The following is a 288,358-nucleotide window of genomic DNA, read 5'->3' as shown; positions in this document are numbered from 1 at the left end:
TTTTTGTGGGCCCCTAATACATGGGTGCTAGGTTACTGTGCCTGATGGATAAGCTGGCCCTGCCTGTGGCTCAACTTAACCCACCAGAAAATGGAAACTATAAGGCAGCCAGGCATGTTTTTCTAAAAGGAAGCTGCAGGATGTGGGGAGGAAGAGGTTAGGGCAGGTTTTCAGAGGGAGATGGCACTCAGGCAACACCTTGGTGGGAAGCAGGACTGAACTGATGCAGCAGAAAAGGCATTCTGGATAGGGAGAGACCACAACCTTGGCGTATTGGGACAACGCGCTAACCAACAGAGCTACCTGGCCAGGGCAAAGCCTCAACTCTCAGATAATCACACAACAACCCCGTTTACTGAGTGCTGAGTAGCAGCAGGCACACAGAGCACTTTATCATTATCCCATTTCATAGAGAGGAAAACCAAGGTGTGGGAGATTAAGTAACTTGCCTGCGGTCAGCTAGGAAGTGGCAAAGCTCTGACCTCCTACCTCTATGCCACACTGTCTCTCCGAGAGGCTGAAGGACACCCACCCAGTCATCACACAAATGGGAAAACTGAGGCCCAGAGAGGAGATACGATTATTGCAACATTACAGGAGTTTCTGACAGAGGTGGGGTTGGAATCCAGGTTTCCTGCCAGGAGGATCAGTGCTTTCTGAATGATCATGTTGGCATCATCAGGCCTTCCTCACCCTCCCAGACTCAGAAGGCACAGAGCTTGTTTGCACTATGGCTTTGCTCCCTCTTGGCTGGTCCTTCCTATCCCACCTGTCCATGCAGGTTCTTGAAGGTCTTTAGCTTCAGACCGAAATCTTTCTTTCTCAAAAGGTTTTTGTCATGAAGGGGGGCCTTTCTCCTTGACGTTCCTCCACTCCTTGCCCCAGGGGAAGGCTTAGCAAGGTCACAAAGGCTCCTCTATGTCCCACTCCCATCCCTCCAGTGCAAGAAGCACCTGCCTCCCACGCTGGCTATGTAGATGTTATCACGGCCATGAGTGACTCACCTATGTGACATGTCGGCCCGCTGGGCAGGAACGCAATTCTGGGCGCCAGTCTTCCAGGGGTATAGATACACCAGAACAGTCCCAGGGTGGGGCAGCAGAAAGGTCAGAGGCCTCCACTGCATGTACCCTAGGAGGGGGCGCTGTTGCAGGACCCAGGCTGTAAACGCTGTCATCAGATCCTGGGAGAACATCCTGTGGAAGAAGGGTGATACAAAATTTGGGGGTCCTCAAGGGACCATCTGACTCTTGGGTAGGAGTGACAGGGGTGCAGGTCCTTTCAATTCTGGACCTGCTCAGAGTTATTGCTGAGGCTGGGCAGGAATGCTGGGGCACCAGGAGGGTGCTGCGGGAGTTCACAGCTGTATGGGTTGGAATGCTTCATAAGTCTATTCTTCTTTCCTTCTTCTCATTTTCCAGGGAGGCAACACGGTCGATGGGAAAGAAATATTACAACCTTTGAAGTCAGACAGTCCCTATTTAAATATCTGGTTTCTACTACTTACTACCTAAGTGCCCCTTCATCTCTCTGGGACTCAGTTTCCTCTTCTGTAAAATGGGGACAGTAACAATTACAAAGGGCTACTGTGAAAATTACGTAAGATAATGTAGACAGGTCCTGGCAATAAATGAGCATCTCTTTCCACTTTACAGTTTGGAGCTGTTAAGAGACATACCTGGTTAAGGTTGAATGGCTGGCAGGAGCAGTCGACTTAGAGCAGCAACCCAGGTCTCTTCCATCCTGGTGAGCTCTGTCCTACCTGTTTAGGGCCCACTTACTGAGCACCCACAACAGCCTGCGCCAAGTGGTGTCGCCCTGAGTATGATCAGGTACCATTCTTATTCTCATTATACACGTGAGGCTCAGATAATTTGGCCAATAGTTCAAGGTCTCATAGATGACAAAGCAGCAGAGTTGGGATTCCAACTGAAGTCTGACTCCCAAGCCTAGGCTACTGACCAGGGGCTGGCAAACTACAGCCTGAGGGTCAAATCCTCCCCACTGTCTGTTTTATAAATAAACTTCTATTGGAACACAGTTATGCTGGTTTGTTTGTGTTGCTTGTGGCTCTTTCGAGGTACAATGGCAGAGTAAGTCATTGCAAATCAACTATCTGACTTGCAAAAGGCTGCAACATTTACTAACTGGCTATTTACCAAAAAAAAAAAATTTTTTTTTTGCCTAGCCTTACTCTTAACCACCATTTTATAGTCTTTTCTTGAGAATTTTGAAAGAGAATCCGCTTAACATGAGGACACATTTTTAGGTAGGTAGGCAAGTACTTGACCTGAATTCTGTGATAGACAGAGACTGAATTATTGCCTGGTGCTCTTCCATTCCTCCTCCATCTCTCCCCAAGCAGACCTTTTTGGTCCAGAGGGATGTACTGAGACAAAGGCATTGTGCCAGGCACATGAACAAGGCCCTGCGGTTCGCATTTGTACCCTGCCATAGAACCAGGAGACTTTTATGTAAGTTTTTAAAAATTATTTAACATGATTTAATTTTATGACTTACTGACGTATATTTATTATTTAGTATTAAATCTTTTTTTTTAATCACTGTATCAGAATTGTATCTTTTTTCCTTTTAAATATATGATCTACATTGTGAATGTGTAATATCTTAGGACCACTTCCTTTCCCAAGTGAACAAGTAGGATTTTTAGCCACAACCAGGGAGATGATAAATTTCAATATACAGGGATTAAAGGACAGATAGAGTCCACAAAAAAGGACATCGCCACGATGAAACTGAGAAGAAAGAGCACTGGACTGGGAGTCAGGAGGTGTTGGTTCTAGACATAGCTCCATCTAATCAGGTGGTTTGGGTTTCTCATAAGCCCTCCTGTGCCTCAGTTTCCCCTAATATAAAATGGGGTTAAAGACTTGATGACTGCTAACGGCACTTCCTAGTGTGGCCCTGTATTCCCATAAAACCCACCAAAATAAAACTTTTGGGACATTTCTGCCTCAAGGCAGAGGCTTCACAGAGATGACCTTTGATCCCACAATGGGGGTTCTCTGTTCTGAGCCCAGCCAGTTCCTCTGGGAGTAAGTGACCATACACCAGGCACCTTCCCAATCTTTTCTGGTTTTGTCCCAGGATCCAGGGCTCTTTTATCAGAAGAAGGGGGATTTAGGTCTGATGAGGGTAGAGTGTCCTTGGCAGGGGACAGTGGGCTAGAGGACGCCACAGTTGTTTTCCATGATGGGGAGAAGGGGAAAGCTGAGGGAAGGGGGCGACTCTGTCCTGTCATCTCCCCTTGTCCTCAGGATGGCTCTATCAGAGTGCTGGGGAGCAGGACAGAGCGAACTTGTCATCACTGTAAGGGGCGCAGGTGTCCCTACCTTCCTGCTAATCCTCATCATGATTACTCTCTCTCTAGGGCAAGAACGAAGACCTTTTCCTCTATTTAATATCACGTTTTACAATTTGATACGCAAAAAAGGAATCTCACTGTTTCATTTGTGGCCCTTTGATCACTCCAAGATTTTCTCTTGTTTAGCTATTTGTATTTTTACTTTTGTAAATAGATTGTTCATGGCCTTTACTTTAATTTTTTATTAAACTTATTGGGGTGACATTGGTTAATACGAATATAGGTCTCAAGGGTACATTTCTATGATACACGATCTGTATATTGCATTGCGTGCCCACCACCCAAAGTTTTAATTTTCCCCTAAAACATTTGTCTTTTCACTTTTCATATTTTTGAGGTTACAATAATATGCAAACATATCTTTTCTTTTGTTAAGCTTTTACAAAATCAAACAAAACTGGGTGTAGCAAGAAAATGTTAATAGCTTCCCATTCCTTCCTCTGCCTTTCTGAACACCCAGGAAACCACTGGTAATTAACATTTGCTGGGTAACTGCTGTCACTTTTTCTGTATTTATACAAAGTTATTCAATATATATATAATTTTTTTTTCCTTTTTATGAAAGTGGGAATATTCTGTATCTTTTATTTATTTATTTATTTTTAAAGATTTTTAGATTGATTTTTAGAGAGAGGACCGGAGAGAGAGAGAGAAAGAAAAACACACACACTTGGATCCGCTGCCTCCAGCACACCCCCTATTGGGGATGGAGCCGGTAACCCAGGCATGAGCCCTGATTGAGAATCGAACCCGCAACCTTTCAGTGCACAGGACGCCTAACCAACTGAGCGACACTGGCCAGGGCCATTCCATATCTTCTAACATGAAGTTTGCTTCCAAAATTTCTACATTTTAAAGTGAACTAGCCCTCTCTTAGATTCCTATGTCTCTTTTCTATTTTACAAACTCATCCTTTCAAGAGCTTGGCAAGAATGGTTAAACCAGTTTTACAGATTAGAGAAACTGAGACTCAGGGAGACAAAAACAATTTACCCAGAACCTTCAACAATTCAATACTGGGATGAGAATCCAGACGCCTGATTCTGAGGGTCTTCCCTCTCTATGCTGAGTGAATCAGACCTTTGGCCCCTAAAGTCACCCTCCGGACACAGGCTGGAGCTGGGGGTCGGAGGGAAGTGAAAGTACTAAGAGAGGCAAAGGAGGAAGAGAAATTTGAACTGTCTTCAAGATTTGAATCCATCCCTGAGGTGCGAGGTGACCTTGGGGAGCTGTTTGCCCTCTCCGACTCCCTGTGTTCATCTCTGAAATGAAAGCCTAACCAGAGGATTCAAACTCTGCTCTTTGGGGGGAGCCCCACAAGCTCCTCAAAAGTGAATCCAGGGAGCATCGTTAGGGATGCTCATTGCATCACAGTGTTGGAAGGAACTTGGAAGGAACTGACATGTCCACCAGTAGGGGGGTGGCTAACATGCACAGAAACATTCATTTATCCATCTTTTCATTCATTCATGGAATAGTTTACTACCACCAGGTCGTGGTTTCAACACTGGGAATCACCGGTGAACAAAACAGACCCAGTGTCTACCTTCTTGGATCTCACCTAGAAGTCAGGGCCACCCACTTGTGAGCTGCAGCCCAGGGAGGGGAAATAGGATGGAGCTGTATGTCCCAGCTCGGAGGCGAGCCCGGGACACAGCCGTGGAAGCAAGGTGCCAAGATCGGTGCGGGCTGATTCCTTTCACACAAACCCCCACCTCCGACAGGGCAAGTACGTCTCTTTGTGGGCAGACCTATGTGAGAAGGTGCTGAAGGTCTCCGGGTACATCTCTGAACGAAGGCGTTGCTTCTGAAAAGAAAGGGGAGTGGTCCAGGACCGAGGGAACCTTGCCTGGGGTACTTCAACCTTATCTGTAGTTTTTTTTTAAACAAGGAAGACATACTCAAGTATTATTTGCAGTTAAAAACATTTAAAAAGCTTAAGATAAACTTTAGAGAGAAGGGGCAGACTAAAAGAAGCAAGTCTCAATCTCCTGGAGTCCCTTTGAATCTAACATGCTCAGGCTCTGTGACCTACCCAAAGCTAGGAAGAGTCTTCGTCTGGGGGTCACAGATTTTAAATTAAACAAACCAACACATATTTTTGCCTGGATTCAAGGACAAGCAGACCTCACCACGTAGGCAGCATCCACTGTGTCCAGCCCTGGCGGTTCCCCCCTTGGCTCCTTGGAATTCCACCTCAGTGTTGCTAGAAGCGAACACCTTCCCTAAGACTGACTTTACAATGGGGAAACCTAGGTCCAGAACTTGTAATTTCTTAATTTACCAAGGACTCAATGAATGGCAGAGCCTGACTGCAAAGCAGGAAGCAAGCCTGCCCCGCTTCCAGATCCTGGGGGCCCAATGGGGGAGGGGAGGGGGTAGGATGGGGGGGACGCCACCCTCCAGCCTCCCAGGGGAAGCTCCAATGATGAGTCCTGGTGTCCAGCACATGCTGAAAGGAAGCCTTGTCAACATGGAGGGAGATCAAGGCGGCTGGGGGGTGCTGAAACCTCCTGTCGGGTCCAGCATCTCTGAGGAGATAGGGACACTTTGGACGCTGCCCCCACCCCCTCCTCGAGCTCTCTCCACTCAAATTCCGAGGGGCTTTGGAATCACTAGACTGTCTCCCGCTCCCAGGAAACCCCAGGCTTCAGTGGAGCCAGGCGGCTGGCCATCCATCATCCTTATCTCATGGCTCTGGCGGCCCCAGGTCCCTGGCCTGGATGGGCCCAGGGGGCCGGGAGGGGGTGGGGGTGGGGGGGGGTGCCTCGATAACAAGTACAGCAGCTGTCCCCTGGGGGAACTTCAAAGTGCCTGGAGCTGAAATTTATGGGTAGAGTTGCTCACATTAGGGGCCAGAGGACTATTCATCCCACAAATATTTATTGAGCACCTACTGTGTGCCAGTCACTGGGCTGGGGGAATCTTGGGGCTTGCAATTTTGTTGTTTGTTAGGTTAACATGTCTACCTCAGTGGGCTAGTTTGATAAATGGCTCAGTTGATTAATTGGATCACTGTGCTGGGGGTTTCTGGGGACCCAGGGCTGTTGGAATGGTTAAGTGAATCCCCTTCTGCGGGCAGGATTTGAGATCTGCTAACATAGTGATCAACAGCTCTGGAGTCAGGCAGACCTGGGCAAGTTACTCAGCCTCTCTGGGTCTCAGCTTTTTCAGCTGTAAAGCCAGGGTAGTAATGGCAGCTATCCCGTGGAGTTGGGGAGGGAATAAAGTGCAACGAGAAACTAAGGGTCAAGAGCTTAGCTTGAGCCAGCACATAATCATCTTGCAATACAGTGGTTACCTTTGGACTGCAGTGGATCGGTATAGTCATTCATTCATTACGTACGTACTCAGTACCTGCTACGTGCTGGGCAGTTGCTGGAGGGTCAACTGGGCATGTTGGCCAGGGAGGGTTTGTAAGAGTCCCTGCCTCTCCCCCTTGGGTCTCGTCTAGGTGCAGGCTTGGAGGCATTAAAGAGGGGTTCCTGCACGGGGCTTGGCAACTTCTCAAACCGCTTTCACCCCAAGACTCTAAGGGCTCATGATCCTCCTCTCAGGGCGGGTCCTGGAGGGACTTCACTACCTTCCCGACCAACCATGAGGAACGTCTTCCTTCTGTGGAGCTGAGATCTGCCTTCCTGAGAGAGCCCCCATTAGCGCCCTGGCTCTGCCCTCTGAGCCCCACCTAAACGCTATGAGCCTCAGCTTATTCATCTGTAAAATGGGGACAGTTTCCATCCTGTAGGGGTACTGGGAGGCTAAAATGAGATAAAGATTGTAAAGCTTTTGGCACAATGTCTGTACCATGAAGTCTTCAATAAGTGGTAGCCAATAACTATAAGCAACAGTAAAATAATGATAGCCTCTGGGAATTGATAAAGGGGAAGGAGGAAGAACAAAGGATGACAGAGCCCTGGCCCGTGTGGTCCAGCTGGTTGGGCAGTCGTCCCATGCGCCAGAAGGTTGCTGGTTTGATTCCCGGTCACGGCAAATGTCCAGGTTGCAGGGGGTGTGCAGGAGGCAGTGGGCTGATGTTTCTCTCTCCCTCTCTTTCCTCTCTCTTTCTCTCAAATCAATAATTAAACAAAAATAAATAAATTCATGGAAACCTAGAAGGAAAGGGCACTTGGAGGTCCTGTACTTCTTTCTCACCGGGTGGGCACATCATTACCACTTCCATTTTAGGAGCAAGCCTAGGTTCCTGAAGGCGAATTGATTTCCCAGGGTCTTGGAGCTAGGGAGAGCTGGGCAGCAGGAGCCCGGTCTCCTCTCACTCCCTGCCAAGGCAGCAGGGGGCGCTCGCAGGGGCAGTGCTGTCAGTTGAAATGAATCTCCCTGAAACTCACATGTTGAAGTCCCAACCCCCAGTACCTCAGAATGTGACCTTATTGGGAGACAGGGTCTCTACAGAGGTAATCAAGTTAAATGAGGTCTTCAGGGTGGACCCTAGTCCAATAGGGCTGGTGTCCTTGTTAGAAGGGGAAACACGGACCCACAGACAGGCAGAAGGAGGAGACAGCCATCTGCAGGAGAAGCCCGATCCTTCCCTCCCAGCCCTCTGAAGGAACCCACCCTGCTGACACTTTGATCTTGGATTTCCCAGCCTCTAGAACTGCGAGAGAATAAATTTCTGTGGTTGAAGCCACCCCACCTGGGGTGCTTTGCTACGGCAGCTCCCCACAGGCTGCCTGCACAGTAAGCACTGAGCAGTTCCCTGGAGGCGTGCTCCCGGAGGGGCAGGGGCAATGGCGTGTGCCGTCGCCTGGCGGGGCAGGCAAGGCACCGTCTGACCACAAGGCCGAGGCTTCTGGGTAGATCTTGCTCCTTGTAGCTCCCTGAGACGTGAAAAATCACTTTCCTGGTGCCATCTTATGAAGGCTGGATTAACCTCACCTGCTGCTGGGGGACGGCTGCTGTCCTCTGCAAGGACCTGCCTGGCTTGATGTGGCCTCCCGGGGACTGGGGATTTGTCAGAGATCCTGGGAATTCGAGTTGGCTGTGTCCACTGCCTCCTCTCTGTGACCCCTTTTCTCTCCCTTCCCTTCCTTCTTCATTGGCTTCCCTCCTCCTGGGCTGTGCTCTGCAAATCTCATTCTTCCCTATCCTACCCCAAGACTGCTTCCTCCCAAGTCCCCACCCTCCCAGGCCACCCTCACCTGGTGGCCCTCAGCAGAGCAAGGGACAGTCCAGAGCCTGAGGTTGCCTGGGAGATGGAGGCAGGGAAAGTCTAAACTCACTACTTTGGAGCTGAGGAGAAATAATCCAGAGCTGGTTTCTCCTCCCACCTTCCAGGGAGACTTGCTCTTGTCCCCGGCCTGGATACATTATTATATTTTGCTTTAATTGCATTAAAGCAAATGACTGTGTCCCCCTGTGGTTTCGATCAGTTCGGGGATCTGATAATCGATGCTGGCACAGTCTAGACGAGAGTCACTTTGAAGCTGTTTTTAGCAGGATGGAACAAACAGTTTTTTCAAAGTGGTCACATTAGACAAACAGGCCTGGGGTCATCTTTTTGGAGGGAAGCATGCCCTGGCTCCAGGCAGCCTGCTGACTGACTCCCAGGTCCTTGGGAGGACTGTGGACTGAACCTCCTGGAGCACAAGGAACTTTCAGTAGAGACATCACATGCTTAGGGCTCCTATGATAGGAAACCTGGTCCAGGTGCCTCTTCCAGGAAGCCAACCCTGACTGACACCAGCCATCTCAGGCCTGAAAGGCAGCATAGTGCAGTGTGAGATGGTTGGTCCAGCAGATGGAAGAGAGATGGAGTTCATACAGGGCACTGCAAAAGTGGATTCGTGTCCTGGAAAGTTATTCTCTCTTCAGTTTCCTCTCAGCCCTTTGGATCTCACCTCTAACGTTTGCTAATCTCCCCTTCTACCAAAGAGAGTGGGCCTCGGGCTCTGCAGGGTGCTAAGATCTAGCTAGGTTTCAATAACACTGTTTATTAAAATAACACAATTTCCTAGAGTCTCTATAGAACAGTACTGGCTTTCCCTTGATGGAAAGTGAACCATTGTTCAAGCACATTGTTCAAACCATTGTTCAAGCAGAGATCCTGAAGGCAGTTGCTGAAAGAGGGCTTTGGGGGATAGTGCTGGGGGTATGGCAGGGGAGGGTTGTGGGTGGCTGTGCCTTGCAGCTGATCCACTGAGCAGGGACTTCAGCCAAGTCAGCAAAACCAGGATGGAAATAAACTAGATTCCTAAGGGCTTCAGGGTAAGCCTGAGGCACTTGGGAAACCAGTCCTCAGATAAACTGAAGCAGCATGTTCTGTGGATTAGTCAGGCATCCTGGCTTTCCATTTGGGCCCATCTCCTTGAGGGCTTCCTGCCTCTCCCTCATGCCCAGACTCCAACTGGGCTGGGGTCTTCTGTTTCACCTCATCTCCCAAACAGAAGCCCCAAACACTGGGCCATTCACTCCAAAGAATTTATCCCAAAGAAGCCACCGTGAAATAGGCAATGATATTCCTACAGGAATGTTCCACACATGCTGCTGATAAGAGTGAGAAGCCAGGGGGAAAAAAATCCAGTGTCCAAGAATAGGGGCCTGATGTCATCACGCTGTATTGCAATACTCCAGGCATCGCCTGGGAGCATCAGCACTCCTGCTCCGGAGCTAGCACGTCTGGACTTGGGTGATATTTTTTTCAAAAAATTTAGATCATTTTTTATTTTTCAATTACAGTTAACGTACAATATTATATTAGTTTCAGGTGTATACCCTAGTGATTATACATTGTGTAACTAAGTAATCATTATATTTTAAGCAACTTAGTTAGCCTCTCCAACCCTCAATTTTCTCAGCTGTAAAATGGGAATGGTGATGTGAACGTGAATAAAGGAAACCTCATTTAAAATTAAGTGGGGAGCTGAGAAGGTGGACCTCTCACACGCTACCACTCCATGTCAACTACACATCCCAACAGGAAGAGATGGACTTTTTAAAACGTTCCCAGAAACAAGCCCAGCCAATGGAAACTGTCCCAACTCCACCAATGAGAAGCCATTACCACCCTGAACTCTCCAGTGGACTGTAGTTCAAAGCACCCCGTCCCGACTTCCTCCTTTTCTCTGTAAAGAACATTCCTCTCCTTTGTTTGCTGGACTTGCCTATAGTTTTCACTATAGCATTCTTGCCCTGAATTTCAATTCTTTGCTATTCCAGAATAAACCGTTTTTTTTTTTTCCTGGTAAAAATAATCGGCTGTTTTATTTTTAAGGTCAACAATAATAATACCAAATTCATTTTTTTATTTAAAGGATTAAATGAGGACACGCATGGAAAACATTTAGCACTTGCTAGATGCTGGCTTGCTGTGCTCCTGTTCGGATACAGAAAAATATTATAGATGAATATTAATGATATGGAAATATATATATATATATATGGTATAGTGAAAGTGAAAAAGCCAATTGTAACTCAGCATATACACAGGTATTCATATTATAAAGGAACAGATTTGATAGACATGAAATGGAGATGTGGTTACTGAAAGAGTGGGAAATGGCTGGCTACTGTGTAACCCTTTCTCATTTCTCAGACTTAGTTCCATCATCTCTGCCTGGGAGTGCCAGGAAAAATCAGAGTTGGACCGATTTTTTATAACAGCCGCAAAGATAAAACAAAAGTGGTACCAACTGAGTGCTTACTAGGAGCCAGGCACCTTCTAGGTGTACTACTGGCTAATGTATTCTTCACAATCACCTATGAGGTAGATACTATTAGTATTCCCATTTTACAGATGAGGAAATTGAGGCACAAAAGGGCTGAGTAGTAATTTGACCAAGGTCTCACAGTCAGAAAGAGGTTAAAGGATGGTTTCAAACCCAGCTCTTAATAACTATCCTAATACTTGCCAGAAAACATGGGAATCTGGCCCAAGGCTATACAGCAAAGCAGAGGCAGAGAGGAACTAGAACTCAGGCATCCCAAGGCTCAGGCATTGAGGATCCACGGTGCCCCCTTCAGGCAGCCTGAGGCTGCACTGGCCACTTAATTCCTTTAAGCTGTGAGAAGGGCACCAGGGCAGCCAACTTTTGCACTCCTCCCAAACCACAACCGCAACTGGATGGCAGGGATGTGCAGGTCCTTGGTGAGCAAAGGAGGTAACCCGTGAAACACCTGCACCTATGCCCTGGAGCACTGCGCCCTGCCCTAAATCCTGTTTAATTTAAGGCAAATGTAATCCATATGGCCCTGATTCATTTACACTTAAATCTTCAAAATATTGTGTTTTAAGAGCTGTTACTTACAAAGCCTTCAGAACCTGTTAAAGATTCAGCTCCCCACTCCTCCTCCCCACTCCCCCACTCAGTCCAGCCTCCCTCCCCTCCCCTCAGCTCCACTGGAGCTCACACCAGCATCTAGCCAGGCTGAAAAGAAACTCACAAACCCACACTTGGAAACTTGTAAGTGGGCAAAGGAGACAGTTATTAGGATGTTCAGAGCAGCATTGTTTGTAATCCCACAAAGTTGGAAACAATGTAAATGTCCATTAAGGGGAGAATGGATGAATAAATTGTGGCAAATTAATACATTACAGCAATGAAAACTAATAAACGAGATCTACACGTGTCAAAGTGATGAATCTCACCAACACATTGTTGATGGGAAAAACTAAACAAGTTGAAGATGAATTCATAATATGATACCAACTACACAAAAATTTAAAACACTGAAAATCATATATACAGGGGATCCCCAAAAATGTATATACACTTTAACACCTGATAGCTCAATTTTGAAAATGAAATGTATTTTAATAAACACTGCCTTTATAATTATTCCAAGTGTGTGCATACATTTGGGAGGGGACTCCCTATATATTGCAACTATCCTGATAATGTTTATTTACTTAAAAATTAAAAAAAAAATTCTCACCCAAGGATATATTTTTTATTGATTTTAGACAGAGGGATAGAGGGAGAGAGAGAAAGAGAGAGAGAAACATCGAAGGGCTGCCTGTCGTATGTGCCCCGACCGGAGATTGAACCCGCAACCGAGGCATGTGTCCTGACTGGGAATCAAACATTCAACCTTTTGGTGCACAGGACGATGCTCTGACCAACTAAGCCATCTGGCCAGGGCTAACGTTTATTTTTTTAAAGCTGGTTGGCTCCGAGGATGTTTGTTATATCATGTATACATTTTTGTATAATTTGGGAAAACTACATAATAAAATTTTCATAAAAGCCCTAAACTTAGCATCAGCAAAGAAAGTTATTAACAAGTTCAATCTCTTCATTTCACAAAAGGGGAGAAGGAAATACTTTAATATTTGTTAACTACATAATGCTTAATGAATACTTCCTAGCCAGGCACACCATCTTTTCATTTAGGTTCCACACCACTGCACTGTAGTATATGCTATTCCTATTTTCATTTTACAGATGAGGCAACAAAGTCATTAATTTCCTCAAGCTCAGGCAGCGTCTAAACCAAAAGGTCAGAATACAAATTGTGGCCTCTGCCTCTCAAGCTCACACACCAGATTGCACGTTGTTGAATTAGGTTTCATTATTACCAATTGCACAGATGAGGAAACTGAGGCTCTGAGCTGTCCAGTGGCTTTCTAACGGTTGCCCGGGGAGTTAGCCCATAGAAACCAGACCAGGGAGCCTCCCATTTACTTACCTTCCACTGTCTCGAAGCTGCTGGTTACTTCCAAGGGGGAATGAATACCCCCAAAGTTGCCTTGGCCAGGTTTGGGGAAGACCTGAACAGAAGGGGAGAACCTGGCAAATCTGGGGTCTTGTCGCCAAGGGAGCCCCCTCCGCTCCACTTTCATCAGGACCTGCATTCAGTCTCTATCAGTCAGGGTGTCTGCAAGAAAGAGACGGTACATTCAAATTGGGTGACTCGAGGAGAGTTTAATAAACAGCCTATCCACGAATTTATGGGCAGGGTTTAGGAAAAGCAACCGGTTACAGAGCAGTACTCTGGGGCTGGTAGGAGCAGGGAGAGGTTACCACCTAGGTCTGAGCAGAAAAGAGGGACCATTATTCAGCCCAGATGAGCAGCTTTTCTGGAGTGGGCCTCCTGATTATGGATGGCTGGGAGGCGTAGAGGGCTCAACTAAACCCACAGGGGGGCAGTTGAGGAAATATACCCTAATCTCACACTCCTTTCTCTCAGATCCCTTGCTGGAACTCCTTTTAGGCAAATCCAAGAGGGCAAAAGGGATTCTTCATGAGATTCATACGGGTCACGCCCCCAGGGCACAGAGCAAGGTGTAGAGAGAAAGAGAGTGAATCCAGCAGGGCAGACAGAAGATGCCCACATTCCACAGTAAGCACCCGCTTTCCTTCAGACATACCCAGACTCTGACCATTTCTTACCATCTCCAGAGCTAGCCCTAATCTGAGCCACCATCACCCTCAGCTGGATTACTACAATAGACTCCTAGCTGATCTTCCAGCTTCTACAGTCTGTTTTTTTTAAACATATTTTTTAATTCTCACCCCAGGACATGTTTTTATTGATTCGAGAGAAAGAGGAAGGGAGAGAGAGAAAGAGAAACATCAGTGTCAGAGAGAAACATCAATCGGTTGCCTCTGGTATATGCTCTGACCAGGGATTGAGCCCACAACCTACCGGGACTCGAACCCACAGCCCTTTGGTGCACACGATGATGCTCCAACCAACTGAGCCACACCAGCCAGGGCGACAGCCTCCTCTTGACAGTCAAAGTGATTCTTGTAAATTGTAAATCAGGCCATGCTACTCGTCTGCTCAACATCTTCAAACTAAGAATGAAAGCTCGAGTCCTTCTACAACTAAAGGAGCCCCACCCGTGTGCCAGGACCCCATGGCCCTGGCCCTTGTCTCCCCGCTTTTCTCAGGTCCTCACCTGGCGCCAGCTGCACTGACTTCCCTGTCCTCTGATAGGCCAGGGAAGTTCCTGCTTTAGGGCCTCTGCTGCTTCCTCTGCCTGGAACGTTCTTCCCCCTCCCTCCTTCAACCGCATCAAGTCTTTACTCCATCAAGGCTGGGGGCAAAAGGGTAAAAATGGGGGACACCTGTAATACTCTCAAAAATAAAAATAAATTAAAAAAATTGCAGTCTCCCCCACCCGTCGCCCACTACTTCTGACCCCCATCCTCTACTCCAGTTTTCTTTCCCTTTGATCATGTTACATCGTTTAACATGCCGTGCAATTTGCTTGTTTGTTGTATTTGTCTGTCTCTCCCCACTAGAATGCAAGCTCTGTGAGAACAGGGCTCTGCTTCATTCATCAATACAGCTCCAGAACTTGCAAAATAGTGGGTATTTAATACATAATTCTGAAATGCTGCTGAATGAATGAAATGGGGTTGAGGAAAGATTAGGTTTGGGAGTTTCCAGTTAGGAAAGGGTAGAGGACAGGTAGGGCCGGTGAGATTGGTGGGTCCAATACGAGGGGAAGGGAAGGAAAGTCAACATGGAATTATTATCTACTCCATACCTGTTAAAAGTCATGTATTACCAGTAAGTTTCAAAGACATGAACATTGTGTGTGCCCTTTGACCTAGCAATTCCAATTTCAAGAACTTGTACTAAGGAGACTGTTTTTTGGTAAAAATTTAGCTGCAATGAAATGGCGGTGTTTTTTATAATAGTGAAAAATTGGAACCAAAGTAGGTGTCTAACAAGCGTGGAATGCTTAGCTCAATGCATGGTACAGCCATTAGATGGGCTTATATATAAACATTAAGTGTATTAATTGACTTGGAAATATATTTGTGATAATTGTTTAGTGAGAGAAGCAAAATATTAAACAGCATTATAGCCCGGCTGGGTGTGGCTCAGCGGTTGAGCGTCGACCTGGGATCCAGGCGATAGGGGTTTGATTCCCGGTCAGGGCACATGCCCGGGTTGCGGGCTCGATCAATGACTCTCTCATCATTGACGTTTCTCTCTCTCTCTCTCTCTCTCCTTTCCTCTCTCTGAAATCAATAAAGATATATTTAAAAACAAACAAACAAAAAAACAGCATTACAGTATAATCTTGTTTTTTATTTTTTAAAAAAATTAAAATATGTGTGTACTTTTAAATATTTGGAAATCTATAACCCCAAATATTAATAGTGCTTATCTCCATATGGGGACTATAAAGGTATTTTATTGATTTTTATCTCTATTTTCTAAATTTGCTTCAAGGAACTTGTATTATTTATTTAAAAAAAACTAAATTTATATTTTTAAACAACAATTATTTATGAACTCTTGCACTTTTCTGGGTCACAGTTTCCTCATTCTTGAAATGGAGATAAAAGCAGGTTCAAGTCCTTTTTATTTCACAAGAGTTGCTTTTAGGTATGTACTGGAGGAATTAGTCAAGCCATAAGATGAGAAAAAAGAATTACGAGATGTAAAGATTGAAAAAGAAGAGATAAAACTATCACTACTTATAATGACTATGTTTATTGACTTGGAAAAATCAAGCTTGACTACAGAAATTAAAAACATTTCCCTATACCAGCAAGAGTCAACTAGAAAATATAATTTAAAAATACCATTCATTCATAAGTGGTAACAAAAATTATAGTCTATGGGAAGTAATTAAGCACAAAGCCAAGATGTCCCCTTTCACCATGCCTATTCAATATTAAAGTGGTTATTTAAGCCACTGTAATAAGAAAAGAAAAATTAATTAAAGGCATACAGCTTGGAAAAGAACAAAAATTGTCTTTTTTTCACAGATAAATGATTGTGGGTGGAAAAATTTAAGAAATCTACAATAGAAACTAGTAAACTCAGGACACAAGTCAATATTTTAAAAATCAATTTTATCTCTATAGTAGCACAAACAAAAAATTAAATAAGAAATACCATTTACAATAGCTCCAAAAAGGGCATAAAAATTCTTAGAAATAAATTTATTAAAAGATGTATAAGACCCTCTACACTAAAACCAACAACATATTGAAAAAGGAAATGGCCCGGCCGGGCGTGGCTCAGCGGTTGAGCGTCGACCTAGGATCCAGGGGATCGGGGTTCGATTCCCGGTCAGGGCACATGCCCGGGTTGCCGCTAGGCAGCCGAGTCATTGACTCTCTCATTGATGTTTCTCTTTCTCTCTCTCTCTCTCTCTCCCCCTCTCCTTTCTTCTCTCTGAAATCAATGAAGATATATTTAAAAAAAAAAGAAAAGAAAAAGGAAATGAAAAAAGACCTAAACAAATGGAGAGCTAAAACATGTTCTCAGATTGGAAAACTTACTATTGCTAAGGTATTATTTCTTTCCAAACTTATATATCGATTCAACATAATCTCAATGAAAATTACAGTGGGATTTTTCTGAAGCACAAATTAATTCTAAAATTTACATGGAAATTTAAACGACCTCAAATATTCAAATCAATTTTGAAAAAGGAGAGCAAAGTTGAAATAGCTATCCTACCTGATTTCAAGGCTCACTGTAATGCCACAATACTCAAGACAATGTGGTAGTAGCCTAAGTGGACTAAGAACAGATATACAGATCAATGAAACACAACAGTATCCAAAAACAGACCCACGTATACTAACAGCCAATTGATTTTCAATAAAAGTTCCAAAGTAATTCGATGGGGAAAGAAAGGACTTTTCAACAAATTGTCCTGGAACAACTAGAGATCTGTGTGGAGGGAAAAATGAACCTCAATCCCTACCTCATACTATACCCCCAAATCCTGGATGAACCAGAGATCTAACTGCAAAAGCTCAAAGTAAAACGATAAAGCCTCTAGAAGCAAACAGGAGAAGGGTTTCAACCTTACTATTGCTAAGGTATTATTTCTTTCCAAATTTGGGGTAAACAAATATTTCTTGGAGGGATCTCAATAGGCACAATCTGTAAAAGATAAAAATGGATAGATTTTCAAAGGAATGAGAAAAACCAAAGACTGGGAGAAAATACTTGCAGAAGATATCTGATAAGAACTGTTATGTAAAATATTCCAAGAACTCTGAAAACTCAACAACAATAAAAGCAATCTGATTTAAAAATGGGCCAAAGAACCTGAACAGACACTTCACCCAAGAAGATATACAGATGGCAGATGAGCATATGAAAAAATGCTCAACATCGTATGTCATTAGGGAATTGCAAATTAAAACAACAATGAGCTGCTACTACACACCTATTAGAATGGCCAAATTCAAAACGCTGACACCACCAAATGCTGAGGAGGATGTGGAGCAACAGGAGCTCTCATTCATTGCTGGTGAGAATGCAAAATGGTACAACCACTTTGGAAGACAGTTTGGCAGCTTCTTATAAAACTGAACATGCTTTTACCATATGACACAGCAACTGTGCTCCTTGGTATTTACTCAAGTGAGTTAAAAACTTATGTCCACACACAAAAAAACTGCACATGGATGTTTATAGCAGCTTTTACATAATTGCCAAAACTTGGAAGCAACCATGTCTTTCAGTAAAAATAAACAGTGGTACATCCAGACAATGAAATTACTCAGTGCTGAAAATAAATGAGCTATCAAACCATGAAAACACATGGAAAAAACTTAAATGCATATTACTAAGTGAAAGGAACAAATCTGAAAAGGCTACATGCTGTGTGATTCCAACTGTATGACATTCTGAAAAAGGCAAGCCTGTGGGGACAGTGAAAAGATCAGAGGTTGTCAGGGGTTGGGGGAGGGAGGGATGGCTAGGCGGAGCACAGAGGATTTTTTAGGGCCGTGAAACTGTTCTGTGTTACTATAATGGTAGATACGTGTCATTCTACATTTGTCTGAACCCATAGAATGTAAAACACCAGGAGTGAATGCTAATATGAACTACAGACTTTGGGTGACAATGATATGTCAATGTAGGTTTGTCGATTATAACAAATGTACCATTCTGATAGTCATGTTGATAGAGGGCAGGCTATGCATGTGTATGGGCCGGGAGTACTTGGCAACTCTGTACTTTCCACTCAACTTTGCTGAGAACCAAAACTGCTCTTAAAAATTGATAAATTAGACTTCATCAAAATATAAACTGCTCATCAAAAAACATCATTAATAAACGAAAAGATGAGCCACAGATAGGAAAAAATGTTTGATAAATATATCTGAAAAAGGACCTGCATTCAGAACAGATAAAGAAAGAACTCCTATGACTCAACAATAAAAAAGATAACCCAGTTTAAAATAAAAAGGGCGAAAGATTGGAATGGACACGCAACAAAAAGAGATACAGAAATGGAAAACAAGCACATGGAAAGGTGTTCAACATCATTAGACACAGGGAAAGGCAAATTAACTATGAGATACCATATACCAGAATGGCTAAAATTTAAAAAATGGACAATATCAAGTGTTGGGGGAGATGTGGAGCAACTGGAACTCTCTTACATTTCTAACTGAAGTGTAAAATGGTAAACCCACCTTGGGAAACTCTTTGGCAGTTTCTTTTGAAGATAAAATACACTTACCCTATGACACTGCAATTCCATTTCTAGGAGTGAAATAACAAATCTGATTAAAAAATAGGCCAAATACCTGAACACACCAAAAAAGACATACAGATGGCAGGTAAGCATATGATGTGTACACACACACACACAGATTGTACTGAATGTTTATAGCAGCTTTATTCATTATAGCCAAAACTCCAAAACAGCTCTAATGTCCATAATTAGGGAAATGGATAAACAATTTTTACAACGGTATACTATTCAGCAATAAAAAGAACAAGTTACTGATACGCACAACGACGTAAATGGAACCGAAAAACACGCTGAGTAAAAGAAGTCAGCCATGGGCATATGTGTGATTCCATTTACATGAAGTTCTAGAACAAGAGAAACTAACCGATGGTGGTGAAAATGAGAACAGTTTTGTGGGGGACTGACTGGAAAGTGGCCAGAGGGAACTTTCTGGAGTGACGGAAGGTTTATACCTTTATTGTGGTGGTGCTACATGAGTTTGTACACACTTGTCCAAACTCATCCAACTTAACTCAGCGCTTTTTGTCTGTGTTACATTATAACTCAATAAAAATGATGTAAAACTAAAAAGCACTCAGCAGGAGGAAAAAGGATATGAATATACTCAAATTTAGGGGTTTCATATGGAGAATAGCATAGTAAAGAGACAACAAATTGAAGAAAGATAATTTGCATTGTCAAAAGCTAACAAGAATGAAAAGGAACTCCTGACAATTGACAAGAAAATGAGCCTTAATAGAAAACTGGCTAGGGACATGAGTTAGCAGTTCAGTTTCTAGTCAAGTTAGGTATGTGCATATGTATTATTTGACCATTCCATGCTTAGCTATAGATCCTATGACATTTCACACAGGTCCATAAAGGACATGATCCACTGTGTTGAAGGTAGTATTGTTCATGGAGCAGAGCAGAAGGCACTCTGGAGTCCATCAATTGGATGGTGAGGAGTTGTATTAACGCATCCCTCTGCAGCTGAGGTCACCCACATGCACACATACAGTCTTAGAATAAAGACACACTACATTCCAGTTACTGTTGTGTGTTACATAAATTAAGTCACTTAGCCTTCATAATAAGGAGGAACGACTGCTGTCACTCCCCATTTTACAGATGGGGAAGCCAAGGCACACAGAGGTCATGGAAGGTTCTGAAGGTCACACAGCTTGTACCTATAGAACCAAGATTCCAGCGGGGCAAGCCTGAAGCCCATAGTGTTGAGTGCTGGCCAAGGCCCAGGGCTGTCGACCAAGTCACATGAAAGTCCCTGTAAAAAAGGTTAACCTAGAGCAAGCAGGGTCTGTGCCTTTGGCCCAAATAAACATCCCGCCAGCATTTCCTCGAATTTAGCGGGTCGTGGGGAGGGAGCCAGGTGGGAGCCCATGTGGTTTTGATAGAACGTCCATTCAAGCGGAGCTTTAAATATTATAGTGGCACTGTTTGCGCAGTTAAATTTAAGGATCTGTCAGTTTATGATGAATTTTTATTTTTAAGGGTTTCAAGTAAGCTGTAAACATTCACTCCAGACTGAAATTCCCCCCATTTAACACCTGGGAGGGGCAGGGCGAGAAGGGGGGGAGCACGGCGGGGTGAGAAGAGGCTGGGTACCAGCCTTGGGGGGGAGACATTCCCACCAATATCTCCAGGGAGAGGTGTGAGGGGCCAGGTGCCCCATAATGAGGGAAGCTGACTGCTTCCTCAAAGAAAGCAGGGCCATTCTCTTTGCAACCCTATTTACTTTCCCCTTCCCCTTCCCAGCCATGCAGGGATGTAATGGGCATTTAAGAACAACAATCCTTTGCGACCTATTTGCTGGAGGAAGGAAGTCAGGGGATGGAATGCACGGTATGGACATAATTTCTTTAACGCAGACGTATATGTAGAAAAGGGACTGACATTTTATAGAATTTTTTTTTTTTTTTGCATTTTGGGGACATTTTTTAGATTAGTTGAATAGTAAACACTCATGGCTTTTGTAATCCTAAAAAAGTTATTGCTAAACAAGCAAAAACCAAACTACAATGAACAACATGCTACCAGCAACTGCCAGCCTTTCTGGGCCTTCGCCCTGAGTCAAGCCCCGGGGACCCTCTCCTCTTGAGCTGTCCTGTTTGACCTTCACCACACCCTCTTTGGTGGTTACTCATTTTATAAATGAGGATTGAAGTTTAGGGAAGTGAAGTAACCTACCCAGCGGTGCACAGCTAGAAAGCGGAGCTGCCATGTCACAGGGAAACCTTATTGCGGTTTCTTTAGATGGCAGTTGAGCTTAGCCAGGGAGCAGCATCTTATTCGTGTTTGTGGGGACACTTGGAAGTTCCCCGTCCAGGGAGATGAGGAATCGAACCTGGGGCCCTTGGTCTCCTCCTGTGTGGCTGGGCTGTCCCCTCGGCTTACAGCCCACAGGGGAGCCCCCTTTCTCCCAGTTACCGGATGTGCTCTGCTGGCTTCTCACACTGTTCCATTTGCCCAGACACTGTCTGGCCTCCTCCCTCTCTCAGAGATAAAGTGGAAAGAGTGGAAGAAGAAAGAGCCCCTTTATGTGAATCCTCCAACAGTGGGACCAAAATGTCACCCTGAAGTGTGCGCTTCGGCGGGGTAAAGCTGTGACTGGGGCTTTCACTTGGAAAATGAAACAAAGCATTGCAGAAATATATTTAAGCAAAATTTTAATAACTGTGACTGTGTGCTCATTCTTAGGGTGAACGGAGAAATCAAGTGTTGCTTGTTTTAGGTTTGTGGGACATCTTTTCCAATCAAACCACAGGGACGCCCTACCTACTTATTAAATATATCGCATACTTTGAAGCGTGAAGTACATACAGAAGAAGAGACAACCATGCATGTCGAACATGCATCCACAGTGGCAGTGGTGGTGAGGAATGGCTCCTCTTTCTAGGTGACAGAGCCCTGCTCTGAGGGCTGAGTTCCATTTCTTCCCAGTGGAGATGGATCACCTTGATGTGTCCCAGGAGACGGAGCCTGAAGTTGGTCCAAACGCTTCAGTGATGGGGAAAGGATCAAGCTCATAGCCAAGGAACTGGGGTGCCACATGGCATGGTTGCCTGTGGCACCCTCTGTCTGCTTCCCGGATTGCTCTCCGTACTGGCAGAGAGAACTTGCTGTCTGGTTGGGGTATGTGGACAGGGGCACCTCTGGGAGGACGGTAGGGACTAATGTCAACAGCTGTCACATAGAGCCCCTCTAGTGTGCCAGGTACTCTGCCAGTATCATTTGTGATCTTCTCAGCAGCCTTGTGAGGCAGCTATGACAGTTGTATTATTGAGATTTTCTGATAGAAAAATAACAGAAAAACCAGTGGGGCTAGTTTAAGCAAAACAAAGGACTCTATCAGCTTTCGCTGCATAATAACCTGCCCCCAAATGGAATGCTGAAAACAATAAGCACTTTTATTGCTCCTGGGTCTACAGGTCAGCTGGGTGAGTCTCCTGGTCTCACTGGGCTGATCTTGGCTGGGCTCCATCTGCATTTCCAGCCAGCAGGCTACAGGCTGGTCAGCCATGGCTTTGGCTAGGACAACTGGACTCTCCTCCACATGTCTCTTGTCCTCCAACAGACTAGTCCAGGCTTGTTCATGGGTCCAAGAGAATGAGTGTATGTGCACAAGGCCCACTGAGACCTGTCACTTCTGCCATGTTCTACTGTCCAAAGCAAATCACAAGACCTGATCCAAGGAGTGAGGAAATAGATTCTACCTCTTGATGGAAGCTGCTGCAAAGCCATACTGCAAGAACATGGATACAGGGAGGGGCAGAGAAGTGTGGCCATTTTTGTAAATAACCTTCCACAAGGAATTTATTTGTGTAACTGCAACGTCAAAAGAGGCTGGTGGCAGGCTTAATGCAGGCACTCAAATATTATTGCCATCTCCCAGCTTGGCTCCATTCTGAGGGTTGCTCCATTCTCAGATATGCTTTTCTGTCATAATACAAAACAACAAAAAGGACTTCATATGCTCATCTCACAGCTTTACACCTACTAAAAAGAGTCAGCATCTTTCCCTCACAGCTGTACTCTCATTGGCTGGAATTGAGTCACATGGGCATTCCTGAAGAAGAGCCCTGGAAGGAGGGGTAAGGGGGGGAGGGTTGAGCAGCTGAGTCCCTGAGCCAAGGGTGGGATTACCTCCAAATCATGTGGGCTGAAGGGGGAAGAGGAATGGTGTCCTACGGGAAACTGGGGATGCCAGGTAGAAGGCTGCTGGGCAGCAAGAGCACAGCTGTCCACTAGAATTGTTACTTCTGTTTTTTTCTTCAGTGCTTTTTTATTTATTTTTATTTTTATTGTTGGCATTCTCCAGATGTCCCCCATTCTCCCTCCTTTGCCCCCCTCCACCCAGACCCCACCTTTCCCTCCCTCAGACCCTAACCACACTGTTGTCTGTGTCCATGTGCTATTCAAATATGTTCTCTGGCTAATCCCTTCACCTTCTCTCATCCTGTCCATCCCACCCACCTCCCCTCTGACATTTGTCAGTCTGTACCATGTATCCATGCCTCTGATTCTATTTTGTTCGTCGGTTTATTTTGTTCATTAGATTCCACATATAAGTGAGCTCATATGATATTTGTCTTTCTCTGAGTGGCTTATTTTGCTTAGCATTATAACCTCCAGGTCCAACCATGCTGTCGCAATGTTACTTCTGTTTTACAGAGGAGAAAACAGAGACTCTGAGAGGTTAAGTGCCACGAATGAGGTGATCCAATGTTGGAACATTGGACTGTAACCCATGTCTGCCTCACCCCAGAACCTGCACACTTTCCAGAAGACCTAGCTGTCTCTCAATCCAGAGGGAAACGAAGATTCCTTAACCCTGGCTGCTTGCTAACTCCTTTTGCCAACTTTGGGTCATCTCCCTGCCCTGACCTGAGAAGGTAGCAGCCAGGATGAGGGGGCTAGAGATCATATCATTTGGGGAACTGCTGAAGATGCTGGAGTGGCTTGGAGAAGATTTGGGGCTGAGGGCTGCCCCCAATTTCAGAGTTCCTTCCTAGGAGAAGTCCATGCAGCTGCAGAGGGCAGAGCTGGGGCCAATGGGTGCAAAGCACAAGGAGACAGATGCGAGAAACACGAATGGGCAGTGAGGGCCTTCTCAGGGTGGAGGGGATAGGAGGGGAAAGGGGCTGGGGCAAAGAAGAGGAAGGAAGGAGGAAGAGGGGTGGGACGGGAGGGGCATTTGGGGGGCTTCCAGATGATTCCCAGGGCATCTCGTGTCTTGGATCCACAAGGTCATCTCTGGCATGGGATTCTCAGACGGTGACTTAGCCAAGTTAGGGGCAAAACCCAGACAGGAATCATCATCTCCTAATCCCCACTCCGCAAGCTAGGAGACACCTCCTAAATCCCAGCCCAGATGGCTTCTCTGGAGCCCCCGTGACAAGAAAGCACAGTGGTGAGACCTCAGCCTCTGCCTTTGGCAGAGTGGGTATGGATCCTTCTCTGACACTCCCCAGCTGTATAAGGAACAAGCCGCTTCACTTCTCCAAGCCTCTGGTTCCTCATCTGAGAATGAGAATTAATTCCAACCTCTCAGGGCTGTTACAGGAACCCCATGAGCTAATGTGTACCAAGCGCCCACATGGCGTGAGAGCTCAGCACACCTGGAGTAATTGTGCATATGCAACCCCTCGGGGTCCTCCCCACGTCAGGCTCTGCACAGCGCCCCCCACTGACTCAGAAATAGGTTCCAGGTGCCACAGACAGGAAACGAGGGGCCCTGAGGGGGCCCGTCCCCAGCCCTCCTCGAGCTGCCTCTCTGTTCTTTCCCTGGCCTCCTGGTGCCCACTGACACACAGATCTCTTTCACCTCCAACTGCAAGAACCCAGCAGCTGATTTAGGAGTGCGCTCAGGGCCCAGAATGTAAACCATTTCTCACCAGGAATGTGTAAACAAGCCATAAAGCAAAGGATTTGGGGCCTGGTCACGTGGCTCAGCTGCCCATAAAACCAAAGCATTGATCTCTGCTCAGAGCAAGCCCCTAAGCCATGGGAATGATGGAGGGGCTGCGTGTTGGGAACCCGTAATCTCCCACCATACATCTGAGGTGGCATGTTTGAAGGCCTAGGATGAGTTATTTATATCATTTTTGCAATGTGTACTGAAAGGGTATTAGCCCAAACTCCCAGCAATGGGGCTTACAGAACCTGGCCACTTAAAAATATAGGTGGGAACAGGGGGTCTCTCTGGCAAGGCACTCAGGAGCCAGAGTTTCTCTGGGCCACCATATAATCAAAGCCAGATCATGCAGCCTAGAATTCCCTGACCTGGCTGCTGAAGGGCCACCTTCTCAATGTCTGCTGTGTCCACGTACCACCTGACCTATTATTTACTAAATAATTTTTGTTTTAAGTCACTACTCTTTTATTTAGCTTCAGTCCTAACAATTTCCATGAAATCATGTGTTTTCTATCTTATATGTTATCTCTCTTAATACATTAAGTTTTTATCTCTTATCCATTAAACTCTATTCATAACTTAAAATAACAAATGTTCACTTGTACCACGCAAGATCGTCTAGCTTACCACAATGTACCACACTCTGGGAAACACTGACCCAGTCAAACATGTTCACTGTACAAATGGGGAAGCTGAGGCCCATAGGGGAAGGATCTTGCTTACTTAAGGTCACTCAGATATTTAGGGAACAGAAGAGATCAATAATAACGCTACCTGCACTGAGCATTTACTATGCATCAGCACAGCACTAAGCCCCTCATGCATGTTTCCCAACTCATACAACAATGAAATGGTGTCTGTCACTATCCCAATTTTGCAGATGAGTTTGCTGAAGCCCAGAGAGGTTAAGTGGCTTGTCCAAGGCCACATAGCTAGTTAATTCTTTTTTTTTTTTTTTTTTTTTTACATATATATCTTTATTGATTTCAGAGAGAGGAATGGAGAGGGAGAGAGACAGGTAGGAACATCAATGATGAGAGAGTTGTCACTGATCGGCTGCTTCCTGCACGCCCCCCGACTGGGGATTGAGCCCCCGACCTGAGCATATGCCCCAACTGTGAATCAAACCGTGATCTCCTGGATCCTAGGTCTACGATGAACCACTGAGCCACGCCCGGCTGGGCGAGACTTAGTTATTTAACCAGCATTTAAGCTTGACTTAGAAGTTTGGCTCTTGATCATCCAAGGGAAAGAAGGAGGGGAGAGAGGAAGAAAAGAATGGAATATTTTTTAAGTGCTGGCAACTTTTATGCCTATTGCTTATGTTTATATCCCTCTCTGTTGATCCATTCAGTGTCCCTGTCCCATAAAATCCTCACCAGAGCCTAGAGTTGCCACAAAGAACAGTGTCTCATCCCCAACGCTCTGGGCACAGGAATAGATGTTTAAATTCCAAGGCCCCTGTGTGATTTATGGAAGGATGGTCTGCTCCACTCACACCCTCAGCAGAGGCCCTCACTGAGCTGTGCCTGTGGGTGCTGCACTTACATTGGGGAAGTGGGCTTTGGATCAGGCAGCCCTAAGGTCAAATGCCAGCTCCTCTGTCCCCTAATGAAGTAAACTGGGCCAGCCACTTAATCTCGCTGCACCTCTGCGTCCTGTGTATTTAGTGGGAATGATGTTCATGCCTATCTCATGGGACTTTAGTGAAGCTAAAAGCACTGCTGTGTGTAAAGTGCTTAGCATAGTGCCTGGGACATGACACTTCATATTTTTTAAAAAGAAAAAAGTGTCTGGCTGGTGTGGCTCAGTGGTTGAGCACTGACCAATGAACCAAGAGGTCCTGATTCGATTCCCAGTCAGGGCACTTGCCTGGGTTGCCGGCTCAATACCCAGTAGGAGGTGTGCAGGAGTCAGCTGATCGATATTTCTCTCTCATTGATGTTTCTATCTCTCTGTCCGTCTCCCTTCCTCTCTCTAAAATCAAGAAAAATATATTTAAAAAAGAAAAATAAGGGATCATGGGGGGAAGGCAATGAGGAATGACTCCCTCCTCCTCTGGGACTCAAGAGCAGATCTGCAGTAGGCCATGCAGCCTGCAGCCACCACACCGACCACAGGGAGGGCGGAACAGAGACAAAGAGCACAGGCCGAGTAGCAGAGAAGGCGAGCCCTGCACTCAGCTCCACCACCAAGAAACTATGTTCTTGTGCCTGTCACAGGGCCTTGCTGAGCCTATTTTCTCAACTGCCAAATGGGGAATCACCTGGGCCTCAAATTTAAATGACTGTCTTTATATTCATGGAGTTGAGTCCTTGGTTTGTCAGGTGCTGTACAATGTCACTGAGACCAATCCCTAATTTTACAAGTTTGGGAATTCTTCACGCACGTGCATGCACACAGAGTCCTGTGTGTACGTGAGGGATGGCACTTGAGGGTTTGGGGTTCTGATCTTACCTCTACCATTACCCTAGAAACTGCTGGCCTTGCTAAACCTCGGTTTTCCCAGTTCTGAAATGGGCAGTCAAAAGCCTCTTCTTAAAGAACTGTTTTGAGCATTATATGGATGAAGCCTATAGGGTGCTTTGTAAAGGGCCTGACATATGGTAAAGTCTTAATATACAAGCTGTTATTCCTTGTTTCTGAGAAATGTATTTTCATGGCCTGATTTAGGTAATGAGGCTACTGGGAAATGCTTGCTGGGTTCCTGAACAGAGGAAAATAAAAATGTGGATTTCACCAAAAACTTGGATGGTCAAATAAACAGTATTTGCCGCAAGATTGGTTACACTTTCCTCATTCAACACACACATTTTTGAATACACGTTTTTGAATAAGGGAAGGTGCACTGCCTGGCTCCAGAACAAGAAGACTGAAGACATGGCCCCTGCCCTCAAGCTGCTCAAACTCCACAGCTACACAGGAGGACGTAGGCAAACAGCACAGTCTGCACTGTCCATAAAACGCTGTTCATGGGGTGCTAGGAAAACAAGAATAATTCTAACCAGCAGGGTCCAGTAAACAGGAAGGCAGCTTTGGAGTTGATCCTTGAAGAATGGGAAGAATTTCCTTTTAAAAAATTTAAAAAAAAATCTGCCTGCATCTACATGTCCAAATTCCACCCATCTTTCAAAAGCCACTTCTTCCAAAAAGCCTTCCAGGAGCACCCTTTGATGGAAAGTTCCCTCCCTCTTCTTTTGAAATCCCATGACCTTTATCTGCCCAGTTCACTGGCTCTTATCACCATAATCTGGTATTTATGTGTTTCTGGGAATCTTTTCCTTATCTAGGTTTTTTTATTTTTTTTTTAAAGAAAACTCTCTGTAGGTCTTTCTTGCACATAGTGAGTGCTCACCACTGAAGTGAACCAAATAGACAGGTGCAAAATCAGGGCACTGAGACAAAATGTGGTACCGTGGTCCCTGGGATCAGGTTTCCTGCCTGCACAAGCTCCAGTCTCAGGCTCCTCTGGGGAGCAACTCGGGTTCCACACTAATAAAGATGCATGAGAATCATATCCCATCCAACCCTGGACTTTCTCCACAACCCCACCTTGCCTTGATGGTCAGTCAGACCATCCCAGGGCCTCAGTATCTCCTGGGTGAACCCACAGAATACATGGTCTTTGAGGTTACAAGGAGACCCTGCCAGGCAGGCCCTGGCTCTGAGGTGACTGCTTTCTGGTTGAGTTACTTGGGAGTGAAAGGGGGTGATGGGCCACTCTTTGCTGAGCATTTCATGTGCTCCTTCATTTCATCCTCAGAACACTGTGAAATAGCTGGTATAATTTTGCCTAGTTTAGGAATTCGGGATCACCCAATTAGTACCTGGGAACCTTGATGCTTCCCTTTCTGTCACCACCCCACAAATCTACCCATTCCCTATCCAGGCCATTTTATCTGCTGGGCGTTTCCCAAACCCGTCCTTTCTCTCCATGCTCACTGCCACCACCCCGGCCCAAGCCACCATCTCCTCTTGGCTGTATAGACTCTGGAGCCTCCTACTGGCCCCCATGCCACCAGCCTCCTCAATACCGCAGCTAGAGACTTTTTGTTTAAAAATCTTTTACATTTAATTTCTTCATAAATATACCCACAATACATACATACACACATACATGTGATTTTACATAAATACCTAAAAATGATCAGAAATACACCTTACTTATCAGTACAGTCTCCTTTCTTTCTTTGTTTCTTTCTTTGTTTCTTTCTTTGTTTCTTTCTCTCTCTCTCTCTCTCTCTCTCTCTCTCTCTTTCTGGTTGTTTCCTTTTTTTCCATCTCTTCCCCTCACCACAGCACCCCACACTCCATGCCAACAACCTAGTGAGTCTGTGTTTTTCCCTGTACTCATTCAATCCTATGTACATTTTGTATTTGCAATTATCTATTCGTCATGGTTTCTTTTTTAAAAAAAATGGGACATTTTAGTTTCCTACTCCTTGCATTTTTCACCCAACATCATTCATAGACATCTTTCCAAGTCAGCTAGCATAGCTCTAATTCACTCTTTTTAATGGCCGCCTAATATTCCACTGTGTGGACACGCCAGTCTATTCAGTCGTCACCTCATTGATGGCCATTTTCTGCTTCCAGTTTTTCACCACTGGGAACAATGCTGTAGTATGAGTTTGGCAGGGTTCTTAGAAGAAATAGAAGCTGATCTTGTTTAATGGAGCTGGAGGCTCAGTTTCTAGGTTCAAAGCCCCAAACCACACCATGGGATAGCCTGATGTATTCACCAAGTTGTGATACCACCAAGTCCTTCCGCCACTCTGCCCCCTGCTACCTGAAATCCCACCTTGTGGCCCCTGGGGAGCTGCTCCTGGTGCTGCAGCCACCAGACCCCCACCCCACACCAACACAAATGGGAGAAGTTTCACACATCTCGTCTGATTGGTGGAGCCCAGCAGGATGGCCAGATCCTAGCAGCAAATTTGAGTTTGAGATTCCTAAATTGGGGAGGTGGGCTCCAACACAGGGATTTCCCCAAATATAGAGAAAGACTATTCAAAAGATGACAGGTAACTATGAACAGATGTATCTACTTCATTTTCTTATACATAAGTCCTTCCTTATTAAGGCCTTTACCCTATGGGGTAGATGCCCAGGAAATGAATTGCTGCTTTCCAAACGTCCATCACACCTCACATTTCCACCAGCATGATGTAGGAGTCCTACTGTCTTAACTTCCCCACTACCAATAGGTGTTACAGCTCTGACAGACGGAACTCTTATCATTTGGCTAGACTTATTTGTGTTTTCCTGACTATAGCATAAATTGAGTATCTTTTTTATAAGCTTGTTGGCCATTCGGTTTGCTACTTGTGGCTGTCTAATCATTGCCTTTGCCCATTCTCCTATTGGGATGTCCTCTCCTTGGAAGCACCATACTGGATATCTGCGGTCTGTCCCTCCAGATCCACGCTCTGCCTTTCTCCATCAGCTCTGTATGTCTTACAGACTTACACCACAGTGACTGGAGCAGGTTCCCAGTCCTCAGGCTGGGTTTGGCTACGAGGAGGTACATCTGGAAGTCTCTGGGCAGGAGGAAAGAGAGGTGGGGGTATTATTCCCAAGCCCTTCCCCATCCTCCTGCTGGCACCAAGGGTCCTAGGTACCTGCCGGTGTGCACCTCCCTGACAGCATTTCTTCAACCCTAATCCACACCTTTGAAAACAGTCCTCTGCCTACTCCCTTCATTACACCTCCTTAAACTACCCATTTGGGGTGCCACCCATCTCCTGCCAGGACCTTGCTGATACAAGGTAGGAATTCTTTCCCTGTCATCAGTGTTTCAGTTACTTTTTACATTCCCCCCCCCCCCAATGACTTTGTTTTTAGTATTTTTTGCCATACTAAAGATTTACTGATTGTGGTCCCACCAAGCCCTAATCCACACCTTTGAAAACAGGTGTGGAGAGTGTCTGGGGTACGAAATGTCTGGATCACGGGACATATATGGCCCACAGAATCATTTGGCCTGGCCCTGCCAAGCCCTCACCAAAGAGAAGCAGTTCAGCTATCACATTAGGGGCAGGTTAATTAAATGTCTGACCAAATATAGCAGGCTAATTTTTTGTTTGTTTGTTTAAAATATTACAGATGTCCCTTTTTCTCCCCAATGACCCGTTCCACCCCGTCCCATCCCCATCCCCAGTCTCTCTCCCCTGTCCTTGGGTTGTGCATATATGCATATAAATTATTTGGTTACTCTCTCCCCCTCCACCCACCCGCCCTCCTCCATCCCTCTGACATTCATCAGTCTCATCTATGCTTCCATGTCATTGAATCTATTCTGTTCATCAGTTTATTAAGCTCTTTAGATTCCACGTATAAGCGAGATCATGTGATATTTGTCTTTCGCTGCCTGGCTTATTTCTCTTAGCATAATTTTCACCAGGTCCATCCATACTGTTCCAAAGGGTACGAGATTCTTCTTCTTTATAGCTGCGAAGTATTCCATGGTGTAAATGTCCCACAGCTTTTTATCCACTCATCTACTGACAGACACTTGGGCTGCTTCCAGATCTTAGCTATTGTAAATTGTGCTGCTGTGACCATAGGGGTGCATATATTCTTTCTGATTAGTGTTTCAGGATTCTTAGGATATATTCTTAGAAGCAGGATCACTGGGTCAAGGCAGCTCCATTTTTAATCTTTTGAGGAACCTACATACTGCTTTCCATAGTGGCCGCATTCCCACCAGCAGTGTACCAGGGTTCCCCTTTCTCCACATCCTCGACAGCAAAAGTCATTTGTTGATTTGTTGATGGAGCCATTCTGACAGGTGTGAAGTGACACCTCATTGTGGTTTTAATTTGCATCTCTGATGATTAGTGACTGAGCATTTTTTCATATGTCTCTTGGCCATCTTTATGTCCTCTTTGGAGAAGTGTCTATTCAGGTCCTTTGCCCATTTTTTAATTGGGTTGTTTGTCTTCCTCTTGCTGAGTAGTATGAGTTCTTTGTACACTTTGGAAATTATAGCAGGCTAATTTTTAAGTTGATAATTTTGTATGGCCCGTGAATGATGTTATTATAAGTATCCAAATGGCCCTTGGCAGAAAAAAGGTTCCTCACCCCTGTAAAATTAATTTTAAAATAATCTCTCTTCTTTTATAGCTTCTTAGTTTTTAACCCTGAAATTGCAACGTCTTCCCTGCCTCTAGATCAGGAGTTGGCGAACTTTTTCTGTACAGGCCAAATAGTATATATCCTAGACTTGATGGGGCGTTTGGCCTCTGTTGCAATGACTGGACTCTTGGACACTGTTGTTGTAACAAGGAAGCAGCCAAAGATGCTATATCAACAAATGTCTTCCAATGAAACTGTTTACCCAGGAGAAATGAAAGCATAGGTCCACATGGTCCCCCCTTATCTGCTGGAGATACGGTCCAAGAACCCCAGACTTGAGACCATGGATAAGACTGAACCCCACAGATACTATGTTTTCTCCTATACACACATACCTATGATAAAGTTTAAGCACAGTAACTAATAAAACAGAACAATTATAACAATATACTGTAATCAAAGTTACGTGAATGTGTTCTCTCACAAAATATCTCATTGCACTGTACTGCCCTTTTCACTTAAAAGAAGTACTTTATGGCTTCTCTGTGGCATATCCTAATTGCCAGCATCACTATTCTTACACTTTTGGGGCCTTTATGAAGTAAAATAAGGCTTATGTGAGCACAAGCACGGCGATACCAAGATAGTCCGCGTGATAACCAAGGTGGCTACTAAGTGACTAGAGCAGGGAATGTCTATGTGGAGACAAGGGGTAAAGGGATGATTTGCTCGAGATGGCTCGAGACTGCATCATGCTACTCAGAATGGCTCAAAATTTAAAAGTTATGAGGCCCGGCAGGGCGTGGCTCAGCGGTTGAGCATCGACCTAGGATCCTAAGCGGTCAGGGTTCGATTCCCGGTCAGAGCACATGCATGGGGTGCGGGCTCGATCAATGACTCTCTCATCATTGATGTTTCTCTCTCTCTCTCCCTCTCCTGTCCTCTCTCTGAAACCAATAAAGATATATTAAAAATAAATAAATAAATAAATAAATAAATAAATAAATAAATAAATAAAAGTTATGAGTTATTTATGGAACTTTTCATTTAATCTTTTTGGACCCCGGTTGAGCAGGGGTAACCAAAACCACGGAAAGCAAAACTGTGAATGAGGAGCAGCGGACTGCTGCGTTATTCATCTATAAAGGGAATAAAGTACTGATCCATGCTGTACCCTGGATGAACCTGGAAAACGCTCTACTAAGTTAAAGCAGCCAGACACAAAAGGCCACATATCGCATGATTCCAGTTCTATGAAATGTCCAGAATGGGCAAATCCATAGAGACAGAACGTAGATCAGTGGTTGCTTAGGGCTAGGGGAGGACAGGAAATAAGGGGTCGGTGGCTAAAGGGTACGGAGGTTTGTGGGGGTTTTTCTGAGGTTATGAAAATGTTCTAAAATGGACTTTGGTGCTGGTTGCACATATGTATAAATATATTAAAAACTGTATTTATTATTATTATTATTAGTTTTTAATCCTCACCTGAGGACAGGCTTAGAGAAGGGGGGGGGAGATGTGAGAGAAAAACATTGATCAGTTGCCTCCTGTACGCTCCCCGACTGGGGATCAAATCCACAGCCCAGGTTTGTGCCATGACCGGGAATTGAACAGTGCACGGGATGACGCTCAACCAGCTGAGCCATTCTGACCGGGCAAAAGCTGTACATTTTAAATGGGTGAATTATATGGTATGTGAATTATAGCTCAATAAAGTTTGGCCTGCTTTATACATGCAGTCTCCTAGAATCTCTTAAAATATTTTGTAATTTTGTTATTTTAATTCTTATGTTTAAATTTTTGATCCATCTGCAATTTGGTATTGGATAGTATAAATTAGGGATACATTTTCATTTATTCCAGAGGGCTACATTCTTGGGCCTGCACTATTTGTGAAATAAACTATCTGTTTTTCCACTGAGATGAGGTATCTTTTTTGTCAAATATTCACATTTATAACCTGGGGTCTAATTCTGGATTATTTATCATGTTCCATGAATCTATTTGTCTATGCTTTTCCCAATACCACATGATCTGATTTTAGTGACTTTATTGTATGTTCTGGTTTCTGTAAAGGAAGTCTCCCCTCATGTTCTTTTCTTTCACACTTGACTTGCAGCCAGTGAGCTTATCAAAATGGATATCACTCCCTGCTTAAAAGCCTTTTAATGGATTCTCACTGCTCTTACAATGATGGCCTACATCCTGATGGCCTTGAACGCTTCATGCTTGGCCCTGCCAGCTCTCAGCTTCACTTGGCAGGGGACACTTCACCTGGGACTCAGTACTTCAGCCATGCTGAAGTTACTCAAATGCTCCTGCCCCCTCCTGCCCCAGGACCTTTGCACTAGCTGTTTCCTCTGCCTGGATTGCTTTTCCTTTCCTTTTACTCCTCTTCTTCAGCCTCAGTTGGATCGTCATTCCTGGGGGAAGCCTATGCTGACCCTCCCTGACCAGAACAAATCCCCTTCCCCACATCGTGAACCTACACTGTGCTTCATTCACTGCGCTTGTAAATCACATTTATTTGTTCAAATTTTTTTTTTACTAATGTCTGCCTCCTCCAGCTCCCCATTGCCTTCCCTGTATTTAGCACTGTGTGCCACTAAAAAAATGAAGGAGTGCATAAACTGATACCAAAAGCAGGCACCCATCTGCCTGGCTCCCAAATCTACCCTCTCTCTTTCATCATTCCATATCGTGTGCTGCTGTGGGACAAGCCCTAGTGGGGACATTAGGAGACCTGGGTTCCAACTTGCAATGCTTTAAATCTGTCTGCTTGCAAAGTGCTGTCCCACTTTGCCTCTTGTGATCTTGTGACCCTCACAGCTACTGGGGAAGGTAAGCAGTGTGGGGATACATTTACTCTTCATTTCACAGCTGAGAAATCTGAGGCCAGGGATCCAGTGACCTGTCCAGGGTTACAGGGTCAATCAGAGGCAAAACCAGGAGCCCTGCTCTCCTGGTCTCCAAGTAAGTGTTCATCTGAGCCTTTCCTGAGCTGGCCCTCAGTTTCCCCATTTTTAAAATGGGGAAAGGGAGTTCAATTGAATGGTGTCAACAGCGTCACAAACCTTAGGCACCCAAGATGTTGCCATATCTGGGTTCTACCTGTATTATCACTGAGTTAAATTTTTTGTTTAAAGAACTTAAAAACAAATTTAATTACTTTTATTTTAAAATTTATTTTTCTGAAAGTAACAAAAATTATTACTTCCGTCATTTCATTGTTACCACTGGTCGCGTTTTATCTAAGACACATTTTAGTACTTTTGTACCTATTAGAGTTAGAATGGCTCATCTAGGAGCTATCTAAAATCCTCTTATCCCTCCAGCAATGAGATTCTGTGCTCTGGTAGACCCTGGTCTGGGGGCTGGCTGAAGACAGGCACCCCTCCATGAAGCTTTCACTTGTTTAGTCAATCAATAAATACCTGCTAGGGTCACCATGTGAAAGCACCAGGCCAGGTGTTTCCACATCAAGGTGGGGTGGGGGGCCTAGGCTGTGACTGTCTCAGGGAGGTGTTGAGGGGTGCAGCTGTGTGCTGATTGCGTGCCTGTGCCTGAGTATGCAGTGCCTGTGTCAGAGCATGAGTGCCTGCGCATGTGTTTAGGTCAGTGTGTATATGTGTGTACGTGTCTGTGTATCTGTTTATGTGGGAGTTTATGGGATTTTGTGCACACACCAGGGCTCCACCACAGCCCTTCCTTCCAGCCCCAGTCTGAGGTCAGCCCATGTGATGGCCCCGGGCGGGGTCTGCTTTCTCTCAGGGCCAGAGCTGTGGAGTGAGGGAGACAGGGAGGCCACCAAGGTGGGCACGTCAGCCCTGCCAGATCTCCTGGAGGCCAGTAAGCAAAGTGGGCCCCTCAGGAGTCCTCGCTGGGGACTAAGCCACTCTGGACCTAGAATTCTGGCTGGAATGTTCCTACTCTTACCCTCTCAGCCTATCAATGGGGAAACAGGCCCCAAATGGTGAGAGGACTTGCCAGAGACACTGAGCATGTGAGTGGCAGGGCCTCAGGAGTTTCTCTGACCCTCTGCAGCTTCTCCATGCACGTCTAGGGCATCAGCCTGGGACTGTCTGCTACAAAGACGACTTGGAATGGGGAGAAAACAAGCTCTTCAACATAATTCAAAAATGCTAATGTGTATTGAGCACTCACTGGATGTCAGGAGCTGTTTTAAACAATTTAAATATGTTAACACACTTAGTTCCTCAGACAATTTTATGAGGTAGATACGACTATTATCATCCCATTTTCCAGATGAGGAAAGTGAGACACAGAGAGGTTCACTAACTCGACCAGGGTCACACAGCTGCTAAGTTGGCTTTTTGGTCAATACTCTTTGCCTCTACACTAAGCAGAGAAAGGGAGGAAGGGGGGAGGCCTGTGGACAGAAAGACCCCTTTCTTCATCTGACTCTGAGTTGAGAAGAGCTGGTGCCTCTGTCATTCTACAGCATGTTCTTGAAGCCTCAGGTGCTACTCTCAGCTTTGCCTTTGCTGTGTTGGCACCACTTCTCAGATGAGAGACCAAACTGAAGGAGTTAGAGCTATGTATGAGCACAGGATTACATAGTTGTCCTCCTGTCCCCTCACCATTTGCTGAGTACCATGCTCAACACTTTACCTTCTTTGTTTAATTTAATCCTCACAACTTTTTAAATAGGAACTACTATTCAAAGGTTCAGAGAGGTTAAGTAACTTGCCCATGGCCACACAGCTAGAAGTGACTGAGGCAGCAGCACTTGAATCCAGGTCTGTCTGATCTGAACTCTGTGATCCTAACCATCAGACTCTCCTGCCTCACTTGTCCCTGTACTTCCTAACCACATGCAGGCAGGGCAAGGCACAGACACTGTCACATCTTACCGAGGAGGAAACAGGCAGCTTGCCTGGGAAAACATAACTAGTGAACGTGGAGCCAGGACTCAGAACCCAGGTCCATCTGACTCCCTGGCCAGTGCCCCCCACATTTTAAAAAATTGTTATTACTGATTTTAGGGAGAGAGGAAGGGAGAAGGAGAGAGAAAAAAACCCATCGATCAGAGTCACTGATTGGCTGCCTCCTGTAGGCCCCTGCTGGGGATCGAGCCCGCAATCTGGGCACATGCCCTGACCGGGAATCGAGTCTGTGACCTCTTGGTTCATGGACTGATGCTCAACCACTGAGCCACACCAGCCGGGCGCCAGTGCCCTTTTCTTTATTCCTTCAGGAACACTCCAGAAAAGGCCCAGCTCTGTGGTTGTCTGTGGCCAGCAGTCCAAAGCAATTTCTCACTTACTTTCTACTGCCACTTTCCCACAGTCCATGAAGGTCAGAGCATGCTCTACTTTACAGGCCCAGAGAGGAAAACAGACTTGCCAAGGCCTTGAACTAGGGTCCTTGACTCTAAGTCCAGTGATGGAGGCCCCCCAGAAGAGGTCCTACAGGGGCAGGCTCCAGCTAACTGGTCTCTCTGCTCTGGTCAGAGGCAGGCAGGGTGAGCTCATCCCCTTATCAGGTAATTACTACTCTGCAGTATAATCTTGGTGCTCAGCTGGAACCTGTGGGAATGGTCTCAGGGGTTGCAGCTGTTATTGTCCAGATGAGGGGCTGAGGGGTGGGCAGGGAAGTGGGGGCAAGCTTACCCTCAGCCCCTTCAAGCAGTATACTTTCTAAAAGATCTCTGGACACAGACACATTTCTCAGACCTTCTAGGGAAGTTTTTTGCTGCTTTTGTGTGTAGCTGGCAGAGATGCTGGCCATCGTGACAGAAATGGCATCAAAACCTCTCCACCTCCTATAAGTAGACAAAACAGGGCTGAAGTGAACGCCAGTGGGGGCTTGTTCCCTCTGACGCACAGGGATTGGTTGTTGACTTATTGACGGTGGAGATAACAGTTGAGCAACAGAGCTTGAGAAATGTTTTCCCAGAGTCCCCCAACTAGCTGGGGAAAGCTCCAAGGGGTCTGCATTGATGGGACATGGGTAGAGGTGATCTAAAGCTGCATGTTGAGAGGAGGGACTGAGAATCAGAAGGTGATGACAGTCATGTAATAGCCACCATGGATTTAGTGTGGCCAGCATTCCTGGAACCGTGAAAAAGTTGCCGAGCCCACTGTGTGGTTAAGAGTGCCAGAGCCACAAGGCCAGGGAAGTGTCACCACTTTTTAGCTGTGTGATGCTGGACAGCAGGGCTGAACTAGGGTGAGGTGACTGAGGCACTCAGGATACAAAATTTAAGGAAGCACATCTCTGAGACTGAGTACCACCTAAATTTTTGCACCTGGGTTTCCTCTCGTCTCACTGTAGACTCAGCCTTGTTGGTAGGTTACTTTCCCTTTCTGAACCTCAGTTCCATCAGTCAAAAGGTGGGGTGAGGTTAACAGCTTCTGCCTCAGATGGTTGTAAGGAGTAAATGAGGAGAGGGAGATAAAGCGCTTAGCACAGTGAACACTTAGGATGCCAGTCATGGTTCTTACTCAGAGTAAGGCTCTATCCTATATGCAGGGCTTACAGCAGAATGTTACAGACTGAATGTTTGTGTCCTTCAAAATCCTAACCCCTCAATGTGATGGTGTTAGGAGGTGGGGCCTTTGGGAAGTGATTAGGTATGAAGGTGAGGCCCTCATGAATAGGATTAGTGCCCTTAACAGTGAGCCCTGACATAGGATACCAAGTCCACAGTCTGCAACTGGGAAGAGGGCTATCACCAGAACCGGACCTTGCTGGCACCCTGATCTTGGACTTTTGGTCTCCCAAATTGTGAGGAATAAATTTCTGTTATTTATAGGCCACCCACTCTACAGTTATTGTTATAGAAGCCTGCACAGACTAAGAGGCACACCCAATGCCTGACCTTGCAGTGCTTACAGTTGAGCCAGGAAGATACCTGGCATAGACTGTGATATGAGATAATGGAGGAGGGGGAGCCAGAGAAAACACCAGTAAGATGAGAAAAAGAAAAACCCACTCTCCAAAGATAGTTGCTTAGAACCAAGAAAGGTGTGTTCTTGCTCTAAAAATGACCCAAACCAGGATGGGACTCTGTATCTCACTCTGTTTAGTTAATTTAACCATCAAAACCATTATCACCATTAGATAAGTGAAGAAATTGAGGCTTAGAGAGGTGAGATGACTTGCCTAAGGTCACACAGCTTGGATGTGGCAGAGACAGGACTCAAACCCAGGACTGCCTGATTCTCCCCTCTACAGCCTGACTCTGCTGCTAGCTGGATGTGTGATCTCGGGGAAGTCACACTTCCCTTTCCCGCACCCAGTTTCCTTACCTTCATGTGACCCTCAGGTAGAAGATGATGGAGATACGGGAGTGCTTGGACCATTGCAAGCTGCTGCCTGTGATGGAAACACTATGGGCCCTTTCCCCTGCCCCCCGCAGAATCTTCCTCTGAGTCTGAGTGCTGAGTCTCCTAGGCCTTCTTTACATCTGTCCTGCCCTTAGGAGCAAAAGCATATGGAAGCATTTTAACAGCAGTGTGGCTACCATCTCCATATGAGAAAAGTATTGTTGGCCCCATGTAACAAATAAAGAAACTGAGGCAGAGTAAAGTAAGTCATTTGCCCTAGGGGATGCAGTTTGTGGTGGAGGGAGAACCTGAAAGCAGAGAGTCCCTGGATATCCACCCCCCACCCCCACACTGTAGTTTCCAAGTGGACAAGACAGCACAGACCAGTACCTGAAGATGGGATCAAGGTACTGTTTTCCTCTGGGGGGTGGGGTGGGGGAAGATAAGTCCCACCAGCCTTCCAACTCCCTCCCCCAAGCCTCCTTTAAGGGCCCACAGATTTCTGTGTTGTCAGCTCCTTCCCAACCATGCAAATGCCCCAGGCTCTTTCAAGCTTCACTCTCACCTGCCTGTGAATGACAACCCCACACCTTAGTTGCTTTCTGATGGGGAAAAGGGAGGAGTCTGGAGCAGAAAATGATGAAACAGGACCCTAATCTAGCCAAGCTGACACCCTCATTTTTTAAATTGTTGGAACCCATTAAGGTGCTCAAAGTCTCACAGTAAGTCAGGGGCAAAACCTGGGCCCAAACTTAGGTCTCCTGAGCTCCAAATCCAACAACCTGGCCCTCACCTGCTTTGTGCTGTGACCTTCAGATGGCAAGAGCCTTAGCTATCAGCAGACAAGAGACACTAAGAAATACTTGTCTTGATATGAATGAATAAATGAATGAATGAGTGAATACTTGTCCCTCTTCTAGAGGGCACATGGGGGTGTCATGTTGACTCCTCAAAGGGACCCTACCTAGAGAGGCAAGACTCAGCCCCTCTAAAACCATCCTTCCTTCCCTTGGGTTCCCTCCTTTCACCAGAGGGTTGTGCGCCACCTAGAGGAAGCTGGGAGCCCAGAACCCTCATCCTCTGGGGAGAGGGACAAGGGGAGAGGTGCCAACCCCACCTACCCATCCCTCCTACCCCCTTCCAGTTTCTTACCTGATGCCAGGAGGGTTCTGGCCAAGCTCAGCTTCAAAAAACATCTAGTGAATGAGAACATACTTGCAGGAGAAAGGACTTGAAGTAGAATATGTCACATATACTCACACCTTGGTATTTCCTACTTGGTTTCCTTACTTTTAAGAGACGCAGACAGAAGAGACAGTATCCCTTCTGTGGTATTACTGCCAAAGATGCAGACAAAACTGAGTGAAGGAACATGCTACATAATAACTGTCATCTTCAAAAGTGTCAAGGTCATGCAAGTCAGAGAAAGTCTAAGGGGTTATTCTAGGCTGAAGAAGGAGACGTGACAACTAAAGGCCACAGGTGATTCTGACCCAGTGCAGAATCTCCGAGGGGTCTGAGGCGTTGGTGTTAGGAATGTGTCAACGTTAATTTCCCAACAGTGATGGCTGCATCATGGTTTGTAGGAGACTGTCCATGTGTTTTGGAAATAAACACAAAAGCATTCAGGTGAGACGGGGCATCACATCAGCAACTTACTCTTGAATGGTTCAAGGGGAAAAACTTCTATGTCCCATACTGGTGACTTTTCTGTAAATTTGAGGTTGTTTCAACATTTAAAATATATGAGCATTAATAATAAATTGAATGAACTTATAGCAAAAAATGCAGACAGGAATCCCTCTTTCAGATTGGAATGGTGGTGAAATGAAAATATGAGCTCTAAGGGCTTTCCACGTGTCACCACATTTACTTCTCACGTGCTCTGCGAAGTAGGTATCGTTACCCCCATTTTTCAGAAGGAGAAATAGATTCACAGGGTTGAAATGACTTGGCCAAGGAGGCTGAGCTGCAGCCCTCGGGTTCACTATCTCCCTGTGCCACCTTCCCTCAAACCTCCCTCAGCCCATGGCCACTGTCCGTCTTCTGAGATCAATCCTCCACTAAAGGACAATTTGTTTAGAACCTTCCACGTGGCAAACATCATGCCAAGGGCTGAGTATGTGCTGATGTATAAAACAGATGCTGTCTTACCCCTGTGGAGCTCACAATTGAATGGTGAAAACAGACAAATGCACATATAATCCCAGATTTGATAGAGGCCATTGAGGAAGGCGCAGCAGGGTGGTCAGGGAGGCCTCTGGGGCCCACAGGAGCTGAGCGGGCAGAGCTGACACAGGCATGTGGTCAGCTTCCTCGTGGAGTGAAGGAAAACCAGTATGAGAGGGGATGGAGGGGCTGTCAGCAGCGGTCCCAGTGAGCCACAGGCAGGGGCCAGATCCCACGGGGCCTGGGAGGCCATTTTTAAGGAACCTCATCTTTACTCAACTGCAGAGGGAGCCATTGGAGGGTTGTGAGCACGCGATCTGGTGAGATTTACATGTTTAAAGGCTCACTCCGGTGCTGCTGTGGAAGATCAGAGGGTACAAGAGTGGAAGCAGATGGGTCCTTATCTTTCCCTCCTGGTTTTCTGTGGAGTCCAGTTCTTATCTTGCTTTCTAGAGAGCTCCTTGAGGCCAGGGATGGCTTCTATCTTGAAGGTCACCGAGCCTAGGCTGTCTGTCCCAGGCCTGGCCAAGGGGCTTGGTCTTCTGGCCTCTGTTCTGTCCCCGGGGACAATCTGGGACACACTCTGCTCTTGGCTCCCTGGGGCCCTGCGGCCCCAGCTCGGGTGGAATGTTTGACAGAGGAGTGCACGTGTTCTCCAAACAGACCTTGATTCATGTTTCCAGGAGAAACTTGCAAACAGACTTCTGCCGGCTGCATCCATCAGAGGAGAGATGGGCTCTGTAAACAGCGGCCCACAGGCTGTCTCCGTCTTCCAGGCAGACACCTCTCCCAGCAGGTCTCTGGAAGCCTCCTGCCCCACCCTGGAAGTTGGGCCATGCTGTGTGCCAAGCCCTTCTCCAGAGCCTCAAAAACACACTGCCCTTCACTGCCCCCATTTTATAGGTGAGAAAATAGAGGCTTAGAGATGTTAAGTCAGTTGCCCAAGGTAACACAGTCAATCCAGCACTATTGCTGTATTTTCCTACTATACTATTAATAAAAATAACAGTTACATTTAGTTATGAATACTCATTACGTACCAAGCACTATTCAAAGTGCTTTATGTAGGTTAACTCATTTAATCTCCACAACAATCCTATGAGATAGAGGCTCTTATTTTCCCATTTTTCATATAGGGAAGCCAAGGAAGAGAGAGAGGTCAAGTGACTGTCTAAAGTCCTGCTATGAGTAAGTGGGGATGGTGGGACTTGAACCCAGGCAGGGCGAGCCCAGAGTCCCTATGGCTCAGCATCTACCACACTCTACCACTGCTTTCCTGGCCTCCTGGGAGCTAAGAGCAGGCCCATTCCTCCTCCTCCCTTTTATCTCTGTTTGAGAAGTGAGGAAACCGAGGCCCAAAGAAGAGAAGTGACTGTGTCCCAGATACCCAGTGTCCAGGTAGAATGGGCCTGGAAAGGGTCTGTGGGCTCTCCTTTTTAGAGACCAGGATAGGAGTGGGAGACCTGGTTCTCCCCCCTGCAATGCCACAGCCTTGCTGCTGTGTGACCCATGACAAGTCACATCCCCTCTCTGAACCTTAGTGTCCCCATCTGCTCAACAATGCCAGCCCTTGCCCACAGTATAAGGCTTCCTGTAAAGCGATGTGAGTGAAGGGGTGGTGGGACACGACGGGTTGCCTGGCCTAGAGTCCTGTTCAGTGAATGGAATGTCCAAGCAGCGTCATTTGGGGATTGAAAGCCTCATAGGGTGGGACTGGGCTGGGCTTCCTCCACTGTGAGACCCCCCACCTTGGGCTCCAGCCCAAATTGCCAGACACAGGCTTGAGAGGAGGCCCCCCTCTCCAGGCGGGGGTGACCAGGAGCCAGCCAGCTGGCCATTTGTCCACAGATGGGTGTGCAGATAACAGGCGTCTGGAGATAAGGCAGGGCCTGCTCACAGCCCAGTGGAGGGCCAGGCCAGCCTCGAGTGGGGAGGTGGGATGGGGAGATAGGGGACTAAGGGTGACTCAGGCAGCTAGGGCTAGAGGGCTGGATCCCACCATGAGGCGTGGCAGCAAACTCTTTCCGCCACCCCATAGCACAGGGCTAATGCCCTCCCTTCTTCTGGACCTGCCCCACCTCCACCAAAACAAAACAGACTAAAGCAAACAAATAAACAAAAATAAACTTTTATCAGAAGCGCTGCCAGTCTGGATTGAGCCCTGGGCTAGTACTGGGTCTCAGTCTATCTCTGCTGCTAGCTTACTGGGCAGCCGGAGTCAGTCACTGCCTGACCCTGAATCACAGTTTCCTCATCTGGGCAGTGGGCATAGGGATGCCTTTCCCTCCATCCTTACAAGTATAAAGGACACAAATACTGATAAACAGCTAACACTGAAAATACTGTGAAGTAGGTACTGTTATTATCTCTATAGGTAAAGACACTGGGCTATGAAGGGGCTGGGTAATACAGCTAGTAGTAAGTGGTTCAAATCTAGACAATCTGATGCTAGTGGTGGCCTCTTAACTGCTTGAAATGCCACTGCCATAGGATTAAAGTACAATTAGTGCCTGTTACAGTTTTCTTTTTTTAATTTTTAAATTGATTTTTAAGTTCTTTTTTAGAGAGAGAGGAAGGGAGAGGGAGAAAGAGGGAGATACATCAATCAGCTGTCTCCTGCATGCACCCCAACTGGGGATCGAACCGGTGACTTTTCGTTGCACAAGACAATGCCCAACCAACTGAGCCACACTGGCCAGGGCCCATTTCAATTTTAAAAGCACACACATTTATGTTTATATATTCAAAACATTTTTTGAAAAATGTACATGCAAATATTAACTGTTAATATCTGGAGCAGGGTTTCTCAACCTTCCCACTATTGACATAGGATGGCTCCTTCTTTATGTTGGGGGCTGTCCTGTGCATTGTAGGATGTTCAGCAGCACCCCTGGCCTCTATTCATTAGATGCCAGTATTAGCACTGCCCCCAACTCTCCCAAGCTGTGACAACCAAAACGTCCCCAGACATTCCTAAATGTCTCCCCTCCCCCTGTTGAAAACCACTGATCTAGAGGGTCCTACAAGAGGGACATTTGCTTGCTAAGCTCTACACTGAAGATTTTGCCATTACCAAGCACAACACATTGAAATGAGAAGAAACACTAATAAACATGAAAAAATAAAGTCACTGGATGATGGACAGGTAGGAGGATGAATGAATATTGACTGAAGGAGCCAGATGAAAACCTGAGCCTGGGTGTTCTGGGGGTGCATTTTGGGACCATCCTGCATTTTATGGAGGGAAGGGGCTTGTCTGAACCCACAGGATGGGCTGGCGCAGGTGAGATGAAAGACTGAGTGTGTTGACTTCCAGTCCATTGCTCTGAACCAAAGGATGTGAAAAAGCAGACGAGAGAATAGCCATGCCTAACAAACTCTGCTTTTGTTGCTGGAGGGTCCTGAGGCTCGCGGACAGAGCTGCCCCCAGCCCAATGCTTTTGGATGATCACTTATGGAGGCAAGTGACTCCACAGGTGACCTGGCCCTGATGTGCCCTCAGTATGGAGGGCAGACAAGTGCTCACACATGGCAGCGTGTGCTGAGGGCCAAGAGACTGTTCCACGGCCTAGTACAGGGCAGTGTGAATGTGAAGGCTGACAGAGACTGAGACAGGTTGGGGTAGCCCAGAGCACCGGGCCCAGGAGACAGTGGGGAGCCCTAGGGCTGCTGAGAGTGGGATGACCCGACAGGTGGGCTTTGGCTACGGTTTTAAGAGGAGAATCTCTCCCAGGGATGGCCATAATGAGGGTGTCAGTTCTTCATTGAACACTTACTCTGTGCCCAGATTCCCACAGGGTATCTCCAGGGTAGAGGCAGAATTCAACCCAGGTCCCCCGGCTCCAAAGCCTGTGCTCCTAACCTGGCCACTCGACCCCAGGGAAACACTGTGCAGCCACCTAGGAAGGGTGCAGCAGGGGCACTACTCACAACAGCCAAGAGTGATAGCAGCCGGAGTACCCACCAATGGATGAATGGATAGTAAAATGTGGTATACATACAATGGAATATTACTCAGCCTTGAAAAGGAATGGCATTCTGACACATGCTACAACATGGATGAACCTTGAGGACATTATGCGAAAATAAGCCAGTCACAACACGAGAGATACTGTATGATTCCACTCATATGAGGTACCTGGAGTGGTCTGATTCATAGACACAGAAAGTACAAGGGTGGGTGCCAGGGGATGTAGGGAGGTAGGAATGGGAGTGTTTAATGGATATGGAGGTTTTTTTTGTTTGTTTTTTGTTTGTTTGTTTTTTTCATTTTAAACATATCTTTATTCATTTCAGAGAAAGGAAAGGAGGGCGAGAGCGAGAGAGAGAGAAACATCAATGATGAGAGAGTCATTGATTGGCTGCCTAGCCCGCAACCCAGGCATGTGCCCTGACTGGGAATCGAACCCCGATCTCCTGCATTCTAGGTCGGTGCTCAACCGCTGAGCCATGCCCGGCCGGGCGAGTTTTGGTTTTGTGAGATGAAAAGAGTTCTGGAGATTGGCTGCACAACAGTGTGAATATACTTAATATTAATGAACTGTATACTTAAAAATGGTTAATATGGTAAATGTTATATTATGTGTATCTTACCACAATTAACCACGGCTGGTGTGGCTCAGTGGATAGAGTGTCAGCCCACACACTGAAGGGTCTCAGGTTTGATTCCCAGTCAAGAGCACGTACCTGGATTGCATGTTCCATCCCTGGCCAGGTCGGGGTGTGTGTGGAGGGCAACGAATTCATGTGTCTCTCGCACACTGATGTCTCTCTCTCTCTCCACCCCCTCCCTCCCACTCACTCTTAAAATCAATGGGGAAAAATATCCTCAGGTGAGGATTAACAACAACAACAAAAAATTGAGGCAGAGCCTGGGTGAAAGAGTCAGGGTTCCCTGGTTCCCTCAGGGAAACTAAAGCACTGTGATTTCTGGAATAAGGGCTTTGTTATAGGAACCACATCCTTATACAATTAGGGGAAAGGGGTTCAGGAGGGGAACTGGTGGAGGAGAGGATCCCAGTCACTTGGAGGAACCAGTGAAGGGGCCGCCCTGGGAGGGCAGTAGGAAGCTGTGCTTCAAGTCTGGGGTGCTAGGTGTGGGCCCCTGTGGGTTATCAGGGTCATCGGGGCCACTGGCTGCCAAGAGGAGCCTGAGGTGAAGACCGGAGTCTGAGGACAGGCTGGAACCTGCGGCCACCCCTGCATCTGTCCATCAGGGCATCTGACCACCACGACCTTGAGTTTAACCTTGAGAGAGGGGCAGCTGCTGCTTCACTCCCACCTTCCGAATCTCCACAAATTCCTCCTCTGGCCACCTCTAACCGGAAACCCTACAGTGAAGGGCGTTTGGGGAAACACAGTTCCCAATTTGGCCATGATGACCAAGAACAAATCGCTTCATGGGGTGATGGCGAAATGATCTCCTAGAAACACAGTTAATTGAAAAAGATGGAAAAATAAAAAATACATATATATTAAATTGTGGTAAAGTACACAGGACATAAAACTGACCATTTTAACTCTACAATCCAGTGGCAAGAAGGACATTCACATTGTGCAACCATCCCCAGGATCCTTTTCCAGAACTTTCCCATCATCCCAAACTGAAACTCTCAGCACAGGATGTTTAAGGACACACACACACCCCTCTACTCCGTATGCACAGAACACCTCTGGGAAGATACCCAAGAAACTAGTAGTGGTCATCTCTGGAGGGGAGACTCAACAGGCAGGGGTGGGAGGGAGATTTACTGCTGACGACTTTTCACTTTTTATTCCTTGTACTGTTTGAACATGTATTTTTATTCATTTTTTCCTTATTTATTTATTTTGGTGAGAGCTGCCCTCATTGCTTAATGCTGGTTGAGTGTAGAAGGAAGGTGTTCTCCCCTTTTTCAAACAGATCAGATCACTGATTGCCACCTCCCCAGGACACACAACATCTAGCAGTTTGGGGTGGAATAAAGGTGGTTGCCAGATCCTTTCCCTCTTGGGGCCTCAGTGTCCCCTTTGTACAAAGGAAGGCTTGCAATCCATGGCACCTAAGAGTCTACGATGCTCAGGGATATCTTGCTTTTAATCAGAATTCCCCTGCAGGCTAGGTCTTGGCAGTGGAGAAGGCTGATGTGGGGAGATAGAGAGACTTGCCCCTACTGACCTGGGGACAGCTGTGGGGATGGGATTAGAAACCAGTTCAGAAACACCCGGAGGCTGGCCTCAAATAAATTCAGTTTCAGTCATGGGAGTCAGAACTCCCATGAAACAAACAAGGGACCCTACAGGCTTCCTTGCTTTCCTTGTTTCATTTCTTCCCTTATATATTAAAATATATTCATAACTATTAAAATAACAGATGCTCACTTTGTACGCGTCAAACACAATCATTGTACAATGGATGTGTCTGGGGCCCCCGAGATGGCAGGACGGGGCATGGTTTAATGCCTTTAGATTTAGGCAGATTTCCATTTGCACTTCAGCTCTTCCAGCACATGGTAAATGCTATATAAGAGTTAGCCATTGCTATTATTAAATGCTGTAAAATGAAATGGTTACACACTATAAAATGTAAAGTAAAAAATGAACTGCCCTGGCTGGTGTGGCTCAGTTGGTTGGAACGTTGTCCCGTGCACCAAAAGGTTGCGGTTCAATCCCTAGTCAGGCGTGTGTTGGAGGCAACCGATCAATGTTTCTCTCACATCAATGTTTCTCTCTCTTTCTCCCTTCCTCTCTCTCTCAAATCAACAAAAGCATATCCTTGGTTGAGGATTTAAAAAAAAAAGAACTTATTTCTTGTGTTTAAAAACTTCCCCACTCAGACTCTACTTTTCCATTTAAAAAGTAAATATTATATTGTTTAAATAACATATTTTTATTATTTTAAAATTGGGAAGCATACACAAATTACAAGAAGAAAAATGCTCATCTCAATCCCACCAGGTAAATACAAGCACTATTAACTTCTTGGTGGTTTCCTATCAACATTATTTCTATCTGTGGTTATCTGTACTCCTTCCTGTTGTACTTGTGACCCACGGAAGATACCATTTCAAATATTTATTTTTTCTGGATACAAAAGTAGATATATTTATTGTAGAAAAGGTGAGAAACATTCCCAATTCAAAGGCTAGAATAAAAATAGTCCACAACTTACCAACCACATATAACTACTAGTCAAGTTTTTAAATGAATTCTACCAATCTGTTTATAAGTATAAATACACCATTCTGTTGATCGGGTTGTTATATTATAGGAACCAAAAAAATACTGTCCTTAATTGTTTGTTGACAGATTTATTTAAAAAATTATTTTAAAAGCTTAAAAAAAAAAAAAGATGGATAGCACATATACTTAAACATAGGAAACCTCGGGAAAGGTTCATGGGACATTGACAACTGTAGCTGCTGCAGGGAAGGGAATGAAGAGTCTAGGGGGCTGAAGGCAGGGAGTTTGCTGTTAGTTCTGTACTTTAAAAAATGGCTTGACTTATAAATCTTACAAATGTATAGCTTTTAAAAAAACAATTAACAGGCTGATCAGCTCATGACCCAGCCCAATCATTTATAAGGCTGCCCACCATTTATATCCCACCACGGACCCTGAGAAATTATGTATTTTAAGCATCTCAGAGCCAAAATTTTAGGGTAACTCTCACTTTGTAATCCATCTGCCTCCCTCCCGCTCATTCCTCCCACCAACCCCCATCCTACCCAGGCCCATGAAGGATGGCCTTCTGTGAGACTTGGCTCCTTCCTGTCCTCCTAACCTGACTCCCTCCTCCCTCCACACAGCAGAGTAATCTTCTTGCAAATGCAACTCTGAGTTGCACAGTCCCTCCGTTAAACTCTTCAGTGGCTCCCACCACTCTCAGGATGAAAGTTCAAAGCCCTTCATGACCTGGCTCCTGCCACCCTCTCCACATACACACATATACACACTCCCTTTCGGTTACTGAGCTTTAGCCTCATGTACACCTTTTAGGTGTTTGAGCTCAAAGCCCTCTCTCTTGCTGCTGTTCTCTGCACACTCTGTTCTCTCTGCCTAGAACATTTGTTCTGTTCCCCTTTGCCTCCTGGGCTCAGCTTAACTTTCCGACCTCGAGTAGACTCAGTTACACCAGGAGTCCCTGTGCATCCACTTTCTCTTATTGTACTGTATCTGTCTGCTTGTTTGTCTGTCTCACTACTAGGCGGAACACTCCTTGTGACTGAGGGTCTTGTCCAGCACAGGGCCCTGCCAGGGCCTGCTGTATATCAGGTGCTCTTTAAACATCCCAATCAACAAACAGATGAATGAATAGATGCATCGCTTCTTCCAGGCCTCCCTCATGCCATTCTTCCTGCTTGCTATCTCTCCTTGCTCCTTTCCTCCTTTCCCCCTTTCCTGATCATGTCCACTCTGTCAGGTCCATTTCGAGTCCCACCTCCTCTAGGAAGTCCTCCCTGATGACTCTAGCAGAAATGCAACTCTCTCCCTTCTGCCTCCCACTGGCACTTGGGTGTCCCCCACCCCGCTGAGAATTGGGCTCAAGTGTGTTCTGTCTCCCTTTTCACTGCCAGCAATGTGGCTACCCATAGCCCCTTCCTGTTTAGGAAGGACACGAAGAAGGCACTGAGTGCAGATGCTGCTTGGGAGACAGGGCTCAAGCAAGTCCATGTGCCACCCAACACTTCATGTGTCAAAGAGTCAGAGGGTCAGAATAGAACTTCAAGCTGCTATTGCACCTGGCCTCCCCCACTGAAGGAATTTTATTAATGAGTATGGCATACTCACTATCTGCCAGCTCTGGCTGAATTCTTTACCCCAAAATCTCAATCATCACAGCTGCATTATGCATTAGGTACAACAAATGCTCATTTTACATATGGTGAAAATGAGGCTCAGAGAGGTATAGTAACCTCCCCTGGGTCACACAGCAAGCAAGTACCAAAGCAGAGATCCTTAATTTCTCTTAATGACTGAGCCACGCCACCTGAACGACATCACCCACAGATAAACATCCACCCTCCACTTGCATCCCACTGTTCTCAGAGAGCTCACTACACACAAGGTCATCTTTTCCTTCATTCAAGTCATAAATATCTATTGAGAACTACTATTTTCATCAGTGGATAGAGATGAGGGATGTACAAGATATGTGTTCTCATGGGGCTTACATTCTAGAAAGCAGGGGCAGACAGAGGCCAATGGAAAGTAAAAATGACAGTGGTAAACTCCAAGCAGAATTAAAACAAGCCCATGTGACAGAATGACAGGACAGCGCCTTTAGACAGAGTGGGCTGGGAAGGCCTCTCTGAGGAAGTGATATTTAGTCGAATGTGAATCAGAAAAGGCCAAGTCGGAGCTGGGAAAAGCATTCTAAGCCCTGGGGACAGCAAGTGCAAGTCTGTGAGGCAGGAACAAGCAAGGTGCTTTTGGGAACCCAGAGAGCAGAGCTGGGATGGGGGCGGGGTATATGAAATGAGGTGTGAGGGGAGGCAGGAGGCCAGATCCTGTCACGCCTCCTTAGCCAGAGGGATCACCTCGACTCCTGCATGTGGAGCCTGAATCTCACACCGCTGGCCCTGGCTTTGTCGCCTGGGTCCTCAAGGACAGCTGGCCCTCCACGTACCTGAGGGCAGCTCTCCAAAATGAGTCTTTCAGATGATCCACCTGCTGGGGGCCTGTCAGTCCCTTGAGTGGGCCCTTCAGCCCTTCCTTCTGCTGGCCTCAGAGCAGGGTAGCAGGTGCCATGGATGCCCAGCTTGGAGATTGGGACCCAGGCGAGGCTCTGCCCCAGGACTGGCAGGACAGACTGGGGAAATGGCTCCCCAGACTGGAGTGAGCTCCAGGGAATAGGATTTCCTTGTGGAAAGAGCATTTGTTGAGTCTGTGTGAACTTGGATGGGTACCTCATCCTCTCTGGGCCTTAGTTTCCCTATCCGCAAAATGAAGGAGTAGGAACTTGCTCCCTAAGGCTTCCCCAGGCTTGAGATGCCAGTCCATGCCTACCCTCTCTGGGAGGTGACATCAGGATGGATGGGGAAGCCACCGCTGTCCCCACCCCCAGTGCCTCTGTGCCTGGGACAAGGAGCGGGGATGCAGGAAGCCCCTCAGCCCTGATGTTAGCCATGGTCCCATTCCTGCAGGTCCTACTCCTGGAGAAACTTCACCCAGGGTTGCCAGTACTCTTCCCTTCCCTCAACAGCCTGAAGCTGAAACAAAGCTGGCAGAGATTCTGCCCAGACCTGATGGGCAACTTCAGGTGGCCCTTCACCTCCCTGGGCCTGTTTTCCCAGCTCTGACCTTCCTGGTGTCCAGAAAAGGCTATCTCAGTGCACCTAAAGGCTGCAGCAGGGTTGCCATAGTGACAGGCTGAGCAGCTCCTGCTCCCAGAGGTCTCTGCGGAGGTTGTGGTGCCCACCACGCAGGTGACAGAGCCTTGGTGGAGTCCTTTATCAGGGTGGCCTGCAGAGGGAATGTGCTTTCCCCACAGGAGCAGGCTTGGGTCAGGTTGCGAGTCTGGTTAATGCCTGTGTGCATTAGGCCTGTCGCCCGCTGACAGGATTTTTTGTTTAATTGGAGGCATAAGAAAATAATAACATCTGTCGGCATGAAGAAGGCTGCAGGAGCCCAGTGGGGAGAGTCCTCAGGGAGCTGGCGGGGAGTCTGCAGTCTGGGCTCTGCCACGTGGACTGGGTGGCCCTTTACCCCCTACTCCCTTCCCTCTGGCAACCACCACACTGCTGTTTGTGTCCGCGAGTTTCAGTTTTTATCCCATATATGAGTGAGATCATATGGTTCTTGGCTTTTTCTGACAGACTTATTTCAGTCAGCATAATATTCTCCAGGCGCCCCCATGCTGTTGTGAATGGCACTGTTTCACCCCTTTTCACAGCTGAGTAGTACTCCATTGCATACTTATACCACCTCCTCTTTATCCAGTCCATCGCAGGGCACTGTATAGCTGTATAACTAACAAAAATAACTTTGGGGAAAAAGGAAATGACTACAGTTTGGGTTATCACCAGTCTTCTTGGTGGGTGTTCATGCAATTGTATTTAAATGTTTTTCTTAATTATCACCTTCAGATTAGCACAGGAGTGCAGGCTTATCCAAATAAGTAGAACAACAGCATGCTAACTGAGGTAAGCAGTGTTCACTGGCCGAGGCAGGCCACCTACACTGTCCCCCTTGCTCACTGCGGAGATGGAGACCACAGCCTGGAGGATGGCCTGTCTGGGACTGGTTGCTGCTGCTGCTTTTACAGAAATCAGGTCGTCTTGTAAGCAACCTTGTCACTTGTTTTCTCCGGCTGATATCATGGACATCCTTAGGACAGACAACTAGCTCTATATCATTTCTATTTAGATTTATCAACACTTAATTTTTTTTCTTGCCTCTCCAAATGGAAATAAAAGAAAATAAAAGTGACTCTGAAATGTCCAGGTTCCAGTTTTGAGCTTTGAGCTGAACCGTTTTATACTCATCCCCTTCCAGTACATGCACACACGAGCAAACATATGTATACACAGGCATGTGCACACATGTACGTGCATGCACATAGAAGCTCACCTTCTTTCTTCTCCCGGTATTGTCAGTGAACATAAAATCTTACCCCATGAACCTTCAAGAACAGTGAGTAGATCTTAGTCACCTGGGCTCAACTCAACAGTATGGAGTCAGACCCTCCTTCTAAATGAGCGTCTAAAACCAGTAACAGCCAAGGCTAGAGGCAGCCCCTGGAACCAGCCCCACCTTCAGGCTCTACAGGTGCAGCCTGCCAATTTTGGGGGAGGGTGGCTTTGCTTTCACACAACCATCCATTGAAGCCTTTACCCAAGAGCTGCAAACTGAGGCCACCTCCAGCCACAGATGGGTTCAGTTTGGCTCAATCATCATTAAAAATGTGTTTCAACTTAAAACATTTTAACATTGGGTAATTTCACATAACAACCTAGATTTCCCTGCTTTTCTTGAAAACTTCAGGATTTGGCCACTCTGAGCCCAAATTCTTGAATGGCCACAACCAACTGGCACTGAGCATCTCTGTCCCCTCAAGACAGGCACTGCACTCCAGGCTGACACAGCTCTCACCTGGCCCACTCCAGGTTACCTACCCGGCCTGTGCTGGCCTGTAACACTCAGTAACCCTTGGGAGGATCCCTCACCAGTCCACCTGGGCTAAGGACAGAGGCCTGAGAGAACACTGGGAGCCCCGGGCCTCCTTTGGCCCTTCATTCGCTGAAATACGTTCCAAGTCACCCCTGTGTGACAAATTCTTCTGCACAAGGCAGAAGATAAAGAGAGGAACCAAATATGTTCAATTCCCAGCTATGGCTTCATACAGACCAACAACAAACCCAGGCTGGGGTTCGAGGTGCAGGGAGAAGGCTCAGCTTTCAGTCCAGTTTAAAGGTGTGACAATTAGGGGGGACTGAACTGAGATTACACTTAGTGACTAGAAGTGGAGGTAGGACTTTTCACTACCTGACGTGAAAAGAAAACTCATGGCTTTGCCCAAGTTTTCATCTAAGGGCAGGATAACTAGTTTTACAGAATAAATCGGGACAGAAGGGGCCAAATTTAAGCTCCTTCCACATTAAAATCTGTATGTTCTGGGTGTCCCTATAATGGCTGCGTGAGGACAGGCATTGGGAATTACTTTTGGAATATGTGGCCTTGGCAAATGGGGGCCTGAATGTTAGGCTGAAGGTCTCTCAGGAAATCCAGACCCCATCACTTTGGGGTTCAGTGAGCCTGAACCCAAGTTTGCCCTGTGTTATGAGACTTGGGTTCCAACTTGGGCTAAACAGCCCCAAATCTGCATAATGCCATCTCCAAAGGGTTCAGGACTTATGACGTCTGTCATATGCCCAGGCTAGGGAACAGAAGGTGTCTGTCTCCAGGCTGGCTGGAAGGGGTTCCTGACTCTGTAGGCCCCTCGAATAAGATTCTCAAATCTAGCCACAACATGATGGCTCCCAGTGGCACTGCTCTGACATAAGAGGCTATAAGTGAGGTCTGTGGGTTTGGTATGTGGGGAGGGGTGCTGGGTGTGACCCACAGGACTTCATAAAGACAGATGCAAAGTGTGCATAAGTGAGGTGAGAGGCCAAGGAAATGACTTTCCAGGTATCACTCTGAAACTAGTGAACTGTCAAGATCTAGAAGGCCCTTGGACACCGCCCAGTGCACCCAGCACATGTCACAGACTGGGAAACAGCCCCATGTGTGGCCAGGGACTTTAAGGGGCTGGGTGTGGACTTGGGCATGAGTGGACTTGAGCCCTGGACATTCCTCCAGAGGACACTAGGAGGAGATGAATTTGGGGGGAGGGAAAAACTACTCTTTTGGGAAAATATTGAAAAACCCTTTTATTTAAAAAGTACAGCATAGGAAATATAGTCAATAATGTTGTAATAACCATGTATGGTGCCAGTTGGGTACTAGAAATATCAGGGGCAACACTTTGAAAAGTAGATGATTGTCTAACCACTATGCTGTATACCTGAAACTAATACAACATAATACTGCATGTAAACTGTGATTGAAAAAAAATTTTTTATGTAAAAAAAAAGAAAACTCTTTTATTTAAAAATGTAGATAGGAGAGTATCAACAATTACCAACTTACAGCCAACCTTGTCCACTCCCGCCCAAGCCCCGCTCCCATATTATTTTGAAGGGAACCCCAGACATGATTTGATTCAGAAACTGCTTAGAATATATCTCTAAAAAGACTCTTTTTAAAAAAGAATAGGCACAATGTCATTGTCACACCTAAACTTTTAAAAACTAGCAATTCCTCATCAAATAAAAAAATGCCATGACCCATTGCTAAGTGAGAAAAGTGCAACAGGAGAGACTCTCTGACCTCGTTTTGGAAAACATTCATGCCATAATGGCGACATAGCTATAGGTGGTAGGGTGTAAGTGTTCTCTTCTCTTTCCCAAGTTCTCTATAGCATTAGTTTTTGCATTAAAGAAATAACATAAAAGGAAGAAGGGCAGCCTTCTTTTTAAGTCTATATCCTCTGATTTGGCATCTAAGTTTGAAGAGAGTTTAGCCTGTTCGATCTTGAGACGGAGAAGACCCAGCCCCCTATACAAGTTTGAGGGTCTCAGCCGTGAAACCCAGGAAGGGGAGACTGTGAAGGGAGTTAGGAGGGTCTGACTGGCTTTCCTAGCCCCTGGAGAGGAAACATAGAAGCAGAAGTTCTGGGACATCTCTCCAGCTCTGGTCCCTGATGTCCTGCCACCTCCACCCTCTTACCTTCCCACCTTTATCAAGCCTCACACCTTTCGGGCACTTTGCTGCTGAAGTTGACAGACCAAACGAAACAGAGGCGGACGGCAGATAACCAGAGTCCTTTCGGGCCACACGTAGGCCTGTTGGCTTGTCGGGCCTGGAAGAGAAGGCATCTTGTTTCCCCAACACATTCCAGAGTCATGTCCCCCTGGCTGCTTGGCCTCCTGGCCAGATTTCCCCCAGCCTCCCAAGTCTTTTATGGTGGGGACAAAAAGGGAATGAAAGTCCTGACATTGTTAGGCTCCTCTTTCTGAAGGATTAAGTCTCAGTGTTGCTGTGTGACCTTGGGCAAATCCTTCCCCTCTCTGGGCTTATGTTTCTGGCAATTGGACAGCAAGATAGATAATTTCTGAGACATCCAGCCCCCCTCGCACCCACCCACTCTGATTTTGTTCAGAGTTCCTACATTTATCAGAAATAGGAAGTGGATCCACCACACCTCTGAATGTCAGCCTGGAATCTCATGGCAGCTCAGGCCACACAGTGTGAAGGCCAGTTGCTAAAACTTTTTTTGGCAGAGAGTACATAAGACAGACATTGTACCTCAAGACCCAGAACACAGACACCTACACACACACAACACACACACACAAAATAAAACTCTCATGCAGTAACACCCTTCCTTTATTAGATGCACTCTGATATTTTCTATTCTGTTTATTTAAAAAAAAGTTTCTGGCTCAGGCCAGGTAGCTCAGTTGGTTAGGCCATCGTCCTGATACACCAAGGTTGTGGATTTGATCTCCAGTGAGGGCACATACAAGGATCAACCGATGAATTCATAAACAAGTGGAACAACAAGCCAAAGTTTCTTTCTCTTTCTCTCACCCCTTCCTCTCTCTCTCTCAAAAATCAATACAAAAAGTTTCTGATTGCAATCCATTACAGTATTTTCCCAGTCCATGAAACAGGCATCACTTGCACTTTGAAAAACACTAATTGATACAGCTGTGCCGCTATTTCTGATAAGGTAGTACCAGCCCAGATAAACGCAATGGATTCTCTCTGTTTTTTCCGAGTGGAGGCTATGCGAACTATTTTCCATTACTTGGTTTCTCAAACTTGCATGTACTTACAAATTCCCTGGAATGTTTTTAAAATGCAGATTCTGATCCAGTAGTTCTGAGATGGAGCCAAGATTCTGCATTTCTAACTAGCCCCCAGGTGATTCTGATACAAAGTTAGACAACAGGTAGCTGAGACATTCCACTTCTTGGGTCCAATTATTCTTACCAATGGGGCAATTTTTTCCCGCCTGTATTCCCTTTTCCCTCTCTCCTTTTTCCATCCTTTCATAAATGTGTTTGGAGAATCAAAAGTGTTCCAATCACAGCTCTACCTCTCACCAGCTGGGGAGCCTTGGACAAGTTATTTACATTCTCTGTGTCTCAGTTGGAAAAAAAACTACTTTTATGATGAAGTACTTTTGAGATGAGTAAAATAATTCCTGCAAAGTACTTAATATATTGCCCACTATGTTATTAGTACCAAATCAATGTTGATACTATTTTTATTGCCAAAGTTGGCAAAAAAATATCATGCATAATCCCACTAATGATTCCACTGGCAATGACTGTTTGGGATATCTTCTGTCAGATGCTTATTTGAAGGTTTCGGTTTTTAGTAGACATTTGCTTTTAGAAAACCCAGGAAATCTCTCACTTGCATTTGGATGTGGGTTCATGTTATTGCTTTGTTTTAAAAATAAAGGCTTTCTTATTTTGGAAAAAAAAAAAAAAAGCCCAATATGTTTAATTTTGTGTCTTGCTTTTTTTACTCAGTATTAGATCACTTTTACTTTTCCCCTAGAAATTCATTCTAACAGTATCGGTGGAAGTGGGTGCTAAGTATGACTCCTGGAATCAAGGACAGAATGCATACCTTAAATCATTCCATTGAATTTGGCTGAGGTCTAACTCCATGCCAGGTACAGTCTAGCCCTGGCACTGGACACACAATTTAGGGTCATACAAATACATAGACCTTCACGACTGGATGGTCCCTGGGGGAGGATCTGGGAACATATAATGAGGGGCCACAGAGCTGAGAGCAGAAACCACAGTTTTCCTCATGAAGGAGGCAGCAAGGGATTTAACTAAGGTGGAGAATCTATTTTTGTCTCATTTTACTAATTTGGGTGAGACTTTCTTTTTATTTTATTTATTTAATTTATCTTTATTGTTGAAAGTATTACAGATGTCCTCCTTTCCCATTGATCCCCTCCACCCCACATCTGCCCCACTCTCAGGCCTTCCCCATAGTATTGTCTGTGCCCACGGGTTATGCATTTATGCATATAGGTTCTTTGATTAATCTCTCCCCATCCACTCCCCCACCCCTGCCTTCCCTCTGAGATCCCTCAGTCTGTTCCTTGCTTCTATGTCTCTGGATTTATTTTGTTCATCAGTTTATTTTGTTTATTATATTCCACATGTGAGTGAGATCATGTGGTATTCGTCTTTCTCTGACTGGCTTATTTCGCTGAGTATAATACTCTCTAGTTCCATCCATGCTGTCTCAAAGGGTAAGAGATCCTTCTTTTTTACGAGACTTTATTTTTTAAATTCTATGGTTCCTTTAACCATGTCTTCCTAAGCACCCACCATGTGATGGACTGTATTGTATGATCAAGTTCTGGGTAATCCTATTACCAAAGGCATTATCTCTGAATTGTCTATATTAAGCAAATTAAGATTCATTCATTCATTCATTCAATAAATATTCAATAAATATTTATAGAGTAATATCTACGTATAGGTACTGTGCTAAGTGCTGGGGATACATCAGTGAATAGAAAAGATTCAGCTCCTCCCCTCCTGGGGTGTATAACTTCATTATGATGAGTCATTGATTTAAATGCAAGCTGATGAGCACCTGATGCTATGATTAAAACGATGACCGTGACCTCCACACACCAGGAAGAAGTCTTAGAATATAGTGTCTGGGGTAAAGAAGTAAAATGGAGTTTCATTGTTCATACTCTTCTATTAAAGACAGTACATTATTGTTAAACTAGTGTTGGAGAAATAAAAATATTTTTAGCATTTTAACTATCCTTCCTCCCCAACACACACATCATTATAGTGGTTAAAAGGAGTCATTATAGTGACTTCAAGGACTTTGGAGTCATGGAGACCTGGGTTTGAATTCTACTTCTCCAGTGTCCTAGCTGAGTGACCTTGGGCATGAACCCCATATATATAAAATGGAATTGATAGTGTTGCTGCGAGGATTAAATAAATAGGAGATGTGTGGACAGTGTGTGGCATTCAGTAAGAGCTCAACACAGCTGCCGTTGCTGTTAGTGTGCTGTGACAGAAGGGGTGGGGTCTGCTTCATAGTTTCAGGAAAGAATTGCACATTTGTGAACTGCAGTGCCCCACCATCCTGTTTCTGGGGCTGTCCATGCAATTTTTCTGGAGTCTTCAAAAATCTACTCTGATGATTTGGTTTGGTACAAGGTGGGGACTGCCCCACTCAATTCCCGTTCAAGTGATGGCTGGGCTGCCTCAGGCAAGGACAACCCTAAACTAATATCAGATAGAGCAAGCAGAAAGCTGTCAGATCAAGTGACAAGGCACAGAGAAGAAACATGCCCATGTTTAAATGTCAAGGGTCCCAGTAACAAATATATCTGATTTTATGCAATTATATGTTTTTCCCCCTAGGGCAGATAATGAAAACTGGAATGTTAAGGTTGGAAGTGACTTTATAGGTCATCTAAACCCACAGCTTCATTTACCCGATTATTTTCTTTCAGTGAATATTTTCTGGAGGTCCTAGTACGTCCCAGATGTGTGCTGGGTGCTAAGGGTAGTAGTGGTGAGGATAAGAGCCGTGTCCATTTTTGGAGTCTATAGGATTCATTTGAGAAAGCTATAGCCCAGACAGCCTAAGTAGCTTAGGGTGAAAGAAATGTTCATTTTCTTCCTATGTTTTTCTGTATTTTCTGCAGTAGACATGTATCACATTTAACTGTGTATATATATTGACTAGAGTCACATAGATAACAAGAGAAAGGCTTTATGTCAGTAAATAGGTTATTCCTGAGTCTGCTATATCCATATAAGTCATATTCTCAAAGCATGGTTCCTGCATCAGAATGTGCTATGAGCTTTACTGCATATACGGCTCCCATGCCCACCCCTCTCCTACAGGGTTCCATGCACTGGAAATGTGTTCAACAAGAGGATTGTGATACCCACTGAACTTTGAGAATGAATGCCTATTACAATGATTCCCATGTAGCAAAGAAAACAGCAACAATTAAAAAAAAAAACAACCCAGAAATTTAAATTAATGCACTAAGTTCATGAAAACAAACACATTAATCTTTTATTGGAATAAAGTCAACTCCTCCCTTTTTTCCTCCAGTGCCACAGCTAATTGCATCCATTATGTGTTTTTAACAGGTGCTATAAATCAGTGTGCCTGCGAGAGCAGGAGTGCAAGACAGAGAGAGTGGGGAGCGCAGTGGAGGGAGGAAGTGTTCTCCAGCTCCAAAATGGGATACAACAAACCAAGTGGCACATTTCCTTAGGGCAGCGATTTTCAACCCATGTGCCTGCAGCATCTGGTGTGCTGCAAGAATTTTTAAAACATGCAATACCTGACTATTTAGTCAGGGGCACTGACCTCTTTTCCCTTAGGTGGTGAAATTAAAAAATGACAACAGCCAACACAACAATAGCCATCCAGCGTGGATGAATCAAAATAACACCTATATATTTTTTTGTCAGATTGGCAAAAAATATATTTTTTTGGTGTGCTGCACAAGTTTGGTAATTAGTTTATGTGTGCCATGAGATGAAAAAGGTTGAAAATCACTGCCTTAGAGCAAGAAGCCCAAATCTTGGTTCTGAGGGCTTCTCCCTTCCCAAAGGCTAGTCCCCTTCATCCCCTTTCCCAACCGCCCTGCTCCCTCCTTGCCCCAGGTTGCATAACAGCCTTTTCCGGGCCCTACAAATCACAGCCCTGTCCCAGTTCTTGATTAGGCCCCCTTTACACTGCCCAGCCTCACAGCCCTCAGCATTTGTAACCTCTCTCTTTTCCAGGTTATCATCATCTGTCAGATCTGAAGTTAAACAACAAGAAACATGTCAGGTGAGCGGCTGGGAGAGACACTTGGCTGTTTATGAGAAATATTCCATTACAATCTGATACAAAATGTTAGGATGCATCTGCCAGCACCCAGCTCAGAAAGGTTCCTCTTCTCTGCAAGCAAGCTGATTAGTGTGTGGTTCCAACCGATGTTTACCCTCTCTGGCTCCGTGGCAAATGCCCTTGGAAAAACTTGGCTGGGTTGATGCCTGGTTGCCTGGTACATTCAGATTCATTCAATCAGGATACCCAGTTTGAGACATAATGGGCTTTGGCGAGCTCAATAGACTGATTGGTTTTTATACACATGCACAGAAAGATTTGATTTCCTCTGTGGAATTTATGGCCGGGGAGAAGAGGTAATTACATTAATTTCTGCTCTGGTTTCTAGGCTTTCCTTTTCTGTTCTCTCTTCTGCCACCTCTGTTTTTTGTGGGAGTTTTTTTATAGACTTTTTGGGAACCTTGCTTGCATGGATGAAAATGAATTTAATAATTGCCAGCAGTTGGTCTGCATCTGGGGCTGGGTTCCACTGTGACTTTCTTTCTTTGTTTTTTTGCTCCATGCTGTGGATGGTTTGGGGAAGCTAACTTCAACAGTCTTCCTTGTCTCCTGTGGGGAATGTGGGTGAGGTGACGCTGGTGTCCAGTGGCTAGGGAGTGATGTTCCCACCAGGAAGAGGTGGTCACGCCTAGGCCTTCTAGAGGGGAACCCACTCTGATATTTGATAATAAAGTAAACCAAAGCATATTTTCCCTTTCTCCAGTCACCATTCATGCCCCTCACCTTTCTTTTTTGATTTCGGTGTGTGTGTTTTTCCCCCCATCATTAACTTATCCTCTCATCTCTCCCCTCCAGAGCAAAATTCTGCTTCAGAAAGGGACCGGGAAGGCAGTAAGAGGCTGACACTGAGGAAGGTGCCCGAAAGAAGGTTGAGTTGACAATGGAAAGACCAAGATTCTGTGGGCCAAGTTTGCAGCGTCTCTGCTTCTCCTTTCCCAAGCCAACACCCTTTTAACCATCCCTGACTTTTTAAGGAAGCCCTTTCCTTGTTAAAGAGACAAAGAAGACCCCTGAGAGATTTAGAAATTTAATGGGGAAAAAAGCCAAAAACATGGAGCACTTAACTTTTCTCCCAAAGGACAGGGGAGCCTGCCAATTCCCCAGCAACCAGAGCTAAGCATTTTCACAGTGTCAACATTAAATCCCCTCTTTGTTTTTCTCTTTTAAAGTGTGTTTACAATTTACCATTATGGGAAAGATGACGGATGTAGCCTGGCCCCGTTTAAAATATTAAGCCTGATCATGATACAGTCTCTTACCCGCAGTCTCGGTTTCTGAATGCCTGTACACGGAGGGGAAGGGGTGAGGAGCCCAGAATAGTCACCTGTCAGTGTACCAGCACCGATCCATGCCCACACCTAGCGCCCAAACGCTTAGGCTCCTGTGGGCCGCCTGTCAGATAAGCCCAGATGTCCCAAGATTAATGCCTCCGCCTCCATATCTTGCTCCGCTCCTGTTACCAGTGCCAAGAAACTGCGGGTCCCATGGCCCAGGAGCAAGACCACTCCAGATGGGGAGGACTGAGGCCCAAGGCAAGAGGCACTCCCTTTCCTCCACCCCAGCCGTAAGTTTTAAGGGGGGTGGGCAGCGGGAAAGGGGCCCTGTCCCCTCCCCAGTTCTGACCCATTTTACCTAACACCAGTTCTTGGTCTCCCAGTACTGACTAGTTTGATCCAACTCTCGATCGAAATTTATTGCATCTCTTGGAACCAAATGCTACCGCCTACAGATCACTCCCAGCTGCAGTGGCTTAGCGGACGGAGGGGTTTGGGCAGCAGGCGGCAGGAGGGAGCGCAAGGACTGGGCTGAGCTGCCGCACTATCTCGGGTTCCCACCGCAGCCTCGGGTTCCCGCTCTGCCTCGGTTCCCGCTCTGCCTCTGGTTCCCGCTCTGCCTCGGTTCCCGCTCTGCCTCTGGTTCCCGCTCTGCCTCGGTTCCCGCTCTGCCTCGGTTCCCGCTCTGCCTCGGTTCCCGCTCTGCCTCGGGTCGCCACACTACCCTGCGGCCGTTCCTGCGCAGAGCCGCGCCCTGCGCTTCGCCTCGGCTGGAAAAGGAGCACAACAGTTTTGAGTGAATCCTCAAACCCTCTTCCCGAGATAGAGCTTAGGGGGTCGAGCCTGGAGCAGACGGCTTGCCCTGCTCCACGTCGGAACGCAGCCAGAGAAGTGCAAGATCCTTAGTTTAAAAAAAAAAAAAAGCGGAGAGATGAGGTTCAGCCCCGTATTTACCAGAGCTGGGCTATTCGGTGATTACTCGGGAAGGCCCCGTGCGTCCAGCTCTGCCTGGACTACAGGGCTCCGCAGCCGATGGGGCTTGTGGCGCGTCTTTGGGGACACGTCCTCAGCTGGGGTCAGATAACGGGAGGACCCAGGAGATAGGGGAGTCGGGTGACCCAGTCCCCTCCCACGTCCTTCGTGGAATTCAGACTGCACCAAGGAAGGGGGGGAAACATCCCTGACTTGGGAAGCGAGTCAGGCCGTGAAACTGACCTTCATGACACTGACCAGAGATAAACCTCGTGGCATAAAACAGCCCGGCACACAACTGATCAGTCGGTTAGGGCCCAGCGACAAGTGATCGGGGTGCGACCCAGCGCCACGGAACTAGCCAGCTGCAATGAACGAAAAAACCAGATATGCCTAAAACAGGCTCGTGCGCAAGAACGCCGTCCACTGACCACCTGAAACTGATCACGGGGAGGCTGGCCCGGCATGAAACTGTCGGGAAAGCAATGGGACTCAGTGCAAAGAGCCGGAATGAAATCCACCTGCCAGCTAGCAGGCACCTAAGCACCACCGGGGGTTACCGCAGGGAGGGCCGCGCCGCAGGGTGGCCCGGGGGGGGGGCGCGTCGCCCCGACTGGAGCTGCTGTGGGGACGCGGCGGGGGAGGGCGTGTCCAGCGCTTTTTGATTTACAACTGCCGCGCCCCAAGCGATCCCATAAATTTGGGGGCCGTTTTCACCAAAACTGTGAGTTACGATTTTTCAAATAAATACATTTTCCAATCAGACGGGGTTCTGTTTAGGTTGAACGTGTCCCGAAGCAGACATCTCTCCGCGGAAAATACACAGAGGAGGAAACGGAGCTGGGACAAAGCTCAGACGACATAAAAACTTGTGTAAACACGATGTCATTTACGGACTTCGGAAGAGAAGGGGAATGGGGGAGGAAGATGTTTAATTCTCCCTTGAATCCTCAGGTCCGGCCCCGAGGGAAGACACGGAAAATTTAATATTCTTTTTCCATAAGCTTGCTTTGTGTTACTCATTAGACGATGGGCTGCATTAGGTTTGCCTTAAATAGATCTTGTGCTTTTGTGACTGTTACAAACCTAAGAATGGATGGGGTTGCCCCCCCCCCCTCAGTTTTTCCTTAGGAAAGCGTGCAGGGCAGATAAACCAGAATAGGTTACTTTAGCAGTGGAGGGTCTTCGGTGTTTAGCTGTGTGCTCTGGTGCTCTGGGCCTGTGTTGCGCCACTTGCTAAACAAGCGGACTGGACTAGGTATGAGAGGCCCCTGTTGCACACAAGAGCACTCACACGTAATTCTGTGCACAACTGCAGGAAACTCAGCAACCCCGGGAGGTAAAAGGTAGGGAATGTCAGCTTGTGGCCTGGACCTTCTCTGGCAAGGTCACCCCTCATCCTAGGAAAGGAGGTACTAAGGGAAAGACAGAGGCTACCATCGAACCCAAATCTCCTGGAGAGGTCCGGGTGAGAGGCCTGGGCTCTAGCCTCACCCCTGCCTCTGCCACTTAATGGCTGTGTGCTCTTAGGGAAGCTCCTTCCCCTCTCTGGGCCAGTTTCCCTGTGGGTCCTAACCGGATCTCTCAGACTTGCTACTACTTTCCCACACTGGCCAAGGCAACCAGGCCTTTCTCCACGAGCTTCTAAGAGGAGACATTGAGCCACTTTTTCTCTCTTCCCTGCCATGACTGTTCTCCGGCCTTGGGAGCAGGTTGGGTCAGATTGGAAAGTCCTAGACACTCTTTAGATGCGGCAGAGAAATGTTTAAGGGATTTGCGCGCTCAAGCTGCGGGGTAAATGGCCCGCGGGCTGATTTATGGCGCGTTACTGCGCGACGCGATTCCCCAAGACAGCGAGAATATTTTACACGGCGCTAATATAAACAGGCGGCCGGCCGGGTCCTTTTTATGGAGTTCCTGTAATTACCCGCGCCCTGACAGGTCCTTGATTTACGGCCCTATTTAGATAAGGGGTTCGGTGCGGGGATTGCCGGTGGCGTCAAGGTCACAAGACGCGGCGGGAGAAGGGTTTGCGGTAGGCGCCGGGGCCAGGATCTCCGAGGCCTGCCAGTCCCCTGGGTGGGAGTGAGGGGAGAAGTAGTAGTGGCGCAAGGGCAGGAGATGGACCTCCAAGCCAAAGCCGAGGCCGCTGTCCCTCCAGAGGTCCGAGACTTGAGTAAAGACGGTCCACTCTTTCTACAATACTGGAGGAGGCAGTGCCCTCTTTTCCCCAACAACGACAACAACAACATCCCCACAGCGAATGAAATGGAGGTGGGTAGGATCTGGAATTGGAGTTCGGGTCTCTGGCAACATCTTTCCCACACCTGGCGGTGCCTGGTCTCCCCACCTCCAGCCTATGATTGTGGGGCTCCTAGGTCAGTGGGGAAACGGGAGGGCTCAGAGCGGTCAGATCAGAACAGAGTGCTGTGCCATCGCCACCCAGGGCGATGCAGTCCTGTGCAGTGGAACCCCTTTTCTTCCCCTGTGAAATTAATGTTCCTAAAAACTGCCCACTGTTCCTGTGCTACGAGGCTCACCTATATTATCTTCCTTGGTCTTAAACCAGCCCTCTGGACTGGTACTCCCCCCCCCCCCCCATTTACAGAGGAGAAAACAAGATCTGAGAGGAACAACAGTTCTTTCTTGGTTTCAACCCAGGTGGGCCTGGTTCCACCACCAGGCTTTCTTAAACACCCCTTTAACACAACTTTCAACCTCTCGGTGCTTAAGCTCTCTAAGTTCTTAAACAGGGCGAGAGTTCTTGCCGGACCTCACTAGCACAACTGAAAGAGGAAGCATACATTTAAATGCCCTGAGCAACAGTCGTCTAAAGGTGCTAACTAGGTGAGCATCCGGGAGGGGAGGCAGGGCAGGGGAGTATGAGACTGGCAGGCAGGAGCCCAGAGTCCCTGGTCCTTAGTCTGTAGATGTGGGTCCAGGGAGAGCAAAGCCCTCCCCTAAGCCAAGTGCTAGGTCCACCAGGGGAATTACAGACTAAGGATCCTACCCCCTTCTGAAAATAGAGAAACTGAGGCTCTGAGAGAGAAAGGAACACAGTGAGGTGACAGGCAGAGTTAGAACTTTCCCTCTCATCCTAAAGCAAAACTCCCGGCTCCTACCACCCACTCTCACACACACACCAGGTAACCACATCACCTGGGGCAGAGAGAATGAGGCCCCCACTGCCCCATTCCACTGTACCCCAAATACACCTGAGCCAGGCTGGAGTTAAAAGCACCTTGGGAGCTCCCAGAAGGCCGGGTCTGAAGCCTAGGCTCCTAGTGGTCTATGCAGGCGCCGGAGATCTCACTGGCATCCATCCTGCAGGAGACCGCCCAGCCTGGAGTCCCAGAGGGTTCCCTAGGGCTTCTCTCTCAGAGCAGGCGCCACTCATTCAAAGACTTCAAATCCTTCACAATCCTTGAGGGAAGGGGGTGGAGGGAGGAAGCAGCACTTTCGGGGGGGGTGGGGGGGGCAGGTGGCTGGGAGCACCCTGCTTTTTAACCACCCTCAGGGGGAGTGGGGTTGGGGAAGCAGGGCAATCTGGAGGCCCTCAAGGGGTCCGATGGAACTGGGACTCATCACCCAGTACTGATAATGTATTTTCCATCACACTAAACAGGCTGGATATTTGGGGGGTATATACCAGCCTGGGTGATGTGTAACCATGGGAAAATGATTGGGACACATGGGTGGGTGCTGGAGCATGAATTTGTATGTGGGTAATTGTGGGTACCTACGTGAGTGCCCCTCATTCATGTGGGTACTGTGATAATGTGCATACTATTATTCAACATTTCATCGATCTGTGAATGTGGTTATTATAGGTAAGACAGAATATATGTCAAATTGAGTGTTTGTGTGCCAGTGCGTAATGTGCAGACATCTATTTCTGAACACCTGTGCATATATAGTAGTAATCATGGCTATGTACTTGTGTGTGTTTGTGGGACTGAAGGCTTAGTTGTGACACCGAGAATACAGGACATGTATGATGTGGTTTTTGGACGTTTGTGCTTGAATACAATTGTGGAGACCTGTAAGGAAATCCAAACTAACTGGTTGTACCCATCGCACGACTGTGACCTAAGACGATGTGTAGAACCCTACTGTGGTGCGACATTTATGTAGAATGTGTGTGCCTCTACTGGAAGATAGTATCTTATGCATACTGCCTGCGGGCTTCAGAGTGGCTCAGCTGTCACCCATCTGCACTGGGAAGTGTGCCCTGCGGGTGGGTGACAGAGATAACGCGAATCTCTAGGAATGCATGAATGCTGAAATGCTGTCTTGTGTGGATGTACATGTGTTATCCCAAGAATACACATACTTTGGGGCATATGAATATATGGACTTTTGTGTATGCTGGTGAGTTTGTGCGACCTGCTGTGCATATGTGTGCATGTGTAATCTTGGGCTGGGTGTGCCACTCTGAGAGTTTGAAAGTGAAGATCCTGCCTGGATTAGGACAAACGCTCCGTGTTTTGAGGACTGAGGTCCTTCTCCACATAGTAATTTCTCTCCCTACCCGACACTCAGGAGAGCCTCCAGGCCAGGGAGGCGCGGGACCCTGCAGAGCGAGGTGGAACTGGGCGCTCGGCGCTCCCTCCCCTTGAACCTCCGGCTCTGCTGGGCCCAACCCCGGCACTGCTGGCGCCAGGCGCCCGGGGAGAGCGGCGGGTTTCCAGCGAGCCCCGGGCAGGAAACCAGGACTTCCCTCCCCCCACGCACCTCTGCGGCCCACAGCCCCCCGAACCCCCTGTGGGGAACTGGCCTGCCCAGGACTAGGCGTTTGTCTCTTCTCCTGCGGTGCCCCCGACCCACCCTTTCCATTTACTCCCTTGTTCAGGAGAGGAAATAACACAGTATTCACTGGCTGTGGGACCCAAGGAAAATCGTTCATCTCCGGGCCCCGCTTTCTCTGTACGAGAAAAAGGTTGGCCTTTCTCCCTCTGCCTTTGGACTAAGAGCGCCAGGCACATAGTAGGCATCAATATGAGACTGGGACAGGCAGGGAAAGGGCCTGGCCTGAGGGGAAATAGCGGAGGTCCGCGAAGCCAGGACGAGTAGTCTGCTCCATGGTGGGAGATGCCTCGCGGTGCGTTTTCTCGGAGAGGAGCGTTTCTACCACCTCGGGAGCCCGGCGGCTGGCGCCGAGGTCGTGGTCCCCTCCGTACGCATGTACCCCCGAACGCTGATTTCTCGCGGTGTGAGCTTGGCACCGGTGTCTTTTACAGAATCGAGCATTCCCAAGCAGCGATGACTCGGGGTCGTCCAACGCGAGCGACGCTCGGGGCCCACTGTCCGCGTCTCGCGGAGGGCCCTCGGGTCGGCCAGCCCGCTGCGGGCGCGACTTGGCCGGAGCCGGCGGGCGCACGGCCGCGTAACCGCTCCCGGCCCAGCAGGGTGGCGCCGACGACTGAGGGCTGGGGTGCTCGGGGAAGAGCCTCCGGGGCCTATCCTGCCTCCGGCAGCACCCTCTCATCTTCTGCCTCCGACGCCAAGAGGGAGCAATGGAGTTCGGAGCCGGGGACCGCTGGAATTCCTATTTTACATTCTGGAGGGTCTAGAACAAGAACCTTTCTTTCTCTGGCCCTCAGTTTCCCTGTGGGTGAAATCAAAGGGTGGGCTCTAGAAGGCCTTTTCGCTAGGTGACTCCAGATTTCTTTCCTCGGGTGTGGGGGGGAGGGTGGCAACCACCTTCCAGGCCTGTGCCTCAAGTACATCGCCCCCGCCTCCCCTCACCCCAGCTGGGAACCGGGAGGGGGAGGGGCGGGGGCGGGGCCGCTCCCGGTCCCCCGCAGGCAGCCTCGAGGCGAGTGGCGCAGGCTGAGCTTAAAAACAGGGACGGCCACCCCCCACCCCCCTGCTATTGGCTCCAGGGAGAGGTTGACATCAAAGCCGTGGCCTTATATAAGCCAGACCCTGCAGGGGAGGCCACAGAAGGGTTAAACAGGTCTCTCGACTTCGACATCTTCGGTATCGCCGAGAAAGACAGACGGACGGCAGAACGCGGCAGGCTGCGCGCCTCTTCTTTAGCCTTGTCCGGGGCTCTTCCGAACGCCGCGCCCACCGGAGCTGCCGCAGAGCCCAGGGGAGGGCCCCCGGTAGCCTCCGGAGTGCATGGGGCAGCACTAAGTGGGCTGGCGGTGCAGGCCGGGTGCCGCTCCAACATGAACCTCGTGGGCAGCTACGCGCACCATCACCACCACCACCACCCACACCCTGCGCACCCGGTGCTCCACGAGCCCTTCCTCTTCGGCCCGGCCTCGCGCTGTCACCAGGAGCGGCCCTACTTCCAGAGCTGGCTGCTGAGCCCCCCGGACGCGGCTCCGGACTTCCCCGCTGCCGGGCCACCGCCCCCAGCAGCCGCAGCCTCTGCCGCCTACGTTCCCGACAACGCGTCGGGCCAGAGCCCCGGGCCCCTGGAGGCCCTCAGCGGCCGCCTGGGCCGGCGGAAAGGCCCGGGACCCAAGAAGGAGCGGAAGCGCACGGAGAGCATTAACAGCGCGTTTGCGGAGCTGCGCGAGTGTATCCCTAACGTGCCGGCGGACACCAAGCTCTCCAAGATCAAGACACTGCGCCTGGCCACCAGCTACATCGCCTACCTGATGGACGTGCTGGCCAAGGACACACAGGCCGGAGACCCCGAGGCCTTCAAGGCCGAAATCAAGAAGGTAGATGGCGGTCGCGAGAGCAAGAGGAAAAGGGAGCTGGTAAGTTCGGGGGCCTGTAGGCTCCAGCCGAGGGCGCGAGCAGTGAGCACCGCAGGCGAGCGCGCAATTGAAGGAGTCTGCGTTGCCGTGTGCGAGATTTTGAGAGGCTGCGGGGGGTTCTGAGATGGTCGAATTGCGGGATTGTGTGCGTAAGGAAGAAAGATTAATATTTGAACTTAATTTGTAATGAAGGATATTGTTTGTAAGGCTGTGAATGAAGACAGAATCTTAATCTTTTCGTAGGGGGTCATGGAGTCCCTTTTAAGAATCTACTGGAAGCTTGAGATCCCGAGAAAATGCACACATCATATATTTCGCTTCCAATTTTGAGGGGTCCTTAGCCATCCTTGCGCTCTCCTGGAAGCCAGTTTAAGAATGCTGTAGGAGTTCATTACTTTAATGTGCCGGAGTGTGAATTTATGATTATGGACTTAGTTACTGTTTTCATAGGGCCTTTGCTGGAGAGGCTAGTCTACTTCCATCTTTGGACAGATAGGGAAACTGAGGCCCAGAGTGGGAGGGGATGTGAAGGCCACCTACTGAAGGAGCCAGAGGCACTGCTGGGGTAAAACAAGTTAGGTCTTCTACTCTCAGTCCAGAGAGCCACTTCCCAGGGGCTAGTTCCAAGGGCGACCTTGATGGTTTGGTGTGTCAACACCAACAAGCAAGAGTTCGAGTCTCACTAATTTCTTTTGGTTTTGGAGATCATAGTCTCTTCTCGATCCAGTGAGGGCGACACTTTCTGAAGCCCGGTTCTGCTGGCCCAGAGCTGTGGAACCTCAAAGGGCAGAAATTTCCAGGGTAGAGAACTAGTTTATCTAGGTTGGTATGCTCAGGTGTGCTGACCGTGAAAGCTGACTAGAGAGCCCCTGCCAGGTTTGATCTGACCCCCAAAGGCTGTAGAAAACTAGGGAAATCACACCTGGGGAGACTGGGAAAGACAGATATGCTTGGAGTCTAAACCACCGCCCTGGGCTAGAGGAGATGTAGGCCTGGTGACGCCTTGGTGGCAGTAGTTATTGGGCATATTCCCACCTTCTACACATCGCTGCCTCCTTCTAGTAGCACCGCTTAGTTTCTGATTGAGAGCAGGGGAGAGGGGGGTAGTAGGCCAGGCCGACTGCCCTTCCCCTAGCTGTCTGAAGCTTCCCAGCGCCGGTGGGTGGGGATCCAACCCAGTATCCAAACCCAGGCGCTAAACCAGGATGGAAATCTGTGGGATGCGTGGGGAAAGCGGGTCAGAGAGTGGGAAAACTGTTGGTTCCTACCCCTCCCATTCCAACCAGTCTCTCTTGGGTGCCATCACACCAAACGTAGGTGCATCAATTTCACTAGATGCAGAAAATTCTCATTATGGAACATCCAGCAGCTGCTCAGGCCATCCTGCCTCCCAGGAACTCGGCGCATAAAGGCAAATTTTATGAGCCTGTTTGCCTATTTCGCAAACAGAAATCTGCCACTTGTTTAAAGGGTCCCAGTTACTGCTCCCAACACCTTTTCCCTGACCCCACTCTACACTCAGGCGACTGGAGCAGAAAATTTTAAACCTGTCTCTCTCGCCTCTTTTCTTGTGTGTGTCCCTGGCAGCAGCAGCACGAAGGCTTTCCTCCTGCCCTGGGCCCCGGCGAGAAGAGGATTAAAGGGCGCACGGGCTGGCCACAGCAAGTCTGGGCGCTGGAATTAAACCAGTGAGCCCAGGCCGCCGAGGACCCGCCACCGCGGCCGGACCCTGGAGGCCTGGGAGGAGAGGAAGGCGCGGCGAGCGCCAGGCTCTGGGTGCCAGGGCTTATAGGGCGCGTCCTGCCGAGCCTCTGCTGCGCGCTGGCAGGTCGCCGGCTGCAACAACACACTTGGATCGCACGTGCAATGTCATTTGAAATTGTTTTAATACATTAAGAGAAAGAAATATATATATTCACCCCCAGAACCGAGAGGGCGGCTCTTGGTGGCATTATACAGGAGGGAGGGACTGCAGGACTCGAGCGGGCTAAGACGCACCCTCCCAACCCTTCTGGGGCGAATTTGGAACCCCCAGGGCTTTCCCCACTACGCTGTCTGGCTCTCTTTCTCCTCCCCTTTCTGCTTCCAATCAAAACCCTCCAGCGCTCAATTCCCTAATTAAAATGCAATAAGAGGAATCAATAGTTTACTGCCAAGAATGGAGAACCAGATTGGGAAGATGGAGGGCTGCCTTTTGTTACTGATCTTCCTTAAACAGTGGTGTTTTTATTTTATTATTTTATTTTTTGTCGCTGCACTTCCTACTTAGTTCCAAGGGAAACTTTTTTCCCTTCCTTCTTTCTTTTCTCCTTCCTTCCTCCTTCCTTCCTACCTTCCTTTCACCTTCCTTCTCTTTCTCTCCCCCCTTTCTTCCTTTCTTTGTAAATAAAAGCTTTTCCCCGTGTTGAAAAGTTTTTATGTATTTAAACTACCTACGGTGCCTGCTGCGCTCAGGTGTTTATTCCCCAACCCCGCCCTTTTTCTACCTCAATCTCTATGACCACTCACCGCCCCTCCCTTTGCCAAAGCAGTATCTATGCTCTTGACTAATAAAACATTTTCCAAAACCGGAGGAAGCCTGTGTGATGTCTTTGGTGGGTATCCCTGGCTTCACTGTTTCTGCTAGATGGAGAGCCTCCTGTTCCTTTCTTTCGATAAATCTGCCAAACCAAACTGCAAGTCAAGGGGAGGGGGCAGATCAAGGACTCACTACTGGAACGAACCACGACATTCTCTTGAGGACACTGCGGGACAGGATAACTTTAGTGAAGCCACAGAACGGAAAGCTAGGAGGGAATTAGACCCAGATTGTCTGGCTGGGATTTAGGTGGATCAGTCTTTGGGCTGGTCTAACACCGGGTTAGGATGCACTCCGGAGTCTGTAGAAAGCCTGCTGGGGTTATCGCGAAAGGGCGTCATCCCGAGGGCAGTGCGGCTGGGAAGAGAAGGATGTGCTCGAGAATACTGTGTCCACGCACATGAAATGATGAGCACATAGCTGTGCGGGAACTCACAGGGGCGGGAGCCTGTGCCACAGCCAGCCAGGGTCTGCTTAGCATAGCTCCCAGCATGCAGTAAGGACTCGACAGGTTGTAGCAGCTATTATTTTATACGTAAGTAAAATAAGCTTGTGAATGCTTATGGTTAAATTGAGACATTTAGGTTTCTCTCCAGCAACAAGGCGCTCAACAAATACTTGTTAGAACATATGGATTTGTGCAAAGGGGTGGGTGTATGTGCATGCTAATCCCGCCACTTGCACAGGAGAGCCATCTTTGCGCTCCCACGTGCGCCTGTGGTTGGGTGGGTGTGCGTGTGTGTGTGGGGGGGGGAGACTAAAAGCGGGTGCATTCGCCAAGTAGTGCCGCGTGCTACGCTAAACTGGGGCGGGCAAATGAAGGCGATTACGCGTCCCGATAATAGAGTACAACTAGTTTTGCTTGCATCTGTGAGCTAGGCACTAGGCTAAGTGCTTTTAAGCCTCTGAACTGCTCCCATGACCGCCCGAGGGTCGCCTGTCTGCAGCGCTTGTACAGGTCTCGGTGCTCCCTCCGCTCGCTCCCGGGGAGGCGCGAGAACACGCGTGCGGGTCCCTCGGCGCGTTCGAGCCTTCGAGTTCCACACCGGGAGCTGGAGGCCCTGGCCTGGGGCCGAGAAAGGAGACCCCCGGCAGCTCTGGGGCCGGGCGTATCCAGGCGCCTCGTCTTGGCATTGGGGTGAATATAGGGCCCCATTAGTCTTGGCTGTAAACACCGTGGCAGGGGCTGAGCGGCCACGCGGGCCTTCCCGGACACGAAGGAGTTAATAAAAGGTGTTTTATGGACGTGAGGAAACGGTGGGGGAGGTGTGAGCTTCTCTCCACTCCTACCCCCCTACTTTTTTCTTTTTTCCCTCTCGCCACCCGCCTCCAGATCAAACAGGCCGGTGATTTAACTAGGGCAACACCTCGCGGTAATGAGCCGTCCTGGCACACCCCTCCCCCGGCCTCAGTTCCCGGCCCCAGGCCCCAAGGTCCCTCCGGCAGGAGCAGAAAAGAAAAATCGAGGTTTTTTTGTTGTTGTTTTTTTCCTTTCCTTTCCAAGAGCTGGAAAGCGCCTTAGAAATCCTGGTGCGCACGCACGCACGAGGGCACTGAGGCTCAGGGAGCGAGCCGATCGACGTGCCCCGGCGCGGAGGGGGCCCTCCTGGGATTCGAACCCAGGACTCCCACCTAGTTTACAGACCATCGTCTGTCTAAATGCTGAGCGCCGCTCTGGGGGCTATTTTTAACACCCGAAGTATCCTAGGCACGGGAAGAATGCCACCGGCCCGCTGTCCCGCGCACCCGTCCGGCGCAGGGGAGAGGGTGCGAGGGTGCCGCCCGCGCAGCCCGGCCCGTCTGCCCCGCCGGCCCGCTCGGGAAACCGCGGCGGGCGGGGCCTCAGGCTCAGTCCCAGCCACCTCCGCCCCAGGCTCAGGTCCAGGGCCTGGGAGCTGCGGCGGGGCCGTGCCGCGCAGGGGTCCCCTCCGGGATGGCTCCCACCCCCCCAAGTCTCATCCCGGGGGCTCAGACGCCGGGCCGCAGCCCCAGCCCCCATTTCCGGCTGGGCAAGCTGCACCCCCGCGAGGAACCGAGTAGCCCCGGTCCCACACACCGGCCCGCGCTGGGGCTCCGCGCGCTCGAGTCTCTTCTCCGCGGCGGCGCTTTCGGGCCTCTCCCCCTCGTTTGCTCCCCCAGGGAGACGGCTTTAGAGCCGGGCGTACTTTTGGACCCTCTCCCACGGTTCAGTGCTGCTCGTCGGAAACCTGCTCCACCCGGCTGTGGCAGGAGCAGTGTCGTTACTATTATTTTTAACGGCATCACCTTAAAAAATAAAAATCTAGGGGGGGGTGGGGGGGATGGAATGGTCACGAACTTAAAAGTACATTCCGGGAATTTCTCGTAAGGAAATACTCATTGGCGCTACAAACCTTTAACTACAGGACTAGTCTAAGGAGGGAAAAATAGGAAAGGACCCAGATGTGCTATAATTACAGAATTATAACTGGTCAGAGAAATCCATCAATACCGTGGGCTACCACTCAGGCACCGGGGGGAAAAAGCGAGAGCTGACATGGAGATTGTTCATGATATATTAAGTGGAGGGGGAAAAACCCCTCCCAGGTTACGGAAGACTGTCCGTCCTGACCTCCTTTATGTGAAAATAAGTGGATGCATGAATAAATATTCATGGGGGGAAAGTGGGAGAACATCCATGAAGACATCTACACCTCTACCTCTGAGTTCAGGGAATAAGGGTCATTTCGACTTTTCCTCCTGCTTAGCTCTTTTTTTCTACGAATAAGAATTAGTTTTACAATAAAAAAAGCAAGCTGCAATTTCCTTCTAATTTCTCCTATGCCCAGTGTAGTCTCAGTGCACTGGTGAGCCAATACACGTTAATTGAGCACCCACTTAATTTACACCCACAGTGCCTCGCTGTGGGTATAATTAGAATGATCAAGAAAGGGTCCGTATCCTCGCCACCACCAGTTAACAGACAATAGTAAATGTCTAGAAGAGTTGATTTTTCCTCCTACGCACTACATACAGTCTTTTCCCTCACATTTAGAAATAATAACAACAGCTAAAATTTGTGAGGGAAATTATGTAAGCCCTAGGCATGCATTATTTCACTTAAGCCTAATGAGGACTGTGTGAGGTTAACACTGAGGCAGCTGAGGCTCAGAGAGGTGAAGGACTTTGTTCAAGGTCACATAGAGGGTAAAGGCTGATAGAGCTTGGGTCAAAGGGTGGGTATTGCTGTCTTCAGAGACCTGGCTTTTCCCCACATTTCAGAGCACCTCCAGGATATATGTGTGTGTGTGTACGTGTGTGCAAATACAGTCTCTTAGTCTGATCTTCCTTGGTAAAGTAAGGTAGAGAAAGAAACAAGGGGTTTTGTGAAGGGACCTGGGATTGTAACTCTAGCCTTCATCTGGAACCCTCTTCCTCTGTCCCCACTCAGAGTGGATCCATCTATACAGTGAGGACAGGGGTGAGCTCTTTGACCTCTAGGTTCTTTCTTGGCTGTAACACTGACTCTAGGAATCAACTTTCTGCTGGTGGACAAAACTCAGCATGTTATTCTTTGCAACAGCCTCTGTCTGATGTTTGTGTAGTGCATTCACCTTTCCTTGGTATAGTACTTTCACTTCTCTCAGCACATTTTCCTCCCCAGAAACTAGAAGGAAGCAAGGCAGGGATTATGGCTCTTCATGGACAGAAGGAGAAAGGAAAACCCAGAGAGGTGAAGTGACCAGCTCAGGGTCACACAGCCAGCCAAGGGATTAGAAGGCAGCCTGGAGACTTCAGACACAGGGCTCTCTTGAAAAAGGCTATGGATCCTTTCTCTTCATGCAACCAGCAGTTAAGCTTATGGTTTTGCTAAATCCTCATAAAAGAAATGAAACTAAGAAATCAGCCAGTCTCATTTTTAAATGAAAAGTGACTGGGAAGAAAAAATATGCACGCTCTGAAGTGTTTGAAACCAGTCTCCTGATTTAAACCGAATTTGTTTGAAAAATTTTTTTTTTTTTTTAGCTGAGAGAGTTTTACAGCTGAGCTCTCCCAAACCCATAAAAAACAAGGTTTATATGGGAAATAGTGAAAGACTCTTAACTATAATACACAGCGTCTAATGTAAGCAGACATAGACACTATATAAAGCTCCTACAAATGTTATTAAAACAAACAGAAATACACATTTATCCCCACAGAATGGACAACGGAAGGCATCAGACTTACGAGTTCCAGAAGTCTTATGTTCACTGAAATGTTCAAAGCACCCCATAACACTGGGACTACAAAGATCCAAACATTTGCCTCATTTTACAGAAGGGGAAACTGAGGCCCCAAAGAGGAGGGCCTTCCTTGCGCAAGGTCACATGGGGAAGTGTATTCTTCTTTTCCCTTTGTCTACCTAACACCTACTTCTAGGGCAAGAGACAGAACAATCCAGTGGCCAAGAGACCCTGCACAAGTTACTGAGCCTCATTTTTCTCATCTACAAAATGGAAGCGATAACTTGGTGAGGTACTAAGGATCTGTTTGTTTGTTTGCTTGTTTTGGAAAAGCAGAACATTTTTGACATGGCATGGAAGGTTGCAGTGACTTGCTCAAGGGCACAGAGCCAGTGAGTAGATTCCTGGTTCAAAGCCCTTACGTTCCAAATTATTAAGGTAAACTGAGAGGCGGGCAGTAGCAGTTGAATTTCTGAAACCCTGTAAGGCAGCACTACATAGCAGAAATTTAATGTAAGCCACAAATATGAGGTATGTATGTAATTACAAATTTTTTAGTAGCCACATTAAAAAAGTAAAGAGAAACAGATGAAATTAAATCTAATAATATATTTTATGATATTCTTTATATTATTTATTTAACGTGTCTAAAATATAACTTCAATATGTAGTTGATATAAAATTATTGAGATATTTTACTTTTTTTTTTTTACTAAGCCTTCAGAATCAGAGGTGTGTTTTATACTTAAAGCTCATCTCAGTTTGGACCACAGTGCAAGCATTCAGTAGCCGCATGTGGCTAATGGCTGCCATATTGGACAACGCAGGTCTTAAGGCTCATGTAGCAGGAATATTAAACACATAGCTTTAGTTAATCATATCAATAAATAGCCACCATTTACTAAACGCTGTGTTCAGGCAGCAGTGCTCAATATATATGGGCTCATTGACCCCTCCTAACAACAACAGAGGGTAATTTATTCGTGGTCACATAACAATTAAGTGGCAGGCAGGGGTCTGGCATGTAGACGCAGACTCATCTGTCTCCCAAACCTGCCATTTTAGCTGCTGAGTTCCATGACTCCCAGGAACATCTGGGACTGTAGTTGTGCAGTGAGATGTGGAGGGTCCTTTGGAGGTTCCATCCAGTAGGTGGAGCCCTGGGTTCCAGATCCAAGTCTACCATGAGTCTGGTGACCTGGGGCCAATCATTCTCTTGGGCCTCCAGTTTTCTAATCTCTAAGATGGGCTAACAATACCTTTCCTCAACCCAGAGAACTCTTATTAGGCTAAAATGGGAACATTTTTGAAAGTGTTTTGAAATAGAGAATATAGCAGGAGAGAAGGGAGGTCTAAACTGACACTAGATGAGTTGGTTAGATGAGCTGTGTGGTATTGGGCAAGTTTATTAACCTCTCTGAGCCCCAGAGCCCTTTTTTGTAAAAGGGAAAGCAGAATAGCTTACAGAGATGTGAAGATCCAAAAGCTCTTAGCCTAGCCCAGAACAGACAGTGGTAGACATGAGCTATTATTACTGCTGCTGTTGTAGTTGGGGCTGGGCTGCGGGACCTGATTTGGAAGTAACAGGGAATGGCAGGTAAGGGGAAGGGAACATGGCCTTCCCCAGCCCCAACTCTTGGCTCAGGGTAGTATTCTGGCAGTACAATGGTAGCGTGAGGGAGGTGTTCATGGGGCTGTGAGAACAGTCATTGTGGTGGAAAAAAGCACTAGACCCAGAGGTCGCGAGAAGGGGGTTCAGCCTGCTGTGTGACCTTGGGCATTTCCTTGCCTACACTGGACCTTGGTGTTAACTGTAAAACGAGAAGGTGGGACCAGAGATCTAAGTCTCTTTCTGCTTTGACTGTCTAGATTTTTACAATAGTATTTAGTGTTTAGTGAATAGTATTTAGTGAATAGTATTTAGTGAATAGTATTTACAACATTGCATCTGTGCCTTCCCAGGTGCCTGGGGCTACCACTGACTGAGAAGAGGGCGCCACCTGGTGGCCACACTCCCTCCTCTGTGTTCCGTGTAGAGAAACCTGGGAGGATTCCAGACTCCCCTCCACAGTGACTCTAGAGCCGCAGGGCACACTTTTTCTAACTGCCTTTGGCAGTTCTGGGAAACAAAGAGAGTACCCAGAAAGCTCACAGAGCCAAGAGTCCTGGGTAGGAGGCTAAGTCCTGAGGGACACTGGGGTTTTACGATCCAAGATCTCTGAGGCTTTCTTCTTCCCCTAAAAGCACCGTTGGGCAGGGGTCTGTGTTTCCCTATTACACGTCTAAAATGCATCATACATTTTCTTCTGTTTCTTTAGATGGGAGCCACTGAAGAAAAGATATCATCTTCTGGTAACTAAAAACCGTTTTGCCACTATTGCACTGGGCTAACGGCATGCAGGGGCCTGTTGCCCTTGCACCAAACACCTCAGACTGCAGGCATCCTGAGTTCTAACAGCTTTTACTACCTTGCCATCTCCCTCATACTGTCATTATTCTCTTCTCTCTGTGGCAGAGGTTGCATGGTACACGGAGGAGTCAGATTGGCACGGGTTCCAATTCTGGCTCCCCATACGACCCTGAGTAAACCATCTAACTTCTCTGAACCTCAGCATCCCCGCCTGAAAACTAAAGGTAATTGCTTCTTCGTAGGCTTGTGTGAGGATTATTGCCAGAAACAGTAATAGAACAGAACAAATATTCTAGCAGGGCGCCAAGCACCTAGTAGGTGTTTAACAAACAACAGCCATTATTTCTGCAGGTATGTCACCCTGACCACTTTTTAACATTCAGCTTTGGAAACATTCCTGGAGCGCAACATGAACAGAATGCCATCTGAAAATGGTATGAGGAACCAGAAATAAAACACCCTTACCATTGAAGATGGTGGAGTCTCCTTGGAACTGTGCAATTGGCTCAGCCAAGTTCAAGCTCGTCTAGTTGAGATAAACCCTCTCGGCAGGCTGGGGTCTTGTCCTCCCTCGGCCCTCATTCTCAGGGCTTCGCTAAGCTTCCTCAGATACAGTTCCAGCTTTGGGCTGTTGCTTTCTTACACGGCTGAGTCTCACCCCTGGCCAGCTGACCGCACCCCCTGAAGCCTGGTCCGCTCCTGCACCTTCTAAGCAGGCGCCTCGGAGGGGTGTGGTTGGGGACGGGCGTCCTCCCGGGGCTCGTGCAGAGTCCACGCTTGCTGCTGGCCAGGAGCCCTCAGGACGTCTCCTTAGCCACCTTAGCTTAACTAGGCTCATTGCGCTTGCGAAGCCTCATTGGCTTCTCTAAGACGGCGAGCCCAGCACGCACGCACCACGCACCACGCGCCACGCGCCACGCACGACGCACGCACGACGCACGCACCACGGACCACGCATGCACGCACGCACGCCCTGGGCTCCCAGACGTCCTCGCAGGCCCTTGGATTTTCAGCGGTGGTTGGGGGACAGCTTTCCATCGGTTGTCCAGGTATTAATTCTTCAGAAATTCGCGGCTCCTGGAGGGCCGAGTCCGTTTCCAGGCTCCCTCAGGCAGCCGGCACACAGCAGACACGCGTTTTCTGGACCACATTTCGTTGTCTGGTTTGGTGACTCCCAAGCTCCAGCTCCTCGCTCGGCGCCTGCGGCGCTCTGCTCCGCATGGACTTCCCTCGCCTCCGGCGCTTCCCTAACCTTCCATTTCCTTAGGCCCGCTTAGGAGCCGCTTCTTCCAGGAAGCTCCCTTGATTTTCAGAAAGCCTTTTTCTTCCTACTTTACCCTTACTCTGAATCCTATAGGTACAGATATAATATGGCTGTGTACGGAGCTGGTCAACAGGTGCTTTGATATGCCTACAGTTATCGCCATAGTCACGTTAAATACAGCTGTGTGTATATTAGTATGTATATGTACAATATAGAACTATGCATGTCCACATTGTGTACACTGATATAATTTATATACATATATACATATATAGTATATCTAGTATTTCTGAAATAAAAATGTTATTTTACAATTTTGACATATATACTTATAATAATGTATATCATATATTTATAATATGTAATTTACATATATTATTATAAGTATATAATATAAAAGTATAATCTTTTAAAAACCAGTCCCCTATTATTTGACATGTAGGTTGTTTCCACTTCTTCCGATGAGATATCACCTTATCCAGTTAGTAGGCAGCAGGGCACAGTGGATTCTGGGGTCAGATAGATCCGTGTTTGACCCTTATGCCTGCCACCTTCTGGTGACCTTGGACAAGCCGTTTCACCTTTTAAACTTCTGTTTTCTTGTCTGTAATATAGAGAGAATAATCGAATTCATAGGGTCCTAAGGCATGTGAAGTCCTTAACACTGGACCTATTGCATAGTAAGTGCTCAGTGAAAACACAGCACCCATCTGGGAAACAGAAGAAGAGGATTTGCTTTGGCTTCTCCACTCATCAGTGTGACCTGTGTATCACTGCTTCGTAGTGTGTGACAACACCCATGGAGATGATGGGCGATGGACCTTCACAACAAGTGCTGCCTGAATTTAAGATTGTATTATTGTTTCTCTTACTATTTTCTACCGGGTTTAGGAATATGTAACTTAAACTATGCAAGCAAAGAGTATGTGTTTTGAAGGCACTTAAAAAAATTGCTTTGCTGTTTCATAGATTTGGTGAACAATTTAGTGTAAACAATTTATTTTTTTATTTACTTATTTTTAAAAATATATCTTTATTGATTTCAGAGAGAGGAAAGGAGAGGGAGAGAGAGATAGAAACATCATTGATGAGAGTCATTGATTGGCTGCAGCCCGCAACCCTGGCATGTGCCCTGACCGGGAATTGAACCCCGATCGCCTGGATCCTAGGTTGGCGCTCAACTGCTGAGCCATGTCCGGCCGGGCTAGTGTAAACAGTTTAGACAATACCAAAAAACACAGGACTAGCCATGGTTGGCATGTTGATTTTGACCCTGTATTATCTGCTACCCTTGTGGTGCCCAGGGCAGGACAGGGCAGGCTTTAGCTGTTTCATAAACGTCTGTTGACTTCAACCAGATTGACTGGTTAACAGCGGCATGCTCCCGCTCTGTCCCTCTCGGCCAACCTCTGACAGTTTCATTAACCCCATTAAATCACGCAGGTGCCTTTACACCTCCTGGGCTTGTTAATCTCTGTTCAGCTCTGGTAAGTTAAAACCTGGCTGGGAAGTTGGATGTACCTTGTTAACCTCCATTAAACCCTATTAAATTTCCTAACTATAGTCTTAGTGGCTTCTAGGAGTCCCTCATTAAAGTTCAGTAAATCCAATTGATGGGGGGACAAGGGTGACTGTTGTGGCTGCACTGCTTCAAAGCGTGACATTCCTGAATTCTTTGATGGGGGAGGAGGGTTGACAAGTGTCCCAATCTTGGGAGTGCCTCTAGCTCTCCTTGTTACTTGGTCAAGATCCTTGGCCTCTCTGCATTCACACCTCTGTGAATTGGAGTTAATAACAGTTCCTACTTTATATGATTGTAGTGAGACTGAGCGAATCAATGCGAACTGTAAAACTAGTAACCTGTCTGGCATGCACACTACACTTAACAGCTCTTATTATTTCTGGATATGAAAGACACTTATAAACTAAAAAACTGTTACATGAATGGAAGATTCAATTCAGACATTAAATGTGCCCCCCTGCATGCCAGGCGCTGTACTAGACACTGTGGATTACTTTCCCTCTGGTTTTATGCAGACTGAAGATCATCCATGTGAATGATTCATCTTGTGTCCTTGTGGCTGTGCACGTTATTCTGTTTGCTCAGGCGCTGACACTTCTGAGCTGTTTGAGGTTGAACGTAGCTACTTGGGCCTTAGGGGTTTGGGCTCAGTGCTTTCTAAACCTGGAAGTGCGTACAAATTCCCCAGATTTTGTAAAAGTAGTTTTCTGGGCCCCATTTAGGAGATTCTCATTCAGTAGGTCTCATTGGGAACTTTTAACCAGAATCCAGATGAGGTTGAAGCTGCTGGGTTGGGAAACCTCTGGACCTGATTAGTGCTTAATTTCTTGGGCTTGAGTCTTACCTGGGGAAATTAAATTTGTATTCCTGGAATTCAGCCTCTGAACTTTCCATTCTGAGAATCTAAGATGGGGCCCAGGAAGTGGCATTGTAACAGAATCTCCTATAACAGGAGATTCTGATGGGGGTGGGGCTGGCAAGTGCCACACTTTCAAAAACACTGAACATCAGATGCTCTGATACTCAATATTCTAAAGGTCTATTTTGAAAAAAAGGGGGTCTGGCTCCTGATGAAACTTCTGTTCTAATGGTACATTAAGATGTGGGTTGATCCTTCCATGACAGCTGATGTCTTTGTATCCTCAAAGGAGGCTGGCTTCCGCAAGGGTCAGCCTGTTTGGGGAAGCTTGGGGACAAAGCACCTCTCGGAGGCTCAGTGTGTGATGGGTTAGGGGACAGGGGCAGCCCTTGGTGGTTAGACATGAAAGAAATGGGAGGGCAGCAGACAGGAGGGAAGCAATGACTTACATTTTAGTGCAAATGAAGAGGAGCATGCTATGAAAATTGAACTTCCTTTGCTTTCTGAAGGAAATCAACTTAGGGATCCTCTAAGTGGTGGCAGCCTTCAGCAACAACCCATCATCAATCCCAATGAGAGCCAAAACTCCCCATCCCCTTGCCCCCAAATGCTTCCCGAAGTCACCCTCCACCCCACTGACGGGAGTAGAATGGGAGGGTGATAAGGGGGGTAAACACCTGGTAAATTTTGGTGCTGTTTACAGTTTTAGAGCTAGGATGTATTCTAGCTAATACGATAAAAAGACATTGTATTTCTGTCCTTTCATTCTGCTGAGGTCAGAAGTGTGCTGAAGTGGCACTAGTGACAGATTTGAAGTGAAAAACCCAAGTCTGGGGCTTGGCTGGGCCAGGAGCTTCTTCCTATAGGGCCCCAGGGACCTCCACCGGTAAAGCTCAGTCCCCATCATGCCTGGGGACTGTTAAAAGGCCGATTCTGATTCAGTAGATGGCCTGGCAGGTGAGAGTGGCAGAGATTTCTAATAAGCACTCAGGTGAGGTGCCAACTGTTAAAAATAAATTTTGGGGGCTTTCAAACATTGGGATATTTACATAAAGGTCTGTATTTCCAGCTCTTGTCAAACTGCAAGAACTGCCACATAGAACTGGCCATTCCCACATGACAACAACAGGCTGGAGCTGAGTAGTGGCTGCCCTGAGAAGGGACCTGAGTTTTCCAGTTTGCAATTCTTTATCTGGTTTACTTAGGACACTCATTTTACGGATGGATAACTGAAGACCCAGAGAGGGAAGCTATTTGCCAGGGTGCCTGGTATGCTATGCAGCATCCAGGCTTCAGATTGAGGCGCTGGACCGCAGTCTCTTTCCATGTGTGTGTGGGAGAGCAGGTCTAGCCCCCAGGGCCCAAACTTCTGTTCTGATCGACACTCCCTCGGTGAGCACTGGGACTGAACCGGGGAGTGAAGGAGCTAGTACTTGGAGCCGGGAGGAAAGACTGCTGTCATTAATCACTGTACTACGCAGCCAGGGCCCCAATGAAAAAGTAAAAGCACCAAATTCCACGTGGACATTCAAAGAGAACAACAGAGTATGTCTCTCGTTACTCATTCAGACCGTTTATTAAGAGCGAAAGTCGGGCTGTCCCATCTGTGTGATATTGCAACATGAAAAGTCTCATACATTACTAAGGAGACCCCACAGAATTGAGAGCCTTTCAACAGTACAGAGCCATAGATTACAAAATTAAAATACAAATGATCTCCCACGTTTGGCAGGAAACGTACAATATGAGGAGGCCTGAAATGGAAGGGCACTTGCTTTTCAATAAGGCAGTTACAAAATGGAAAGAAAACCCACACCCCCAACACTCTGATGGGCATAACGGATAATAGAAATGTAAAACAGGGATCCTGTACAGCGCTGTCATTGGCAAAGACGTGTTCATTAAATGAAAGCAACCGAAGGTTTGTGTTTTAAGATGCAAGCTGGATGAAATAACTGATTGTAGACATTTCTACCTTAAGAAAAGGCCCCACCTTGCCCCAGCCGACCTGAAAACATCAGATCACCTTTACCTTTCCTAACTATGAACCTGGAAACAGTTGGTAATTAAATGAAAGGAATTAAAAGGCACCCCTAAAGCACCATGCTTCCCAGGGCATGTTCTTGAGCTCACTGTCCTTCAGTTCAACCGGTTAGCTCAGTATCAGGCTGCCAGTCACAAGGCCACAGTGCTGTCTGTCCAGTTGGGGCCAACTGAATCACACAAGCTCCAAGAATGACTGAAAGGCAGAAGTCTGACCAACAGATCACAGAGCAAGACCACTTCATGAGAATTTAGATTCTAGGGCAACACTAGATCTCCCACCAGGACTTTTGAACCCTGGTCTTAAATTATAGGCCAGTTCTGTTTGTCCTTCCCATTCATTTTGCAAAACTCAACTGACTGCTTTCCGAATCATTCACTCAACCCTGAGTTCTGCAGCTTGGTCTTGGGAACCTCTACTCAGTGGCAACGTCTCAAGAATCTGAGGGAGGTCACTTTAGGCCAGGTTAGAGTCATGCTACAGGACGAGAGGTTAGTCCAGAGAATGCCATGCAACTTAGGCAAGTTTTTTTGGGTTTCCCCATCTCTAAAAATGAATTAGACAATAGCAACCTTATAGGACTTTCTAGCTTGAAAATATGGCACTTCTCTGATACTGAGGAATATGGTTCCCCCACTCCCCCAAGTCCCTAAGCTCTCTTTTCTTGGTAAAAACAGTGTGAGAAATGCTTGCAGGAATCTTAAGGTACAAGCCCTCGGCAGCCATGGAAACTTTCAACTCCACACAGAGCAACATTTTAAGATTTTCTAGCCAAGGTTCTTCCTAAGTGATGTGAACATCAGTTTTTGTGGGACAAACACAGAACTAAGGCCTCCTCTGTCTTGGTTGTTTTTCATAAGGCCAATAGTATAACCACCTCTGCTAACACCCTAACACCCTCGATCAGCTTCAGCAAGAACAAGTGAGCACAACCAGGCGGATGGGGTTTCCTCCACATTCTCCAACAAGGAAAATGCACCAGTACTCAGGGGGTGGAGAGTCAGGACGCTGGTGTCTCGCTGCTAGCTGCTCCTTTTCAAAAGACACTTGCTATGCCCTGGGACAGTGCCAGCAATTAAGTCCTTGGCCAAGATGAGCAACTTCTTCCATGTGGCCCCCACTGAGCAGACACATAAATGGAAGTCACAGAAAACAGAGAAAACCAGAGGTTTACAAAGATAGAACCAGATACCCCCAGGAGGTAGTGAGTTCTCTGTCCTCAGAGGTGTTTAAGCCCAGGCTGCTCAAATCCTTGGTGGGACAGTTGTAGGCAGAATGTCAGCACCTATGGGGAGACTGGATGGGATGACTGAAAGCCACTTTCCCAACTTTTAGATCTTGTCACTGTAATGACAGAGCCTTCAGACGGTTTCCATACAGCAGCTAGTCTGGGTTGGGACTGCCTATTTCAATAAGCTAGAGTAAGCTGCTTTTCCTACCTCCTCCCTTCCACCAGGCAGTTGTCCTGTAGGATATTAACAAAAAAGTTCCCACAAAAAAACAGCTGAAATGCCAAGGTTAGATGCAACATTCCAACTGCAAATAATTATGAATATGTCTCTGGAAGGCTAGCAGTGAATATTCAGCATGACAGGAACATCTAGCAACTTGGCGGCTGTAACACATAAGTGAAATTCTTCATTTTACAACACCAGCCTTGAGTCCTTCGTTTTAATCTTTCATGGGATTTAGTTGTGATCATTTTCAGGTGCTGTTGCCAACCTAAGAGTTTGTTCGTTGAAATAAGAAGTTTGTCCATTTGTTTTTTAAAAACCTTAAAATGAAGCAACATGAATAGCAGGATATTGGCATTTCCACGTGACAACCTTCAGGGCATCTGAAGAACCACACCAGGCCGGAACTGAGGCAGAATTTAAGAAAACAATACCAGTTCTGTTTCCAATTCCAGTTTTGCCCAGGAGCACCAAGAGAAGAGAAGGCAATGTTGCAATGTTACAGGTGGAGAGAAGCGCAAAAGTCCTTGACAGGTGGCATAAAAATGCAGGCAGCCAAGATGAACACCGCTTTCCCAGATCCCGATGCTCCCTGAAGCTGCTTTGCAGGGCCCGGCCATTTCCACAGGCAGAGCCTCCTGCCCATGATTAAGCCACGAAAACTGCAGAAGAGACTAAGGCAAGTGGTTTAGTGGTCTGATGACAGAACGGACTTCTGCACACAGGACAAAAGTAGATTCGGACAGCTTTGTCTTTTCTCTCACCCGACATGTCTACAAAGGTGGAAAAAATACCCACAATCTCCCCTTTCCAAAAGCAGCTCTCTTTAGAGGAAAAACGGCATGTGATGAAGTGCACACAGCATCTAGCTGAAGGGGGAAAGTTTCCCCAGGCTTCACTTTGGAACAAAAGCATTCTTATAGACACACTGGAACAGATGGATCCTAACCCACGTTCTCACAGAAATGTACCACTGTCTCTCTCAACTGGGAAAACAGATTCACTGTTAGAAAAAGTGACATGACCTACACATCCATCATTGGTTTAAACATCAAAAGATACACCTTCTTTCTCAATAAGATAGGGACATTTCCAGAGAGCAGGTTTCCAATGCCCTAACCTACAGGCCCAGCTGCACCCAAACTCCAGTCTGATGAGAAAAAATGCCCCCTGCAAAGGGAGCTTGGTGTTGGACACCACCAAAGCCTAATTCAGCTTCTCAGGAATAAAACCTACATAAGCCACACACTTTTGAGCCTTCTTAATCCTCCAGTTATAAGTAGTGAGACAATGTCTAAATACATACTGGATCTGAATGACTAACACACTCAGAGCACCCTGATGTGCCACCCACAGCCCGGTGTATTAAAATAAGACCCCTCGTAGTCTAGAGTATGTTCTATGTACATTCATTTACACATATTTGAAAAGGCTGCAATCTGCTAGACATGCATTTTGAACACTGGTGAAAGCTTTGCTGCAATGGAACACACTGTTTTAGTGAATGGTGGCCCTGTCCCCAGTCCACAGAAAGTGTGGCACTCTGCTTCACAGACCCGAACCCACTGCCCTGCTCGGTGGGGATTTTCATCCTGACTTCTCTGTGGTGGCACTCAGATCAAGCCATCTGTGAGACATTAACACTCTCTGCCAGGCCAGGCTGTCCACTGCTCCTTTAGCATTTAAGGCTTCAGAAAGAACTCAAATTTAAAACCGAGTAAGAAAGTGATACCTTTGACCACAGTGCATGTCGAGATGGTCAGAAACTAGCGTCCACATCATTTTTCTCTTTCCCATTCCCTGTCCACACCTTATGCCCCCAGCACACTGATTAGAAAATTTTGGAAAAGCAGACTTTTGGATATAAAGCTTTGTTTTCAAAGGATACTTTGGCTGTGACATAATTAGATAGAGCAAGCTGAGTTTTTGAACGTAAAAAAAATAATCACGTAATTATTCATACTTAAAAAAATCATTTTAGCAATCTTTCTTCCTAAAAGAGAGGCAAATTGCTTGTAAAAATGAGCATCAGATGGCACCGACCTTTGTTGCTCAAACCCGTGATTTGTTGCTGACCCCCAAGCCCAGGGTGTCAAGGCCAGGCAGATTTTCTATCTCAGCGCTGGACTTCTGAGCAGGAATCCCATGGTCCTTGGCAGCTTTCTTGGTGGTTGTGAACTATGGATTAGTACTTCTGAAAATATGAGTCCCAAACCACTAAGTATCTCCGTTTGCCAAAGCATTTATGGCCCAGGAGAATGGCTGAAGTCATAATACATAACTTCACCCCAAAGAGTGGCACGTAGAGGGGTGTGCAAAGGGCCACATCTCCTGCGAGGGTCTCTGCATCCGTGCTTCTGGAACCTCCACAAGACAGCGTGGCACATGCGACCGTCCTGAAGTACTCGTTTGATCTGAAACCTCTTGTTGGCTCATCAGGATTTCCTCCACAGTCTAGAAGTTAAGTGGTAAACCACAGAAATGGCAGAGATCTCATTAACTGGAGGCGTGAAGCAGATGTTACAAGGCTGGCAATTCTAGTGACAGCTCAATTAGCCAACAAATACTGATTGAGTGCCTATGTGTATAAGGTGCAGGACCAGTGAGGGGGACCAGGGTCAAACTGATTCGCTGATAAGCAACAAAGCCTGCAGCATGGTGGGGCATCCACATCCCCAGCACACTTGGATCTGCTCATGCACCTCCACCATCACCTGCTGCTATTACAGGGCTACATCTCACATGTGGCAGCGTGGGATTACGAGGCGACAACCAAAATATTTGTTATTCCTCATTTCCAGTAGCACTGACTTAATGCTTTTTTGAATGCTGCAATACATAGCTTTTCTTAATTCTTTTTATGATCTTGTTTTTTCAGCCCAGTAGTTGCCTTAAAAGAAAGTCTTTTTATACACATGCTGAATCAGAAGAATATAATCCTCCTGACCAAAAACATTTACAGTATTTATCATTCAAACATTTTTATTTATAATAAAACTTAAAAGTCTTTATGGGCTTAAATGTAGCAGGTATCACCTGTGCATTAAGCATTATACTTCATTCCTGGCAGATGGGCTTCATCCTCACTCAAGCTGCTTGCTGCCCTCTGATTTCTGGTCCAGTCTGCTCTTGTTACTCTTCACCATGTAGATAAAGTAGGCAAGGGTCTCCTTTTCATTCACAGGTATGTTCCTGAAGTGTCGACTGACAGTCTACACGGGGGCAAAAAAGAAAACACACACACACAAAACATGCATAAATCAGGGCCACGGATTCTAAATTTTGCAAAAGAGGAACCAGAAAGGTGCTGCCAGAGCTAAAGAGGGGTTACGATCACTACAGAACTCCCTGCAGAGCTGCAGAACTCAGACTGCCTCTCTTTCCCTGGGGTTTAGGTGACTGGGTTTTCCAGGCTCCCAAAAGCAGGACTTTAACCCTCAACATTCCCAAGTTGTAATTCTATTTTAGTGGCAGCCAACTGCCCATGATGGCAGGATCTCAAGGTCATCCCCATGGAGGAAGAGACTGGGACTGCTCTGGTTGGCCAGCTGCTACCATAACCTCTCAGGCCCTGGAACTTGGTAGAAAATTATATTTTTAAAAATTATGTCAAATTGAATAGATCTGTGTGATCTAAGAATTCATCTTGAAAGATACACCAAATTTGAAGAAAAATCCACCATTTACTCTGTATTCCTGAAACTTTGCTGTATTTTATAAGTCCTAAGAACACATGTTTCCCCTTGTCCCACCTCATCCTATCCCTTCCACCAGGGGTGAATACTAGCAAATGGGTAATGCAATCTTAAAGTAGGAAAGGCTTGTGTGCTCCTATGTTTCATTTGGATGCTGGTAATGGAGAGGTTTAAGAAAAAATGATGGGTCAGTAAGATACCGCTAAAGGAAAGACAAAAACCAATGGGCCATGAGCCTTTAAGGAATCTCTGAATAGACCAAGAGGCTAGGACAGAAAGAAGAGTCAGAGAAAGAACTACAGAGTGGTTATCTCTGGATGGTAGGATTGTATTTTTCTTTTCTCCATTTTCCAAATTTTCTACAATAGGCAGAAAAGAGGATAAGAGGGTACCCACACTAGTGCCAACAGGACAGAAGTATCAAGCCAGGCTATCAGTATATTAAAATAATGGCCAATGGAACATTTCACACCCTCTAAACTATGTTAAGAACTCAAGGCAGGAGAAAATTTTCTTGGCTCCATTCATTGTAATATTTCCATTACTAACATCAGAGTAGAAGAAATCAAGGGGAAAAAACCAGAGGAAAAAAATAGCTCCGACAGAACATGAGTAAAGATTCTGGGATGATTAATCTGAACATGAGTGAAGGCTCTGGGATGATTAATCTGACACACCTGATATGCAGGAAGCAACATATTTATAAAGAATCTTGTAAAACAAGTTTCAAACAAACACTCAGGACTTAGAATCAGGAGTCCGGAGGTTCCAGGCTCAATTCTGGAATCACACCGATTTGCTGTGTGAGTTTAAGGAAGTCTTTACCTCTCCTTATGCCACGGTTTCTTTTATGAAAATCAGAGCCTTTCCAGGTCTAGAGCTGTGGGATTCTAAATTGTGCAAAAGAAGGAATAAAAAGTGGCTTCCAGAGCTATGGAGGGGATTATGATCAACAGGCACACAGAGCAGTAGGGAGAATCAAGGTCACCATCGGAAGCACAATTCTGGCTCTCTCTTTTTAGAGTGCAATTTTGTCCACCTACTTCTGCTAACTGGGCCTTATTGAAGCCTGGTCTGGTCTGTAATTTGTAGTGTCGTTTATAACGTCGTAGAGTGTTCACCTGGAGCTGAAACAGATCAACCTGGAAAGAAGAGAAACACATTATTCATCACTTGATCAGCCACGACTTACCGAGAGCCCACTATGTGCCTAGCACTACACTAGGTAGGGGTGTGGGTGGAGAGGACCACAAAAGAGTCTTAGGAATGGTCCACTGAGGACTAATAACTAGCTGGGAGGGCAAAAATAACAGTGGATAAAGAGTTCTGGCTGGGACAGGGTGGTCTCAGAAGGCTGGTGGAGGCAAGTGAAGCTAAGCTAAGGAGAGGCAGGGTTTAGAAAGGCAGTGAGTAACAGAGAAAGAGTAGGAACTGAGGGAGAAGATCATGAGCACAGAAAGCCAGGAGATGAATGGATGCGCCAGGGGGTCATAGGCAATCCTGATGGGGTTAAACAGTGAGCCTGGGTGGTAGCATGCCAGGTGATGTTCCAGGAAGATGGATCTAGTGGTGGTTTGATGGGTGGAGGCAGATAGAGGGAGATGCTGTAGCAACGATCCAGAAGTGAGATGATAAGCGGAGCTTTGGAGGGGTGGTGATGCTAGACGGGGACACCAGGCATGGAGAGCAAAGACAAAACCAGACAGACATCCTGAAGGAAGGAAGGTCAGAGCTTGGCAGCAGACTGGATAGAGAAGCATGAAGAACTGTGGAAAGTACTATTCTCAAATAGTTCGTTCCTAGGTTCAGCCTTCAGGTATTAGAATCCTTAACCCTCCAGAGAAAGCTCCAAAGCTACTGTGGTGAGTGTACACATCAGCCGGTTAGGGTCAGGGTCTTTGCAGATGACTGGATAACAGAGGGGAAAGGACCCCCCTTTCTTCTAACACAGGAAGAGAGGAAAGCTGCACAGTCATGAAACATTGAAGGCCCAGAAAGTTGGGCTGCCTTTACCTGCCTCTAAAAGAGATGTTCTTGCTTCAGGCAGGTGGAGAGCACTTAAAAACAAAATGAATGATCAATATGAGGGACCAAAGTCCTTCATTCTTTTCAAAACATTCCTCAAACCTTTTTTTTAAATTTTATTTTGTGAAAAGCATTTAAAAATTGAATACATCCATTTCTTTATAAAATATAATAATGCTAGAGGCAATTGAAAGATACATTAAACCAATGCTAAAAAAGGGGACACAGGGAGGGGTGGAGGGAAAGGACTACTTTCAAAGGTTTCCTCATCTCCAGACAAAAGCCCGCCTACTCGTTCCATTCCTACAGTCATTTTCACTGAGTGCTAAGAGGCAGCTGCCTTGTGAAATATTCATGCATCAAATATTCCATGTACACTATAAACGGTTCTTCTTTGCTGAGTCTTAAGTGAAAACAATTTAAGTAGAAAAAATCCAATATTCCTTCCTGTAGCCTTGTTTAACAGACTCTGGCACCTTGAAGGAAAGGTTTTCTGGCCTGAGAAGCCTAGGTCTCATTGTCTAGTGCAGAGGGTCTCAACATGGGATGATTTTGTCCTCCACCCTGACCCTAAGGACATTTGGCAAGGTCTGGAGACATTTTTGGTCACATGACTCAGGGAGTGGTGTGACTAGCATCCTGTGGACAAAATACAGGGATGCTGCTAAACATCCTACAATTCACAGGACAGCCCCCACAACAGAGAATGACCTGGCCTCAGTGTCAATAGTGCCAGGGTTGAGAACCCCTGGACCAGTACAACTGACTTGGGAATGGATCCTTGGGAACAAGCCTGGACCAGAAATTGGAGAGTGACAGAAAATCAGAGCTAGTATGAACTGACAACTTATACCTTCATTTTGCAGGCTAGAAAACAGAGGGGAAGTGACTTCCCCCAAACCATATAAACTCAGTCTCCAACTTTAAAGACAAAAACAAAGTTTTTGAAAAGCTTGGCACTATGGTTATATTTAATCATTTGCCAGGGTTTTCCTGAAGAAAAGCAGTGCGGCCTATTGAAAAGGGTACTGGACGAGCCTCCAAACTGTATGTGTGACCTCGGGTCCCTGCGCCCACCCGTCTGTAAAACGATGGGGGTCAGACCAGTCGATTTCTAAGTGTTCAGCTCTCAGAGTCAGTGTTACTCTGATTCTGTGATTCACATTTCAAATAAACTACAGCAAAACAAGGGGACTAAAATGACTTCTTAGCACAAAAAGCAGACCAGGCCGGGGGTAAGGATCAGATTAGAACCCCTTCTCCCAGCTTTTTCAGGTGGATGTTTTTGACCATTACCTCAGGAACATCAGTGTCGTGCTCAGGAGAATCTCCACCATCGTCACTTGTCTTCCTCTTCCTTTTATTTCGTACACTTTGGATGAAATTTTTGTGGAAATCGCAGATATACAAGTGCCTTACCTGATGGGAAGCAAATTAAAGTCAGAGATGCCAATTCTGTGGAAACAGCCTCTGCCAGATTAATGGGCTTCTCCCCGTTCCAACGCACTGGAGAGCGAGAAGGAAGGTGCAGGCCGAAAGTTCCAGGCGTTCACTAATGAGCCGCAGAACAAGACACCCACAAAGAGGACACTAGCATCACACTGGGAGTGTATCGTAAACCAAGTCCCCACTGAAGTCCAGTGGTCCGGACTCAGCAAGGAGAGATCCCACGGCAAAGAGAGTGGGGGGAGGTCCCTTACTTGAAGGGAGGGTTTGCAAGTAGACAGGAAGCATTCCAGATGCAAAGAAGAACCAAGCCTTTTGTCAGGTGAAGACGAAAGAAGGTGTGTGAAAGAGCCCCAGGGTAGACAGCATTAGGTGGGGGGACTGCCCATGTAGGAGCATAAGGAGAAATTTGAGATTTGAGGGGGAGGGTGGTGGTGCACATCAGAACAGTTTTGACTTTCCCTCAAAGACAGAGTCCCCCAAGGTTTTTGAAGGTTGAGTGACATGACATTTTCACACGTGTAGGAGTTACGAATTTAGAGAAGCAGGAGAGGGACCGTGGTAATGGTATATGGCACACACTATTTTTCCATTGATAACAGGTACCGTAGTAGGATGGTAACTCTCTGAAATACCTTATTTCTGAACATAGATTTCTAATTACTGCATTACTCACATCTGCTCCACAAAGAGAAGTGGAGAGAGATGCAGAAATTCTCACAAGGCAGAACCACACAGAAGCAGCTGCGTACTTCTGCTGATTTTCTAATACAGGTTGGAGGCAGAATAGTTAAGTGAAGATGGCAACAGCAGCTGAGATGTGAAGAATATGTTTTTATTTAAGAATGTTGGTACCAGGGTTGACTGGGGAAACTGTTCGAAAACCTAACAGAAACCGAATGCCTGTGTAAATGACTTGGGGCTGTTGACACTGAAACAGATGTTGCACAAATGTTCTCGGGAGGCTTCTGAATTTGAGTTTATTCCTTAAATTCTTAAAGAAAAAAGTAAGCTGATAGGAAACCAGTGTCAATTAATTCAGGCCTTTTCATGGAGAAAAATAACGAGAACTGCTTTTTATTCTGATGAATTATCACTTCCATGTGGCTGGATTAGTGAGTCATGAGTAGTTTTTATACTATGATGGTGTCTTGCAGACAGCAGGTGCTCAATAAATGCTGTGACATCCAAACAAGCATCCCTTGCATCTAAAAGCAGCTTAGGCCAGTAAAAGTCACCATTTACATATGGTTACAAATTGGGACAGCTTTGCAAGATCCAACTCTGTTAAAGGACTTTCAGCCACAGCAATGTGTCACTGTCCCAAAGAATCCCGCATAGTTGATATGCACGACTGGACATGCTGTATCAGGGAAGAGAGCACACTCACAGCATGCTCGACTTCCCTGATAGGAAGCTGGCCTTCACGGCCAGTTCCACATGCAAACCCTGAGAGATTGAACTGCTCCTCACATTTACAGTGAAAAACTTGGTAACCCGAGAACGGGCAGAAGAGGTGATTTCCTAAAGCTGTGACTGGGAGATTTCAAGTCAAGACACTAGAATAATGGGATGCTAGACGGAAGAAAACTTAGCAATCACCAGTGCAAACTTACTGGCCCCAATCTCATTTTCTAGAGGGATAAACTGAAGCCACCCAGAGTAGGGAAATGACCTGGCCAAAGTCACTCAGGCCTTTTGACCCCTGGCACATGTTCCTTTCCTACTCCAACATTTTTTTTATACTATTCTCAATTTCCACTTTTCTCCAGAAAAAAAGCCGAAATATGTCAATTGGAGGACTGTTTAAAGGCATGTTATATCTTAATAAATCAGAGAAAGCTGCCAATGTCTACAAGAAATGAGTTAAACTGCCCAAGTTGGATTTTTGGTACTATTATTTAAAAAGGCTCTTTGCGAGACCTTTTACAAGATAAATAGTCACTATTTCTACTTAACCATTTTCAAGTACATACTGGTTTTCAGAAATTTCAGAGCTTAGTGGCCTTTGCCGGGAGGCGGGGTGGAAGGAGGGTGGTAGCAAGGGCTCTAGTGTTTATTTTTCCTGTTTCATTTTCTACAACAGCTAAACATTATTGTAACACAGCAGTTCCTTACAACTGAATTCCTGCCCAAGCCTGTGAGAATGAAATAGAATCCCCTTTCAGAAATAATGACTCTACACCACCACCTTGAAACGAATTGTGAGTGATTCCACCTGGAAACCTACTCCTTCAGAAGCACTGCCTTTTGGGAACTCCAGTGCCGGGCTTAGACTGCATCTCTTTTAGACAGTGTGTGTGAAACTATCAACATGGTTCAACATAGGTTTTTCCAGAGGGGTCACCAGGGAACTGGAGCCCCAATTGCAGCAGCACCATCATTCAGATGTGACAGCACCCAAGGGTTTAAAAGAACTGGAAATTTCCTTCTTTTAAGGACTGGAAATTATCATAGGCTGCTCAAGTAAAGGCTCCCAACAACCTACACAGAATGTAGGCACTGTTTTCAAGAGGCTGACTTCATTGCTGTCTTAGAATTAAGCATTTCACTTCAACATGTGTCCTAATCTGGACCATCTTAGCATCTGGCCAGTTGTTTGCTCTCATTCATTCATTCATTCATTGATAGAGGTTTGTAATAAGAAAGCCCTTAACCCACCCTCAACCATTTTAAAATAGCACCTTTCCATTCAAGGGTTGTAAATTATAATTAACTTTAAAAAATTGGGGCTGGGAGGGAAGAGAAGGCAGGGCAAATTTTTTATTTATTAAAGACTTAATCAAGGCTTATGCATGGGGCTTGGTAGTAACTATCAGATAATGGGGTTAAGAAATTAACCAGCCTGTTAGGTGCTGTGTGACTTTGGCGCTGTCACTGCCTATCTCTAGGCCTCAGTTTCAACTGTAAAATCAGAAGTGGAAAAATGGGAGTCCTTTCAGTTTAACAAGCACTCTGATTTCCCCCAACAATGGACAATCTTTGTTCCTAAAAGAGAATGGATGTTAGCTGGTCTACCTGGACATTAAATAACCCCTTAACTCATTTCCAATTCCTAATCAAGAGGCTGCAGCAACAGATGTAAAACTAAAACGTTCCTAATTGGTTGACAATAGGCACAGCTTTAGAATTAACTGCAATATATGAAATCACATAGGAAAAGTTTTCCTATAATTAGGCACAAAAACACAGGGCAATTCTATTCAAACTAAAAAAACAAAACAAAATCCTCCTACTGGAGACTTCTAAAGAAGTTATCCCTGAGAAAATTGATTTTCTTCCTTCCAGTCACTGCGACTGCAAGAGCCACCTCCCAAGACCTGGTCTTGGCCTTATTTCTAACCTCATGCTAGAAAATCCCTTTTCCCTACAGCTGCCTGCGAGGCAGTGAGCTCGGTGACCCTTTACAGAAGCTGCAAACAGGGAGGTAACTGTCACCTCTCCTTTTCTGCAGGAATAACAGGACTCTGAGAAGTTGGAGAAGAGCCGGTGCCTTCACCACCACCTCCCCAATACTTGCTCCTTCGTGGGCCAACGCAATGAACCCTTCTCTCCCTGCTCGGATATCCAAACCAATTAAACGAGCTAAAAACTTGTCAATCTTCCCAGGCAGGAAGGGTCCTCGGAGCCCCTCGCCTAACCTCCCGGATCTGGGCAGAATCCTAGTGGGAACAGATCAGCGCTGAAGCGGCCTTTGAAATCCCGAGTCCAACTCCTCCTCTGCAGATAAAGGGCGGCGAGGCCCAGGACCGGGAGGCTCCTGAGTCCCGCCCGTAGTTCGGGGGCAGCGGCCGGGCGCGATCGGGCGCGGGGGCCCAGCCGGGGACCGGGGGACTCACGCTCTTGTCGATGTCCAGCTTGAGTTTCTTCTGCGAGATGCTCTTCTGGACCCTCTTGCTGAAGGAGGCGTTGCCCGCCGGCCGGACGCAGCGCTCGCCGTCCTCGATGAGGCAGCAGCTCTGGCCGTAGCCCGGGGCGGCGGCGGGGGCGGCGGGGGGCCCTTCGCGGCTGTCCTCTTCCGTGCTAAAGCCGTTCATCTCCCCGTCCCGGGCCGGCCTCTGGGGGGTAGGCTCTCCTGTAGGCCACTCCGCGGCCAAGCTCCCCGCGGGGCAGTCGCTGAGGCCCCCGCACCCGAGGGTCCCGGAGTCTGTCTCCAGAGCAGACGCTGCCCTGCCCCGCGCCGGGGAGGCCCGGCTCCGCTCCGCCGCGCTGCGGCTCCTTCGGCCCCCGGCCCCGCGTCTCCGGAAAGCCCCTTCCTCCCCGGCCCCAGGCCCCGGGGTTGGCTCCCGCGGCTCGCAGGGCCCCGCCGGGGGTCACCTGGAGGCTCCTTCTGCCGGGGGCCCAGAACCGTTACCCTTCGGCGGGGGCGTCCGGGAGGGTGTCCCAGGAAAGGGCAGCTCCCCGGGGACTCCGGCCTCGGTTGCCAGAGGGTTTCGAGGGCCCCCGCCGGCTCCCGCCTTCTTTTGGCTGCTGGGCAAACTCGCCGCCGGGCAGCTCCCCCGGGGTGGCGCGGCCTCCCCGTGCGGGGCCCGGCCTCGAACCCGCGGCGCCGGGACCCCGCAGCACGGCCGGCCCGCCCCACCCCTGCAGCCGCTAGGCTGCGACCCGAGTCCCGCGGCAGCCCCTGGGCCGCCCGGCCGCCGCCAGCCCAACGCTCCGCACCACAACAGTTCGCTCCCCCCGCCCTCCCTGGGACAGCGGAAGTCCCGCCTCCACTCGACCATTGGCAGCATTTGATCTCTGGGCGGGGCCGCCGCCGCCGCTGGCCCTTCCCATTGGGTCCCATAGCCGCCAGTCCCCGGCGCCTGGCTACTTCCTGGACTCTGCTGGGATGGGTTCAAAGTAGAGAAAGTGGAAGAGGGAAGAGTTCCCAGGTTGAGGGAAGGCGTCGGTGCCGCCGGCTCTCCTGGCCCCGGCACAGACGGAGACTAGGGGACAGAAGGCCAGACGCCTGGAGCAGAGGATCCCATTCGGGGACGGACAGAAGTACAGATGTGGGCGGGGGCGCAGAGGGACTGACATGGAGGGGGGGCTTTGAGGGGGACCTAGAGGGGATAGAGGCACTGTCACGAGAGGGACCGACTGGGTAAAACCAAAGGACTAGGGCCGGAGGACCCGCAGACCCGTGGGAGGCGGGGGGTGAAACAGGACAGAAAGCCAGCCATGGCGGGAAAGACAGAGGACAAAGTCGGGGATATCTATACATGGGAAGGCGTGCGGAGGAGAGGAGGTGATGGGGTGACGGCGGCACTTGCTAGGCGGCAGGCTGCTTGAGGGGGGCGGAGGCCACGGCCTGTGGGGAGCGGGACTGGCTCGGTCCGCGCGGAAGGATAAGGGGGGAGGGAGAGGGGTCCCCCGGGGCTTGGCGGGCCCCTCCTCTGAGACGAGTCGGAAGCCGGGATCCGGCCTGCAGGCTGGACAAGGCGGACCGCGGGAAGGAGAAGGGGCCGCGAAGCACGCGGAGAAAAGGCGGGGGGGAGGGGGTTGAGCGGGGGGAGGGGGGGCTGGCGAAGGGCCGGCCTCGGCGCGGGGGAGGGCTCGAGGGTGTCTTGGGACCTCCCTGGAGCTCTGTGGGCTGCAGCTTCTATTGCTTTAAGCCTCCCGGCCTGCCTGCGAGGTGACAGTGCCCCGCCAAGGCCCTGAGCTTGGGGTTCGTGCCCAGGCCACCACACATACCCAGCAGGGTCAGCAGGGAAGTCCTCAAGTCTAGCACCCCTAGTCAGGCCCCTCCGCTGGGCAGCTTGGGGACAAGGGAGGGCGCAAGGCCCCAAATGCCCAGCAGGGTCAAGAGGTCGTGCAGTCCTTTAGGGCTGGGTAGCATTGGCGTGGGGCTTGGTGCGTGGAGGGGCCAGGGAGTGTTCGGGGAGCCCGCTTGGTAGTACTAATTGGCACTGGAGAGGCTTCTGGTTCTGTCTTGTTGAAAAAGGAAAGCTACTAGTCTCCGTGCTTAGAAGCAGATGCCCTGTGATCTCGTTTTCCCCAGTGGCCTTAAATGTATTTGTTCGCTCTAGGAGTGACTTTACACGCGGGACAGCCGTTTTAGGAAGCGGACCTACCCGAGAAAACAGTCCATGATGGGGTTATTTATAAGAAAAATGACCCAAAACTTCCACAAGGGAAGTGGTTAAGTAAGCCAGCATCTTCAGAATGAGATATTTTGCAGTCACTTACGATGTTTTCAACATTTAAGGTTAGTTTCAACATCAGTGTAAACATTTTCTATGTATAATAATTCAGCAGGCTCTTCAACAAAGAATTGATGAGTTGGAGAAATGCTTTATGCTGTTAAAAATGCAGGATGTAAAATGCATGTGAGATATGATGTATGTACAACTATGTTTTAAAAAATAAAAACTATTTGTGCATAAGAAACACACCAAAGTACTAATAGTAGTCATTTCTGGGTAGTAGAAATATGGTTGATATTTTTCTCCTGTTGTTCTACCTTTACATTTTCCGGAATAAATATTTATTGCTTTTTACAGTAGTAAAAAAAACAATAAAAAAAATTCATGGAAAAGAGGCACAGTTTAATAGCATCCTCCCTCAGAGTTCATATATCCGAAAGCACATTATGGACCACGTTGCGTGTGTTCATTTCGGGGCTGGCCACAGGAGAGGGATGAAACACAACCCTTGTCTTGAAAGAGTATTTTCTAGGAGGGGAGCTCAGACACATACCCGGAGAACAGCTGGGTGTCCGTACAAGTCGGTGTGTGATACTGGTTCCAATGTTGAATGGTATGGGTAAGAGCTCTACATTTTCCACATACGTTCTGCATTTAGATATTTTTTCATATAGCATTTGTATCCAGCGCCAGGCTACTACACCACATACAGCTTCTTTAGCACCAGCTTCCCCTGGCAAAAACTCCTGGGGCAGATTGGGGAGTGGGACAGGGGCCCTTTCACTCATGTGCTCTGGGGTACTGGCTTCTGTTCGTGTCTGCTATGCCTGTATTCTTTAGAGTTCTCTTTACTCTTACGAGGCAATGCCTTGTTACTACTGTCCCCTGTTATAGTTAGTACATCTTTATATCATGGTTTGACTGTCCAAATTATTGTGTGGTTTCTCCTAACTGGACCCAGACTGATACCCCCAGCCTTTCTATATTTTGGGGGGCACGGACCATGCTTTTAAACTATCCTTTACATGCAATTTTGAAGTCCTAAAGGAATGTTTCATCATAAGCTTTCCCCAGGTTATTATGTAGATTGGTTCCGAATAGCAGTATTTGGAAAAAAGTCTGATCCCTTTGCAGGTGGAGTAAATCTATAACTCCAGAAAGGAAATATAAATATTCAGATAAAGAAATGAATCCAGGAGAGAAGCTTCTGTGACCCTTGTTCTGCTTTGTGTTGGATTTCAGATTCTTGAAATGGCCAAGAGAACCTGATTTGCTATGTTTGTAAGTCTAGGTCATTAATTTACAACAGTTGCTTAAGTGCTTAGAAGGATGTTGCTTTTTAGATTTGTAAGTCTGCCCTGTTAGGCATTTAAAGTTTGAGAAAATTAAGTACACTAAATGTGTAATTGTAGTCTGAAATGTCTAAGGAAATATTGTAACTCTACTTACGTGAAATGTCCAGAAAAGGCAAATCCATAGAGAACAGATTAGCAGTTACCAGCAGCTGAGGGACTAGGGGCTGGTTGGGGTAGGGAGCGACTGCTAATGGGTACAGGGTTTCTTTTTTGGGGCAACAAAAATGTTATGGAATTAGGAAGTGGTAGTGGTTGTACAACCTTATGAACATACTTTAAGTGGGTGAATTATATCTCGATAAAGGAAGCATGTGTATCATTAACTATAATTGCTATAAAGAGAAATCACTAGATTTGTTGAAAGGGATGAATCTTTAGCCTCCACTTGATGTTCTTAAGCCTTTTTTAAAATTTTATTAGTGAAGGGAAATAATCAAATTGAAGCTATAGTAAGTAGGAAGGGCAGGAAATATATCCTCAAAGATTATGTCTAAAAATGCGGTTGTAATTGGAAATGTTATACCATTTCTTATTCCCTGGGAACAGATATGCCCTGTTGACAGAATGAATTTGTTGTTTGACTTTAGTACTTTCAACATTAGTCACATTTTCAGAAACCAATTATGAATGGAATTAGGTAGGGGCGTGTGTAAACTCTGTCATGAGAAGGCAAAAAAAAAAAAAAAAATCCCTTAGTCCTCCTCACTTCTTTCTTTAATGCTAGATCACCAAGCAAACGTCTAAGTTATAATTCAGCTGATACTGGGAGACTGAACATAATTATTTGGGTCACTGGACAATTCTAACGCCCATGAAAAAATGAACTTTTCATTTATATATCAGTCTTTTGTGAGTTTGGTTAGGAAAAGTCAGTCCTGGAAAGATGTTTTATTTTGGCCTTGATGTAGCTCATGGTAACATAAATAATGATTGTTAATAAATTTTGCAAAACTAAAATCCCAGGGGTGGCTGGTTGGTTGATCAGAAGCTCAGCGGTGTCTGAGATCCAAGTGGGTTCTGCTAAGAGCTGGGAGTGAGATGGTGGATGACAGAGCGAGAGCCCCGTGCTCCAGAAGTTCAGTGGAGGAGACAGTAAATAAAATAACAAAAGATCCTCATTTTCCACTGATTTTGTATTTGTGACTGTGCCTACTCACTAAAATGTATTTGTAACCTCAAAGCTAACACTGGTGGCGCTTGGAGGTCACACAGACACGTGCATGGGCAGAATGGGAAATATTCGAGTCACCTAACAAGCATGCAAGTTCCCAGCTGAGGCCGATTCCTCTATCATGCTGTAAGCAAGTGTCCTTTCTGTGGTCTGTTTTGTGCCACATTTTTCATATTTTTGTGCTTTCTGTTGGTGGTTATGGTTTAAAATGTCTCTCAAGTACCATGCCGAGGTGCCGTCTAGTGTTCGTAGGCACTAGGATGTGTCAGTTTCCTTGAGTCATTAGTGACAGTGCTGTTGGCCCCAAGTTCAACGTTAACAAACTAATGATCTATAGGAAATATGGAGCAATGGGGGTAGCTCAGCTCTCAGCTCCAGCAAAGGCAGACCTGCCATCCCCTTTGCCCCATCCTCAGGCAGGAGCTGGCAGGAGATCAGACGCCACTTCAATTCAAAGTAGCTCATGAAAAAAAGCTGTAAAGTTGCTGAGAAACCTGCTTTTTCTAAGGGTTCACCGAGTGGTCTTTTGTTTCTCTGGGATTGTGTGTTAGTGTGTGAGTACACCAAGGGCCATCACCAGGACAGCCCTGAATCAAGCCAGACTTGAGGGTAAGAACTGCAGGCTGCCCTGGGGCATCATGGTGGAGCCCAGGTACTGCCAAGCCAGGCAGCCCAGGCCTTGAGGGTGAACAGGAGAGGAGGCAGCTGCCTGAGGCCAGAGGTTGGCAGAGCTGTGAGCAGCTGTAGGAAGGATGCTTTGAATATGGAATCCTGGACCCACTTCAGCAAAAGCCCAGAAGCCCTAAGCTAGGAGACACCAGCAGAACTGGGAGGGGGGTCCCACTCCTATCCCCTCGCTGAGCTTGAAAAATAAATCCACCACAAAATCCTAGATACAAGGTTTGTAGAACTATGAGTCCAGGCTGCCTGTGATCTAATTTGCTCCCCTTCTCCCATTGTCATATGGAGAATCTGAGGCCCAGAGAGAGGAAGGGACATTCTCAAGGGAAGGGCACATAGCATATGATGAACGTTGGTGCACTCTGTCAGGTCTGTGGGCTGAGTGGAGGGAGGAAAGGCCTAAAGCATAACCTGAAACTACATTACTCAAACTGTCTTTGTCTATCAAACACTTATTGGGCTCTTACTAGGAACCTCAAAGCCCCCATCTCAACTAAATACAGAGAAAACGGGAATTCAAAACTTTGAGCAAATTGCCAAGTTCTTTAAATCTGTTTCTGAATAAGTGTGACACCCCCAGAGCACCTACCCTGAGTGCAGCCATGTGCTGTTGATGCCTGGCTTCTCCTCACTGGGGGCTTGGGAGGATGCTCAGTGTCATCTTTCCCTGTCTTCTCACCTGCTCCAGGGAAGACGGACCTTTCCTCCCAGTGGTCAGTGGTTTTGAGGAGGCACCAAGGGCCAGCTACCCCAGGTGCCTACTGTGTGCCCAGCTCCTTGAGCAAGTCACTCCTGGCTCTAGCATCAGCCAAGGGCGTATCTGAACCATTTAAAAGCCCTCTAATGTTTCCTACTGCTTTTAAAATAAAGACCAGAGGCTCCTTAACACGGCGCGACAGGGGCTGGTTTCTGCCTACCTCCTACTTCTTGTCTCTGCTTCTCCCACTCTGCTCCAGCCTCACTGACCTTCATAGCGGTCACCTCCCTCCACAGCGCCTTTGCACCTGTTACCCCCAACACCTGGAATGTTCTTCCCTCTCCTTTTTTCCTAGTAAGAGTTTAAGCTCTTTAAAGAAACATTTAAAATTTTTTAGAAGTTAACTTGTTGGTAAAAGATTTTTCAAAACAACAATGAAAGCTACAAAAGGAAATATCCACGGGATCAGACTTAAACCGACCACACTCCCCCTTTCTGTTCATCAGCCTTTTCCAAGCTGTGGCCCACGGCGCCCTCTGGTGGGCCCTGAGTGACAGCACAGCAGGCAGCTTCTGCTCATGGTCACCTGCAGCCCCACACCAAGACTCAACCACAGGAACATAGGTGGAGCTGGAAGCATCATCCAAAAACTTCTCATTTTTACTGAGGAAAACCGAGGCGAGAAAGTGGGCAGGATTTACACAAGATCTCACTGAGTCTGTTGCAGAATTGGGCCAGCCAGTGCTCTTTCCACCACATGGCATTACACAAATCTTATGCTCAAAAAACATCAAATGTTTTGGTAAGTAGAGACTTGTGGCTGATGGGTAAGCATCAGAAATGAGCTAAGCTTATTTCAAATTGTCACTGCCCTCCTGAAATCTTCCACTACTAGCTATAGTCTGTAAAGCACTCTGTGGGCCACTCTGCCTAACACTGTGAGTTCACCTCCCTCTGTGTCTCCAACATGGGAACAACTTCCTGCCTCAGGGCCTTTGCCTAGCTGTTCACTTTGCCTAGAACTCTCCCTGCTGTTGCCTCTTGGCTCACATGCCCTCATATTGTTCAGTTCTCGCAGAGAGGCATTCCCTGACCATCCTACCTAATGTGGAGCAAATTGCCAAGTTCTCTAAATCTGTTTCTGGATAAGGCACTCCAGTCTCTAATATCTTGTTTTATATCCTTCACAGCCCTGTTCACATCTGAAATCATCTTGGTTAGTTGTTTTAGGTCTGCCTTCCTCTAGAAGGATGGCTGTTGGGAATGTGTTCAGTGCCCAGCAGAGGGTCTGGGTACTGAGTAGGTGTTCAGTGACTACGTGGCACATGATGGAATGGAGAATGGCGCATGACCAGGAATAAACCAGAGACCACGTTAGAGAAAGTCTGGAGGTTTACTCAGTCACAATCACAACTGTACATGTAAATCAGTTCTTCACAAAGGCTCACTTTTCCAGGCAGGAGAAGAGAGGCTGGCGGTCTTGAGATTTCTCTATGAAATCTCCATCTGACTTCTCAAACAGTCCCTGCCTATAATTCCCTTGGGAACCCAGACTTCAAGCCCAAACAGAACAGGAGCCTGATTCTATGGTCTGGCATGGCTGAATCAAAACCATTTGGGGAGTGAATGGTAACAGGACCTTGTCACTTGGAATGTAGGTCCAAGACCCACTCCAGAGGTGGCAGTGGGCCTTGGCTCAAGATCAAGTTTGAACTAAAATATTACTTGGATTTTCACAAAGAGCATCAGTTGAAAGCAGAGAAGAGTTCCAGAATAGAAACACACTCCTTGCCCCTCTCCCACACTTAAAAATCTTCAGAAAACATAAAAAATGCATTGTCTCCTAGGAATTATACGAGATCACCAATCTGTACCAACTAAGGGTTGTTGAAGCAAAGAATCTAGATTTCCCAGTGATGCCTGGAAGGTGCTTGCCACTTTTTGAGATTCCAGAGACTAGAAAAACGGAGATGCACAGAAAGAAATATGGAGCCATTTTCAAGGATGTCACCTGTGTCTTAGGGAGAAAAGGAAATTCAACAGGTAGGAGGTTTGAAAAGTGACTATAATGTGGACTTTGGGAATCCATATGCTCCATTTTCAGTAACTGCTTTCTCCCTTGGACCTAATGTCACACTCATCAGATCCCTTCTACATATGCACCCCCTTCTGTCTCTGAGCTATTTCTTCCCAAAGGGGAGAAATGACAATTTCTGGACTGCTTTTAAAGTTGAAACAAGCTCCAATTGGAGGCATAAGGTACAATGCCTTTTCACATCCAGGCCTGCACATTTGGCCACCTCCAAAGGCCTTGTACTTACAGCAAGGCTGCTCTTTCTATTCCGAAATGTTTCTGGAGTCCCCTTTGGAAAGCCTGCTGGTGGGCCACACGGTCATGATACCTTCTAGCCACTCATTTGTTTTGTGACCTTATGCTCAGAATAAAGGCTTTAGAGGGAAAAGGGTCCACATTCTCACCCCTTACCTGACAGCCTTTCCACGGGCTCCTGGATGTTTTACTTGGGCATCAGCTGGGGGTGTGAGTAGGAATCTGAATCCTTAAGACAGCTAGTTTAAACAAAGGAGGCCAAAAGAATGAGTGGCTGCTCCAGCCAGCCGGTCAGTTAGGCAATGAACTGGTCTCCTGCCATCCCTCTCACACATGTTGTCAACTTCCAGCCCCTACAGATGTGGGCTCATCAGTGACAAACGCCAGCATGCTCAGAGGACCTTCTCGTCCCTTGTTGAGGGAGGGAAACCAGACTCAAAAGGAGACCCAAAGGATGGGAGAAGGGAAGGCTGAGGACTGCTGGGGCTGCTCCTGCTTTCCACATGAGTCCCGGTCGTGCCGAGAACACTGTCATCCACTTGGAGTGGGACCATTTGGAAATCCAGCCAGTGCTCTGCACTCTGTCTGGGGGCTTGGATGGAGGACTGCAGGCATGGCCTCCAAACAGGGCCCTCTCCCAGGGGCTGCTGAGGCCCTTCTAGGCCACAGACTACACGAGCTGTCCAGCTGCTCTTTTAATCTGAGTGGAGTGTTACACTAACTGGGACAACTTCTGGCCTCTGCCCTTGGGGGGGGGGGGCATCTGCATCTTAGATCCTGCTCTAGGCCCAACGTCTCCTGCTTGAAATTAGACATTAAGAAACACACATTCATCCAATAAGAACTGCACATACCACCAAATACTCCCTCCCCGCCCCCCAATCCCTGCCCCTTTACGTTTGTCTAGCAAGGCACTAGGAAATGGTTCAAGTTTAGGGATTTGCTGTATATTTGCATTTTTTTCTTTTTAAAAGGCACAGTTTTTATTTTAATGATGCTGCATTGCTCTCTGATGAGGAATCCTAACTTGACTCTCCAAATTACAACACTCTTGTTATCCTAGATTCTGGAAGGGGCCTCATCTCTTGACTCCTTCCCACTGAGGGCCACTTCTAAAGATATAACACTCATTTGGGAAAGATACCAGGACTCAACAAGCAAGCTTTGCCAGCACAGGGGCAGCCTCTCCTGCAGAGAGGTGGCCAGAGCAGGGCTGGTACAGGGGCAGACAGAAGTGACGCTTTGCCAACTGCACGCTTAATTGGGGTGGTCATGACTGGGAATGTTTATTCCCCTCTCCCCCAGATCACTGATGGCCTTGAGATCAGCCAGCATCTCAAAGGCAGATTTGTGGCTCTGTTCCCAGATTTATGTCTCAGTTATTTAATTGGCAAATGATACAATCGAGAGACCTGACTCTAATTGGAATACCGATTGCAAGTATTTCCTGGGCCAGCTGATGGAAGCCATAGATTGTAGAATGCAATTTCTATTTCTGAATCAGTGGGTGGCAGGCTGGTTACAGAAATGCTTCTTATTAGTTTGGGAGCCCTCTGGGAGCCTGACGTGTAATTAACAAAGCAAAAGGTAAACAAGAAGGACTGGCGTGGAGCTGGGTGTGCGTCTGTTCTTAGGACATTGGGTTTTCTCCACTGCAGCTGTGATGGCAGGAGGCTGCAGGGCTTCAGGTCTGCACTGAGGACCATGTCACAACAGGGCCTCTGGTAGGAGCTGATGGACAAAGCCCCCCATTTCCCCCAAGGCCATCACCTGGGATTTCACAGACTGTCTCTAGGCTGAGGGCTGCCTTGACCGTATTACACCTGGCTGGCTCCTTTAATCACAACATTCTAGAAACCCACATCAGATGCCAGAATCCCAGAATCCTGTGTAGCACTCTAGTCTGTGGTCAAATTCTAGAGTTCTTTAAAATTCTAGAGTTCGATATGAGAACTAGAACCATGATGAGGTCAGAGACTAGGCATCCTAGCCGTGGTCTACCCTGGAGGCCTCTGGATGTGTGAGGTGAGCACTTCACCTCTTGCTAGGGAGAGAGGGAGGGAGGGCAGAGGAGAGAGGAGAGAGAGAGGAGAGGAAAGGAGAGGAGAGGAGAGGAGAGGAGAAATGGAAGCACTGACCAGGGACATACAGCCAGAATTTCTGGTTTGGAGATCTTACTAGGCCTCTTCCATGGGCCCAAGGCCATCTGAAACATGGTCTGAAAAGCTGGTGGCTGGGTTGTCTTTGTGCCTGGAGGGAGCTACAATGGGCATTTTAAGCACCCAGAAAGCAAATGGAAACACCCATATGTCCAGGCTGCAAAGGAGTGTCTAAGGGTCCAGCATCTGACCCCAGGCCTGGCAGCTGGCTGGTGTTCAGGACTGAACATTCTGAGGGCCCAGGTATGGCCTTCAGTGGCATTGCCTGGGGCCATTACAGAGAATGGAAGCTGGGCAGTGACTGCACTTACCCCCATGACAGGCAAACACTAAAAGGCTGAAACCAGTGGCCCCTTCTCTCCTGCTGCAGATAGGTGGCAATGTGATAACAGCTGCACTGAACAGGCAAAATTTGCCTCTTTCTAAAGGACTGTCATATCTTAGCCTCATTTTTGGGTGGCCTAGGGCTGCCCTGGCATTTCTCCCACACAATGCTCAAGGGAACATGGTGACGAAGTTGAGAGGGCCAGCCTGGACCTCCAAGATGCCATCAGGAGTTAAAGCAGGCTCTGCATTCTCAGGGGCCGCTTGTGGGGCCTGCTCCCCACACTAACTCCACAGCTCAGGGTCTCAGGGACCAGGCAGATGCCTGGCTCCAGCTTTAAGAGCTCGCTCCACCCTGAACCAGCTGGCCAGAACCTTTGCATCACGATGCCCACGGAAGCCCTGCCTCCCCCCGGAGAGGAAGGCCACAGTGAGCGGCAGGGAGGACCCTGCCAGGCCTGCACGGAGACATGTGGGCTCAGTTGCTATTGAATTTTTCCAGGACTGTTGAGTTGGTGTGTTCGAACAGCCACTGCTGGGTGGGAGAGGAGGGGTTGCAGGTGTTCATGAAGATCCTGTGGTCGCTTTCACTGCAGTCCATGCAACCGCTGCTGACGGGGTGGTATAGGGTCTTGTCCTGCAAAACACGGAGGTTATCAGCCCCGCTGTGCTGGGGAGATGAACAAAGAGCAGCAGCAGGAACAGCAAGGAGACAGTGACTGGCCAGTTGCTTAAGGATCTGTGTGGCTCTCCTCCTGAGTGCACAGCGAGACTATGCCCACCTCCCTTGCAGATGGCATTGCCATGTGCCTGAGTTGTGCCCACTGGGATGTGGGCATAAGTGAAGCATGCCACTTCTGGGCCTGGGTCCTAGTCACTACCCATCTTGTCAAATTTCCTTGGTCGTGTGTGTGTGTGTGTGTACATGCGTGTGTGTTTAATGGACTCAGGTGACAACATTTCAGATTCTAGAGATTTCACATAAAACTCTGGATTTCTGGCTTCTCTCTAATGTCTGAAAGTTGTGGTAGGTTTGTGGAGCATGTGCATGAGTAAGTGGGCTGTTGGGAGGGATGTGGCTCTACACTGCTCCCCTCCCTCCCTCCTCCTCCTCCTTCTTCCTCTCTCTCTTTTTCTTTTTAAATCAAGCAGGTCACCCTGTCCCCCCCGCCCTACCTCCCCACACAGCCTTACTTTTCGGTATTTCCACAGCTGGTTGCCCTTCATGCTGTGGCAGTCATAGAGGGTGACTGGGCTGGTGTGGGAGACGGCATCAAAGCAGAACTTCTTGGTGTGCTGGGGGTCCCCAGGCCGGATGTCCTCTCTCCAGGTGAAGGTGAACACCTGTACGCACAGGGACATCATGACAAAATGGCAAAGCGAGGGGACCTTTTCTTTTATTGTAATTATAGAAAATTTCAAATACAGAGGTCCAGAAAGAGTATATTGACCATATCTGTTCCCATCACCCAGCTTCAACAACTACCCACTCGTGGTAAAACTCGGTATAACTTTACCCCACCCTCACCTTGTTTCGAAGCAAATCCGACATATTGTGGCCTCGGAGGATTCAGAAGAATTAGTCAAGAAGATTCACTATCTAATGAGAGTCATTCCCAAGAAAGGACGGGGGGGCGGCAAGCACTTCCGAGGGAGGGCAGAGATGGGCAGGCTGGGCGCTGTGCCCGTGTGAGGCGGTGCTGCCCATTCTCAGCGAGCATGCTGTGCGCCTCTGACTTCTCTTTTAGCACAGGACCCACCTTATAGGCTTACATCAGTGTACATTTCCAAAATGCCAGCAAGCCCACAGTAAGGAGACCATAAAAGTGTATCCTTGAGCCAAGATTCAGAGGATGCTGTGTGACGGAACACTGGGGTAACTGCTTGGAGAACGGGACCATGGAAAGCTAAATGCAATGTCCTGAGAGTGGTGGCTTTTCCGGTAAGGCTGGCTTGCACTCCTTGCTCTCCTGAGAACACCTCTTGGGAATGATCCCTTGGGGAAGCAATCTTGTCTCTCTTCTCCTTCAGGTGAAGCTGACCACACCCCAGGCTGCAGAAATGAGCATGTGACTGTATCATGTCCCTGCTGTGATTGGCTCAGGAAGGCCAACATGTGAGAGCCCCAGGGCTTTGCCAGGACTCCTGGAAGGGGCACCCTTCCCGCTGGGGGCTGGACCTCTGCTGCTGATGTCACATCTGCCACCCCATGGGAAGAGGCAGGCTATGAATGAAGCTGACAGAGAGGGGAGCCAAGTTGAAACAGTGGAGAGATCCCAACGAAATCACCTAGACTTTTCAGTGACATGAGCCAATAATTCCCTCTTTTTGTGAGGGCCATTTGTAACCAAAGGTCCACATTGGTGGTTTTACGGCAGTGTGAAGGATTCCTCTTTCCAAGGTGTTCAGGAAGCTTTTATAACTTGCCCTCGGGCTGACTTTTGTCACTCATCATTGACTGTGGCCTGTCCCTCCCAGTCCCAATCAGGTGAGCACAGAGAGCTTGGCTGCCAGTCCCAGGGAGAGGCACTTACCTGCATGTTGTTCCAGGCGGCCTCCCCGCGGCCCCGGACGCAGCTTTCCAGCCTCAGCAGAGAGCCCAGGGCCCCATGCTTCGTGTCTACACACAGCCCTGTGCCCACACTGCGGATCTGGACAAGAAAGAGGAAAGGAGTGGACCAGTGAGGCACCTCAGGACACCCTCTGGGGCCCCTGAGGGGGTGGAGGAGGGAACCGAAGCAGAGATATCAGGTGAGTTGAGCTCTGAGTTATCCTAATAAAGCCTTCCCTGGGGCTGTGGCAGAGCCCTGAGCCCTGAGTGAGGGAATGCCCAGTCCACAGAGAGGAGCCCCTCTAACCCCTGCCTTAGAGCATGCAGTCTCAGGGTGGGGGGGCTAGAGGCGAGGGGTGGTAAAGAAGGACTTCCCAGCCCCCTCTCAGAATCTGTTCCCTCTCCCCAAGTCCCATTATATCCATGTACAAGTGAGTGCATCCTCTGAGCTTGGAGACCCAGGAGCCAGGAGCCGGTGACTGAGTGCTCCCCCTTGGGAGGACTGTCTGCCTCTCCAGCAGGACTGGCTTCATGGGTGCGTGACATGAGCCATCGCCCAAGGCCCCTCGCTCAGAAGGGCCTGTGCTAGATCAAAGCTCTGCTGTCTCTGTCTTAAAATTTTTAATAACTTATCTTTGAACTTGTAAGTGAAATCTGATGGGACAGTGGAGCAGGCATGTGAGCAGAGGTGACATGTTATACGAGCATCCATGTTCCTTTTTGCCATGCCTGCCTACAGCGCCTGCGGAGCCCAGAATTCTGGGGGTCCCACATCGGGGGGAGTCCAGTAAGACTCAAAGGGAGCATGTGCCTTCCATCCATGACTAAGTGGGGGTGCTGGCAGGTCCCAGAACCCATCCAACCAGAACCTGCTTTGGCTGAATGGCATTCTAAGACTCAGGAGCTCTGTCTCGTCCTTTCTTGCCTGTGCTACTTCTCTGGATCAGCCAACCACTTAAGCAGTAGATAACAGCCCAGAAGGGAAGGGAAGTATAGGGTCACCCACAGTTCCTTTCCCTTCAGCTCTTCCTCACTCATCAGTAGCCTGAGGGAGACAGTGTTTATTCATAAGTGAAACAAAACCAGCTTAGTTCATTTTGTGCAGTGTTTCCACTGTTTTGGTAAGAAATACACATGTGTGCACAAGGGTTGAAATACAAATGGTGAAATTTCACTGATTCTGCACATGTGCTAAATGCCCTACTATGTGCCGTTAAAACTGGCAGTGCATATATAAAGGTGAATGGTAAAATTTATGCTAATCAGTTTTAATTTTTTCCTACTTAGACCATTAAACAGGAAAAACAAACAACAAAAAAATACAACCATGCTACAGAAAGACTGGGAAAGACGAGAACAAGTTTTACGTTTTACACCTTTACTTGCACTTTCCCCGTGCTGTGAATAGGGGTCTGCGCGTGCATTTTGCACAAGTTTTAAGTTTTACACCTTCGCCGGCACCTTCCCCGTGCTGTGAATAGGGGTCTGCGCGTGCATTTTGCACAAGTTTTACGTTTTACACCTTCGCCGGCACTTTCCCCGTGCTGTGAATAGGTCCGCGCGTGCTTTTGCACGGGGCTCCGATAACGCGGCCGGCCCCGCGCCGAGACTCACCTCGCCCCACGCTGCTGCCGGCGGCTCCACGGGCGGGTAGAACTTGGGCAGGTCCCAGGCGATCTGCGTCATGAACCACCTGAAGCTCTTGCAGCTGAGGGAGCTGCGGAGCTGCTTCTGGGCGGCCACGTCGCCGGCGGAGAGGTGGCGGTACTCGGGCCGGCGCTGGTAGATGTGCTCCGCGTACTCGTCCATCCACACCTCCGCCACTCGCTTCAGGTTCTGGGGCGCAGGCGGGCAAGGTCAGGCACTGCGAGGTTCTCCCCCACCCCGCGGCGTCCACGGCCGCAGCCCACCGCGCCGCCGAGCCCGCTGTCTGCGTGTTTTAAGGACTCTACAACTTGCAACTAACAGGCTGCTGTGGTGGTGTTTTTAAAATGTTTTTATTGACTTGAGAGAGAGGAAGGGGGCGGACAGAACCGTCAACGATGGAAGAGAGTCGGCCACCGGCTGCCTCCTGCACGCCCCCTGCCGGGGATGGAGCCGCAGCCGGGCACGTGCCCGACCGAGAAGGGAACCGTGACCTCCAGGTTCAAGGGCCGACCGCTCCACCGCTGCGCCACCACCCGCAGGGCCAGGCTGCAGCTGTTGGGCTGCGCGGCGCCATCCCCCCTTTCTAGGGACAGCCTCCCGCTGGTTTCCTTCGGGGACCCACCTCTGCCTCACTTGCTCTCGTGGCCCGGGGCTCCGCCAGGCGGCAGGGAACCCAGACGGCCCTGCTCACCGGGATTGGGCAGCAGCGGGCACGTGACCTCAGCCAAGCCAATCAGAACCATGTGTCAGCCCGGAAACCTCTGCCGGAAATACGGGAAAGGGGGAACCGCTGCTCCCGCTGGGGGGGCTCCGACGGCCGGGCGCCGCGGGGCGGCTGGGCTGCGCGGGAAGCCCGCCCGCGGTGAAGTCGGCCCAGAACCAGACCCCGCTGAGGGCCGGGCGAGGAGCGCACGCCCCCCGTTAGCACCTGAATCCAGCCGCGCCTGAAGCCCGACCCGCCTCAGGACTTAAGGATGACGTGAGTCAGTCAGTTCCCTTTCTGCTTAAACCGATTTGAGTTGCGTTTCTGTCAGTTTCAACTAAAAGCGCTGCCCAAGCTGCGTGGCAAAAACAAACGATAATTTGCAACCAAACGGTAGAATTCCATCAGCGGCTGGAATTTTAAATAATTTTTTGAGGTGGGCCAGTAGCTACTACTTTTATTATGAAGCACCGGATAATCAATTTTAAAAAATGACAGCCACATTATTGGCAAGTAGAGGCAGCAGGGGAAGACGCCCTGTTTGTGAGCGACCCGGGCGGAGGAAAGGTGGGCGCTGCGCACCCGCGGGCGCGGTCCTCCTGCGTCCGCGCGGCGGCGCCCCCTGCCGGGCGCAGTGCCGGGGATGGGGCGCTCCTGCTCCCACGTCGCCCTCTGACCCCCGGTTGTTGCCAGAACCTCCCCCCCTCATACACATTTAAGACTCCAGGCTTTATCTCCATCATAAAAAATATTTTTTTCCTACTGCAATTCAAATGTTCTTCTGAAGGGTGAAAGGGAGTCAGCACTGAGGCTGTTATCAGTCATTCGCACCCTCAGTGTAAATGACTGCTCTAGAAGCAGACCCAAGGCGGGGCGGCGGCAAATGTTTTCTGTAAAGGGCCAGATAATAAATATTTTAGGCTTTGCAAACCATATGATCTCAACTCTGATGATGTAGCTATAAAGCAGCCCTAGGCACTATGTAAACGAATGCGTGTGGCTGCGTGCCAATAAAACTTTATGGACATTGAAATTTCATTTTCATGTGTCACAAAATAATCTTCTTTTGACCCCCCCCCCCCAACTATCTAAAAATGTAAAAACCATTCTTAGCTCGCCGCCACAGGAAAACAGTGAGTGAGGGGGAAGGAAGCCAACAGGAGGGAGGCCCTGGTACCAAAGACAAAATTCACCAACTCCTCAATTGTGCTGGCTCTGAGTCTGGGACTAGGAAACTAAGGCATTTCCTTGCCACCGCCTCCATCCTGAGTGTTGAAGAGGTCAACAGTGGGTTAGAAAACAGCTCAGGAACGGTCTTATCCCCAGCAGGCCCCTACACGGCAAAGGCTGGGTTTAATTTAAAACTGTGCCCAGAGGAAGCTGAAGGCCTAAGGAGCCTGAAGTCTTCCTTCTCCAGGCTGCCCACTGCCCAGGTCCTTTGTCTCACTGTCTAATTTACTCAAGCCACAGGCAAGGGTGGCCAAAGGTGCTGAAATTCACCTGTGTTATTCTCTTTTAAAAAAAAATTTTTTTTTTTATATCTTTATTGATTTCAGAGAGAGGAAGAGAGAGAGAGACAGGAACATCAATGATGAGAGAGTCATTGATCGAGCCCACAACCCAGGCATGTGCCCTGACCGGGAATCGAACCCTGATCGCCTGGATCCTAGGTCGATGCTCAACCTCTGAGCCATGCCCGGCCGGGCACCTGTGTTATTTTTAAAGGATCAGATCGCATATATTTTAATTTTCGTTGATATTTAAATTACTTTTTTTTTTTGCTAGAGGGAGGGTGAGGATGGGGGTGGTAGATGGAGGTAGGCAAAGTAGGGGGAGGGGAATGGGAGACTATGTTTGGGGCAGTGGGTGCAGGATGCAGTGTGCAGACAATGTTTTGTTGAGTTGTATACTTGAAACCTGTATGGTTTTGCGAGCCAATGTCACCCCCTCCAATAAATCCAGTAAAAAATGGAAAAAAAATTACGATTTTAACGAATATTGCATTTTCCAGACACGACTTAATAAGCCATTTCTCCCAGATCTTGAACTTTTGTACAGCTGACTGTTTGGACCAAAGTAAAGGACTTTACACTCATTTCTGTTACAGCTCCTCTTGCTAAAATCATGGAAAGGACCCAGCGATTTTAGTGGGCTCTGCAGTTCTCTTATCCCTCCTCCTAACACCTTCCTAGTTCTGGGTCCCAGTCCTGCTCTTCTGGTGCTTAGATTACAGAGATTTGCCCAATTCTTGGAGTAAGTCTCCAGTTTTGTTTTGCCAAGTTTGAGTGCGTTTCTGTTACTGCCTTCCCTAAGACCCCTTTCCTAGAGAAAGAGAGAAGGATTTTGGCAAAGTTAGAGAACCAATGAAGACTGGCGGCTTGTTCTGCAGGCAGCAAGCTGGAGGTTGGCCCCTCCTCCCTGCATTGCTACTTCACTGCTGTCTGGCTGCTTGTCCTTCTGGAGTTGGCACAACTTCAGTAAGACTTCGGCTGCCCTCTTTATCAGGTCCTCTCAGGGCTTTGGGAATACCTCTCCTCAAATCTATCAAAGTGATGTTCTCAGAGATAATGCTCCAGAAGGAAATGGTTGTTAAAACATGGAGCAAACATTTAAAATCTGATCTGCAACTAAATGAGGGTAGTTAGACACTAGGTTGGACGTCAGGGGAACTTACAGAGGCAGCTCTGTGGTCCTGCAAACTTACATGGGGTACCACCCGGGCTGTTAACTGGTTTAAAGGCACAGGAAACTGATTCAGTACAGACAAAAATAAATTAAAGTATATAAACACAGAATTCAGATAAGACACTGACATAAACTTCCTGTCTTGCTAATGTTGATGCTAACATGAATACTGGTACTAACAGCAGTCACTATTTAAGGGACAAATGCTCTGTCTCAGGCACAGGTCAGACCTAAGTGGGTCTGAATTTTGGCTCTCGGTACTTAATGTCTCTGTTTCACTTTCCTCATGTTTAAAATGGGGATTAAAAACAAGTGAAACTTAAGTGGGATAAGCATGTAAGATGCTCTGCGAGATGCCTACTCACAGAAGTTTTGTGTTACTACAGTTAGCTGTTACCCACTGAACCGGTCTATGGTTCCACAAACAGGAGGCGGCAGTGCCTCCTGACCGGGAGGATCTCATAAGTGACAGCTCCGGATAGGGAGAGGATGCTTTGGGAAGGGTTCTGTTCAGGGGTCAGCGGTGTCCTCATGGTCCCACCATCCCTCACAGCTGGAAGAGTCGGTCTTGGCATACTGAGCGACTCTGCGCTGTTTTCCTGCCTTGACACCTCTCTGAGATTGCAAACAGTATTTCAGATGAATCATGATTCCTGCCTCTCCTGATGAATCTAGGACCCGCCCCCGCCAGCCGGTCCCCAGTCCCATGGAGCTGTCCAAAGCGCAGAGGGCTGGTGTGGCTATTGTTGCAACCTTCGACCACTAGAGGGCACTGCCGGCTCTCTTTTCCCTCAAAGCCGCCCCGTAGCCGAGGCGCAGCATGCTGCCTCCGGAGACGGCTCCCCATCCTAGCAATGGGGGGGGGGGGGGGGGGGGGCTGTAATTAATCTGTCTTCTTGTAAATTGCGGGGCAGGGCTCCACAATCCTGCAGGTCTTGACTGTCAGGTGCTACGGGAGGGGGAGGCAGGGCCTGGGCTGAGGAGGCCCATGCCAAAGAGGCTGAAGGGAGCGCTGTAGGGGCGGTGCAGGAGTGGGGTGGCGTGTCCTCACCCTCGAAGCTGTGCTGACCTTTCAAGCTTCCCCCAGATCTCCCTGCAACCCTCTTTACCCTCTGGGGACACTCCCTTCTCTTTCGTTTTCTTTTGTGGTCGTCTTGATTTTTTTCAAGACACTTAATGTTTTAAAATTTATTATTAAAGTTTCATGAAATATCAGTCATACCCCCCCCCCCAAAAAAAAACACCACAAAACCAAACACCCCACCAAACCTCTGGCTAACAGATTTCCATTTGTAGCCAGTGGCCAGTTTTGTTCAAGCAAAGATTAATACAACCCATTTGAAGGCATGAAATAGTTTGACACAGAATTTTTTGGCACTAAAATGGGGGAGACATTGATATTTACTAACCGCCCCTGTGCCAGACACTTTTAAGTGCCGTTGTCTCAGGCTTTCCCAAACATACCACTCAACCTGCATTAATATTTATCTAACACGTTTCTTCAACTCTGCACCTGCTTTGTCTTTAAACTAAGTCTCAATGTCTGTGAAATCACGAGTTTGCTACACTAATATATGTTAATTTCTAAATTTATACACATGTAAATAAAAGTGTTTCTATGTCTGCCACCTCAAATCATCTTGTCTGCCACACTTTGGGAGACAGTGCCATCTCCTTAATTCTCCTGGCAATGCTAAGAATTGGAAAAAATTAGCTTCCTTTAAACAAAGGCAGAAACACAGGCTCAGAGGAGTTGCGTGACCCTCCCAAGGTCACACAGGTGATAAGTGGGTAAACAGGGCTTTAAGTTAAGTTCTTTTCCACTGGATTTCACCTGGAGAATGGTGGGGGGCACACCTAGGGATCATTTGGCCTGGGGTTCCAGGTGCCTCTGAGTGTCTCTCCTCTGCTAATGGGCCTAGGCCAACCCTCCCCCCACGCCTCCAGGGAAGCCACCAGCTTACCCGGGCCAGGCTGACTCCGGCGGGGACTTTGTAGGGTACATACTTCCTGTAGATGTGGCCCACCCTGGAGCAGGGGATATCCTCCATGCGACCCCCACACATCCACACCTGCAGGGTGAGAAAGGAGAGATGATATTTCTGCCTCCAGTTCATCGCCCCCCTCCTTAGTGCATTCATCGAAAGCATCAGCTTGGTTTGTCTACTAAAGCCCCATTTACAGAACTAGGGACGGAGGAAAACACAGTGGCAACAGCAGTACAAATAGCCGACAGCACTGCATGCTCCTCACCGCCAGACACTATGCTGCGGGCTTCATCTCAGTCTCGTCAGAACACCTGCGCCGTAGGTGGCGACAGAGCTCCACTTTACAGATGAAGACACCGAGGCTTAGAGAAGCTCAGAGGCTTGTCTAAGATCACAGGGTAATGGTGGAGCCAGAATTCACACCCAGCTTTAGTTGACTCCAGAGTCTGAGCTCTGAGCTCTAAACAACTGTGGATGCTGTGTGCTGTTGAGAATTCTAAGGTGGCATCGGGTGCTCAGTGGGAAGACTGTGGCATTAGATTCCTCCTGGATCTGTACACCTCTTGCTGGGTCATCCTGAGCAGTGGCAGCAGGCTCCCTGCCCTCACTTCTCTGCAGTCTGGTTTGCTAAGTCATGCAGCTGGGGATGGTGGCAGCAAGGGACCTGATGTTTTTCCTTGTGTCTCCCTCCATATTTGGCATCACAGAGAGCTCCTGAGTTTGAGTGCACGCTGGTCTGACAGCAATCTGAGAATTCTTAATAAGTACAATCAACGCTGACTCAAACGCATTGAGGGGCCCAGCCTAAACAGACCCTCCTTGGCAATCCTGGGTTCAAATCCTGCTTCAGCCACTTAACAGCTTTGTGACTTTGATGGAGGTAATAACTCCTCTGAGGCTGTTTCCTCATCTGCAGAGGATTAAATGGGGCAGGCCTGGGGGATGAGATAGTGCATGTAAAGTGCTTAGCATGAGACTTGGCACAGACACAGCAGTGTTACATGCCACATGATTCATTCATACATTTGACTAATATTTACAGAATATCTGCTATATGCCAAACACTGTGCTGGGCACATATAGCAGTGAATGTCAGTCAGGGTTGCTGCTCTCACTGGGGGAGTGTGGTGTGGTCTTGAAGATGGCCCTCCCAATGACCCCCGCCTCCTGGTATTTGCAGTTCCCTCTCAAGTGGGTCACATGAGGACTGAGCTGTGTAACCAGTAGGACACTGCAGAAATAATAAGACTTCCACCTTACTCCCTGAGATCACTTGCTTTGGGACACTCAAGCAGCCCTGTAGAGAGGTCCAGGTGGTGAGGAGCTGAGGCCTCCTGCTACTAGTGCTAACTTGCCAGCGACATGAACGAGCCATCTTAGAAGCAGATCCTCCAGCCCCAGTCAAGCCTTCAGATGACTGCATCCCTGGTTGACACACCGACGACAACTTCAAGACACTCAGGCAGAACTATCCTGCTAAGCCACTCCCAAATCCCTGACCCACACAAATTTTCATTAATAACTGTTTTAAGGTGCTATATTTTGGGGGTAATTTTTTCCTGTGGCAGTAGGTAACTAACACAGGGAGACATTTTCAGATGGCAATACGTGCTGTAAGGAAGCCAAAGTTAGGTCACCGTATAGACTCATTGGATGGATGTGTGGGCTGCTGTCACCCACACCTGTCAGGGAAAGCCTAATCTAGCAGGGGATATTTGAGGCAAGACTTAAATGACAAGGTAAAATTAGCAAAAAGATCTGAGGGGTGAGAGAACAGGTGGTGAGAAGAGCAAGTGCAAAGGCCCTGGGGTAGGGCCAGGCTTGGCATCATCACTGAACAAAGCAAACCAGAGGCCTGGAATAGAGGGAGAAATGATGGGAGGGGAGGCCAGACAGGCATGTGGGGATAAGCATAGGGTCTTAAAGAACAGAATAGGGAGTCTGCACTGAAAGTCTTCAGTGAGGGAGACAACACAATCCAATTTCTATTTCACAAAGATGACTGCCTGTGGAGTGCTGAACGGCCAGTAGGGTGCAGGCTTTGGGGAGGGAAGGCCTGGGAGGCTCTTGCAGATGAGGTAGTCATGGCTTTGGTTTGTGGTTCATGGTTTCGGTCATGGTTCAGGGGCTGTCGTGATGGGGGGACACAGCTGGACTTGGGACATTATTATTAATCTTGTTACCATATGTCCTCATTTGTGGAATAAGGAGGAGTGGTACACCTACAATGCCAATTCTGTGTAAAAGAGCCCTTTTCAGCTTGACCTGCTCAATGGGATACTGGGGATTTAATGTCTGGACAACTCATGAGCTCTAGTAGGGCCACTCTTCCTTCTACCTCATGCACCTGAGGGTTCTCAGTCCCCCTGGACGCCCTGTCAGCCACTCTCCCCATTTCACCCCAGATGTGCTCTGTCCCTGGCTTTACGCAAGGGGATATGTGTGTATGGGGCTGCAATTAGTGGAAGTGCTGCCTGGAGAAATGCAATTATATTCTGATCTTGGGGGAGAAAAAAAAAATGGAGCAAGTCAATAGAACAGAACATTGGTCTTGAGATAATGGGCTCCTGATGGTAGATTAATGTCAAGGCCAAGCCAAGAAGTTTATTTTCAAAGCAGGAGATATTGATCAGGCGCCAGGATCCCATAACAATAACTCTTCTTTTATACAAAGTGATTGATGTCGAAGTGATGCTTTTGTCTGGAGAATATTGCCCAGGATGCTGCTGGGCTGCCCCTGCCTTTTGGGAGGAGCAGCACACGGAGCAGGTGGGGGACACCTTACTCCACTCTATTTTTGAACGTCCCCTGGGCCGCTGGCTAGGCTGGCGTCCAGCTCTCTCAACTCCATATTAAACTCGCATTAGCTAACGAGGCTGTGTCTACGCTCTGCCTGGCAAGGAACCTTGCTTAATGCACAGAGATGATCGATTTCCAAATCCTTTTCTTTGCTGTGTCCTCAGGTTTCTTTGGCCCTGACCACGCTGGCCATCAGCCTGAAGGTTCCTGAGGGACTAGGGTGACCTTGATCTGCTGAGGGATGTCCGGAGCCCAGGGGAGTCCTGGCTTTGGACGATGGGTTTACTCCACGGCTTCCCTGCCCTGGACACGATCCACTGTTGGCTGAGTCAGGATGGGAACTGCCTTTAGAGAGACAGACGCACCTGTTCAGCTAAAGCTGCTGCCAGCTCCTGAGTCCTCTGGGAGTACCTGAGCAGCCTGGGAAGGGCTGTGCAAGGCACAGCCAACCTTCCAGAACTCCCTCTGCCACCCAGAACGCATCTTACACACATCTACACCCCATGGTGCTCACTGATTATATGGCAGGATCTCAAGTCTGGTGGGGGCTCTCCTTCCAAGGACGTGATAAAAGCTGGAGGCAAAGAATAGTGTCAGGGCTCACCCTGGGCTGGGGAGCTGGTCAGAGCTGGTCCTGGGTCCCAGGTCACCTACCTGTGTACATTTAGGGTCTTCCCCCATTTCTGTCACAGCTGAGACCCACAAAACCACGGCACGGGATGGTAAGCACACATCACTCTCTAGTCCCAAAGCCAGTTTGTGCAGCTGTGTCACCTCACATAAAGCATTCACCTAGCGAGCCACCCTTTCCTCATCTGGCGTTTACCCTTTGGCCCCACACCATCATGTCTTTTGTCCTATGGCACAATTTCCAAATGGAGAAACTGAGGCTCAGAGAGAGGAAGTGGTTTTTCTAACTGAGTGCATGGCAGAACCTGCAACTGACCAGAATGACAGGGCCAGGTGGGAAGAGGGCACAGTCACAGGCGCCACTGGGGGCCAGGCACCCAAGACTGTTTTCCTCTGCCCCAGGTAACACACCAGCACAAGAGTCCAGCTGGTGGCAGGGAGCAGGGGTTGCAGTGCCGGCCACAGCCAGAATCGTGTTTGGCTGGGATCCCATCATATTTGGATAGAGACAAATACAGGCCGCTGAGATATTTCTGCAGCCCCTCTCTGCTGTCAGCTGTCCTGTCCCAGCTCCCACCCCGCCCCTGCCTGCGCTGGGAGCCTGTTTCACCATAAGGAGTGTCCACGTGGCCTGTCAGCTCCGTGCTCGGTGCTTCCCGCCGAGGAGCTGCCTCCTCAATGGAAGCACCACGCCACGAGACGAGTACAGAGCTCATTGTAAAAGCTTGCTTCCCATACATTTTCATTGCTGCTTTGATTTATTTTATTAGCAAACTTCTTTTGTGTGATGACAGGCTTCATTACAGTGTCTATAAAAGACAATTGCCTGCTCTTATCTCCTAAACCGAAGAGGAAAGAGACGACTGGTGATGTGCATCAGGGAGACACAATGGGACCCGGGGAGAGTGGCAGAAGGGCCGGTCCCCGGGAGGAAAACAGGAGCGGGCAGGGGCTGGGGAGAAACCGCGCTCTGTCGCGGGATGGCTGCCTGGAAACCAGCTGCCTTCTGCTGCTGGCATCTTGGCAGAGGACCCCAATGGAGCTCAAACCCTATTCAGTTGCACTTTGGGGAAATAATATGAGGATAATCACCACTGATTATTCTGCATTATCTGTGTGCTTAGGAGGAGCACAGGGTAGCTGCTCTGAGTTCGGTTCCCAAGTTAGACAGGTTGAGGTAGAATCCAAACTCCTAGGCAAGTTTTGTGAGTCGGAAAGCCTCAGTTTCCTCATCCGCAAAACAGGATGAGTTATCGTGCCTACCTCCTAGGGTTGCAATGAGGCGAAAAGAGGTCTCTCCGAAGCACAGAGAACTGGGAGCAATCTGTGCTGTGTTACCTGAACACGGGGCAGCTGTCACTACAGGTGGCGGGCACTGCACGTGTGCCACACGATCCCCTCAGAAAAGAAGGAACAGCATTAGACCTATGTCTTCCAGAGGCTCATATTACTTTGACTACATGACTTTGTTTTGAACAACAAGATACTGTTTCAGGAAGTCTTAACAGCAGAAAGGACCCCACTCGTGCTAGTTTGGGCTGTTTATAATGGTCACTGGATGCTGTTGGTAAAAAGGGTAGGAAAAGACAATGTTACTCTGTTTAAAAACCATTTGAGTTTACTTCTAAATTAATATATAATTTTATATAATATGGTTTTAAGCATATGTGTATCTAAATTAATAAATTAAGTATTTGACTATTTCAATAATATCCTTAGGTGTTTAGTCAACTTGGCCATAAAATGAGGGGGAGGCTGCCTTAGATTAGGTTTTTTTTTTTAAATCTTTATTGGTTTCAGAGAGAGGAAAGTCAAGGGAGAGAGAAAGAGAAACACCAATGATGAGAGAGTCATTGATTGGCTGCCTCCTGCATGCCCCCCACTGGAGATGGAGCCCGCAACCCTGGCATGTGTCCTGACAGGGAATCAAACTTCTATCTCCTGGATCATAGGTTGATGCTCAACTGCTGAGCTATGCCGGATGGGCAGGGTTTTTTGTGTGTTTAATAAATGAGTTCAGTAAAGTTGTGGCATCCTTTAGGTTTTGACTTGTACTTGGAACTAGAGCACACTCATAACCACCCAGGGAGGGAGTTACTGCTACATGTGAGGAAACGGAGGCCCAGCAAGGGGCAGTACCTTCCCCCTGGTTCCTGAGCTCACAAATGGCAGAGCCCAGGGTGGAATTGGGGTTGGGTCCTCAGAACTAGGCAGATCTGAAGCCTCCAGGGAGACTGCACCTTTCTAGTTTAGTCTTTCTAAAGCCTGGCCCTGACCCTATCATGGGCTTCCACAAAGACCCCTGTCAGCACTTGTAGTGCCTACAGAATAAAGGGGTCACCCTTGGCTCTCAATCAGGGTCCTCTGCCACCTGTTCCGGTCAGCACTGGACCTCTCCACACTGCTGGACTCCACCTGTAGTCACTCACTTGGGCACAAGTGCCTTTCTTTCCATAAGCAATGCAGCCCATTCACTCATTCACTCCCTCAATCATTCACTCATTCATTCACTCACTCAGTCACACGTGGCCTCGTCATTGGTCAGCCTTGCTCTAGAACCCTGCTGGAAGAGATGGAATAGAAACTGGCAGCCAAGTGTGGATCTGATCACCCCATGATATGGAGCCTTGAAAGCTGGATGAAGGTGTTGGGACCTGCTGGTCAACCTCCCTGCTTTCTCTGTCTTCCACACCCCAACCTGAGCATCCTCTCTGTACAGGACCCCACATATTCATTAAGCCATGGTTTTCAACCTTGGGTTGGCATCAGAGTCATCTGGAGAGCTTGGCAGAACTAAGACCACTGGGCCCCACCTCTGGAGTGTTTGACCCAGCAGGTCTGCCGTGGGGCCTGAGAATTGCATTTCTAACAAGTTCCGAGGTGCTGCTGATCCTGTTGACCTGGGGGCCATACTTGGACAACCACTGGGTACTCCTCTCAACATAGTGGTGCCTGCCAGTTCACACCATGTCTCCAGACATCCCTGTGAGTTTGGGGTTGTTAGTTCCCTTGGGGTTGTAGATGAGAAAATAAAGGTTCAGCAGAAAGGGCAGGTGAGCTGTCCAAAGTCTCACTGAGTTCATTCTAAAGCTGGGCCTGGTGCCAAGGCCTTTGGCCTGTCTTGTCAGCCTCAAAGCTCTTCCCACTCCTGCCTTCCTGCAACTGCAGGCCGATCACATCAACCACCAACATCAACAGTGACTACTCAGTGATCATTTATGTGTCAAGCACTGAGCTGAGGTTTTAACATAGTTTGACTAATATGCTCACACCAACAATATGAAGTAAGGGCTAGTCCATGCCCATTTTACAGATGGAGACGTTAAGTCCAGAGACTTAGGTCACTCTCCCAAGGTCACACAGTGACTAGCTGATGAAACCTTCACCAGGACCTAGGTGATTTGATTATGAAGTCCATGGACTTAATCCTGTACTGTTTTATCTAACACAAGGGCTCTGATTAGAACAGCCACCACTTACTAGGTACCTCTTCTTTGCCTGGTTCCAGGCCAAATAGGTGTTTTATCCTGTTTAGGTCTGATAACAAACTCCTAAAGAAGTTGTTATTGTCATTTTTAGGACAAAAGGCTGAGGCATGACGAGACAGGTGTGGGCTAGTTAGAGGGTGACGTGGCACGGGTGATCCTCTGGCCTCTGAGCCGTCTTGCTGGAGGAACGGTGGGAGGGCAGGCTCCCATGGACACACTCATGGAATTTCAAATGGCTTGTTGAGAGTCTAGAGCAGAATGCCTCCCCTGTTCCCCACAGATGGCTCTTGGAAAATCTGCGCACATGTGGCTGGGAGGAAAATGCTACAGGCAGCAGATATGTTCCCAGCACCCTCGGATAACCCAGAGAAGGGCGCACCAGGTTCCCGGCAGCGACACTGCAGCGGGTCTGAGCCTCAGGGGCTGGGAGAAGCAGTGAAATGGGAGGGGAAGGCCTCGCCATGCAGGTGCTTGCACGATGGCCCCGGATTGCCCTCTGCCGCTCAGGCTGGCCTTTGGAAATAATTTCTCCCTCCTGTGTGGCAATTTAGCCCCCTTGGGGCTAGTCCTGACTTCTGGGCCCCACCTGTAACAGTGGCCTCTCTCTAGGCTGCACCAGCCTTTTCTCCACTCCTCCCACCAGGTGAGCACTGGGCTTAGAGGCAGGACATCTTAGAGTCAGGGTAATATCACTATTGGGATGTGCACCACCTTATTTATCCCCCAAGGATGTATATTTGGGTCATTTTCAATCTTCCCCTATTGTAAGTAATGCTTAAATAAATAGCTTCTACCTAAATCTTTGCTCATCTATGAGCTGTCTCTTAGATAAACCCCTGGGCATGGGATTTTGGGTCAAAGAATGTGCTTGCTGTGAAATGTAACAGATTTTGCCAAACTGCTATTAATAAAAGAGGTATGCACTTATGTCACCCCAAAGTTCACATCTTTTTTACGCCAACTGAGCCACCTTGTCCTGTGGATACTTCTCTCTTCTGGATCTCAGAATTGAAGATATCCTAACCTAGCCTCCTGGGGACACTGTGCAGTCCTCTTTCTGCTCCCTGCCACTGCCACCTCTAACCCAAACTATCCTCACACCTGTGTAAGCCAAAGGGCTTTCTCCAGGCCATCTTACTTCATCCTATCTCGTGGGGCAGGAAGGAAAACGATCTCAGCTCCATCTGGGACTCGAGGGCCTCAGAGGTCAAGTGACTGGTCCAGGGTCCCCAGGTAGATGGAAAGCAGAGATGAGAAGCCAGTGTCCTGCCTTCTCACAGAGTACCTTTTCCAACATATCACCATTACCTAAAGATGCCAATGTAAGTCTGGGAAGGGCAGGATGAAAGAAGTTTTATCAGAAAGAAATTTAATGCCACCAACAGTTATTTAAAACACCTATTATGGGTGAGACACTGGGGTACAGAGATGGGACAAGACCCACTCCCTGCCTCCTGAGAGCTCAGACTCCAGTGGGGGAGTCAGGCCAACCCATGAGTCACGTCAGCACAAGGTATTTGAAGCCATGCTGGGAGTGACACTGGGTGGGCCCTACTCAGCCCAGGGAGCTCAGGTTAAGGCTGAGAGGAGGCCACCCGTATGAGCTGAGTCCAGAAGGATGAGTGCGGGTTGGCCAGACTAAGGAAAGGCATTTTGGAAGAGTGAACAGGGCGCGCCTCCAAAGGTGGCCTCCCAACGTGGTCTGTGAGCAGTTCAGTTTGGCCGGGGGAGGTGGACATCGATGGTTTGCCTGGCTGCACATCCATTCCCCCTTCTGGATATAATGGCTACACTTTCCTTTGGGGGGCCAGCCCAGGCCCATCTTTCTGGTTCCAGGGTGGACATGTGACTGCAGCTGACCAATGAGAATGTTGCTCAGGGGTAGGCAAAGGACCAGCAGGCCAATGACACACAACCTGGGGACTTGTACAGGAACGATGGGAGAGGAGGTCTCTTTCCAATGGGCTGCTGCGTGTTTCTCCAGAGAAAAAGGCTGCCAGAGCAGGAAGCCAACCCACATGAAGGCGGAGCAGGGAACTGGGAGAGACGGAGACTGAAAGAGATGAGTTAGTCCCCGATCCAGCAAGGCCTGGAGGGTCTACCCTGGAACTTCAGTTGTGTGGGCCAATCAGTTCTGGTTTTTCACTTAAATCAGGTTGACTAGGATTTTGGTCACCTGTAACCAAGAATCCAGACTAATGCACTGGGATAGGAAGACAAGGGTGTCGGTGGAGAGACGAGCAGGGGCCAGCTCAGGGAGTTAGGTGTAGACCAGGCTATGTATGCAGTTAAAGATTTATCCAACCACCACAAGTGGGAAGATTCTAATCACCAAGCAGAACTTTGACAGTGTGACTGCCTTTTGGGGAAAAAAGTCCCTGCTGGCTAAGAGAGGGGGAGACAGTGAGAAAGAGGCACAAAAAGGGTGAATGACTCTTCTAGAAATGTCAGAGCCTTTAGGACTTCTTTTCTGGGGTTTTCCCATCAGGATAGATGGTCTAGTCTGGAATTGGAGCCAAATTATTAATCCACCGGTGCTGATGGCACATATCAATTTGTCTTAATTTCTGAAAATACACTCAGCCTTTCAGACCAATCTCTTCTCTGTCATCGAGAAGGAAAGGGATCTCAGCAGAGATAAATCAGAGGGAATCTGGCCCTTCATAAATGCCCCGCTCTGGCTGGAATAGCACACCTGGCATTTCAGGGAGGCGTTGCCAGCACATGAACAAGCTCTCCCGTCCCCTCAGCGCCATGGCAGGCTGTCCACGGGGGCCGTGGGGACAGTGCACTGGCAGATGGGCTGTTATGGGCTCCGGGAACTCATGCGCTTAAAGCCAGGAGGGAGAAGGCCGAGGGAGGAAAGTCTCCCTTCCAGACCGGAGCCTCCTCATTACGCGTCTTCTTTCCCCTCGAGGGGAAGGACATAATTGGATCAAATGGAAGCAGGGGCCAGTCTCCTTCCCCCTCCCTGATGAGAGACTTCCAAAATGGCTTCATTACCGAGTCTTTTGTAAATAAACTGTGTGGAGGAAAATGCCATTTACGGTGCTATAACTGCCTGATGAGCATCGTTAGATGGGCCTTTAAAAAATGCACGTAATGAAATCATTTTGGGTTTAGGGATTCCTTTGGGCAAATCTTTTTCCATTCACTGTTCTCCACAAAGTGAGTCTCTGGAGGGGGACTCCTTGTCCAAGGAGGGTGGTTCTGGCCAGCGACATACTTGTTCTGAGTATTCAACCCACAAATACTTATTACGTGCCTTCCCTGTGTCAGAAAGTCCTCCCAGTACTTGGGATATAGCAGTAAGGGAAACACACATGGATCCTTACCCTAATGAAGTTTACATTCTGGTGAGAACTCAGAACACAGATGTGCCCATTTCTGGGTACAAACATGGCAGCGAACTTCATAAATCAATTTGTTTAACTGACGATCGAGGAACTGTGAGGTTAAAATTCTTCTGATTCCTGTGTGTGATTTCACTGTACCCATAAGGATGTGCCATTTGGAAAACTTGAGTGCATGGGCTAGGGACCTTAAATAAATACATATATGCCATCAGTCTCCAAACCTGCACCCACGGCAGACATCACTAATCAATCACCACTCTTTTCCTTATAAGCTTGGATGCATCCTCAGAACACATATCAACACATGACTGGGGCAGCTCCTACCAATGGATCAGAGTTAGCTGGGGGAGGAAACCTACTTGCTATTTCTGACTTAGACTGCTATTAATTCACTTCACTGACAGTCTGCAGAATATTCCAGTAAATTAAGAATTTAACACCAGGAGGAGGCAAAGACTGAAAAGATAAGGTGAGAGATTGCAGCCAATTTCTCAGGCTAGTTTTCCTCTTAAGTGCTCCCCCCTCATTCCCTATAAAACATGGCAGGTCAGAGCATGGGCTTGGCTGTCAGGTGGACCTGGGTCCAGGTCCTGGTTCTGTTACTCCCAACTGTGTGGGACCTTGGTCGGAGCTCCACTGGTCTCCCTGTGCAATGGGCATAATGATACCACACTAATAGGGTTGGTGTGACGATTAAATATGCCAGTGTGTGAAGGGCTCAGCCCAGGGTCCTGTTGGCTGTGATCAGGGCTGAAACCCAGCTGTGGCGCATACAGTGGACACACAGCTGTTTACAGCTGGTCTCTGCTCACACTGGTTGGCGCTTGTGTCATCAGAGTTGTTAAATATTTTGAATATCACCCCTGGATATTAATTAGTTTTACTTAGATTAGAGGGCCAGTCCCCTTTCAGGAGACAACTTCAGAACTCTGGAGGTGAAACAGACACATCACCAAAATAATGTTTCAATAGAATTCTAGGTGGTTGTTTTCTTGCTAATAAAGAATTTATGTTCCCCAGTTCTGAACTGCTCAACCAGTGCTGTACTGAAAGGCAGTGATGATGACAATAATAAAAATAATCTTTTAAGATAATTACTGAGAAGCATCTAACAAGCATGCTCTCATTTAATCCTCTCAACGACCCTGTGAGGATCATTAAACCCATTCTTTGGAAGCAGAAACTGAAGCTCAGTGAGGCGAGGATTCCTTGTCCAGACCACACAGCTGGCAGGAAGTGGCAGAACTAGGATCTGACTTGGGCAATCTGACCGCAACACCGCATCCTTAACTGCTATGTGTGACAATGGTCCTTTCATTAAAAGTTGACGCCTGACTCTAGAGTTGTGTATGCACAGGGCTTGGCCCGGTAACAGTGCTGCTGACCATCCCTCCATGAGCTGGGATACACCTCACCAGGGGTTGTGGGGATGTGAGAAGCAAGCCCTGGCTGACCACAAGGGCATGGGGTAGGCTAACCTCCCCCTCAGAGTTCACCTGAGATCAAAAGAGTCCCACAAAGAAAGGGAGAATGGGACTCCTTCACCTTATGAGCCCTGGGGCCTCCGTCTTTCCAGGCTCAGTCAAACACTAGGCAGGCAGCCTGCCAGGACAGGTGCCAAGGGCGCTGCGCCAAGGAGAAGGGGGCTCCCGGGGAGCTGGCTCACCTTGAATGAGATTTCATACTGCTCGCCTCCCCAGATCTCCAGGCCTGGGTCGTAGCCGCCCAGCTCCCAGAACCACTTCCGATTCACGGCGAACAGTCCACCGGCCATCACGGGAGACCTGTCAGGGAAGAAGAGTGTGGTGTGAAGACATGGACCGGACAGCCATGTGCACTGGGACACTGCTATTCCCCTGGGACAGTGTCACCTGATGCGCCGTGAACACAGCCCACGTGTCTAGCAGGGAATCCAAGGCCCTTCCGAGTGAGGGCCCAGGCTTTTTTCTTCCTTGCCTACACTTCCCTTCATAAACACTACACTTTAACCAAGTGGACCCAAAGATTCTTTACACGGTTAACACCAAAGAATATTTTTGAAATGAAATCACGGTACTTTCTCCTCATGGGCCTTGTAGCTGTATCATACATAGGGCGTCCCCCCAAAATGTATACACACACTTTGAATAATGATAAAGGCAGGGTTTATTAAAATACATTTCCTTTTCAAAATAGAGCTATCAGCTGTTAAAGTGTGTGTACATTCTTTTGAGACACCCTGTATCTCTCCAGTCCTTCCACTAGTTGAATGGTCCAAATCAGATCTTTCCAAGCCTGTCTCGGCTGTAGAATGTCTTAGAGATGAACAAACATACAGCTTCCTGGGCCCTACCCCAGACGTACAAAATCATCTCTGGGGGATGGAGCCTAGGAGCCTGTGTTTCAGACACGTCCCTTTGACGATTCCTAGTTTAGCACAGACATTTGTTCAGCTGAGGGCCAGTCTCCGGTCCTTCAGTTACACTGGGCTAAGATGAACTCCACTCGCTCATTCTCCTTAGTTTTTTCACCAAGTGCCAGCTGGGAAGCGGGTGAGAGGCATCTGGAGGTAAATCAGAGTTGGACGGGCACCAGGGAATGCAAGTGTGGCAGGGCAGCTACCTCGGGACAGAAGGACCCAGAAAACGTGGGTGCAGTAAGGGCCTCTGGGAGATACAGACAACACTATAGGAGCACGGAAGGAGGGAGTGTCTGCGTCCAGGTTTGGGGGCGAGGAGGGAGGCTGGCGCAAGAGTCAAGGAAGGACGCTCAGAGGGGTAGCATTCGAGGTGGGTTTGGATAAGCAGGAACTCGGGGGAGGGAAAGGCAACAAGGAGAAAACAACAGGAGAAAAGGCACAGAGATAATAGATGTTGGGGTGCCATGGGGAGCAGGAAGTCAGCGTAGCGTCATGCCAATGGGGTCACCTGCTGCGACCTGCCCCAGTCTTCCATGGCGCTCACTCAGGGCCAGCACCTGCAAGGGGCCACCAGTGTTTGCTGTGTGAGAATCTCTCAGAGTGGCCGTGTCCTAGTTCAGCTCCACTAGGAAAGTCCAAACCTTCAAGCCAAAAGAGCCTTCCAGCAGCAACCTCCACATCCCCTCCTGGCCTCGGGAACTGCAAGCTTGTGGCGAGCGGGCTGGTTTCAAAAGAACTTTAGTCAGCCCACATGCATCCCAAGCTTTCTGTAGCGGACGAGTCCTGACAGCACAGGAGGGCACTCCTTTAAAAGGGGATCCCCTTGACTATTCACTGAGGGCCCGAACATCCCAGGTGCTATCCTGAACTATTTTATAATAAAATGACTTCACTCCTCACGTTGGCCCCATGAGGGAGGTCTCATCATCACTATCCCATTTTGCACATGTAGAAAGCAGGGTGCAGACAGGTAACTTGCTTAAGGTTTCACAGCTACTAAGCAGGATTTAAAACTCTAATCTATGCCAAAGCCCGCACCCTTCAAGGCCACAGTATACTGCCTCCTGCCAGGAAGGAGCGATCGAGAAGCAGGTGATGAGTGGAAAGGACGGGACCAGAAATGGGGAACCCTCACTGCAACCTCAGCTCTCCCTAACCTGCGGTGTGACCTGAGATGAAGGATTTAACCACTGAACCCCAGCTGTGCTGCTTGCTACGGCAGCCACGGCCACATGTGGCTACTGAGCACGTGAAATGTGGCTGGTCTGGACTGAGGTGTGCTGGAAGTGTAAGACACAAACCAGATTTCTAAGACTTAGTATGAAGAACGGAAAAGATCTCAATAATTTCAAAGTGTTGATTACATGCTAAAATGAGAATATTTTAGCTATACTGGGTTAGATAAAATATATTACCAAATGAATTTTACCTGCTTCTCTTTACTTTTACATGGCTACCAGGAAATTTAAAAGTATATATGCGGCCTGCAGCATATTTCCGCTGATGGTGCTGATTTAACCTCTGAGCCTGCTTCCTGTGTACATGACAGGCCTACAGCGACACTTCCTAGCTCACCTTGCTAGTATATTTCTGAAAGTATCCAGGGCTATGAGAAAATAAGGTGTCAGTGGTATCAACTCTCCTGTGTCTTCTGAAGGTTGTGGGGTTTGGGTTTTCAGGCTGGAGCCATAAGTATGCTGCTTGGAGGGGCAGAGTGTTTCTGACTCCGTGCTTCATGAGAAATCAAACCCAAGACTGCATGCAAAAATCAGCCTGGGTGAAAGCCAGGGGCAGGGGCCGAGAAGCTGCCTCATTAGGAGCTACCTCACAACAGGTAAGCTACTGGCCTTAAGGTGTGTGGATGCTCAAGGCTTTGACTCCAGAGGGAGGCCTCTCCTCTAGCCCAGTCTATTTTCTGCAATAATAACAACAGTTCTGAGTGTCTAGTATCGGCCGCTCATTTGACCGACATTATCTCCAGCTCTCACAAAGCCCTATCACTAGCCCCCTTTTCAGACGGAGGAATTTAAAATTCAGAAATGTTATATACTCTGCTCAGGGGCATGCAGTGAGTGGATGAGCTGCGAGTCACACCGGGGCCTGCCACCAAAGCCTGAGTTTTTCAAACATCATTACACCACGCTGTGCCTGCAGATTGCCATTCACTGGCACCGTGAGGAGGTGTGTAGAAAATGACCAGGGTTTCTCTTGTGGCCTCTCCCATGGGTTTTGTCTAAGCAATACAGAATAGAAACTTCTGGAAGGAATCAGAGGGTGCAAGGGAGGTAGAGCCCTTCAGGGAGCCTCTAGGCTAGTGGCTCTCAAACTTGACTACATGTCAGTATCACCTGGGAGCTTCAAAAAACAATGATGACCAGATCTCACCCCCAGACTCTGGTGTAACTGGTCTGGGGGGTGATGTGAATGGGTTTATGATTTTGTTTTTTAATAAACTCCCCACGTGATGACAACTGGCACCGAGCGTTGAAAGCCACTGCTCTGGGGCTGGGCCAACCCCTTCAATATCCAGCTGAGGAGACTGAGGCCCCGGAGGAAACTGGCTGGGCCTTTGCTACTAACCAGCTGCATAACCTGAAGTGAGGAGGAGGAACGGGCCAGGACCACCCTTATGCACCTTGCAAACCTTGAGGCTCTAAGCCATGAAGGGGGTTCCGGTTACCTTGAAAACTCCATTTGCTGGAGCCCCCCATTCCGACCTCAGCCTCTACTATGTGTCACCTTGGGCAGGTGTCGTTTCCTCTCTGACTTGGACCAGGAAGGGCTCTAACAGTAGTGCTGGACCATGTTGAGGCCACGGGATCAGGAGAAGAACAAATGCCTGACCTGCTGAAGAGGCGCAGGGCTCCGCTCATGCCCTCCCCTCGGCTCAGGCTGCTCCATCGCCCGGCCCCCTTCCACTTCCTCAGGGGAGCCCCTCTGCCCAGCTCTGGGCCTCTGCTGGGCCCACCGCATTGGGGGCTCCCTTCAGGAGCCCTGGGTACACACTGTGCCCACGAAGATGGCTGAGCTCGCTCACACTTACTCAAATGGGTCGCTGGGGTCCGCCTTCTGCAGTTCTGGAGGGATGGGGATCCGCTTATAGTACATCTCCCAGTCAAAGGCGCCCCGCATGGCATCCCCCGCCTGGGTCTCGTACCGGAAGTCGTCGTGGTCAATCACGTCGATCATCGGGCACACGATGGTCTTGCGGTTCCGAGCGATGCGGTCTGAAGAAACCAAGAGATGCCCATTAGGGAGGCAGGATGGGGGAGCAGCTAAGTGCACGACTCTGTTCTGCAGCTTATTTGCATTTTTAACATGTTCCCTGGGTGATTTCTCTGAACATCTGCACGTGAGAATCCTGGAAAGGAAGGGAGGGCGCAGGCTTTAAGCAAGATGGACCGGGGCTCCCATCCCAGTCCTGATGCCCAAGACAGGGGCCCAGGGCCAGCTACATAACTACCATCCCCACGCCCAGCATTCTCGGGGGTGCCGGTGAACTGCTGGGGCAGGCGATCTGCCACGAGGGGCAAGTGGGCTGTGCTGGGGTGCCTGGCGGCTCTGGGCCAGGAGTTAAGTTCAAGACTTGGCTTGGGGAGCCTGGTAGGGTCAGAGGAGGTGAGTAGCTGCCACCTGGGATGTGTTTACTCAGCCCCCCCCCCCCTCCCAGGCCCACTGATTCAGGATCCCTGAGGGTGGGGATGGATCAACCTTGTGACAGGCTCCCTGGGGATTCTAATGCAGCAGGACCTTCTCCAGGGAAAGAGCTAGACAGAGAAGGGCCTCCTTCCTAACTATTCATGGCCATTCAGGGGATCTCACTTCTGGGCAGGGCTTGAGCTGAGGACACAGTGCTCTGCTGGATGCTGGGTGAGGGTGAGAGGTATGAGGTCAAGGGGTTGCATCAGAGCAGCAGCGTTCAGTGCTGGGCTCATTCGATAACAGAATGCCCAGGTTCGAATCCTGCCTTTGTCACCTGCTAGCAGGGTAACCTTGGGAAAGGTTGTCAGATGCCTCTCCGTCTCAGTTTCCTTCCTGACAAAATGGAGGAAGACAGCACCTATCCTGTGGGGTCTGTGAAGACTGAGTGGGACAACAGGGGTCAAGATACTTGGCACGTGATCAGCACTCCCGACACTGTCTGTGACCAGGGTTGCTGAAAGCAGCTCAGAAGCAGGCGTTGGAAGACTGAGCATCTCCCTCATTCTCTTTGGCCCTCGGTTTTCTCATTTGCAAGATGTGGGTAATAATGCCTGGCCTGCCTGTTCCACCACAGAACCATCAAATTCAAATGGGGCTGTGGCCTAGAAAGCTAGGAGACTAGCAGAGCCAGGATCATGATGATGATGATGATGATGATGGAGGAAATGATCAACAGTGGTTTTTCTTTGGGGGGCTGAATCCTTACTCAGAAATGCTTGCTCTCCAAAGACGGCAGAATGAGCTGTGCAGAGAGGTGTAAATGGTTTCAGAGACAAAAGCCATAATGTGCTCTGTCTGCTGATCATATTAGCAGGGCAGACTTTTAAATCTACACCACTGGTTCACATTTCTATTGCAAAAAGAAAAAATAGAGGGGGAATGCTTCTTCCGTGTATGTCTGCAGATTATGAAAATTACCCTCATATATTTCCATAGAAACAGAGTTAAGGGCTATTTAGACAACCAGCTCGGCTTTCTGCCCCACCACTCCATTCTCTTTATGAGTCACTGAATGACCCAACAAATGGGTTGTTCCTTCAGGACTATAAATTAGGCGACTGATGGTGAGGCTTTTCTCTTTTTTGTTCTTTCTGTAATGAGAGGCAGATGTAGACCTTTTGGCTTAATTAAATCAACAGTTTACCAGAAAATCTGGGGGATATCCTTTCCTAACCCCTTGGGGCCCTGGACCCTTGGGGTCAAAAGAACCTAATCGAATACTAGAGTTGCATGCTGATCTGTGTTGGAACACAGCTTGCTGGGCTGTCCCATTTAACTGCGTGGATTTTGTTTTCTGTCCTCACTCTGAATGGTGGCCTAGCCGGTGCTCCTCAAAGTGTGGGCCCTGGACCAGCAGCACTGGTATTTCCTGGGGGCTGATTTGAAATGCAGCTTCTCAGGCCCCACCCAGGACCTCCTGAATCGGAAACTCTGGGGAGGGGCTAGCACTCTGTTTTAACAAGTCTTCCAGGTGATTCTGATGCTTGCTCAAGTTCGCCCTAAACTTCAGTCCTCCTTGCTCCCTAAGCTTTCTGTTATGGAGAACACACCCACCACTTCTGAGGGGCTCACTTTTCTCTCTGAATTGGTAACCCTTCCTCTACTGCCGTCCCTAGCCTGACTCCCAGTCTCAATGGGACATTTCCTCTTCAATGTCAAACTGTCAGCACCAGCTCACTGCCTTTATCAAAGCTGAACTTCTCAGACAGACTTTGGAGTCAGACAAATGGTGACTTTGACACTTATGGCCCAAGGGAATAAGTGAGTCATTCAATATCCCTGAACTTCAGTTTCTTCTACCATAAAAAAGGGATACTTTTGACCTGGCATAGTTTTATAAGAATTAGAGATAATGCTTGCAACCTTCCTGCCTCACAGTAGCATTGCAGTGAACAGTAACTATTCTAAGTTGATATGATGCCCCCCATAGTTTGGCTCTTAAGTGTAGACAACGATGGCTTGCTTTCTAAGAAAACTTTAATCTGGAGGAGCAATCATATCACTAGAAACGAATATGCTGTATGACTTTGGGCAAGTCACTTCCCTTCTCTCTGAGTCTCAGCTTCCTTCTCTGTAAAATAAAGAGACGGAACTGGAGGGCTTGTTAAGGTCTCTTTGAGAACTCCTGAACTTCCAAACCCCTCCTGGCACCTGGCATTGTGCTGGGTGCTCTCAAGCAGGCCGGGGAACCCTAGTGGATGACTCTGTGCAGAAGGCTGGCTCATTCCAAGTTGCCTACCTTGTCTTGGGAGGGTTCCTTACCGAGCAAGGGGGGGAGCCAATTGACATTGGCTTCACAGTGTGAGTCCAAGAATGTGATGACATCCCCAACTGCTGCTGAGGCCCCCAGCATCCGGGTCCTTATCAGCCCTTCCCTCTTCTTGGTTCGGAGAATCCTCACGCTGGGGAAATGGGCCATGTAGTCTTCAAGTGGCTTCTTCAGGTGCTCTGTGAGGGAGACAGAAGAGGACAGATGGATGATGGGTAAGAAGAACTGCTTAGTAATCATTCTTGTGACTTCTCCCTCACATGTGCACTGCACTTTACAGTTTAGACACAGCTTTCCAGTACTCTGCCTCATTGTACCTCTCAGATAGGGCCAAGAAGGGCAGGGACCACCATCTGCATGCTGCAAATGGGGACACAAGCTCAAAGAGGTCCAGTGACAGCTCCAGACCTGGAGCACAGAGGGATCTTCTGTGAGTAGCTGTGGTTCATGCCTGGCTGGGATCAATTTCCTCATTTTTTGGTAACAATACTCTGATTTTACTTTGGGAAACTGCCCCTCCCCTTCTCAGTCCATCAGATTTGGGTGGGGCTGGCTCCATCCCCTGGTTCCAAGGGGCAGAGCAGGCAGCTTGAGCCTGACCAGTGAGGGCATCCCATTCCCCTGGCCTCAGTGATCGGTCCAGGGATGGCCATGTGACCTGATTTGTCCACATAATGAATACTGAGAGGTTTTTTCAGACCTACTGAAAAAACAGGGCCCTTTCTTTTTGCTAGTTAGTTATTTGGTTGGTTGGCCATAAGTCTAGAGCTGCTGGTGACATCTTTGCCAAATGAGGTGATAAGAGGTGGTGGGAGGATCTGCTGGGCCTGAAGCCAGTGTGTAAGAAGAGAGTCAAGAGACGGAGAGAGACATTATTCTGAGGACATTTTGATGCTTCAGATCCCCCTGTGCCTGACGCAGATAGATTTCTGGATGTTCTTATTGCACGTGAGAACAAATTCCTCTTTATGCTTATTCTAATGTCAGGTGCATTTTTGTCCCACGTGTGGAAACGTTGTTTTGAATAAATCTGAAAAATGGTTTCTTTCCACTAAATGCTGGTGTTCTCTTAATTTCAGAGTTTGGGCCCTTTGTGAAAACTCTAGCATGACTACAAAAAACCCTACTGTTTACATCATATTTAATGATGTATGCTTTCTCATCACTTCTACTCAGTATTGTACAGTACTACAACAGCTAGTTACCTAGCTAGTGCAACTGGTAAGACAAAGAAATAAAAGGCATAAATACTGGAAAGAAAAAGTAGTAACGTCTTTAATTGTAGATGGCATGATTGTTTACATAAAAAATCCTAAGAAATCTACAAAGTAGAACTAATAGGTAAACTTAACATGATTTCAGGATACAGGTCAACATTTTCAAATCAATTATATTTCTATTTACTAGCAAATAAAAAACAACTGGAAAATGCAATTTAAAAGGGTAAAAATATAATTTACACTTTACCAAAAGTACAAATTTGTATACTTTGAAAACTACAAAACGTTGTTGAAAGGAATTAAAGACCAAAATAAATGGAGACAGATAGTTCATGTTAATATTAAGACAGTAATAATACCTCCCATATTGATCTTCAGCTTCAACGTGATTAAAATCACAGCTGATTTCTTTGCAGAAATTGACAACTGACAGCTGATCCTAAAATTTATGGAAATGCAAGGGACAAAGGGATCCAGAATAGCTAAAACAACCTTTTGATTATTTATACATGAATGTTTATAGCAACACTATTCACAACAGCCAGGTGGTGGAAATAACCCAAGTTTCCAATGCTTTATGAATGTATCGACAAATAAAGAATATATCCAAACAATGGACTATTACTCTGCCATAAAAATGGATCAAAAACTGATACGTGCTACACCATTGATGAATCTAAAAAATATTATACTAAGTAAAAGAAGCCAAGCATAAAAGGCCACATACTGTATAATTCCACTTGTATGATGTTCCAGAATAGGTAATCCACAGACACAGAAGGCAAATCAGTGATTACCAGGGCCAGGGTCAGGGGAATGGGGAGTGACTACTTAATGGGTATGGGGTCTCCTTTGAGGATGATAAAAGTATTTTGGAACTAGATAGAGGTGAGGGTTGCACAACACTGTGAATGTACTAAGTTCTAATTAATCGTATACGAGAATATGGTTAATTTTATGTGAACTTTACTTCAATTAAAAAAAAGTGGATAAAGAATATAAATAGGTACTTCTCCAAAGAAGATAGACAACTGGCCAATAAGCACGTGAAAAGATGCTCACCATTATTAATCATCAGGGAAATGCAAACGAAAGCCACAGTGGGACACCGTCCTACTTGACATCCACTAGGACTGATATAATCGGAAAGTCAGATAATAACAGGAGTTGACAATCTTCATACACTGTTGGTGGGAATGTAAAATGGTGCAGCCACTTAGGAAAACAGTCTGGCAGTTCCTCAAACTTAAACACAGTTGTAACACACTCCTAGGTATACACCTAAAAGGAATGGAAACATATTTCCACACAAAAACGTGTACACTCATGTTCATAGCAGCAATATTCATAAGAGCCCAAAACTGAAAACCATCCAAATGTCCATCAAATTATGAATGGAAAACAAAATGTAGAATAGCCACATAATAGAATACTATTCAGCAATAAAAAAGGAACAAGCTATTGCAATAATATGAAATGAGCCTTAAAAACATTATGCTAGGTCAAAGAAATCAGACATATAAGACTAGATAGTACATGATTCTATTTACGTGAAATTTCTAGAAACGTAAAACTACAAAGACAGAAAGGAAATCCGTGGTTGCCTGAAGCTGGGTTGGAGTGGGGATTGATTGCAAACAGGCATAGGAGAACGTTTTGGAGTGATGGAAATGTTCTAAAAATGATTTACAGTGATAGTTTCACAACTGTATAAATTCACTAAAAACAACAACACTGAACTACAGAGTTAAAATGGGTGATTTTTATCGTATGTAAATTATACCTCCAGAAGGCAGTTAAATTCTAAAAAAAAGAAAGAAAAAGAAATCAATTGTATTCCTATATACTGGCAAAACACAATTGGAGAGTACGACAAAAATAGCATTTGTAATAGTCTCATATATAAAGACCCAAATAAATGGAGAGATAAATAATATTTATAGATTGGAAGACTCCATATTAACAGCCAGTTCTCAGCCCAGAAATAAACCCATGCATTTATGGTCAATTAATATTTGACAAAGGAGGCAAAAACATACAATGGTGTAAAGAAAGTCTATTCAGTAAATGGTGTTGGGAAAATTGAACCAATACGTACAAAACAAGAGAAACTAGACCACCTTCTTACACCATACAAAAAAATAAACTCAAAATGGATTACAGCCTTAAATGTTAGACTTGAAACCATAAAAATCCTAGAAGAAAACATAGGCAGTAAAATCTCGGACATTTCTTGTAGCAATATTTTTTCTGATATATTGCCTCAGGCAAGGGAAACAAGAAAAAATAAACTAATAGGGCTATATCAAACTAAAAAGTTTTTGCACAGCAAAGGAAACCATCAAGAAAACAAAAAGATAGCCCACTGAATGGGAGACCACATTTGCCAATGATACATCTGATAAGGGGCTAATATCCAGTTTATAAAGAACGTATATAACTCAACATCAAAAAATCACACAATCCAATTAAAAAAAGGGTGAAGGACCTAAACAGACACATCTCCAAAGAGGACATACAGATGGCCAATAGACATATGAAAAGATGCTCAATGTCACTAATCATCAGAGATGCAAATTAAAAGCACAATGAGGTGTCACCTCACACCTGCCAAAATGTCACCATCAGTAAATCCACAAACAAGCGCTGGCGAGGGTGTGGAGGAAAGGGGGCCCTCGCACACTGTGGGGGAATGCAGACTGGTGCAGCCACTGCGGAAAGCAGTATGGCGTTTCCTCAAAAAATTAAAAAGGGAACTGCCTTATGACCTAGAAATTCCATTTCTGGGAATATATCTGAAGAAACCGGAAACACTAATTTGAAAAAATATATGCACTCCTATGTTTATAGTAGTGTTATTTATAATAGCCAAGATTCAGATGCAGCCCAAGTGCCTACCAGTAGATAAGTGGATAAAAAAGCTTTGGTACAGCCCTGGCCGGGTGGCTCAGCTGGCTGGAGCACCGTCCTTTACACCAAAATGGTTCTGGGTTCGATTCCCGGCCAGGCACCTACTTAGGAGAAAACCCACTGACGTTTCTCTCTCACACCAATGTTCATTCGTTCGTTTGTTCTTCTTGCTCTCTCCCCCTTCCTCTCTAAAATCAATAAACATACTCTTGGGTGAGAAGTAAAAAAAAAAAAAAGAGAGAGAAAGGGAGCATGCGGGCCTTTCTCGGGTGAGGCATTCTATATCTTGACTGGGGTGCTGGTTTCCCAGCTGTAAACATTTGCCAAACCTCATGGAATTGTGTACTTAAGATATCTGTACATTTTTTCACCATTTGTAACTTTTAGTTCAATTAAAAAAAAATTGGTCAAAGCACACATTGTGCTAGTTGGGGAAGTTGGAGTGTAGTGAAGTGTCACTGACTGGGGCCAGGAAAATTGGTCTATGTTCGCGTCTGGCCCAGTGAGACCATCCCTTATTTCCTCTAGGTCTCAGTGCCATCTCTGTAATCAGAGTTTGGACCAGAAGGTCCTCAATGGCCCTGGGCCCAGGCCTCGCAGAGCTCTTGCCTTCCCTAACCAAAGCCCAAATCCTCTGAATTTGTTCCATCAGGGGTTACACAGGAAGGGCCCTCCTAAATCGGGGGGGGGGGGGTCCAAATCACCTGGTGAGCTGCTGTAAATGAAGCTGCCAGGCATCAACCAGGCGGTGATTTGGTAGACCGAGGGTAGCACCCAGCAGCTTTGGTTTTACTTGACCACAATCAGGGAATTGTGATGCACAGCCAGCCTGGAACTCCCTGGGGTAGTTCAGTTTCTTCATTTTATAGACAGAAAGCTGTGGTCCAGAGAAGGGAAGGGCCTGCCTCTGGCACAGTTAGCAGTAGAGCTGTGCTTCACGCCAGGAGCCCCGGGCTGCTTGGTCGAGAACCTACTGAACCTTTTGTTTTTCTAACCCAGTAAAGCAATGAATCACTTCACTGGTAAGGAAGGTTATGATTGGCAAAGCAGCTTCACATATTTTATCTCCCTTGGTTCACAAAATCATACTTTGCATTTGACAGATGAGAAAACTGATATTCAGAGAAACTAAGAAACTTGCCCGAAGTCATACAGCTGGTAAGTGTGGGTTCCCTGTGGAAGCATAATGCTCTCCCTTCCCGGTCATGTTTTCCCAATGCTGAAAATCATAAACTACTGCATCTTTCTGCCTCTTCCACCTCCCCTACTACAATTTACTTAGACTTTTAAAATCAACTCACTTTTTAAAATTCAAATTTTTATTTAATTAAATTTATTTTGAAGAAAAAAAAAAAAGTTAAACACCATAAATGGAAAATCGATACCGGTTGTGATAAAGAACTAAAAAAAAACCCCAAACATGTGAAAATTAAACGATGTTACTAGATTTCAGCCAGAACTTCCTGCTGCCCCATGACTGGGAGCTTGAGGTCGGCTCTCCTTCTGTCAAGGAGGGAGATATGGGACTCTCCACCTGAGGTCATCAGGAGAAACCAGACAGAACCGAAAAGACAAAAGCTTCTCTCCACACGAGTCCACGTTACTTCATGCAAAGTCTCTGAGCCACCTGAGACCATCTTGGTACCACCTAGAACCACTTCTGCACTGGACACTTAGGGAAACACGGCCCCATCACTTGAGGTAAGTCTCCAGAACCTTCTGCGAGATGACGCGTGCTTCACGTGGCGGCGTCTAGCATCTTGTAGGCAGGGGCAGTGGAAAGATAACCAGAGAAAAGGCGGTCTACAGACACACTCCGGAGGCTGGAAAGCTGAAAGACGCCAGGCGGCTGCCTTGCTTGCTCTCAAAGATTAATATGGCTTCGCCCGCCCTTTCCCACTTATCCTTGGAACAGTGACTCTGTAGAAAACAGAAATCAATTTTCCCTAATTGAGGGACTAAATCTTTCCAAAAGAGACTTTCTTGGGCATTGAGACAAGATAGCAAAAGGCATGATCACTCTCCAGATAGGCTGCTGTTCGGGCAGGAACAGTCTTTTTTTAAAAAAAAAAAAGCCATAGTCATCCTGACAAGCGCTTCTTCTTGGCTGGGTTCAACTGGTAGGTCATTAACTCGAGGATGAGATAATCTCCTCTACTACACACCACTACTCCCATCAGAATTAGAAATAGCACCCGGCCCCGCTCTAATCATCGAGGGCCCCGCTCGGGCAGAGCCCCGCCGCCGAATCACCCTGAACGCAGATGGCTGCATCATTACAGATCAAGCAATTAAGGGCTTTTGACAGCTTGTGGTAAAGTTGGAGCCATTATTTAGGGGCAATTATGCTCCTCCTGTCCTTATTAGAAAGTGCATTTACACAAAATCAGGACTGTTGCCTTATTTTGCCACTTGGATGAGGGCATTCCGTTCCATCAAGTCATCGAATTTCAGGGCTGAAAGGGATTTGAGGTGAAGATGATGACGGTTATAATGACAATTATCACGCTCGCCCACAGAGCTCCCTGCTTCACATACATCATCTCTGACACCTACAAATGGGGTATTAAGGTCCCATGTTATAGAAGAAGATGCCATGAGGCTTAGAGGGGGTGATGTAACCTGCCTAAGGAACACAGTCCATAAATCATGAAGTCACAGTGTAAAACCCAACCTGCCTGACTGCAAACGAGCAGGCTCTTCCTAATGCATCAAACCCCATCTCTGCTCACTTGTCAGTCCTTTCATTCTACCCAGGGGGGACCAGGAGGGCCATGGAAGTGAAATGCCCTCCCCAGAATCATATAGTGAGTCTGTGACACAGCGTGTCCACCCTGGGACCCCTCCCCCCATCTTCATAAACACCAGGGCAGGGATAAGCAGCCTTCATCAAAGTGCCTATGCTCATGGGTTTATAACGGGGACCTAAAGCTGTGCTAAGAAAGATTCTGAGGCTATATCCTGGCTCAGCATCAAAGTGCCAGGGCTGAGAACAGATGTCTGCCCTGAAGCAGCAGGAGGCAGCTGCCCTAATATCAAATATGCATCATTCCCATTCCAAGGGCCGCTCTGACGGAAAAAACTACAGAATTGCTTTTGCCCATATTACCCCTCTAATTTAATGAGCCAGAGCCACCCAATAAGAGGGAGGCTGGTTCTGAAGGCGAGCCCCATCGCTGTCAGGATCTTAGCAGGTGTTAGAAGAGCACTTATCAGAGAGCTCACAGGCGGGCTCTGGGTGCCCATCCGCTCCTCCTCAGCATTGCCCTCTGCCTGCCGCCTTCGCCCGCCAGCACCTGCCTCTGCCTGGGGCTCTCTGCACCCACAGGGTGAAGCTCATCCAAGGACTGTGGTGTTGGTGGATCATCACCCCAGCGCCCCTGCCCCTCCGGTGGGCTGACCCCTGACACATGCTCGGGGCTGGCTCCCAGGGGATCCCGTGGGGTGGCAGCGTGGTGCCAGTCCCAGGCATCCTTACTGGCTGCCTCCCCTTCTTGTTCCCCCGTCCGCACTCTCTTGCTGGTGTTTCCCCAAATCTCCTTCCCAAATAACTACTTGCCCTCAAATCCCGTCTCAGGATCTGCTTTAGGGAACCCAAACTAAGACAAGTTCTAAGCAGCAGGTATGACTTAGAGGGACCGCAAAGCCGACTCTGTGATTTCATGACTTCCCCTCGGCGACACACTGTTCTTTGGTGCCCAGTTTCTATAAATAATGGTTATCCCGTGTTCAGTGCCCGCCCACACCAGGCACTAGCCCGAGGACTCTACAGGCATTTACTCATCTCATCTTCACAAACACGCCACAAGGCAGGTCATGATTAAGTGTCCCGGTGTTACTGAGGAGGAAATGGGGCCCAGGGAGGTTCCATAACTTTCCCCAGGTCCACATAGTTAGTAATTGGCAGGTCTTGGATTTAAACCCAGTCAGTCCGGCTCCAGAGTCTGTAGTCTTCTTTGCTAAACTTTTCAAAAATTAAGAATTATTTCAAACATATTTTTAAAAGTAGGACAGAATAATGAACCCCCCCCCCCCCCCCATTGACCCATCACAGCTTTGGAAACTGTCAATTGCTGGTCACTCCTGTTTCACCCCCACCCCTGCCCACTGGGTGATACTGGAGCTAATGGAGTCTGTGCTCATAACCACTGTGCTGAGAGAGGAGAGCCAGGGTTAGCGGGGAAGGATATTACAGTCCCCCGGACTAGCACTTGCCCTCTCCCCAGGACACTCCTGGTGAGTTATCTCAATGTTGGACACAGAACATCTAAGGAAGTGCATGCTGATCATCTCAGTGGGCTTCCTGAAAGTCACTAGGAAGGTGGGGCAGGTATCATCAATCCCGGTGTTACCAGAGAGGAAACTGAGGCCCAGGGGAAAGAAGGCCTTGCCCTACATCTCTCAGGTGGTGAGGTTTGAGCGAGGACCTGTGCTTCCCCGGTCCTCCCAGTATATCCCACCTGAACGAATGCGTGTGCGTGCGTACACACACACACACACACACACACACACACACACACACACGCTTCCCTGAGCCTGTACTGAAATGCAGCCTCTCTCTCCTGTCTGGTCTGAGGATACTTAGGACTCCGAAGATGGTTCTACCTCGCAGGTTGTGGCACAGGTCGCTGCATTCCAAGGAGTCGCTGTGAGTTAAATCGTGTCCCCCCAAAAGGTATGTCAAAGTCCTAACCTCTAGGACCTGCAAGTGTGACCTTATTTGGAAATAGGGTCTCTGCAGATGTAATCAAGTTAAGATAAGGTCATCCAGGTTTAGGGTGGGCCCTAATCCAACGACTAGTGTCCTTAAAAGAAGAGGGAAATTTGGACCCACAAGGAGAACACCATGAGGCAATGGAGGGAGAGATTGGAGTGGTGTGTTTACAAGCCAAGAAACACCAAGGATTGCTGGTAACACCAAAAGCTAGGAAGAGGAAGGAAGGCTCCTCCCCTGGAGACTTCAGAGAGAGCATGGCCCAGCCAACACCTTGATTGCTCACCTCTAGCTTCCAGAACTGAGGGAGAATCAACTTTTGCTGTTTCAAGCCATCCAGTCTGTAGTGCCTCATGCTGGCAGCCCTAGGACACTGAGGCAGAAGGGGGAGGTCCTCACACACTGGCACCGTAACAGAGACACAGCAAGAACATGGCCTTGGTCCAGGCTACCGCTGTCCCTGTCTGGACCACTGCAGTCTACGGCCAACTGCAGCAGCTGGGACTGCTGTCCCTGCCTCCACTCTGTCCCTCTTTGGCCTCGCCTGCACAGAGCAGTTCGGGTGGTCTCTTGAAAGGGAAGTAAACTGCAGCTTGTCACCCTTACACTCTCTTGCTTAAAACTCTTCCACGGCTTCCCACGGCTCTTGGGAGGAGGTCCACAATCCTTACAGGAACGATAAGGCTGGGCAGGGCTGTCCCTGCCCCCACTCCAGCCTCATCTTGCCCTTCCTTCCTTATTACCATCCTCCCCCTGCCATCTGCTTTCAGGTGTCCAGAGGCCCATGATGTCTCCTTCTGTCACTGCTGGTCCTTCTGCCTGGATTTCTGAGATCCCAAAGCCCCTCCATACATCCCCCTCTAGTTACCTCCTGCTCGTCCCTGAGATCTTGGCTCAAACTCCAACTCATCACTGAAGCCTTTTCCCGTCTTCCCAGAGCACAGCAGGTGTCCAGGGCAGATCATCATAGAGCCCTGGAACGTGTCCTTCATGTCCCTCAGCTCAGGTCACCCTTCCGTATCCATGGATTACTTGCTTTGTTTCCCTCCTACTCTAAGCTCCAGGAGGGTGAGCTCTGTGAACAGTGCTTGCCGGAGTATCCCTAGTGCCCAGTGCAGAGCCAGAGGCACCCACGGCCCCTGCTAAACCCACACACCTTCCCCTCCCATCATTTCATTTGATTTGACTGTCCTGTGAGGGAAGCAGGTCACGGTCCACCATCCGCATTTCAAGATGAGGGAAGTCAAGTTCAGAAGATGTTTTGGTCCAAGGTCACACAGCCAGCAAGTTAAGTGGGAAGACAGGACTCCGATTCAGTTTGGTTTGTTCAGAAATCTCTGCTCTAGTGTTGTGTGTAATAAATTAATTCCCAAGTACAACATAAGAGTTTCAACCTCTGCTGCCAGCGAGCCTGGCAGACACCTGCTCAGGAGCCCCAGGAACAAAGGAGCCCTGTGTTCCACGCTCCGGCGGGACCCAGGGCGTGCGGGAGAGGGCCCGTGGGCAGGCCGGCGAGGGAGAAGGGGAGGAAGGCACAAACGAGACACAGCAGCCCGCCCCGTGTCAGCGCCGGTTCAGAGGCCTCCTGGGTGTTGCCAACAACGCAGAGGCTGTGGCGGGAGAAGCTGCCCTCTGTGCACCCGGGGCGGATTCTGGGCGCTGTGGATGTTCTGGGTCCTGTCATGTCTCAGCTCTGCTGGGCTTCTGGCTATTAAAGTGTCACAGCTCATCTGTTTCTAGACTGATTTATTTGCTTGCAAGTCTCAGACAGGGTATTCTAGAGCACTGCCGATCCATAGCACTCAAAAGTGGCACCCTGTGCTGCCCGGGCCACTGTGGCTCAGTTGGTTGAGTGTCATCCTGTGCACTAAAAGTCGCCGGTTTGATTCCCGGTCAGGACACATACCCAGGTTGTAGGTTAGATCCCCGATCAGGGTGTGTATGGGAGGCAACTGATTGATGTTTCTCTCTCACATTGATGCTTCCCTCTTTTTCTCCCTTCCTCTTTAAAATTAAAAAAAAAAAATTTTTTTTTTTAAAAGTGTCACCCTGCGTCCTGCTTTGATACTCAGGTGCTTCTAGCCAAAAGAAAACTTAAGATGAGGTGGACCCTTACTCTTATCATCACTGTCAATGTCAGAGTTTCTGTCCAGAGCTTCCTGTGTGCCTGGGCCTCAAGTTAAATGCTGTCATTTATCCACATTGTCTCATTTCATCACCATGAAAACTATTAGGCTCAGAAAACTTCTATGCTGTGTTCAGCTAGTAGGTGACAGCCAGGAGTCATAGCAGGTGCTTTTGATTCCCAAGCAGGCATTATTAACCATGAAACTAGACCATCCCTCCATGCCCTCGTCTCTGCATTCTGCCTGGTGGGGACCGATTTTTAGTCACACAATCTCAACCTTATCCCCCACCCCCTGGGATGTCCAGGGCTTTCACTTGTTTGAAAAACTGACATAGGTAAATATAAACAGCAGGGAAATTAGAAAGCGAGGTTGGGGAGGAAAGCTCTGATGGCACCAGGACTGGTTTTGGCGAAATGCACTGGCATTTAAGCATCATTTACTGTTTGGAAAAGGAAAACAGACCAGCCCTTCAGGAGAGAGAGAGTTTTCTGGCCCTGAGCCCCAGGAAGGAATTCAGAGTGTGGCAGGGCTGAAGGGGGCCTCAGAGGTCAGCAAGAAGATCCTTTCCCTTCTTTGACAGGGGTCTCTAAGACAACCTAAGGCGCAGCAGACACCTTCGATGTGTGGTTTGAAAAAAAACCATTTCCTTTCCCCTTCCCATCCCCCTTCCTCCTCTCCACCCTCCTCTTCTTCTTGATAATAGCTTTACTGAGATATAATTCACACACCATACAGTTCACCCATTTAAAGTGTACAATCCATGCCCTGAGAGTGGTGCATCAACCATACCTCAGTGAAGGCATTTCTGCCGGGGAGATTCAGTCTAGTTTAATCAAGAAAGCATTTGCTGCACTCCTGCTGTGTGTCAGGGACGAGGCTGGGCACAGTCCTTTCTGCTGCTCTAACATGGTGGTTTTCAAAGTGTGGTCCCCAGACCAGTGGCATCACTGTCATCTGGGACCTTGTTAGAAATGCCAGCTCTTAGGCCTCAGCCCAGACCTACTGAATCAGATGGGTGAGGCCTGCTGACCTGGACTTTATCAAGCTCTCCACCTGACTCCGATACGTGCTAACAGTCGAGAAACACTGATCTGCCTTAATGCAGAAGGTGAGCTCAGAGAAATAAACCTGGGCCATTGTGACCATATTAGAATCTCTAAATGATTAGAAATAGAAACTCACACTTCCTGCTAGAATAATAGAAAGACTGAAGTTCTTCAAGGATTCTGAGCCGATTTGCTGGCCCCCAGCAAACCTGTGAAGGGGATGGGTACCTCCTCCTCAGACTCACAGTGGTCCCCACTTGGCCTGGTCCTGCCTCACCTCCCTCCCTGATGCTCCTCTCACCTTCAAGGCAGAAAAGATCTGACAAACTAGCGCACCTCCCCCTAGGCTCACAGCAAGAGTTCTCAAACCTCAGCCCTAAAAATCCCCAGGGGAACTAGTTTTCACACACCTTAAGTCTCAGAGTCTGACTGCTATACACACTGGGACAGTGGCTCTCAAATCTTTCAACTATGACTCATAAAAAGAAATCCCTCTTACATCATGACCTGGCACACACATATATAACTGAAAGGTAAGGTGTGATGCGCTCAGATGCTTTTTCTATTCTATCCTCTTATATTTTGTTTTTGTTAAAAAGCTGGTCATGACCCCAGAAGCTGATTTTATAACCCTCTAATGGGCCGACTACGATAGGAAAAACCCTGGCCCAGGCCACGGCCTGGAACCGATAGTGTTAAAAAATGCCCCACTGGATGTGGAGGTCCTCTGCCATGCCCTGGCCCCAGGACAGCTCTCCTTCTGTGACATCCCACTGTTGTGACTTATTATTATCAGGCTCCTGAGATGCACAAAAATGGACCCAGGTCCAGTTCTACAAACAAGACTGTCACTGCACTACTCACCTTGACAATCATTACTAGAATTCCTGTACGTGGATTTGCAATCTCTGGAATACCGTGTAGGTGGAGACATTACTCCCAAATGGCCAATCTCCTGCCAAAGACTCCAGAGAGTGTATTTAGGTGTCTCTCCTCTCACCATAAGAGCTGTCAGGGAAACGTGTGTATCAGGGCCTTTGCATCTATGGGCCTATTGTCTCAGCAGCTGGAAAACACCAAGGACACAGCAGATCAGAGGACACTTAGCCTAAGTTCAAAGGTCAACATAGCTCCAACACCCCTGATTCAGGGGTTTCAACCCTAGCCTACTCAACGTTTCTTTACATAACAGTTATTTTGTATGGGCCCCTTTAATATTCTAAAATAAAAATTTTAAATAATAAAACCTATTAATATCCAATTTGAAAAAAAAAATCTATATAATTCCCCTACTGTGATATAAAGAAGAAATAATAGAACAGCACGGTTCAATACATAAATGCTTGGGATGACTGTATGAAGACGGAGAATTAGCCAAATGTCTGTACCTCCATGTCATACACTGGAACACATATTAGTTCACCTTCCAGACTGGTACAGGTCTGTGGGTTGGCAACTCAGGTACCATGAGCAGCACTGCTGTTGATGTAATTTCCTAGAGCAGTGAACTTCTGGTGGGGTTCCGAGCCCCACAAGTACGATCTTCCCCTAACACACCTGTGCTCCTAGAAAAGGGGCACAGTGGCATAAACGGGAGGAGAGAGAACCCACCCTGGGGAGACACGGCCGTGTCTGTAAGCTGATTCGAGTGGTGGTTGGCAATGGGGGCGGTGAGAAAATAGGAGGCTGGGTGAAGTGCTTTGGGCATATTCCAGCAACAAGATACTTTTCTGGAGGGAAACTTACGGAGGAGGACAGGGGGACCAGGTACTGTCCGGGCACTTGGCTGACTCCACCCCACACACCCCCTGCCGCCACCCTACGGGGTTAACCCCACAGAGGCAGAAACTCAGACTGAACAGGGTCCATCAGGGCCCGTGGTTACACAGCCGGTGGTGTTTCTCCAGAGCTCCGGCTGGTCTGCCTCTCTTCATCACCCCTACAGTCAGTGGCCTCGGATCAACATGCTAAGTTTGTTCCTCTGGCACTTTTCTGAGAACGAATGGGAATCTGGCCCCCAGTCCAAACACAGATTGTACACCTTCCCCAAACATTTGCTTTGCAACAAGCCCCTCTGTTCTTTGGCATCACATTACAAATTACCCCTCTCCTCGGAGTGCAGGTATCTGGCCAGAACATGCCTTTGGTGAGTTTAAGAATGAGTTGTGCTCCCTCCTCAGGCAATCACATCCACCAGCCAGCTCCCAGAAATAGCAAGCACTTCATCACACAAATTAACTCCTCTCCCTTATTTCAAAGAGATGAGTAATCTATTTAAAAATATGCTATTATCTAAACAGGCAGTCTTATCTGCACTTTTAATTTCAACTAAATGCCCTGGTCCCCTTTCAGCGGGTGGGCAGGGCCATAAATCTGTTTCATAATCAGACGACAAAAACACTTCAGAAACCAACACTATCAAGTTAATTACGGTTGTCCCTGTTTTCTGAAAGCGACTCCCCACGAATCAGCTACAAATGAGGAGAGAAGCCCTGGCCCCTTGGACTTTGTCCACTCCAGTTTTTCACCCAGTTGGAGACCATCCAAGGGAGCAGATTCATGGGCAATTCCAGTTGTGGGCTACTGGTAGCTGCTCTTAAATTATGTCAGGTTGTCAGGTGTTGGAGAGCAACATGTGTTTCATTTAGGAGGCCGGCTTCCATGAAGGTGTTGTTAAAAAAGAAAAAAGTCTTCCACTTTAGCGGCAGTGTCAACCTGTCAGTTTCATATTTGGTAAAGGGCAAAGGTATTCTCCTGGGGGAGATTTTCCTGCTCCATGCACAGGAACAGAAAGCTGAACATATGTCAGAGTTTTCCTTCCAACACCTCTAACTACTATCACCCCCGAACCAACCCAACCCAACCCAACCCAACCCAACCCAACCCAACCCAACCCAACCCAACCCAACCATGACTATCTGGAAACACCTGCTTTGTGGGGTCCTGCAGACTTCCCATCTAGGCCTCTTCCTTCTCTGCTTCCTCACTGGTTAGTGCCAGAGCAGGAACTGTTGGGGTATTCAGCTATTTACAGAAACTTCCAAATAGGAATTAACATGGATACACAGATCTGGCCTCTAATCCTCTCACCTCTCATTCTATCCGCACTGTTGCCAGAGCTCAGGCCTACTGATGTCATTTGGTGACATTTCAGGCCTCTCAGCAATGTCCACAGCCCACCTTTCCAAGCTTCCCTCCCATCTCAACCCTTCACCCGATCCTCTCTCTGCAACCCTGTACACCTGGTCCTCTCTCTGCAGACACCAACTGACTACTTTTCTTGCCTTCACTCCTTTACTCTTGCAAATCCCTCAGCTCAGAGCACCCTTCTCTGTTTCTCTGGCCCAAAGGATCTTATTCTTCCATCCAGGCTCAGCTCAAAGTGCTCCTGAGTTGCACTCCACATGAACGATGCTCTCCTCTGATGCCCACTAAGCATAGCTCAGGCTCCAACCACAGCTCTTATTGCGTTCCCTGCACATTCTGGTTCAGGACTTGTGCCCATCTGCCTGGTAGCAAGCTTCCTGAGGGCAGGACTGAGAGTGATTCATTTTCCAGTCTCTCACAGCACCTGTCATATGGCAGATGCTCACAGATATCTGGCAAACAATCCTGATTTGATAAATTTTGCTTGTCATTTGCTGCTTTTATTTTTTAAAGTCTATACACACAATGTTTTTCCAGAGGATTCATCATGTCACCCCAGGGAAGATGTCAAGCATGTTGGGGGTGGGGCGGCTGTCGTCCAGGTATTTACTTGTGAGTCTCTAAATGTAGGAGGCAGCATCAGGAAGCAAAAGTCACCTTCACATCAGGATACTTATCAATGAACTGTCCACTCATGAAATTCCCACTCAAGCATCACTCCCCACTTAACAGAACTCGTATCTCTGCCTATCACATCCAAGCCTGTTGGTGAGATGGCTATGTTTCAGGTGTGACTACCAAGCAGTGTAACGCAGACTGATTACAAGTTGCTCAAAGGGAGGAGCAAATGCAAAGGCCCTGAGGCAGACGGGGCAGGACCTAACATAGTCACTATTGTTTTGATTAGATGTTAAGGCCATTTCTTGTAGGTGGACACTGCACAAAATTCTGCTAGGATATGCTTCAAAGATTCAGACAGCTTGCAGAGAAAAAACCACCACGGATACAGGTGGACATGATTTTTAGATATACAGTGTTCTAAATATTTCATCTTTTTTCTTTCTAAAATGGAAAGGTATTTACTATTTTTTTATGATTCTCAATGTGATACATTTGTTGTAAAAAATTTTTTTAACCATTAGGGAAGAATGTAACATCTGAGTGACAAAAGCCACTGTAGTCTCACCCACCAGAGGCAGCTGTTAGTTCGGTGTATTTCTCGCCCAATTTTCCAGCGTTTCTGTGTGTACTCATTTCCTCCGAAGCCTGCTCCCCCCACCTAACACTATGTCACAGCCATCTTTCTGTATCAGTACACGTAGGTAGATCTAGCATGCCCTTTTCCCACTATCTCACACGATCCTCCAATTAACTCAACTGAGGGAAGTAGCCCGGTTTTGCGTGACACAGGACTAAGACTGGGACCAGTGAAGTCCTCTGCCCGGCATCAGTAGCTGGCAGGTTAGAAGAGTGGGCTCTCTGGCTCTGCAGCTCACTCCCTGTCTCTGACACCATGCTGTCTGCCGGCAGAAGCAGCAGAACCAGAAGACAGAAGACAAAACTGGCAGAGAGTTACAGTTCAGCTTAGCATAAGGAAAGAACCTTCTAATGATAAGAGCTGCCCAGCAAAGCCACGGGATATCTCCTAAGACAGCGAGTTGTCAATCACTGGAAGAACTCAGTCAGAGGCTGAACTCATGCAAACCACAGAGAGACTCAGAAGTTAGAGAAATGCTTAGACCACGCGGCCTTGAAGGCCCCCTCTAGCCCTGAGACGGTGCGAATCTACAGTTCCAAGATGATATGCTTGTCCATGCGACCGGCTCTGAGAATGGTGAAAATCCAGCTCTCAGGGCCTCATTCTTTAACCCAATAGCTCCTTCTGAGATGCATTTAGTAATTAGCATAGAGAGAATGTGGTTTTCTTTTCATAAGCTCTAGGTCATTTTATCTACCCCTGCAATTTTCTCCCAGCCCTAGCTGTGAGCATCTTTCACTTTTCAGTGTTATATTTGTTTTATTTGTCAAGGGCTAGAAAACACAAGAAATGCTGCCTGCAAGAGAACCCCACACCGTGGGTAGGTGTGAATGTGTGAGGCAATGTGGGCTGGGAGTTTTGCATTAAACCCAGAGCACTGGTGGCAGATTTTTCTAATCCTCTGGTGGTACATGAATCACCGGATGCCCATATGGTTAGATTTGTGAACTCACGCTCAAACACACACACACACACACACACACACACACACTCACACCCCACTACTGCCCACTGCTAGGACACCCTGTGAGAACAGGAGGAGCTGCTCATAGCTGGGTTATCATTAAGCTTAAAACTAAACGAAAAGCCCTGGAAAGGCATTTTGTTCCCATGCAGGCACCCAGATGGCTGTCTGAGTTGAGCCACCGGCTACTGGCATCACCCAGAAATCACATGGTGATCTGAGGCATGCCTGCAATGCCCCCTAGCTCCTCAGTACCTTTTCTATTTGGGTCTGTCACAGTACTTGACTTTCTCCCATTGGTGACCCCATTCCTGTGGGTTACCACTGCCTCACTCTGGGGGTGGGGCATTAAAAAAATTACACAAGTAACACATGCTTATTTTGGAAATTCTTAAAAATTAGACATGTAAAAGTAAATGAAACATCACCAGTTAATCCACTTTATAGTCTGTTGGGGCTTTCATGTCCCCTTAGTAGCAAACCACCATGGTCCAGAAGGTCATCCTTCCATATTCCTTATTGCACAGCTCAGTGCAGAGTAACATTGAAAGGAGCCTCCACTATCTGCTAGGGATAGTGCAAGCTGATCAGAAACCAAGACAACCAAGCTCAGGCTCCAGGTCTACTATGGAAGATACTTCTGCTAAAGAATATCATGAACAGCTGACATGCAGTAAGAATGATCCGGAACCAGACATGGTGCGAAGCATCCTACAAGTATTATCTCATTCGACGTCCACAGCGATCCTACAAGGTGAGATGATCATCTCCATTTGAGAGACGAGAAAACTGAGTCTTGGAGAGTTGCAGGATATTATCTATGTATGGTATTGCTAGTAAGCAGCAGAGCAGGGACTTGAATCCAGGTTGCCTTGTGCTTCTAACCACTATGCTTCCTTTAACAGGAGAAGTATACACAAAGATTAGCAGCAGTACTCGAAGAATGAATTAACTTTGGGAGGTGACCAAGGAGAGTACAGGTCTCCCAAGGAGAGTTTCAATGGCATCATCAGGGTAGTCAGGTAGGGAAGGACATTCTATGCAGAAAGAACAACCCATGGAAAGGAAACAGAGCCTTAAAACAGCGGAGTATGCAGGGAATAAGACAGAGTCCAATGTCTTCTCACCAATGATAAATCTTGTTAAGCACTGAAGAAGTAATTCATGATTTATTTGAATTGGAAGGGGCATTTCTTTAGCGTGTATGACTATCAAACACAGGTTTTACTAAGAAACAAAAATTTAGCCTATTAAGACACAAATATGCCTACCCCCCAAGAAACATGCAAAATCTCTAAAACCTTGCAGGAAATAAATTATTGGGTAACCATCTTTGCTTCAAGACAGTATTCTTTTTTAATGAAATAAGAAAAAAGATACACATTCTTGTTTTAAATTTCTTTTTTTAAATCCTCACCCAAGGATATGTTTTGCATTGATTCTGGAGAGAAAGGAAGGGAGGGAGGGGGGGAGGGAGGGAGGGAGGGAGGGAAACACTGGTTCTCCCATATGCACCCCAACTGGGGATCAAACCTGCAACCTGGTTATTTGCCAGGACCAGGAATGGAACCCATGACCCTTCACTGCACGGGATGATGCTCTAACCAACTCATCCACAACAGCCAGAGCCACATATTCTTGTAAAAAAAATACTAAAACTACAAATACAAGAGAGGGTCAAGTTTCTTTTGCCGCGATCCTTAATCCTAGTTCATGCTCCTGTCTCATAGGTAATTGCTGTTAGCAGTTTGGAGTATATCCTTCCATGCCTTTTTCTATGTTTACATACACATATGCATCCACACTGAAAACATAAAGTATTGCTTTTGTCAGTGTGTGCATTTATATAAATGGTTCTGCAATTTGGTTTTTACACTTTATAATATATCTTAGAGTTCTGTTTATGTCATTTAGGTACAGTGCCTTGTTTGTGTTTGTCTTTTTTTTTAAAATATGTCTTTATTGATTTCAGAGAGAGGAAGGGAGGAGAGAGAGAGAGATAGAAACATCGATGAGAGAGTCGTCATTGATTGGCTGCCTCCTGAACGCTCCCCACTGGGGACCGAGCCCGCAACCCGGGCATGTGCCCTGACCGGGAATCGAACCTCGATCTCCTGCATCATAGGCTGACGCTCAGCCGCTGAGCCACACCTGGCTGGGCAGTGCCTTATTTTTAATGGCTGCATCAGATTCCATATTAGGGATATGTCATGGTTTGTGCTCCTCCCCCTACAGATCCTTGCTTCTAATTTGGTGTGATTACAGTGCTGCATTGAACATCCTTACATGTGCCTCATACTAAGCCTGGTGAGAAATTTTCTAGAAGAGACACTGGGAAATGGAACTCCTGGGTTACAAAATACACACATTAAGATTTTTCTGATACTCCCAAAACGCCCTCTCCAAAATGGAACTTCCAATTCCTAGTCTCCCCAGCAGTTTCTGTTCAGAATAGTGAGAGTCTCAGAAGGAAGGGGAGGAGCGTGAAGTGTGGAGAGAGGGTACATTTTAAATGGCACATTTGATATAATAAAATAATTATTTAAAAAACAGCTACTGTTTTCATAATACAAACTAGATAAAGTAGAGCTGGACAAAACCTCGGCTTGGGGTGATGCATAGAAGGCGGGCTTTCGGAGAGCAGGCCAGCCCTACCCCCCCAAGAACCTCTGGTGATAGGGAGGGAAAGAATAGAACTCACATCTTTTAAAGAGGGAAATAAATGCTTAAAAAAAAAAAAAAAAAAGGAAAAGTGAAGCCCTGTTAGGATCTGGGTGAGTGTCACTGAATAGGGGTGGGGTACGAGGACTACGCTCTTTTCTCCCAGGCTGCTCCTGGCCTCCAGGGCCACCTGTGCTCTAGGAGGCAAATCTGGTCACCATCAAAACCACAGCACAGGACATGAGTTTTCTGAGGCCAGAGGCGGGGCTGCTCCACTGACCTCATAACTCTCTCCAAGGGTCAACTACTCCGACCCAGCTGCTCTGAGAATAGAGGCTTATCTAACGTGGATGGCCTGGAATTTCAGGGGCAGGTGCCTCTGCGAGCAGCGGTGGTTAGGAAGGCGTGTTTACTGTGGCTTTTAACGCATCAGTGGTGTGTGGAGGGGGAGACAGCCCTTCAGAACGCAGCCCCGCTCTGCTCCAAAGTGTGCACCAATTAGGATGATTACTGGTTTCCTTACAACACAAATACTAATGGCCTGTCACACTCTGGCATATTTTTCTTGGTAACCTTCAACTCCAAATGATTAATAAGGCTCCTGTGGCAAGGCTCATACACACGCAGGCAGAGAACAGGGGGAAAAAACCCAACGCTGACGGCTGCACATCTAATGAGGCAGAGGCTTGTGAAAACAAGTTCTGAGGGACTGTGACGGGGAGAGCATGGCCCTGATCAATGGGGGACAATGTCTGGGAACGCTCTGAGGACTTCAGATTGCACCGCTATGTGACCCCAGCAACGTCACCTTCCCTCTCGGAGCCTTAGTTTCCTTCTTTCTTGCTTAATGGGGATCGTAATCCCTTTCCTGCTTGTCAGGAAGGATGCTGGTAGGGGAGGGTGCTTAGAGATGCATGAGAATGGGAACATCATTATTAATAATGAGGGGGGCACAGAGATAGGAGTGCGAGGACAGTGCAGTGGGAAAGAGGAGGGGCCAAAGTCAAGCAGACTTCGGTCGATTGTCTCGCTTTCCCTACAGACCAGCTCTGCCAAGTTCCTCAAATTTTTCTAGGCCTGTTTCCTCATCTGAAAAATGGAGATAATACAGAACCTCCTTTCTTAGGGTTACTCTAAGAAATGAGATGATGTATGCAGAGTGCTCAGCAAGCCAGCGCCTGAGGCAGACCGAGCCTCAGTACCATTAGCCGTGGTTATTGTTGTAGTATTATTATTGTTGTTGCTACACCACGCCAGGAAAAATGACGTCAGTCTTGGGGCCCCAAGAAAAGCCCACATCCTCGATTTACATTTTCCAAAGACACTTCCCCCAAACAGAACGCTTCACATTCCATTTCTTCTGCTTAAATCAGGGCGAGAGGGCATCTGTCTAAACAGAACTCCTTCCCAGTGTTCCATGAGTGTCATTTGGGGAAAAAAATGGTAAAGATGGTTTTCCATTTGGCCTATTTAGAAATATGAACTGCTAGGTAGAAGTATCAACACTTCACGGATGCTAATTTTGGTCTAATATTCAGTAATTAATGATGCAGTCAGAGGATGCTCCCTCAGCCACTGTTTTTTCCCCTCCCATTTATCTCATGTACAGTGCTGTGCAAAAGGGTCTTGAAGCCACCTCCTCCAACCCAATCGTTACCCCTAAATCCTAAATTTTGCAGCACCCTGGGCCTCATGTAAGTCTCCACCTCAGCTCACAGGAGGAGCAGACCCTATGAGATGTTTAAAGGGCTCCCAGGATGGAAACAAATGGGGGGGACCTACATGCTCCACAGGCAGCTGAGGGGTGTGTAAAATGGTCCAGACAGAAACTCAAAAACCCTACCGGGGTCACGTGGGAACGTGAGCCCAGAGATACCAGGAGAACCAGATTTTTATGGGAATTCTCTCAACTTCAAATATTGGCAATTCAATCAGATTTTAAAAATCATTTGAAGGCCAAATAAGCAGGTCAAGGGGCTGAATCCAGCGCTTTGAAAGGAACATAAACTCTTCAAAGCCAGAAGTTTATGACCTAGAGCAAAGGGGGAGTAATTTACCAAATGGAGTTCTCTAAGACCAAAGGAGTTTAATGGATCAGAAAAAAGATGGCAATAAAAACCACGTGCAATTCTACCACCCCACTATTAACATTTTGCTCTATACACCTCCAAGCATTTAAAAAATATATATGTGGTTACAGATGTTTTGCTTGGTTTTTATATCTAATGGGATTGGGCCCAGATGTGCATACCAATTCGTAGCCTTTGTTTCCCTGCACTTATCCCTACCTTGTAATAATCTCTGTATTGCTGTCCTTCTCAGGCAGCTCTCTTAACACCAAACCTTCTTCTCACTCAAAATGTGCTCCTTCGGCAGTTTTTCTGGGATGGACTGAGCCAGCATTTCTCAAATTGAAGTAATGAACAGTCTCCCTCAAAAGAAAAAAGTTACTGTGGCCTCTTTCATACACACAACCCAAGGATTTACCTAAGAAATACTAACCAAGGAAACCAAGGTTTCTGACTTCCAAGTGTGAATTTTCAAGGCAAAGAGAAGTCTTTTAGGTTGGCAAAATAGTTTTTTAAAAGATTAAAAATCAAAACCAAAAGGTAAATTTAAAAATTCCTGGCTAACTCTTGGATCTTGGACCAATTTGAGAAACACTGGTCTAAGGCACACTAACAGGTCCCTGGGAACCCACGGTGTGTCTGAGTTCAGCCTCTGAAGCTCCTTCTCACCCGGGACCACCCCTGTGGCCTTGCCTTCCCACAGGCCCAGGGCTTAGAAACTACAGAGGGTGCTAGCTTTTCACCCCTGTGCCCTTGAGCTGTGGAGCAGAACCTGGCTTCTCTTCCCACCTTCAGGGGGAAAAGCATACTTTAAATTATTTTCTACATCTGGCTCTTGGGTAAGATTTCTTTTGAACAAAGTTTTCAGTATTGAAAAAAGAGAAAGAGTTGGAAAATCACAAATGTAGGCCATTTTCCTCCTCTTACAGAGATGGTGAAACTATGGTCAGAGAGGGGCAGGGCTTGCTGGGAGGCCAGTGAAGCAGTGAGGACGTGGGTTTTCCAGCAGGCTGGGTCTCCCTCCCTCAGACCCACACCTCAGATTCCTCTCTCTTTCTCCGTCCTCATTTGAGCCCTGCCTGGGAACAGTCCCCAGGGCCCGGGTGCGGGTGCTGGGGGCAGAGTCAGGCCATGAATGGCCGATGCAGAAATTTGGGTATCAGGTGAACAGATTCACAGCAGGTGTTTCATAAATGTAATTCAAACGAATCAATGGGCTTTGGAATCACAGAACTGCCTGTGCGTCCTTGTGTATGGCACGGAGCCTCTCTGAGTCTCACTTTCATCTTAAAAAGGTGATAACACCTTCCTTTCAGGGTAGTTGTGAAGTTAGTGCAGTCCTGTGAGTAAAACACATGTCTTAAAGTAAGTGCGCAATAAATGGTACCTTCTGAATGACACTGTGAATTAGGAGAAGGAGCCAGAAAAGGAACGAGTCATAACTGAAGGGAAAACCGTTCTATTTAGATGTGTCACCTCGGACAAGTCATTTCACTTATAAGCCTCAGGTGACTCACCTATAAAATGGAGCAGCCATATGACTTAACCCATAGGACTGTTGTGAGGGTTGGGCAAGTTACACAAAGCAAGAACTCTGGGGACTCTCAAGCGGTAAACAAATGCTGGTGGCTGAGCAGAGCCCAGCTGGATTGTGGGGGACAGAAGTATGAAAGTCTCCGCCGAAAGGCTACCAAGGGCAAGGTGTGTGCACAGTGAACCAAGGGTACAATGGCCTTTCTTATTTGTTTGCTATGTTGTCTATTTTTTCTGGTTACAAAAATATTGCATGGTACAGAATTTGGAAAACACATAAAAGCGCATGGGAAAACACAGAAATCTCCTATGACCCATCATCTAGAAATACCCACCGGACTGGGCTGTGTCCAGGGCTGTGCTGCCACAGGTGAGCATGCGTGAGGCAGCACCCTGGGGCGGCCCAGGTCCCACCTCCAGCCCCACCTCCCACTAGATGTGTGACCCCAGGGAACACGCCTCTCTCTCTAAGTCTCAGTTTCCTTGCAGGAGAAACGGGGCCGACATTCACATTACTTCACAGAATTGTGAGGATTAAGATAGTGCATGTTGAATGCGCAGCACAGCGTTTACCACATTATAAGACCCAACAGATGCAGCTGTCAGAATTCTTCTTATTATCACTATGCATACATACAACTCACACCATTTTTACCTACAAAATGGATCTTTTGGGTAACAACTATGTCATCAAATTTTCTCCTACAACAGAAGTACTCCAAGTATGGACTCAGGGCAAGCAGGATCAGACAGCCTCCGTGGGAACTTGCTAGTGATACAGATTCTCAGTCAGACCTTGACCTAGTGGATCAGAAACTCTAAGGGTGAGGCCCAAGTCCTTCTGGTGATTCTCATGCACATTCAAATTTGAGAACCACTGGCTTCAGTGGCTGCACAGCATCTTCTACCATGATGTAATGTCTCCTCTTCTCAGACATTTAGGCCATTTGCTACCGGTGTCCTGCTGTGGCTGTACAGGCCCAGGGGAGGCAATTGTAAGCATTTCTTCCCAAGTCTGTTACACTGGTAGCTTCAAACCAGCCGTGGTGAGAGTTTTAACACCACAGGAATCAGCAAATGCTATGGAATCAGGGCTTCCTACCTTCTCACTAGCTCACTGTTAACTTTCATAGCACGCTGCTGGCTATTGCCTTGGTTTTTGCCATTATAAGCATCATTACAGTGAACATCCATGCACGTATTATAAGCATGCATCTATTGGTTCATCTTTGATTGTTTCCTTAGGAAAATGTCCAGAGATGTAATTGTGAGATTAAAGAATATTTTTAAGGAATTTTGATAATATTGTCGACTTCCACTCCCATCAGCAGAGTAGGGATATGTTTATTTCCCTGTATGGGTTAGCTATAGACTGTGGGCCCAGGAACCTGCACCAGGACCCAGCCATGCTGAGGAACAGGGCAAATGCTGACATTTTATATCAAGGGTGGAGAACCTTTTTTCTGCCAAGGGACATTTGGATATTTATAACATCATTCACAGGCCATACAATATTATCAACTTAAAAATTAGCTATGAAAAATGCTCCTAGATTGAATTTAAAAATATATATATATCTTTATTGATTTCAGAGAGAGAAAAGGAGAGGGAGAGAGAGATAGAAACATCAATGATGAGAGAGTCACTGATCAGATGCCTCCTGCACGCCCCCAACTGGGGATCGAGCCCACAACTCGGGCATGTGTCCTGACCGGGAATCGAACCCCGATGGCCTGGATCCTAGGTCGATGCTCAACCACTGAACCACACCCGGCTAGGCAAAGATTTATTGAATTTTGAGTTCTGCCTGCAGTTGTCTTGGCAGGGCCAGACCAAATGATTTTGTGGGTGGTATTGGCCCCCAGGCCGGATGGTCATCACCCCTGTTTTATACCAAGCGCCACCTCCCAGTCTCCCCCTCCCTGACCCCCAGCTCTGCGGGGGCTGAATGTTAACTGCTATTTCCCAAGTTTCAATGGCCCTCTAGAGTCTCACTATCCCGCAGAATTTTCTGTGCTGTCTTACATGGCAGCCAATAGTCACGTGAGGCTACTCAACACATGAAATGTATCTGGGAGCCCGAGGAACTGAATTTTTAATTATATTGAATTTTAATTCATTTAAGTTTAGCTACTTGTGGTTAGTGGCTACTGTATTAGACAGCATAGCTCTAGGGATTCAGGAGGGACTGTGGCTTGTGGTGCTTCTATAATGGATAATCATGGTGATTAGAGATCCTGCATTTTCTGCACCAGCTTAGATTTCAAATATTCTGTTCCCACGGACCCACACATTGACATACTGGAATTTCTTAAATGTCTGGAAATTCTGGTATTGCAGAATTTAAACTACATTCTCCCAGGCTGCATTTCCTACCTGGAATCCTGTCCACTTAGGGGCTGGGAAATATTGAGCTCCCAGCTTAGTAGAGAAGCACAGAGGTCAGTCACTCAAGGAGTACAGGCTCCCCAACATCAATACTACTATCAATCTATCTCTGATAAACCACACTGCCCCTGTGCTTTTGCTTATGCTGTTCCCTTAGCCCAGGGAACGTCCTTCATTAGACAGTGACACCTCCTCTAGAAAGCCCTCCTTGATTGAGGTTATCAATTTTAGATGAAACAACCTTTATTTGAGTAACTTCAATACTGGACTTCTTATTCCAAAGCTGCCCTGAAGTAGCAAATTAGAAGGGGAAAAAGGCCTCTAGGGACACACAAAATGGAGGTGACAAAGAGTAAAAAACATCTGAGAGTAATGCAATAAAAAGAGGACTGAGAGGAAAAAAGTATAAATAGCAAGCCTGGGCTTCTATTAGAAAACAGAGCTGTTAGGTCATTTTGTGCAAGGGCAATACTTCTCCAGACCTCAGTAGTCCTTGAGAGGCGTGCCACACTGAATAACTGGTATTCAGCAGGACAGCTACTATGCAACATATTCTAACTCACACTTGGGCAGGGGTGAGACAAGCCATCCTACAGTTCTAGGGTTTAAGGCCTGATGGGGCTTCAGGAGGCACCTGTACTTTACCGATGCTGACGCCCAAAGAGGTGATGTAATTGGTTCAAGGTCAAAAAGCCACTTCCTGGCAGGGCTGGACCCAAAGCTGGCCACCTTGCTCTCATCCCAATACCTGGAAAAAGTTACTGGATGAACTTTCTACTCCACAATGCCACTGAACTGATGAGGCACCCATGGAGGCAGGGTAATGTATCTTCGCCATGCCCCTTCAGGAAGGTATTTTCTCTTGCCACTGAAGAGAAACGCTGGGAAAGGATCCCTCTCTATATTGAGACAGGTGTGAAAAGAAGAAGAAAACAAGAGTTGGCATTTATATCTTTCTGACAAACATGGTGTGAATAGCACGGCGTGGGGGTGATACAGTATTTGAAAGGGCATTCTCTAATTGGGGTGATTAATATCCAAGTTGGTACTGCACACAGACAATGGGATCAAAGGCTGCAATGAAAATGATATCCCCTAAACACATGGCTGTCCATCATGATGCAAATGACGGCAGAGAAATAAATGATGGCTGATACACAAGTGATTTCAATGCTCTGCGCATCACCAGACATTTATTTTGGGGCCTGGGCCGTGGAGGAAGAATAATAGGATTGATCTAAGGCAGTTATAAACCACCACTGATAGCTAAATATACATCTTCTTGCTCTATGCAGGAGCAGGTATTCAGAACAAGGTGGTTCACAGAGACAGGCAGCTCTTTAAATGACACCTTGCAATTACATTACAGCCTTCCAGAAGATAATAAACCTTCAATGTCTTGAATAATTTAAAATTTTCCAGAGGCATGAAGGTTGAAGGCAAAGAAAATCACACTCTGCTTTAGAGGGAGAAAAAAATCCTCAGCAAATCAGCTGTGGGAGTTCTGGCAGAAAAATACCCAGTTTTTCATTCATCGTCCTAATAAGTGGATATTTCGTCCCAGCTCAACCTAGCCCCCGATTTTCAAAGCCAAAGAGCCAGCAGTAAATGGATCTATGAGAAATAACTAAGAAAAAAAAGGCATTAAATCTTTACACATATTCCTACCATCACAGAGGAGGTAATACATAATAGGATATTTCTCTGGAGCCAAATAAACTTGAGTTTGGATCCTGACTCTGCCACTGGCTTGCTGCGTGAACTGGATCTTCCTAATTCTGTTTCGTCAGCTATGATAGTAGGACAAAATGCCAATCTCATAGGATTCAGTGAGATCCATTAATAGTTCCTGGCACATAGTAAGTGTTAATAAAGGGTGGCATTTATTGTTGTTTTCATAAATTATTAATAAAGATAGTTTAAGTTTTGGGGTCTTTAAGATACAGCTACAAAGGGAGTGGAAGGGGGCGAAAGGAAAAGGGGACAGAGGAACAGAGTTCCATGTCAAGGAATGTTACGGAATCAGGGTAATGCTTATGGTATGCTTAAGCCATGGTTCCTCTGAGGCTGCCACTGTTCTAAGCCCTCTACAAGCAATTTCTCAATTAATCTGCACAACTCTTTAAGGCAGCAGCCCAATTTTATTCACTGAGGCACGAAGAGGTTATGCACTAGTTCAATGTCACTCTACCGTCTGACTCTAAAGCTGGGGCTCTTAGAAGCCAAAGATTCAAAGCCCAGAGAGCTTAAGGTTTAAGTTTTGCACTTAGGTTTTTAAAAAAAATAATTTGCACATGCATAGTTTTATGCTGTTATAAAAACAGTAGGCTGTACAGAGGAATTGGTGGTCATAAAATTTGGCTCCTGGTACTGCTAAGGTGGGCCTTTGTAATTAAGTTGGCTGTAGACATTGGCCAACCTCCAAAGTTGTCAAGAGAGAAAATGCCTTTGTTAGGTGAATAAAAGTGTTGTTCAGTCCTGTTGAGGGTATTGTATATGTTGTGTCCGTGATTAGCTAGAATGTTAGAACAGGGTGAATATTTGATGGCGCTAGTTGGGGGATGTATTCAAGGATGAGCTTTGGCTCATATATTAAGTCAGCCGAGATTTTAAAAAAATGACATAACTGGTGTCTCTACCTGCTGCTGCAGCCTTGCTCTTTGAGCACAACGATGGTCCTGCCAGCAGCAGTGTGCCCCCTGGGGACAGCCTGGACCAGGGGATATGAATGTACCTGTGCACCTGACTTCTAGAAGGGCCTGACAGCTTTAGGGGCTGTGCCTGGCCAGCCACAGGTGCTCCCAGGGCTTAGTCATCAACCAGCCATATGAATAAAGTGCCTGATGGGTCTCCCCATTTCCTGTCTCTAAAATGTTTAGGCTGGGGGAAGATTCCTGAAAACAGTACAGAAATCCCCTGAACTCTGAAGTCGTGCTGCCTGGGAACACAAGGCTTCCTGCCATCAGTCGAAAGCCTTGATTTCTTCCAGATTTAAAAATAGACTTTGCGTGTGGGTAACTTGCAAATGCCTGAACCTGAGCTTTGGCATGTGAAGAGCTCGCTAAGGAATGGGATCCGTGGGAGTGTGGAAGAAATATTTAAAAATAAAAGTTGAAATGTGAATAGAGCTGGAGTGTCTGTTCTTGAACTTACTCTACCAAATTTTTTAGAAATTTATTTTGCAGTGGAAGGAACCTGGGGGTGGGGATACAAATAGGGTCTTCTGAAACCTGGAGGGACTCATGGGAAGATCAGGGCAGAAAGAGACCCCGTTGATGGATGTGGCAAAGAGGAGAGTTTTAATTCATTATCAGGAAATGCTCTCCTGAGAGCTGTCTAGTTGATGGTGACACAGCAGGACAAATGTGGCACAGGCACACAGAGATGGCCACCAGAACTGCTGATCTCGCCTCATGGGAAACTTGGCAGCAAATGTAAACAGGTGAGTACACTGAGCTGGAAGAACCAACACCTGGGTGCCTTGACTTGAGTTTTTTCTATTTCTAAACCCATGAAAGTGGTTAGAAGTGGACTCATATAGAGGGAGCACTTAGAGGGCAAAATGTTCATAGGTGAGTTTCAAATATCCCCAGAAAGGCCAGAAACCTGTGTTCTTCAGCAGGGCTTTGAAATCAGGTACCCTCCCGGGTTGGAGGAGATATTAGTCTCCCCCAGAATAGATGGGATCAGTAACAAAAAAGGCAGAGACCCAAGCACATTCTCACATCAAAAAATAAAATTTCTATTGGACATTTCAGGAGGAATTTATTCCATGCCTGGTGAATTTAGAGTTATGGGCTTGGTTGCAGCCTCAAACAGGTGATTATGGTAATTTAGAGAGAAAGTACCAGGCCATTTCTGTCACAAGGACGTTCCGGCTTGAAAATAATAGTGCCTCCTCGCATTTATAATGCTGAATACTTTCCAAAGTGCTCTCTCGCCTATTATCTCATTTGATCCTTACAATTGGGCAGAGACATAGGTTGTGGCTCAGCTTCAGGGCTGCTCTGAACGAGAGTTTCCCCTCTCTGGCCTTCAGTTTCTCTGTGGGGCTCCCAGGACCACTTGCAAGAAACTCCCAGAGAGCTGGTCAACAAGCAGATTCCTGGGCTTCAGCCCAACTGAGGACCTGGACTACTGCTGGCACAGAACCGGGGAACCTGCATGTTAAACATACTTTCCAGGTGATTTTTACACATGCCAAAATCTGAGCATCCCTGTTCTAGTATTTCACAACCCCTCAGTTCTGAGATCTTGTCATATGAAACACACACACTCAGCAACTAAAAAAACTCCTGGACAAGGGTAAAAATTCTGATGAGTGGGGAGAAAACAGTGTGGCGCTGGCGCAGTGTATGTGATCATCCAGATAATAACAGCCTCTCAAGCATATAATTAGTGCCCTCGGAATTGGAATATGACTGTTTAATAATTTAAGTGAGATCATCAGGATTAATGAACAGCAGTTGAAATTAAATGTGGGACCATAAATCCACACAGGCCTGTTACAGCGAGGCAAGTATTTATGACAAGGCATCCTGGAAACAGGGGTCTAGTTGAGGCCGAAGGCATCTTAACATATCCCCTCCCACAAGAGCCTTTTACGTTTGCACTAAGGTAATGCGGGGTATATACATTTAAAGAAATCACCATCTAACTGTCTCACAAAACATGGATCTGTGATATGTGGCTTGCTGTTCCTACAATCCAGTGTTTGCCAAGTCTGTGCGTCATTTCAACACTATCAGGATAATCTGAGATGCCTGTTGAGAATGCAGATTACTGGGGCCCATCCCAGACCACGGAATCGAAATGTCTGTGGGTGGGCCCCGGTGCTTGCATTTGAGCAAACTCCTCAGTTGATGCTGATATGGATAGGAGTTCAGAACCACTGCACGAACCCAATGGAACTGGAGACTGCAGGGGACACATGCCAGGTGGGCTGTCTTGCCTTTGAGGTCTCTTTCTCCTTGGCCACCAGACCGCAGGTTCTCCTCAGGGGTCTTTCCTTCCATGGAAATCAGTACCCAATTCCACGTCCTACTGCACTTCTCAGCTCATGAGGCTCTCTCGCACTTCCAATGTCATCTAATCCCCATAACAAGACTTGGCAGTTAGGTGAGGCGGCTCAGCGCTCATCACCCGACATTGCAGGTAATAGTACTAATAACTGCCACCATCACAGCGTCATTAACAAGCATCCCAAAGGCTGGAAAAGGCTGTGTGCATCTGTTCATACTGGACAGGAACCGACGTCCCTACATCAAGCAAGCGGAAAGGACACTACTATGGTATCTGCAGGTGTCTGTTTCTTTGTTCTACGTAATGATGCAAAAATGACATTTTCATGAGATTTTTCTATTTGAGATAGTAAAGCAAGAGAATAAGAAAAGAGAAATTAAACTTTCAATGCCACGAACACTACATTGCCTGACTACTATGATTTCCTCCTTTTGATTGTTGGAATCGGCAAGTGATGTAGAAGTGTATGGATTTGGCCTTCATGATCTTCAGAGCTGTCAAGCATGGCTTGTTTTTGGTTAATAAAAACTGGTAACATTTTAAGCCTCCGGTGTTTACAGATCTGAAGGTGTCTCTGGATCAAATCAAACAAAAACTGGCTCTGCAATTTGGTTGCCTGATAGAGACGTGACTGAAGCTTTCGGGGCTAGAAGTTCTCCAAGAGAACTGGGAGGAATCCCTGAAGTATCTTTGTGCAATGGGTCCACTTGGCAGCCGCCCGTGGGCCGGGTGCTGGGCAGCAGGCCAGAGGTAATGCCTACTTTTGGGTCATTGTGCTTCACTAACCTTCTAGAACCAACAGCACTGAGAGGATGTGGCTAATATTTATAGTGAAGGAAAGCAGCAGAACACACCTGTGAGGCATATGGGTGTGTATCAAAGGTCATGGTTGAGCATTTTATATCTGTACCTAAAAGTTTTGTTGTTTTTACCTAAAACTTGTTTTATTTAGCCAGTGGGGTATGAAAAGGAGGTGAATCTCTTATACTCTGGTTTGGTTTGAACTTTCTATTAAATGTGAATTTTTCCTTTGGGTGAATATTGGCTACAAGAGGCTTCCCACGAAATGAGACACATGCTTACAGTGCTCACAACAGTGTCCCGCACATGCAAGTGCTGTGTAGGGTTCGGTGGCATTACCACCGCTGCTGCTGTTCCTACTCCCCTCGCGATGCGGAGACCAACCTTCCAGCTCCCCATTTACCCAGCTAACTGTGAATGACGGGAAAGGGACTTGGTTGGTTTGTATTAGATCTTACTTTCACTTCAGTCTCCAACCTCATCTCCCTCCAGACCCTGAGTAAATAACAATTCACATCACACCTGAGCCGGCAGAAAGGCCGAGGAGCTCTAGACTATGACAGGAAGGGTGGCTGCTCTGGGGACCGTATTCCAAGGGCCTCCAATAACCTGCTGCCCTGGGTTTCTGCTTCCCCCTTACGCTCTCTTAAGGGAACAATAACACAGTAGAAAAGATTAGAACTGTAACCCTCACAAGAAAATCAGGAGAATATCAGCAATTTAGCACAGTTTTGCTGTGCCAAGTTTTCAAAATGTAGAAGGCTCACCTGCCTCAATAGAAGCACCACCTTTCTGAAAATGTAACACAGCTATTTCCCACTGCAGAAATGAGTCTTTCCCAAATATCAGAGCTTCCGATGCTTCAGATGCAACCTGAGTGATATGTTTGATTTTTTTTTTTTTGCTATCCCAGTAAATCATTTATACGGCACTTGATTCACAAAGTCTTGAGGTTTTTTTAAAGATGCACAAAATATTCTATAAACATATCGACTCCTGCATCCTGTGTCCCCGCCAGATATCCACCAAACGGTTCATACACTTCCCTCAATACAAGCTCATTGATATTCTGCAACAGTTTAAATCTTCTTAGTAGTTCTCTCCTTCGGGTCTGAGAGAGAGGTGTGAGGATGTCAAAGATATTAAAGGAGGGGGGGACTCACGGGGCCTGTGGGTTTTCTTAGTGGGAAGATACCCTGGAGACTGGTCCTGAAGATGTGGGATTCTGAAAATTACAGAACCCGTCGTGGGGCAGCTCAGCGCCTCCGGTCCAGTGGGATTCCTCACCCGGAGACCAACGCCGGGCAGGGCAGAAGTTTAGGCCACCTACCACCAACCTCTCGGAGCCGCAGTTTTGCCATCTGTACAATGGACTGGCTCTCCTGCCTTCATATTTTCAGAGAGGGAGCAAGATTTCACTTCTGGGGGGGCTGGGGGAGGTGATGCCGGCAGGCGAAGTAGGAGCTGTCACTCAACCTGCGCCCTTTCCTGTCCTCCCTGCGATGCCCATCGGGCAGCGCCGCCCTGCCAGCGAGGCCGTGGATCCTCAGCTGCGAAGCCTTTCCCCGGGTTGGGCTGTTCAGGAGGAAAGCGGTAGGAACAAATCCATGCTGTGTTCTCTGGATCCGACTAACAACACAGCTAGTATTCTGGGTCATCTGACTCCTGTTTCTATCTCACAGCTGACTCAGAGGAGACAAGATGTGATAGTCGTTTTATAATGACAAGGGGAAATGATTGTAGAAAGTTAAATAAAAACCAGGGTATAAAGTTACATGACTGGATGTCTATTAAACAAAGTGCAATGTAAAGGGACTAAATGTAGATTCCCATTATCTATTAAAAAACAGATGAGTTAGCTCTCTATTGATAGGGTATAGAGCTACATATGATTGGACGTCTACTATACAAAGTGCAGTGTAAAGGGACTAAATGAAGACTCCCATTATGAAATATTATCTATTAAAAAACAGATGAGTTAGCTCTCTACCTATTGACCCGAGGGATGTCTATGATACATTAGCAGAAAAAAAGAGTAATGTGTACAGTACGATCCCAGGAAAAGGGGGAGATACCATGTAAAGATTAGGGGTTAGGGTTCTAGAATCAGAATGCATGGTTTTAAATCAGAGCTCTGCCTCTCTCAGCCAAGTACACACTGGCCACTCCCTTAACCTCTCTGTATCTCAGTTTTCTCATCTCTAAATGGGGATGAAGATATTACTACCTTTTCTAAGTAGGAAAAAAGAGGTTTTCATACTGGGAATGATAGAACCCACGGTCACGCTGTGGCAATGAATGCATCTGGCACACAGTAAATGCTCAATAAGTATTAACTCCTGTTACATGCTGTTACATGTTAGTATTATTATGCAGACAGTCTAGAATGGCACACGCCAGACTGTTAACATTAGTCAGCTCAGCTGGGGTGAAACTAGAGGGGGATTGGGAGGACATGAAAAAAACGGAAATAAAATGACACTGGAACCAAAGAAGACAAACCAACGGCACATAAGCATATGAAAAAATGTTCAACGGCAAATGTGATCAGGGAATTGCAAATTAAAACAATGGTAAGCTACCACCACATACCTATTAGAATAGCAAAAATCCAAAATACTGACACCACCAAATGCTGGCGAGGATGCTGAGCACCAACAAGTCTTGTTGGCAGGCTTTCCCTGGAGCACGCCCACGCCTTTCTTCCCTCTGAGATGAGCATCTCTCCTTCTTTCTCCTAAATGCTAAGGGTGCCCATGAGACTTGCAACTAGGGGAGCAATGGGCAGCAGCAGCTAGTCCCGGGCTGACCCCCTGAATCTGTCCCCAAACCCCCTTTCTCTGACTTTTCAGTGAGCTGACAGCAGCCCCGCCCTGGCTCACTTCTTTCCCATAACGTTTCTAGAGAGTCAAAGCAGAGCCCCGCCTAGGCTCTCCCGTTGCTTCCTCTAGCCTAGGCCCTTCCTTGCTCCACTGTCTCCACATACTCTCAACAAAAAAAAATATACCACAAAAGAAAAAAACAACAACAACTCTTGTTCATTGCTGATGGGAATGCAAAATGGTAGTAACTTTGGAAGGCAGTTTGACAGTTTCTTACACAACTGAACAGGCTCTTATCCAGCAACTCCGCTCCTTGGTATTTATCTAAGTGACCTGAAAACTTATGTCCACACAAAAACCTGTACACAGATATTTATAGCAGCTTTTCATAACTGCCAAACTTGGCAGCAAACAAGATGTCCTTCGGTAGAAGAGTGGATAGATAAACTGTGGTAACATCTAGACAATGGATTTTATTCAGTGCTAAAAAAAAAAGAGCTATAAGCCATGAAAAGACACGAGGAAACCTTGAATGAATATTCCTAAGTGAAAAAAGCCAATCTGAAAAGGCTACACGCTGTATGAGTCCAATTATATTAGGCATTCTGGAAAAGACAAAACTAAGGAGACAGTAAAAAGGTGAATGGTTGCCAGGGGTTATGAGGGAGGAAGAGATGACTGGCAGAGCACAGAGAATTTTTAGGGCAGTGCAACTATTCTGTATTATACTATAATGGTAGCTATATGTCAGTATACATTTGTCCAAACCCATAGAATGTACAATACCAAGAGTAAATCCTAATATAAACTATGGATTTTTTGTCAACATAGGTTCATTGGTTGTAACAAATGTACCACTGTAGTGCATGGAACCAGAGGGCAGTGTGGGAGAGGCTATGTGTGTGTGGAGTGTGGACGGCTAAAACTGCTCTAAAAAATAAAAGTCTATAAAACAAACAAACAAACATCGAGGGGGAGAGGCGGCTGTTTAGAAGCCTAAATGTTAACGGTAATTGCTCAGTGATGAGGTTCTGGATAGCTCTTTCTACATTTTCCACATTTTCTCCTTGATTCCTAGCCTATGCTCCTGCTGTTCCCTCTGCCTGGCACATTCTTCCCCTCCCCTACCCCAAGGAGTAATAGTATCTAATTATCCCTTAGGATTGAGTTTAGCTAGCATTTTCTCTGGGAAGTCTTCCCTGACCTTCTCTGTGCTCCACAGCACCTGGACCTCCACCAAGCGGCACGTATACCAGGGTCTTACGATTGCCCCTTACCATGTCTGTCTGCCCTACTGGGTGTGAGCCTTTGGAGGGAAGTCTATTTTATTCCTGCTGTACCCCCAGCACCTAGTACAGTGTCCAGCAGAGCCATTTCACGAATTTTGTTGAATACATGGATATGAATTAAATCAGGACAGATATAGAGAAAAGCAAGCAATCTTAAGCTGAAGGAACCCAAACAATACCACGAACGTGGGGAATGGCCACCCACCAGTTGTGGTCATACTGGATGCACACAAAGGCCGTGAGAGACACGACGAGAACTGAGGCATGGGTGCTGAGGGCACGGGGCACGGTATGCTGAAATGCAAACCGGTCAGGACGGACAGGTTTCTGTGGCGTGGCGTGACGGGGGGTCAGAGTTACTAAGCCCATCATGGAAAGAGGACCTCTGACCCTGGGTCATCGGTGAGAGTCTCTACCACGTGGGCCCATGAGCCCCGCACTGTCCTCGCTCCTTCCAGCACCACTCACGGCCAACACTCCACCGAGAGCCCTGCAGGTACCTGCTTAAGAAGCTCCTTTAGGGAGCGCCACCGGGTACATTTCTGTTATTTGCTGAGAGGCAGCTGAGTTGGGGAAAATGCTCTCAGTGCGCATATACCATAGCCTTTCATTTCTGTACCCCATCATCCCAGGCGGCCTATAGTTCATCCGAAGACAAGAACCCTTCCCGCGACTACATATCCAATTTTTCTAGAAAACCACGCTGTTAAAAAGTGGGGAGGGGAAGGACAAGAGGAATAGAAACAAATGAACAAAGGGCTTCCTTGTGTTTCCTAATAAATCCTGGGGGCAGGTCTGCTACCCTACACCCTCACCTCCCCCCCCAAGCACAGGAGCACCCCCACGTCTTCCTAACCCTCAAGCGAAGCACCCAAGTTAGAAGAGCTTCTGGAGATCCCCGGATCTGCAGCGCCCTGTTTGTAAGCACGACCAGGATTCTCCTGGCGTCGGCGTCTGCCTCCACTCCAGTCCCCAGTGCTGCCTGCACAAAGCTCTGGGTCTTATTTCAAGGATTCATCTGCTCCAATTTTGTATCCTACTCAAGGTCTTGACCCTTAGCTGAATTTCAATTAGTTGCCCTGAGGATCCTGGAGGAGACTCGTTTCAGGGGAAAATGCCTTCTGCGAGGCAGCGCCAACCCAGCCTGTAGTGCATCGATGAATTTCAGCTCTGACAACTGCCACTGCTCATGTGGCTCAGAGAAATGTCTTTTGCAATGGTCTATATTTGCCGTACTTGAGACAAGTCTCTCCATAATTCTGAAATTGTTTCTCCCTAATCTCATTTTTAAGACAATCACTGCTGAGTAAGTTTTCTTCCAAAGCTGCCTTGAGAATTGCTTCTTGGAACAAGAATAATGATTGCTTGTCTGAAAAATGCAGGTTGCACACTGCGGGCTGATGTGCAGGCCAGAGGGGGCAGGAGGCGAGTTTTCCTCTGGGTTCTAAGCGTGATTCATTGAGAAAATGGGGCAGCAACAGGGCCGTTGGTCTTCACCGTTATCTGTGAAATGGGACAGCATTTGGTCTCCGCTCATTCTTATTGGGGTGTGGGGATGGCACCACACTGGATGAAGATTTTTGCTCTCTGGAGAAACAGATGCACTTGGCAGACTGTCACTCTTATAAAATTTACCTTCTCTTTCTCAAGACTGTTACTTTTTTTTTTCTTATGGGGATGGGGAGGGGGGAGTCACGTTATTTTTATCTCTGAGTATGACATTAAGGAAATTGGGGATTAGAGGAGCAAACCATTATAGTCCAGGACTGGCCGTGCTTGTTAATGAGCTCTTTTTAGCAGGAAGTTTGCTCTTTAATACAATGGGAAAGTAATTTATTGAAAAGTGTCCTTGGGGACAGAAAGGAGTAACGCACTTCTGCAGATGTTTCATGGAACCAGCAGAGGCGAGGAGGGACAAGGCTGTCCTAGGAGCCTGAGGATGGGAGCCTTGTCTCCTCTGCAAACAGTTAGCTGTGTGCTGAGTTAAGCCTGCCCACTGCTCAGGCCTCCGGTTTCCCATTTGTAAAATGAGCAGGCTGAGTTACAGTTGTGATTTCCACACATTTTTAAGCCAGGAGAGGTACCTGAACCCCACCTGTACCTGTAAGTTTCTCCATACTCCCCACAGTGCTCCCTGAGGCATTCCTGGACCCTCAAGTGCTCTAAGGTGCATGGTGACGTAGCTTAATGACCTTGAAATTCTTTTGTCATTGAACAAAGAGAAATGCTTGTTTCTAATCTAGCTGATGCTTGGTTTCTTCTACCTCTGGAGGGCTCATGCCTTGTGATGCTCAGAGAGGGACCTGCCAAGTGTTGTGGGTCTACCCCCAGGACAGCTGATGCTTCAGAAAACAGGGGACAGGGACCTGAGCCAGAAACACAAAGATGTGGACCAGCATCAGCTACAGAAGAAACTGTTGTGTGTTCCACAGACACATCTATCTCGCTGACTGAAGATGATCCTGTTGCTAGTGATGGTTTTCTATGTGTGTGCATGGAGCTGCCATAGTTCCTTCCTCCCTCCTCCCCTCCTCACTCACTCACTCATTCATTCATTCATTCATTCACTCACTAATTCACCTACTTCTAGACCACAAATGGTCTAGTGAGGAAGAATGACAACGAATAGGTGAACAAACAGCCACGCAATCACACACGGAGAGCAGTGACTAGTGGTAGTGAGGGGGACCTAACTGAAGATGGTGGGAGAGGAGTCAGCTGTGGGAAGAGCTGGGAAGAGCACGTCCAGGGGGAGAGAGCAGCAGGGAAGATCCCCAGACAGGAGCCTGGCGCCTCTAGGACAGAGGGCCCTGCTGCAGGGGCGCACAGAGAGCGAGAGCCAGGGAGTGAGCGCACCCTCGCCGCCGTGGCCCTCAGCACCAACCCTGGCAGCGAGCGTGCCCGGGGCAGGCAGCCCGGCCTGAGGGAAGGCTCGGGTGTTGCCTCAAGTGGAGGCTGTTCACGCAGCAGCACAGCACATGGGTTCCAGGAATCACAGGAGCAACACGCTCTTATTTGCCTTCTCACTGTCCGCTGCGAGCCCTTGGCCTGCGGGCGGTGGGCCCAAGCTGGGAGAAGGCTGAGGCTGGACGAGGGGACCGGTAAAGGAAGCAGACGACAGGGAGCCAAGGGCAGAGGTAGAGATCATCCACACCCTCACATTGCCAATGGCTATGCACAGATGCGAAAACTCACCAGTGAAGAAGGCAGACAGGAGAAAATGGATTCATTTGGAACATGGCGTTGGAGGAGAGCTCCACGACCACCAGAAAGGTGAACGAGTGAGTCCCAGAGCAAATTAAACCTGAAACATCCCTGGAGGCAAACATGACAAAAATGAAGCTGTCCTACTTCGGGCACATCATGAGAAGGCAGGGTGCTTTGGAAAAGACAATGATGCTGGAAAAAAACAGAAGGTGGCAGGAAAAGAGGAAGACCAAATATGAGCCAGACTGACTCCATAAAAGGAGCGATAGGCATGAGTCTGCAGGAGATGAGCGGGGCTGCTGAGGACAAGACATGGTGTACATCACTCATTCACAGGGTCACCAGGAGTTGGAGCTGATTCAAAGGCATCTTAACCACACACAGCAAGGGTCCTGGGCTTTGAGTCCACAGGCCTGGGTGTTCCACTCACTGGCTGTGTGACCCTGGGCAAGTCACTTAACCCCAACTCCATCAGAGACCCAAGGATTCCCAAGGCCTCCCTCAGAAGTTGTTGTCAAGAATAAATGGGATCATGTACAGGCCTGGTGCATTAAAATAACCCCTAAATGGTGACTGGGCAGGAAACAGTTCAGGTGGGAGGTGAGACAACAGGACATTTGTTTAGTGTTTTACAATTTGCAAAGCCCTTTTACACACAGAAAGGGGAAGACTGTACCTGCATCTGCATGTCTGCACATTTACCTCCGACTCCCCCTCCGACAACCAGTCATAAGTAATATCAATAATACACCGAGCTTCAATGTTTATTTCTAGTGTTCACTATGTGCCAGCGCCATCCTAAGCACTTTACATATAGTAACTTTACATATAATTCATCAACAGTCACGGCCCCCTAAGAGGTAAGTATTGCTGTGGTTCCATTTTCCAGATGAGGGAACTGAAGCACAGAGGTCAGGTGACTGGGTCAAGGTCACAGATCTGGTAAGTGACAGGGCCAGGATCAAACTATTGCCAGACTCTCCGCTAAAGAAGAGGGCTATGGAGACAAGGAGACACACCCCTGGCTTCTGTGGGCTCACAGACCTTGCTTCAGGGACACAAGGAAATCTCATATAAGGTGCTAGATGCCACGGTAACCATGGTGGCCAAATACTAAGGAGACAGAAGGAAAGATCTTTGATCATTCGGTCATCAAACACGTATGTTTGAGGACTGAGCAAGACCAATGTGGCGGCCCCTGACCTTAGAAGGCACAGCCTAGTGGGGGAGACAGGCAACCAGGCAACACTTACACACACAATGTTTACACTTATTCGTATGTTATACTTATTCATAGTTTAACTCGGCCTGTGATAAGCGCTAACAAGAGAAAGTAAAGGGTCCCGTGAGAATGAGCACAGGTCAAGAGTCAGGGAGGTGGTAGGAGTTGAGCTTAAGCTGTGTGTGTGTGAGTGTGTGTGTGTACACATACTCATACCCTCCCCACCCCCGCTGAGGTCCCTGCACTAAGGGCGTGCAATGAAGAGTGCAGTATTGGGCTGACAGGAGGCCAGTTTGATTATTCTGGAGTGCACTCAGTCTGCCCCCTTCACTACGTACCAGGGCCTCTACAAGAAGCGAGCAGGGGAAAGGATGTCTCCTGATCTGCTGCAACTGGTGAAACCTCGGATGCAAAGAATAAGCTTGCGGCTACTGGCTGCTGGGCTGTGTGGTCTAGTGGTTAAGGTCACATGCTTGGGACCACTTAAGAGCTGGGTGACCAAGGGTAAGTCACTTAACCTCTGAGCCTCGGTTTTCTCATCTGTTAAATGGTGTGGCAGATACTGTAGGGGGCTCATTTAACACCTTCTCTAATCTACTTCTCCCTTTCCTACCTATTCTAAAGTGGTCCCAAGTCAAGACACTCCCATGGCCCAGCCACCCTTGCAGATAGGGGTGCCCAGAGGTCAGAGCTGTGGCCAACTGTCTTTCCTGAATAAGAAGACTCTTTCAGTAAGAAGGTAAAGTCTTGAAAGGAGGAAGCTTTGTCCTCTTTGCCCTTCCTCCTTCTTCCGGAGGTACAGCAGCCATTTTGTGACCGTGAGGATTAGGAAGCAGAAAGAGAGAAGCAGCCTGGTTGATTCTTTGATGGTAGCCTTGAGCAGCTGTACCCATCCTGAATCTTATTACAAAATGAATGACTGACTGAATGAATAAAGAACCCTTTACTTGTTTGGGCTGTTTATCAAGTTTTCTGTTGTTTTGAGTTTGATGGGATAAAAATAGAACCTACGTCACTGGTTGTCGTGAAGACTAAACAAGATGACGTGTGTATGTGCCAGGTTCATGGCCTGGTTCACAGCGAGCATCCATATGCTGGTGTTGCTAAAGGGAAAACCTGCCGCCCCTGTGGCAAGTCAGCCACTGGATGGAGTAGGGAGGGCAAGGAGTGGGTGGGACGGACCCTACCTCGATCACTGAAGTCGTCAACCAGCAAAATCTCTGCGATCAGCTCCGGGGGCGAGCGGTTCAGCACACTGTGGACGGTGCGGAGGAGGGAGGACCAGCCCTCATTGTGGAAGGGGATGATGATGCTGGTGTTGGGGAGCGCCTCCAGGTAGAGTTTGCTGTTGCAGCTAGAGGGAGACACGGGGGACAGGGAGAGGACAGGTTCAGCTCTCATCTTGCCAAGAGAACTTAGGAACATGGTTTGGCTAACTGCAAATCCCCCTTTCTCTCCAGTGAAAGGTGAAGACACCTCCCTCACTTCAGAACCTTCTTCCGCTTGGCATCCTGAAGTCCTGCCTCCAGTCCCTGCACACACAGCACACAGAAATAAGTATACAACCAACGCCCACAGCGATGGCAGCCAGTGCAGATGGAGCAGCACTGGGGTTCAGTGCTGTACGTGTACGGAACTTGTTTCAGCCTCAACCATGTTAGGAACGCAGTTGCCCATCCTCATGACTCCACGTGGAGGGCAGCCCTTCAGGAGCTCTGGCCTCTCTCCCTGCCCCTGCACACTCCTCCCCAATGGAAGAGAAACCCCTCATCCATGAGTTTGGAAGAGTAAACTGGGCTTCATCGGTTCAGCCCCCTTTCTTTACCCCCCCCCCCGACTCTACCAGCAAAGCGCACATTTTCTCCTCTGCTCTCCACCAGCCCCATGGTAAGCTTGAATGTGGAAGGCCCTGCCGCTGCGGGCTTTTAATATCATTAGAACACACAAAAGAATGACCACAGTTCCTTAATATCATCAAATATTGAGTTGGTATTTAAATTTCCTGGATCTTCTTGTGTCTTTTTTGCAATTGGTTTGTATAAATCCGGACCAAGACAAGGCTCATATACTGCCTTTAGATGATGTGTCTCCTAAGTCTCTTTTTTAAAATTACAACTTATTTGTTGAAGAAACTAGGTCATTTGTCCTATAGGATTTCCCACAGCCTGCGTCTTGCTGCTTGCATCACCGTGGTGCGTCTGTGTTCCTCTGTCTACCCCCCACTTGCCCACCCCCATTCTTGTAAACCGATAGTTAGATCTAGAGGTTTGACGTAATTTGATGAGATATTCTGGCAATCTCTTTATAGGTGGTGTGAGCATCCGATGGGAAACACATATCTAGTTGTCTTTCCTTTTGTGATGTTGGTGGCCATTGACCAATCCCTTATTTCATCAGGAGTTTTCAAAAATGATGTTATTTTAATTCTATCATTCTTCATTTACTAGCTGGAATATTTCTATCAAGAAATATTTCTATCAAGAAAAACTACCACATCAATTATGTGGTTACCCCCAAGTCCAGGAAAGGCAAGGGTAAGTTCTTGATTCTTTGTTTACCAGTTTTCAAAATGACTTGGTTACCTGGCATCCTCCAAAGATGCTATTATTGGTTTTCATTATGAACTTATAAATTTTCACATAATATGTCTCAGTTCAATGAGTATTATTCTTATTGGTTCCCAAATAAGCCCATCTTAGCCCAAGGGAGTCTTCTCAAGTTGACTCCTACTCCTTTGAACATGACCACAGAGTACTGATAGCTTCCTTGCTTTCTGATAAAAGATATCAGAAGGTTCTCCAGGCTTAACTTGTACATTTTCTGCCCTAACCTGGAATCTGCCAAGGAACCTTGGCTCCTTAATATCATCAATATAACTATTCAGATACTGGGCACTAAGGGCATTCATTACTACTGGCTTGGTTATGGTTCCTGCACCTTTATAGTGGCCAGAGCTAGAAATATATTTTAATAAATACATCATGAGTTTATGCTGAAGTTTTATATTTAATATATAGGATTACAGAATTTTACTGAACTTTTTTATATTGCATCTCTTTTTTCTAAATTTTATTTTTGTTTAAAATATTACAGATGTCCCTTTTTCTCCCCAATGGCCCATTCCCACCCTGTCCCATCCCCCTCCCCAGTCCCTCTCCCCATCATTGTCCATGTCCTTGGGTTGTGCATATATGCATATAAATTCTTTGGTTACTCTCTCCCCCTCCACCTACCCGCCCTCCTCCATCCCTCTGTGCATCTCTTTTTATTGAGATATGATTCATATACCATAAAATTCAACCCTTTAAGGTGTATAATTTAGTAGTTTTTAACATATTCACAAAGTTGTACAACTATCACCACTATCTAATTCCAGAACGTTTTCATTACCACCAAAAGAAACTCCATATACATTCGCAGTCACTACCCATTATTCCCTTCCCCCAGTCCTTGGCAACCACTAATTTGCTTTCTGTTTTCATATATTTTCCTATCCTGGACATGTTATATAAATGGAATCATATAACACGTGGTCTCTGTGTCTGGTTTCTTTGGCTTTATTTTTTTCATGGCTAAATGCCACTCAACTGTATGGATATACCACATTCATTAACTCATGGACATTTGGGTTGTTTCTCTCTTTTGGCTATTATAAATAATGCTGCTACGAACATCCATGTATAAGCTTTTGTGTAGACTTATGTTTTCAATTCTCTTGGGTAGATACAAATGAGTAAAATTGCTGAATCATAAAGTAACTACATGATTACTCTTTTTTTAAAAATATATCTTTATTGATTTCAGAGAGAGGAAAGGAGAGGGAGAGAGAGAGATAGAAACATCAATAATGAGAGAGTCATTGATTGAGCCCGCAACCCGGGCATGTGCCCTGACCGGGAATCGAACCCCGATCACCTGGATCCTAGGTCGATGCTCAACCGCTGAGCCACGCCCGGCCGGGCCATGATTACTCTTAAAGTAACTACCAAACTGTCCTGTAAAGTGGCAGCACCGTTTTACATTCCCACCAGCAATTATAAGGTTCCAATTTCTCCACACGCTCACCAACTCTTGCTATTGTCCATCTTTCTGATTATAGACATTCAATGGGTATGAAGTGGTATCTCATTATTGCATTTTTTCTAATGACTAATGATGTTGAGTACATTTTCACATGCTTATTGGTCAACTGTATATCTTCTCTGGAGAAATGTCTAGTAAACATGTATTTCCTTTTAAAATTTTTCCTTGCTAGTGTATAGAAAAACAATTGATTTTCGTATATTGAGCTTGTATCCTACAATCTTGTTGCACTCATTAGTTCTGATTTTTTTGTGCGTGGATTCTGTAGCATTTTCCATATACAAGAGAATGTCATCTGCAAACAGAGATAGTTTTACTTCTTTCTTTCCAAGCTAGATGCTTTTTTTTTCTTGTCTAATTGCTCTGGCCGGAAAAGCCAGTACAATGTTGAACAGAAGTGGCAACAGCAGGTATTCTCTGGGCTCTCAGCTCTCCCCACTCCCTAGTCTTATTCCAGGGTTGCTTCACTCCTTCACAACATTACCTCCCCAGTCTCTGGAGACATCTGAAGTTGAGAGCCCAGAAGTAAACAGCATCATGGGAGGAAGCTCCACAAGACTGGTAAGTTTTGGGGGGAAAATCTGTGACATCTGGGGCAATGAACGTAACAACTGAGTCTCTCCTCTTGTAGGCCACTGCAATCCACTGTTTAACTGTCAGAATGTGCCAGGGTCTCTTGGCAACTTACTTTGAAACACATAAAAAAATAAAATGGGTTGATGGATGGAGAGAGGGATGGATACACATGTGATCAAGTCAGTAGAGGAATGTTAACTGCAGAATCTAAATGGAGAAAACTTGAGGATTCAGTGTACAATTCTTTCAACTATTCTGTATGTTTGATAATTTTCAGAAAGAAACGTTGGGGAATAAATTGGGTCAGGGTTCATGGTCTCCTGCATTTCAAATTCTCTCTGCTAGAGGCACCAGGGGAAGTGGGGCAGAGGAACGAACTCTTGGGTTCTGGCAGTGAGCTCCGTTCTGTGTGAACTGAACTCCTCTAATTCTGGCAGTCCGTTTCAGATGGACAAGTCAGTCTCTCTCTTTCCCCTTGGGACCTCTGTAATTCTTGCATGTCCCCTCTTGCTCTTCCACCTGGCTGGACTGTTTTTATCCAGGCCTCACATAGCTCTTTGCCTCCCCTTTCCTCTCCTCTCTCATCCCTTTGATCACTTCAGGCAGCCCTCTCTGGGAGCCTCCTCCAACTTCATTATATCGCGTTCAAAAATAAACGGAAGCACCTCTTCTTAAAAATCCCTTTCCCTTAACACAGCTGAGTCCTCTGGCCAAGAAAAACAGGCTGACATCTAGTTTTCTACAAAAGGTCCTGCCTTCCATCCAATTTCACCGGAGGCTTGCTTTATTGAAGCTGCATGGGGCAGGAGGGTGGGGGTGGAGGGAGTGTGTGGGGGGGTTAGCTGTAATAAATTGCCTGGAGTCCAAAGGGTGAAATACAATAGAGCCATTACCCAGCGGAGAGCCCTGGCTCTCTGAAACCCCAGAGCTGGGCTCCACGGCCTGTCAGTAGATAGCATACAAATACCATCATCTAGTACGGGAAGTAGACAATCCAGAATAGACTAAATTCTCTTCTAATTTAACCCAATCGTGTAATTAAAGATTACTCGGAACTCAAGAGGCTCAGCCTGGATGATAACCCTGGGCACGTGCCTTTTTTTCTTATTTTGGGCTCTTCGGTTTTTCTCCCCCTTCTATCCATCCATCCATTTATTTAGTAAATAAACACAAAATGGCATTTGACTTTTGCCATGGGCACTAGTCAGTAGTTTGGTCCCAGCTTAGTAGAGGCTCTTTGTTTAAATAAAAAAAATTGTGTGACATGCTGAAATGAATCCCTCCAGTGTCCAGCGGGAAACTTGGTTCCACAGACCTGCCCACCGGCCACCTTCCTGTCGGGAGCTTGGGCTGAAAGCCCCGTTTCTCCTCTCATTAGGCCCCAGCTCCCAGCAGAGGCGGCCTGGGGATGGCGACGGAAAGCCACCACAGTGCCCCGCCTCCACCTTCGCAGTCCTCTTTAAGACCTGTTTGCACATTGTGTCCTGAGATGTTAACACTGGATGGTGGCATACGCCCAGTTCCTTTGTGTATGGTAAACACAGATCGTCCCCTCGCCGATGCCTTCAGACAGAAGCCTCAGAGAATGTGGTCTCCAGGAAGGGGAAACTAGGGCACTGCTCCAATGAAAGCGGCTGGTTTGGCGATGATCAGACAATAACAACCTCTGCCTCCCCACGGTCACCGTGCCTGATGGTTCACAAAGCACTCTTCCCCTCTCGCCTCTAATCAGCACCCTCCCCTGGGAGGAAGATGAAGCAGGGAGTGCGCGCCCTGTTTTCCACACTAGGAAAGCAGAGCCCAGAAAGGTAAGGGACTTGGATCCAGGACTCAAATTGAGATCATATCTATTTAAAATAACAAATATATGTGTGTGTTTCTTGATGATAAAAGTGGTAACTGCGCAGCGTAAAAGTGTGGAAAACACAGAAAAGCTGAAGGACAGCTGATAATGACAGCACCCTGCAGCTGACCTGTTTAGGAGTGCGCCCTCTGCGCTCTTCTCTGAACATATGCCTATTTCTACGACACGGCATCCAAATCTTTGTGGGCTCCCCGATGCAGTGTGGCTTCCTGAGACACGCGGATGAGCCCCTCCGTGGGGACGATCAGGCAGAGCGACACCCTCGCAGAGGGTCACGGCAGTGACATGGGGACACCAATCTCGATGTTCCCTTGGCTCAATATTTCTGGTCCCAGGTGGTACCATAAACGAGGAGGCACCTGTGGAGTTTCAAACCTTACAACCAAGACCTGAGTAAGAAACATTCTGCCCTTTGCACAAGCACTCCCACTGTCATCTGGTCACAGCCTGATGAGGTCCCTACCCTGACAGGGCGAAGTTAAGTTAGGGGTGCACAGCATGAGGACAAAGAGCCACGATCCGGAGGTGCTCCCAGACATGCCGAAACAGTGACAGGAGTACAAACAAAGTGAATGTCGTCACTAGGGAAAGGTTCAATAAATGTGAAAATCCAATTTAAAGAATAGTGATAAAGCCGTTACAAAATAAGGTACAACATGACGATGACAGAAAATATCTGTTAAGGATTCCCATTATGCCAGGCACTGTTCTAGGCCCTTTAGGTGGATTAATGTCGTTTCACAGTCATGACGCTCTTAGGAGCAGGGACTATCGCTGCCTCGGTCGCAGAGAGGAAGCCCGGCAGAGGGAAGTGAAGTGACCTGCTAAGGTGAAATAGCTGGGAAGGGCCCGAGCCTGGGTTTAAACCCGACTGCCCTTTATACATGTTATATCCTGTAGGGGTAATGTGTCAATGCTACTGAGTATATAAGCAAGAAGAAAACAAGTAGATCAAACCCAAAGACTGTGGGAACTAAGTAGGGGTGTGAAGTCCTGGCTGCTGGTTTCTGCTCCGCCGAGCAGCCATGCACGTCCCCTCTTCTCGCTGAACCTTAGGTCAGTAAGGGGGCTGGACTGACACAATGGGCAAGTCTTGTGTGCCTGCTCTGTACTCCTTCATTCCTATCTTTTGGTAACAGCATCCCAATTCTCCTGGGGGAATCTCTCACCCCTCATTTCTATAAGGTCTGGGGGAAGGTCCTTGCTTTCCTTGAGGGTGGGCAAGGGAGCCTGGCTCAGCCAATTAGAGCACTGCATCTCCGCAGCCACAGTGATGGGTTCAGGGAGAGGCACCTGTAAAGCACAGTAAATCTTTGCTGAGACAACTGGGAGCGAGGTAAGCTCTTTTCTGCTGAAACCCAGCATGGGAGGGGATCAGTCTGGTCTGCCTGGGGCCACCGCGTGGACTGTTTTCCTGTCTTAAAATGGTTAACAGAAAACAGAGCCAAGAGATGGAGAGAGAGGCTCCTGCTGGCATCATTTAGGGACCTGAGTCCAGCTATGGCTGAAATCAAGGTCTACTTCTGCTCTTTTTAGTTACATGAGCCAATACATTTTCTTTTCTTAAGTCAGTTTGAGTTAGGTTTCTGTCCCTGTAACTGAAAGAATCCCTGATGATATAACTGGATGATCTTTAAGCCCTTTCAGTTGAATGAATCTGTTTTGGACCTAAGGATGGCTTCTGAAGGACTGAGGCAGAAACTCTGCTACTTGGGTGTTATCTCTGACCTGAAGGGTGCAGCCTCTCCTTCCTGCTGCAGGAAGAGAGCTTTGCTCATTCACTCACTCAGAGAAAGTGGCCTGGGCTCAGGGCTGCAGTGGGGGTCGGGAGGTAGGGGGAGGACTGGGAGCTATCGGGGCTCATTTGTGACTGAGCAGCCCCTGATTTAACATTCCCTAAAGCATTCTGAGCTCTTGGGACACAAAGATGAATCTAATATACTGGCCCTTAAGATGCGCCTGCAGGGCTCACTGCCGGAACACTAGAATATAAAAGAAAAGAAGTCAAAATCAAAGGGAAGTGTTGCAAAAATCTTCCCTCTGAGTCAACTTTGAAACAGAACAACCCAACGATTTTGAATGAAACTATAAAACACATTTAATTCCCTAGAACGGGACACCATTCACAGACCGAGGTGAAACACAGGCCGAGGTGAAACTGAACAAACCTGACATTGTTTGTGCCTAAGGAATTAGGAGTGCACTGGGCCTGGGTTCAAATCCTGCTGTCACTCTGTAGATGTGAGATCCGGGGACAGGTTTCATCCCTTGCTGAGCCTCTTTCCTTATCTGCGAAAGGGGGATGGTAACACCATGAGAATGTCACGAGAACTAAACAGCCTCTGTCCTTGGAGATGGGTCAACGTGGAGAACTCACAGCAGAGAACGCTCCTGACTTCAACTCTCTTGGAGTTTGGGATGGCCCTCCCAGGAAAGGGCACTAGGCTTCATTCAGTAAGGCTTAAGGCAGAGTTCTGCTCTTGTAGACACATACCCCATGCTTGGTACCCCAGGCTTCAGCCAGCTCATCTGCTACTCCCTCAAGCATTTGTGCATTCAAGAAGTGTTTACTGAGCACCTACTATGTGACGCACACTATGCTATGCCCCGGGATTATAATGGTGAGGAACAAGTCATTGTCCCTGTGCCATGGGAAACAGGGTTGAATGGGGGAGCAGACAAATAATATAAGCAGCAATAAATTATAATAATTTTCCCTCCTTGCATATGAGTGAGAGGTGAAGATAGAATGAAAGCAGCCTGGAAAGACAACGAGCGAAGGTGTTATGAATGGTGCGTCCACAGGCCTGGCCCTGTGCCTTGCAGACAGCGAGTAGGCGATGGATGGTTGCTGGGTTGAACTGGAGTTGGAAGGGCCTAGTCCAACCCTTCTGTTTTCCAAGTAAGGAGGTAAGGCTTAGAGGGGGGATGAGACAGGTGCTGGCTTCCTCTTTAACACAGCCTGGCTGGAATCAGAGGAGCCGGAAGGTGACTGACAACATGCGCCCAGGCTGACATCTTTATGAAGGTCCTTTTCCATTCAGGAGAGGTTTTGCTGAGAGCCAGCTGCACTACCTGCACTTCCCTCTTCTCAACAGACAGGTAAGAGAATCACAAAGGTTTATTAATATTAATTAGGCACCTCTGCACTGTCAGTTTGTCACTAGTTTTGCACCTCCTAGCTTGTACCAGGGACTTCAGATAGAGCAGTATTTAAAGGACCTTGGTTGTGCTGTCTTTTCCTCCCCTTTGAACTTATATTTTAGAACCCCTCTGTTCAGATCACATCTAGTTTTAGGACTGTTGTCAAAACAACAACAACAAAATTTTTTTAAAGGCCCACACCAAAATCCAACAGTTTCTTCACCTAGCTGTCCCCCATTATGAAACTGACCCTCCTCCAGACACAATAGGCAATGTATTCCATGTGCTCAAACTTTAAACATGGGCTGAGAGCAGGAAGGACGGACTCAGCAATCAATCTGTCCACAAGGTCAAGGTGCCGGAGTTACCAGCATGAAGCGACAACCATAAGGACTACACCTCAGATCCCGGTCAGGTGCCAGCTGCCGGGCAAATGGCCTTAGGAAAAAATGGGCTTTAATATCAAGATTCTTAATGATTCATGAAAGAGAAAGAAAGAAGAAACAAAAATGTAAAGACACGCGTTCAAGGATGTTTTTGCCATTGTTTCCAGAAGCAGAGGCCTGGAACAGACCCGTCAACAGAAGAGTGGTTGAATAGATTAGATTTCTGTGGAATATTAATACAGCTATTAGAAATATCTGAGACATGTGACCATAGTATATTAAACAAAGCTGTAGAATAAAGTACGTAATGGTACAACCACATTTTTATAAAACAAACCAAAATGCCAAACCTCTTCATATGTCTATATATGTTGCATAAGCAATGGAGAAAGCTAAACTGTTACCATTCACAACCTGGGCAGATTTAGCAATGGGCGGGGGAGTGTACCTGGTGGGGGGACTACTGATTTCTCCCCTCAGAAGAAGTGTGGAGAAGGCTTACAGTTCGGAGGGAATTATGCTCTGCTCTACGCAAGAGCTCCTAAACCAAGCTGCTCGGTGCCTGTCCGCACCATGCTGCCCTTGATACCATCTCAGTGAAGGCAGAGAACTGATAGTCCTTTATCTTCCAGTCATTACTCTTTTCCCTTAAACCCTTTCAAGGCCAATACCACTTAGCACCCAAACTCATCTCTGCAGCCAAGGCTGCTGAGTGCTTTCAATCGGCTCCTGGACGGGCACGTTCCCTTCCGCGTGGCCAAGGAAATGCAGCCTGAGCAGTCTGCTGGCTGTGTCCGTTTACCCGGCCAGTCCTGCCTGCTGTGCCAGGCCCGGGAACTTTCCTGAACAAAGGGCGAGAATTTAAGAACGTCTCCCTCCTTCTCTGGGATGAAGGGGTCTCATCTGCGCGATGGAGAAGAAAGAGCACAGGCTTGGATCGAGGTCTGAGTCTCCTCCGCCTTCTACTGGCTCTGTGAAATGGAGCAAAGGGCTGAACTTTCCCGGGCTCAGTTTGTGCCTCTGTAAAATGGAGCTAGGAAACCTCGTTAGATGCCATTCCAGAGGGCCTGGGACCACAAAGGAGTTGTGAAATGTTTTTGTAAAAGAGGAGATAATGTCGCAACGGAGAGGATAAGTATCATCACACCAAACCTCAAAGTGGGAACAGGTAAGACCCAGCTGGCAACACACTCAGCACGACGCCTGGTACATAGCACTTGACAAATGGGAAACATTATTATTAATGGAGAGCACAGCATCCATTTCTATTAGACTAAGAAAATGCATCTGTTTGCAGCAATGATAAAAGAACCACAAACCACACACCAGTGTACGTGGAAGCTGGGCAGTTTCCACCTAGCATAAATTGTAGGGACATGGTCCCGTTTGATTTTTAGTTGACAGGCAGCCATTTCTGCTTGTAAGCCATTTATCTCTGCAGTTTCAACCCACGGGCTGAATTCATTGAAACCTATTTTTTAAATTACAGAAAAGAACTCGATGTGAGGAATTTTATTGGCTGCCATTTTATTTTAAGGCTTATGAGCACCTTTAAATCCCAATATTAGGGCCGATGGATCAATAACTGTTGCCTTGAAAGAAAGACTGTTGTTCAGAAAGGAGTCGTTTCATTTCAGAGGGGAGCCAATTTAAGTCTCCTGAAAAGTCAGTGATGCTCCAAAGAAACCTGACTTTTTTCCTTTCCCAGCTCACAAATCATTCAGGTCCCAGCCCCTCTTTCTGCCTCCCTCCCCCTCCCCACACATATGCCTGGCTAACAACCTGCCAAACTAGGGCGTTTGCATCAATCACATCCTGGGCACGTCTGGGCGCTAATCTCACACTAAAATACTCCGTTATAAGTGTTGAGAGAGCTTACTCCACCACACAACTTTTGATAAAAGGGTAAAAATTGCGAATATGTACAAAATATGTCATCCGAGCCTATCACTGTTCTATTGAGGGTCTGAGAAACCTCTGGGCACCGTGGGTGGCAGTGCGGGAGGGTGAGGCTGGATGGAAACTCTAGCCATTCATCTCCATTGCAGAAGGTGGGCACCGCCCTCACCATGACCTGAACACGGCCCACACACGCTACAGACCACACCACAGACCACAGCTGATCTTGGGACATTTTTGGATTTACTGTTATGCCTCAGGCATTACTTGCTATTTGAGGAAAGCGAGTTAATTAAAACTAAAATTAAAACACAGCAAGTCAGCAAAGGAACCTGTCATCATTTCTGCTTTTCACAACACAAATGGCATCCTTCATTCAACAGCCTACTTGACATTGTCATTTGGATGTTTAATAACGTCTTAAACTTTGAAAGCAAAATTCCCCCAAACCCACTCTTCCCAAAGACTTTGCTCCTGTAAATGGCAACTCCATCTCCACCTTCTGGCTAAAAACCTTGGTGTTATCCTAGATGCTTCTCTTTTTTCTCACAGCCACACTGTCTGAAAGCAAATCTCGTCGTGTCCCTCTTCAGCTCCCCTCGAGGTCTGTGCCATTGCCACTCTTCCCTGCCTTGCTGTAATATACTTCCTAACTCTTCCACCCTTGGCCGCCTACAGTTCATACTTAACACAGCAAAGTGATTCTTTGAAAATGAAAATCAGATCATGTCACTCTCTGCTCAAAGCCCTCCAGGACTTCCCATCTTACTCACTTTGGTAAAAGACAAAACTCACCATGGCCCTGACCATCCCCAGACACCTCTCCAGCCCTGCTTCCCATCACTCTCCTCCTGGCTTACTGGGCTCTGTAGGCCAAGCATGATGACCAGAGAGCATCCTCTTCAATTTTCTGGAAGAGTGTATGGAATCTGTATTATTTCTTAAATTTTTGGAAGAATTCACCAGGAGTTTTCTTTGTGAGGAGGTTCTTAACTATAATATCAATTTCTTTACTAGATACAGGGCTATTCCAATTAATCATTTCTTTTTGAGTAAGCTTTGGTAGTTTGTGCTTTCAAGGAATTTGTCATTTCACCTAAGCTGTTGAATTTATAGGCATAAAGTTGTTAAGAATATTCCTTTATTATTCTCTTGTTACAGAACCTGTAGTTATGTCACCTCTCTCGTTCTTGATACGGGTAATTTGTGCTGTCTCTCTTTTTTTCTCCTTATTAGTCTGGTTAGAAGTTGATCAATTTAATAGATCCCCTCAAAGAACCAGCTTTTGGTTTCACTGATTTTCCTCTATTGTTTTTCTATTCTCTAGTTCATTGATCTCTGTTTTGATCTTTTTAAATTTTCCTTTCTTCTATTTATTTTGGGTTAATTTACTCTTGTTTTTCCAGTTTCTTAAAGCAGAAGCTGGTGTCATCAACTTGAGACCACTCTTTTTTAATATAGGCCTTTAAAGCTACAAATTTCCCCATAAGTACTGCTTTAGGGACATCCCACCAATTCTGATATTATTCTATTTTCATTATCATTCGGTTCAAAATACTTTCTAATTTTCCTTTTGATTTCTTCTCTGGCCCATCTGTTATTCATTTATGACTTACATAGTTTCCAAACATTTAGAAAATTTAAGAGACTGTTATTGGTTTCTAATTTTATTCCACTGTGGTCAGAGATACATATTGGGTATCATTTAAAACCTTTTAAATTTATGGAGACTTCTTTTCTGGCCCAGAATATGGCCTATCTTGGTAAATGTTCCCTGTGCACTTGAAAAGAGTATATATTCTGCTGTTAAGGGGTGGAATGTTCTATAAATGTCAATTGGGTCACAATGGCTGATGGTGCTGTTCAAGTCTACTATATCCTTGCTGATTCCCTGCCTACTTGTTCTATGAATTATTGAGAGAGAAGTGTTGAAATTTCATAATTGTGGCTATGTCTGTAACTCCTTGAAGTTCTATGTTTTTGCTTCATGTATTTTGCAGCTCTCTTATTAGGTGCATAAATGTTTACGATGGCTATGTCCTCTTGATGAGCAACCCCTTTATTATTATGAAATAACCTTCTTTATCCCTGGTAATAATCTTTGTTCTGAAATCTACTTTGACTGGTATTAACACATAGCCAGTCATTCCAGCTTTCTTTTGACTAGTGTTAGCATGGTACACAGACCTTTTTGATCTTTTTACTTTTATTTGTATTTATATTTAAAGTGTGTTTCTTGCAGACGGCATGTAGCTGGATCTTGCATTCTTATCTCATCTGACAATCTCTGCCTTTTAACAGAAATGATTAGAGCATTTATATTTAACATGATTATTAATGTGGGGTTACATTCCTTCATCTTGGTACTTGTTTTTGATTTCTCCTTTCTGATCTGTGTTCTCTTTTCCCTCTTTGTCTGCCTTCTTTTGGATTAACTGAGTATTTTTCATGATTCCATTTTATCTCCTTCCTTGGATTATTAGCTATAACTCTTTGTTTTGCTAGTTTAGTGCTTGTTTTAGGGTTTATAGCATACACTTATAACTTATGAAGTCTACCTTCACCACTTCACAAGTACTACAAGAACCTTACAATAGTATATTATCGTTTCTCCCTCTAATCTTTATGTTGGGATTCATTTTACTTTTTTTACCTATGCTTTAAACCCAACAATATGCTATTTTTTTTGGTTACACATTCAGATATCTTTTTAAAAGATTTAAACAATAAGAAAAATAGTGCATATTTACCTACATAGTTACTATTTCCAGTGATCTTCATTCTTTGTGAATAAAGATCCCCGTTTCTATCTAGTATCTTTATTTTTCCCCTGAAAGGGCTTCCTTTAACATTCCTTACAGTACACGACAGCTGTGATGAATTCTATCAGCTTTTTCTGTGTCTGAAAAGTACTTATTTTGCCTTTATTTTTGAAAGATATTTTCATGGGTTACAGAATTGTAGGTTGGCAGAGCCTTTACTTTTAGGTACTTTAAAGATGTTGCTGCACTGTTCTTGCTTGCATTGTTCCCAATGAAAATTCTGCCATCCTTATCTTTGGTCCTGCCAGTAATATACTTTATTACTCTGTCTGCTTTAAAATTTTTTCTCTTCATCATCAGTTTTCAGTAATTTGATTATGATGTGCCTTGGTGTTATTTTATTTATGTTTCTTGAGACTGGGTTTCACTGAGCTCCTTGGATCAGTGGTTTTCTAGTTGTCATTCAATTTGAACAACTTCTGGCCATTATGTCCGTCATCTCCTATGGGCTCCAATTACATGAATATTCAACTACTTAAAGTTGTCATGCAGTTTATTAATACAGTATTCTTCATTTTTTAAAATTATTTTTTCTCCCTGTGCTTTGGGTAGTTTCTTTACTTATAACTCAGGTTCACTAATCCTTTTTTTCTGTAATATCTATTCTACCATCGATCCCCTTCACTGTATTTTTCATCTTAGACATTATTGGTTTCATTTCTAGAAGTTCATTTTGGGCCTCTTCATATCTTCCACGTCTCTAACTTTTAAAATACATGGAATGCAGTTATAATAACTGTTTCAATGTCTTCTACTAATTCTAACATTTGTATCAACTCTGGGTTGGTTTTGGATTGAGTATTTTCCTCATTATGAGCCATGTTTCTCTATTCCTTTGCATGCATGATAAACTTTGGTTGGATTTACCCCGGTTAGTGCTGAATATTTTTTGTTTTGTATAAGTATTTTTGGGGTTTGAGATGGGATGTAGTTAAGCTACTTAGAAACAGTTTGATGCTTCTGGGTCATAACTTACGCTTTTTCAGTCTGGTCCAGAGAACTGTCCAGTCTAGGGCTAATTAGCCCCCACTGAGGCAAAACTCTTCTAAGGACTCAACTCAATTCTCCATGAGTTACAAGTGACAAGATTTTCCAGCCTGTGTGGTGGGACGAGGCGCCGTTCTTGGCTCTGCATGAGAGCTAGGCACTTTCCCCCTAATCCGTTTTGGATGATCCCTTTCCAGCCTTAGGAAGCTTCCTTATAAGGAAGGAGCTCATCAGTAGTCTGCTGAATACTCCAGGGAATCTTTTGTAGCTCAATCTCCATGCAACTCTTCTCTTCAGCACGCTGTTCTGTGAACTCTTTGCCTCTTTGGTTTCCCGGGACTCTCAGCCCTATCAACTCAACTCAGGAAGTCCTCGGGGCTCTCCTTGGGTTTCCCCTCCCTGCATCATGGCTTGAAAACTCTCTCAAGACAATAAGCTCAATTTGTTGCTCTCGTCATTTGTTTCCCATCTCTCTAGAATTACTGACCTTCACTTCCTGGTGTCCGGTGTCTTTTTTATTTTTTTTCAATTTGGGGGGGCAGGAGAGTAAATCTGGTCCCTGTTACTCCATCTTGGCCCTAAATAGCATTTTTTGTCTGTATGTACGTTCAAATTGGGGTACTACTACAGATGTGGTTGGCTTTCACTTCCTGTGCTTTCAAATTGTTACTTTTTTCAGAGTATATATTTAATACATGTTTGTCAAACGCAATAAGCTATAACAACTCCCTCCATTGTTGCTTCTGCAAACTGCTGGGGATATAAAGGTGCTCAGTAGAAGACTGGCTTATTTTAGTAATATGAGTTTATAAACTCTTTTCAGGAAATTCAGCACATACCATGAATTAACCATGTTAATTTAACAAAAAGGAAAAAAAGCAAAGAGGAGCATGAAACCAGGAATCTGGTAGACTTGGGCCCTCTATTGCAACAAAGATTCCATTCAGGTTCATTCATTTCTGGAAGCTAAACCCATGGACTGGAGAAAGCAGTCAGGATTGTAGACTGTTCTCACTTCCATTATGGACAGTCTTTACCTGGGAGAAACTGATCACTCAACAGAGGGCTTTGCACAGGAACCTTCAGACCTGGGTCATTAGCAGCTGGGGCTCCACTGCCATCAGCTCTGTGCCCGAGGGGCCTCCATGTGTGGTTGTCAAGCAGCCCACAGAGCCCCTGGGGAGCAGGGAAAGTGGGCCAGCCCACCAGCCAGCCTCTTTTTTGCTCCCTTGGCAGGAGGTGCAGAGGGCAGGTCTGCTCAGAGCCAGCTGGCCGCCTCCCCCATGCAAGCCCAGCAAGTCAGGCCGAACTTTCTAGTTTCCATTCTCTGTGGCTGCACGTTCCCCAGGCAAACGCAGCTGGCACAAACAAACAGCCCCTCGACCCCGTTCTTGACATGCTGCTGCCAAAATTCAGTTCGAAGGATTAAAAGGCAAACATAAATGCCTGCTCCTGCTGGGAAAGTTGTTTAAGCTAAAAGAAACCAGAGGGATGAGCAGTTCAACTGCTCTCATTTATCCACACATTTCTGCTGTCAAAATGCAGAAGAGTCCCCCCTGCCCCCAACCCCAGGAAAAAAGGAAAGCTCTTCAAGACATCTGTCAACTCACTTCTGAAAAGTCGGCTTCCACAACTGGGGACTCTAAAAAAAGGGGGTGTCAGGAGCACTGGGTTTAGCGACATCTTTTGTTGTAACTCGGATGCTGGCTGGGTGGGGCGCTGGTAACAGAAGAGCATGGGGGGTGCTCTGACTCTATTCCCGTCCACCCAGAACAGGGGAGGGGCTTCTCACTTATCAATGTCCAGGATCCCTCTGCCAGGCTAGTAAAACACATGGACACTTCTGAGAGCAATGTCTATAGTTCATAAAATAAAATATACAAGGTTGTAAAGGAAACCAATTAAACTGAAATATAGTGATCGAAATAATAGAAAATTTAAAATACAGTCATAAATGTGCTTTAGGAACACATGAAATGACCAGATCTTGTGGTAGTTCTAAAAACTACCTTCATTTTAAAGTATCTGTAAAGTGATGAGAAAGTACATGATTTCTTTTGGTGGCTATATCACAGGTGCTTTGTTGCCCAGAGTCATAACTGAAGGGCACACCAAATTTCAGTTAGAGGTTAATAAAAAAAAAAGCAAAAAAAAAAAAAAAAAAGCAATGTTTTTCTCCTCCAAGTTTACAGACCCGCCTGAGCTCTCTCCATGGGCTGCAGAACTCCTAGGTTAAGAAGCCCTTTCTTTTTCTCAGCTGTCAAGAAAGAGCACTGCACTGGGAGACGAAGGGCCCGATCCCCATCCTGGCTCCACCCTAACCAGCTGAAACACTGTCTTGCCCGGGTGCCTCTGCCCGGGTGCCTCTGCCCAGGCGACTCTCCACCTGCAACGTCTCCCTGCGAGCCTGGTGGGGGTCCCTCTGAGGTCGCAAGCACTCTCCGCCTCCCACTATGACTGGTCTTCTCAACCGTGGGGTAATGAGCCCCTTATGCGTTCTGTCCGCCCCTTGCACAGAGCAGTAGTAACGGCTCACTTAGCACTGTGTTCTTGGTGTCCAGCGCAGGGCTTGGCACACAGACCATTAATTATATACAGGGTGGGGCCAAAGTAGGTTTACAGTTGTGAGTATGGGAAACACAGAGTTTATTCTTGTATTACGATTTATTACTGTATTATTTTCCATATGAACAACTGTAAACCTACTTTGGCCCCACCCTGTATTTACTGGGCGAAGAGATGGATGGATGAAAGCTGTGACCACACTCATTGTAAAAATATTCCTACTTCATACCAGCAGTCCTCAGCGCTGGGAATGTGTAAGAACTTCTTTTAAAGATTTTAGAAAATACAGAGACCCAGGCTGCACCCCCAGAGACTGAAAGTCCAGTGGCTCGGGGTGGTGTCCTGGCCTTGGCCTGTTTTTAAAACCACCCCAGGCACAGCCAGCGTTGAGAGCCCATGGTGCCACAGAACAGCTGAGCTGAGGGCGTGGAGCTCCCAGATGAACTTCTTTCTCGGACCCAGAAAGATATGAGCACAGAATTCTGTACTCTGCAAGGGGCTAAACTCATAAATTGAGTTTCTGACCCTCACAGGTCACAGTTCTGAATCCAGAAACATCAGTAATATCTGAACTACATTCTTAAAACTGGATGAAAAAATTCGCAGGCTTGACAGTGAGGAAACAAACTGCAAACCCCATAGGCAAGCATACCGAGGTCCCCTGTCCCCTCCCCTCCCTGTGAGAAATCCTTAGTATAGGGCCCCTTCCCAGGCAAGCAGTGCACCTCGTAGCTGTGACGTTTCCTCACCTACCGAGTGGAGATGGTAACAGTGTGGCCACTCAAAGCATCGCTGCAGGAACTGCCAGACATAATGGGGCTGAAAGCATTCTGTGAGTAGCCAAACACGCTACTAAGATTAATTCCTGATTATTGCATTCTACCAACTGAGCTCTTATAGGTGGAAAGACCTTATGGTTCAGTGATTAAGAACACAGATTCTAGCCCTGGCTGGTGTGGCTCAGTTGGTTGGAGCGTTGTCCCATACACCAGAAGGTAGGGAGTTCAATTCCCGGTTGAGGCACATACCCAGGTTTCGGGTTTGATCCTCAGTCTGGATGCATGTGGGAGGCAACTGATCCATGTTTCTCTCTGTCTGCCTCTCTTTTTCTCTTCCTCCCTCCCTCCCTTTCTCTCTCCCCATCCCCTTCCTGTCTCTTAAAAAAAACAAACACACAGATTGCAGAGTCAGAATTTCTGCATACAAATTCTGGTGCCACCCCTTACCAGCTGTGTCACTTTTATGCAAATTATTTAACCTTCCTGTGTCTCAATTCCCTATCTGTAAAATGGTGATAATAAAGGTACCTACTTCATTGAGTTTCTGGAAAGTCTGGCTGAGTTAATGCACTTAAAGGGCTCAGAACATCAGTTCTAAAACTTAAGTGTGCATCAGAATCATAAAACACAGAGTGCCGGGCCCCACCCCAGAGCTTTGGATTCAGTAGATCTGGGCTAGGATTTGAGAATCTGCATGTAGAAAGCTCCTAGGTGATGCTGGTGTCACTGGTTTGGGAACCACACTTTGAGAACCACTGGCTTAGAATGAGACCTGGCATACAGTAAGCACCTAATAAGTGTGAGCCGCTATTATCTTTTCCTGGGCTGTACTTTTTAGTCCTTGAACAGAACACTTCTGCTCCAGTGCTGAGTACTGTCTTCCTGTGGAAGCCGCTGTGAAATCTACTTGCAGTGGTTCCCACAGTGTGGACCAAGACAAACCGCATGAGCATCCCAGGGCCACTTATTTGTAACGCCAGCTCTTCTGCCTCAACCCAGACCTACTGAATCAGGAATTACGGGGGTGAAGCTCAATATCCTGTGTCCCAACAGCTCTCGGGATGATTGTAATGCACATTAGCTTTAAGAAGGACAGCACCGCTAGAAAATCACATGACCACCACAGTAGCCCTACCGAAAATGCCCAGGAGGCGGACGGCTTCCGGTCCAGAGTCTAGGTTTTGGTTGAACTGGAGCCTTATACCTGGCTCAGATCCTTATTCACCTTGTGGCCTTATATGCGTTATGACTTTAACCCTCGGTTTCCTCATCTGTAAAATGGGCATCACTTAGGGACCACTTCACAGGAACCTGAGATGATGCAAACAAAGTATCCGGCACACGCTACCTGTTCAAAGGATGTCAGCTGCCACAGTTATCTTTATAATCGTTCCAATATGTCCTCTCTCCAATGACTTGAGACAGCTTATAATAAAGACATAAATATCCAGGTACACAGGATAGCTAAAATAAAGGTTAAAAAAAAAATAGAAATCCCACACATAAAAAGTGGAGAGTGAGGGTTGAAACTGTCCCTGCCATTTGAGGTCGTCTGAGTTGAGGTCTGAGCTTCCCCGTGGGCCAGAGCACGAAGGAAAGGCAGAGGTTTCATGTTCCCACGGTCTGAACACAGCGAGGTGACTGGCTCTGCAGGGAGGCATCACCGTCGCCCCGCCACCATCGTCATTCTGCTCCACCAGCTCCACGTTCTGAAAGCATCTGATCGCATGAACCCCTGCACAAAGGCCCCGTCTAACAGGGGGGGCTCTCCTCCAGCGGCCCTGCATGTATCTGTCTCTTTAATTCTCAATGGGAGCCAAGGGCAAGCTCCTTAGGGCCCAGAGGATGAGGGGTGTTGCACTTACTTTGGGTGCCGAATGTCAGGGAGAGAGCGGTTCAGGGAGATCTTGTCGCTGACGTAGATGTTAAATCCGTTTTCTCGGTACGCCTGATCCACTCGCTCGGCGTCGGTCACGGGGTAAGGTCGCCCCTGTTCTCCATTTCCTGGGGGCAAAGAGCAAAGTCAGCGCCGCTGCTTGAACAGAGGGGGCCGAGAGGAATGAAAAGCACGGGTCAGCCGCAAAGGCAAAGCCTTCTGCTCGATAGACTGTGCGTCCAGATTTGCAGGGGGACGTGGACAGGGGGGAGGGAATGAGCACCTGGTCCCAGCCGAGTCACTCGCTTCATACAACTTGTCCTCATGCAGTCACAGCAAGTGTGCAGGGTGGACACGAGAGCCTCTGCCTATAGATGGATAATCGAGGCCTCAGAAAGGGTATAAAACCAGGTCTGTGGGTTCCAAAGCTCATGCTCCCTCCACTCTGCCAGGAGCCCCGAACACCCGACTGGAAGGTCTAATCACCTGGAAGGGAGACCAGGTCCCCCACATACAAGCTGATCAACCCTGGGCAGTCACATCGCCTCTCTGAACTATTGCTGGTTCCCCTCTGGTACCCACAGCATGTTGAGAGAGTCAAATGAGATGCTGTGTAGATGAGAGCGTTCTGTAAACTACAAACCGCTATATAAATGTGAGGAGATGTTATGATTATTTTCCAGGCAGGGTAAACTTTATATGTAGATCAGAAGTGCCACAAATGATAAAAGATGCTTTGTTTCTTAAGAGCCAGCAAACAAAGTCTGCCTGGCCTTGGCCAGGACTGCCCGGAAAGTGTTGCTTTGAGTCATATATTTGATTGGATAAAGTGCTATTCTTTCTTTTCTCTGCACAATCCAGCTGGGGAAAGAGTTCCCGGTGCTCCAGGAAATTATTCTCTGGGTTCCCGGGTGCACACCAAGCCCCGCAAGGACAGCCCAAGAACCTGCCATTGGTGAGGGTCCAGAAAGAATGGCAAATAAGATCGAATGGTCAGAAATCACCTCATCTTCTGGAGCCTGTGCTCTGAGCATCACCCCGTTCAGTTTGTAAAGTAGATTCTGACAACACCAGCTTGATGGGAAGGTGCAAGCTGAGAGCTGGAGCCCAAGAAGGGCTGCGGCTACTCCAGTCCAGCCAGATGGGGGAGAGGACTCCCTGTCTGTATAACGTTCCATGTAAAACGCTGTTGGCTAGTGCCCGGGACAGACTACACAAGGGAACATGCAGCAGAAGCAGCTCTCAGGGAGGGAAGGCTCAGGAAGGCAGGGCGGGGAGGGATGCAGATTCAGGCCCTGGAGCCAGGCAGAGTGGAATTCGTGGTGCAGCCCTGCTACTCCCAGCTCTGTCATCTTGGGCGTGTCCTTAGCCTATGTCTTGGGTTTCACCTTTGTATCAACTGGGTTAAGGTTTGGTGTGATGATTAAGGAGGTAATGCAGGGCAAGGTGCCTGGGACGTAGTTAGCACTGGTCTTTCTGATGCTGAGTAATTTCTCCACTGCTTACTCCTTTCTTGCTAGTTGGGCCAGTGTTGTAATAATTAGAATTAGAATAATAATTAGAATAATTAGAATTATTCTAATAATTCTGATATAACCATCTGGCAAATCAGCTCTTTACAAATGCTTCCTTTTTTAATTTAGGCAGCCCTCCCCTACCCCCACTCCTTCATTTTAAATTACTGGCATACGGAAAAATGCATGTCGTGCCTTTAGATTTCCCCGAACTTCAGTTAAGTTATCATTTCAGCTCTATTCAAAGCCCTGTTGCAATCTGGTTTTGTCATAATGTCATTTAAAAAAAAATCAATAGTGGGTGCCTTTAACTGGGATAAAAATGAATAAAATACCAATCCCTTGTATTTCTACAGTGCTTTCCAGTGTAAAGCTACTTCATACCAACACACTGAGGTTGGCAAAGCAGGACGCATGAGCCCCACTGACAGATGGGGAAACTGAGGCTCAAGGATTATGGAATTTTTCTGATGGTAGCATGGCTTATAAGGGGTGTCAGAGCTGTTCTCCTGACTCCTGGTCCGGGCTCCCTACAAATGACTCTCCACATAATTTCACTCCCCAGCTCCCCAGCTGTAACAGAAAATGCTCTAAAGACTAATTAGCCAAAGAAAACGTTAGCTGAAGCCCACTAAATTCATTCAGCCTCATGGCTGTAGGGCAGGGTAGGGATCAACTCTACCCTCCAGACCTGAGTTTAAGTTCCAAGCCTGCTTCTTTCTCACTGTGTGACTGTGGGCAGATTACCCCACCTCTCTGAACTACAGGTCCCCTCCATCAAAGGGGCCACAAAGGTTGATCCGGGTATTCACTGAGAAAATGCGCAGTGTGAGGCATGAGCCTTGCTCACTGCAGGTATTCATAAAGGTTGGCTCTTGTTACAGCTCCTCATTTTAGCGGTAAAATATCTCATACGGGGGAGATACTTTCTATCGCTCAATAAAGGTGGCAGGGCAAATTTCCGAAGGCAGTGGATCTGGTGATGTGAGTGGAGAAAGGAAGGGGTCAGCTCACAGGTGAAGAGAGGGATCCAGAATCAGGGGAAGGGAGGGTGGTGGATGGAGAAGAGTTAACAGGGGGTCTGGACGCCCCATTAAATGCACATGCATGTGTGCACACACGCACATGCACATGCACGCACACATGCATGCCCCCTCCACAGGCCCTGCCGTGCCGACACTGCTTTCCGTACCTACACGCTGGGCATCCCTTCTGATGGCCTCTTTGTCGTGCCAGTCCTTCAGCTTCTGTCTATCTCCCACGAAAAGTATCTTCTTTTGCTGATTGTGTGATCCCTTAAAAAAAAAAAAGGACAGAAACTGTGAAAAAGGGCAAATAAGTTTAATCACAGAGACCCAGACATCACATTGCCTGCAGAAGCTTTTGGTATTGACTGAACGTCCGTCGTTTGTTCATTTATTAATCCCCTTGGTATACCTCTGTGAGTGCCTGCCGTGTGCCACCCAGGTATACAAAGATCAGGATGAGAGAGGTACACAGTGGCCACCCTCTTGGAACTCAAAACAGTAGGAGAAAAAACCAGATGGACAAACATTCCTTTCACTCGAGAGAAAAAGCATTAAGTGTGGCGCTGCCAGCAGAAACCTAACAATGCGCGACACAGATGTGAGCCACATCTGTAAACTTTACAATTTCTAGTACTTCCATCGGGAAGACAAAGAAACAGGTGAAGTTAGTTTTGATAATATATTTTATTTAACCCAATATACTCTATGTAAAATATTTTACCACGCAATGTAAAAATTCACTGAGACACATTTTTTTTTTTTTTTTACTAAATCTTCAAAATCCAGTGTATTTTATACTTGTGTTCATCTTGATTCAGGTCCCTTTCAGGTGCTCCACAGCCATAGGTGGCTGGTGGCTACATGAATGCTCTGTGATTTTAGGATTGAAACCATTTTTTTCTCCTACCAACAGCTCAGACCTATTATTGGAATCTTTTAAGCCTATATAGTAAAATTTGGGTCCTGTATCAAGGTGATTTGGTGAGAAGATGTGAATTTACATTAGATTCTTAAAACCCTAAAGGAGTTGATATCCACACTTTGTGTAAATTCTGAAAGTGCTCAGGATATACGGTTTGTGATTTTTCTTGGTTCATCTAAAAGTAACCTTAGGGCAGGTAGTACCATTTCCATTTTCCAGGTAGGAAAATTAAGTTGCCCGTGACTCCTGCAGCTTGTCCAAGGTCAGATACTGCAAGGGTTCGCTTCACTAAAAACTAGCCTGGAAGTCAACATGGCTCTTACCCTCTTGCCTGCTTCTGTGGCCTTGGTTGAGCAGCTTGGCTTCTTTGGGCCTCAGTTACCCCATCCGTAAGATGGGGAAGGATGGACTAATTATCTCTGAGCAGCTGCTTAGCTTGGATATTCGAGAACCCTCTAGTAACTACATGTTTAGACATGCAGAGCTCCCTGTGTCAGCAAACTCTGAAGTCCTCCTAGTTTAGGGAAGACGGAAGGACTAACGGGACCACCCAAAACAGCACAGGTACTATCTACGGACCATTCCAGAGGGCCGACCATCATTAAGGCAAAGGCAACAGAGATAGTAGAAGCCATGGGTATGAAACTCCCAGAATTTTTGAACATTAATTCTCTACTCTGTCAATTCAGCAATTCACTGCTCATCCTGAGCACAAGATTTAAGGAGTGCCTCTATGAGGTCACAACTGAGATTCAACCCCGTGCCCCATTCCCAGTAGTGTAAGAAGACTTCCACGAGGATATGGAGCAAACAGTGCCCTTCACGCAATCTTAGACTCTTGAAATATCCTTTAAAAGTCACCTAAATGTGCTTCTGGACCAGCAGCAGCAGTGTCACTGAGGAGCTTGTTAGAAATGCAGAATCTCAGGCGCCACCCAGACGTTCTGAATCAGAACCTGCATTTCACAAGAAGCCCCATGAATGCACATAAAATGTGAGAAGCCCTAACGTAGCCCTCGATTCCCTCCTTTGCATCCTGATGAACAGCTGAGCAGTCTATTCCTGGCCTCTCCTAACATTTTCCAAATGTTCCTGTTTCATCCTAGCACCACCCCAAGACTTGGAATTTCTTCTGTATCTTAAGCTAGCCCCTCAGTCATTTCATAACTTCTGCTATTAGCTCCAGGTGGTGCGGGTGCTTCTGTGTCAGGGACCATGCTTGGAGGATCACTTCAGATTGGTACCTTCCATTAAGGCTTTTACAGAGCCTCATTAGTTCCACCAGTGACCTAAAGTAACCAACCAAAGTTCCCAGTCTTTGGGTAGCAGAAAAGGCCTTGGGAGGGAGGGCTGGAGAAAAGATTGCTGAACAGCTTGTGGTCGACCAATCCTGACATCAAGACGTATTTACTTGGGCAGGTCCCTGACCTACCCCAAGGCTCAGTTTCCCTGTCTGCGAAATAGGGAGGTGGCCCTAGCTCAGTTTCCAAGTATATTTATTTGTTTGCTTGTTTGCAGATTTGGTTGTCAATTTGTTTTTAGCAGAACCTTTTGAAAATGAAATCCCACCTGGAACTCCAGGACAGAAAACAACAGGTGAATTAGCTGGTCTGATTGAAGGGGGTCACTCTGCTGCTCTCAGCCTCTCCCTCCCCCAGACAGCACTGAGGCATCTCCTGTGGAAATGTAGTTAAAATCCACTGAAGGAACTTCCAGCTCAGCCTCTTTGATTTCTGTGAGCCCCGAGAACTGTTTGCAGGCACATGGTAGCCTCTGTTTTCAGTTTTCTTTCCCTCCCTGACCAAGACATCCGACAACACCAACTTCAAAATTTCCTTCTTGCAACTCAGAGGCCTGTAGGAGAGGGACTACAGAGGATTGTTACTATCATTAGAGCTGTTGTAAGGCTACTGAGCTGTTGTGGAAAATCTGTTAACTCGAGAATCAGACAGACTTAATAAAAAGGCGTGTGGATGGTTTTATCCCGGTGGCTTCTTTCTACGGCTAATGTTCCAGCCACACATCCAGGGCCTGGTAGTTAATTACACAGGAAATAGGACTATTGGATTCTGCATGCCACAGTGGCAAGAACAATCTTGCGGGATTTTTAACGGGCAAGGTGATGTGGAAAGCCATTCTCATCCATGGGCACAGGGAAGATTCCTGAGCCTTGTTACCTTGGGAAGGTTCTGAGTCTTTAGACTTCACCGTGGGCGTGGGAAAGCATCTCTCACCTTCAGATGACCCCAGACACTGGAATGCGGCCTCGTTTAATTAGGGAAACTGATTCCTAATGGGCCCACCAGGATGGGCTCACCTCCCCAGACACATAATAAACACCTTCAGAGCCAGGCCCTTGGAGCTGCTTTCCTGGGGCTGCTGTATAGTCTGTTTTCTCTGGGCCATCTACTTGCCTGTTCATACTTTCCACACACAATTGCCAAATGTTCGCCGTCTTTGGGGCTGTAGAGATGAGCAGGGCCAAGCCCAGCTCTGCCCCTCCACCACATGCCCAGGCCGCCTGCCCTGCCTGCCTCTCACTTCTGCTTCTCTGAAGCTCAGCCCAAACGCCTTCATGTCCATGAAACCTTGTGCAGTTCTCCTGGGTGGAAGAGAACTCCCGCAGCACTTTCTGTGGGTCTTTCATCTGAGGGCCCTTAGAATCCTATCCATAAACCTTAACAAAACCTGTGGTCAATTTCAGGTTGTTTAGGTCCATCTGTGGAAAGCCCATAGACAGATCATTCAAACCATCACCAAATGTTTACTGAGAACCACTCAGTGCCAGGCACTGTGCTAGGCACTGGGGGTACAGGCATGACAGCACAGATCCTGTCTAGGGCTAAGGGAGTGTACAGCCAGATCAGTTTCTTTCAAAGGGTGGCTCTTGGGGGACCTCATTATAGATGCAAATTCCTGGGCCCCACACTGAACCTATTAAATCAAAGTATATGGAGATAGGAAGCCAGAAAGATGTGTTTTTAAATCTATTCCCCATACGATTCTGATTCACAATAAAGGTGGAAAAACACTTGTCTAAATTAAATCCAGCTGCCTCATTTTACAAACAAGAAATCTGAGACTAACAAAGTAGAACAGACTTGCCCTAAATCCCATAGCTTGTCAGCTCCCCAAAACCAAAGCGGATCTGGCTGTTCTCTCCCTGGCATCGACTGTGAACTTCTTACAGGCAGGAGTATGTTTGTTTTGGTTCATCACTGTGGTTTCCTAGGCTGACACCTGGCTCGACTTAGGCCCTCAATAAAATTCAGTGGAATGAGTGAATGAATGAATGAGTGCTCATCAGTGCAATGAGTGAATGAATGCATGATTGCTCATCAATGTGACAGGTAGTCCAATTTAATGACTCAGACCATCCTGGTTCCACAGTTGGAAACCCCTAGGTTTCACTTCCTGGGCAGGTGGGCCCCAGTTTCTTTGACTGATAAATAGGGAAAAACCACCGGAATAACCTGCGAATTGCTGGGAGGCTGAACTGAACTGATCTACACAACGCATCTAGGTTGGCTTCTGGCACGAAGCCAGGCCCTCTCAGTAAAGGAGTTCTGCTATCACTAAATTATGTTTAGAGAAAGGTTATGATACGATGTTTGTGATGGCCATGTTAGGGGCACTAGGAAAGAAATGGGAATCTAATAATAAAACTGTGTGCCCTGCAGAGGCAACCTATTTAACACCTGAGCCAAGCCAACTGGCTACTGCTGATAACAGGATTTAGAGAGTTTCCTCATTAACAGGAGGCCATATGCCCATGTGGAAATGAAGTGTTCTTCAGGAAGGGAAAGTGTCCTTAATTAATAGTGTCCTCTACAATAGAAACAATTGCCACAGACCTTCAGCAACAAGAAAGGGATGTACAATGCTTCTCAAAAGACAGCAATTCTTAGGCAACAGAGATTATTTAATATTATGCAAAACAGCATGTCTGGAATTTCAGTCCAGAAGTATTTTAAGTTTCTTTAATTCTACAGACTCAAAGGTTTGTCCAGAAAAGTGGTGATTATGTTCCTTCAACAACCATCTTTTGCTACTTTTCTTCCCCTGTTTGCAAATGTCCTTTTGCTACAGGAAGCAAAGGGGCTGGGAAGGAGCATGGCAGGAGAAGTGAGGGAGAATTAACGGGGAAATCACAGTAAATAATAAGTTGGAGATGGATTTTGACTGGCTCCTCTAAATAACTTCTCTTGGTATCTGCGTGCTTTTACTTAACATTTCCCAGGGAGAATTGATTAGTGTTCAAACAGCCACACACCCACATAGGCAAATGGAATTTTAATCTTTATGTTTAATCACTATTTAGCATGCCTGGCACCCTTTGGAGGGAGGGAAGAAAGGGGGCACAGCAAGCCAACTGCACCCTGCCCAAGAGGAAAGGCCTGTTAAAGTGCAGGCTCTAATCCCAACACTGCAGACTCGGCAGCTTCCGCTCAGAGGACACCTGTGTCGCTGGCTAGTGTCTTCAAAATAATGGGAAAAGCGCGTATGCGCTAAAATGGCAATGCTGAAAGGAAAACCGAGGAGGTCATGTGCTTCAGTCAGGGTCTGAGGATGTATTACAGACCCGATTCTGCTGCAAATTTCAGGATGGCTTCCCCCGGACCCTCCTCTCAACTCACCCTACAAGGGTGCTGAAATGATTTTGTTTTGAGGTTTAAATGACTCTATATAATTCCAAACGTTTGTTTATCTGCTAAGTAGATTATTCTAATAACCTTCCTACACACACACACTCGCACTTACAACAGCATTATCTTTAAGGTTGCCTTCAAGGTTATATTTTAAAGAGGGCGGGCAGGACTTAAGTTAACCAAAGGTGCTACTTTAAGCAAGGGAGTTTGGACAGTTGGATAAATGTACTTTCTTCATAAATTTTGAGGACATAAGCTGGATAATCTTGATTTTTTTATTTGTTCATTCCACAAATGAGGAGAACTTCATTGATGAATTGAGGACCTACGATGTCCAAAGAATTGTGGGGAGACAAAGATAAATAAGGTAGTCCCTGGCCTCAACAAAGATCAAAGGGAAAAAAGAAGTACAAATTGGTAATTACAGAAAGTCATGGGGCTGTAAAGCACAGCACAGGGAGTGTAGTCAATAATATTGTGATAACTATGTATGGTGTCAGATAGCTGTGAGATTTAGCAGGATGATCACTTAGTAAGTTATATAATGTCTAATCACTGGGGTGTACACCTGAGATTAATAGAATATTGTATGTCAAGTATAATTGAAAAATAAGAAATGATTAAAAAAATGTTTTTTAAAGAGTTAAGTTCCTACATCATATTTCCAGTCACAAAAACATCACCAAACTTCTAAATAAAGACCCAAAACACTTCTAATATTAAACACTGGAATAAATGTGAACTATATATACATTTAAGAAAGCTTAATAAAAACAAGTAAGATCACTATTTTCCAACCTGCTTATTCCAGTTCAGAGTCGCGGGTGGCCGGAGCCAATCCTAGCAGCTCAGGGCACCAGGAGGGACTGAATCCTGGTCAGGACGCCTCCCATCGCAGGGCCACTGACACACACACCACACCAAGACCGGGGCGCACATCGCCGGGAGGGGGGAGTGACCCGGAGGAGCTGGACCCAACCCACGCAGACGTGAGAATGCGCAGATGCCACAGAGCCAGTTTTTTTCTTCTCATCAACATTATAACGAAACAACATTGAATGAAATTATATTATTTGAGGACCTGCTGTACTTCCAAGGGCAGAACCATACCACCCATCCAATTTACCCTCTGTTTTGTACAGATGGTTCTAGAAAAGGTCATTTGCTACTTAAGGTGTAAATGCTCATTAAAGCACTTTTTTTAAGCAGCAGAGGGAAAAAAAAGCCAAGACATTTTATAATGTCTGTTATCTAAAGGGCAAATGAAACCTATAATAACTTTTCCGCTTTAAGAGACAGTTGCAACCTGAACCATTTTCTTGAGGAAGTTCCCAAATGTTTTATCACTGGGGGAACAAAACAACAATACTCTGATCGAGCACTTGATAACGTTCATTTGAGACAAGGGCCTTGCTCTCATAGAGCTTACAGTACTGTGTGTGGCAGGGGGGATACAGACTTGAACCCAGAACCACAAATAAATTAAAATAGTTAAAGTGGCACGTGCCTAAAAGAACGGTCCACGGTGCAGAGAAAGTCCCTTTCTTTCAGGTCTGATTACGGTGGTCTGATCTGTTCAGGGAGGTCAGTAAAGGCTTCCTGAGGAAATAGATTATGATTAGGAATCACCTCAGCAGAGAGAGAGCAGAGCATTCCGTGCAAAGGCCCTGTGGCTGGGTAAATAGGAAACATAGGAGGGACTGAAAGAACAGTGTGTGGTACACAGAGAAGGAGGGGAAATCCCGTGGGGATGGGAGGTGGGCAGGGATGAAGATTTTGTCTTTCTCTCAGAAGCATCTGGAAATTCAATTATTTTATATTAGGAGGTAGCACGAACAGGTTGCATTTGGACAGCTCTCTAGTAGCCAAGTGGAGAAGGGAGCATGAGGCCAAGAGGAAGGGTCAGCCAGGGAGGAGGCTATCATAGTAGTATAGACAGAGATGATACCACCTTGTGCTAGGAAGGCAGAAGTGGGGGTGGACATATACCGATTTTTTCTTTTTTAAAACAGAGTCACAAGGCTTGTGTAGATCTGCAGTCAAGAAATATAGCCTGAGAACTTGAACACTTGGGGTATAATTTAATCTTTAAGGTCCATAAATTCAAGGCCCCATGGGCACAGGTTCTGCTGACCTGAGGTGTGAGCACAGATCTCTCATCTGGCCTGGTGTGTGTTTCATCACATGTTACTTTCAAGTTTTAATCCTGTTGACAGAGGACAAGTCAGACTTAACAGAACTGTATCAAGCGCACGTTTAACCTTCAGGAATTAAATGACACGTGGTCACAAAGAAAGAGAAAGAAATCAGAAATGGGAGCTGGTGATCCTCCTATCCCCATGCTCAGTCAGCCTGTGCCCTGGATGGTGTCCCCGGAGACCTAGTTCTTGCCAGCCTCTGGAAGTGTCAGCATTTTGGTGCTGAGTGAGCCTCTTCTTGGAAGATAAGTATTTTCATCCCCTCAGAAGGCACTGTGATGACTTCAACCAAAGAAAGTCATCGGTTTTGAGGATGGAGGAAAAACTGCCCACACTGGACTTTGGAGAGGTGGTTTACTTTTATATTCCATGGGGGACTGTCAAGGCCGATTCTGATTTTATGTTATTTTTCCCTAAAGTGGTGTGTTTATTATAACCGAACCCTTTCATAAGATCAAACTTTACTATATTATTGTCATTCTATCCACTTCGTAGACGACCAAACCGAGGCGTGGGGAGAAAAGTGATATGAAAAATATTTTACAAACTGCCAACCACCACCTGAGTGTAATCATCACAGCTAATATTCCTACTGCAACATCCGCCCACTCCTTCCCACACCTCGGTGTCTAGAAAGACGCTAGGCACTCGGTCCATTTCAGGAAAGGAAACCTTGCTGGAGTGAATCATTCTTCTGCACCTTGTTCACAGGGGCCTTGAAAGTCTCAGTGGATCTAGGTGTGATCTACCACAGGAAACCCTCTAACAAGTGTTCTTTCCAGAGGCTCGGCGAGCTGAGCATAACAGAGGCCATTAGATTGCTCAGCAGAGCAGACGTGGATGGGTAAAGAGAGAGGCAGGCAGATTTGGCAAGCTGAGTAGAAGACGAGTTCCAAGTCACTCAAGGACCGAAAAATGACTGCAAACACATCCGATTAGTCTTTTAGTTGGGGAATTAGGACTGAGCCACCAAGCAATAGAGTAGTTGCTCTCTTAATAGTAATAATTACAATCATTACCCCTACATTCTGAAGATGGCAAAACCAAGTGTGTAAGAGCACTTGTTTCAGAGTCAGAAAGACCTACCCTGTGTCACAGTTCTGCTTATCCACTGTGTGACCTTGGGCAAGTGACACTGTTTTCCCAAGCCTGGGTTCCCCGACAGTAAAATGGGGGATGTTAATAGTATCTAGCAAAAAGGTTATAGTGAGGATTAAGTGAGATACAGCAAGTTAAAGCTCTTAGCAACATTTAGTATTTAGGAAGCACTAAAAATCATAGCTATCATTATTAGCTATCATTTGGATGGTGCTCTGCAACTTACAAGGCATTTTCACATGTTTTATCCCATTTCTTGACTACAGTCACACCAGGATGAAGGCCGGCATCACTGTGAGAATTCTTCTCAACACTGTGCTCTCAGCGGTCCTTACCAGTCAGCCGGCATTGGGCAGAGGACCACAGGATGGTTCTCTCAGAACACCACTCTGCTATGAAATCACACTCCTGCAGAAATGATCCAAACTATCAGGCGAGCCTTTTCTGACCTCCCTGCCTAGCTAATGTCCCTGAGTGGGCCCTTATAGCATCCTTACTGCTCCTTACTGCTCCTCCGTCCTGTGCTCTGCCATGCCTGCCTGAGCTGGAAGAGTGAAATCCCAAGTACACCTGGCAGGTGGTGATCCACTGGTTATTTCTACCACCTTAGATCTTCAAGGTGGCAGGCTGTTACTGCTTACAAAGTTCCCCCAAGAAGGGTGAGGTGGGGTGAAGAAGCGGAAGGTGATGGCATCCCCTCTTCTGGTGCTGCGCCCTCCCCCTACCTTGGTCCCACTCTGGCATTCCTATTGTTTTATAATGATCTCTTAGACATACAGTGCCCTGGGCAGGATAGATGAGGTGTAGCCACAACAGCACACAGGATGGTTTTCTCAAAACACCACTCTGCTATGAATTCAGACACTCCTGCAGGAATGATCCAAACTACCAGGCGAGCCTTCCCTGACCTCCCTGTCTAGATAATGTCCCTGAGTGGGCCCTTATAGCATCCTTACTGCTCCTTTGTGATTTCACATTTATTTGGGTGATGATTTCATTATTGTCTGTCTGTCTCTCCCCAAATTGTGAGACACAAGGGTAGGAAATGGCAATTTTTGTTGAATGAATGAATGAGCAGAGACATCTTTAGTTTTATCTTTTCTGGATGAAAGAAAGTCACCCATGATTAGACATATCTAATAAAGCCACAAGGATTTAATACCATAAAGGGGTTCTGAGGATTAAGTTTATCCTCTGACTAAATGGCTGCAGGTCAACGTAATGAGCTATCAACTCTAAAGAGAGCTGGTTCAATAGATCCTAAAATGATTTCTAAAAGATGCAACAGACTTTGAACTTTCCCACCTCTCCCCTCCCTCATTTTCAAACTGTTTCCTTTCTGCATTCCTATCCTTAAGGTTCGTGCAGAAATTGCTGCATGTCCCCCAGGAGCTGTTCTCTTTTTCTTCCACGGTAACAGAAATTTTAGCTGGGAATATGACTGCTCAGAATAAAGATGCCACTTCACAGCTAGTCTTGCAGCTAGATGTGGTCAGACTAGATTCTATTCAATAAGTTGTGAGTACAGGGACCTACCTGAAGAAATCACAGGTGTGCACCTTTGCCACTCTTTATTCCGTCTGTCTTGCTGCCTAGAATGCAAATGCCACCATGTTGAATTATGAGGTGGGGTCCATGCCTTTGGGATGGCGAAGCTATTAGTGGGAAGGAGCCTAAGTTCCTGAGGACTTTATGGAGTAGGACTGTCATATCGACCCTGGACTGCTGACCTCCAGACTCTTAGGTGAGAGACAAATAAACTTGTGTTGTGTTTAAGCCACTCAAATCTAATCTTAACTGATTCAGGCTTCTCTCTTGAAGTCTGAAAGCCTGAAAAGGCACCTGGCGTGGTGGAGAACCCTGAAGGCGGGTCCAGAAGGCCCAGGTTTCAGACTCCTGGCTCTGCATTTAGGAAGAGCGGGCCAGTAGGCAAGTCCTTTGTCTTTCTAAGTCTCCACTCTCTGACTATACAATGCAGGTCAGAATAATATCTGTCCATGACATGACTGTTTATATAAAAAAATGCTGAGAAGTCTACAAAACAAGCTAGTGTAATCAGTGAGTTTAGCAACGGCACAGAACACAAGGTTGACACATGAAAATCAACTCTAGTTCTAATGAAACACTGAAAACTGAAATAAAACACACCATTTACAATGGCATCAAAATGTTAAATACTTGATGGATAAATTTAACAAAAATGCGCAGAACACTGCTGAGACAAATCAAAGATTTAAATAAATAGAGAGATGTATCATGTTTATGGATCAGAAGATTTGATATTGTTACGATGTTCCTCACCCCCCAGAAACCTAATCCTTTCAATTTTCGAATCTTACATATTCTCATGCTCTCTTGGAGATTCACAAAGTATATTAACATATTTATGATCTGTGAAGTCTCGTAGGAAAGCAAGCTGCCTAACTTTGTTTAATCCAGCATTTCACAAATTTATTAGGGCAGTCTGCCCCCCCTGCCCCCCCCCCGTGCCCCCCCCCCCCCCCGCCAGAGAATGATTAACACCCTGGGGAACGCATGGGCCTCATTTTGCAACGTTGTGCTACTAATGACAGGGTGTATGACCGAGAACACGACACTGTTCCTCCCCTCTGCGATGCGCAACTGGTTTTTTGCTTTCTTTAAAGCACACAGACATGGAACAATTACACAAAGATTTTCAAGTCGACATACTGACATGGAAGGAGAGAAACAAAGTTTATGATAATATAAGATTTTTTGGAAGGCAGGCTTTGGTCCACTGCTGAAGCATATCACCTCTCTGTCTACTAACCCATCCATTCATCCACCTATCCACTCATCTAATGAATGTTTATTGTGCAACTACTGTTTGTGGGCCTTGGGTTGGGTGTTTTAGAGAATATCATAAAAGACACAGTTTCGGTCTACAATACGGGTCAGGTTTGAGATCATTTCATTCTAAAAATTCTACTGGGACCTGAGAGAAGAATCATGAATTACTCTCCTAGAATCACTGTTCTGGGAGCAGCTCTGCAGAGGGCACTGGGCTGGGCACTGGCCGATGACTATCATGTGGGCTGGCGAAGGCGCCACGTGAGCAAAGGTGATGGGCTGCCCAGAAACATTCCTCTTTTGTCTTCTGCTCCCACAGAAGACTACAGAGTGTTTATAAGCCTTGCTTCATATAACTGTGGTTAACAGATCACTTTATATTTTTTGAATGGTTTCTCTTATGTTAATTTCTCCCCAAAACCCTTGCTTAGCTTGAGAAACACTGCATTTGAAGTTGGGAGAGGCTCTTTTTTCTATTCTAGAGAATTTAGGAGGATTTCTCAGGATTACCGTTGTAGGTTGATTGAAATCTGCTCCAGTCCTCCACCCCTCCCTGTGTCCATGTCCTTTGCTATGGAATCATGGCTCCTTCCATTAAGAGGTGGGGTCTATTTCCCCGCCTTCTGAATCTGGGCAGGCTGTGACTTGCTTTGGCCAAAAGAATGAGGCAGAAGTGACAGCTAAGCCTAAAGAGACTTGGACTCTTTCTCCCTATTTTTTGTTGTTCTGCCTCGTTGAAGGGTACAAGGCGAGGCTGGTATGCTAGAAAGATGTGAGGGGCAAGTGGAAGAGGCACGTGGAGAACCGAGGTCACCCTAGACAAGCTGACAGATGAGAGAGCCCAGCCAAGGCCAGCAGAGCCACCCAGCCCACCACGGCTGACCAGAGAAGCCGGAGAGCCCAGCCAGACCAGAGAAACCAACCAACTGAACTGTAGACCCACAAACAATAATATACGGTTTTTGTTTGAAGGCACTAAGGGCTGGGGTAGTCTCTTATGCAGCATTGTTTGTGGTGATAAGAAGTGACAATATTACCTTGGAGAGGCCTCAGAGACTTCAGCTCAGTTCTGTGCCTGCTTGCAAAGGTACCAAAATAGACATATAACTTGGAATCCTGTCCCCTACTTCATTTTTAAAATACCCAACTCACACCTGTCTTCCAATGCTTCGTTCAAATTCTATAGCTTCAAGAACCCTAATTCTATTCCCCTCCACTTAAGTAATAATCTTTCCTCCTGCTGACCTCGCACTGCACCTTCTTGCCCCCTCTTTTGGGAAGTGAGCATGTAAGGTCACAAATTATAGCCATTTGTATCCCTGTCAGTCCTTTCTCCTGGATTCTAAACCAATGCTTTCAAACTATCTGTGACGAAGAACCACTTTGCTTTAATTTCCTGTTCATTGCAAACCAAACCATCTGTGGTAAGCAGAATTCTAAGAATGAGTCCCAGTGACCCTCATCCTCTTACGCTCCCCTCCCCTTCGAGTGTGAGTGGCACCTGCGAACATAAGCCAGTCCTAGGAACACTAGGCACCAGCGTTTCCCCTCTTTATGGATTCGGCAAGAGACTCGGAGAAGCTAAGTAACTTGCCAAGACCATACTGCTGACAGGCAGTGGGCCTGTGTTCATCACCACACTTCTCCATGGTGCATGGGTCTTCTCCCATCTCATACCATTTCACTGTCCCTTTGACATCCTGCCTATCAAAGCCCCAGGTTCAAATTTGCCCGAAATAGCTGCAAAATCCCCCTTTAAACACTTCTCTATCATTTCAACCCAGAAGAAGCAATCCAAGGGTAACCTGCTTCCTGTCCCCCAGAGTCTGAGTGACACCAGCCTGTGCACAGTTCACCCTTCCCAACTGCTGGCTCCACAGAAGGGCAGGGTATGTCTGCAGCTACGGCGGTAAAGCGGCAGCCTAGGCCGCCCCAGTTTCCCTTGCTAAATGGAAGGCAAGCATAGGACTGGAGGGGTCTGAGAGAAATAATTTAATTCTGTTATTTTCAAACTATGTTCATGGATCCTTTCCAGATGCTGCAACTGGGAAGTGGGGGTAGGGGAGTCCTGGCAGGAGGGGCTCCGATTTCTTCTTGGTTGTACATTCATTAGGCTTTCAAGTAAGATTATGTGACAAGTATTCCAATGCTAAAAAAAGTTTGAAAACCAATTTAAGTCAATCCTTTGCAGTTTTTAAAGACAAACCCATAATTTGATTTGCAATTTAAAAAATAAAGGCACATAGTGAAAGATTAAAAAGTCAAAAGGGTCTACAATGAAAAATAAATCTTTCCCTACTGCCAACCCCTAGCCCCACTCCCTGGAAGTAGCCACTATCAACAGTTTCTTCAGTGCTCCTTCCAGAACTTGTACTGAGGAAGCTGAGCCCGAGGTTGGCCTGTCTGAGATTCCTCTCTTCCTTTACAACTTGCAAGTCTTAAATGTCTCCACAGATTGCAAACTCTCTCCCCAATCCACCTGCAGCTTCGAAAACCACACATTCTGCCTCTTCTGGCCTCGCTCACTGAACAGGAAAATGTCAAGTCTTTTCCGTGTGACCATATCTCCCCATGGCCTTTGCATCATATCATAGAGAAACCAGAATCACATTCTCAACCGGCCAGCGTTCAAGCCAGGAGCAGCAGCTGCAAAAGTGTGTGCTCAGCAGTGGGCCAGCGGACGGGACTCAGGCTGGAAACAAAGTCCTGGGAGAAGAAACCCCTTCATATCCTTGGCCTCAAGAGACCCTCCAGCGGTTTCAGATCCTCTCTGGGTGCCTGTCCACGTCTCCACTGGTCTCCTGACCCTCAGGCTGCTGCCCCCATTGCCAACCTTCCTGCTTGCTTGCTGTGCTCTCTCATTCTCTGGCACCCCCCGCCTGCAGCTCCTTTTCCTGCCTGCCTTCCCTTCTGCACACCCACAGGCTGAGCCATTCCCTGCCTGGCAGCAGAGAGTACATAAGAGGACAGAGCACCCAGAGCCTCTTTCCCTCCTAGAGAAGACTCAGCGGGCCAACATTTATGGGGCTTTCTATGTGCCAGGCTATGTTGGGCAATTCACAGGCCTTATCCTCATAAGCCTGGAAGGTATCATCCCATTTTAGAGATGAGGAAACCGATTTGGAAGGGTAGCAGGCATATGAATGAGGCTCAGGAGGAAATTCTCCAAGTTACTCAAGCTGAGGAGTTGCTCTTGACCCCGGGGCCTCTGACGCCTGTCCATTACAGTGCCCACACTGTGCTCCTGAATGGACAGACCACCTGCGGTAAGCCCTGCAGACTATTAGCAATTCCCCTCCCCGCTATTCAACAGCCTGGCTCCTTCTCAAGGCTCTTGAAGTGGACTCTGAGCATAGGAGGCCTGAGATCTGTGAAGAAATTAATCCCACATTACTTGTCAGCAGAGGTGCAGACTCCCTGCCGTTGCCTAGGTTACCTGCCTGGAGCTTAAGCCACTGCCGATCACTCCCCTATTTACCTTAATTAATTGGACTGGCCTGGCTCCCTGTGGAGGGGTGCACGGCCCTCCCTGTGCCCCTGGGGTAAGCAAGCAAGTTGGGGAGTCCTTCTTGGTGAAACAACTGAAGTACTTACTGCAGGCAGGCAGCCCTGGAGGCCAGTGTGGTCAGGAAGACGGCCACAGAGGGACCACCTGGAATCAGGGTGTGAAAAGAGAGGCTCGCTGTCAAAGGCATTCACTTGCCAAGAAACTTCAACTATCACTTAGAAGGCAAAAATACGCCACCAGGCAGGGCATAATTATAAGGTGTAGCATGCGGGCTATTCCAAAGGAAGGTGTAAAACCTGAGGAAACAGCTATCTCTTATGTGAAGGGCCCCATTTCATTTTCATGTCTTTAAAAATTACACATGGAGGCGGCAGAGGAGGGTGGAGGCCTGCCTGTCTTCACAGTACTGAGGGGTCACTTTCTAAGAAACATGCTCTGTCAGCTGACCCCAGTCTGAGTGTGGACTCTACAGGCATTCCTGGCTGCCAGCTCCTTCCTCTCTTGGTGCACATTTTAGTTTCCTACCGGAGTCACAGATGACTGGACATGTGGCACTTACTGGGTCATTGTCTGAAATATATCAGGGCTCAGAACACAAAATTTATAGGCATATTAACGTCAGCTTTTCACCAGATAGAAATGGACACATAAGACAGTCAGACATGACCCCACACACCCTTGGCCTTGCAAGGCTTAAATGCAGCAAAATCATCTAAAGAAGCCTGTGGCTCTATTGTTAAACCCCATACTAAGCATGACCTTCTCCAAATAGAGCCCCACCCTCATTTACAGGAATGAAATATTTGTCTAGGCTATAGTTTCTTCGATCACATCACTAGTCCAAGTTATCTCTCAATTTCTTTTTTTTAAAGGCACAGAGTGAGCAACATAAGTTGTACCCAGGTTAACCCCCACTGGCTACTTGATGTCCCAGGAGCTGTGATTTCACCTGTGACCCTGAGCAGGCCGGCCCTCAGTTTCTTCATCTGGAGAAGGGGAAGGATAATGGCTGCCTCGGCTACTTCATCAGCTGTCCAGAGGCTCAAAAAAGACCATGAACATGAAAGCATTTTGTGACAATGAAGGACCAGACACGTGGAAGTGGTCATCACCATCTTCTGAGCTGGGTCACCCAGGAAACCAGCAATCTCATGTCATTCAGCTGAGGATGTGAAATCACTCTGCCCATCTTGTCTGTAAAAAGCCTGGGAGTCTGAGGGTCCAGGCCATCTCCAGCCTGGCCCTTATTCTTAGGCAAAATGATGCTAAGTTGAGTCTATAACTGGTTACCCAGTCATGCAACTAGACTGGAACTAGATAACAGTCTGTAGTGTTTAGTGGGCTGCAAGGCCAATAAACTGCGCTGCTCCAACATCTGAAATGACCCCATGAGTGAACTCCCCGGGGGGGAGGACCTATTCCCTCAATTGGCTAACTTTGCTCTGCTGATGGAGTCTGCTTATTGCATTGTTGCATGTGCCACCTGACCTTGCTAATAACTGCTCAAGCTGCAAACTTCCCTCTAAAGTCACCATGTTATAAGCAATTATTTGGCTCTCTGCAAAAATGTTAATTTCATGCTTTGTAAACACATCTCTTGTGAAAGACCAACCTGCCTATAAAAACTGCTTTTGACATCCCCAAGATAATCTTTAGAAGAAAAAGAAAAAGAAAAAAGAGGGAGGGTATCCTCTTAATCCATTTTTTGCTACGTTCTTTCTCTTAAGCCCCCCCTCCTTTTTCTTAATGACAAAAAAGAGGTGTTGACAGGAAGGTTCACCAAGGAGGCAGAGAAATACTCAAACCAACGAAGACTAACTTCTAAGGATGCTAAAATCCTTGCAAGTTCATTGTGCACTTTCAATTAGGTATAAGGAGTTTGGGGAGCCTGTGAATGTCACGTGCTTCGGGCTGACTGACTTAGCGTCTTAGAGTTAGGGGGCCCTTAGCGATGGTGATCATGGTCTGAACAGCCTATGCTGCCGGCAAGGAAAAGGGGGGCCAGATGTCCTGCCAGTTCCCACAGAGGTCAATGCTGGGGTCAAGATTCCAACCCAGAGACCCCGGCCACCTGGGAGTGTGCATTCAGGCAAGATGTGGCCCTAAGGCAGAGAGAAAAATTTTTTAAGTAATTTTTTAAAAAGTTAAGGAGGGTGACTGCAGGCCTTCTCTTCCCCAGTGATTCCCTGAAGCGCAGTGTGTTCCCTGCCACCGCCCCCTGGGACGAGAGGCCAGCAGCAGGCGGCGTAATTCAATTCGGGAAGCATTTCTTCGGCAGCTACCAGCACTGCTTCTCAAACAGCACTTTGCTGTAGCTTCATTTCGTATCTCAAGTCTTCCTTTCCACTCTATCATATGGATGTCTTTTTAAACTTTATTTTAATGTAAAAATATTTCTTTTCTGTCTCTGTATGAAAGGCCATACATAGGCAAAGATCCAATTAACTACAATATTAGCAGGTGCTATGCTCTTAACAGTGGAACAAAAGGCCAGGCAGGGAAAGGGGAAATCAATCGCAATCTGGAGGCAGATTCTCCAGAAAAATGGGTACTTCTTTCTTTTTTTTTTAAAATAACAGTTCTTACCCTTATTTTCCCTGGCTACAGATTTTTCGCAGAAGAGAAAAGCACAGAGAAGAAAATGTAAACTCCCTACAGGAAACTGGGCAAAGGGGACACGGGATCTCTTTATAACATTTTTACAACTGCATGTGAAATCTGTAATTATCTTAAAATAAAAAAAATTATTTAAAAAATCCTCCATAATCCCACACCCAATCATAACTGCAATTAATAATTATGTGGTGACCCTTTTTATCTTGTTTCAATGGATATGTCTGCAATCTGAAAACCTAATTGGAGGTCTGGAACCAGCTTTCTTCACCTATCATTGTGTCGAGAGAAATTTCCTCCTATTAAAACTTCTTTGAAAGTATTTTCAAAGGGTGCATTATATTCTAATACATGGATGAATCATATCCCCTACTGCTGGACATTTAATTGCTTCCAATTTTCCACTATTAAATTTTTTTCATGTTACACACACTTTAATACGATAAAAATTTTCTTTTTAGATTTTAATAAACATCCTGCACATCTCACATTTCTGATTACCTCCTCAGGCTGGACTCCCAGAAAGAAACTTCCTGGACCATTTCTTTTGAGGCTCTCATTGTACCTTAACAAAATTCTTTCCTGGTGGGAAACATTTTTTGTTGTTCAATGAGGTTGGAAAATGTCTCAATAGAAAAACTCCAGGAGACTGCAAAGTGCCTAATTGGTGATTTTCAAACACAGGGCCATCTGGGAGCTAGGCAAGAGGGTCCAGGAAACCCACAAACCCACCTGCCTGTGAACTGGGGTGGGGGCCTCATCCAGCTGTTGTGCTTTCCTCACATCTCCATGCAAAACGATCTCTGAAGAGAGCTACACTAAACCAGGACATATGGGACTGTCTTTCGTCAAAGGAGGTTGTTCACGCTTCTCCTAGGAGGGTAATAACTGGGGAAATAGGCATCAACCATTGCTGCTAGGATATAAACAGCATGAAATTATCCAAACTTGGAGCCATTAAAGATGCGCATTGTGAATTTAGAATCAAAACACTCTATAAATTCATAGCAAATCTGCACATTGAAAAATCAGCCCACAGACTGTAAAAGCAGTTGGTTCAAAGGCTTTTGCCAGTGCTCCTGGCACGACTCCCTGGGTGGCACGAGGTGTGAGAACAGTGGGTCTCACCCGTGGAAGGCCGCGCTGACACCAGGAAAATGAAGCGGCTCTGAGGTCCCTTCCAGGTCTGACGTTGTCAGTTACTGGTTTTACCATCTGTTCTGGAAGGGATGTGGCGAAGCCCTCCTTCATGTCTCAAGACTGCCCGAGACCTTGCTGGTTTTCCTATACTTGGGGGAGCAGGACAACAAACAAGGAACTTGACAAGTTGCCACAGCCCCTGTACATCCCCACCCCTAATATAAATACTGCCAACAAGGGAAGGCATGGAAGGTCTAGGAAATTAACTCTTTCTCCTCAGAAGTTATGCTTGCTGGCTGCTTTAGTGTTTCCCTTGGAGAAGAGAGAACCACGTTTCCCCACTACGCCCTTCCCCACCCTAGGACTGAGGTCAGGAGGGAGCAGGCTGGCGGCCACCTTGGTGTCATTTCAGGCTCCCTGGAGGTCAGAAGAAACTCTCTTCTTTGACAGATGACACATGGGCCCAGGGTCTGGCTGTACGTTTCAGGCACTCCCTAAGACCAGCTCAGTGGGTCCCGGGCTGCCCAGGAATGGAAATACTTCTATCTGAGGGGGGCTGCAACAGTGTTTGCTTAGTCTCATCCTGGACCGAGACCAAGGGGTCACGGCAGAAAGCCAAAATGCCTTTGGATGTCTCTGTCCCTCGGTTTTCTGACATTTCCGCCTGCGATAGAAGAAATATATATATTTGGCCATTCAGATGACCGAAATAGGTGTCTTAGTTATGTTTGGCCTTTGTCCACAGTTCCTGGCTCACGGCTCCCGAACCCCTTGGAGTTTCCCTAAGTGATGAGAGCAACCACAGTGTCTCGTTATGTTAATGAGATGACTTCTGGACCTCACCCAAGGAAGGGGGCTGGTTCACAGTGTAGCCACCATGTGGTTAGAGGATTGGACCTTTCTTTCCCACCCCTTGATTTCTGGGCAGGGGAGAAGGGCTTGAGGTTGAATCAGTCACCAGTGGTCCACGCCTTAGTCCATCATGACTACTTAGTAAAGCCTCCATAAAAACCCAAAGGACAGCTCGTTGCCCCTTTTTTCAAAGAGCTTCTATGTTGGGGAACCAGAATGTTCACATATGCCCCCTCCCTCCCTCCCTCTGTCACACACACACACACACACACATGTTGGAACTGGGTCTGGGAACCCCATTCAACCACCTCACTGTCTTTCAAAAATATTTACTAACCTATTATTCTGAACAATTTCAATAGAAAAGCTGTAAGAATAGTAAAAACCAGGTAAAGTCTTCACCTAGGTTTACCAATTATTAGTATTTTACCACATATGCTCACTAACCTATCTAAAGATTTTTGTTGCTGAATCATGTGAAAGTAAATTGCAGATGTCATGATGCCTGACCAGTAAGCACACATCTCTCAAACAAAAGAACTGTTCTGCATAACCACAATTCCATCATCACACTGACATAAACTATTATCTAATATACACTCCACAGTCACATTTCCCTCCTGTCCCCCAAATTACTTTTTCTTTGTTTTAAATTGACATAATTCATATAACATAAATTCACCTATTCTGTTTTGCTTTGCTAATCCTCACCTGAGGATATTTTTCCATTGATTTTTAGAGAGAGTAGGAGGGAGGGAGAGGAGAGAGAGAGAGAGAGGGAGGGAGGGAGGGAGGGAGGGAGGGAGGGAAACATTGATGTGAAAGATCACCTCGACCAAGGCCGGGGGACTGAACCTGCAACCCAGGTACATGTCCTTGACCAGGAATTGAACCTGTGGCCCTTTGGTGCTTGGGCCAATGCTCTAACTACTGAGCAACACTGGCCAGGGCATAAATTTACCCTTTTAAAGTGTACAATCCAGTGGCTTTTAGTATTCTCAGAAGGTTGTGAAATATTCACCACTAATTCTAAATGGTCATCACTGCAAAAAGAAACCCTGTACTATTACCAGTCACTCCCCACTTGTCCCCCCCAGTCCTTGGAAACCACTACTCTATGTTCTGTCTCTATGACTTTCCCTATTCTGGACATTTCATATGAAGGGAATCATAATTGGCCTTCTGCATCTGGCTTCTTTCGGGGAGCATAATGCTCCAAGGGTCATCCATGCTGGAGCACGAATCAGCGCTTCATTCCTTTTCATAGGTGAGTATTATTCCATGGTACGGATATATCACATTTTGCATAATCATTCATAATTTGAGAAACATTTTGGTTGTTTCTACCTTTTGTCTAGTGTGAATAATGCTGCTACTATGAACACTCATGTATACGTTTTTGCATGGATGTGTATTTTCCTTTGTCTTGGGTGTCCCCCTAGGAGAGGAATTGCTGGGTCACACGGTGCCTCTGTGTTTAACCTTCTGAGGAGCTGCAGACTGTTTTTCAAAGCAGCTGTACCATTTTACAGGCTCATCAGCAATGTGCGAGAGTTCGGACTCCTCACCCTCACCAGCGCTCACTGTCTGTCTCCTAATTGCTTTTATGGCTGCCCCCGCCCCCAACCAGATCCACTCAGGGATTCTGTACTGCATTTGCTTGACATGTCGCTTTCGTTTTCTTTAATCTGGACCAGTTCCCCAGCCTTCCTCTGCCTTTTCTGATGTTAACATTGAAAGTATAAAAAGAATCTAGTCCAGAGAAGGGACTCACCCGATTCTGGTGGATCCGAAAGCCCCGTTCTCTTGTCCACTGCAGACAGCTTGGGGTACCGAGGGCGTCGCCTCCAGGGAGAGGACCCCCTAGCCCTGTAAGAGTTCTGGCTGGAGCCCAGCTAGTGCCACGCAAAATGATGTTGTGGCTCTTAACTGGCAAGTGTTTCCCAAATCGCAAGGCTTCTGCTCAGCACCAACAGGGAGCTCAGGGGAGGCACGGTGGGTCGGGCTGAGCTGGAGAAGAGCGTGTCTGAGGGGCACTGGGGAATCTGGGCGCGCGCCTCAAAGTGGCCCTCGGTGACGCTGGCCCAGCTAGGCTGTCCTGAGTGCTGGAGTTAATTGGGGTCGCTGAACTACAATGAGGACCAGCACCGCTGAATAAAGCCCAGCAGTCCCACCAGGGTAATGAGCTCTGACATGTATCACATCTCAGCCTGTAGCTAATTAAATACTCCACAGCTTCTCTAACAGGAATGAAGACTTAAAGCACTGGGCCGCGGGGGACAGGGTCAGGGAACTGGGGACCTAGCCCTGGCTTAGCCGCGGGTTCCCTCCAGGATGCCGGGCAGGTGAAGCAAGGTCTCCGGGCCCCTCCCTAATCTGTAACATGGGGGGAGAGGAACACATGGGAGGTTTCTTTAAACATCAGGAGTCTCCCGTTCTAGGCAGGATACTGTCAGTTCCTGTTACTAAACAACTCAGATGCTTCCTCATCAAAGGGAAATCACAGGAAGAAGCGTGAAATGCAATGTGGCTACAGCCTCCGAGGCCACCATACCACTAGTAATTCACATGAACTCCCTCATCACAATTCTGTAACACCTCGAGCCTCTTCTACATGTGTAATCTTCCATGGCCCCATATGGGGTAGAAAGGGTCACCACTCTCAGTTTGCAGATGAAGGTTCGCAGGTCTGAGGTTAACTCATTCATTCCTGAGCAATAATCATGAAGCATCCACCACGTGCCAGGTGCTATGCTAGGAAGGTAGGAATTTTCCCTCTTAGCTTTCAGTTGGGCGGGAAAGATAATTAAATTAGCAACAACTAAATGCAGGCAACACTGAGCTGAGGGAACTGCTGGGAGTCCATGCAGGGCGCCTAACCTGGGCTAGGGTTTGCCTCAGGTGTCATTCACCGAGGGCAGGGCTCCCAGTCCAGGGCTCTTTCCAGTCTACCAGGGCTGTGGGAGACGTGCCTCAGGTGGTAGGAATAAACTCTTTCCTGGGGCCTACTTGGCTGGGGAGAAGGGCAGAGGAACACTTTTCCCTGGGTGCTGAATCAGAGTGACAGAATGAATGAACTCCAGCGCCCAGGGCCTCGGCTCCTAAAGACACAAGATGTCAGGCGAAATTCCCACAGGATTTTAGGCTTTGAGTGAACTGCTTGAGCTGACTTCACCAGCAGCACGTGGTGCTCTGGACAGCGCCAAGAGCTAGGTCTCTCTCCCTGGGGCCTCCGTTTCCTGCCCACCCCCCACCCCCCAAAGGTGAACTGGTTGAACTAATGCTTGTTCTTTAGCTCAAATCTACTTATGAACCTTCAAAATGTTCTCTCTAACTTTCTCCATGAAAAGCCAAAGATAAACTATGAGTTGATGCGTTTCAATGGTGTCTCATAAAATAAAATTCACAATGTCAGGAAGCTCTGTGGGCCTCTGACGGCAAGTTCTTCAACGCTGATTGGTTGGACAGGGCTGTTTAATCACGCCCCTCCTCCACCCCACCTCGGTCCTTTGCGTGAACCGGGCCATCCCATAGCTCACCCCACGAGGGAGGGAGGAGAGAGCGCCTGGTGTCTACGCTGCCTGCAGAGGCCGGTTCATAAAGTGATATTTATACATTCCCTTTAACCTGACATTGCCTAAGATCTATTACCAGTTAATTAAATTGTAACCATGTTATACATTGACTTCTGGTTGTGATCAGCATCCAAATTTACAGATCCATGAGGCCGCATTGACTTGAGTGAAGGAGCTAAATAATATTCACTTAAAAGAGCATTAAATTGTGCAGAACCATCATGAGCAGTCAATAAAGGCTTCACGTTAAACAGAATTTAAAGAGATGGTATTTGCTACTTTACTCCCTTGAGAAACATAGGCCTTGGAAAGTTATTTCCTACCCCTGAATTCTCTGCAACTACAGTGGTTTTGACAATTTTCTGATTTGTTTAAAACGAACACTTAAACTTCGTTAGAGGTATTTGCATTCATCTAAACAGGGGTACGTCCTGGGTCCTGCCACGGTCGGGAAGGGAAAAGAGACAGGAGACTAATTAAGCAACAAGGGCTCAGCCAGAAAATGCCCTTCCAGAGGCATACTCTCCTCTGCCAGGAGCGGGCAGGCGAGTGGCTGGGCCAGCTCCAGCCCCCGGCACGGAGGGGGCAGTGTCTGGAGTGACCATGTAATTGTGGCAGCTAGGACACCTCGTCCGTGAAGGACAAGTCGGGAGCCTTTCGGCTACAGGCACCAAAGGGTGGCTCTTTCTCTGGGCAGGTGGTTAGAGCTGTCTCTGTTTCTTCCTCTAAAATATACATGCTTCTCAGAGGAAAAGGAACTGCTTCTGATCAACACGTGACGGCGCGTTAGGTCAAAGTGGCCGCTGCACTCACTCAAAACACAAACCAAATATCCTCAAGTATCAAAAGTCAACTTCGGGGGGAGGTTTGTTCCTGTTTCTTCCTTGGGTCTAGATTATAAAGTCCTCTCTGTTCTGAAAGAAAAGATGCAGGGTTCACGGGCAGGGATTGTGATCTATGAATTTTATAATCCCTAGTTGTAGCGCCGTGACTGGTACACAGAGGGTGCTAAATAAATGTTTGCTGATAGGCATCAGTTAATACATCGTGCTGTTGAAGTTAAATTTAACTTTGCTAATTTCAATCTGGAAGAATACTATCTTGCAGAATAGTTTGAGTGCAGCAACTTACAGCACGTGTAAGTATCAGGAAAACCAAGTCAAAAACTACAGTCCAGAGTCATGATTTCAAACAGCATTCTACAGAGGAGTAGGGGGTTGATGGACACAACCCACAACTCAGGTTGTGTTAAGGAGGTAGAGGGTAAGAGACCGCTGGGATGCGGCCCCCACCTCATGTCCACTTCAATAAAAACAAGTTACTTCTGCCTGTTTTCTATGGTAGAGTTTCACATAAAACATCCTTGAAGGAAAATGTCCTGCAACTGTCTCACAGTTTCAATGTATCTCCCTACGAGATACTTATTAATTGCAAAGTGATATATAGTAACTTCACACTGGAGAAACCTGGCACATATCATCTTAATATCACTGGTAATAAGATATCAGGCACCTCCAATCTGATACGCTGAGAAGGGCAATGTCACTTCTGTGGTATTCTTGCCCAAGTGTGTCAAACTAATCAGGAGAAAACATCAGACAAACCCAAACGGGGGACATTCTACAAAATAATTGGCTCCTCTTTCCAAAAGTGTCAAGGTCATGAAAAACAAAGAAAAGGCTGAGGAAACGTCATAGGTTGGAGGAGCCTAAAGAGATATGACAACTAAATGTAATGTGGGATTCTGGAGCAGAAAAAAGAACATAATGGAAAATTTTGGCAAGGTTCATATAAAGTCTAGATTGGTTATTGTTTCATGATCTACATAATTGTACTATGATTATGTAAGATGTTAACATTAGAAGTTGGGTGAAGGGTACAAAGGGTTATTTTTGCAACTTTTTTTGTAAATCTAAAATTATGTCAAAAAAAATTCTGAACTAAATAAAGTTTAAAAAAAAAATCACCATCCAAGAGAAATATAATTGGACTTTTGGCTTGATCTTCACATAGGACAGAGGTAAGCCTCACCGGGGGCCAACAATGATTAAACCTCATGATGAAAGCTGCAAGCTTTGAATGCTCATGAATAGCCAGGCCATCCCGTCCTGCACCTGCCTGGAAGAAAAGTTCCAAAGAACAGGAAATCAAGATCATTCCGAGACGAGCAGGCTGACCGTTCTGCACAAGTGGGGAAAAAAGCATAGGAAACCCACACCCTCCTAAGTGACAGGATCACAGCCGGAATCAGTGAGCAGGCCCGTAAATGCCCCATTCGTCTGGGGGTCAGTCCCGAAGACTTCACCAATCTCTTCCCAGTGTGAGTCCACACTGGACAAGCCCCACAGCCTTTGGATTTATTTATACAAAAAGTCACAGAATCCCTGTCCTGCCCAGTCTACTAAGTTAGGTAGATGTGTGAATTTTAATGTTACTCATTTAAAAAAGCTTGACTGTCTGGTTTTTCCAGGCAGTGCTCAACTCCCTAGAATAAAGTAAAGACCGAGTAGTGACAACACACACCGAAGAAGAAAGCAGCACTGCAGCTTGGAGACGCTGGTGAGGAGGCAAAGAGCCTAAGGAGCCTCTGACCGCATCCGAGGTCGCCTGCCTCCGAAGGCGCCTGGACATGAACGGGAGGGGAGGGCGGGAGAGGAGGGGAGGCTGGAATAGGCCAGTAATGGAATCAACTCAGGTTTCATCTGGAAAATTCCTAAGACTCCTGTATTCTATTCCATAATGCACGCACGTTTATTTTCATATAAACATCATTAAATTTCATATAAATGCAACATAAAACGGTCATACACACCCTGAGTCATGTCCAGAAAAGAAGGGTCATGTTTAGTCGTCTATGGATTCTCGTACCTACCGGTACCTATCCTAGTGTCTAGAGGCCTGGAGCAAAGTGGCTTTAAAGAATGTTTGTTTATGGTCATAGTATCAGTGTCTCTGTTACTACAAACAAGTGCTTTAAAGGAAGATACTTTTATGTGCTGGAATCTTAAAAGCACAAACATATCTGCAACATCCACGCATCCAGAAAACCTTACTCCCTAATGATGTCAGATAAATGAAGCATTGCGGTATTAGGAAGCTGGGTTAAGACCCCAGGAAATTTATATTGTACAGATATTAGTTGTGCATGGGGAAGTAAAGCTTGCCCTTTATTTTTCTTTTATGAAAAGTGTGGGTTTGGCAAATGTCCCAACGGTCCTGTTATTTCTTAAAGAGAATATGTGAACTGCTGACAAGGGATTACCTGTTTGTGAAGTGGTATTAAAATTCCGCGTTTGGTCCTTACTTCTTGGAGAGCCAGGACGCTGGTCAAGGGTGTCTGTTTGGTCTTCTAGTCACTTAATGAACATTAAGATATCTGTTGTTCTACTAAAAAAGCAGGCAACTGCCTGCCCAGCCTTCATTCCTTTGCTTTTCTGGAGCCCTGACCCTGATCTTGGGGAACCAGATTCTCCTACTGTGAGTGCATGAGGTTTAGGGGGGCTGGCCTCTCCCCCAGTTTCATGAATGGAAATTTGACCCATATACCAAAAGAGTACGGCATCCTCCTGATCACAATGAAAGGCTTTAGAGGCAAGTACTTGGCCTAGAGCGGACACAAAGGATTGGTTCAGTGACTGTGACTACAGGACTAGGAAAGAGCCTTTCTCTTTCTACTGGAGCTGCAAAGCTGCAGTGAGGCTGTGGGGCTGCTGGAGGCCTCTGGTGCCATGAGGGGGAAGGCTGGTCTGAGGAGAAGCAACCAGCACTAAGCAGAGATTCCTACAGACATATAAGCCCCTGGATCCAGCCATGCCTGAAGGCAGTAAATCCCCAATCTTTTCAGTTACATAATCCAAGGAATTCCCCTTTTTGCTTAAGCCAGTTTGAGAAGTTTGTCACTGGTAACTGAAAGCATACTAAGACAAATGTTTTTAAAAAATGGAAAATATTAGAAGCAGAGATGAAGTGGGGTTTTGTCACCTCTAAAATTCAACTTTAAGATCCAGGGTTCAGGCAGTTCCACTCAGGTGGTAATACAGGCATAAGGGCAGCAAACAGGACTGGTTTTGAGGTCAGCAAACAGGACTCAAAATTGACTCTGCAACTGGCCAGAAAAGGCGCCTTAGGGAATTGCTGCATTTCTCTGAGCCTCAGTTTCTACATGTCTAAAGTGGGAGTGGCAACTTCACATTTTGTATAAAAGCTGAAGAGATAATGGATGAAACAGTGAAGCACTGCCCAGTCCAATAGGATGATTCTTTCCTCTGCTGGGGTGCAAGGTGAGATGGGAGGGGTGATGTGAGCAGCTGGGCTTGGGAGACAGCCATTGAGGCCCACGCAGAAGGGCTCACATCCACTGCGGCCGACTATGACACAAGGGGGCATAGCAAGCAGTGTGCCAGTGTCGGAGAACAAATACGTGAACCAGAAACCTGACTACTAACCTCATCACAAACCCTCTCTCTTTCATAGGACTGTTTACTCCTAACATCTAAGAACACAGTTACATCCAGCTAAGGGAATTTCTGGGGGCTTATCTGGTACTAGGTTTTTTAAAGCTGGCTCCTGCAACATACCAGGAAAACCTCACTCACTTGGTGATGTGAAATAATAAATAAATGAATGAAAACAGATGAAATCAAACGAAGTAAGTCAAATCAATGAGAAGAGGTCTCAAACTGGAGGGCTCAGGTCACCTCCAGCCTACAAGGGACCACACACACAGCTTTGTAAAAATAAAGCAAAACAAATATTGCTAACTACTAAAAATCCAGAGAGTTCTCTTAAAGAGCCAAATGTCTAGCCTCTTTTGAGTAATCAGAAGACCTGGCAACTTGGCCCTGTGTTCCCGCATGGCAGCAGGTAAGTTGCCAGTAGATGCCCCCTCTAGATGGGGGGAGGCCTCCCCCGTGCGCCCCGTTCTCTAACACAGGCAGGCATCACCCATGCAAGTGGCCTCCTAGCCCCTTTAGGGATCTGCATTTGTTACCCATGAGTAGGGAGTAGATGCATCCAGAGAAGAGAGGGAGATAAAACTAGGAAATGTAAGTTGAGGGCATACTGTGGAAGTGTCATTACGCCTGCACAAGATGTTTGTACTTAAAGTCTTAGGCAGAAGAGAAAGCGTAAATGTTTATTAACAAGAATCGACACCTTGACTGAGCCACCCAGTGGTCATTTCTCGCTCCGATCCCTTCCTCTGTGTCTACATGTAATGTCTGGAGCTACGACAGCCCTCTTATGACAACGAGGAACTTTAACCCAGGGAGAACATGCCGAGTGTGGAAGCATGAAGACAGAGAGGTGGCGGGGAAGGCGAATCTCAGGTGATGCTGCTGAGCTGCTGAATTAATTAATCCCATAACTGCCCTTTTGCTAGGGTTCTTGTTATAGGAAATAATAAATCTCCATATCATTTAAATGAGTTGAGTCTTCTATTACTTGCAGCTCAAAGCAGCCAAAATTATAAATGGGTTTTAAGGGGAAATAATTAAAAAACCAACCTAGACACTGATATGCAAGACTTCAAGGAATGCCTTTAAACAGGTCTCATCCTTCAGTGGTCCAGAGGACTCATGACCCACTGGTTGCCCAGTTTGGTAGAAACACACAGAAGGTTCCAGCAGCCAGCTTAAGTTCACCACTTAATCATACAAGTCTAGCTGGTGTCAAGCTCTTAAAGGAGTTGATCCCAGGGAACAGGGAGAAAAATGAAAAGGAAATAAAATTGAACAGTTGCCTGCAGAGAACACCAGCTGTGTGTGATTGATTTCCACGTAATCCCCATTTGTCTCCGTAGAATTTCTTCACAAGATCTCTGACACAGGGTCAGAGAGAAGTGTGATGCTGCTCACGCCTGGGGTGTGGTCAGGACAACATTCCCTTATGTGCCCCAGAAGGCCAAGGAGATCAAGACAGGTGATCTGGGGGAGAGTAAGTCAGAGACGTGTTTCCCCTCCTCACCCCACGGCAACACTCAGGCTACAGGCTGCTGCAACCAAGGTGGGAGGTTAGCCTCCTGGCCACTCTGTTAGAAGTTTCACCTCTCAAGCTGGTGAGTTCCTGAGCTCTAGGGAGTCTGTGTCGGTCCTGGGTGTCTTCAATCCATCGACTCCTCAGGGCAAGAGCTGGTAGGTAGGGCACCTCCACTGACCCACCCATCCTGAAAACCATACAGGGAAACAAGTTATTTGGGGGAGGGGTTTGAACTTGGGGTCACTGGTGATGGGGAAAGGGTAAAAAAGAGTAGGACAGGACGGAAGAGCAGGTTGACAGTACACAGTTACCATTTCAAAGTGCCACTCCTTCCACTTGCTGAAGGCTCTTTGTCTTGGACTGAATGTTTGGTGTTAATACTAAATTTGCCTAGTGTGTCCCTGCCCACAGATAGGGAGCCCTACACTCAAGGAGAACAGATGGAGCGCCTAGGGCAGTGGTGCTAAAAGCGCAGCTCCCAGTCCAGCAGCACCTGCATTTCCCAGAAACAGGAAGAAATGCAAATTCTCAGACCCCACCCAGGCCGACTGAATCACAATTCCGGGAGTGGGTCCGGGAAATGTGTGTTATAAAAAGCCCCCAGTTGATTTTCCTGCACAGGAAGCCTAGACATCAACCTCACTGTGGAGGGGAAAATGGTGGCCAAGGGGCTTAGAGTGACTTACTCAGGATCGCGTGGCTGGAAGGCAGCAGAGGCTGAACTAGAATCTGGGTCTGACTCCCAGCCTAGTGCCTTGTCCATTGCATCAGAGAAGGAAGCAAAGCTACTGCGAACTATTTAAAAACCATTTAGAGTATTTCTGTAAACCTCCCAGCAACGAATCTGGAGCCCTGAACCCCAAACACCTACCAGCATTCCTAATACAAGACAATAAGACCAGGGCACCCTCCCCTTCTGATCTTGCTTTATGGCTGGCATTAGAGGAAAGTGCCCACATTCACCCAGTGACTGAAGCCACAAACCCCAGCCACCACGGGCGGAGCAGTCCAAAGCAGCAGCTTAGCAAGCAGTGTCTCGGCTCAGCCCCAGCTACGTGACTCCTTCTCTGAGTCACTGTGGACAAGTTTTAACCTTTCTGAGCCAGTTTCCTCGGCTGAAACTTGACCACAGCAAGTTTACAGAGACAGCACCCGCGGTAAAAATGAAACGAGATGACCAGTGGTCGGGTGCTTAGCACTGTGCCTGGCACACAGCTAGGGGCTCACGGCACTGCTGTCTTCAACATCACCTTGCCCCTCTCCTCCCCACGTCCAGCTGGGGACGAAGCCGTGCTGATGGTGCCTCTGGCCTCTCATCCTTGTCTTTGCAGATTCGTCCCCATTGCCATGGCGGCAGTCCTGGTCCTCCTCTCTCCCCCTGCACCAGCACACAAGTCCTCAAACCTGTCTTCTGGCCTCCAATCTGCCCTCCAGGCTTACGGCCCAGGGCGCTTTCTAAAGCGCACAAATGAGCTGCTCATTCTGCGGCAGGAGCTTCCTGAGTGCCAGCAGTAGCTCCCCACAGTCTTCAGGTCTAGTGCCAGCTCCCGGGAAGAACCCACAAGGCCCCTAGTGGTCAGCACCCCCATCTTTACTTTACATCTGGATGCCCCCCACTTGACCCCATGCTCTACACCTAATAACTTTTGGAACCACCAAAACTCTGGCTTTTTCCCTTTGCCAGGAATGCCCGACCCCCACCTGCCTGGCAAATCCACATTCATTTTCCAGACTCAGCCCAGAGATGGCGCCCCCGCAAAGTCTCGTTCTCAGGTAGAAGTGGCTGCTCCTGCGTCTGCTGCACCTGCTTCTCCCAGCACCTGTCCCACATTACTGGGCTTACATGTTTTCACATCTGCTGCCCTTGCTGTCTGCTGGATTGCCACCCTCCCTGGCATAGAGACGGCATTCCGAACTCATCACATGAACACCCGTCCCAGAGCTGCCCTCAGGGCTCACAGAACACACCAGGCTCTGGTGCTCTCCAGGAAAGCCTTTAGGGGTTGGAATCTCATCTCACTGGGATGCAGGTTGGAATGATTCTCATACAAATGTGGCTGTAACTACACAGTGAGTAAAGCAGGCCATATGACTGGTATCTAATCATGTAACCCACCCATCACCAGGCAGTCATGCAGTGCCCAGTCTGGGCAGAGCCCCCAGTTTAGGAGAAAATGAGCCTTCGCATCCCCAACTGATGTAAACTATGGCAACAAAAACTAAGAGCCTGCTGGCATGGCCTGGGCACGGCTGGAGACTTGGCCTCTAGTTCCTGGCACTGCCACTCACTCTCAGAGTGACCTGGGCAAGCCCGTTCCTGCTTGGCCTCTAGTCCTCTCCTGTAAAACAAGGGCTCTGGACGAGAAGCTCTCTAGGTAGCCTTTGAGTTCAGAGCTCAAACACTGCAGAAATTTAAAGGCCACTTATAAAAAGAGAACAGACGATTCTCTCGCTTTCACCCCGACTCCCTTCTGAGCACTTTGCAGTTCACATACAGGACAGATGAGAAATACAGTATTGCTTGAACAAATGATGTGACTCCTGTTTTTATCCAGGTATTCTTTAACCTAGGACTGTCTGCCAGGAGGACACAGAGTCTTCAGTGCCTTCCCACATACACAATTCTCCCTCTCTTTGAGATTTAACTGAAGGAGGCAATAATGCAGAGTGGTTAATAATGCACAGCTCAGAATCAGACTGCCTGGGATCAACTACTGGTTCTTTCATTAATAGCTGTGTGACCTTGAGGAAATTGCTTAACCACTCTGTGTCTGTTTTCTCATCTGTAAAATAGAAGCAATAACAGTTCTACCTCATGGGGTCATCATGAGGATTAAAATACTTAATAGTTAATTCTTTCAATGGTAATTGCCACAAAGTAAGCACTCGACAGAAATTATTAAGTTATTGTGTTTTTGGGAAAAGAGTATTGCTGTCTAAAGGCATTTCAAACAGGGTATTAACCCATTCGAGGGGGCTCAAACCTCATGACCTAATTATCTCCCAAAGTCCCTGCCTCCAAACACCATGACCTGCAGTCTGCAACGCAGAAGAGGGCACCCACCAGAACCTGACCACACTGGCCCTGATCTTGCACTTTCAGCTTCCCAAACTGTGGGCGACACATTTCTGTTGTTTGTAAGCCACCCGGACTGTGTACTTTGTTACAGCAGCCCGAACTAAGACACGTAACAACAACAAAATGTGAATGGACACGAAGGTGCAGCTGCGTATATCTCTGGACAGTCATAATCAGCGGGAATGATCTTTTTTGTGTTCGTGCTTATCTGTGTTTTGTAAGCTTTCTACCACATCCTCACTCTGTCTGTCCCTAAAGTCTCTCCTCAGTCCAGGGACGCTGGGCTGCCAATCCAGCAGCTCTGCTCCCCAGCTGGGCCCAGCGTTCCAAGGAACTGCCAAACTCCAAACACACTCCTCAGGAATGGGCCGAGGTGGGGCCTCTCCAGAGGGGCTCGTTAACTGGCAAGAGCGCATTCTTTCCATGGGCATTTCCAGAAAGAATCTCAGTAAAAAGTGAGAATGACAGAGGTCTGAAATAGAACATTCATCAAGCAGAACTCTTTGAAGCTCAGAATATTGTAGGGAGCCCCCTCGAAGTAACACCTCCAGCCATTTACTGAGCATTTAAGCTCCACTTTGCAATGGAGGGCTGAGCTAAACGCATTCTGAGCATTATCTTATTTGATCCCCAGCGCCTTGCAAGGCAGGTATCTTCCGAATTAAGGAAGAGGACACTTGGGGCCCTGCCATATCGTGCCCTGCTCACATAGCTAGGAAGCAGACGAGAAGGACTCACCCCAGGTCTAAGTCTGCTACCCACCACAGTGAAACAGCATCTTCTTCTTGGTTTTGTAGACCTTGGTGCCCTTGGCCTTGAATTTCCCTTTCCTCATCCAAGGGGCTTACAGCTAGATACTCCTGTATGACTTTTCCCAACTTCCCAGACTCCATTCCCTAGACACAAAATAGAATTGCTGTTTCTTTCAATCAGTGAGCATTTATTAGGTGTTGATTATACATCTTCTGTGTGCTAGGGAGGCATTCATTCAAGCCAGGACACACAAAAACTATCAGAAATGGTTTATGTCCTTAAGCATCTAAACATCTCATTGTAAAAATAAGACTGACAGACTAAGAGGTTCCCAAAACTGTCAAGCTGAGCCTTACTGAGTGCTGTGATCTGTGACCGGGGTCTCACTAACGTTCCTGCGCTAAGTGCTGCCACTTATCGGACCCGTTATATACCAAGTGTTCTAGGTACTTCCTCTCTTCTCATACTTATGATAACCTTGCAAGATAGTCTTCCCTGTTTCACAGGTGAGGAAACGAGGCTAAGAGAAGTTAGGAGACTTGGAATTGCTCTGTAGCATCTGGCACACATGGTTGTTACTTGAGGGCTATTTTGTGTCTGTCTGTCACCTCATCAGCCTTCAGGCCCATAATGACAGGGATGGCATCCTGTTCAGGACTATGTTCCTCACTAACTGAATCCTGAAACTGATATATGGTAAGTGTAAGCTTGCATACGCACGTGTATACACACACACACTTCCCTTGATTTGTAAGGGAAGCAATCAAGGTAACTCAGGAGGGAGCCTCTGGGTGCAGATAGATCTCAGTTTGAATAGAGCTCTGCCCCATCCTAAGTATCTGTCCTTTAGGCAATTTGGTCTTCTCTGAGCTTCAGTTTCCTCACCTATTATATGCAGATTCCATCAAACTCACCTCCTAGGGAGGGTGTGAGAAATGAACAAGAGAAAGGGATGGCACTCTGAACAGGTCTGGCACATAGTAACTGCTTATTAAAACACAGACATCTATTACAAGGCCAGAAACCGAAGTCCCCAATTAATGGGATATGTAGAACTCAAGGTGTTCCTTCCCCAAGTAGAACGAGAGGTCCTTGGGGGTAGGGTTGGAACGTTTACATCTGTGACCCCAGCACTAGATGCTAAATGGTGTTCAACAAACGGCTGATGATGGCAGAGACCTTTCCTACCCAGAATGGTGGCTCTGAGCTGTGCAGCAGAGGGCTCCTGAGCCAGTCTCACCTCTAAAATGGAGATGAAGACAATACTACCTGCAGAAATGAGGCAGAAGTGAAATTCCGTTGGAGACTGATAAAAAGCGGAGGGAGGCTGTGATGATAGAGGGGAAGAGCGAGCAGCAAGGCTGGGAAGGCCTGAATGGAGGGCTTTGGAGCCATATAGCTAAGGGTTCAAATCCTAGCTCTGACATCTACCAGCCCCTGAGATTTCATCTCACTGAGCCTCAGCTGCCTCATCTCACAAGGAGGAAACAACAGCCTCCCCCAGGCTGTTGAGGTATGTTGAGCACCCAGCACACAGTAAGAGCTCAATAAATGGTAGTTCTATTATGGGGAACACACTTCTTTCTGAAGGTAGAAGCCAACCTCCTCAGACAATAAGAGCCAAAAAGGCATTCAGCTTAGCGCAACTAAAATAAAAACAGGAGTCGAAAACCGTTTCCTGAGGATGACTATTTATGAGGCCAATTTCAGTTTCTGAGTGCTAATGAGTCCCCCAAGGCAGCCTCCGTGCAGCTCCGGGTCCAGAGTGCAGGGGCTCGGCCTCTCGAGTTCGCGGAAGCACCGCAGACGCTTGGGTGCTCCGGTGCTCGATCAGCGTTTAATAATTGAGGCAATAATTCTAATAATGACCCTGGTAAAGTGTGGAGGGTGGGGGATGGGGGCTGAAGATGCAGGTGGGCAGCTATTTTGTTTCCTCAAGACCAACTTCTGCCTGAAATAGGTTAATTCAATCTGCATATTAATGTGGGTTACTAACTAAAACAATGCTTTTAAAGTGGAAAGTGCTATGCAAATGTTTTAAAAAATAATAACATCCAGGAGTCATAGAGTAAGTGTGGAAAGGAAATAAGCTAGCCTGGTTTTTTTAAAAAACATTTAAAATTTTATGGTTGAAAGAAATAGAGGGCAGTTGGAAAATTCACTTAAAGCACAAAACCATGTAAGAGGAAACCTGAGGTGAGGGGACCTCCTCTGTCCTCACTGCAGGGGGGCAGGGGCTGCGTCTCACGTAGGTCCATATGCCTGGTCCCCAGCACAGCCAGGCGAGCAGGGAGCAGTCAATAGTGTAATGAAAAACTAAATGACGCAGTGACTTTCCTCCAGAGAGTGCGGTGTGAAAGGGGGGAAAAGAAGTAACCTCTTGGTAGAGAAATCGGACAGATGCTACCTCAGCCGGTCATCAAGGTCAACATCAGCAGGGATGCCATGCAAACAGTGCGCACCCTTGGTATAATGCGATGGAAACGGCACTTCAGGTCTGTGGTCATCTTCCCCATAACCCCTGTCTAAACACATCCCAAGAGATTCTACCAAATATCCAGCCAAATATCAGAACTGCCAAGGTTATCAGAAACGGGGAAAGTGAGAAACTCTTTCAGCCAAGAGGAGCCTAAGGAGACCTGGTGATTTAATGTAAGTAGTACCCGGAGGGGTTTTACGGGGTGGGGTGGGGGTGGTGGTCTAGGAATAGAAGAGCCCCGTCCAAGGTCTTGCAGAGTCTCCTAGTGGATAGACTCTCACAAGCAAATTGATGCATTACAAAATGATGGAGAGGTATTCCTTTGCATACACAGTGATGGTATTTTTTTTTTTTTTTTTAGAGAGAGTGGAAGGAAGGGAGGGATGGAAAAGGAGGGGAGGGAAACATCGATGTGAGACACACACATCGATCGGTTGCCTCCCACATGCACCACAACAGGGGCCTGGGATCAAATCTGCAACCCAAGTACAAGCCCCTGACCAGGAATTCAACCCGCACCCTTTGGTGCACAGGCGGATGCTCCAACCACTGAGCAACACCAGCCAGGGCTGGGGTAACAGGTGTAAACATTGCTCAATAGAAGTTGAGAGTTTTCAGAGCAGGAAATATCTTGCAACTTGGATGCAGTTTCCTTCCTCCTCTGAAAACCATCAACTTCTATTGAGCAAAAATCCTGTATAATCTGGCAGCTAAGAACCTCATGGGAATCAAGAGATTAAATAGGCTGGAAGAATGGTCCTCAGCTCACCAAGAGGAAAAACTGAGGCCCAAAGTAGGAGACAGTGTCATGCCCAAGGCCAGTTTAGAATGATAGTGCCACACTTCATTCATGCTTCCTCACTTGCAGCATCCAAAACTCTCTCACTACCTGGGGCACAAAGAACCTGTTCAGGACCACAGAGGAATTCCTGCCAAATCCTAGCTCTATCGTTGCCAACCTTGTGGCTGTAAAGGGCGCCGGTGTGGAAAATGCCTTGGTTTTAAGTGACACATCCTTTGCTCCAGCCTCATGGCACTGCCAAGCAGAAAGTGCAGGCCTGGCAGGCTGGGCCTGAGGCACAAGGACAGCTTCCAGTGGGGGTGTGTGGAAGGGGTGATGTCAGCTGGACGGCAGGCGACACACTTCTGTGTGTGGCCCCATCCGTCAGCCACCCTGGGGGATCTAATTTTCCAGCCCAGCATAGGGTGCGTTTTCTAAATGTGACCTTGTTTCTGTTATGAGAATCAAAGTGCTCCGACCGCAAGATCATAAATACTCAAAAGTGACGGCTAATGGCAGTGGCAGTTTGCAAAATGCCAAATGGCAGCTCGAAGTGGACGTCGTAAATTACAGCCCGGCTCTTCGATTCTCACTGAGGTGTTTTGTGGGGTTTTAGTGATGAGATCTGCTTTCAAGTGGATTTACAGGGGCTCCCCGTGAATTCAGGCAGAGCTTTAAAAAATACTTCTGAAGATGCTAAAAAGAAAACCAGAAGAGCTTACAATTTCAAGCCTAAACCCGATTTATTAAAAATGTATAATGCCCAAAATATGGGAAGTGGCCCATTTGAAGATGGATATGTTTAGTGCGAAAGTGCTAATAATTACAGCAATGTAATGATGACAGCGGAGCTGCGGGTCAGGAACAGGGCTAAGCATTGTACATGGATCATCTCACTGAGTTCTCAGGACAGTTCCATGTAGTAGGTGCTACGACTGTCCTTGTTTTACAGGAGATAATTCAGGTTTCAAGTGCTTAGGTCATTTGCTCTAGGTCACACAGCTGGGGGGAGGGCGGTGACAGATTGTGGAACTGTGAACAGAAGAGGTCTAGTTCAGGACCCAGGATCGAGATGTCCTCACTGGTTTCCCTCCCAATCAATGAAAATCTAAGGTGGAGCACATTGGGGGCTCCCCAACCCTCAGTAAAATGTCCTTGTGCACTCAGAGAGGTCTGGGGACACAGGAGCACAGGCCCTAACCAGGACTGATGACAGACCTTGCGGGACCCAGTACAAAATGAAAATGCAGGGACACTGGTTCAAAAATTGTTAATTTCAAGATGGCAACAGCAAAGCAATATACCAAGTGCAGGGCCCTTCTAAGCAGGAGGCCTGTGCGACTGCGCTGCTCGCAGGCCATGTGGCCTGACTCTGATGGCAGACTCCATGGGTTTGGATCACACTTACTGACCAGTTTCATAAGCTTGTTTCTGAGAATCAAATGAGTCACTACATGAAATGCTTAGAACATATCTGGTATGGAGTAAACACTATCACTGCTGCCAGCCCCTAAGGCCACAGGTAGGAAAAATCACAGCCACCAAGCCATCAAGGGCAGACCCAGTTTTGTGGTACCTGACGTTTATGTATTGGGGCATGAAGGGTAGGGGTTGGGGTGAGGAGAGGCTCTCTAAGAAAAAGAATATGAAGTGAAGGCACGGGCATAATGTATTTTTTATATGCTGCCAGATGTGGTCCCAACTCCACTTTCCCACCGCAGGATCTGAAAAATGCCTGTGGCCATCCCAACACCACCAGACTAGAGGAGAAGTCAGAGTTGAGCAAGACAGCATCCTACCTGGGAGTGATTAAACCATCTCGCTTTTGCAAATTTTAAAAGAACACAGGGCCGTGGAACATATTGCTAGGGCGCCTCTCAGGGCCTTAGAAGGGAGGGGCTCAAAGCTTCGTGGTAAATCTGACACTGGCCAGCACCACGGTGCATGAGGTCTGATGAATGGATAAAATAGTAAGTAGGAAAGTAAACTGCCAAGAGGCTGGTCATGTTGCAAGTGCTGTTGAAGCTAATCCTTGAATGTCACTTCAATGTATCTACTTCTCTCCATGGCTCCTGTGCCCATGGACAGCCCTATCCCCTCCTGGCCAGTCTCTACACAGTAGCTGCAGTGACCCTTCCAGAATGCAAACCTGACCATGTAAACCCTTCTCACTGCCACTGGGATAAAACCTAAACTCCTTACCATGGAGCACGTCTCCCTTCCAAGACCCGCCACTCCCACCATCTCTGGTCCCAAATCTCACCGTTTGGCCTTCAAGGCCAAGCCTCAGTCAGTCAAGCCACCCCTCTGCAGGATGCTCTGCCTGGAAGCCTCCCGTCACCCCATCCTCCAAGCTGGCTAATCATCTGTTAGATGTTCACTTAAATAGCACTTCTCCCAAGAAGCTATCCCTGGACCCCCAAAGGAAAACAAATCTTTGTTTGGTAACTGTCATGTGCTCCCACTGCACCCCCTACTGTTCTACGAAAGCACTTCTGTCGCCTTCTCGACATCATTACGTCTATCTCCCAGCTGAGCTGTAAGTGCCAGGAGGGGAGGGCGGCCTTGTCCGCCCTGTCTCCCCAGGGTGAGCCCAGTATCAGAAGCAACGCCATGTGCTGTTGAATGACTAAGTGTTGCAGGATGCCAAGGCCGAGGCTGGGGTACAACGAGCACTGGGGTGGCACCGTGAAGGGCCACAATCTCATCCCAGCACTGCCGCTAACCACTGGGCAATGCAGGACAAGGCCTCTACCCTGTGGAGCCACACAGTTTGCAGAGACCAGAGCCTCTGCTCTGCTGGTGCCACAGCAGAGAGCTCACCTCCCCTGGCAGACAGTGCAATGAGGCCATCTCCTTTCTGCTGAGTTTCCTGAGCACAGAAATCTTGCAGGAACAGCCTGACTTCGGAGCCTTTCATTTATTATTCATTTATTTCCTTGTAATACCACTGCTGCTGTACGTGAAGGACATGGCCTTGGAACAGGCTTCCCACCTGCGAGCTAACACTGATTGAACCCACATGGCAAATCTTGTCTGACAGTACCCAATTATTGACAGCCAAGCAAAGCCAGGATGCAAAGAGCCAACCTGGAGTCAAGACATCCTTTCCCATTAATAACGCTCTTCACATATTCCAAGCATTTCCACATTTATTATTTCCTTTAAAAAAATCTTATATTCCTAACAGTCCTCTGAGAGATGGAGTTCAGGGTTTATTACCTTCATTTTACAGATGAGGAAACTGAGGCTCAAAAAGTCTGAGTAACTTGTCCAAGGTCAGAGAGCTCATAAGTGGCAGAGCTAATGAGATGGGGAGAGACAGACAGACAGACAGACACACACGGGACTGACTCTCAGCCCACACTCTATCTGTTCTACAATATTCTCCCTTCTACATTCTAAAGTTATTTTTAAGAATGATTTTAATATCCAGAACATCTATAAATTAATTTTTGTTCCCTAAGTCAAAAATAGGAAGAAAGGCATGAAAAGAAGTTGAGGCTACTTCGTACCTTTTGAAATTAATATAAGCCACAGCCCTGAAGCCACACGGCACTAATTTCTAATCTTCAAGCAAGCCAGCTCTCTGTGGCCTCAGGGCCCTGCACCTGCTGTTCCTTCTGCCTGGACACTTCTCCTGGCTTCTCCCCAACCTTCGGTAACAGCCTGGCCACCATTTCTTCATAGAAACTTCCTCTAACCCCCTCCTACACCAGCCTGCTTATTTCACTACAGCACCCATCATCACTGTCTTATGAATGTGTCGGTTTATCTGTTTCTTTCACTAGAATGTAAGCTTCCTGAAGGCAGGGTCTGGTTTTCACACCAGGGTACTCCAACTCCATAGAACGATGCCTTGCACATAGCGGCATTTAGTAATAAGGGCGCTGAGTAAAAAAAATAAACCTTATTTGCACTTGGCCATTGTCAAAGGCCACAGTATCCATTTATATTAACCAAATTACATAAAATAGCCAAATAACCTTACAATAATCAAATAAAGGTAGAAGGAGAGATAACAGTCTTCTACTTTAATTAAGGATAAAATTAATAATAAGAAATTAAGTGGCTTGCCTGAAGCCACATAGCAATGAGATGGGACTGGACTTTGAACCCACCCGTGACTTGGCTTTCTAATACTGTCGAACTTTATAAAAATCTGCTTCAGATATTTTTCCTTCAATTCCTTCCCACTGCCTTCAAGGTTCTCACTGTGCTTGCTGAGCCCTCTGGCTCTCCTCTCAGCCGCCCAAGCCTGCAGCAGTTCTGTGAGTTGCTGTACTGCAAGGGAATGTGAATTAGCAGGCTCTCTGGGGTGAAGCTAATCCACGCTTGATGTACCCAGAATCCTCCACACATACACCTTTTTGGTGCAGAAAAGGAGATGGGCACAAAAACCGGGGTACTAGGATTCAGCCAAGGCAAGCAGGTGAGTGTCAAAGGGCTTCTCTGTCTCCCAGAAAGCTAAAACGTGGGCAGACAGAGACATGCAGGCACTAAGGCTCCTACCAAACCCATGACCTGGAGACATGTGCGTGACCTTGAAAAGATGGCCCGCTAGGCCACCCACAATGGCCTCGCTCCTCCCAAGGAGCAGACTTCATTCTCATTCTATGTCAACAGTAAAAAATAAAATGAAAAGTTAAATTAATCAAAACCCAAACTTTACTGCTAAGGAGAAGAAAGGGAAAGTCATCTCTCCCCCTCCCCATAATATACACACTGGAAAAGCGGTTATTCAATTTCAATCTAACTTGGAGGTTCCCTGACTTTGGAATTCAATGAACTTGAGAAGAAGCCCGCCCCCCGCATCCCCTGCCTCCCCAAATTGTTAGGAAGAGACACAGTGTTGTCAGCTTTGTGTTCTGCTCAGTAAGTACACTCAAACCAACCAAGAAGACAAACAACCCACAGACTGCTATCATTTCATAAAATGAAGGACATATAAGAACATATTTCATAAAATAAAGGATGTATTATATCAAGTCGGAAAGTCATCCACTCGGGATCAGTAACTCACTGAGCTCTTTGACAAAACTCACTGCTCTCTCTTCCTTTTCTCCTTTATTTTACCTTGGACTGTTGACAATTTTAACAGCTGGACCGAGTCTGTGGGCCAGTGACTGGGAATCACGGATCCAGTCCCTCTTATGTACAAGTAAGGAAAAGACAACCCCAAGGTCCAAAGCTGGGGAGCGGCCCTCAGGAGCCACAAGGCCTGCCTTGCCTGGTTGGTATGCGCCTGAAGACAGGCGTGTAAAAGCTATGCCAAACGAGCTTGACTTTCCTTTACTTACTAAAGGTTGCATCTTATCTTCCTGGGCTAAGCCAGATCCCCAGGGCTTACCGGGTTCCAGAAAGAGTGAGAATTATAAGTTAAGTTCAGAGTCACTTAACTTTGGTTTACCCCTGAGCCTCTAGAAAGCAGTACAGAGGAGGCATGCAGGAGAAAAGGGCACAGTGGTCACACATAGTTGCCCACTACTTTGTTTTCTCAGAGGCACATTTAGGGCCCAGGGAGCTAGGTGGCCCCGTGCAAGAGACATTAGCAGGTCTGAGACGCAGAGAACTTGAACCTAGCCTCTTCACACCCGGAAAACAACCTCTAAGACAACAAACCTGCACTCAGCCAGCCAGATGCAGAGGCCTAAGGTGCAGATTTGGGGCCTTGAAAATCATTGCTGTGCACCAAGGACAGGGGCCCCTTATTGTGTCTTATGCTGAAGGGCCTAAGAATTTTCTATTTCTCTCCATGTAGGGCTTCTATGAGCAGGACCAGTAGTTGCTGTCCATGATCTCCACCCTCCCAAACAAACTCCTTTAGAACAGGAATTAATGTCTTATTTTAAACTCCTAGTTCCCTAAACTGATTGATGGTCTTGGGTACAGAGAAGCACTTGACAGTTAATTGAACTAAAAAGAAGGCTACGACAGGTGTTTGGCCATCTCAGCACAAGGTGCCCACCTGGGGCTGTTTTGGGGATATAAAGCTGTTTGGAAGACAGTATTTAAACCCTGGATAGTTAATCAACAGTGAGGTTACACCCCAACATGGTCTACTCACCATATGAGGAATTCATCACTTCAATCTGGAAATTCTGATAATGGAAATGCTGCCTTTTCTCTGCTGCACTTTGGGCTCCTGGAGGGTGAGACTCAGGTTTTGCTCATCTCTGCACCCTCCGGATATGCTAGGCATGGAGAATGACAGTGTCAGGGCTCCAGAGGTGGAACTAACCTGAGTTATTGCCTATTTCTGCTTCCTAAATGTAGTGTGGCATTCATGCATTCGTTTTGTTAATCCGAGTAGCTCTTTATGTGCCAGGCACTGTGCTAGAAAACGGTGATAATATGGGACCTAAGGCTGTTCTGATCCCTGATCTCATGCAACTTATGTTCCTAGCAGGGTAAATAGATTTTTATATCCAACAGTCATACAAATAATCATATTGCTTTACCTGCAATAAATAATCTAAAGAAGAGTTGAGAATAGTGTGAGACTATATAATAAGGGACAGACTAGATGTGGCAGAGTGCAGGCATTTTAGTCACACTAAAACAAAACCTCAACTGTGCGGGCATAGATGACTTAGCCGGAGGGAAGGATGGAAAAGCCCAGGGGTTCATTAGGTAGTTGGAATACCACCGTGAACACATGACCAATACAGGAAAAATAAGTTCCTTCCTCCCTTGGTTCTCTAGTGCTTACCAAAGGAAATGGGAACAAAAACTGACATAAAATGCAATTAATCCCACGGAAGAAACAACTTCCAACAACTACACCATAAAGTCTGAGGCCCAACTCCTATTTCCAGCAGTATGGTGAAACCAGTAGCTGAAAACAACTAAAAAGGCAAAATAAAAAGCAACGACAGAAAAAAAATCACACATTTCTTTTATGCATCAATAAGCTTTCAGGAAAGTAAAAAATAATCAGAAACCAAAACCAAATGAAAATGGGAACCTAGAGGCCTGACACTGGCTTTTGTCTGCAGAGTTGACTAAACCGGCTTAACACAAGGGTAGATCTGCACGTCCCCTGAGAACACAGGACACAGAGGACAAAGGCAGAGTGCACACCGGTGGGAGTCCGAGAGCTGACACCACCGTTCACACACAGCTGGAACTCCCTACACCCTCAGTGTTAGAGCCAGCTAGAAATAACCCCACCTCCCCAGGGCACTGGCTCAAATTTTGGCAATGAGTAAATGAAGTGGGCGGGAATCTCTCTTGAGAATCTGTAACCACAAGCCAGCTCTCTGGACAGGCTTGTAGTGTATAATCAGAGTACCTGGGAGACCTGAAAACCTTCAAGCTGAGAATTTGGTGTAAAGTGATGCCGCTAACAATGTGGCAAAACAAACAGGTCAACGAAACAGGACAGAGAGTACAAATACAGACCCGCCCATACATGGGCAACTGAGTTTTGACAAATGTGCAAAGGCATGTAAGGAGAGAAACGACAGCCCATTCATCTAATGATACTAGAACTAGCCATTAATATGCAAAAAAGAACTTTGAGCCATACTTTACACTACATATAAATATTAACTCAAAATGGACCATAGATCTAAATGTAAAACCTAGAATTATAAAACTTCTAGAAGGAAAAATAAAAAAAAATTTTGTGACTCTGGGTTAGGCGAAGATTTCTAAGCTATGATACCAAAAGCATGATCCTTAAAAGAGCTAATTAAAAAATCAAACCGCACCAAAATTTAAAATGACCGTTTTTGAAAAAACATCATTAAGAGAATAAAAAGACAAGCCGCAGTCTGGGAGTAAATATTGCAAAGCATATATCTGATAAAGGACTTGTATCCAAAATATAAAATCCCCTCTAAATTCACTAATGAAAACTGAACAACCCAATTTTTAAAGTAGGGGCAAAAGATTTGTACAGACACATCACAAAGAAGATATACAGACGGCAGATAAGCACATGAGAAGATGTTCAGCATCACTAATCATCAGAAAAATGCAAATTAAAATGGATGACATTAAAAATATTGATCATACTAAGTGCTGACGAGGGTACAGAGTAGCTGAAACTCTCGTGCACTGCTGCTGGAACATGAAATGGTACCACCACAATTTTTTAAAAGTTAAATATACCCCTAACATATCTTACCATTCCACTCCTTGGTATTTACCTAAGAGAAACAAAAACATGTTCATACAAAGACTTATACATGAATGTTCACAAAATTTTGTGCTAGCCCCCAAACTGGAGACAACCCAAACACCCATCAAGAGGTAAATGTAATCCACACAAAGGAATGCTACTGACCAATAAAAAAGGAACGAAGTATTAATACATGCTACACGATTAACCTCGAAATAATCATGGTTAGTAAAAGAAACCACATTTTTAAAAGAGCACATATTGTATGATTCCATTTGTATACAATTCTAGAAAATACAAACAAATCTTTAGTGATACAAAGCAGACCAGTGGTTGCCTGGGGAACGGAGCAGGGAGGAAGGGACAGGAGGGAGGGGTCACAAATACAAAGGGACACAAGGAAATCTGGGGGATGGTGGATACCTTCATTATCTGACGTGGCGATGGTTTCACGAGTATATACACATCAAAACTTACCAAAATTATATACTTTAAACATGTGCAATTTAATGCATGCCAATTATACCTCAACAAAGCTGTTTTTATAAATCTACACCAAGTGAAACTGCAGAACATCAAAAACAGAGATAAAATCTTAAAAGTAGCCAGAGAAAAGACAGATTTAATCTAAAGAAATAATCATTATATGAGCCCTGACTTCTCAACAGCTATAACAGAATCCAGAAGACAGTAGAATAACATATTGAACGTACTGAGGGTAAACAACTGTCAAACTAGAATTGTATACCCAGCAAGAACAGAAGCAAAATAGAGATATTCTCAAGCAAAACCTGAGAGTTTGCTATCAAGAGACCCTCAGTCAATGAAATTTAAAAGGATATGCTTGAGGAAGAAGGAAGGTGATTCAATTTGGAGGGCCTGCGTAAAATAACAATAGTACCATCTTATGGAATTAAAAACAACTAAAATACATGACAACAACAGCATATAAGTCAGCTGAGGAGGTGATCAAAGATAAGGTGTTCACTACATTCCTTGTAAAATATTAATATTAGACTCAAGAATACTTGCTAGAATTTCTTGGTTTTCTATTCACAGTGTAGAAACAGAATACTGAGCTTACTGGAAGAGAGGAAAAAGTAAGATGAGGAGAAAAAAAAAACCAAAAGAAGGCAAGAAAAAAGAGGAAAAGAAACATTAAAAAGGTGAGACAAAAAGAAAACCCAGGAGGCAGAAATAATCCTCCGTTAAAATGTGAACTTCCTGTGGCCCAGAGGCTGTGCTGTGTCCTTCACTGTATCTTCTCTGCTACCATAGTATCTGGCTGTTCATCTGTATCCTTTATAATCAGCTGGTAAATATAAATAAATGTTTCTCTGAGTTCTGTGAGCCACTCAAGCAAGTTAACTGAACCAGAGGAGGGGGTCGTGGGAATCTCTGATTTATAGCTGGTCATTCAGAAGTACTTATGACCATTATAAGTACTGGACTTACGATGGCATCTGAAGTAGGGGCAGTCTTATGGGACTGAGCCCTTAACCTGTGGGATCTGACACTAACTCCAGGTAGGTAAGTGTCAGAATTGAGTTAAATCTGTAGGATGCCCAGTCAGTGTCAGCTGAGAATGGGAGAATTGTTTGGTGGAATAATAAATGAATGGATTTGGTTAATTAAATAAGTAAATGTATAAATAATATAACGTTTTATTTTGGCCAAAAGTCTCAGCCTTCTCTAGGCACCACATCGTTTATCAAAATTAGCCAACAAATTAGAGATAGGGCAATCCGAGTTTCTCTCTTCTCCCTGGCCACTGGAAGCGATGAAGTGTGCACAGTACAGATGGACAATGAAGGACGGGGCCGCAGGGGCCAGGGCAGGGTAGTCCCAGACACAGAAAAGTTCACAGAATAAAAATTGTATATGGGCGGGAGCTTCTACTTTTGAATTACATATTAATCCTTTCTCGGCCATTCCTATGGCCAATGCCCTACTTGGGGCCCTCAATTCCTACAGTCAGGGCCACAAGACCCTTGGCCGCTCTCTGTCCATCCTTTACTTCCATGTCCACCTGGATCTCATCCCATCATGGTACACAGGCATCGTCGCATTAACCTCAACCCCTGCTCAAATGCCTCAAGGGATCACAACTGCCTTCTGGAATCAAATTTGATCTGCTTAGCGTGATTTTCAAGGCCCTTTGAGAGTTGATTTTGATCACCTTTCTCACCATTCCCCTGAAAAATATTGGGCTTGAGTCAGTAGAGGCTATGACGGTTTGCACCCCTGCACCCCTGAACATACTGTTCCCTTCAACTGTCATTCCCCTTCAGCCATCCTTGTCACTGAGGTTGTGTACATCCTTCAAGGACCAACTCTAATTCCTCCATGGTGCTTTCAGGCACAGAGACAAAAATCACTTTTTTCACTTCTTGTTCCGTAACACTCTGTTTTCAATTCTCTTATAATTCTTAACACATCCTATTTCTAATCTACTTGGGAGGCAATTTAGCTTAAAGGTTAAGTAGGTGGAACTGAATCCAGGTCTGCCATGTCTTAGCTAATATGAACTGGGGAAGTTACCTAACTTCTCTAAGCCTCAGTTTCTTCATCTGCAAAATGGGGAAAATCTACATCAGAGGGTTGTTCTGAAGATGAAATGAGGCCATGCCAATAAAGCATATAGCATATTCAGTCATTATGATCAAAACGCATGCCTTTGGCCCCCTCTTCCATAGATGTGAGCCCTCCGAGAACACTATCCATGTCTGATGATGTTTGTACCTTTCCTTCTGTTTCTTCTAGCGCCTAGTGTATTGCTCCACACAGTGTTTTTCTCAAAATATACTAAATAACTTCAAAATCAGGAGCTAACGTGATGTCAATATGCTCTCATTCATACTGGTATCACATTCAGGATCTACAGAATTCTTTAAGTTTACTACATTTGTTAAATAGTCAATGTCCTTCTTACCCACAGAAACCCCAGATGCTCCAGATTTTACTAGATGATACTGTCACCTTATTGGGAGAACAAAAGGCACAGCCATGGAGAAAATATTTGCAAAACATGTATCAGATAAAAGACTTGTTATTACACATTTTTTAAAAACTCTCAAAACTCAGTAATAATAAGGTAAACAACCCAATTAAAAATTGCCAAAATATTTTAACACACACAAAAGATATACAATGGCCAATAAACATATGAAGAAATGCTCCTCATGAGTGCATTTAAATTTCATGTGAAAATGTAAATTTCATTTTTTCACATGCAGTAGAATAGCTAAAATTAAAGACTGATCGCTACAAGCACTGTTAAGGATGTTGAGCAGCTGGAACTCTCACCACTTAGAAAAACAATTTGGCAGTTTCTTTAAAAATTAAATATACACCTACCATACTACCCAGGTACTCCATTGTTTTTATAGGTAGTTACCCCCCAAAACACAAAAACAAATTTCCACACAAAGACTTGTGCACAAATGTTCATAGCAGCTTCATTTGGAATAGCCAAGAGTTAAAAACAACTCACGTGTCCACCAACAGATAAATGCATAAACAAATTACAGTGTAGCCATGTAATGGAATACTACTCAGCGATAAAAAGGAACAAGGTACTGATACCCACAAGAATACTGGATGGACCTCAATATCATCATGCTTAGTTAAAAAGGCAGGAAAAAGGAACACAGACTGTATGAATCCTTCTATATAAATTTCTAGACAGTGAAAACTCATCTAGGGAGACAGAAGGCAGGCCAGCGGTTTCGTGGAGACAGAGGGAGGAATGGGTTACAAAGAGACACAAAGAACCTTTGAGGGGTGATGGAAATGTTTATTATTTTGATTCTGATGATAGTTTCATACGTTTATACATATGTTAAAACTGATCAAGTTACGTACTTTTTAAATGTGCAGTTTGTTTTACTTCAAATATATCTTAACGAAGTTGTATAAAAAAAAGTGCTAGTAACTTTTTTAAAAAAAACTTTAGTTTAAAACAAAATAAAATAAAGCAAGCAAGCCATTCACTGGCGAAGTAAGCAAAGCTGAGAGTTGGTCTGAAAGCTGGTCTCAAAAGCGCAATCTCAGCACAAAGAGTGGCAGGAAGGCCAAGAGGCAGGAAGCTAGGCAGACGGGCCTCAAATCACAGCCAGGAGTGCCATAAATGTGGTTTGGATATGACTGGCTTTTTTAGGTTGGCTTTGTGGCAAAGTTAATTTATTCAGTGCCCAAATTCCTGGCAGTCTGATACTTCGAGCCTGAAACAGATGTCAGGTTGCATTCCTGTGGTCTTCTTTCCTGCAAGCATTTCGAAAGAAGTTTCTGGGTGCCATGGGGCCTTCACTCAAAAGCAGAGATATAATGGGTGATTTCAGGCATGGCTGGAGGTCTAAAAGACAGGGATGAAGCAGAGCTTTGGAATGGCTCCAGATGTGAATGTGCAGACTGAGCACAGCACAACCCCACGGGCCCCATTCAGTCACCCTGAGGCATGGGTGCCCCTGGCAGTGCAGGGAGGGGAAAGGAAAGCACTCTTCCTTCCTTCCAATGCACCTGGGAGGCCAAATTCCCTGCTCCAGACATTCCCAGTGCTCCCTTCACCAAACCTTATTTTAAGAGAAAAGCTTAAAAGTGATGTCAGAGGACTAGGCTAGGAAGGAAATAGCATTCCTTACATTGCCCACTCATCCTGCTCACCCCGATTCCGGGCCTCATCTGTGTTACCTTGCAGTGGTCTCCCTGAAAGCGGCTTCCCCTCCACGTGTCCTGGTTTCCCCATCTGTCAGGCAGAGAGCTAATCCCTGTGCCGCCCATTTCACTCATGTCACCTTCTGCCTGAAGGACTGAGCTCATACAACCCGGAGAGTCCTGGAACAGAGGGGTTGAACTGGCAAGCTGTTATAGAAATAGATGTGTGTGTGTATTAGAGTCAGGAGGATAAGTTTGATGTGTGTATTAGACTTGAAATAAGTAACTCCATTTTGTGTGACTGAGTGTAACTGTGAGGCCTGCGCACCATGATAAGATGAACACTTTGTAGCCCCGGCCTCCAACCAGGCCCCCGCGCTCTGTAGGACCCCGATAAGACACACTGAAGACGCACCACACCTTCAACTGAGCTGTTAAAAGCAGGGGCTTTTCGACCACATCCTTGGACGCTTGTCTGCCCTCCACAGGCTTCGTCCCCAGCTCCGGGAAAGCTGCCCCTGCCTTGCTCTGCCCCCATCTCTCTGCGAGGGCTTCCAGAGGGCTGCGGTGACCGACGCCGTCGGGCCGCACCCCCAGACCTCGTGTGTGTCTTTCGGTGGATCCTCCGGGTGGCCTGCTGGTGCCGAGAACCATCGGGAACTGGTAAATAAACCCTGTGTGATTTGCTTTATGTTCGTCTCTGTCTCCCTTCTTGAACTTGAGTTATTGGCTCGGTCGCATTGAACCAAAGTGTCGCTCGACCCTCACGGTGGTATAGCCATGTATTGGGAGTTAGACCACCTGCGTTTACATCTCCAGGGAAACTGGGACACAAGCAATGGCCAAGACTGCAGGCAGAGATGGCTTTCCTTGGCTCCCACAATATTTAAAACTCAGGAGAGTCTATATAAAAAAGTCCAGAAGACTGGCTTTTCTTAAAAAAAAAACCAACCAAAGATCTGGCCTCACCGAACCCATATTTTCAAGCAAGCAGGTGGACCCCCTTCTCACCAGCCCCCACCAGAGAACCCTTCACTCACTCAGGTCACTGGCTTGGGGCTGTGGGCACTTGGGTCTGCTCTGGAGTCAGTGAGGAGGGTACTTGGATTTTATTTAGTCCAGACTTGCCCTCACCCCAGACATCCTGTGCCAGGCCTGTAAGACAGCTCCAGCCTTGAACATTTCTCTTAATGTGAGACTCATTACCTTTGAGAACACTCATTGGCAGGATTCCATTTGCTGGAAAGTTCTTCCTTATATCCCAGGGGAAGGTCTTCCCACACTCAGATTCAGGTCTGTGTTGTCCCTCCCACCCCCCATTCCAGCATTTTGAGCACTGACAGCCACTGATTCTTCTATGGAAACCCACCCAGCTTCTTTTGCCCTTCCCTTTGGACACAATGTCCTCACCCCTGGCTTTCCTCTGAATGTGCTCTACTTTATCTCTGTCACATGTGGGGCTGGTGGGTTCTTCCTTCCCGTTTTGTCCTAGTAAGTCACATTAATTACAAGCACATGTTCCTAAGGGCTTTTCTCCTCCAACGGGCTTTAGAGAGAGGCAAAGCCATCAAGTACTAAAACCAACAGTAAATATATTCTATCAGTTTTAGTCCCAACATCCTCATCTTGATAAAAACAGACCTCATGGCATCAGGCAGAATAACTTATACTCTCTACAAAGCATTTCTGAAACAGAAAAATGAGACATCAGGGATTTCCCACGTTTTAAAAAAATATGTAAGTCTTGTAGTGAAAATCATTGTTTCAAATTTAAAAATAGGTAGTGCATATTTTGAGGTTAAGTACTTTTTCTGGAAAGGAAATAAACAATATTCTCAGATTTCCCAGTTCAGATCTAAAGTCAAAACAAGGACAAAATTCTCTCTCCTGTGCTTCCTGTGGCCTTCTTAAAGATCAACGTTTTGGGAGTGGAAAAAGCCTTGGGCCTTTATTTCATCTCATACAAGCACACATGTGCGAGAGAGAGAGAAATCACTGACTGTCTCTGGATTTCACTTGCCTGTAAAGTGCAGGGCTTAGACTAGGTCACTGAGACGTCCACCTGGGTGTGCACACTGTTAAACACACAGATTCCCTGGCACACCCACCGCATTCTGCATCTGGAGGGCTAGGGTAGGGCCAGGGAGCTGGCGTCTGACAGGTGCCCAGGAGAGCCTGACACCCCAGGCTTCTCATTGAGCACCAGCCTTCTAAGCCCATTTCTCCACTCCATTACTTGGCATGCGCTCAGTGGCAGGAGGTACGCTAGGGGCCTGGGGCTATGACACTGAGCAAGTCACACGGACACAGCTCTCAAGGAGGGGGACAGGAATGTGAGGGAGGCAGCCAAGGATGTGGTCAGGGCCGTGAACCAACCGAAACTGAGGAAGGCGGGTAGTCAGAGAAGGTTTGCCGGGGAAGGTGATATCTCAGCAGAGGCCGGGGAAAGCCCAAACTGGAAGTACGTCCAAAGCCTGGGACCCTGAGAACGTGCATCTGGGGAGCGGGTGGGCTATGGCTGGACCTAAGGGGCCTGTGGAGAGAGACCTGGAGGTGGTGACTGGAGAAACTGGCGGGGGTCAGGTCATGCAGGGCCTGGGCAGCCACACCAAGAACTCTGAGTTTTATCCTAAAGGCAAGGGCTATGAGCAGGGTAGGGATACGACCAGACTTATGTTTCAGAAAGATAACTCTGCTGTGTTTCAGAAAGATAACTGTTGGGTACAGAATGTGTTGCTGGAAGCAGGAAGAGGCCGGAATAAATGAGACTTCTGTTCTTGGCTGTGCCAGCTCAGTGCTGGGGGTGGTCAGCACAGTAAATGTCAGAACAATCAGGGCCCAACTTCTGGCTTCTCATCCCAGGTCCCACTAGTGGGCTCACCTTGAGGCTGGGAGAGCAGTAACCTGTCCTCACCTACACACCCACCTGCTTAATTCTGGGCTGCCTGCTTCCTTCTGCCTTCTTCTCTTCGTCTTAGAAAGGGAGACGGGGCCTGCCAGCTGATCTTAAGGTATCAAGAAGCAAAAGCAAGAAGATTCCAGAAATGACTCAGAAGAGAAACATCCTATTGCCCTTTGAGAATATAAATGCAATTATAATAGTAATTTACTTGTGGCCAGCACTCCACAGTTTACAACACTTTTGACCCCCAAACCTTTTTGGAGGCTTCCAACCTTCCTGGAAAAAAGGCACTCCCATTTTACAGAGGAGGAGACTGAGGCCTGGAGGGCTAGAGCACCTGAGGCAAGGTCACAGAGAGAGCCGGAAATAGCAGAGAAGAGGAATTCATTCCGCAGCTCTTTGCTGCTATTGATCCTTGAGCCTTCGGGGACTGTTATTAATTAAAATGTCTCTCCTCAGCACTGGAGACAGCATACTGGAGAATTCAATGAAAATGATCTGCCCAGTGTGGAATTATTTCAGCTGGAAGTCCTGGGAGGGCTTCTGAAATGAGAGAGGGACCTCCAAGGTGGGAGGGAGAAGATGCCGCAGCCTGACAGGAAATGTCAACCCTGGCTGAAAAACGCCCATTCCAAGAAGGCGGAGACTGTGCAGCCGAGACCCTTCTCTGCTCTCGGGAGGTGGGCTAATCCTGCTCCCCATGGAGCAGGAGAGTCCGAGTCCGGGCTGGGTTGGAAACGCGCACTGGCAGGATTAGAGGGGACAAATCACATGGAATGCTTCCCTTTCTTTTAGCCCCACCCGCATATTTCTATCCAGGGCAAATGGGGTGAGTTAAACTGTATAGGTTATTTGTAGAAAGGAAATCAGTCTTCAAACACCACTATCAGAAACAAAGAGCTATTTCTGAGCCCTTACAAAGTGCCAAGCACAAGCCCTGCCTATACAGTCAGTCTCACAATGAGTCTTTAGCCGAAGTCTATGAAGTGGGTAACTACGATCCCCATTTTAATGGGCGTTTTAACAGGCTCAAAAACGTTAAGCATCTTCCTTACGGTTCACACAACTATGACAAATGACAGAGCCAAGATTCAAGTCCGGGCCTTTCTGACTGCTGGGCCTGTGCTCTGCTTGAGGAGGGGTGGTATTTGAGAGACAGAGACCCCCTCACCAAGTCTGTCTGGATGACAGGGGAAGGAGGAGTGCTCTGACTGTGCATGTGGGAACTTTCACTAATTTTATTTCATTTAGAAGGCAATGAACTCTCTCCATCTCATTTCCTACCTGCTTTCTTGGGATGAGAAGGGAGGGAACAAATTACCAGCAGACAGGAATGGGAGCTAAAGGGTTACAGAGCACAGACTATACCTCCAGGGGAGAGACGCAGGAGAACCTCCAATTCTCAGAGCTCTCAAGTGCCCATACCAACCACCACCCTGAGCAGAAAGCATGGTGACACCCTCAGTTTCCACAAGGAGCGCCTGGCCTGCCAGAGGTCACAGAACATGCTAAGCCGAGGGCTCCAGCAGCAACACCGGGATGGAGAACAGGGCTTTAGGGGGAAGCCACTGGAGTTCACAAAAGCTGGGAGGGATAGGAGTGGAGTCAGAGAGGTCTGCCAGACCCACTGAGAGGGTGGAAAAGAGATCCAGTGAGAGGAAGAAGAGGGAGAACGGGGTTGCTGGGCCTCAAGGAGGCCTCGGGGTGATCCACGTATCATCCTAGATGCTCCACAGCTGCTAGAGTGATTTTTGTGGGCCAACTGCCCAACAGGCCTCTAAGTACATGAGAAACAAACTGGACAGCAGGTAAAAGATTATGGTCTTATAATTAAAGAATGACGACCTGTGGTTGGGCAAAGGGAAGAATTTATCACTCATGATGACAGGAGAGGGACCTTTTTTTCTTCCAGGGGTCAACAAAATTCAGCAGGAAAAATCTGTCAGGGTCCACTCACAAGTAAAAAGCAGTTGCTTGGACATGACCATGAAAATATAAATGTAGCTGCCAGTAGGTAAGCCTTTTAATGCAAATACCATGTTGTTATCCAGTCTACCTGGAACATGGTTTAATCAGTAAGCAATGATGGACTAGAACAGGGTCCCAGCTACTGTAAGGGATGCCACCTTTATGCTCTTTGAAAGGCCGGTAGGTTTTCAGTGAGTAAAGTCTAAACCCAGAGAGTTGCATTTTATTATTATAAATTTACAACTTTCAAATTAGTAACATTCTTTACTGTAAGTTAACCAATGAGGACAATATGGTAGTTTTGATCAACATAAATAATTTGACCTCAGGAATTAAAGAAAATAGAACCTGCAACTTACATCTGCCTCAAAGTACCATTTCTCTATTTTGTTTCCCAATGTTGAGAAAACCTTTCTGATGTAATGGATAGTATTTATAGCTGACAAATACGTAGATGCACTTCTTTTTAACACAGCCAGTCCTACAATCTCAGGATTCTCTTCAATTAAACAGACGCTGGAAGAATAAGCTGGTGACCTTCAACATGCAATAATGTGGTATATAACACACGGAAGTGGTTTTTAAAAAATGTTTTTTCTTATTATTACAGCTTTAAGAAGTTAACAGCATTTGAAACACTGTTGGCAGAATCCCTGAAGCACCCACTCGGACCTCCACAGAGTTTGTGAAGCTCTGGCTGGGATGGCCTCAGGCTCCCAGCACTGGCCCCCACCTCCTCGCCCTCACACCTTGAACAGAAAGGAATGAAAACCGCTGTAGCAGAAGCAGGCCTGAAGCAAACAGGCTTTCCACCTGTTCCCCGCCTCCCCCACTTCAGAGGAGAAAGTGAGGAGAGAAAGGAAAGAAGGTAATAATTACTGCAGACAGCACCTTCTCAGATAAATCCATATATACCTGGAGCTAGAAAAACCATGAGCCAAAAAAGAGAAAGGTATTCAGATGCCCGAGCTAAGAGGGCCCTGCCAGGTCGTCCTCCTGCTCCAGGGCCGCAGCCCGAGTCCTATAGCTCAAGAGTTACTGGTACAGAGAATATCAGATCCCCCTGAACAAGCAATTTAAATGCTTTGGAGAGCGGCTAACATACCTCCAGCAGTAACGTGTACAGATTGCAGATCTGCACGATGCATGCCAAGGCACGCTTATTCATGTTCAACCATGACATGATTCTATCTTAGGGGAAAGAAAAGTCACTGGTCTCTCCTACATCTAGAACTGAAGGGCTGGGATGATTAGGAAAAAGAAGAAAAGGGAGAGGTGGTGACCTCCCCATCCCTGGAGCTATTCCAGGGAAGACTAGATGACTACCTTTGAAGGCTGCTGCAGAGAGGACTCCTCCCCAGGGCGAGATGCTGTACAGAATGAGCCCAGGGTCCCCTTCCAACTCAAATTCTGTTTCTAAAAATAAAAGCAATCCTTTTAAAATTTATTTTTTTTAAAAACCATACAAGTTATATACATATGTACACAATCGTATCTCAATACCAACAGCGGTATGGCATTTACAACGCATTTTCCCCACTGCAGCCCTGCAACACAGCTATTACTGTCCTTACTCCCACATCAGAGGTGGGACAGGGACTCTGAGCTTAAGTACTTGCTCTGAGGTCAGACAGCTGGAGAGCAGAAATCACAGGCAGCTCCAGGCTTCTCTCTGACATTTCTCGTCTTCTCTTCCCTCACCCTGTTCCCTTTTTGTCTTCTGGGAACCACAGTTTAACAATGGGAAAATGGAGGAAAGACACAGAAGGAGCCTCCCAGGCAGGTAGCTGGCTGAATCCCCTCCCATCACTTCGTACCACCAGATGACTGGGGACGACTTACTAATAACCTCGGCGGGCAATGAATATACTGAGATGTGCAATCATTTTTTAAAAGATAGGTTCATGAATATCCAAATTTTACAAAGAAAAAATTAGTGCCTTTTTTAAGTTTAAAAAGGAAGCACTTCCAAGTGAGGAAATGAAAGGAAGAAGATTCCCCCCTTTTCGCAAAGTAGGTTCTGTTATTCCCATGGGTGGTGACTGAGCGCACGCAGCTTCTGAGATCACAGTGAATGAAACATTCGGATGAATTCCATAATGAAATGGCACGAAAGACAAATGTCAATTCATTAAAAAAGACAAAAAAGATATGCCCTCCAAGTTGGTTATCAGATCTGCATTTTCAAAAGCAGAACCACCTGGCTCTTGATTTTGTTTGGAGGCTGTTTTGATCCTCAGAATTCAGATCAAAACTGACTTTCCTCTAAAATGTTTGAGCAAAGAGGGTGTGGGTGGCAGTGCGTAGGGAGGAGTGACTCCCATCAAACAGCCTTTCTGTGTTCCAATAGCTTAAGAAGCCACAATTTCTCAGATAGTTGGAAGGGAATGAAGAGCCCCAAAGCCTCGTGCCAGAGTGTTATGGTTTTCCAAACACCCTCTCCATCTTCTTGTTTCTAATGGAGAACCCTGGAGGGGAGGTGTTGTCATGCCCCTTTTGTAAAAGAGGCCCTTGGAGCACAGAATGGTTTAATAATTGGCTCAAGGACACACAGCACAGATTTACATCCTGACTGATATTCAGTCCAGTGTTCCTTGCTTCTTAAAAGGGAAAGCACTTCCAAAGAAAGTTGCCGACTCCAGTTCTGCTTCCTAAACCCTAGCTTGGCCGCCAGCTGGGCTTCTCTCAACCTCAAATCTTTATAACAAACTAATGCAAAGAACTTGAGGACAGCATGGCACAGCTGTGTTTGAGCTCATAACAGCAGCAGTAGTAGCTAATGCTTACCACATGCTGGCACTGTGCTGAGAACATTAAACAGTTTTACATACATTTTACAGATGAGAAAACTGAGGCACAAAGAAGTTAAAGATGCTTGCTCAAGGCTCTAAAGTGCTAAAGTAGAGAAGCCGGAATTTAAACCGACAGGGGCCTATGGTTTTAACCCCTTTGCCACCACTTCCTGGCTGTATGATCTTGCATAGGTTACTTAATTTCTCTAAACCTTACTTTTGTGATCTGTAGATTCGGGATAATAATAATAGTGACCCCATAAGGCAGTTCAAAGCAATAAGTGAGAAAACATAAATGAAGCACCCGGCATCAGGACTACCCGTTGCACAATTCCAAGGGATGCTGTTCACAAATGGAGATGTGCTATAAGGCAGTCCTGCTTGGCACAGAGCCCATTATGGTGAAAATGCTAAATGTTGCCATCAGGATTCACGGCCGTGTAAGAACAGTGCCCATAATCAGGGTCAGCAACCTGCTCTGAAGGGCTCTCCTTTGTTGTCCATCCTGACTTAGTTTTCCATGGAATATCTTGGTTCTTATGTACAATTCTGGAGCATGCCTTGCTTTCCCAAGCAGATGTAAACTTCTGGAGGGCAGATATTGATTCATGCCTTGGGTCCCTTGAACCACCTGCAGTGCCAAGCACACAGTTGGCCCTCGGGAACCAGAGTGGTGGTTTTTAAATGTCCAAAAGTTCTTTCACACTCCTCCCTTCAGGAGGTGTCCATGACAATGTGCGACTTCGGAGAGTAGGTCTGATAAGGACTTGTGGCTTCCAGCCTGCTCTCTTTCTCAGACCACTTGCTCTGGGAAAAGCTAACTTTTATGCGGTAGGGACACTCAAGCTTCCTATTGGGAAGGTCCAGGCGTTGAGGAACTGAGGCCTCCTGCCAACAGCCATGTGAGAGAACCATCTTGGAAGCAAATCCTCCGCCCTAGTCAAGACGCCAAATGACTGCAACACTGGCCAACATCTTGATTGCAATCCCATGAGAGACGAAAAGCCAGAACCACCCAGCTAAGCCCGAATTCCTGACCCACACAAATTGTGAGATAATAAATGTGTGCTGTGATAAGCTTCTGAATTTTGAGATAACTGTTATACAGCAATATATCAAAACAGGAACCACGTGGGAGTTTCACAGAAAGCAGACAACAGGAAAGTCGTAGTTTCAGGGCAGAAGGAGCAATCCTCGTACTTGGATGACCACTTCCCTATTATTAAACTAAAAGAGAAATCAGATTAAAGTCTAGAGATGGGTGAGCCACGCATTCACCATGGGGAAAACACGGGGGAAGCGGACACAGGGAGACTCAAGCTCGGCAAGGCTGGCAGAGCAGGTCAGCATCCCACTCCCTCAAAAGCGTGGGCCAGGCTGGCAGACTCAGCCAGGGGAGGGCTCCAGCTCCATCCCCAGCTGTTCTCGCCCAGCCCCAGGGCCACACTCCAGCCACACAGCCCTCCTCAGGTTCCCCACGGGGACCGCGCCCCTTCCTGCCCTCTCGCCTTAGCATTTGGTGAGAGGTCCTCCTCCTAGCATCCCTTTCCCCTTTTGTTCATTTATTTCACTGAATTTTTAAAAACTTTTTTGTAGTGAAATAATTCCAAACTTACAGGAAAGATACAAGAATAGCACAGTGAATTCTTATGTACTTTTCCTGTTCCATGTTACCATTTTCTCTCTCCCTCTCCTCCATCTATCTGTATCTATAATTTTTCTTCTGAAACATCCGAGAGAAAGTTGAAGACATGACAACCTTCTATTCCTAAATTCTTCAGTGTGTATTTCTAATAAGGACATTGAAATCAGGAAATGTAATGCTGATACAATGCTATTACATAATCTATAGTTTATATCCAAATTTTGCCAATCATTCCTATAATATCCTTTATGGTTCGGGAACCCAATCCAAGGTTGTTCATTCATTTTTTTCACTGATCATATATGTTATATGCCAGGCATTGTGTAAAGCACTGGGGATACAATAATGAGGGGAAAAACAGACAACCACTGCATGGTGCTTATAGTTAAGTTAGGAGACATATTAATCAAATAATCACACTAATTATAAGTGTATGTGAGTAATCACAAACTAAGATGTGCTTTAACGGAAAAAATCCCCGACTGGGGTGTGGGCTGGGGCAGGGGACCATGGGAGGGGATGGGAAGGGGGTCAGAAAGCTTCCCTGAGGTTGGGACACCTGAGCTGAGAAGTGAAGGGTACGGCAGTGTTAGCCAAGCTAACAGTGTGTGTGTGGTGGGGTAGCTGGAAGAGCACTCCATGCAGTGAGAATGACCTCTGCAAAGGCTCTGTGCAGAACACACGACTTGTTCAAGGTCAGTATGAATGGAGGGCAGAGGTGGGGGGGGGGGTGGAGGGCCAGGAGTGGAGTGGAGTCTTTATCCTAGAACAAGGGGAAGCCCTCAGAGAGCCAGCGGCATAATTTACATTTCCAAAAGACCACTCTGACTGCTGTGAGGAAAAAGGTAATAAAAATAATATGCGTTAACAATCCCTCAGCCTCAATTCCAGAATCTAAGAGGCTTTTTAAAATGACTTAAAAAATGACTCCTTTGGTCACAAAACCTGACCTGAATGGACATGAGGCTATTTATAATCTTTATTTATCCATTTAGTGTGGATATTCTTACATTTTGGCCACAGCAAAAAAAGGTTTGGAAAGGTTTGGTCATGGGGAGCTACTGGAAACACCCCCCGGGTCTATTACATAATACAATATATGCACCATATCAACATTCCTAAATCAGGAAGATTCTTGTGCCAGTTATCAATTTATTGCTTCTCAACTTCAAATCCACCTTCCTTTCCTGCTGTGTAAAGATGGGCCTAGGCCCTTCAAACATCATTCCCTTGTGAGCTAACAATGTTAACAGTGATCAGTGGGAGGAAGGGTGGTTTCATCCCGGGCCTGGTGGATTAGCTGGGCGGCAGCAGGGGTCCTCTCTGGCACAGACTCCTGCATCGAGCGCGCTTCTCCATCGCCCACCGCCGTGACCAGCAGGGAGCTGCCTCCCCCAGCGCCCGCTCCCTGGGCAGCTGAGCTGAATGCCCTCTGGGAGACACCGCATGGACGCCGCTCCCCAGAGCACTTCTCCGCCACTCAGTAAGCACAGCTGTGCCCGCTCCAGGATCTCAGCGGGGGCCCCCTCCTTGAGCACTATAATGGAGTGGGGTGCTCCATCGCAGCCCGAAGGACGGCAGCTGCTCCCGTATCTGCTATCCCCACATTCTCCAAAACATATTCAGAGTTTCCTTTACTTCGTCATAGCCAATCCTGCATTAGCTCAATCTCCCGTCATGGTAATTCTTCATGTCAAATGGTCTAGGTTCACGGTGGTTTCTCACTCCTGACTGCATCCTGACCAACATCATTCTGAATCCTCAAATGTACCTCATACAGAGGGTTGAGGCTAAGGGATCTGGACTTGACATAACAACAGCATCTATTCCTTATATGCCAGGCACTACCCCAGGTGCACTGTGTGTACAAACTAATTTAATCCTGATAACCATCCTATGGTACTATTATCATGCCCGTTTCATTTGATTTTTTTATTTTTGAATTTTTATAAGAGTTTATTTGAGCCAAACTGAAGACATATGCCAGGAAGCAAGATCTCAAATGCTCCTATCCCGGCCATTTTAAAGTAGAGGAAACGGGAACACAAAGAGATTCAGGAACTTTCCCAAGAGCTAGTCAAGGGCAGAACTGGGATTCAAACTCAGGCAAAACTGTGGCCCCGTAAGCCTGGGGGCGAGGCGGGGAGGGGATGAGGAAAGAGGTGGCAGCAGGGACATCAGCTAGAAGGCTACTGTGTGTGTGTCCCCTACCACGCTCTCGGGGCCCAGTGCCCACTCCACTGACTGCGCACATCCCACTGTCCTGGAACTATCTGCCCAGTGGTCCAGCTGGTCCTCAAAGGCAGAGACCATGTCCTTTCCTCTTGGAATGTCAAGTGCTTAGCAGAGAGCCAGCCTGGGCACACTGAGTATTCAGTCAAAATCTGCTGGTTAAATGACATATTGAATGAAGCAGAACTTTAGACACAAACACCAGCTAAACAGGCCATACCTTCTAGTCACATCCCTGTGCTTGGAGTGCTCTGGTCCCCCGAGTCCTGTCCTGGAAGCACCTCTGTCTCACCCGGCCTCACATGCAGACATCTGACAGTGGTTGACAAAATGACCTGCTGGGTCTCTTTCAACTCTTGAACTTCTGGACCCATCCATCAAAAAGTGAACCAGGTCCCTTGATTTCTCTGCCCAGCGTGTCTCTGGGAATCGCAAGGTAAAGTGCAGCCCATGGACCTGGCCCCACCAGCGTTCCTGCCTCTCCCTGTCCCACTCCTGGATTTATTATTTAGGGGCCAGCAACACTGAACTTGGGAGACCCTGCATACACCATCCTGTTTTCCCCACTCTGAGTGTGGGACTGGGCTCCCCACCCTGCCCCCAGCCCTCTCACCTTCAAAGCCTTAGGTCAGGATCCCCTCCCTCAGAAAGCCTTTCCAGCTCCACCTGCCCTGCCCATCTGGTTAACTGACTCTCCTAGGTGCTCACATAGTGGGATCCCTGCAGCTACCGGAGACAAACCCCACTGAATCCTGCCTGACCTGTCTGGTGTGCGGAGGTAAAGGCTCAGAACTGTAGGGCAGTCACAGCTCCATCAGTGAACAGCTGCAAGACCCTGGGCGAAACATTTCCTCCCCCTCGTGCCCTCGTGTATAAAATGGGGATATTTATAGCGTGTATGTCACTGGGTTGCTGTGAAGATTAAGAACAAAGATGTATGTAAGGCACTTAACACCGCAACTGGCAAAATCAACCTGCATAGTAGTTACTATGATGAGTGTCCGAAGCTCAGAGGCTGCAAATTACATATATGGGTGGCTTTGCTACCTGACAAGGTGCCTGGACCACAGCAGGCATAGCGGATGAATGAATGGATTCATCCTTTCCCTCTACTCCCATAGCCTCCAGACTGGTCCCTGGCCTCCAAAGGAGGACTCCTACACTGCCATATCCACTTTTCTGAGGCATACCTCTGACCAGGTCCTTCTCTGTGTCAAAACTATCCTTGGCTTCCCTGTGTCCTGAAGTCCAGCCTCCCGCAGCCCTGTGCTCCAGCCCCCACCTCCCACAGTTATCCTGTAAGAGACACCTGAAGGTTCAGTGACTGGCTTACTCCCTGCTCCGGGAACAGGTTCCCTCCTTTCTGCCACCTGAGAGGCCCCAAGCCTAGCATATACACTTTTGTAAATTCCTAACCTTTTTCGGGCCGCCTTAAGAGCCACCACCTTTCAGAAGCCTGTCAGACCTCCACCAGTGCAGTCTCTTCCTCCTCATACCCATAGCACCTGGCTGACCCTTGCAGTAAAAAAAATTCTCTGCCTTGTGCACAACATCACCATGAACTTAAACAAGGGCCTCTCTAGAGGCAGGGGCTGTGTCCTGTACCTATCACATAGCCCCCCCAAATCAACTGCATTGGAACCCAGGATAAAAATAAATTGTTGAAATCATTATAGGTGGAACTCAGAAAAAGGAAGGTAATACAGTTAAGTAAAAGGCTGTATGTACCACATGTTTACCCACTGGTACTCAAGGTTAAAAGCTAAGTTTAAAACAAAAAAAAGAGATTGACTCTTAATGAGGAGAGTGGCTTTATGAAGAATGCGTATGTGCAGGGTAACATGCTAATCCTCCATAGGAAGAGAGGATTTTCCCCATGAATTAAAAAGGAATCGAAGTCCCTAGATGAGATTAAGACAATCATCCTGCCTTTGCAAAGTGTTTTATCCACTCCGCCCAAAATCAACACAAAAACACATGCATGAGCGCGCGCACACACACGCACGCACACACACACACAAAACAGTCTGATCGAGGAAATGGAAGATGGTCCATGAATTGGTTCCCTAGGGCTACCTAAAAACGTACCACAAACTAGGGGGCTAAGAACAACAGAAACGTGTGCTCTTACAGTTCTGGAAGCTGAAAATTGGAAAGCAAGGGGCTGGCGGGGCCATGTCCCCTCCCAAGCCTCTTTCAGTTGCCCCAGGCATTCCTGGGTTTATGGCAGCATAACTCCACTCTGCCTAAGTCTTCACATGGCCATCTTTCCTCTCTGTGTCTCTCCTCTTACAAGGACACGAGGCAGTCACACAGTCCAGCATGACCTCATCTTAACTAAATACATCTGCAATGACCCTATTTCCAAATGAGGTGACATTCTGAGGTGCTGGGGATTAGGCTTTCAACAATCTTTTGGGGGGCATGATTCAACCCATAACAGTCCATTCATCGATTGAATGGGAGATGTGGTCCTGGGAGTAGGACCTGCCCAAGGCCACGGAGCAACTCAACGTGGTTCCTCCCCCAGGAAGAGATAACAAGAGGGTCGGCAAACTGCAGCTTGCTAGATCCAGTCTGCTGCCTGTTTTTGCAAATGAAGTTTTATTGGAACACAGCATGCTTTCATTTATGAATTGTCTCTGGCTGCTTTCACAGTGTAGTGACAGAGCTGAGTAGTCACAGCGAAACCCACATGGTTCACAACACCTCAAATATTCCCTGGACTAAAAGAATAGATAAAATACATTGGCCATGTTTGGAGATGGATCTTCTAGAAAATGGAGGAAGCCTAGGCCCACATGGCAGTTCTCTGGGGTTCCTTCTCTCCAGCTGGAATGCAACCCAAGGGGCTGTCCCGCTAAGAAGGCTATTTCAACATTACCTCCCTCTGCCTAGAGAAATGGCAAAACACAGCACTATAACATCCATGCCACTAATGTTGTACAAATTACATTCTGTAAGCATTTCCAAGAGAGAAATTAATTCTAACTGGAAAGACCAGAGAAGACTTTTTGGGAAAGGACAGATTTGAAAGGAGCCTAAAAGATGTGTAATGGGCACTAAGGAAATCCTCTAAGTCATCCTGAGCTATAGCAGGGTACCTAGGATTCTGCTGAACTAAAGGGAGTGAGCTCCCTATCACTGGAGGTGTTCAAGCCATAGACGGCTGACCATTTGGGAGGGATGAGGTTGAGGAGATGGGACAAGATGAAAGACTGTCCCTTGGAATTGTGGATTCCACAGTGGTAGTCTTGTGGCTTCTTCAGTCTCATCTCTCATCATATTTGCTGAGAGACAACACGCAGCATAGAGGTGGTGGGAGTAGAGGGAGAGCGAGGCATAGAGAGACGGGGGAGAAAGGGGTTGAGAATAGGAGAGGAGCGAAAGGGGCCCACACAAACCACAGAGGGAGGAAATCCACACCTTTTCCCCTCTTAAACGCTACAGAGAAAAAAAGAGAGCAAAAGCCTGACAATTAGGGTTAAAACTATTCAAATGTCCCTTTAATACCTCTGGCTCGGCACCTAGCAGCCTTCTTAATGTGCTCATTGTTCCCTGGCAGGGCCCTTGGCTGCCTCACAGCAGAAGCAAAGTCTGACAACGGCCCAAAGTGAGCGGGACAGGCAGAATCATATGCACTCCGCTGTTTGCCAGGAAGGTACTATTCCCACTTTAGGGAGAGGAAATGGAGGCCAAGGGGGGTTAAATGACTTGCCACAGGCATCAATAAAGCATGGTAGGGAGGAGGACAAGTGTGAGAGTGGGAAATCTGACTTTCCGTCCCTCCCCTATTTCCTCTGCGTTCCTGGAAGTTATTTAAGCTTCCTGAGCCTCACTTTCCCACATGCAAAAATGAGCACTTGCCTCCTGGGGTTATAACCCTGATGGAATGAGATGGGCTCAGGCACGCAGCAACTGCTCAATAAATTAATGCTCACCATGGTCACTGCTTTGGAACCAGGCCTCAAAGACAGAGCCTAGCTCTTGGCCCAGGACTGGCAGCCATACCGACTGTGCCCCACACCCATGCCCGACTGCCACACCAGCAGCCACCTGGAACCTAAGGGAAGGTTCCTGAAGGGGGTGGAGCTGCAGCGACTCCTGCCCCGGCAAAGGGCCCCATACTCAGACACACGGTGGCTGTGTTCAGCTCAACTGCCTCGCCCAGCTAGCTCTGCTGGCCCCAAATTGCTCTCACACAGGCTCTCTCTTTTTCAGAAATGCCCCAGATGCCCCTAAGGGCCCCCTCACACAGGAAATTCAGAAAGTGCCATTTCTGCGGGGAAACCCATCTTTCCCCCTCATTTCAGACTCCCAGCACTCCCAGTAACAGGAATGCATAATCTGGAGTTTCCTGATGTGCCAGGAAGCACAAGGCAGAAAACAAAGTGGACCCTGTGCTCTCTCCATTTCCAACAAACCTCCAGCAGCCCCTGACACAGCTGGAATGAACTTTAATAGACAGGGCAGCCTTCAAATTCAGAACACCTACGGACACAGAGAAGCAAGGTAAGTGATTCTTGGGCTCAGATAGAGCATGAACATCGGATATAAACTTAAGTGAGTTTGTTCAAGAGCCTAAGGTTTATATATTTATATTTCCAAGTAACCATCTCTTTATTTGTTTCCCGAAAAGTACATTAGGGTGACAGTCAGCAGGATGAGCCTTGACTTACTGGCTCTGTGAATGGTCATATCACTTATGCTCTTTGAACCTTATTTTTCTCATCTCTAAAGTGGGGCCATAAGGCCCATCATGTCTCCAGCATGACACAGAGAACAAACTGGACAGAGGTTACAAAGCCGGGCTCCCAAACTCAAATGTCTCCGGAGGCCAGGCTGGTCACGTGGAGAACCCAGGTTTGAGAACACAAAGTACGGCTGGGACCATGGCCAGCAACAGAGCTAAGTCTGTCCCGAGGGGGCAGCTGCTCCCCAGATCCAGCCACTTTTTGTCATACTGGAACTTGAGCTCTGGTGCCAGACTTTTCCATTTTTCCCCAAAAACCAGAAATGAGAATTTTTTTAAATGTGAAATATTCCAATGTTTAGGTATGATAGCTTACTAACATTTAAAGATAAAGACACCTAACTATCTCTGGGCCAGCACTAGATAAGCCACACAAAACATATCTTTGGGCTATACCAGGCCCACAGGGTACCAGTTTACGACCTCCATTAAAGTACACACATAAGATTTAAAAAAAGTAATATAAAGGTCAAATAAAGTCATGAAAGAAGTTCTCTGAAGGAGACAGCCATTAAGGTTTATTATCAATAAAATAACCAGGAATCTGAATCACAGACCCTGGTGCCCCAAGAACACAGTCACTAACTTTTCACTAAAGTTAGGTGCCAGATTTAGAAACTGGTTATTTCACAAATAGATGTGCACACACATACACATTTTAACTGTCAGCAGCTGACTCTGATCAATACTCAAGAGGAAACATGCAAAAATAACAGTTTTCAGTTGAGCACATACAATGTGCTTTAGCAGCAGGAAGTAATTTTCACACACACTCCCCCACCAGATGTTTCCAACCTGTTCCTTGTAAGAAACCATCTTCCTTCAGCCCCCACCAGCGAGCCCCCCTCTGTTAAGCAGCCTGCCTCTTCAAGGAGCTTCCCCTTTGTAACCCATGGGGGATACACAAACACACACCCTGGTAACTGGGCTCTCAGGGGGCTGCCCCAGGGAGGCTCCCAGGAGGCACGTGGGGCCTGCTATGATCTGCCCTGGCACTGCCACCCAGGCATGCAACCAAGGGAAGAGCTTTCCAGAACCAAGGCTCATAGGGCCCTGGGAGATAACCTCCCACTGTGGCCTCATGTCCAGGGGGAGGAGGTGGACTCACCAAGGTCACAGGGCCAGTGGGTGGTGAGGCAGAAGGAAGCCCCAGGCTATGTGCTCCACTCACGAGACACACCAGGGTTGGAGTCCTGTTGCCATTACTTTCTACCTGTGGTTACGTCGCTAAACCTCTCTGCACCGCACTTTTCTCATCTTTCATATAATTTAATCATCTTCATGGCACTATGAAATAGCAATCATTGTGCTCATTTTAGAAGACAGCTGCAGCTCCAGAGGTTGGACAGCGCTGGGCCTGGTTCCTAATTCCACTCTCTCTCCAGCTCACGGGAGAGGTTCCTAGAGTCTACCTAATGCTGCCCTTTCCCAGGGAGGCCCCAAGTTCAGTACCACTGCTCCCTCTACCACAGGCACCTCACTCTTGCCCCCAAGCAGAATGGCAGAGCACCCATCCTGGAAGGGTACCAGACCATGGACATCAGAGGAAAACGAAACTGTCGGGTCCTAGAGAGTCCTTGCAGCCTACAGTGGAGGGATTTTCAAAGTGCACTGCCCATCGCAGATCTCAGACCCAACCTTGAGCCGGCTTGCACCTGATACAGCGCCACTACTAACAAACAGGCTCCACAGGGCTCCCCTGGGAGTACTGGTTGGCAACTCCAGGAATAGAAGTTCAAAGGCAGGTCCCAAAGCACTCCTGGGGAGAGTGGAGTGGGTCCCTGGGGAAGACAAAGCTGGCAAGTTGGGGACCTGGGCAGAGAGAAGAGAGCTGGACTCTCAGTAGCGTTTGTTAAGTACAAGGTTCCTTGGCCCACCCCACAGTGGCCCGATCATGCTCCTTGGGCATGGGCCCTGGAGTATCCAAGTTAACAGGCTTCCAGGGAATCCTGAAGCACCGTGCATTCCTCAAGGCTAAGCTCCCTGCACTAGGCCAGCAGTTACTGACAACCAACCTGCCATTCACTCACTTGCTTCTTCAGTCACCGTCAAGTATCTGGGGCACACAAGAGTGGGTGACGGGGATAGAGGTTAGCTCCTGCCTTCAGGAGCAGCCAGTCTGGACAGATTAAAAACGACTACTACACTGCAAGATACATTTATACAAGGAGCTCTGCTCTGAGACTCTGACTCACCCTTGCTACCCAGGCTGCCACAGCAGGGGCCAGCCAGGTTTAGGAGAGAGGGTAGCAGAGAAGAAGGGTGTCAGAGGCAAGGGAGCACTATGTGTGGAGTCCCAGAGGCACGTGGAACACACTGCCAGGTGCAGGAAGGGAGAAGCAGAAAGAAACACCAGGCTATGCCTTCCTGGAAGACCTTTGATCTAAGTAGGCAGATTAGAAATATCAAAGCTTAGGGGATCTAAGACCTGTGAGAAACCCCTGAGGGCTGGAGTAACCAAAGAATGCTTCTTGGAGGCAGCAAAGAATACTTCCTAGAAGGAAGCAGAGGATCTGGGTTCTCTCCCAAGGTAGGAAGCAGCAACGTGTCCCCCCTTCCCCCTTAATTGCTTCAGATTTCAAAGAATCAGGGGTGGGGCACAAAGAGCTGCCTGTGAATGCACAGCTTCCTCCCCACACCCAATCCTGAGAGAGGCTGTCTGGCCCTGCTCAACTTCTGAACCCTGTGCTATTAGGCCAACCACCTATGCTTGGATTGCTGACCTTCCTAGGCATTCCTCCCTACCTTGGCCACAGGCCCTAAACACTGTCCCATAGTGTCTCAATTTAGGAGAATCAGCTCCCTCATTTGTTCCTGCCTGTGAACTATTGTGACTATTTGACAAGCTGTGCAGGTCAAGGGCCCATTAATCCTGGCCCCTAGCAGAAGTGCTAAATAAATGGTAGCTGCTATTATTGTTATTAACAGTATCATGCTCAGCATCATCGTTCTTAGCATCATTTTATGATGTGGCTTTTATCACCAAACTGAAGAAAACCTAGCATTTAAAACTCAGAATTCTCTCAAAACCAAAGGGAAGGAAACAAATGGGCCTGCTTTTCCCCCTTCCTTCTATCTATACTCAGCAGAGGGCAGCAAGCAGGAACCATCCAAAGAAAGAAGAGAGACACATGGAGAGAAAGCTACACACTCATAAATACACACCCACCCACCCCAGCAAGAGGAACTGTTTAGCTTCCTCTAGCTTCCAAAGTATGAACACTCCGCCTCCTCCAGCTAAGAGGGCCAGGCAGAAAAACAAGTCAAAGCTGAAGAGACAGAAGTTCTTTTTCAGCTTGAGAGAAAATTTTCAATGAATTGACTTTTAATGTGTGTGCAAAGGGGCGGGGGCCGCTCTCAGGACGCCAGTGAGGGAGGAGGGCTGAAGCGGAACTCATCAGTAAGATGCAGTAAGGCAGCTTTCACCTGCTGTCTCGCCCCCCTTCGCCAGGCTGGCAAGCGTTTCCACCCAAGCTGTCCTCAAGAGAAAGCTGAGGCCCCTGAGTTAATCATCTGAGCCAAGAGTACGGGGAGCTGAGATGAATCAGACCTCCAGACTTCAGGTTCCGGGATCAAAACTGAGTCCAGGATGGCAAAGGGGTGTTAGCTCGAGGACCGAGTCTGATCCCTCAGTAGTAACTGCCTGGGATTCTGTGTCAGCAGGATTCTGAAGTGGACATTTGTTGGTGTCTTCTCCGGATTTCATTTCCTCTCCTCCCCAAAAGAGCACCCATATTTTTCTCTGGGGAATGGCTCTTCCTAAGATTTGGGTGGCCTGGCCCAACTCCTAGCTCCAGGGTGGGTTAAGTGTATCAGCATAAACTGTGAATGGTTTAAAGAGCACATTAGATCCAAATTTGGCCTATAATACCTAAGGAGATCTTCTAGGGCTTATAGGAAAGCAGTTTCCCCTCTTGGCTTCAGAAGCTATCAGAGGAGACAGACTCTTTCCTTTAGGATCTGGGTGTGGGTATGAGATCAGAGAGCTACAACCATTTTTTTGCTACCATGGGGGCTCAGTCTAGGGCATGAACCTCTGGAACATGCCATACCTGAAGTCAACTGCAATTAAAGGAGCTTATTAAATTCCCTTACTCATTTCGGCCCACGTGGCTTAATTCATTGTTACCTATAACTGACAGAGGATCTGAGGTGGCTCTTAAACTGAGATTAGCTCTGTCTGCCACGGATAGCAGTAGAAGTGCCAAGTGTGATGCATCCTCTTAACTCCTTTAATTCCCCTGCTGGATCCCTTTGCCACTTTAAAATTTAATCCATTTTACTTGCTTTAAAATGATAAACATTTGGGGGGGAAAGTTAAAAGCCAGGTAAGTTCCAGCAGAGAGTTGGTCTCCGTAAGTACCAGCCTCCAAAACTGGGAGTGAAAATCTTGGCTCACGAGGGAAACAATGGTAGAGAGGGATCAAATATTAGGGTGCGGAGGGGGAAATACTGATGGTGAAACAGTAAGGGATGGGTTCTGCTCTGCATGCCCCTGTGAACCGATCTCCTCTCTCCTGGGCCTCAGTTTCTACATCTCCGAGATGAGGGGGCTGGGCTAGATGACTTATGGAGCCCCCTTCCTGCTGGTACATATCGCCACTCAGCGAACATGCTCTGACTATCTTAAGGGCCAGGCCTCATGCTATGTGCTCCTAGGCATTTCCTGGAGGGAGGGCCACTGGAACTCAGGCACATACAGGCTACCTCCCTGCCCCACTCCACTGGGCCCAGGGACCGTGGTTTTCAGAGAAGCAGGAGTCTTACTTCAGTCTTCCTGGGGGCAGAGCCTTATCCATCAGCTCTCCTTTTGCTGGCTCTGACACATATATGGAATGCCGAGGGTCAGATATATGCAAAATAAAAAACCCACTGCAAACACCATCATGAACATTTAGCTGTCATGGGACATACTTCTGACTGCCAAGTTTGCCTCCAGGAATTTCTACGTGATGAGATCCTGATGCCATCTCTGTGGAAGAGCTGACTGTGGACAAGGTACAATTAGCAAGCTAGATGGTTATCTTTCAAACAGGCTTTGCTTTTTCATTCCCGGTTCCATTATTTTTTTTATCGTGTCACTGGAGCCAGCAGATTAAAAGCTGAACATCGTTAGACTACAGCCTGAGAGAAGGCATTAGAGTTTGAATATATCTCTAAGTAATGGCCTCATCACAAGTTAGATACGGAAGCCTGGTTAAACACACTGCTACTCTCCAGGCCTTTTCAATACATGCTTCCAAACAAACTCCCAGAACCCCAGGATGTTAGAGTTGGAAGAGTCCTAACAGTATCCATCCCGTATATCGCACATGAGTTTCAACACGCCATTGACACCACTTGAGTAGCAGTGCTGAGGAAAAGTCTGAGGCCAAGTCTGGGCTTAAAGGGAAAGAGATTGCTTAGCAAGGTCTTCCCTGGCCAGGGGAGGGGAAGCACCATTATAACACACAACTGCCTTTCCTCTTCTAAATCTAAGCCCTTACTTCACAAATGAGGAACTCAAGGCCCAGAGAGGTTAAACCACTTTCCTAAGGTCACACAGTAAATTTAGGGAAGGAGAGAGAACTAGAACCCAGGCCTCTGCTCCCAAGCCTTCCTCAGCTGGGCTCCTTGGGAGAATGTAAATCTAGGATAAGAGAATGCAGGCTGGGAGCCAGATTTACTCAGGTAAATCACCAACCCTTCCCCTGTGGCATCAGATTTCAGCTGGGCATGCAGGCAGAGAAGTGATTAGCCATCTAAAGGATCCCAGCCCCTCCATGGAAAAGTAAGGACGTCATTCCAAAGCTACATTTCTATGGTACTTAACTTTCTGATTGGTAAGGCTCTGACACCAGGAAGACTGACAAAGGGGAAAAAAGTATTGATTTCTGGACGTTCTAAGAATAAAGCTCACAATGGAAAATGAAGACACATTGAAAAAAAGCTCTTGATACTTGAAACTTTAAGTCATTGGTATTCCATTATCCCACCAATTTCTATTCCACAGTAGCTATTATCCAATGAAGTCATTTCTCACAAGAGATTACGGCTCAGAAATGGGGAGGAACTGCACAGTACTTCCAAGTATGGGTTTTTAATGGCCAGTTCCCAAGTCTGGAATATGAAACAGACTGTAGAATCAAACCAAGATGTTAAGCAGATGGGGGCTGGGAATGAGAGGGGGACCCCAAATTAAACTGAAGATGGCTTCGAGACTGGCATTTGTTGCTTGGTTTTGCAGCTTTCAAAGCAGCCAGCTGAGCTGTCTGACCAGATGAATGCTGAAATCCTAAAAGCCTTATGTGTTCTTTATAAATCTGCTGCTCTCCCCAGCTCCAGAGGTGCACCTAGAATGAGCCAGAGTGACAGTTATGTAGACTTTAAGTTCTAGCAGATGATAAATGCTCTTAACTTAAAACTCTGTATTCTTCAATCCAGTGGAGAAATCAAGGAGTTAAAGGACTGCTCAGTGTGTTTGTTACCCTCAAAGAAACTTCTCTCAAACCCACAAGGAATATATTTTTCATTTGGATAAAGTCCTGTCAGACTTCTCTCCAGAGCCTCTGCAGTTATTTCTACGGGAAAGATCAACGAGGTGTTCTGGGATTATTCTCCACAATTACAAGAGTGACAGGCTGAGATCAGAACTGGTCAGCCCTGTCGAAAGAAGCTCTGTGTGTTCCAGATGCCAGATTTCCGAGACAGCAGCCTGACATGTTCCGTGCACATTCCAGTACACTGGGATGAGGGACAGGACACTGTAGCTGTGAGAAGTCAGCCTCTTCCCTCAAGGCCAGCTGACATTCAAACACAGGACTGGGGGCCAAGCCCAGTGCTGTGCATCTGCAGGAGAGTGGAACAAATAGGGGACTGTGTGGAAATTTGGCAGAGTGTTCCTGAAGGGCAGCAGATGAATGCGGAATCCTATAGCACCTAGAAGAGCTTACCATTGGGGAAACAGCTCCATTCTGCTGTGCCCAGGAAGCAAAGAGATTTTCCTTAAAGCAAAGATAACCAGTTGGCACGCCTACCACCACCACCAAACCCCACTCACCACTTCTCCCTCCTCCTCTTGACGATACCGCAGAGCAAAAGAAATGAACAACTAGACCTTCCCAGATGTGCTTTGTCTGTCCATTTCTGTTAAGGACTCTGAGCAGCGCCCAGCTGTTGCTTCCCTCTGTCTCTGCCCAAAAGGCTGCCTTACTCCATCAAGTCCCTCTTGCACAAGTGAGTAATTTACTTTGAAAGCTCAGGCCAAACTGGCAGTTAACCTTGACCTTCTCTCTACACATCTGGGTCTATAGAAAATGAGAATCAGGATGTCTGGCATCCACAGCAAATGAAATACGAGGGCTTTCTCCAGGCAGAGGCAGAATGTTATGAGCTATTTTAGAACTGGCCAGAGCTATTCCAAAGGAGAGTTTGCACTTGGGCAGGACACTCCCCCTTGACCTGCAGTTGTGTCCAGTATGGTGCCCCAGCAGCTAGGCATGCTACCAGGGGCTCCTGCCCCAGGAAAAAAGTGGTCCATGTACAGTACTTATTGATTCAATGATGGTATTAAAGAGTGGTGGAGCCGGACCAAAAAGCACATTTTACATAAAGGGAAAGGGAGTCTCAGAGATGGACCTGGGATGTGAGCAAGGACATACATAGCAAGTTAACAGAAGGGCAGAGGATAGATCCCTGATCTCCTAACCCTGATGCTGGCACAGGGTGGGAACAGAAGAAATAATTCATGAATCAAAAACCCATATGAATACAGAATAAGGGAGAGGGGTCTAAGTTGGCTGTCAGGGTCTAAACCAGGGATTTAGGAAATGAGTTAGCAAGGGCCCTTAGTGTCCAAACAGAAAGATCAATCAGGCCCAGCAGGATGGTTTGCAACAATTACTGAGTGACAGGCTACACTCAAAATTGGTCAGCTCTGTCGCAAAGATCCCTCTGTGCTCAAGATGCCACACTGCCCAGAGATCAGCCGGATATTGGGAAGAGGAAGGAAAACAGTTAGCTTCAAAAGTCAGCCTCTTCACTCATCCTGCCAACAATCAGTCAAATTTGACCCTGATGCACAAATTATCCAGTTCCTATGGAACAAGGAAATCCCATAACAAACCCGAAATGTCCCCTTGTGTGAAACAGTTCCAGCATGCATACACTCACTGTCACCTACTGAGCCAGGGGCTGGAAGGGTAGGAGTGATCTGACAGAGCTTCTGCTAGCAGTCTATATGTATGTGTGACACACAGTGCACGCGAACACACACACATGAGTGAGAGGCGGCAGAAACAATTAAGGTCCTAGTCTTTGCTGCGAGAAACACCACACCTAATTAGCCTGAACAAGTTCAGAGGGGTCACGGTACTCTGAGAAGGGACAAGGAAAGCATATAATATTTCATCTTCAGGGCGCTGAGCACAAATAGCTTCTGGGAAATTTGGGGGATCCCTCCACCAGAGCCCCCACTTCTGGACCACCAGGAGGTCAAAGGCAGCAGGCCACTCCAGGACCAGGGGCTCACCCCCTTCCCCACGCCTAGGGCCTGAAGCTCCAAGGGAAGCGTGGTCTTTGCATCCTCCAAGGAACTCAGGATCTGGGAAAGAAAGGGCTGGGAGGAGGGAGGGTGAACAAACCTGGAAGGAGGGAGGCCCAGGTGTGCCTTTGGGCAGATGGGGAAGCAGGAAAGCAGCTGACCTGAGTAGGGAACACCGGGATCAGCAGGTGGGAGTAAGCAGAAAATACCTGGACACCAAACAGAAGTACTGGGATCTCCAGAAGGAGTTACCCTGGGATACAGGCATGCAGACAGGATCCTCCAAAAGAGAGATGCTGGAAGGGGTGAGGGGATACCCAAACATGGACCGAAAAGAGAATGCTAACCTACGGTAAGAAGCAGACCTCCAGACTGGGCATCAGGAGTACTGGTTTCTAGTTCTGGCTCTGGCTCTGACGGGCGTGGGACCCTGGACAAGTCGTTGCCCTTCTCTAAGCCTCAATTTCCCATTCAAAAAATGGAAAGAACAGAAGAGTCTCCGGCGCTGACTCTGAGAAGGCAGGGGAAGGCGAAGGAAGGGACTGAAAGCTGTAAGTAAATTTGGGGAGAAAGTGTTCCCAACCCCGTCACAACTGGGGGACTCACCTGTCCGGCCGCCGGGGCCACCGCAACCCCAGATCCCCCGGGGGTGCCGTCGGGCTGCCGTTCGCGGTACAGCGCCCACAGCCCCACGTTGGGCAGAAGGACCAGGGCCGCCAGCACCAGCGCCACCACCTGCAGAAGCCGCTTCTCCTTCCGCCTCATCGGGGCCGGTCAGCCCCGCCGCGTCCCGCCGGTCCCGCCGCGCGGCCCCCAGCTCTGGGCGTCCGCCTGTCCGCCCGTCCGCCCGGCGGCGGCAGCAGCTCGGCGACGAGAAGCGGCCGCGGCGCCGGCCCCGCTCCAACTCCGCGGCACTTCCGCCGCTCGCCAGCCGGGGAGCCGGGCTTGGACACCGCGCCGCCGCCGCAGGGGAGTCGCCGCCGTCCCCGCCACGCCCGTGCCCCCGCGAGCCGCTCGCCCCGCGCCTGCCGCCTGCGGATCGGCTGCCGAGCGACGAGCGATGCGAGCCCCAGCCTTCCCGCGGCTCTTCCTCGTCCTCCCGGGCGCGCCGGGGTCGGAGCGCGGCCCGCTCCCCCCTCTCGGGCCGCGATGGTGCCGTCCGCTCCTCGGCGGCTCCCCCGCCCGCGGGAGCTCTGCGAAAGTCCGGGAGTTGGTGAGTTGGGCGCTAACGCGTGCGGGTTGGGTGCCGCGTGTCTGCGCGCGCTGGGACGCGCCCGGGATCCCCGCGGCCCCGCCCGGCCGCCCTGCTCGGGGTTCCAGCCGGCAGTTTGAGAGCTCGCGGGGGATACGCGGGTGGTGCCGCAGCCGGGCCGGGCGGGCCGCGCCCGCAGCCCCCGGAGCTGTGGCTTCCCGCCCTCCTCGGCTCGGCTCGGCTCGGCTCGGCTCCGAGAACCTGCGGACTTACTGGGACTCCGGGGACTCCGCGTTCCCGGGCCACACCTGTGAAATGGGGCCGCAGCCACGCTCCACGCGCACTGTTCTGCCCGCGGGCCCCCGAGGTCTTCCTGCCGGAGTTCCCGGCGTTAGTGTGAGCGCCTTATGTAAACTGGGGTGCTGTGTCCGCCTGCCACCCATCTGTTGTCCCTGCAAACTGGCGGGGAGGCGACCGAAGCCTCTCTGCAGGACCTTGTCTCACACCAGCCCAGCCTTCTAGGAGTCGGAATGCCCTCCAGCCCCACGTGTCCTTCTAGGCGGTCAGCTCACGGAGCCCTTTCCTGAAACCTCCGGTGAGCTCTTCAGCAAATCGCTAGCGAGCGCCTCCTGTGTCCCAGACACTGTGCCAGGCACAGGGATGAGATGAAAACAGACACCCGAGCCCTGTCGTCTGGAAGCTGAAACATTAAAATACATAATTAGGCGGCGGAGTGTGTCTGTAACCGCGGTGAGGGCTCTGAAGTCTGGCCCAGTGGGCGCTGCGGAGGGCCGCGGAGCTGGGTGGTGATGCCTGTGGCTCCTCAGCGCTCTTCAGTAACACGCAGGGAACACGCCCCTCTTGGTCGCCTTCCTTTTTTCCATCCCCAGTGTGTCCTCTTGATTCTCTCCATCTCCAGCCCAGCCTCTGCTTAACAGCCCACACCCTTGGGCCAGTGTCCTGATGACTCCTGCTTCCCAGTTCTTCCAGCTCCAGGCTGGGGGATGGGGATTCCATTTTCTGAAATCCCAACTCATAGATCTTGACATCAGCTACAGAACCTTCACAGCTCCCATCACCTAGGCTCTAGAGTCCACACTCCTCACTGTGACCTGCTAGGGCTAATCAAGCATTCTTTCCTCTTCTTTGCCCTGACCCCTTAGTTCCTTCCACCCAGAAAGCCCTCCTCTTCCCCATCTGTGTTGCTAGATATCTTGTACATCTTTCCATGTCTAGTTGAACTGCCATCTCTTCCATGAAGTCCTCCAGAACTCCTCAGGAGGCTGCTATCTTCCTTTGGATTTCTGTCACAGTAATGCTTACCTTTTATTGAATGCTATGTCAGGCACCACGCTAAACCCTTGGCATGCATAACCTCTTTTAATTTTCACAGTTCCCCTGTGAGATAGATTCTTATTATCATTTGCAAATGAGACTCAGAATGAAGAAAGCAGAAAGCAGAAGCCAGAATGATCCTGTTTAACAAAGGTCAGATAGTATCACCCCTCTGCTCAAATCTCTTCAGTGGCTTCCCACCTCCCACTAGATTTCTGTGAAGAACTACAAGGTCCTACAAGGCTATATATGAATAGCCCTCACCCTTTACTCTCTTTATTATGCCCCAACCGTTAACCTTGCTATTGATGAGAGAACACCAGGCACATTCCCACCTCTGGGCCTTTGCACTTGCTATCATCACCTCTGCCTAGACTGCCCACTCTTCTATCCCTGGATCCTTAGCCTATGCCTTTTAAACATATGCCTTATTGTGGTAAAATATACATAATATAAAATTTACCATTTTAACAATTCAGTCACGTTAAATACATTCACATTGTTGTGCAACCATGACCACTATCCATCTCCGGACGTTTTTCATTTTCCTAAACAGAAACTCTGTACTCATCAAACACTGACTCCCCCCCCCCCCCCCCCAAACCCTGGTAACAATCATTCTACTTTCTGTCTTTATGAATCTGACCATTCTAGGTACTTCATATAAGTGGAACCATACAATATTTGCCTTTTTCTGTTTGGTTTATTTAGCATAATGTTTTCAAGGATCATCCATGTTGTAGCATGTATCAGAATTTCATCCCGTTTTAAGGTTGAATAATATTCCATTGTAAATATATACCACATTTTATTTATCCATTCATCCATCCATGGATATTTGGATTATTTACGACTTTTGGCTATTGTGAATAGGCTGCTATAAATAGCCCCTCCCCACTTATAAATACTGCAGTTGATATACAGGATTTATGTAATTGAATTTCCATCCTGACTTTGACAAAAATGGAAGTTCCTAGAGGGAAAGATAATGTTGCAGAGTTCTTTCATGTGCCTCCTCATCAGGAGCACAATGCTAGAAACAGGATAGCCAGGATGATCCTTTCACAAACACGGGGCTCACTCTGCTCCTGGGGACTCACCCCTGACTTCCTTTTGTTACAATAATCTATGAGGTTCTTTGCCACAGCCCATGAGGCCCTACGTGATCTGACCTGACTTCTAGATTTTGCTTTCTCTCCTTCCCTTCTACTTACCTTGGTCTTCTCAATATATTCCTCAAATGAACCAAGTTGAAGATGCTTCAGCGCCTTTGCAGATTTGCTGTGCCATGGTCTAGAAATCTCTTCCTTTAAACCTTTGCCTGGTTCTCTCCCTCCCATCTTTCAGGAGCCAAATCAAATGCCCTGCTTCAGAGAGTGCTTCCCAGACCAACTGATTTAAAATGTCAAAGAGCCACCGTTTGCTTGATTTTTCTTCAGAACATAGATCATTTTTGGTTTCCTCCTTAGATCGTGAGCTCCAAGAAAGGGAGAGCTTTGTATTTTTTTGTCCTGTACGGTATTGTCCTGCCTCTGCTAGCACAGACTTACTTTTCTTTCTCCCCCCCCACCCCCAAATCAGAAAACCCATGTTCCTTGCAGGCAGAGGTGACCCCCCTATCCCTAGGCCAAAGCAGTGGGATCCAAGCCAGGGCACCTGGATTTCAGCTCATACTCCTGCTCAACTACAAGAAGCTAAGTTGTGGCCCCTCCCAGGCCTGGAACACAATAGACGCTCAGTAATTGGTCTACTGAAGTATAGCAGCTGAGATCATGTACACAGAAACCTTCAGTGTCTCTCTCCTCTCCATCCCATCGTCCAGCTCCCTAGAGGATTCTGTGCAAAATTGTATTTGAGCTTTTTCTTGTGTCTTACTGAGTGACTTGTTAATCAAAGCTACACACAAGCCTGGTCAGCCCTCAGTGGAAACTCTAACCCATTAACCCAACTTTAATCCTGGACTCTGATCTCCTACAATGTGGGATGCTAGGGGGAGGAAACTCCGGGGGCTTTATCCCACTCACTGAGACAATACCATTTGAGACATGCAGGCAGCCCATTAGCTCTGGCTATTTTTCTGGGAAAACTGATCTGGTCATGGGATGAATTAAACAAGAAATGTTACTTTCAGACTGAGTGGCCCTAAGCCTGTTGTGGGCATTAAGTGAGATAATGTGGGTAAAGGGCATACCGCACAGATGCTTTATGAAACTAGTAACTGTGGCCAAACTAAAAGTCCAGCACTAATAGGAATGCTGAGGAGGGATGAACAAGGTTTCGGCTGTGTGCCAAAAACCTTTGGCTGTGACCTGGGCTTCTCCAACGTCATCTATCATCCTCCTGTCACTTGCCCCAAAGCAGCCACTTGCACTTCCTGGTCCTTGACTGCACTATGTTCAGTCCAGCCCCAAGGCCTTTGAATTTGCCCGTGTCTCAGCCAGGAATGCTGTTTCTCCAGATCTTCCTGCATTGTTTCTCCCTCTTAGCCTTCAAATCTCAGCTTAAATGTCACCTCCTTACAGAGACCCTCCCTGATGGCACACCTGAAGTGCTCTCGCCATACTTTTGTTCTTTCAATTGTAGTTTGTATTGGTTTCAGGTGTACTTCTTAGTGGTTAGAACACTTTACATAGTGTACTATGTAAAGTGTTTGCAGTAGCCCACCTGGCACCATACAGAGTTACCGCAATACAATTAACTATATTCCCTATGCTTTACTTACGTCCCCATGACTGTTTTATAACTACCAATTTGTGCTTCTTACTCCCTTCAGGTCTTTCACCCAGCCCCCCAACCCCTTCTGGCAACCACGAGTTCGATCCCTGTGTCTATGAGTCTGTTTCAATTTTGTTTGTTTATTTTGCTTTTTCGATTCCACATGTAAGTGAAATCATATGGTGTTTTCCATATTTTACATTTATATTCCTCTTGGCCAAAATCTTATATACGTGCTCATTTATTTGTTTTTCTGGTACACAGAAAGGGTTTAATACATACATTTGGTGAATGATGAACATTTCCTGTCTTCCCCTATCCTTCCCATCTTTACTTCCTCATGTGTCTTTTTCTGTCTCTGTCTTTTTTGGGGGGTAGGTGGTGAGTTGTTCGTTCTCTCACTCTTCAGGTGTCCTTGTCATCAGTAACAGGCGTATCTTTCGGTCCCCTCTGAGATGCACTTCAGCAAGAAGGGTCAGCTAGAAGAGAGGCAACAAATGGGTGACAGGTGCAGGCCCACAGCTTTCCTGAGGAGGATATGAAACCCTTTCCTGCTACCTGCCCTCACCTTGGCTTTCTTAGGGTCCTTTGTTGCTGGCCCCATTTGTCAAGGGCTGTACCCCCAGGCTGGTCTGGCCTAGCACAAAGCCAAGGGGGTATAAGAGTAGAACAGAGCAGCACGTCAGGAAGTGTCAGTCTGTGTGTCAGTCTACCTTTAACGCTCTAAACTTGGCCAAGTCCTTTAGCTACTCTGAGTCCCAATTTCCTCACCTGTGGAATGAGGCCTGCAGTGACATAATTTCCAGGGTGGTGAGGGAGAGGGCTGCTGGACCCTAAGCAAAGCCGGACACGCTGGTGGCATTGGACTCCCTGTGTTTGCTGCAAGCCTCGGGTGTCTTGCTTCTCTCCTTGGAGATTATCAAGATCATCACACATTTTCAGAGGAACCTGTTGGATCTCCCGGAACAGACTAAGCTTCCTAGTTATGTGACCTCTTAGCAGTGTCTTTTCTTAACAGTCACAGTGTTTATGGTTGTAGATGATGTGTCCTCCACCGGACTGTAAGCCCCATGAAGACAGAGACCCTCAATATGTTTTCAATGCCCAGTACGGCACTTGGCCCAAACTAGGTTCTCAGCAAACATTTGAAAAATGAATCAATCAATCAAGCACTCACCTCTTTAAAACCTGAGTTCAGGAAACTCATTAACACTGGTGACAACGACACAAGTTACTACCAGGTTCATCATTTAACAAGGCTCAAACTTCTAATATAGAGGAAGAGAAAATAAGTCTGGGAGCTGAAATTTCCCCATCTAGATCTGATAAGCCTTTATCAGTCCAGACTTTGCCACTAACTTCCCGTGCGGCTTCAGACAGGTTGCTCGGATTCTCTGAGCATCAGGCTTGTCACGTATGGGTCCATGAATGTATGTGGTAGCAGGACCTGGAGATGTCTAAATAAGTATGGAATATGGCTGCATTAAATAAAGCAGTTGAACCAGATGCTCTTTGTGGTCTTTTTAGTTCTAAAATTCTGAGACTCAATTTTGCAAGGTAGAGTGGGAGAAGGGGAGCCAGACATAGGATACCACTCAGGCGATTCAGTCCAGTGTGCACATTTAGTGGCATTTCAGCTCTTAGTCTGAATAAGAAGAAAGGGTTTGCAGGATGCCTATTTGAAATGACCTCTAGACAGAAAATTGCCTCTCTCTTGGCGTCTACTTTGTCATTTCCACAGTGAGATGCCAATTAAAACCAATCCTGCCAACTATAAGGGAATGCTATTGAATCAAGACAGTGGATGTGGAAGGTTGGAAGGTGCCTTGAGTAGGGTACAGTTTGAAAGAGCAAACAGAGAAGGCCATAAACCTCGAAGAGTAAATATACTACGTCATTGGGTGGGTACATCTCAAACAGGCAGGCAGCAGCGTCAGATGCAAATATCAGGTGAAGAGGGAGCCATCCTCCTCCTGGTACAGCCACTAAAATAAATATCAGGGCTTGGGAAACGAGAATGCTTCCTGTTTAATTACTTTTCATTTTTGCGCAAAGGAAAAAAGTTGTACAAAGACACACATAGAGAGGTGGTGGGGTGCAGGGGAAAGGGGGCTTCCCGGGAGTCTGAGACTTGGAGGAGTGACTCCCATCTGTGAGCTCCTCTGTAAAATAAAGGGCTGCGTGCTCTGTAACCCAGTGGTCTCAACCTTGATTTCTCATAGAATCACCTGGGGACCTTTGAAACTCGGGGGCCTACTCTGTGCCCCAGACCAATTAAGTCAGAGCTTCTGGGGGTAGGACTTGGACACCCTCAGGTGATTCCAATCTCCAATCAAGTGTGAGAACCATTGCTCAATGGCTTCAGGACGGGGGTGGGCGGGGGGGGGGGGGGGGGGGCATGAAAATCCTCTTAAGGTTTTTTTCTTTTTTGCTTTGTCTAAGCGGCAGGTCATCTGATGTTCCACTAGGTGGCACTTTCCAGCAAACTTCAGTGGGTGCAGAGAAGCCTCACCTAGGTCTAACTGCAGGCAATGGATTCAAAAAACAAGGTTTGATGGTCTTTACTGGTGATGAGGCATCTTTGCTCTTGAGAAGGCTGAACTTGTTGGTTAACAACTTGCTAGTGAGCACTGAAGCCACAGAATGTTAAGACTCGTCCCCGCTAGGGAAGGGGGCCACTCCATCCCTGCGGCTGGGCTCACTCATTCACCAGTTGCACTCTGGTCTCTTTCCCCCAACCAATCCAGCAGGAACTACAAACCCTCACTTAAAAGTCTTTGAAGAGTCCTGTGTGGTCAGTAGTGGACATCTGTTCTTTTTATCTGGTCAGTCAACAATGCCCTGATTTTCCTTGGGGATTTACCTTGGATCAGGGAGCCAGGGCAGGGCTCTCCCCAGCTTCCTATTGCCACAGGCTGGCTGTATGAGGCAGGCCTCCCTCTCTGGATTCTGAGAACTGCCCTCTCCTCACCCTTCGCTGGCCTAACATGGACAGCACACTGCCCTTTCTAGCCCTAAGGTACGGCACTATCCCAAGTGGTTATCCTATGCCTTGTCCTGTTGTCCTCTCATTAAACTCTCCTCAAATTCCCCAGTGTGAGCCAGCCACCCGTTTTCTGTTAGGGACAGATATGGAATTAGAACCTAATACAGGTGGAACCCAAGTCCAACACTCTTTCTGCAAAGCTATACAAGTGTGACTCACCTAGGCTGTTCTAATGAGACACGGGTTTGCCAATGGCCCTCTGGGCAGTGCTTGTCCCTGTAGGAGGTCTGCAGTAAACAAGTCCCTGCCACTTGCTATAGGAGGGCTGAACACGGGGCTCAAACACACACACAGACACACACAGACACACACACACACCACACACACACATACACACACACACACACACACACACACACACGCACACACTCTGGGAGCTCTGCTGACCCTTACCTCCAGTGCTGAGAGAGCCAATGCAGTGGGCTTTGCAAACTCCCTCTGTCCTTGCTGGGGGACTTGAGTTTGGAGAGCACTTTTCTGCATACTGTGCTGCACTTTGCTTTGATCATGTAAATGACCCTGGAGACCTCACCATAACAATACATAGAGATTGTCCATTCTTTTTTCCAGTCACAAAGTACTCCATGGTGTGAATAAACCGAGGTTTAAACAGTCCCCTAAGGGTGGACATTTGAAGTGTTTTCAATTTGGGGCTATTAAAATCATGCTAGAATGAATAACTTTGTGGGTGCCTTGTTCTGTGATGATTTGGAGGTGCATCTTTAGGGGAAATTTCTAGAAGTTAGGATTGGCTGGATCAAAGTGTAACCACTCCTTTAGTTTGGAAAGATATTGCCCAATTCCCTACCACAGGGGTTGAATCCTTTGTGCTCCTACCAGCAATGCATGAGAGTACTTGATTCTTTACAGCCTCGGTCCATGCAATACTTGTTCAAAGCATGCATCTTATATAAAAACTACACTCACAGCTTCTCTTAAGAATTGCAAGATCTGGTGACACTGGGCCTCTTTTTCTGCATGCCAAGCTGGAGCTGAGTGGTCACTAAGGCCCAGTTGTCACTATGGCCCTTATGGGTCTTGAAAGTTTCAACTCCTGGTCTGGTCCAGCCCCTTCATTATGAAGATGAGGAGACTCTAACAGATTCATGGGGGAAACTGAGTGGGCACCAGAACCCAGGTCTCCTCCCTCCCAGTCCACTGCACCATGTGGCCTCCAGAGTAAGTACAAGAGGGATGAGTAGCGAGGCAGATAAGTGAATAAAAGCACTGACAACAGAGCGTTAAAACTGGAATTGTTTTTCAGTATTTACTAGCTCAGTAAATACATCACACCCCCCCCATAGTTGATTAAACTGACTAACCCACGTAGAGTGACAAATTGGTTTCTATTTCTTCTGAGAAACCAAAGGGCTGATGCCACCCGAGAAGGATGCAGGTTATATATTCATTCATTCCCTCATTCATTGAACACAAACAATGCATCAGCCCTTCATCCAGGCACTAGGGGTTCAAAGATGGACAAGTGTTTAAACAGAGGGACCTGAACAGATAAGTATGCAAAAACTTTATATAACATGGTTAAGTGTTTTATTGGAGGAGTGTACAGGTTGCCACAAGAACCCAGAGGAGGTAACTTCTAATTCTGTTGAGGGACACATGGAAGAGGTCACAGGGAAGGTGATGTTTGGGTGGATCCTGAAGGATGTGTAGGAGTTTGTTAGGAAAAAGAAGGGACACAGAAATAATTTCTTGAAGATAATGTTCCAGGTTCTTTCTAAAAAAGTAAAAACAAAACAAAACCAAAAAGAGCTCAAGAGAGATTAGGGCAATAAACAAATAAATAGGGGAAGAGAAAAGAAATGAAAGAAATTTACTACCTTATTTAATGAGAAAGTCTAGGGTAGAGACTGAGGATGAAAATGGGGTGGGAAGGGGGAGGTCTTTGAATGTTGCAGGAATGGAGATACTCAAGCCAGAAAAGTTCAGTCAAAGTCCAGTTTTCTATAGTAATCGCGCTGAGGGTACCTCTGGGACTTTAAATCATACTCACAAATCTCAAGTCCTTGTTTCTACTCTTCAAACATCTGTTGATTGGTTATGTGGAGTCACCCACAGGCTGAGTGATGAAAGGCCATCCTGAATTTTCTTCATGTCCGTCCCCATGCACAGTAGCACCCAGCTTTGTGATGGAAACCCAGCAGGTGACTGATAAATATCTGTGCAATAGAATAAATGCAGAGATACATCAACCCAAAGGTGGGAGATGACCAGGGAATCTCAGGCAGGCCCAGGCCCCGTAATTGCAGCCTGCAGTGTCAGCCAGACTTCTTTGAAGTCACGGCCTCCCACTGAGGAGGGAGCAAGGAGCTATAAAATGGAAACTGAAGGAGAATCACACCAGAGCAGCTGTCAGGAAGCACTTCCTGCTGCGGAGATAGTGGTGGATGACCCCTTAGCAAAGTTGTCTGGGCTCACACACCTGGGCCTGTCCTGCCAGCCTGTGGGAGGCCATCTCCCCAACACGGGAAACTTGGGGTATTCTGCTAGGACCAATTCCAAAGTGGACTTTCCAAGAAAGGGGTCTCAGGGGCTGCTACCTGGGGAGGCCTCTCCCACAGACTGGAGAATCTGGGCTCACATACCTATGAAGAGCCCTGTAGGGGAAGATAAAGGCCACCTGTCCAGGGCCTTTGTGCATGCTGCCCTTCTGCCTGTAGCCTAGCTAATTCCCACTTTGCACCTCTGGTCAGGTGCTACTGTCTTAGGGAAGACTTCCAGACCTTCCAGTCTGAGTCACATCCCCTATTACAAGTTTTCAAAGTATTTCCCCTTCATGGCACTTAGCGCAGTTGCAGCATCGTGACTTTGTGTAGAGTTGGCCTCACCCACGAGATTGGGACCATCTCCAGTTTTGCTCACCACTGTGCCCCAGCACCTAGCACAGTGCCCAGCACATAGTAGGTGCTCACTAAGCACTTCCTGAATGAATGAAGCAAATGAGTGAGAGTTGATTCAACCCCTTTAATCAAAAGGTTCACTTATGTGATATATATTCTCCTTGATACGCAGCCTCTGCTTTGCACCTAGAAAGAAGAAGATGAGGCTTTCAGACCCCGACTGTCCAGCCAGCTTTGTGGTTCGCATTCTGAAAGCCCAGTGGCTGGCATCTCTGAGGACTCACTGACTCCTGAGGGACATCCCCCACCAACACACACACACACACACACACACACACACACACACACACACACTCCTTCCTCTCCATCATTCTGGCCCTCCCCTGTCAATCTGTCACCAAGCCCTATCTCTTCACTTCCTATCTCAGTGATTCTTAGCTTTGGCCACAACTGAATGACCAGGGAGGCCTTTTAAACAAACAGATGCTCGAATTTCTGATTCAGGGGTTCTGATGGGGACCTGGGCAAAAGTATGTTTAAAAATTCTCTCGTGTGATTCTGATGCAAGGCCCCCTCTCTAAATTGACCTCAAAGATGTCTACTTCCCTCTAGCCACCTGCCCTACTCCTGTACTGTCTACCACCACTGTTCAGCACTTCTCCCCTGGGCAATCTCTTCCCTGGTCTTTTGAGGCTCCAGACCTGGGCCCCCCAATCCACTCACTATGAGGCAGTCTGCCAGAGAGATCTTTCTAAAACACATGCCTAATCATGACACTCTTCTGCTTAAAACTTCCCTCTACACCCCATTGCCTTCAGGACAAACCCTGACTCCTGGAGAGCCTCACGAGCCCTGGTTGACTTCTCCAGGTCCACCTCCTTGGTTGATCCTCACTCATGCTCTGCTCTGACATGTGAGCCACACTAAGGGCCTGAACTGGATGGGACATGTTCTTTCCTTCCTCTGGGCCTCTCTGCACAACTGCTCCCTTGTCTAGTGTTGGAGAAAAATTTACTCTGACACTTGTTAAACGGTTAAAGAAGACTTCATTCAGGACTATTACAATAGGGGTGTTGTAATAGGGGAGAGAGATAGGGCTCAGCTCACAGTACAACAGAGACAGCTGGGGATTTATAGCCAATGAGCAAAGTGAGGGAGTCAATGGTAGATAGTTATTAAGAGGAGCTTCAAGGGTAAGGGATTCTTGCTAAACTGGCCTATCAGGATTCTTGCTAAAGGCATGTTGAAGGCTTAGACATCATGGGGGCGGGATGAGGCATTTGATCAGATCTAAGGGCCAGGGGATGGCTTAGCAGGATTCTTTGCTAAGACTGCGCTGGGTGGACCACAGACAGAACGGGGGCCAAGGTCAAGGCCTAGTGGAGAAGAGGGCTCAGAGGACCCTGACTAAACTTTGATCAAGGACAGAGCCTTGGTCACCAGGAACACACTGCTGTGCTCCACTCTGCATCTGGTAATACCTGCCTCTCCAAGTTCCCGTGAAGGCAGAGTTGCCTCTAGGAAATCTTATCTGACACTCCCCTTCCACACAGCGCCCTCCGCCTGTCCTTTCAGGATGTGAGCATTTGTCACATCCTAGCCATCTGTTTACTTGCCTGCTGCTGAGCTGACTGTGAGCAATTTAAGGGCAGAGGCTGTATCTTGAATCCCCAGCACCTAAAACAGTGTTTGGCTCTCAGTAATGTTTGTTGAGTGAATACATATTGATGAACATGGTTCTCATAGAACAGCTACTCTGCCCTGAAACAGTCAATGACTTTGCATCGCCCACATCAGTGGTTCTTGACTTCAGTGAGCATCAAAATCAGTAGGAGGGTTTGTTAGACACAGAGTCCTGGGACCCCTCCAGAGTCTCTGATTCCATAGGTCAGATAGGGGCCTGAGAACCCGCTTGTCTAGCAACAGGTGAAGCTGATGCTGCCAGTCCTGTTGGCACTTTGACAGTCACTGACCTGTAGGATTGCCGCTGATATCATCCCCATCACAGTATCTCTAAATTCCAAAGACAATAAGATTTAGTAGGCGAATTTCAGGTGAGGTGGGAAGCAGATATCATCTCATGATCGAGGTGACCAGCTTCTCTTCCCAAAGTATAAGATTCACCCTCCGCTCCCTCCCCCCTTTCTCCTTCCCATTTGCAGCCTGGAGCAATAGCTCAATACTTCATTTCCTCGCCTGCTGCTTCATTTGCTGTCGGAGGGGCTGCCTCCCCTCCCCCTCTGCCAGGCCTGGTGCTAGGCTGAGAGCAGGGACTACAGGCCCCAGGTGGTCAAGTGGCATAGTGATGCAGGTGGCCCGAGGAGCTGCGTGTCCTGAGCCCTCTCCCATTCCAGCCCCCATGATTAGCTGCAGCAGCAAACGGATTCAGGAGGCAGAGATAGCTGGGCAGGGGCCATGACCAGGGCAAGAGTGAGCCCCCCAAAATGATTCTGCCCAGCCTGAGGGGGGCCAAGGTGCAGTTGTTGGCAGGGCACGTGGACAGAGCTGGGTTGTGCGGGCTGTGAGGGTCCACACACATGTCCATGAGGCCTTTGGTGTGTGGGGCTGAGATGCAAGTGGAGAGGAAGGGGGCCATGCCAGGGGCCAGGGCTGGGGGCCAGCTCTCCCACAGTGCCAGGTTGTAAGGAAGAGTTCCTTCAATTTCTAAATTTGAACTTGGCCTTCCAGGCCAAGATAATAAGATAGAACATATCTTTTTTGTAGTTTGTTACCTTAATTTATAGCTTCTAACTATTCAGACGTGTGATGTGTGGGCCTCTCTTCACCGTCTTGCTCAGGCCCTGCAAATGTTTGATGCGGGGCTGACCTCAGGAGTGCCCAGGTGAGGCGAGCAGCCGAAGGAAGCAAGACTGCTCCCCAAGGGTCTGTGTTGTTCCCGGGGGCCAGAATCATCACCTGGAAGCCCCAGGAAGCTCACCTCCCTGGGGACTGGATAGTACTCAAAAGTGCCTGGAGGGTTCTCGCTCCTCTGATTCCACAGTTAAATGACACCAACTTTGTGTCTTCTCATTGAGAT

The 288,358-nt window shown here is 47.1% G+C and overlaps 3 protein-coding genes across 6 annotated transcripts; 1 reads left to right on the top strand and 2 right to left on the bottom strand.

The window, feature by feature from the left end:
• Window positions 1-68,818: 68,818 nt before the first annotated feature.
• HAND1 (heart and neural crest derivatives expressed 1) lies at window positions 68,819-96,985 on the top strand. 3 transcript variants are annotated; one of them, XM_081134751.1, is made up of 2 exons: window positions 68,819-69,681; window positions 96,617-96,985. In XM_081134751.1, the coding sequence occupies exons 1-2, from the start codon at window positions 69,139-69,141 to the stop codon at window positions 96,620-96,622; spliced, it is 549 nt and encodes a 182-aa protein (XP_080990877.1). In that variant the 5' UTR covers window positions 68,819-69,138; the 3' UTR covers window positions 96,623-96,985. The 3 variants fall into 3 exon arrangements, with proteins under 3 accessions (XP_080990877.1, XP_080990876.1, XP_080990875.1); XM_081134750.1 differs by lacking the exon at window positions 96,617-96,985 and adding an exon at window positions 71,272-72,238; XM_081134749.1 differs by lacking the exon at window positions 96,617-96,985 and adding an exon at window positions 71,269-72,238.
• Window positions 84,051-98,044, bottom strand: SAP30L (SAP30 like). Of its 2 annotated transcripts, XM_081134754.1 has the most exons (5): window positions 97,002-98,044; window positions 93,013-93,135; window positions 90,735-90,833; window positions 89,033-89,208; window positions 84,051-88,450 (listed from the first exon to the last, which is right to left on the bottom strand). In XM_081134754.1, exons 1-4 carry the CDS (start codon window positions 97,197-97,199, stop codon window positions 89,080-89,082), a joined length of 549 nt encoding a protein of 182 aa, XP_080990880.1. In that variant the 5' UTR covers window positions 97,200-98,044; the 3' UTR covers window positions 84,051-88,450; window positions 89,033-89,079. The 2 variants fall into 2 exon arrangements, with proteins under 2 accessions (XP_080990880.1, XP_080990879.1); XM_081134753.1 differs by having other exon boundaries at window positions 84,051-89,208.
• Window positions 98,045-104,568: 6,524 nt separating this feature from the next.
• Window positions 104,569-275,083, bottom strand: GALNT10 (polypeptide N-acetylgalactosaminyltransferase 10). The gene is made up of 12 exons (XM_081135940.1): window positions 274,782-275,083; window positions 200,312-200,414; window positions 197,595-197,733; window positions 177,812-177,978; window positions 136,216-136,401; window positions 133,295-133,478; window positions 129,520-129,637; window positions 117,557-117,664; window positions 112,172-112,393; window positions 110,541-110,657; window positions 109,201-109,350; window positions 104,569-108,643 (listed from the first exon to the last, which is right to left on the bottom strand). Exons 1-12 carry the CDS (start codon window positions 274,938-274,940, stop codon window positions 108,485-108,487), a joined length of 1,812 nt encoding a protein of 603 aa, XP_080992066.1. The 5' UTR covers window positions 274,941-275,083; the 3' UTR covers window positions 104,569-108,484.
• Between the last annotated feature and the right edge of the window lie 13,275 nt (window positions 275,084-288,358).

This window comes from Miniopterus schreibersii (assembly GCF_964146895.1).
Source record: "Miniopterus schreibersii genome assembly, chromosome: 4".
In the NCBI taxonomy this organism is placed as follows: Eukaryota; Metazoa; Chordata; class Mammalia; order Chiroptera; family Miniopteridae; genus Miniopterus; species Miniopterus schreibersii.
The sequence above is the reverse complement of the archived record's forward strand: the minus strand, read 5'-3'. Positions and strand labels throughout refer to the sequence as shown.

Bases quoted from the DNA above. Each gene is read 5' to 3' on its own strand.
- HAND1 (XM_081134749.1), top strand. From the start codon at position 69,139: ATGAACCTCGTGGGCAGCTACGCGCACCATCACCACCACCACCACCCA. The intron at 69,682-71,268 runs GTAAGTTCGGGG...TGTCCCTGGCAG, and splicing joins GCAAGAGGAAAAGGGAGCTG to CAGCAGCACGAAGGCTTTCC.
- SAP30L (XM_081134753.1), bottom strand. From the start codon at position 97,199: ATGAACGGCTTTAGCACGGAAGAGGACAGCCGCGAAGGGCCCCCCGCC. The intron at 93,136-97,001 runs GTGAGTCCCCCG...GCTTCCCATCAG, and splicing joins AGCTGGACATCGACAAGAGC to GTAAGGCACTTGTATATCTG. The intron at 90,834-93,012 runs GTAATGGTCAAA...TCTTCTTTCCAG, and splicing joins ACGACACTGATGTTCCTGAG to GTTGATCTGTTTCAGCTCCA.
- GALNT10 (XM_081135940.1), bottom strand. From the start codon at position 274,940: ATGAGGCGGAAGGAGAAGCGGCTTCTGCAGGTGGTGGCGCTGGTGCTG. The intron at 112,394-117,556 runs GTAAGCTGGTGG...CCTGCGCCCCAG, and splicing joins CCGGAGTCAGCCTGGCCCGG to AACCTGAAGCGAGTGGCGGA. The intron at 109,351-110,540 runs GTAAGTGCCTCT...CTGTGCGTACAG, and splicing joins CCGCCTGGAACAACATGCAG to GTGTTCACCTTCACCTGGAG.